This window comes from Oryza brachyantha, chromosome 6 (assembly GCF_000231095.2).
Source record: "Oryza brachyantha chromosome 6, ObraRS2, whole genome shotgun sequence".
NCBI lineage: Eukaryota > Viridiplantae > Streptophyta > Magnoliopsida > Poales > Poaceae > Oryza > Oryza brachyantha.
This window is the reverse complement of record NC_023168.2, coordinates 4,907,417-5,190,744: the sequence shown is the minus strand read 5'-3', so window position 1 is coordinate 5,190,744 and position 283,328 is coordinate 4,907,417. Positions and strand designations below refer to the sequence as shown.

The 283,328-nt window shown below is 40.6% G+C and overlaps 26 protein-coding genes, 2 long non-coding RNA genes and 3 other non-coding genes across 37 annotated transcripts; 13 read left to right on the top strand and 18 right to left on the bottom strand.

Annotated features, from left to right (window-relative positions):
• Positions 1 to 4,459: 4,459 nt before the first annotated feature.
• LOC102702946 (RING-H2 finger protein ATL46-like) lies at positions 4,460 to 6,446 on the top strand. Its single transcript, XM_006655884.2, has 2 exons — positions 4,460 to 4,477; positions 4,781 to 6,446. Exons 1-2 carry the CDS (start codon positions 4,460 to 4,462, stop codon positions 6,296 to 6,298), a joined length of 1,536 nt encoding a protein of 511 aa, XP_006655947.2. The 3' UTR covers positions 6,299 to 6,446.
• A 5,228-nt stretch (positions 6,447 to 11,674) lies between these two features.
• LOC121054762 lies at positions 11,675 to 12,552 on the bottom strand. The gene has a single exon (XM_040525383.1). It carries the CDS (start codon positions 12,467 to 12,469, stop codon positions 11,897 to 11,899), a length of 573 nt encoding a protein of 190 aa, XP_040381317.1. The 5' UTR covers positions 12,470 to 12,552; the 3' UTR covers positions 11,675 to 11,896.
• A 5,886-nt stretch (positions 12,553 to 18,438) lies between these two features.
• On the top strand, positions 18,439 to 21,149 carry LOC102709006 (probable glutathione S-transferase DHAR2, chloroplastic). The gene is made up of 6 exons (XM_006656753.3): positions 18,439 to 18,783; positions 19,197 to 19,287; positions 19,394 to 19,537; positions 19,940 to 20,057; positions 20,182 to 20,322; positions 20,939 to 21,149. Exons 1-6 carry the CDS (start codon positions 18,552 to 18,554, stop codon positions 21,023 to 21,025), a joined length of 813 nt encoding a protein of 270 aa, XP_006656816.2. The 5' UTR covers positions 18,439 to 18,551; the 3' UTR covers positions 21,026 to 21,149.
• A 636-nt stretch (positions 21,150 to 21,785) lies between these two features.
• Positions 21,786 to 28,089, bottom strand: LOC102702665. Of its 2 annotated transcripts, XM_040525015.1 has the most exons (5): positions 28,005 to 28,089; positions 27,639 to 27,930; positions 27,034 to 27,176; positions 26,117 to 26,285; positions 21,786 to 25,338 (listed from the first exon to the last, which is right to left on the bottom strand). In XM_040525015.1, the coding sequence occupies exons 3-5, from the start codon at positions 27,145 to 27,147 to the stop codon at positions 22,412 to 22,414; spliced, it is 3,210 nt and encodes a 1,069-aa protein (XP_040380949.1). In that variant the 5' UTR covers positions 27,148 to 27,176; positions 27,639 to 27,930; positions 28,005 to 28,089; the 3' UTR covers positions 21,786 to 22,411. The 2 variants fall into 2 exon arrangements, with proteins under 2 accessions (XP_040380949.1, XP_006655946.3); XM_006655883.3 differs by lacking the exon at positions 27,639 to 27,930 and having other exon boundaries at positions 28,005 to 28,082.
• A 22,978-nt stretch (positions 28,090 to 51,067) lies between these two features.
• LOC102702384 (probable auxin efflux carrier component 1c) lies at positions 51,068 to 54,100 on the bottom strand. Of its 2 annotated transcripts, XM_040524743.1 has the most exons (6): positions 52,882 to 54,100; positions 52,509 to 52,773; positions 52,316 to 52,401; positions 52,071 to 52,228; positions 51,693 to 51,769; positions 51,068 to 51,605 (listed from the first exon to the last, which is right to left on the bottom strand). In XM_040524743.1, the coding sequence occupies exons 1-6, from the start codon at positions 54,005 to 54,007 to the stop codon at positions 51,539 to 51,541; spliced, it is 1,779 nt and encodes a 592-aa protein (XP_040380677.1). In that variant the 5' UTR covers positions 54,008 to 54,100; the 3' UTR covers positions 51,068 to 51,538. The 2 variants fall into 2 exon arrangements, with proteins under 2 accessions (XP_040380677.1, XP_040380676.1); XM_040524742.1 differs by having other exon boundaries at positions 52,509 to 54,100.
• Positions 54,101 to 69,787: 15,687 nt separating this feature from the next.
• Positions 69,788 to 74,875, bottom strand: LOC102708725 (probable fructokinase-6, chloroplastic). The gene is made up of 7 exons (XM_015838031.2): positions 74,651 to 74,875; positions 73,326 to 73,543; positions 72,057 to 72,269; positions 71,744 to 71,941; positions 71,532 to 71,669; positions 70,871 to 70,987; positions 69,788 to 70,250 (listed from the first exon to the last, which is right to left on the bottom strand). The coding sequence occupies exons 1-7, from the start codon at positions 74,784 to 74,786 to the stop codon at positions 70,116 to 70,118; spliced, it is 1,155 nt and encodes a 384-aa protein (XP_015693517.2). The 5' UTR covers positions 74,787 to 74,875; the 3' UTR covers positions 69,788 to 70,115.
• Positions 74,876 to 85,885: 11,010 nt separating this feature from the next.
• LOC102708447 (probable serine/threonine-protein kinase SIS8) lies at positions 85,886 to 95,395 on the top strand. The gene is made up of 13 exons (XM_006656751.3): positions 85,886 to 86,592; positions 87,233 to 87,670; positions 88,000 to 88,103; positions 88,288 to 89,654; positions 89,858 to 89,898; positions 90,715 to 90,783; positions 91,119 to 91,219; positions 92,412 to 92,490; positions 92,574 to 92,672; positions 92,751 to 92,819; positions 93,859 to 93,908; positions 93,987 to 94,163; positions 94,766 to 95,395. Exons 1-13 carry the CDS (start codon positions 86,044 to 86,046, stop codon positions 94,878 to 94,880), a joined length of 3,258 nt encoding a protein of 1,085 aa, XP_006656814.3. The 5' UTR covers positions 85,886 to 86,043; the 3' UTR covers positions 94,881 to 95,395.
• A 2,920-nt stretch (positions 95,396 to 98,315) lies between these two features.
• On the top strand, positions 98,316 to 101,253 carry LOC102702104 (uncharacterized protein At5g39570). The gene is made up of 2 exons (XM_006655881.3): positions 98,316 to 99,616; positions 100,881 to 101,253. Exons 1-2 carry the CDS (start codon positions 98,414 to 98,416, stop codon positions 100,953 to 100,955), a joined length of 1,278 nt encoding a protein of 425 aa, XP_006655944.1. The 5' UTR covers positions 98,316 to 98,413; the 3' UTR covers positions 100,956 to 101,253.
• A 5,115-nt stretch (positions 101,254 to 106,368) lies between these two features.
• LOC102708163 (NEP1-interacting protein-like 2) lies at positions 106,369 to 109,213 on the top strand. 2 transcript variants are annotated; one of them, XM_015838426.2, is made up of 5 exons: positions 106,369 to 106,653; positions 106,792 to 107,096; positions 107,553 to 107,636; positions 107,896 to 108,060; positions 108,779 to 109,213. In XM_015838426.2, exons 1-5 carry the CDS (start codon positions 106,545 to 106,547, stop codon positions 108,899 to 108,901), a joined length of 786 nt encoding a protein of 261 aa, XP_015693912.1. In that variant the 5' UTR covers positions 106,369 to 106,544; the 3' UTR covers positions 108,902 to 109,213. The 2 variants fall into 2 exon arrangements, with proteins under 2 accessions (XP_015693912.1, XP_006656813.1); XM_006656750.3 differs by having other exon boundaries at positions 106,370 to 106,653; positions 106,918 to 107,096; positions 108,779 to 109,212.
• Positions 109,214 to 111,877: 2,664 nt separating this feature from the next.
• LOC102701829 (pentatricopeptide repeat-containing protein At5g48910-like) lies at positions 111,878 to 113,756 on the top strand. The gene has a single exon (XM_006655880.3). It carries the CDS (start codon positions 111,935 to 111,937, stop codon positions 113,729 to 113,731), a length of 1,797 nt encoding a protein of 598 aa, XP_006655943.2. The 5' UTR covers positions 111,878 to 111,934; the 3' UTR covers positions 113,732 to 113,756.
• Positions 113,757 to 113,798: 42 nt separating this feature from the next.
• Positions 113,799 to 116,398, bottom strand: LOC102701552 (protein BOBBER 1-like). Its single transcript, XM_006655879.2, has 6 exons — positions 115,863 to 116,398; positions 114,716 to 114,888; positions 114,570 to 114,618; positions 114,292 to 114,458; positions 114,124 to 114,207; positions 113,799 to 114,046 (listed from the first exon to the last, which is right to left on the bottom strand). Exons 1-6 carry the CDS (start codon positions 116,284 to 116,286, stop codon positions 114,008 to 114,010), a joined length of 936 nt encoding a protein of 311 aa, XP_006655942.1. The 5' UTR covers positions 116,287 to 116,398; the 3' UTR covers positions 113,799 to 114,007.
• Positions 116,399 to 117,834: 1,436 nt separating this feature from the next.
• On the top strand, positions 117,835 to 120,021 carry LOC102707880 (pentatricopeptide repeat-containing protein At5g15300-like). The gene has a single exon (XM_006656749.3). The coding sequence runs from the start codon at positions 117,887 to 117,889 to the stop codon at positions 119,444 to 119,446; it is 1,560 nt and encodes a 519-aa protein (XP_006656812.3). The 5' UTR covers positions 117,835 to 117,886; the 3' UTR covers positions 119,447 to 120,021.
• Positions 120,022 to 120,123: 102 nt separating this feature from the next.
• LOC102701272 (casparian strip membrane protein 3) lies at positions 120,124 to 121,180 on the bottom strand. Its single transcript, XM_006655878.3, has 3 exons — positions 120,896 to 121,180; positions 120,683 to 120,806; positions 120,124 to 120,547 (listed from the first exon to the last, which is right to left on the bottom strand). The coding sequence occupies exons 1-3, from the start codon at positions 121,108 to 121,110 to the stop codon at positions 120,332 to 120,334; spliced, it is 555 nt and encodes a 184-aa protein (XP_006655941.1). The 5' UTR covers positions 121,111 to 121,180; the 3' UTR covers positions 120,124 to 120,331.
• Positions 121,021 to 121,748, top strand: LOC107304393. The gene is made up of 3 exons (XR_001550462.1): positions 121,021 to 121,111; positions 121,214 to 121,303; positions 121,436 to 121,748. It is a non-coding gene; the product is annotated as an uncharacterized LOC107304393 (long non-coding RNA).
• Positions 121,749 to 123,408: 1,660 nt separating this feature from the next.
• Positions 123,409 to 128,010, bottom strand: LOC107304513. Its single transcript, XR_001550633.2, has 2 exons — positions 127,651 to 128,010; positions 123,409 to 123,788 (listed from the first exon to the last, which is right to left on the bottom strand). It is a non-coding gene; the product is annotated as an uncharacterized LOC107304513 (long non-coding RNA).
• LOC121054835 lies at positions 125,886 to 125,990 on the bottom strand. The gene has a single exon (XR_005812119.1). It is a non-coding gene; the product is annotated as a small nucleolar RNA R44/J54/Z268 family (small nucleolar RNA).
• Positions 126,636 to 126,708, bottom strand: LOC121054833. Its single transcript, XR_005812117.1, has one exon. It is a non-coding gene; the product is annotated as a small nucleolar RNA Z267 (small nucleolar RNA).
• Positions 126,776 to 126,878, bottom strand: LOC121054836. The gene has a single exon (XR_005812120.1). It is a non-coding gene; the product is annotated as a small nucleolar RNA R44/J54/Z268 family (small nucleolar RNA).
• Positions 128,011 to 130,087: 2,077 nt separating the features above from the next.
• LOC102707596 (myosin-11-like) lies at positions 130,088 to 142,117 on the bottom strand. The gene is made up of 39 exons (XM_015838775.1): positions 141,960 to 142,117; positions 141,139 to 141,267; positions 140,804 to 140,947; positions 140,559 to 140,704; positions 140,309 to 140,465; positions 140,159 to 140,217; positions 139,891 to 140,050; positions 139,644 to 139,793; positions 139,411 to 139,547; positions 139,177 to 139,323; positions 138,951 to 139,052; positions 138,809 to 138,866; positions 138,611 to 138,712; positions 138,056 to 138,093; positions 137,810 to 137,936; positions 137,395 to 137,565; positions 137,148 to 137,279; positions 136,909 to 137,018; positions 136,731 to 136,791; positions 136,125 to 136,302; positions 135,838 to 136,043; positions 135,624 to 135,743; positions 135,374 to 135,472; positions 134,988 to 135,206; positions 134,702 to 134,841; positions 134,194 to 134,305; positions 134,055 to 134,105; positions 133,872 to 133,952; positions 133,608 to 133,778; positions 133,376 to 133,531; positions 132,944 to 133,150; positions 132,676 to 132,819; positions 132,452 to 132,522; positions 132,243 to 132,342; positions 131,472 to 131,528; positions 131,118 to 131,174; positions 130,945 to 131,025; positions 130,784 to 130,866; positions 130,088 to 130,695 (listed from the first exon to the last, which is right to left on the bottom strand). The coding sequence occupies exons 1-39, from the start codon at positions 141,960 to 141,962 to the stop codon at positions 130,572 to 130,574; spliced, it is 4,590 nt and encodes a 1,529-aa protein (XP_015694261.1). The 5' UTR covers positions 141,963 to 142,117; the 3' UTR covers positions 130,088 to 130,571.
• A 4,044-nt stretch (positions 142,118 to 146,161) lies between these two features.
• LOC102707320 (probable glucomannan 4-beta-mannosyltransferase 3) lies at positions 146,162 to 153,917 on the bottom strand. Its single transcript, XM_006656747.3, has 9 exons — positions 153,482 to 153,917; positions 153,086 to 153,184; positions 149,702 to 149,954; positions 148,981 to 149,091; positions 148,769 to 148,905; positions 148,004 to 148,117; positions 147,408 to 147,607; positions 147,117 to 147,311; positions 146,162 to 146,600 (listed from the first exon to the last, which is right to left on the bottom strand). The coding sequence occupies exons 1-9, from the start codon at positions 153,848 to 153,850 to the stop codon at positions 146,438 to 146,440; spliced, it is 1,641 nt and encodes a 546-aa protein (XP_006656810.2). The 5' UTR covers positions 153,851 to 153,917; the 3' UTR covers positions 146,162 to 146,437.
• A 3,521-nt stretch (positions 153,918 to 157,438) lies between these two features.
• LOC102707041 (soluble starch synthase 2-3, chloroplastic/amyloplastic-like) lies at positions 157,439 to 163,401 on the bottom strand. Its single transcript, XM_015838030.2, has 8 exons — positions 163,096 to 163,401; positions 162,304 to 162,964; positions 162,150 to 162,214; positions 160,213 to 160,290; positions 160,005 to 160,115; positions 159,846 to 159,890; positions 159,147 to 159,320; positions 157,439 to 158,921 (listed from the first exon to the last, which is right to left on the bottom strand). Exons 1-8 carry the CDS (start codon positions 163,399 to 163,401, stop codon positions 157,965 to 157,967), a joined length of 2,397 nt encoding a protein of 798 aa, XP_015693516.1. The 3' UTR covers positions 157,439 to 157,964.
• Positions 163,402 to 164,226: 825 nt separating this feature from the next.
• On the bottom strand, positions 164,227 to 165,458 carry LOC102706764 (GDSL esterase/lipase At1g74460). The gene is made up of 2 exons (XM_040525558.1): positions 165,017 to 165,458; positions 164,227 to 164,925 (listed from the first exon to the last, which is right to left on the bottom strand). Exons 1-2 carry the CDS (start codon positions 165,401 to 165,403, stop codon positions 164,227 to 164,229), a joined length of 1,086 nt encoding a protein of 361 aa, XP_040381492.1. The 5' UTR covers positions 165,404 to 165,458.
• A 1,277-nt stretch (positions 165,459 to 166,735) lies between these two features.
• On the bottom strand, positions 166,736 to 172,679 carry LOC102700806 (beta-1,3-galactosyltransferase GALT1). Of its 3 annotated transcripts, none has more exons than XR_423588.3 (9): positions 172,605 to 172,679; positions 170,459 to 171,510; positions 169,978 to 170,210; positions 169,495 to 169,776; positions 168,957 to 169,085; positions 168,702 to 168,881; positions 168,335 to 168,442; positions 167,831 to 168,153; positions 166,736 to 167,117 (listed from the first exon to the last, which is right to left on the bottom strand). XR_423588.3 is itself a non-coding variant. In XM_006655877.3 (8 exons), exons 2-8 carry the CDS (start codon positions 171,225 to 171,227, stop codon positions 167,944 to 167,946), a joined length of 1,911 nt encoding a protein of 636 aa, XP_006655940.1. In that variant the 5' UTR covers positions 171,228 to 171,510; positions 172,605 to 172,679; the 3' UTR covers positions 167,427 to 167,943. The 3 variants fall into 3 exon arrangements, 1 of the variants encoding a protein (XP_006655940.1); XR_423589.3 differs by having other exon boundaries at positions 166,736 to 167,108; XM_006655877.3 differs by lacking the exon at positions 166,736 to 167,117 and having other exon boundaries at positions 167,427 to 168,153.
• Positions 172,680 to 181,617: 8,938 nt separating this feature from the next.
• On the top strand, positions 181,618 to 184,011 carry LOC102706486 (ATP-dependent zinc metalloprotease FTSH 6, chloroplastic). Its single transcript, XM_015838517.2, has 2 exons — positions 181,618 to 183,263; positions 183,354 to 184,011. The coding sequence occupies exons 1-2, from the start codon at positions 181,618 to 181,620 to the stop codon at positions 183,934 to 183,936; spliced, it is 2,229 nt and encodes a 742-aa protein (XP_015694003.2). The 3' UTR covers positions 183,937 to 184,011.
• A 3,489-nt stretch (positions 184,012 to 187,500) lies between these two features.
• Positions 187,501 to 189,336, bottom strand: LOC102706208 (protein RKD2-like). Its single transcript, XM_015838535.2, has 4 exons — positions 188,727 to 189,336; positions 188,449 to 188,585; positions 187,982 to 188,325; positions 187,501 to 187,883 (listed from the first exon to the last, which is right to left on the bottom strand). Exons 1-4 carry the CDS (start codon positions 188,747 to 188,749, stop codon positions 187,686 to 187,688), a joined length of 702 nt encoding a protein of 233 aa, XP_015694021.1. The 5' UTR covers positions 188,750 to 189,336; the 3' UTR covers positions 187,501 to 187,685.
• Positions 189,337 to 189,883: 547 nt separating this feature from the next.
• Positions 189,884 to 192,392, bottom strand: LOC107304432 (pentatricopeptide repeat-containing protein At1g62260, mitochondrial-like). The gene is made up of 2 exons (XM_015838500.2): positions 190,258 to 192,392; positions 189,884 to 190,101 (listed from the first exon to the last, which is right to left on the bottom strand). Exon 1 carries the CDS (start codon positions 192,288 to 192,290, stop codon positions 190,260 to 190,262), a length of 2,031 nt encoding a protein of 676 aa, XP_015693986.2. The 5' UTR covers positions 192,291 to 192,392; the 3' UTR covers positions 189,884 to 190,101; positions 190,258 to 190,259.
• A 1,918-nt stretch (positions 192,393 to 194,310) lies between these two features.
• Positions 194,311 to 198,142, top strand: LOC102705925 (amino acid permease 8-like). Its single transcript, XM_006656742.2, has 4 exons — positions 194,311 to 194,748; positions 195,291 to 195,384; positions 196,745 to 197,108; positions 197,188 to 198,142. Exons 1-4 carry the CDS (start codon positions 194,388 to 194,390, stop codon positions 197,857 to 197,859), a joined length of 1,491 nt encoding a protein of 496 aa, XP_006656805.2. The 5' UTR covers positions 194,311 to 194,387; the 3' UTR covers positions 197,860 to 198,142.
• Positions 198,143 to 202,732: 4,590 nt separating this feature from the next.
• LOC102700531 (amino acid transporter AVT1I-like) lies at positions 202,733 to 205,005 on the bottom strand. Its single transcript, XM_040525126.1, has 3 exons — positions 204,895 to 205,005; positions 204,174 to 204,784; positions 202,733 to 203,658 (listed from the first exon to the last, which is right to left on the bottom strand). Exons 1-3 carry the CDS (start codon positions 204,968 to 204,970, stop codon positions 203,116 to 203,118), a joined length of 1,230 nt encoding a protein of 409 aa, XP_040381060.1. The 5' UTR covers positions 204,971 to 205,005; the 3' UTR covers positions 202,733 to 203,115.
• A 27,453-nt stretch (positions 205,006 to 232,458) lies between these two features.
• LOC102700246 (aquaporin NIP2-2) lies at positions 232,459 to 237,706 on the top strand. The gene is made up of 5 exons (XM_006655875.3): positions 232,459 to 232,737; positions 232,886 to 233,110; positions 235,909 to 236,103; positions 236,210 to 236,271; positions 236,966 to 237,706. The coding sequence occupies exons 1-5, from the start codon at positions 232,579 to 232,581 to the stop codon at positions 237,219 to 237,221; spliced, it is 897 nt and encodes a 298-aa protein (XP_006655938.1). The 5' UTR covers positions 232,459 to 232,578; the 3' UTR covers positions 237,222 to 237,706.
• A 29,316-nt stretch (positions 237,707 to 267,022) lies between these two features.
• LOC102705641 (probable galacturonosyltransferase 9) lies at positions 267,023 to 270,546 on the top strand. Its single transcript, XM_006656741.3, has 2 exons — positions 267,023 to 268,284; positions 269,847 to 270,546. Exons 1-2 carry the CDS (start codon positions 267,055 to 267,057, stop codon positions 270,123 to 270,125), a joined length of 1,509 nt encoding a protein of 502 aa, XP_006656804.2. The 5' UTR covers positions 267,023 to 267,054; the 3' UTR covers positions 270,126 to 270,546.
• A 3,425-nt stretch (positions 270,547 to 273,971) lies between these two features.
• Positions 273,972 to 279,996, top strand: LOC102699966. 2 transcript variants are annotated; one of them, XM_006655874.3, is made up of 5 exons: positions 273,972 to 274,229; positions 274,413 to 275,359; positions 276,288 to 276,404; positions 276,505 to 276,926; positions 278,768 to 279,996. In XM_006655874.3, the coding sequence occupies exons 2-5, from the start codon at positions 274,433 to 274,435 to the stop codon at positions 279,378 to 279,380; spliced, it is 2,079 nt and encodes a 692-aa protein (XP_006655937.1). In that variant the 5' UTR covers positions 273,972 to 274,229; positions 274,413 to 274,432; the 3' UTR covers positions 279,381 to 279,996. The 2 variants fall into 2 exon arrangements, with proteins under 2 accessions (XP_006655937.1, XP_040381010.1); XM_040525076.1 differs by having other exon boundaries at positions 273,972 to 274,246; positions 278,768 to 279,380.
• Positions 279,997 to 283,328: the final 3,332 nt, after the last annotated feature.

Below are 283,328 nucleotides of genomic sequence, written 5' to 3'. Positions count from 1 at the left end.
TATTGTATGTCTTGGCTTTCCAAATTTCTCTTGTGCCACCGGCTTGAGGATGAGGCTGGTAGTAAGTAGCATTGACATTTAATAACAGAACAACATGTTGCCTGAATCAATAGACTCGTACTAAAGAGTATTTTTTCATTAAAGTATCCATAATTATCATAGCATTCAATTATATATGTTTATACCACTCAAAAAATAGAGATTCTAAGAACAATCAATCCATAGAATGTGCTTTGGAAAACACATGAGCTCTTGAACAAGACTATATCTTGAGAAAAAAAAACAAAGCGCTACATTTTTCTATGGACTGGAGTAGTATCTAGCCGCTTCAATTTTTGCTCTCTTACAGGGTGTTTAGTTAGGGAAATAAAAATTTTTTGAGTGTCACATCAGACGTTTGATCGGATGTCGGAATGAGTTTTTGGATACGAGTGAAAAAAATAAATTTTACGGCTCGCCTAAAAACCGTGAGACGAATCTTTTGAGCCTAATTAATCTATCGTTAGCGCATGTAGGTTATTGTAGCACTTATGGCTAATCATGGACTAATTAAGCTCAAAAGATTCGTCTCACGATTTCTCACGCAACTGTACGATTAATTTTTTGTTTCATCTATATTTAATACTCCAGTTAGATGTCCAAATATTTAATATAATGTTTTTGGGAAAAAAATTTTAGAAACTAAACAAGACCTTAATCGCTTGGGCTTCTGATTACCAATCCAATTGTTGACTCGGTGCAATCCTCTCTCCTCTGAGGCAGAAGGATGCCTGCCTGCCTGCCGCGGGAAGGACCGGGGCGTACTAGCTGCACGGCTGCAACGCCTCGCACCGGGCACACATGCAGGCGTGCGTACGCGAAACCGACGAGGGGACGACGCCAAGTTAACCCAACCCACGTACCTTCTGTCGCCGTGCGAAGACGCAGATCAGATCAGCAGCACCACGTACGACGCCCGCCGGCCCTTGCACGCACCACGCAGCCGCAGCCGCAGCCGCGCGTCGCGTGGAGCCGCGAAGACCCCACCCCGACGGCGGAGGGCCAAAATCCACACCGGCCGGCCGGCGCCGTCGCCACATCAAATACGATGCGTAGTAGGCGTCGTGTTGTGTTGTCCCGTTGTCTCTTGTCCGTGCCAATGTGCCATTCCCATGCCTGCGCAGGTCCGAAGGGGACACACCTTTTTTGCGACCCTGAGCTGCTGCTGCTGCCGCTGCTGCAGTGCTACAATGGTAGCCAACTGTACGGGTGCTGGGGAGAAGGTCTTTTTTATTTTAGGTGGTGTTTAGATTTTAGAAAATTTTTAAAATAAGTGTTACGTCAAATGTTTGATCGGATGTTGGAAGGGGTTTTCGGACATAAATGAAAAAACGAATTTCACGGCTAGCCTAGAAACCGCCGGACGAATCTTTTGAGCCTAATTAATCCGTCATTAGCACATGTTGATTACCGTAGCACTTATGGCTAATCATGAACTAATTATGCTCAAAAGATTCGTCTCAAGATTTCTTCTATAATTGTACAATTAGTTTTTTGATTCATCTATGTTTAATGCTTTAGGTGTCCAAAAATTCGATGTGATGTTTTTAAAAAAAATTGGGAAAAAAATTCATCTATTTAATGCTTTATTTTCGTTTTCTTTTTCGGCCTATCTGATGTGAACCGTGGACTGTGGTGGTACTGTTGGCTTTCTCACTCCCGTGTTTGGAATTTTGTGGAGCTTTCGGGGTGCAAGAGTTGAGGTGAGCCCCCAAGTCAAAATGAATTCCTCTGCATGGTTGGTCTTTTGGGTCTGTTTTGGGGAGCTTCTTTTGGCTACAGCTTTTCACAAAAGCTGCCCCAAACGGTCCACAGCTTCTGAGAATCTGTAGTTACAGATTCTGGAAAATAAATTAAGAATTCAGAATATGGAGAAGCTAGATTTATGAGCTTTTCCAGATTATCAGAAGCTGCCTATCAAACAGCTACTTCTCAGAATCTAAAACTCCCCCGAACAGACCCCTAATATTGTGCCCAAACTACTGCCTTCGTCCCATAATAATCTTATTTTTCGTTTTTCGTGTCTAACGTTTGACCATTCGTCTTATTTAAAATTTTTTTGCATTTTTATTTTTATTATTACTAGATGATAAAATATGAATATTACTTTATACATAACTATTTTTTTAGATTTTTGCACATTTTTTTAAATAAGATGAACGGTGAACATAGAAAAATAAAAAATAAGATTATTATGGGATGTAGGCAGTAGCTCATGTCCCAGATTTTATATTTCAGGGTCACTTCCATCCATTCTCATCATGACAACCGGTTATGCTCCAACGACAGTCTATCTCATTCTTAAAAAATAGATCATTCTTCGTACGGAGAAATTTTATATTTAGAGTTTCTCTTTCCCTATTCTATATCTTAAACATCTAATCTTAAGAAAAGAGATCAAGAACAACATAAAATAAGATGGTTGCAAAATATTAGTAAAATATATATGAAAAATGTAATATGTATGTTCTGTTAGAGCGATAATTAATATTAAGAGAGAATCTATTTTTATTTTAGATGATCATCCAAAATGACAATATGGATGAATTCATGGTTATATAATTTAGAAAATACACTTGAAGTTATAGCCTAGGAAACTCAGCTTTTTCAATTTTTCACCATCTGCTTTTCATAATCAAACTCCATGAAACAGAGCCATATTATCTACCAGGTTTTTTTTTCTTCTAAAAATGTCATATCTATGTAGACTATGCATATTTAATGACAACATACGTTTTTTTTTTTAACTCACACAACATACGGTTACTACCTGAGTTACACTTCGGTTAATGACTCATTGCCATCTTATCAACGTTGTCCGAAACTTTAAATTTTAAAACTTATCATTAAATTAAATAGGTGTTATTTATTTTTTATTTTGTAGACTTAAGTTTTTAAATGGTTATTAGTATATATAATTATGAGAGTTATACCCTAAAATCATTTTTGGTTGTTTTGTTTATTGTTTTGGGCTTATCAGCTTTCACTCAATCAACCGATCTATAAGCTTATTTCGTCCACAGATAGTAGCATAACGACATAACGTGTTTAATTTGGTGGAAGTACCACTACACCTTTTCAAAAAAAAAAAAAGGAAGAAAAAGTCGACCACATGATAGATCGTAATGGAAGTACCATCTTGAACTCATACTTTTAGATTATTTTTAAGACAATGGGTTAAAACCCAACCTTTATATCCACGCGTGAATATACACAAAATCTTTTTCTGATATGAAATGGTTGCCGGAGACAACTATGGCCGCAAATTAGTAATGATAGGCCAAAAAAGGCGACATTGTCCCGTCTCATTCCTCTCCCATTATTTTTATTATTATCACTCCTCGTCTACTCTACACATAAAATTACATAAAACTTTAGTGCTAAAAGGTGGTATATGTTCCACGATAATAAAGCTTTCTCGAATGCTTCCTCCATGCACAGAGATAATAAACTTGTAAGTACAAAATAATAATGGCAACCCAAGGTCTGATATAGACCTTACATGCTTATCATCGTGTAACAAAAGATCATGTACCCAAAATATTGATGTTTGAGGTTTGAACTCCTTGGCTGGAAATTCGAAATGTTTTAGTAACCAAGTGGTTACTTTGAACTGTTTTATCCACGTCATTTAATTATTTGACATCTGCTACATTATCTTATTTAACGATTTATCACTCTGTATTTATAATACATGGATCCTGACCTACCTATCTCAAACACACCGTCACTTCTAAGACTGGCAAATTCTTAAATATCCTATTTTATCCCTATATGCATGCAAACTGCATTAAGTTAGCACATCGTTTGCTGCAGCCACGTAACTCGTTATCACCGACGCTCATGTATTGATTCTTCATGTAAAATACATCATCCATGTAAAAAATGAGTAGATACCGAGACATAAATGCAACCTCTTCGTAGATTATAACCACTATAATACATAAAAGTTATTGATTGCACGAGTAAACAGGGACATAGTAGGAGTATGCCAGGTATGCCCTAACATACCCTGCATTGCATACTCGATATACACCGGACCAATATATATGAGGGAGACTATAGTACGGGATACCGTGCGTACGGGACAGATTAGTGAAAACTCAAAAACGCGATGGAGCACGTGACACCGGTGGCTCATTGTCCATCAGTTAGCACACCTAAATTGATTGTTTATTAACTGTTTCGTTTGAACGAAACACCGTTTTGTAGCTTTTCCCATATATATATATATATTTTGAATCACACTGTCAATTTTACCGTTATTATTTATTTGCTAAAATAGATCTACCAAGCTGTCTACGACAATTTTTAGTCGGGCATATCCTCATTAAAATCGTATATTCACCACTACGAGTAGTAATTACCAAACAACTTACCCTGATAAATCATCTTTTTGGGTACATGAGATCATGCCTCCATGCCCATCCAGCACAAGGTACATTGAAATGGCACTGCTAAAGAACTTGAAACAAAAAAACTGTGCATCACTCGACACGGAGGTGTAACCCCCACGCACAATTCACCTGTATGCTAATCAACCCAACGTCCCCAACGGATAAAATCGTCGCAGGGTCAACGAGCAGAGCCAAGCAGCGTCCGCACAAACGCGACGGCGACCTGTCAGTGGAAGTGGAGCGCGCGTGTGAGTGCGAGGTGAAGGAAACGAACCGAACCGGATACCAACGAGCGAGAGAGCGCTGCGCCCGAAAGCGACCGCCGCACACAAAACCCCCAAAAGCCACCACTCCCTCCCAAATCACATCGACATCGCGCACTACTACCGCCGCCACCACCGCTGCGCCGTCGCGCTCGCCTTTTCCCACCGGGGGCGGCGACCTCACCTCGTCGTGCCGCTGCTACCGCCGCCGCGTTGTTCTGGGGGTGGGGGGCGGTCTCGTGTTGTTGTTGTAAAGATCGCCGTCTTTGGGGGTGGGGGATCGGACGAGATGCGGTGGCGGTGGTGGTCTCCTGGTCCGGGCGTGTAGGAGGAGGAGGAGGAGGAGGGGGCATGGTTGAAGTGGCCTTCGCTTCGTCCGGATCCTCCGCGGCGGCGGAGGGGGTCTCTACGGCGCCGCGCCGCCTGTGCGGCGAGCTCGTCGTCAGGGACGCTCTCCCGTATGCCGGGGTGGCTGTTCCGCCACCGCCGGCGCCGCCGCAGGTGCAGGCTACGGGTGGGGGCGGCGGCGGCGGCGGGAAGATTAGCCCCGCGGTGCTGTTCATCATCGTGATTCTCGCGGTGGTGTTCTTCATCTCCGGCCTGCTCCACCTCCTGGTGCGGCTCCTCATGAAGAAGCAGCACCGCCGCGGAGGGGGTGCGGCCGACGGGGTGTCGCGGACGGCCGCCGGGGACGACGGGGGAGCGGGGGACGCGGCGCTGCAGCGGCAGCTGCAGCAGCTGTTCCACCTGCACGACTCCGGGCTGGACCAGGCGTTCATCGACGCGCTGCCCGTGTTCGCCTACCGGGAAATCGTCGTGGGCGGCGGCGGCGACGGCGACAAGGAGCCCTTCGACTGCGCGGTGTGCCTCTGCGAGTTCGACGCCGAGGACCGGCTCCGCCTGCTGCCGCTGTGCGGGCACGCCTTCCACCTGCATTGCATCGACACATGGCTGCTGTCCAACTCGACCTGCCCCCTCTGCCGCGGGGTGCTCTTCGTCCCGGGGCTCACGGCGGAGAACAATCCGATGTTTGATTTCGACGAGGGGCTGGAGGAAGGAAGGCTGTCGGAGGACTGCGATATCCGGTTCGGATTGCCTGGGCAGAAGGCTACAGAGGGGTTGCAGACGCCGGCGACTGAGAAGAGGGTGTTCCCAGTGAGGCTTGGGAAGTTCAAGAATATCGGGACCCAGGGCTGTGTCGAAGGCGGCATCGGCAATGCCAATGGTGCTGTCTTGAGGAGAGAGGAAGGGGAGAGCAGCAGCAGCAGCTTGGATGCAAGGAGATGCTTCTCAATGGGGACTTACCAATATGTCCTAGGGACCTCAGAGCTCCGGGTATCTCTCCAGCCAGACCGAATTAGAAATGGCGGTGGGGGTGTCACTAGAGCAAGGCCTGCCGGGTTAAGCTCTGTCAATGCTGAGATCATGGAGGGGAAGAAGATATGCGCACGGAACAAAGGGGAGAGCTTCTCTGTGTCGAAGATTTGGCAGTGGTCTAATCTGAAGGGCAAGCTGCCTACTGGCTCAGATGAATGTTCAGAAGCAGGGAGCCTTCCATGGATGAAGAAAGGTGGCATTGGGGATACATCAAACATATGACTGTAGTCTGTACTATGATAGTGGCTAATCTTTTCTCTTGTTGGTGGTGCTCACTTAATTTCTTACCTATAGCCATTTTGACTTTTTCAGTCTGATTTCTTTGTGCCAAGTTCGATTGTAATGCATTAATCTCATGGAGTGATAACTTTTGGTAGTCGTGCTACCGAGTATTCTCATAGCTTAGGATGATTGATTTCTGGTGCTTGCTGCTTTGGTTATTTTCTTGTACTTGTCTTCATATTCCTGCAGCTCTCCTTGTATGATAGATCAAATTGGAGTTGGTATTAACCTCTAAATTTGAGCCTTGACATTCATAGCAATGTGAGGGCAGAAGAATATTACTAGGGTTTGGATTCAGTATTACACCATGTAGAATCATGTATGAATTTTAGGGCATACTAACTGTTGATATTTAAAGTTTGAGTTGCCGTATTGATGGTTATCATGCATCGGATAGAACAATCAATAAATCAGCCTAATTTCTTGGCTGTTATGGTTATTTGGTCTAGTTATTTTCTTTCTCATTTCAGTCTGGTAGCTGTCGTGAAAATATTAAGCCTACTAAGTTGCGACCGATGGGGAGATGTATATTTGTTGTCGACAAAGAGGAGGGGGGCACATGGAGGGTGCAGCAGAAACAACTGAGGTAGGGGTAGACACAATGTTTGAAATGGCCTTCATGGGTTAGGATCTAAACTCTTATTATCTATGTTTGGCCTGGGTGGTAGTATGACTACCAGAATGTACAAATTCGCCATTTGTTAATGCTTTAAATATTGTTTATGTTTTCATAATGTTGATTATTGAAATAAACCCCGTATTACTATTGTAATACTCTTGCTATTGTGAGTAACTAGTACCACCTCAGTTTTAGGTTATAAGATGTTTTGACTTTCCCTAAATTTATGTAGATACTAATTAATTTGGACATATATATTGATTCATAGATGAATGTAGGGAATACCAAAACATCTTATAACCTAAAACAGAGGGAGTACTTAGCAAAATAATCTGTCAGCAGCAGGTTTGCTAAGAGTTATTTCTTCCTGATTCCATTTAATTGTGCTTGATAATAATTTGGAAGTGCCTATTAGCAAATAGGTCTAAATTCTTGTATCAAACTACTTTTTTCCTGACCAGTTTATTGTAGTGCACATATTTCTTTCATGCTCATTCCTTTTTTGGGTAATGAAACATTAGCTAAATCATTGATATATGCCCGTGGATCCTGATTCCCATAAATGGTCAAGTATTGAAGACTGCACTTTTTAGCTCAGAATAAGAGTAACATTAAATGGTTGGTTCTTGTTTTTAAATTTGTGATAAATTAAGTAAATCCTTGGTAGACACTTTCTAAAACCTGAATTCATGCCAATCTTGATAGATTCCTCGTATTTCCTTACTTTTTTGTGGGCTACTTTTGTTCTGATGTACGCAGTGATTGATATCTGCAGTAACATCTCATGATTAGCCTGCATTCTTGTATGAATGGCTTTAATGATTTATATTCAAACGAAGCATTTTTCTTTTGCCTTTAGTCAGTCATCTGCTACCTTTCTCAATGTCTTTTCCTTTGAGCACTTTTTGGATTTTTCATCCTCTCTTTCAACAATCTTTTTACTCGCACAGAAAAAGAAGGAGATGCAGTTTTTCCATCATTACTGAAAGCAAAAGACTGGGCAGCCTGAAATCTTGAATATCCAGAGTATGATAACACTCTTGTTTATGTTTCTCTCTTTCATAATTTTACGAGTTTGGTTAACTTGCTAATTTCTTATCTGTCAAATGGAAGGTACATCTTTCAGCATATTGTTGTTATGATAACTGAAAAGTTGGTGAACAGGAGGTGGCACTTTTACCTTTGGTATGTCCTACCTTTGCTGATGGACTGCTTAAAGGCGTCATTCCTGTAATAGTTGATGACTTACTGAAAATTATCCTCTGCTTATTGCACCTTGTGTAGGTGGCCTGGTGGGTGTGGTGACCAAACTGAGTGGATCCTAGAGTTGTCACGCTACAGTGTCCTGATAAGAGAAGAAAAAAAATGGTGTTTAGTGAAGTGGAATTCGGTGTCATATTTTGTGTTTTCATCCTTTTGTTATTTTTAATCATAAAGCGATGAGAAGTGCTACGTTGTCATGCCTCCCACTAATTAAACAGGTAGCGTAACTGAAGTTAAGCAGTTTGCATTGAGATCTGACATATGGTTGCATACATGCTTACAATTCTTACTGTACCAGTTAGACAAATATACAGCTATTTTAGCCATTAACTAATGCTGAGCTAGCTAGCCGCTACATTATTGTTAACAGCCAGATCTGAAATAGTAATTGTTTGGTCTGACATCTGAAACAGTTGTTTTTGTGATTTTTGAGATCTCCATTTCCAGATTCAGGACAAACCACAGAGATTCTTTTCATTTCAAGCAGTGTCCAAGTCTCACTCGGGTCCACAAGCTTCAGTTCCTACCGGTGAAGATCAGACGACGCGAGTTGGTACAAAATACTGTTCTCTATGTGAAAAAATGTTGGACACTAGCTCTCAGGCCTTCATCAGGACTACCTACTTGTTTCTTCTCACATGCAGCTGTTCATGTCCTAAACGCCAGTTTCAGGATTGATTGGAACGGACAAGATGGACTCGAGCTATGCTACTACTATTGAATATTCATGTCAATTTCATCTACGTGCTCTGGGTTTTTCCGTCCCGCTGGGTCATCACGCTGTTGTCAGAGAGTCAACATCAACTTTACATGATACTGTTGCTAATGATACAATCATATGCAACTGGCAACTACTCTGGACAGTGTAGGATTTGGCTGGCATTAACACACAATTATCTGTTTATGGAAACTGATGAAATTTTTGCTGCAGCACCAATAAATTTTATGTCCAGCAAAGAGGAAACGTTTGGCTGATTGGCTGGTACGATGCCGAGAGTTCATCAAACTAGGTGCAACTGATAAGAGGCCACGTTTCTTTCATATTGGTACGATGCCTATACTCTGTTTTTTTCCTTGGTTAAATCCATGTTTGAGTTCTTTTCGCCCAATTGATGTTCTTGATTAAAATCACTAATCTTGACCTGCTATTTGGAGCAACAACATAGGCCGCGTTTGTTTGAGTTACCCCGGCATAGAAAACGTAGTAATATATTAGTACATGATTAATTAATTATTAATTATATCTCAAAAATTAATTATTAATTATTAAAATATAAAATATATTAATATGATTTTTTAAAAACAACTTTTCTATAGAAATTTTTTGTAAAAATTATACCGTTTAGTAGTTCGGAAAACGTACGTATGAAAAGCAAGGGGGATAAGTTAACTTAGAGGAGGGACGAACACGGTCATGGTAGAGCAACTAATATTGTTTGAACCTGGCTCTGGCTTCTCTTGCTTCAGCTCCTTTAAGGAGCAATGCCAAAAGTAGTCTCCTAGAATGTTAATCGCAGGAAAATAACGACACATTGTGCTTGATATCATGTGCAAATGATCGTAAAGAATACCGAAACAATTCGCGTGATGTTATAATAAAAGAAAACTTTATGAAAGACTGATTATCAGTCCACATGTTTTGGTTTTTGCTTATGCTTATAGTCAAATTTTAAATTTTAAACTTTAAATTTAGAGTTGATTTTGGGGTTTTTCACCAAAGTTTATACCTTGGCTTTTACTACTAGATCATTAAGAATACATTTATAAAAGTTTAAAATTATTTTTGTTTACAAATGTCATTTGACCTTTTCTTTTAAAAACCCAAACGTTAACTCCCAATACGTGGGGTGGAGTTGTGGTACATGTTCCAAATCCTTGTGCCAATAAATATTATTTCTTTTGTTTCACGCTATAAAACTTTCTTGCATATATATAAAACATATACAAATACAATAGATTAATAGATGAATCTAGGTAAAAGTAATAATGCACATGTATGTTTTAAATCGGATTTTCTTGATATCAGGGATTTAGGGAGGTGGTGCTGATATGCATATGCACATGCCCCTCTTTAAGCGTGTGTGATGGGAAACATTTGCGGGTGTGTTAAGAGTGGCATGCGTGGTGTGTGCGTGAAACTTAATTTAGAAATCAATTCTAAATACCAAATTTGATGCATACATACATACATTTCCACTGATAACGAACGCAAGCGTTCTCATTTTCGGAGCGGACACAGCGGAAAGATTTGCAAGGAGTGACTCCGAGACTGACCTGTCGCCGTCCAAAACCTGAACCGCATCGTGCCTCATCAGATCATTAAACAGCACGCACGGCACCCTCTTTGGATTCTTAATCAAGATGCGGGCACGATGCGATTTCGGAGATGTGATTGCACGAAGCGTGCCGGCAACGTCGAGATCAAGCTTCACGGGTAGCATGGTCCTCCAAACAGCTATATGCACACCGACGAAAGCATCTCTAAATATCATATAATTAAATCTTAAACACCTAGTACGTTTTTTTGAAAAAAAAAGGTTTCTTTGAATTCCAAGAACCTTAAATACTATCTCCGTCCTATAATAACCTTATTTTTCATTTTTTCATGCCCAACGTTTAACCATTCGTCTTATTTAAATTTTTTTACGATTAATATTTTTATTGTTACTAAATGATAAAATATGAATAGTACTTTATACGTGACTAATTTTTTTAAGTTTTTGTACAAATTTTTTAAATAAGACGAATGGTCAAACATTGGGTACGGAAAAACGAAAAATAAGGTTATTATGGGACGGAGGTAGTATATGTTAAAATTATCCTCTCTTTTTTTATAGATAATGCCATTGAATTTTCGATAAAATGTTTGATTATTCGTTTTATTAAAAAATTATGTAGTTATTATTTATTTTATTGAATTAATTTGTTGTTTAAAAAATTAGACATAACTTATATTTTTACATATTTGTATAATATTTTTAAATAATACGAAATTTGAATTATCAATTTGTGTCAAACGGTCAATAGCATCACGTAGTAGTTTGTATAAAATTCAACCGTTTCAAATGATTTGTAAGAGTATCTACAAGAGCTATTAAAAAAGAGTATCTACAAGAGAATGCTAATATTTTGCTATCCAAAAACCTTTATTGGTTCATCTAAAAAAATATTGGACATAAAAATTATATTGTAGAAATCTAAAAATAAATAACTTATATTAGAAACCCATATTTTTCCCCTAAATTTAGGATACAATTGATATAATTTTAGGCAGAAGTAATATTACGAATGTATTTGTTGCTGTTGGAGGTATATTTTCTAGTTCACTTCTCAAAATTTGGTTTTAAAGATCAATTTTAGAAATCTCAAGACAAACAGTAGAAATATATGTCCATTCCGTTATCATCGCCTTAGTGAAATTCAGAACTTATGTGGCTGTTGTGACAAATTGATCCATATATAATATATATAAGTTCTATTTTTATTTACAATGCCAAAATTTTAAAAAAGGCAACAGAAAAAGAAAACAAAAATAAGCATCTTCTATGGACACCATCTACCAGCAGCAAATGGGAGAAAAGGACGTCGCCCTTATCGCCTCCGCCGCCCAGCAATAACAAAATCCGGTCGGTGCGCCGGCGACGAGGTCACGTACGTCAGCCCCGCGCGGCGGTGGGGGACGGCGGGTGAGGGTGGGGCTGTTGCGGCGGCGGGTTGTGGAACAGCGGCGGAGCGTCACGGGCGCCGAGGTCGATGGACGTCTTAGCGGAGGCGGCCGGGGGCGCAACGAAGCGGGTGGAGAAGTCGCGGTACCCGGCGTAGTCCCGCTCCGGGCTGCAGGGGCCGCCGTGGCCCTCGTCGAAGTTAAGCGCGTAGCTGAGCGGGTCGTAGTTGAGCTTCTGCCCGCCTCCGCCGTGATGATGATGGCGTGGGCTGCGCCGGAACCGCCGGATGAAGGTCTTCCACCGCGGGCCCGCCACCAGCTCCGACCACTCCCGCACCTTCATCAGCGCGTCGACCCCGCGCCGCCACCACCGCCGCCTCTCTGCCCCTCCCCTCTCCCCGACGCGGTGCCACCACTCCTCCTCCGCGGCGCCGGGGCGGGAGTACGACGACGCCGCCCACGGCCCCCAGAAGCAGCAGCACCGGTTCCCGCGGCGGGAGAAGAAGGCGGCGTCCGCGTCGTCCATCCCCGCCGCCGCTGCCACAGCGCCGCCGCCGGCGTCCATGAGCGGGGGAACCCCCCAAAGTGGCGGCGGCGGTTGGTTCGGACGGCGTCGTCTCGGGTTGTGTTGTGCGGTGTGGTGGTGCGTGCGCCGGGGACGCAAGGCGTGGGGCGCGTGGGTTTTATTGCAGAGCAGTTCCGGTGGGCCCACATGTCTGTGACTCCGTGAGGGGGCGGAACTATTTACGCCCAACTGCCACCGCGCCTCCCCGTGACGACGCGGGCCCACATGTCAGTGTCGTGAAGACGGATCTCCCTGTGTGAATTCGGTGGCGCAACCACTTGGTATAATGGTATCTAGTCTTGCGAGTGAAGGGTCACTGACAGGCGGGGTAAGTCCCGCGTGGGACGCCGCTGCCGGTGGGCCCACAAAGATGTGGTAGGGGTGGGCCCGAGTGACAGTGGGGATACAGTGCAGAGGTGGACGTTACGTGGGGCCCACTTTTTGGATGTCACCGTGCGCCGGATGCCGCCATCCTACTTTTCCGGCTTGGCGTCGGCAAAAGTGCGAAACAGTCTGCACGTCGATGGTTTTGTACACTCTCCAGTGTGGTTGCGTCCACTCTCCGGCGGGGTTTTATTTACTGCGGAAGGGGCCAAATCATTCTGGGGGAAGCGACGATAATCATGATTATGTTAAAAATCACGTGAATTTAAAACTTACAAATTCAAAAAAAAATTGTCATGATTTCAGACGTCAAACAACACGGTTCAACACGATAGATTATCACACAGTTTGATGCGACTATCGCGGTGATTTTGAGGACAACGATAATCACGCTTAGATCATGATAATCACACGGTTTGATGTGATTATCGTGTGATCCTGAATACAACAATCATGGTTTCGATCATGATAGTTACGTGGTTTGGTGCGATTATCCCAACGATTTGAATTCCTCTTCGTTGGGCCTCAGGAACTGTACCGTGTGTTTTTTATTTTTTTTATCACCTTTTGACTTTTTTAATTGATTCATGTATTGTTTTTTAAAATTTTCTTCACCACTAAGTTTAGGATAAACATAACTGTCATTATGATTTTTTTTGGATTATCTACTTTTTTTTCAAAATTTGAATTGGGGTGATAATCGCGGTTTTGCGAACCCTGTTCTCCAGTGCATTACTCCATCCGCTCAATGTTTCTAACCCTATCTGAATTGATGAATATGTTATATACTTTCTCCTTTTTAATTGACACAATTGAATTTTCGATCTACATTTGACCCTTTTCTTATTTAAAAATTTATATAATTATTGATTATTTTGTTATTATTTGATTATTACTAAGTAACTTAAACTTAAAGTATGATTTATAATTTTGTACGTTTGGACAAAAAATTAAATAAGATAAAGGGTCAAACATAAATCCAAAAGTCAACAACGTCAATTAAAAAAAGCAGAGGAAGTATATAACTAGTGTGTATATCTCGATGCTACATAAATTAGGTCTCCAGTCTCCACCCTAGTAGCTCACGGCGTTGAAGGAGTTGTTGGGTCGGGCGAAGGATCCTTCACACGAAAGATTGTCCACCCGAAAGATCCTTCGGTGAAGAAAGAGTCGGGACCACCCAAAGGAGGCGTCAGGCGGCCAAAGGATCAAGGCATGGGCCAGCCGAATGATTCTCCGCGCGAAGGATGTGTCGGGCCGAATGAGGGATCCCACGCCAAAGGATCCTTCACCTAGGTCCCAATAAAGGGGTTTTCTCGAATTTAATTGTACACCTACCGTAGTCAATACTGTATGCATATCATGTTAGACATACACACTTTTCTCCATGTCATATATTGAAGACGATGAGACACCTCCTAACATCTCTAAGGAAATAGAGATACACTTGTCCAGTCCCATCATTTTCATCAAAAAAATTTTTCTCCTCATATTAATTAAGCTATTGTAGTTATCTCATCTATGACACTATGGTATCCTCTTAATATTATAAAAAGAATGTCATGCCGGAAAAAAGGGGAGGCTAAACAGGTCAAGGACTCCAAAGAGCCAGATGGAGAACACGCCTGAGTCAAATAAAAAAGAGAAAGAAGTGGGATCTCTAGTTGGAGTTATCTCCAACTAGATATACATATTTTCAGAATATCTTTAAATAAAACAGAAAGTCAAATGTATGTCCAAAACATAAATATGTCATTTATTACAAATATGAGGTACTAGTTAGCTTCGACGAGGAAATTAAGGCCATGTTTGGAGGTTTAAGATTCTAAAAAGCAACTAGTGAGAAGCCAACTTATTAAAATTTAGAGAAGTTGAGTTTTTTTAGCTTCTGACTTTTAGTTTATTTTTCTAGATTCTACGTAACTACAGTTGGCGCATGCTGCTCACCCATAAGGGTTTTTACATATGACGAATGATTATTCATCCACCGCAGCTCAAGGCATTAGTCTTGTTTATTATGACACTGAGTTATCACAAGTAGATTGCCTTCAAAAGATAATTGCCATCAATTGATTCGGCCCACCTGTGATAAAAAAAATTGTTGCATGGCCTATGGATGAAGTTATAATATTGATTGCCAAAACATAACACATTGGCATATCCAAATTCTTCATACTATGACTTAATGACTGTAGTCTCGAGGAGGATTTCAATGCTTCCAATTGTAGTATAGTCATATACTGCGCCTGTACTTTTATGAAATAAACTTATCTTAAAGCTTGTTCGGATTGGAGCTAATTTTTGTGATACGAACCAAAATTGTGACAAGGATGACTAGCTGGCTGAGCCCGACGCACAAGCATGAACGAGGAAAAAAAAAACAGAGACGAATAGGATGCAAACATTCAAAACAATATCCTCATCTACTGATCTACCCGACTACCCCAGTATATTAAAATTTGACTAGACGGCTCTATGTATAATTAATTACTATTTCCTTTGGTTTTTAAATGACAAAACTGTAAATTTTTAGATATATATTTAACCATTTATCATATTTAAAAAAATTACGTAACTATTAATTGGTTTATTATTAGTACTTTAAAACATAATTTATATTTTTTAATATTAGCAGAACATTTTTTTAATAAACTTTGATCAAATTTGCGCTGAACAGTCAACGGCATATGTATTAAAAAGAGTGAAGTGTACCAACGGTCTTTAAATTTGTGTGCATGTGTCATCTAGGTCTCTGAACTCTCAAAATGTACTTTTGTGTCCCCGAATTTATTCGGGGATGTCATATAGGTCCAAACAGGCTCCGACCCGCTCCATCCGCTGACGTGGCATGACACGGTGGCGCCTACGTGTTGGTGGGACCACGTGGGTCCCACATGTGAGTATCTCTCTTCTCATTATTTTCTCTCTCTTCTCGTAGGCGCCACCATGGCATGTCACGTCAGCGGATGGAGTGGATCGGAGCCCGTTTGGACCTATATGACACCCTTGAACAAGTTCGGAGACCCAAAAATACATTTTAAGAGTTCAGGGACCTAGATGACACATACATATAAGTTTATGGATCGCTGGTGCACTTCACTCTATTAAAAACCAGAGGCAATATCGTCTTCTTGCTTTAGAAAACTAATTACAAGTCTCTTTTGTGTTCATGCCATGCAAGACGATTGGATTGACGAGTAGTAAAACATGGAGACGAGACCAAACTTGTTTCAAGAGTTAATGTTTAACAAAGCAGCCAGTAGAATTTAATTTAGGCGGTGTTTAGTTAGTGAAATAAAAATTTTTAGATGTCATATCTAACGTTTGATCGGATATTGAAAAGTGTTTTCGGATACGAATAGAAAAACGAATTTCACGGCTAGTTTTTAAACCGCGAGATGAATCTTTTAAGCCTAATCAACTACTCATTAACGCATGTGGATTACTGTAGCACTTATGACTAATCATGGATTAATTAGGTTCAAAAGATTCGTATCATGATTTCTCACATAACTGTATAATTAGTTTTTCGTTTTACCTATATTTAATATTTAATGCTCTATTTAGGTGTCCAAAGATTTAATGTGATGTTTTTGCGTGAAAATTTTTGGGAGCTAAACAGGGCTTTAATCAAGCGTGAGTGTGTGGCAGTGTTTTCGACAGCAACTGCACTCAGTGCAGTACTCACTATCCCTTCAGGCTTGGATTATTTCTCGGTCTGACGAGTCTCCCACTCTCCAATCTCCATACGTGACCTAATAGTCCTTCTCGTTAAATGGCTTTATCTGAGCATGCATGAGCGGTCGGAGCATTATGACATATTTATAAATAAAAATAATTTATAAATAATTTTTTATATACGTGTTCTTAGTAAATTAAAATCGAAGGTTAAAATTAAAGCACGATAAAAAAAACTCTAATGTCAACATCAAGGGTTGATGTTAAAAATCTGAGTTTTTGCATATAATCGTGAGCTGAAGGGAAAATATGGGGGTGAATAATTGACCCAAAACAAACAGGGAGAAAAGAAAGACTACCCTGTCTAGGCACTAGATCGATGTAGGATTCGACTAATGAAAGCAAACTTGTCAGATTTCAGTTCATTGACGAATGGTAATCACTAATCAAGATTTGCCAAAGTAGCATCTGACCTGTTACAGTATGTGTGAGCATTTGCAAGCAAGCACAAGCAAATGTCCCTGTCCAAGATTGCTTCCAAGCAATCAGAGAAATTAATTAGCAGTTGGCCTGGACGCACAGGTAGCATCCTTTTGTTGATTCCTTGGAACATTCCATTCAAAGCACACTTTGATCAAACTGGCGTGTTTTACACTAGTTTCGTAGCTGAAGTCGTTTAATTTTCTTCCTCCCTTGTTTCTTTTTCAGAAGGTAGCTGAGGTCGTTGGGCCACGAATGTCTTGTATTTATATATATTGATCTTAGAGTGAATTCATAACAATAAAATTATTTTGCTTAAAATACCACTTTGCTACAATTTCAACTAAGTTATCTGCTTTAAAATATAAGTATTTTTTAGTTTGTTTAGCATATACTAAAAAGATATCAAAATATTCGCTTTTAGTCACTTCAGTGATCAATTTTAAGTTTGAATTGATTAGATTATTTTTCTAAGCATCTGATTGCCTCTGAAACCATTATAATGATTGAAATCATATACTAAACTAATTCGGTAATGCTCATATTATGTTATAAAATTTGAATAAGAGAAATACTTATATTTTGGAATAGGGAGAGTGTTTCACAAAACTTCTACAATAGCGCAAAAAAAAAAAAAACTACAAGATCTAAATTAAAACTTGCTCCCGAATGGTGAGCACACAACATTTTGGTACTGACGTGGTCAATCCATGGCTATCTACATTTTTGTCGACCTAGGGATGAAAACAAATCAAACGGACGGAAACTAAATCTACAGTATTCATTTTCTTTTTTTTTTTGAGTCAGAATCACAATCCCCAGTTACGAAAACCGAACCGTATATTATATAGGATACAAATACGAAGCAAATACAAATCGATACAAGTACGCCAACAAATATTTATCAGAATATAAAAACCACTTATAACGATCTCCTCAAATTAGTGAAAGTTATAAACTTCTTGCTTATAAAAAAAAATCAAGTTTTTAAAATTTTAGCAATCATGTATACATATGGATATATCATAGACCAATGCAAACTAATAGTGTCACTTAGCTTCATACAAAGAAATATCTAGTTAGTATAAATATATTCTATTATTATGATAGAATATCATATTTAATAATTTATATTAAATAAGATATGCCATCATAAATAACATGACTCTTTAGTTTTACTACCATAGATTTTAGTATACTTTCCCAAATCAAAAAAGTTAAATTTACTAAGCTGTCTCTATCTTAAATCACAAATTAATATTCTAAAATAAAAATGATGGGCCTATCCGAGTTGATGGGCCCGAAATTAGGCCCATAGTAGAACAACAACAGGCCCAAAAAGGAATGCCTCTTGTAGGCCCAACAAGCCTGTCCCTTTCGGATGTACGGGAAAAGCCTCCGTCCTCGTCTCTTCCAGTCCAGGAGAGAGAGGCCGCAACGTGATCACGCGAAGCCTCTGGAAGATTTCCGGCCGCGACCCGACCGCCACAGACGCCTCGCGGGAGATAAGCTTTCCTCCTCCGGCGAGCTGCTCGCACACATGGCCGTCCTCCTCCGCACCGCCACCTCTGCTACGGCCACCGGCTCCGGTTGCTCCTCCTCGGCGCTCCTCGCCACCACGCTCCGCCGCGGCGGCGACCGGCGCCTCCTCCTCCTCCGCCCGCCACGCGGCTCGGCGCCGCGCCGCGCGGCCCTCACGGCCCGCGCCTCGGCCGAGCCGCTGGAGGTCTGCGCCAAGGCCTCCCTCACCGTCCCCGGCCGCCTCGGCGACTGTGAGCTCTCTCTCTCTCTCTCTCTCTCTCTCTCTCTCTCTCTCTCCATCCCGTGCGCTGGATGAATTTAGGAGTAGTAATGTAGGTGGCATTTGTTCGTTAATTAGTTTGCGCAGATGTGTGCTCGGATTGGGCGACATAATGAAGGCAAAAATTGTTTCACGTGCTAACACACATTTTTGCCTGATTAGAGCAACTGCTACCAAATTTACATACAGAGCAGAATCTGATTGGTTTGGGTAACAGAAACATGCTAGCAATATCTGTATCCCAACATTTTAAGGACATGAAGTCCATGATATGAGAAGCGTAATTTTACAGCTGATAATTTACCTGCATTGTGAATTTCATGTACTAGTAACATGTTGAAAAGGTTCCATCATTCTGAGTTAAATTTTCTGTGCTTGTCACAGGTCCTTTCACACAGAGAGTTTTGTTGACAATAGAAGAGAAACATCTTCCATATGATATAAAACTAGTTGATCTCGCTAACAAACCTGATTGGTATGTATCTGAATGTGGAAAATGCTTTTCTGATTGTTCATCACTGTTGCACTGGTTGATAGTTCCATGCCCAATTTCCCATCATGCTTTTGTCTTGCCTTACCAGGTTTTTGAAAATTAGCCCAGAAGGTAAGGTGCCTATTGTCAAGCTTGAAGAAAAATGGGTTGCGGATTCTGATGTTATTACACAAGCACTGGAAGAGAAGTACCCTGAACCATCCTTGGCAACTCCTCCAGAAAAGGCTTCTATGTAAGTGTTTTATTAAGTGCCTTCCCTAATACTTACAGCATGAAACTAGTAACAGGCATAATAAAAACAAGGAGAATTCGATAGCTAAACTTAAAGTAATACACCAGGAAAATCCCATGCATGATGATGATATTTTGTTGCTCCGTTTGAAATATAATCTCGATAAGTTAGTTGACTTCTTTTACTTACTAATAAATCCGACCTGCCGGTGTTCTAAAGTTAAAATTATAGTACCTGGCATGTCCTACATATAGTAAACTGTAGAATTGATTGCATGTATTTCTAAAAATAAACTCTGCAATCATTTTTAATAAAAGAATTGCATGGTGTTGTTTACTACACAGAATTTCTGTTCGTACTAGCATACTAACCATCCGCCATTATGAACAAATTTCTTTACAGAGGGTCAAAAATATTTTCCACCTTTATTGGTTTCCTTAAAAGCAAGGATCCAAATGATGGAACAGAACAGGCACTACTTAGTGAGCTGACTTCATTCGATAGTTATCTAAAAGACAATGTAAGTGAGCCTAACGGCAATTATGTTGACTTGCTAATTTGCAGTTCATATTTGTTTCCATAACCTAGGTGAAATGTACAATGTTCTAGTTCTAGTTCTAGTTCTAAGATGCCATTTGGTGCAGGGTCCATTTATTAATGGCACAACAATATCTGCTGCTGACCTCTCTCTTGCTCCCAAACTATTTCACATGGAGACAGCTCTAGGTCACTATAAGAATTGGTCTGTTCCAGATTCACTTTCACATGTGAAAAATTATATGAAGGTATACTACTAATCTTTTTATTGTTGATGACATGATTTTTGCATTTGCCTTTATGAAATTGTACTTGATATCGCTTCCTGAACTGATCTGGATTATAAAGGAACCATAAGTTCATTTCATCTTTTTCTCATTGTAGCCCACACATAATGAACATGTAACTAGGGTAGTTACCATAATTTGCTGATATTGACTCAAAGTCAATTCTAACACACAGCACGTTGCCCTGTTTTATACAGAAGTTGATCAAATAAACATTTATTTAGATCAAGGAATAAACATTCTGGAGTACAAACAGATTAAATTTTATATGGGTCATTGAGGCACTTAACTGAATATCTGATCCATATTTCCAATGCTATGAGTTACCTTTACTTGGAGTTGAATATTGTACACAAGTCCAATTTGTTCCGTGGCAGTCATGAGCTCATGGCCCTATTCTTATGTGCAATGCATATCATACTCTCCTTCCTTCATTGCAATTATAATGATAGTCTAAGTGTGCTGTGTAAGTTGTTATATTCGTAAACTGGTTACTTTTCACGTTCAATCTATTTGGTATATTACTAACGATGGTGGATTTTGGACATCTGCCCTAACTGAAGTATTTGAATCACAGACTATCTTCTCAATGGATTCATTTGTCAAGACTCGAGCTCTGCAAGAGGATGTCATTGCTGGATGGCGCCCAAAAGTCATGGGTTAAGTTCTAGCTGTAAAAGCAAGACACTCTGATAAACTACACTGTACTTCGTCCGGTAAAGCAATTTCCGTATGAATACCACTTGTTGCCGCTGAAATATCTAGGCCTTTCTGTGTTGGTAATAGTCTATCAGTGAGCAAGACATTCCGAAAATGACAGTGATGCAAACGCAGGTTTGCAAAACTTACCACCAACAGGAGCAACTATTAGAGGCCTGGCTCACAGCAACAAAAATGGGCATATTGGCCAAAGAATTAGCTGGCTGGCACGTCCCCGCCGATGCATCAAGAGGCTCAGCTAGCATTGACATAGTTGAAAAATAGAAGCTTTCGGCAGGTCAGGTTGCACCTATTTCTGCAGCTAAAATTTTCAAACGGGTGAAATTTAGGGTTTGCAGAATGAAGAAAAAATAATCTCAAATGTGAAGGATCTTGAACAAATTAAAATAGACCTGATCCAATCGGCGGCGCGGCCTTGAAAATTTGCCAAAGGATTAAAGAAGACGGCCAATACATGATCCTATATGTTTGCTATTCACCAAAGTTAGACATGCTGGTCTGGGATCGACGTGTCATAAACATGAAGGGTGATAAATTGTTGAACATAACTTGTAAGAGTGGAAAAATCTTAAATATTCCGCCAAAGGTTGGTCAACGTCGTAGCTATACTCAACTGTTATGTATGTCTTGTGGTATTCCAAGATATGCTGTGTTGTCAAATTGTCCTTTATAGTAAGAACATGGCTGTCTTGTGCAAAAGAAAGAATGAGCTTGATCTGTCCTACAAAGTTTTTCAAGTAGTGTACTAAGTTAAAGCACTACGGTTTTTTCCCTTACCATTAATCCCAAGTTAACATCATAAAAGGCTTACCGATCCAAAGCGAGAAATAATCAGGTTAAAATGTCTCGAATTAGAACCTCTACCGGCGTATACTGCACCAACAAGGCTGTCAATTATCCTGTCACGTCACTTCACAAATGCAATGCTGCATTTAGGCGTCAGTTATACATACAGTAAATTACATACGAATTACTCAAAACTATAGTTCCATCCTCCTGAGCATGAGCATGCATTGATCTTAATCAGAATCGGCAGGTTGAAGTATGATACGTGAAGAATTCAAGATAGCCAAGGCAAATCAAATCCACTGTCAAGTGAACTAATGTTCAGACGATACAATTTTCGTACCCTGGATGATTGCACGTACCACTGCACCCCTATCCGTGAAAAGAATCATTGGTCATCAGCATTTATTTTTCACATACAGAAGATGACCTTGAAGTCGTGTGTGCTCACTGCTCAGGCTCACAAGTCATAAGCCTGTGTTTCCAACTGGGGGCATCACAGTCTTCAACATTTCTCAAACGCTTATGAAGATTGGACGACTTGTTAGCCAAGTGATGCCAACCTCTTCTCCAGCCGCTTTGCTGATCGGAGGGCCTCCAGAGCCTCTGTTTGTTTCCCTTCACGCTTCAAGCTTAGAGCCTTCAGTTTCTCAGCCTTGATCTGCTCCTCAAGCTGGGTCTTCTCATTCTGAGGCTTGGTTGTAGCTGCCGCAGTTGGCTTTGCCTCGGCTTTCTTCGAAGGCCGTGCGTTAGAGGATTGCGTGGACAGATCAGCATCACTCCAACCGATCGATTTTAACGCAGACATGATTTGCGGATCAAGAAGATCCTCCACAGCTGCATCGTTTGTGTCAGATGACTTGCCTCCAGAAACCTGGCTTTCTGATTCTTCCAGTTGGCTCTCCAGTGACTTAGCCAACTCGAATTCCGCGTCTGCTTCTGCGGTCTTTCCTTCTCTCCGCAACTTGAGTGCATTGCGTTTGTGAGCAAGGGATTCACGCTGGATTTTCAGACGGTCTCGACTAGACAATACTTTCGGAGGCTGAACTGCCTTTATCTCTTGTGCTGGAGGGGCAGAGGGAATGTCATCAGTACGGGTGTTGGCACCAGCAGATTGTTGGATCAAGTTGGTCTCTTGCACAATAGGTTTTGTTGATTCATCCTTACTGTTTGCACTGTTCTCTTGAGAGACTTCAAGACGCTTTTCTAAGAGTTTTGCCTGTTTCAGTTCTTCTCTAGCTTCTGCCAGTTTACCTTCCCTCTTAAAAGCAACTGCTTTTCGCTTATGAAGTAATATTTCATCTTTGAGTGTGTCATGTCCGTGCAAATTCTGAGGTTCTTTATGATCATGTATATCAGAAGGTGAATGCAATCTTTCTGCTGTTACCAGCGGATCAGTAAAGGATGGCTGGGCCATGGTTGAACGTGTTCCTTCAGAATGAACTTTTGATGCATGATCTGGTTTAGGGATGATTGGTTCAATTGGCGGTATGCTTTGGGAACTAGCTTGAGCATCCATAGATGCAGCAAGCTCAGGACTAGGGGCAGGATCCTGTAGAGCACTAGACTTATTTTCCCTATTTTGCTGTCCAGTGGTGCTTGCACTTTGTTGACTAGCAGTCAAGTTACTGGACTCTTCCATCTCTGACAGTTGCTGCTCCAAGGCCTTTGCCTTTTCCAGTTCCTCCTCAGCTTCTGTGTTCTTTCCTTCCCGTCTGAATCCAAGAGCTTTCCTTTTTATAGCAAGTAATTCCTTCTGAATCTGACCCTTGCTCTTCATTGGTTTCTGAGAAACTATATGTGAACTATTCAATGGCTTATTAATTGTGCTCACAGAGTCAGCATCATCATCTTCCCATCCCATATTTTTCAACACAGATAACAATGCTGGATCCTGCATGTCATTGTCAGTTATGTCAGGTTCATACCCTTCATCAGTAAGATCCAGACTTGGAGGTTCAACCTTATACGGGGGAGTGGAGACAAAGCCCCTATTTTCCTGAACCATGGGCCTAGTAGAAGAATTTTCAAGGTCTTCAAGTTGCTTCTCAAGAACAATGCCTTTCTTTAATTCTTCCTCAGCCTCATCCACCTTTCCTTCCCTTCTCAACGCCAGTGCCTTCTTTTTCAAGGCCAGCAGTTCTCTCTGAATTGCAAGCTTAGATTTTGGTGCAGACAAAGGCCGGGCATTCATCTCAGTGACGGTGATATCTTCCGTGCTCCTCTGTCCTTGTGGGGAAGGAACTTTTGAGTCTGATTGTTCAATTTCCAAATCCTTCTCAAGGAGCTTTGCCTTCCTAAGCAATGACATGGCCTCTGCAACATTACCAGCCTTCTTGTGGGCAACAGCATCTCTTTTAAGAGCAAGCACTTGCTCCTTTAGTGCCTCATGATTCAAAGAAGAAATAGGACCATAACTTTCCATTTCTATCTCGTCCTCTTCATTCCAGCCAAATGATTTTAGGGCAGCAGCCATATCTGGGTCATTCATGTCATCATCTGTAACATCAAAATTGCCATCAATGGGAAGATCATCAGAGGTACCCAGTAGTTGTTCAAAATTAAAAACAGGGAATCTTGGATTGTCCAAAAGAATGTCATCCTGATTGCGACCGTCCATGTTATGAATAAGTGCAGCCAAATCATCATCAGACTCGTCTGCTTCACCCAGAATCTCCTGCTCTTCTAGTTGTCTTTCCAAAATTTTAGCTTTCTTCAGCTCTTCCTTTGCTTCAGCAAGTTTACCTTGTCTTTTCAGCAACAGGGCCTGTCTTTTCAGAGCATTAACCTCAGATTTGTCTATACTGCTGGTTTTGTTGCCCTCCGATGATTTGGGTGCTACCTCTCTAAGAATCTGTGACAGCTCTCCTTCCACACTCATAGCAATTGTTTTTGTTTCATCATGAAGATCTGCATCTGACCAGCCTAAATCTTTAAGTTCAGATGCAAGATCATTCTTTTCTTTCCTAACCCTTTTCCCAGGTAAGGACTTCTTTGATTCAGCCTCATCAGAACCATCCAGATTCTTGACACTAACTGCAGCACTTACATTAGGAGCTTTTGTAGCCATTCTCTTGTTCTTTCTTAATTCTAATTCCAGTGCAGCGGCTTGTCTCTCAAGCTCTTTGCCATGCTTGAAAGCCCGAAGTGCTTCCTCAGGTTTACCTTCTGACTTCAGAGTTTTGTACTTCTTTTTCTCTTCTACTGCTTGCTGGCGCAATTCCTCTGGGGTAAAAATTGACCCAGTATTGTTGAGTTCATAATTTTGTGCTTCGATAGAGAGGTTCCCATCTCCATTACCATCTATACTAAAAGCACCAGAAGTTCTTCTGGAACTGGAACTAGAACTAGATGCACCAGGAAGCTCGGGATCTAGAGACTCCCTTCGAGAAAACTTGGTCTGCACTCCATCCCCTCCAAGAATTTCACTAAGAACATCATCCTCCGGGTTAGAAGCTGCTTTTGCGTTAGCTGAAAACAACGTACAAAGAATTTAAATAGCTTTGTGAGATCAGCAGGTACTTTGCCATTCAATTGTGCATTATTAGTCATAGATTAGTCTTATATTACAGAACTGGGATTTTTTTTTAATTATGCACCATTCAATTGCATTTCCGCTGTAGATATTTGCTTCTACATATCTTGGCATTGAAAATTTTACAATTGAAATACCTGAAATAATAAACGAAGCACTGCATGGAAAAGGTAAAAGTTCAAATATGTAATCTACACTCAATAACACCTTTCAGAACAAAGACCAAAACTACTTAGGAACTCCAGCACTTGAAATTTCAAATTGTAGCTAAGGAGAGGGTAGACTCCATCTGATTGAATACATGTTGCCAAATTGCTTAAGCCTATCAGTATGAAGTAGGAAGCGCCATAAGATATAGTGTCTATTGTCCCTTCTGTTCTTGACCATGTGGTTATACTTCACATAAAGCATGGAAAAAATTCAAAAATGGAGAAAGGATGTTGCGAAGTTCAGCTCTGCAGCTAAAGTACAGTTTGAGCACAAACTCTCAACTGTGCTCTGAAATGTAAACATTGCAAATGCAAAAGCAGTTGTGGCTCATTCCCATGCTGACAATCACATTTTATTTAACCAGAAATCAAACACTTTAAATTCATCATTTGTTTAAAAACATATTCATTTAAATAGCAAGCAGATTAGAAGTACCAATCAACAACCAAATCTTAATTTCTTTCATCAGAGTTATAAATACAACAAGAGGCAAAAGAAGTTCACCTTTTGAAGCTCTGTTTTTGTGTCCATATCTCAGCTCGTAGCGTGCTGCTTCTTCAAGCTTTTTGCAAGGATCACAAATTCGAACAGGTGAATCACCCTGTCCACGTAAAACCATCCTCTGCTGGGTACAGTTGCTGCAGAACAAACCTCCACATCTTTGGCAATGATGCTACATATTAAAAGAAAAAGATTAAATAGCTCCTGCTGAGAACATAAGAGTACAAGAAAACTGGCCTCTTGTACCAATAGAAGATTAAGAATAAAATATACAAAGCGAATTAAAATATTTAGGGCCTATGCAGAATAAATGATACAGTTCAATTAAGGAAGCCAAGAAAATTGACATGTTCCAATGGGGGCTTAAATACAAGATTCTAACAATCAGAAGATTCTAGCCTTGTCATTGGCCCCATACGTACAAGCAGGAAATGACTAAAAGGAACAACAATGGAACCATGAATCAGCATTCAGTAACAGCTAAGAAGTTAAATTGCACACCTTTTTACCATGGGACTAATAAATCATAGCAAAGTACATGTCCAAAAAACCATTACGCCCAATAGGATTACAGAATATAAGGTTTTCATCCAACTAGGATGACAATATTTACATGGTAGGACAGAAAACATCAAAGCTAGTAACAACAAACATATGGTTAACATATTTGTGCCATGGTTCCTAGTAACTTTTTCAGGTAAGCGACGGAAAAATAGTGGTCCAGAATAGAAACAAACTTCCATGAACGTAACTGAGGTCATGATATGACAATGCAAAAGGTGCAGCACCATCAGCAAATTTTCAGCAGGACAATCCTCCACTACAAGGTTACGGTAGAGCCATAGAGGAGTACGATGTGTTTCACTTTTGTATCATCATTGCAAGGCAAACAAGATAAAAAGAAAAAGAAAATTGATTACCTTCCTAGTGAACAAGGAAAATTGAACAGAGCAACCTTGGCAGTGTGTTGCATCCACCACCCAGCTAGCCCCTCGCATAGATGGCTTTGGTGGCAGTCCGATCTTTTCCAACATGGTTACAAGAATGCAGAAACCTCTCCCACCTGCAAGCATCAAGAAATTTGCATGATAAAATTTATCTTTCAAGATAAGGACCTCACATCTACTCATGACAGTAAGTATGTTTATTATCATATCACATAAAGGCATCTTCAAATCCTCGTAGGCCCATTCATTGCTCGATTTAAACCACCAAAATGGCTACAGCTTATGTTAACATATCAGTTCGTGCTAATCATATGTACTAGGTTGCTATATTTTAGGACGGACGGAGCGAGTAGTAGCTCATGCGATGATGCGAAGCAGATCAATCCCCAGCCAACGGTGGCAGCGGCAGCGCAGATCGAGGCTTCTCCGGTCGGTGGCGGCACAGATCGACGTTGTGGGCTCGCGGATGTACCCAAGCACCCAACGATGTGGCGGACGATCTAAACGCCCGAAGGAACAATTTCTCAAGGAGAACTGGAGAAGCAACCAAAATCTGTTGAAGAGTTCGATTCAATCACCTTGCGAAGCGCTCGCGGACGAAGTCGAAACACGTCGCGGCGCCGCCTCTTTAACTCGGGGTTACCAGGGACGACCCCGGGGGAGGGAGGAGCGAGCGGCGGCGTGCAAGAACAGAGCGGCGCGCGCCCACAACTAGGAAGGGGGCAGCGGAGTAGGCCCGAGGAGGACGCGAAGGCCTCGGTAGCCGGAACGGGGGACCGCGCGGCGGGAGGCTACCGGCGACGGCGAGATGCTGCGACGAGAGGTGTGGACAGCGGAGGGGAGAAGGGACCCGAGGGGGAAGGCAATTATCTGAAATTTACTTCTAAATTAAATTAAGTAAGGCAATTGAAATCTAAACCAAAGACTTGATGAGACATCACCACCTCAGTAAAAAAGTGGCACGCGGCAACGCCGCCGCCCGTCGCGGCGAGGGAGGGCCAGGGAGCGCCGCTTCCGTCGCGACGAGGGAGGAGGGGGCGAGCCTTGGGAGCGCGGCCGCCGTCGCCGCCGAGGGAGGAGGGGGGAGCGCCACCGCAGTAGCCGCCAATGGAGGACGGACCGACGGAGAGCAACGCCGCTGCACCGTCCCGTCGGGCACCGAAGCCCATACTATGGGCCCAATTGCAACCCGGGCCACATAAAGCCCATTTGGTCTCCTCTCTCCCACCTCTCGGAGTCGTCGGAAGAGAGGAAGGCCGAAGCAGCTCGAGGACGCAGCTGCAGCTCCACTCCCCCAAAACCCTAGCTAGCTTCCCTCTCCCCTTCCTGCCCCCACCCACAGCGGGCGCCCTCTCCAGGATGAAGCTCGCCTGGTAACCCGCACTCTGCCTTCTCGTTCGACGATTCGTTTTTTTCCCATGTTCGTTCCCGTAATGCTGGGTGATTCTCGCGTCGGATTGGTGGGCGGGGGTTGTGCACCCTTGCAGGTGACGATCGAGCTCAAGAACGCTAAGGTGTCACTTGTACGATGCCTTAGCTAATCTTTGTAGTTTTTTTGTCGGCGCATTCCTAGGGATTACGAACGTTTGTACTGCCCATGCACGTGAGCGGGATATGTGACGCCGGTTTAGTGCCAAGAGAAGAGTTGATTAATTGTGCCGTGTGTTGTTCGCGACTCAAACTAGTATAGCTGTAAGCCTGTAATTTGTATATATATGAGCTTTTTTACCAAAAAATAACTCAAGGTATCACCCGTGTAAAAAGTGTGGTATCTTAAGGTATCAAAAATTTATACTAAAATTCTTGGTACTTGAGTTACTTTTTAAGGATGGTTAAAAAAACCTATATATATATGTCAGTCTATAAAAGCTGTGGTTCAATTTGGTTTTTGCAAAACTGAAAAGACTGTATGCTTCCAACAGATCATGTCCATCTAAGTTAGGTATCTCATCTCATGTCGGTAGAGTTTCCCTTTCGGGTCCTAACTCCTCGAAACCATCATCGCTGGAAACAGCAGTAAATAGTTCTAAGCTTCAGCAAGCATTGAAGCAATCGGACTGTCCTCTTGCTGCTTCTTCCTTTTGATGACAGCACCAGTGTGGATTGTGATCAATGCATTAGAACAGGGGTTTATAGTGCTACTGTGGTAACACTTTCATTATCAAATTCTGCACATTCTCGCCAGCATCTCTAGTTGGATGACTTGGAAATACGCTAACCAAATAACCATTCTAAACATGTGGCTAGCTGCGTCCTAGTTTTCCTGCAAAGTAAAGACTAAAGAATAGATCGCTAACAGAGGATAAATACTATGTTTCAAATGAGTGTAAGGAATCCATATGATAAGAGCATGCTAAGAACGTCTCCTATGTTTAACTTAATTTTTTCAAGCAATGATATGTGCTAAATAACAACATGAATCTGCATTTACCTTGGGATAATTATCCCAAATAGACTCACTATCAATGGTAGCCTATTCTTGGTCAGTCCGATCTAATTTACTATTTGCTAACATTTTGCTTCTGATAGTAGTGTTTATCATAGTCTTACTACTGAGATGATATCATCTTTTCTGATACCAATATTACACTTTCCATAGATATTTTTAACATTGGCAGCGCACATGTGAGGTTTCCATCCATATTGGGCACACACACACCTCTTATTCTAAAACACAAGAAGCATATGCAGAATCTCTTTCAACAGCTCAAAAAATCATATGCAGTGAAGCTTCATATATGCCTCCTGTTCACACAATTATCTCTTAACAGTTTCCCCCTTTTCCATGTCTTTTAACTGTTTAAGTAAAAGATAACATATCAACACATTGTTAGCTGTTAGCTCACATTGCAAGTCTGAAACAAATCTCTGCCTAACAAAAATCTGAAACTAATCATATATAGATTTGCAAAAGCAATTGTGCAATAATGGACTGATGTCTATGCATATATCATAGCCCATAAATTTATACAACATTAGTTGGCTTCGAGTGTATTATGAAGAAAGTTTGATATATCATTGTTATGTTAGACTAGGTTGCCAGCATTTTGACTTCATGATAGTTACATGAAAAGATGCAATGCTTAAGTTTAATCAACATAGTTTATCACTTTCACTGCAGTTTTCAAGGCTCCCCTAGTTCTTAATTCCCTTCTCTTAATCCCAATAATCAAATTGGATCAGGAAAAGTCACTTTAAGGTCACATGTGCATAGGCGGTAGTAGTCTATCCAAAATATCACTTGCAATGCGCATGAAGCATTCTACATGTGCATGAAATTTATCTGCAAATAAGATTTATCCAATGGATTTACCACATAATAGTATACAGAAATAAACTAATAGTGTTACTCCTGCTACACCCATCTGATTTCTTCCTGGGAATGTTTTATCCTATCCATACTATCAGAGTGGTTTGTTAACATATTTTTAAGATAGCTACTCTCTTACAGGCCATACTGCTGAATTCAGAAACATCAAAATATCTGACCCTTTGCTTGTCTTTCTTCAGAGATTACACTGGCATAAACTAGCTGCAAATTCTGTGACTGACAACATGTGAAGGATCATGGCTAGGAGTGGGCACAAATTAACCGCACACCGAAAGCCAAACCGAGCTGGCCCAAAAAGGCCGGATTTCTCGGTCTATGCTTTTCCTATGGTTTTGAGTTGCATACTTCGGTGCTCAATTGTTTGTTCGTTTCATGCTAGCCAAAAACCGAGCAGGCCAAGAACACCGAGTTTTGGTTTCTGCATATATCAGTGCTCGGTTGTTTATTCGGTTGATGTTAGCCAAAAACCGAGCAACCCGAGAAAACCGAGGATGCCCAGCCCATCTTCTATTTTCTCATCAGGTCTACAACAGTCCATCTCAGGAACCCTGAATCCCCTCCACTCCCATCATACTACCGTACTGCATCCGCCTACAAAAGCACCCCAAGCCGCTGCCATGTCTCTGACCAGCACCACCATCAGCTCAGCTTCTGCCTTTGCTAGCACTGTCCCACCCTGCCATTCAGTCCTTCACCACCGGCGCCGTCCACGCTTCTCTCCGCCACTGCCAGCACTGTCCGCTCTGCCCTCTCCACCAGTGCAGGTGCTGCCAGCCTTGCCCTCCTCCACCACCGGTGGTCTCCAATTCCCTTTACCGCCTCCGCTTTCCATCATCACCTGCACCGTCCCTCTATTTTCTCTCTTACCCCCATCCATCTCACTAGGCGTCATAGAAGAGTTCAGTCAACTGAAAACCGAATCGAAGAGCATTGGCTTGTTCAGCTTGGTTTGATATTCTTCACAGGTTAATTCAGTTGTCATTTCTTATAAACTGACCTTATCAAATACTGACTAAACTGAACCGAGGAAACAAAAAAAAAAAAGTCCACCCCTTGGCGTCATGGGTGTGCATCAATAAAGATGGTAAGAAGACAAGGAGCAAGCCTCAACATATGTTCCCCAGTCATCTGCTAGTAATCTGGCTAATAATCTACAAATCAAAAAATACCAACGACGTAATAAATATTTAAAAGGAATTGCCATGATAAGGTAAATGATGCAGAAACATCGAATAAAAAGAATCAGTGAGGAGATAAACCTGTACAATAATATCTGGAATTATCCAGCTATTAGAAGATTCAGATAGCAGAATTTGATCTATGTGGTGTATAAACAAAATTCTCTTCTCTAGTCGGATTATGTGCTTTCGGCATTCGCAGTCCAGACAGAACGTCAGCAGCAACTGGCCAGGAAAAGTGTCTAGCTAGTAAAGCTACAGCCCAAATATCATCTTCTGTATGGATAGCACTAACTAATAAAAGCCCCTACTTTCTTCTTTACAATCTGTAGAACCTTCATTACTGAACAAGAACAATCACCAAATGCAGAGGCCATTTTCATTCCTAGGTATCTAGTATATAGTTCTCCATTTATAAACCAATTGTTCAACCCTTTTGAAACAGTTGACACTCCAATCTTGATATCTGTAGTCTAGTGGTTCTCTAAAAGCACAGTTTATATGCACTGGGCTTTTTGATGTTTGCATTGCATAGTAAGCTGCTGAATCAACTATTGTAAGAACCATTCTTGTGTAAATCTGATCATGTCATAGAGGGAGGATAAAAAAAGTGCCATGTAAAATCGCCAAAAAAGAGATGAGTTCTTCATTCTTCACAAGAATAATAGAAGAACAACATAGCCATACAAGATGAGTTTGCTTATGCTATAGAAATGGTATGGGCATTAAAAGGAAAGAAACATAAATGAGGTGCATGACTGGTAATCCAGCTAATTTCATATTAACTATATGGGTCTTGAGTGAGGAATATAGTTTTTTTTTTGTCTGGGGTTGACTTGTGTTCTGTATGTCTTTGCTTCAGTGGAATACATCGCTCATGTGAGGAAATGGATTGTAAAGGTAGGACAAATTTTGATGGTTCTAAGATAAAATACACACTATAATATTATTTTTTTAGCTAACACACTATAATATTGTTAAGGGGACAGCATGACTATCTTTGGACCTATTTGGGGGAGCTTAAGATTTTGAAAAGCAGCTAGTGAGAAGCCAACCAGAATCTAGAAAAGTTGGGTTTTCCAGCTTCTGGCTTCTAGTTCATTTTCTGAATTCTGCAACTCTAGATTCTCAAAAACTAAGTACTGTTTGGGAGAGCTTCTGGCTTCTGGAGATTCTGTGAGAAGCTGCAGCTACCAGAAGCTCCTCCAAACAGGCCCTTTATGTGCATGACAAACCGCAATACAATTTACTGGTTATTAAAGCAGTGATGTGACTAGAGTTCGAGGTACTCAGCGCAGTCCCCAAGTATATCCGAGTAGTTAAAGGCATTATGGAGACTATATTTCTCTCTTGTGAGCATCTTTTAGCAGGGTTTATAGAATTTATATCCCTCAAAACACTAGAAAATCCCTGGTGGTTATGAACTTGTAATCATCACATTTGTAGTTTGACACTTTAGTTGCAACCATCACAACTGTAGTAGGAATGGTATGCCTTTTCCACTGGGCTATCAGTAACCAGGAAAGCATTTTTGTTGGGATGTTACCTTGAGATGTATCATGTATGTTGGGTTTAAATGTTAGTAATTCATCTTTATGTTAGTAGCCATTATGATATCCAAAAGGTAACTCTGACCACTACAAGTCATCAGGACAATGACTATGCACTAATGAGTGGGAATTCTTTCATTTCTAATATAATTGAATATAAAGGATGTGCTCAACGATGCCTTATTTATGAATATTTACTACTCCCTCTGTTTCATATTCCAAGACATTTTGAATTTTTTTCAAAGTCAAACTTCTTTAAGTTTGATCAAGTTTATATGAAAATATAGCAATATTCACAACACCGAATTAGTTTTATTAAATCTAAGATTAAATATATTTTGATACTATATTGGTTTTGTGTTGAAAATGTTACTAGATTTTTCTATAAATTGGGTCGAACATAAAGAAGTTTGACTTTAAAAATCAAAAAGTCTAATAATATGAAACAAAGGGAGTAACTTGGAGGCTCGCTTGGAGTGCAATTCCTAAGTTGATTACATATAGTTTTTTTTTTTTTGCACAAGAAAAGTTTTTAGACAGATGCATAACCACAATACATAGACCTCAGGATATTGCAATTATGGCATGTGGCCATTAGGTTACCGTTCTGTATGTGTGCTCGATGAGATTATTTGCTTCACTATTAGGGTTATTATGATTCTAATGTAATTTATGCTTCTCAAAAAAGTACATAATATTCTACTATTGGCAATGGACATTTGTGCCCTCGCCCTATTTTAAAAAATCCATTTGATGTGAAATGTAGCTGATTTTAACAGAGACGTGCTGTTGTGAAGGATTTATCATGTGGTAATACCCTTCTTCCTAACTAGGAGAGACTTGTCTATCAGAGGATCACGGTGAACAGGTTCTATTTCGAGAGGTGTGTAAATGATTGAGTTTCTGGACACTGTAGTACATGATTGAGTTTCTGAACAATGTACATCGTTGAGTTGGCAGACCATTGTTGGGCACCTTTCAGCACATTGCTTGTAGGGTGAGCTCTGTTTTATACTTAAGCATAAAACGGGGGAACGCCATTAGAAACGTTGAACCTTCTGTGAAATTGTGTTTGGCATTATGCTTGTTAATAGAAAGCTGCGGCTGTTGTTCTCTGCGTTGCTGCAAATATTCCCTTTTTAAAGACTGTTGCTGCAGTTTCTTAAACACAATAGTACATACTAGCCAATATCTGTAATTTATGCTACTGAGCAGAACTTTGGGCGAAACGATGCAAGATGAACAGATACATCAATTTCGTCGCAATTTTAAGTTTGCTTCCTGTAACTCCCTTTCAGAATCATATGGGATGTTAGAACCAACTATTTTTAAAAAAAACTTTGGACCATCCAGACCAGGGCCGCGTTTGCCCCCTGTTAGTTAACCTATAACTTCTCGTTTTCTGCGCACATGTTTCTTGAACTGCTAAATGGTATATTTTTTAAAAAATTTTCTATAGGAAAGTTGTTTTAAAAAATCATATTAATTTATTATATATTTTTTAATAATTAATAATTAATTAATTATGTACTAATCTATTACTACGTTTTTCGTGTCAGGTCATAAGTTAACTTACCTGTACATACCGAACGTGGCCCAGGTCCTGCTAATGTGAGATGCTCCCTTTTTGCTGAGTTCAAATTTACTAACTTCCAAATATATTTTCCCAACCTTTGGGTTTGATAAAGCATCACTGTGCACGAAGCTGAATTGCCACATTATTCGTTGATGTTTCCTTTTCTCCATGCTGTCCATAATGCCGACACTAAATCTTCCAGCAACAAATAAGTTGAACTCATATCTAATGATTGCCTTGAAAAGTCCAATTAAATCATATGCTCGGAGTAGGTGGTGTGTCTTTTATTAATACAGCTTGTGAAAGTACATCAGTGCCAAGATTTTAGCTCCGTGGATTTTAGCTCCGTGGATCGTCAAATGTTTGTGATATGGTATTACTTTTCTTGTTACTGCAAGTATTCATCAGTGAATTGACATAAAAAAGAAAGGGTTATGCACTACACATAAGCAATTTCTTTTTCTTTCGACTCTGACCTTCAAGTCGCCCGACAGAATAGCACTCATAAATTGCATAAAGTCTAAAAGATCATTTGTTTGTTCTGTTCTTTTCCGTGAACCTGAGTTATAGTCTTCAGCTGTCACAATTATTCTGCACTTGTGATTTTGTGACTTGAGTGACATCAAGCATAATTTTAGGCCATTTAACGACACTGAGATGCTCCTTCCATTGCATGGAGCATGATTATGTACCATGGTTGGTATTGCTTTGTTTTTATTTGATTGTTTCATATGATTATCGTCGTATCTCCGTGGAAGCATGATATCGAATAAAACATGGCGAATGTACGATGCACCCACGTTGTGGATAACTGAAACCCACCAAAAAACACCCTACTCTTCGGTGCCTATAAAAGTAGGTTCTAACTGTTTCCGCCTTGGTTTTTCTTGTTTGGATTCCAGGTTGCACTAGCTCTGATAATGCTATGTGCCACACTGATGCCGTGATGGGGTTACCATTGATGCATGAACTGTTGCTAACTGATATCCTGATCCTGTAGGTTGTGATAGCTAGTGCTGCAATGCAGGTATTCAGGTAGGGTCAATTCTAGGGGTCATCTTTTCGTTTTTTAAAAAAAGACAAACAGTATATTTATAAATAATTTATAAATTTTTATAAGTGTTCATAGTGATCTAAAAGCCAAGGCTAAAAAAATATACTATAATAAAAACATCTCAAAATCAACACCAAATTTAATGTTAAAAGTTTAATTTTTTTTAACCCTTTGGGGTGGTTTTGTATTAGTAAGAGGGAAATAATTACATGCACCATGGTGAGTACCACGGTAGATTACAGTGTGGGCCAGAGGCGGGGGGGGGGGGGGGGGGGAGGGAGGGAGGGGGCTACTTCGGCACTAGACAGTGCCTTCGACTGCTATGTTGCGTTGACATCGGCTTATAAGCATAGGTAAATACAAACGGATTAGGGTGCTAGACTAGCTCATATGAACCATCTGGGTAGGGCGCAAATCGAATTATTTGGTTGCCATGTTAGTTAGTACTAGATAATATACGATGTTGTTTTGCTGAATTTTTGTGCAAATATATACAAGAGATTTTTTGGTTGAATGTATTGAGATCCAAATGTAGTTACCACGGATAAAAGATAATCATGTGCAGTATTCAATTAGCTAAAAGGAATAGTGAAAATGGCTCATCAGCGTATAACAAGGTTGGTCGGTCGTAACTCGCTGGACCTGGTCGCTAGGCCTCATTGCTCGCTGCATATGGCGGCTACTCCAAGAAGACGATGAGGTTGTTCCACTCTCTCCTACCCGTTCCTTGCTTCGGTCTGATCGATCTAGTGGCCATCACCCCAAGGCCATCGGATTTGGCGTCTTTGCTCATGTGGCTATTGGATCCGGTCAAGGAGAAATAATGTTAGGCTCCATTGCGTGCATCCGTTGCACCCACGCTACCAGCTGGTTGAGGAACGAAGCTCACTCACCATGACTAGCTATAATGTTAGGCAGAAAGAAGTTGCCTTTGATACATAGGTTCATATGGTTAAAAAGTATTACTAGCTATAATGGTAACATTAACCAAACACTTGACTAAAAAACCGTGGTATGACTAAAGTTTAGCCCGATAATTTGAGGAATCCAATCGAAAACCTTCTTTTACTGTACCGACAATGAGAGCCTTGGACCAACGTGCAGGGAAACACATGACGTACCTACTATTACTGCACTGCGTGTTCACTTGGCCCCGCCGGATTTTCCGCCACTACAAACCGGGTAAACTATGGTGGTATATCTCAGGCCTTGTATAGTCATAAATTTTTTTTCTAAAAACATCGTATCGAATCTTTGGACATCTAAACAAAGCATTAAATATAGATGAAACAAAAAAATAATTACACAGTTATGTGAGAAATCGTGAGGTAAATTTTTTAAGACTAATTAATCCATGATTAGCCATAAGTGCTACAGTAAGCAATATGTGCTAATGATGGCATATTAGGCTCAAAAGATTCGTCTCGCGGTTTCCAGACGAGCTATGAAATTCGTTTTTTTATTCGTATCCAAAAACCTCTTCCGACATCCGGTCAAACATCCGATGTAACGTTCCTGTCAAAAATTTTTGACATGTAAACACCCCTACTCGTGGCTACGCCACCAGTCGCCACCAGCAGAAGCCTTCTTGACAAGTGCGTGCTCTGCCCTATGTGATTGGTGATGGTACCCCTTCATCGTAAAATATATGTAGCTACCTAGTATTAGATTTAACACTAATCTACTAATCTAGACATGCATATATTTAGACTCGTTGTATCAGAAAGTGTCAAATCTGATATTATGTAGCTACTCCCCCGTCTCAAAACAAATCAACTTTTCAATTTTTAGATACAATGTTTGATTCTTTATCTTATTTAAAAAAATTTACGATTAATAATTTTATTTTTATTTGATAATAAAACATGAATAGTACTTTATGTGTGACTAATTTATTTAAAAAATTTTTAAAATTTTTTAAATAAGACAGATGGTCAAATGTTCAACACAAAAATTAAAAATTGGTTTTTTTAGACGGAAGAAGTACATTTTAGGACACGGAGAGATGGGCAGTTATTGGCTTCGCACGACCGCACGAGGCTACGCCGCCGAAAGCTAAACGAGGCCGGCTGCTTCCAGCCTCACAACCGGGCTGACAACGACACGCTGGTTAGTGCCTCTGCAGCCTACCTAATCATGGGGGGAGTAAGTGACAATGAGGTGCATTGCCCATATATTCTCCCATCACAACTTCACAAGCAAAGTGAGAAAACTTCACGTTTCGCGACTTTCGTCCCGTGCTGCCCGTGCATCGCAGCCGCGGAATGGCCGAGGCCGGGACCCATGGTGCTGGCTGCTGCGTTTTGGCGACGGTTGCGTCCAGCTCGGTTTTCCTCTTCTAGATCACTTCTCGAGTCCGCATAGGCCAACAGAACAGGAAAAGTATTAGGAAACGTACTCTTGTCTATTGTATAATATCTAAATAATTATTAAAAAAATTAAAAAAAATTGTGAAGATAATTAATATAAAATATATCACTGTACAAACATACATGTTTAAATATAACTTCTACAGTACATAACAAAAACAATAAATATGACTGTGAATATATGTATACTATTTAGAGTTCAATTTGTTATTTTTGTTATGGATTGTAGAAGTCATATTTGAACTTACATGTTTGTGTACTGATATATCTTATATTAATCTATCTTCATAAATTTAATTAAAATTTTTATAGATACTTAGATAAGAGGAACACCCCGTGGAGAGTTTAAAATCCACTGGGTGTGACACACGTGCATGCGTTCCAGTAGGAAGGCAACGAGAAGTTTTGACAGCTGAAGCCCTCACACTGTCCCCAGCACGTACGTGCCTGAGCTGCAGTTCCATCAGCCAGCCCACTGCCGGTCGGCCGGGCGCCGGGCACCGCCTGGCCCAGCCCCACGCGTCACCCATCTATCAACTGGGCCATCGCCAATTGCTAGGTGCGCCGTTGCGCCGTGCGCGCCCTTGTCACGTACGGACGGACGGGCGCCAGCCGCCAGCGCGCGGCATCGATCGATATATCGAATTGCTGTTGCGTGATGGAAGTGGAACGCGCGCGCGCGGCATGGGCCGGAATGATGTATCGGGCGGAAAACGTACGGGACAGCACACAAGGAGAGCGCGCCCGCCCGCCCACGCGCGCGCCGCCCCCACCCCTGCATGCCGGTACTGTCGTCGTGCGCTTGTCCCGGCGGACACCTGCCGCCCATGGCGCCGTGTCGCCCCTCCGGGGGAGGAAGCTAGCCGCGCGCCATGGGATGGGACGCATTGAGTACGTGTGTTCCGCGACCGAGCTAGCCAGCGCGCGCGATCGATCTCGGCCGGGCCGGGAGTCGAGAGAAGGTCGGTCGTTGATCACGACACGTCAAGCAAAGAAACGCGCGCGCGCGGGGGCCCCCGTACGTACGACGTCGCCGCCGCGTGACGCCGAGCGCGTCGGGACGGCGGATCGCGTCACCGCACTGCCGCGCGACATGCAGGCGATCGGATCAACCCGTGTGGCCGTGTGCTGCTGCCTGCCGACGTGCGTCCGGCGCTCGTACTACGCACTACGTGTTGAGACCAAACTGGCCTCCGCGCATGATCGACTTGCTCCAAACATGGATCGAATGCAATGCCATCTAACGTGATAGCTCGTTCTTTCTGAAGAGAACGTTTCTGGGGCATGGTACGTTGTATTCGCTTTGCATCATCGCATGATCCCTCAACGACGGTGTCAGAATTGATGCCAGTGCCAGGTCATGCTGCCTAGATTGTTGCTAGCTGCTAGCTGATGCTGATCGGGGATCGATCGCCATGCCTGGCAGCTCATCTCCTTCCGATTGATCGAGATCGAGCAGGAGGATGGCTAGCTGCCATGCAAAGATCGAACGAGCTGCATTGTTTGCTCACTGGTGGGCAACAGAATGATTATGCTGCCAGAGTGGAAGCTGACAAGAGAAAACGGGCAGCGGCTCGACATGGAAGCATGTACCCCGAACACTATAGGAGATCATGGATCAATCGATGCTGCCATTCTATAATTCTTAGCTGCAGACCAGTACATGCAGGTACAGCCAGGCATGATAGAGTAGACAGGACAGAAACGAAGAAAAAATGTGTTAAAAAAAAAGAAGTGGGATATTAAGATAAACTTCGTTTATTGATATTACGAAGAAGCAGTATGGAAAAAAAATTGGAGGTATGGCACGGTGGTAAAGTCGGAGGAACTTCGTGGAGTCCGTGAATCTACGGTTAGTGAATGTGTTATATAATCACACTAGCTCGCCTCGTAGTACGTGAGTGTAGTGGACCCGTGGAAATGCGTGGGTACCGATCGGTGTGGCACGTTAGACACTGCACCGCAAAAATCAGAACCAAATTAGGGAAACTCTTAAAACTCTCGATGGAGATATCACTTCATTTTTTCATATCTCATCTAAAGTAGCTATGATCAAAATTGATAAAAATTGATAAGATAGATAAAGATAGTATATAAACATGTAAAAAAAAGTTGACTTCTATAAGTTATGGTAAAAAAAATAAATATGATCGTGAAATGTATATGTTTTCGAAGTTTAATCGTTCTTTTTATTTTAACTTACAGATGTTAAACTTGGATTTGCATTTTTATGTAGTGATATAATACATATTAGTTTATCTTATCAATTTTTTCATAATTATTTGGATCACATAAAAAACAAGTGGTATCCTCTCAAGTGAATAAAATACATTTCCACCAAATTAACGAGGTGTTTCTCTGATTCCCATGGAAAATTCAAGTGTTTCAACTGAAATTCACGCAAATTCTCTCGTCGTGTAACTCTTACGCAGACTGATCAACGGTCAAAACTTCACACGAGACCCTGACTCCAACCGAGTAGCATCTCCAAAAGGTTGACATGTTCGCAGCAAGAATATACTCGTACGACACAGATGGGCACATTCATATATGCCTGAAATCCAAACGATGGAAAGGTTTTCAGCAGCGCAGCGGCCAGCCATGCCATGCCCTGTAGCTTCTTTTCTCGTACGTACCTGCAGCTTTGGCCGGCCGGCCACCGCAACGAGAGAGAATAAAGCTTCGCAGGCAGCAGTAGCGTTGGTTCTGATTCGATTCGCATGTAAAAAGATTCAGCCAGGTGATCGATTGCTCCTGGTGCTCCGCACAAGTTCATGGAGAAAGCTAGCAGCAAAGTGGCCTCCCTTTTACCATGTGATCGAAAGCGCCGTGCGTGCATCTATCGTCGTTGCTATTGGTCAGTCAATTTTTTTTTTTTTGGTAGTAGAGCTTGTTGCATCCAACTTCTCTGTTGCAACTTTGTGAAAGAGAGATTTTGAGACGATGCTGTTCGTACATCTGATTAGCTGATCAAGCTCACACTTGACTAGGCATGTGTGTGTTTATCTGAAGGTTCTTTTATGGATTTTTTTTTGTCATTGTGTGGGTATATATGTGTGCATGGAACGTTAGCATCATGCATTGATGCCCTTGATCTTACAAGATGAGATTGCAGTGAAAAGCATATATGACCAATATCTCCAGTGGGTCTGGGAAATGTTATGTTGCCATCCTTTTGCGCCTTATCAGAGCTACGCATGGTGGACGACCACTCTATTGCTATCTGGACTAGGCACTTGGGCAGACGACAACTACTCCATCCCTGTCGGCTCCTGTCATTTTCCTTCGAGATCATGCTCTCAATACCTTTGATAGATATTACCTCCGTACTATAATAAGCTTATTTTTTGTTGTTTCGTATCTAACGTTTGACTATTCGTCTTATTTAAAAAATTTGTTAAAAAACTTAAAAAAAAATTAGTCACGTATAAAATACTATTCATATTTTATCATCTAGTAATAATAAAAATATTTGCAAAAAATTTTTAAATAAAACGAATGGTCAAACGTTGGACACGGAAAAATGAAAAATAAGGTTATTATGGGACGGACTTGATATGACATGTAGTATATGCAAAGTTGTGACGTTCAGTTGATGGGCAAAAGCTTGGAGAGAGAGGCTAAATGATATAGTATAAGCGTTCTCTGATCGGCAGATAGTGCGTAAGATTCAGATGACGCAAGAACCTCTAACTAGCATAATTCGTACTTGCTGTTGCTGGTGCAGTTATGCCTAGTTGGAATGTGAGCAACTTAACGCCAAACGAAATGATCGAGATCGACTTGCACTGTTGCACGATTGGCCAATATCTCAACTGACTATATCTGAGCTTTCCAGTTGTAAATCCACTAGCGATATCTCCTGCTACTCTGGTACGTACGAATTAGTGCGTGTCCATCTCCATTCTTCTTTCTCGGCTATACTTTTGAGTTTTGATCAATCTGTCTAGGTTAATCACAACGTCAAAAAAAAAAAACCGATAGTGTAGTGTGTTACGAAAGTTTCCTACACGTACGCTTGCCTCGATGCATGCTCTATGTACCGCTCCTCCTCAAAATAGTATATGAAAATTCCTCGTCCATATGCATGTTGTATGGATTGGTTGTCAATTAGTGTTATATGGTGTTGAATTATGTGCTAGCTTAATACTGTCCCCGTTCCAAAATATAGGTATTTCTAGATTATTTTGTAGAGATTAAGATTAGGAAGAAAAAGTTATGATACACCTCAATAAATAAAGAATGGAATAGGAGTGGAAGGTATATGTAGATGAAATAAAAAGAATTCTAAACGAAAAATAATTAATATGACAAGTAATACTAGAAATGCTTAAATTTTGATGTAAGATTAAAATCCTAGAAGTACTTGCTTCATCTTTTATAAAATATAACAACTTCTAGAGCTGGACACGGAAATTAAGAAAATATGTGAAAACGATAAAAGAAAATTATGATTGGTTGGGAACAAAAGGTGTGTGAAAAGAATTATATAAAGAATTATTGTATTCAGTTGAAATGATGAGTTAAGTGAAGAAATAACTTTATTTTGAGAAGAGAGATGGAGTGCATTTTAGAATGGAAAGTGTATTTTTTTTGAAGGAATAAGAAAGAGGGTGATTGTTTGGGTTTTTTAAGGAAACAACAGAATGACATATTTATAATTGAAAATTAGTTTATGAATAAAATTTTTATATATATATTTCTAATAATCTAAAAGACAAGACTGAAAAATAAACTTTGATAAAAAAACCTTAAAATCAACTCTAAATCTAAGATAAAAATTTTAGATTTTGACTTATAAATATAAACATAAACAAAGATACTAGGGTAAATAAGCACAGGTTCTGTCGCGCCTGAAGTTGCCAGCCTGCTGACAGTTTTGGGTGCCGTCGTGATTCGTGAACCGCTGCTCACCTGCAACATGGATGAGTGGTTGCTCTCACAGTGTCCCTCGTCAGTTCACCATTGAGCTGCGCTGCTCGCGCCGTACGTCGTGTGAGCTCGAGACACGAGGATAGCGGCCATCAGTTCCAGTTCAGCCCACCCGCAAGGGACCGGACCGACCGAGCTAGGATGTCCGTTCACCGGTGCGCGCCACCACCCAATGCAGGCAGCTTTCCCTTTTCCAGCCAGCACCCCCCGCGGCCCGGCGACACGCCCGTCACCTGCGTTCGCGAGGCAAGCGCGGCCGCGGGCCAGCCGCTCACTGGCCCCCGGCCGGCCCCAGCCGTGTCCGCGCCTTTGGGCGGGCGCCAGTGGCCAACCAGTCACACGCACGCGCGCGCCAAGGCAGGCAACGCCCGGTGCCAACCAAAAGCCGCTGCCTCGCTGCCTACTGCTACCAACGCGGCTCGGGTGGATCGATCGATCGATCGGCGAGAGCACGGGGCGGGGCGCACGGCGCGGGTGGCGATTCACCGGGTGGATTGGATCGTTTGGTTTCCGCGGGTTTTGGGTGAGGCGGGTTTGAGCGCGTACGTGTTGGTGTTGGTGGGCGTGATGAGTGGCCGGGCGGGCGGGGCCGCCCATCCCGCGGTGTTCCTCCGGGCGGGCGCAGCATCATGCGAGCCCCCGTTGCCTTTTGCCGCTGCCGCGCACGCCGCGCGCCGCTCGGCCTGCGAAACCCGGATCGGAGCGTCACCTGCGCATCATGGCATCAACCAGTTGCAGCAGTACTAGTATATGTATGCCCGTACTACTCATCTGCCGCATGCGCTGCTTGGCTTTGGCTAGCTCGCTCCCGTACGTTATCATTTTGGTCTGTGCGTAATGTCCCCAGCGTAAAACCCGTCGCGTCCTGCACTTGCATCTCGATTGGTCGGTCAGTTGGTGCGAGGAAAGAATGTTAAAGATTCTTTAGAAAGGCGGGGTTATTTCTGGGTATTCCTTCCACGATTGAGGGCTGATTTTGGCCGTTGGAATTTTCCACAGGAATTAGTTCATTCCTTCCAAACATTATACTGGCAAAATCCCTCCATTCCTTCCTAACAGTATAATGTTTTGCTGTTATACTTGCTCTAACTTTCATAGGGTTGACGGTAGAAGCAACACTGATGACTTGGGATCATTAATGTCGTCTCCAAGGTGCTGATTGGGAATTAGATGCCTATGTGGTGTTCTGAACCAGCACCTAACTTTATTTTTTCAGACAAACAATACTTCTAAGTGTGAACTGAACTACTTATTGGAAATGGTTTTAAGGCCTAGACTCGACACGGTTACTCTCAATTATGACTAATTATTTTTTAGTGATCGACAATGTGCCTATTAACGACATCAGACTAACTCATAGGATATGATCACCCTCATTTTTTCGCTTATACTTGTGCTAATAAGCCAAAATTTGAATTTTTTACCTTAAACTTGAAGTTAATTCTGAGGTTTTCTTCACCGAAATTTATTTTCTAATATTTGTTTTTTAAATCACCAAAAATATATATATAAAAGTTCTATTCATAAATTATTTTTCATTCACAAATATATCGTTTGGTTTTTTCATGAAAAATACGAATAATCACCCCCGATGTTTCAAGTACTAGACTTGACATGCATACTCATTTGTGGCTAATTATCTTTTCAGTGATAAAGCAACGTATCGACCCATGGCGAGACACCCCAGACTTTCGGAGGTTTATATAAAGATAAGATGTATGTTCATATGGATGAGTCTGTGTATGTTATAAGCACGTAAGTTTTTGTACTGTGTTGCCAAAAAACAAAGCGAGACTTCTAAGTTCAATCAAGACCAGAAATTTATATGCCAGTCTAGAGGAACTTGACTGGGGTCAATTCCCTATATGCTCATGTAATTTTACCAAATCCCTTTTATGCCCGTAAATTTTGCTTGATCACTTATATACTCCTGAGTTTTTATTTGAATCCCTTACATACTCATTCCGTTAGTTGATCATTAGTTTGACCGTTAGTTATTATAGAAATTACTTTATTGCCCTTGGTATATCGCTACAACCTAGAAATGTTTTATGTGTAAATTATTTGAGTTGTGAAAACCAATAAGAAATAAATTACTAAATATTGTTATGAATTTTTAAAAATGAAACATTATTTCATTAAAATAAAAGGATATATTGTAAAAAAGTTCTACAACAAATTTGAAAATTACTTTTCAACAAATATGTATTAAAAAGATTTGTTTTGAAAAATCAAAGGGATGTAATTAGTTTATCACAAACTAGAAAACAAATTTAAAATTTTTAAATAAATTTCAGATCAAATTTGATAAATTTCATATATATCCCAAAAATTTAAACCTAAAACATTTAGTTTTAGTTCTTAATTTTCTATTGAAAGTAATGTATTAATCATAATTTTAAAAAATAATAAGTTTTATTTTTTAAATTGGTCATTAAATGATTATATCGCTTATATGTTTGTATAAGTTAATTTTTTCACACAAAAATTTATTGGGTAGGTAGCACGTATATATAGGAGGGGTAATATAGTCATTTTAAAATATTTAACAGTCAACTAATAAAGATGTGTATAAAGAGGATCAAAATGAAAACTCATGGGTATATAAGAGATGAGATAAAATTCAGGAGTATTAAAGGGGTTGAGCAAATTTTTAGGGATACGTAGGGAATTTTCTAAGTTGATTTTATATCTTGCCATGTACCTGCAAATGAACAAACTAAACTACTAGTATGGTTTGTTGGTGGTTAAGACTGCATACGGGAGGCTAACCAACTAAACGAACGACAATACTCGATTAATTTACCAGCTGGTAACCATATACGTCCACACACAGAGACATATATACTATATACTACCGATCGATATATTCGAGTGCACTTCTGTGATAATATTCAGTAATCAAACACGGGCTCTGTCGACCAAACTTGTGACATTTCTGCTGCTAATAGGGCATTTGATAACCACAGGCGATGTGACACGGTAGCGTTAGCTTGTTTTGGAGGCTGGTAAGTTATACTAGCAGGTAGACCTAGCAATTAATTAAGAGGATTAAGCACCATCACTGTTCCATTTCATTAGCCAACAAGATAACTAGCTGATTGAGTGGTATCATGTCTCAAGAGTGGTTGCAACACGTACTACACCTGCTTTCTTTATTATTTTTTTTAAAAAAAACACGTGATTAAAAATTTCCGATTTGATCCGTTGATTTTCTCCAAGTGAGAGTGAAGGTAAATCATTCTTTTAATCATCTAAACTTACTGAGCTAATATATGTCACCTCTTCCTAAAAAACTCATCTAAATTAATCATTAGTATATGTCTTCAGACGGATTCATACCCATGTCAAAATGGTTGTAGTATTATAACCACTTACATGTGGATAAAACAGGAGCGCAGGTAGGACCTGCGTACCCGTCAGGGTCATCTTTTAGCTTTGAACATGGGTTATAACCTAAAGTTTGAATTTTTAAGTTTAAATTTAGAGTTGGTTTTAAGGTTTTTTCACCGAAGTTTATTTTCTAGCTTTGCCTTCTAGATCTTTATGAACACGTATATAAAAATTTTATTTATAAATTATTTTCTATTTGTAAATATATCGCTTGATTTTTTTTCTTCTAAGCACCCTAAAATGACCCTGAATGACAGTAATAAAACAATGACATAATGATAAAGAATCTGTACGTGTCTTCCAACAGGGTCTCTGAGGATATTAACCAGCATCAATATCGATTGATATGAAGCGCGCCAAGTTGTGACCTACTCCCTCTAAGTATTTTTAAGATTTAAATCTTATATAAAAATAAATATTTTTAAGTACTATTCACATTAATACTTGTTTCATCAGTCAGTTTCTATTCAAAATTCTTCTCAATTTATCTCCCTTACCCTCTTATTATATCATTCATTATTTATTAAAAATATATATTTTTATGAGATTAATATTTGTTAAATAATATAGAAATATTTATATTTTGAGGTATAGGGAGTAAATCATTAATCATATAATGTTCCCGTGCGTGCACGCTCGAATCACCTTTTTAAAAAGATAATCTCCATCCACATGGATTAATAAAACACGAACATTTCTGCATTACCAAAAGAATAAAGCATCACAGGTCGCCGCCACCCTTTGAATTTTTTTTTTCAAGCAATCGATTAAACGAAAGAACCATCTGATCGATTTGATCTCTCCTGGGGGAAAAATTAAACCCGACTTATCTGCAGGTTCTTTTGCTCCAACGTGCTGCTAGTGCTGAAGTGAACTTTTTCCCGGGTGTTTATGAGAATCATTACACTTTTTTCCCTATCTTTTTTCTTCCTTTTGGAGAGTTCACGAGAATCCATCATTAGCCGGCCCAGGCATGTCTCTACCAGCCGACAATGTTCCATGACGCAACTCCCATTTGCAAGTTTATCAACCTAAGAGAAAAGAAACGTAAACAAATAAATACGGAATACTACATAATAGTTCATACAGAAACATGTATTTAATCTACATCCACCCTAAAACGCATTTGTTAGTACGGGGGTTATTTGTTATACCGACCGTGTTCGCCGGTTGCAGATTTTGGTGTGAACACTACAAGAATAATTATTAGGGTTGTTGATGTACCGATAAATTACTCCTGTCATATTTTGATGTCTCTGTAAGTTTGATCACTTGTTTTATTCAAAAATTTAGTGTAAATATAAAAAAATACTTGTGATTAAATACATTTAGTAATCAATCCATTTATAGCAAATAAATAACAATTATATAAGTTTTTCTAAATAAAATAGATAATCATGTGCTAAAAAAATCAATGATATTGTCTTCGGAGGAAGTATTAGTGTACATTAAGTGTGACCCTTATATCATCTATCAAAAGAAAAAAAAATGAGAAGGCAACGCTTATATATTCTTGTAGCATTCACGATAACCTTGCATGATGTAATGTTAATGGTTTGCCGATTGCGATAAACTTTTTCAGTGCTAATCCACGAAAAAGGAGGCCACAAAGGTGTAAATCCTAAGAAATTAAAGAATGGTTTGATCAAGAGAAGATTAGAGCAAGTATAATAGCATGTATAAGCCTGCTAAATGCTGATGTGGAAGAGAGAGGAGAAGAAAAAGGAGCTACCTCAGACACTCAAACAAAAAAACTCTTCGTTTAACTATTATATACGAGTTAAGAAAAAATAAAAAGTCTTATAGCTAGCTTAATGACTGTATTATTAGATCTTCCACCGCAAGATGAAGGGGAGCATGGGGAGCCCAACAGGTACATAGCTCTCAATGCCGTGGTGATGCAAAGGGTCCGGCTTGTCGCTGGAGACCGGTCCACATCAAATCCCACATTATCGTGAAGTGGCCTTGGACCGGAATGTGGGGCCCACAAGCGTTCTTCTGAGTTAAAATGCTACGTCCACGCTGTGAACAAGCTAGTCTTGTTCTTCATCGTGAAAAAAAAATTAAGAGCATCATGTTTAAAATTGATCCTAAAATTAAAATTTGGTTATTGAGCAAGAAAATATATCAACAGGTTTCTAAAAAATTAAATCACTTGTGTCGTAAATTTAGGGCGGATACTTATTCCTAGTATAAATTATTTATTTTTAGATTTCCGGTTAGAGAAGTGCATAAATTTTATGGGTTCATACAAACCTTTAGAAAGCAAAATATTAGCATTCTGTGACAGAATTTCTGTTGGAGATGCTATTGATTCGTGTGAAAATTCTCTCTTACAGTGTGGAGCTAATTGGTGACGATGATGTATCCAAGTTGATGACTATTAGTCTGTTAGATCATCATCACGCAGCTTTGATCTTAGCACGGTTAATGAATGAAATCCATGTAGTGACACGGTGGTATGGATTGATTGCACAGATTTTTAGTTGTGTGGTAATGCTTGGCATCCAAAGTTCATTCCGTTTTATATATTGGTACTTGGACAGGACCTTGAATGGATTCAATAATTGTGTTTTTTTTTATTTGCGCATGTCTGTATGCAATGTATATCAATCATTTCATTTGAAGTTCTTTTAAAATGGAGTGATTGGTACAGTCATGCATTTGCCGATCTAATTTTCCACCTAGTGTTAGGTATATAATAATCTAATACAAACATTATTGAAATTTTCCTTTGAAAATATAGATGATGAATTATTTTTAAAACATTTGATGCTTCAGCAATTTGGTCATATATTTTATCATCATTTTTTTTTCATTAGGATCACCTGTCCGCTTACTCGTTATTTTCACTTTTTTATCCGATATTTTGGCGTAGATTATTTACTCCACGCTTCTAACAATACAATTTCTTAAAAAAAAAATCCTTCTACTATGTTATTTAGACCGCTTGTTAAGCCATTTGTGAAGTTTATTTCCCAAAATATTAACTTATTATGTAATCAAGTAAACAATCTGCATCAATAATACATGAAAAAAATATGTTTCATACACGGCCTAATGTATGTCCTATTTCCCCATTTTTTTAGTTTGAGTTTCTCTTTTGCTGCTCTGGAGCATATTGTAATCCAGCTCATGACGTCCTCATGACACAGAAGTATTTAAGTTATTAGGTTCTCCAAATGAAGTGCTTAATTCAGTTATATATAGACAAAATCTACAGAGAAAAGAGTGGGAACTATTTAAGCGACCGACATTTTCAGTTCGCCACATTTGATATCCTTTTAAACACGGAATCTTTATATCAAAGGTGAAATTACTATGCCATACAGATTTTGCAATGTATAATCCTCAAAAAAGACCTGTAAATTTTCTTTGTTCTTAATTATTATTCTTTTATTCACATTAGTCCTCGCCTCACACCACGAGTCCACCACACACGTTAGCATTGGGTCATTAATACACTAATTCATGGCCTCACTCCACTGCACCCGACATGTCTTATCAGTTGATGAGCAACTGTTTTAGTAGGAAGAATGAGAGGGTCTGGCCTATTAATAGCCTCAGATTGATTAATAAGCATGTGGGTAGCCGCAATTTGGACCAGTAATTTCAACCCCCAACATATGCAAATTAGGAGGACTGAATCCCATTTGTTCTTCAATTTGTCTGCTTCCCATGATGTTAACCTCAAGTGTTACAATCTTAATGACGTGTAATCCAATTTGTAGTCGTACTAAATAGCGAGACATTAACATGAAACTCCAGATATCATGATCTACTTCGCTTTCTTTCATTGTCCAAATTATTTAAGAACAGCAGTACATCACAGGTGCCTACCTTCGGCCCTGTAGATGATGAAGAAAACGAATTACTGAAAAAGGTTAATTGTCACTGCCATCACTGTTGTGCACGGATGAAGCACACACGAGTGCTCCTTATAAACACAGCATTTTTTTCTTCGACTTTCTACGAAAAAAATGAACATGTTTCAGTGAAATTTCCAGTCCCTACGGATACGGAAATGTTTCGTAAACATTTTGGCCTCCTTCAGAATAAATGCAAAATAGAGGAATTTGAAAAGATTTAAATCCTATAGGAAAAAATCATGTGAAGCCCTTTAGAAAACCCTTTAGAATTTAGAATGAATGATTGGATCTCTGGAATTCTTTCATATATTTTTTTTCGAATATCATATTTCATGGGAATTTTGAAGGATCCTTAGCATGAGATCCAACCTCTTTGAACTTTTCATTTGCGTATCTCTTCCAATTCATATGTTTTTACTATGTTTTATTTAAACGGTTTCCTATGCAGTTTTTCAGTGTTTTTCTTTCTTAGGATTCAATGTGGCATGACATTCTAATAGTATGTTTTTCCTATCTCGTTGTTTTGAGAGTCCTGCATTCCAAAGGAGCCTTACCGTGGCTAATCCATTTGTAGGCACATTGCTTAGAACCGTATTAATAAAGCTATTACCTCTGTTAAAAATTTTAATATTATAAGATGTTACGACGATCGTTTGATTTATATGAATGTCAATAAATTAAATATATATAAAGTATATTTATTAATCTATAGATGAATTTAGATTAGATCAAAATGTTTTATGATATGAAACGGATGAAGTATTTTATTATCGATTAATCTTGCTAAAGCTTTGTGCCATGCCGAAGTAGTACTATACCTAGGATGAACAAGAAGAGCTCTACTACAGTTTTTCACCAAATTGACACCCATTTCACCACAAAGGCCAGCCATGCAATGCAAACCCCCAGGCCCTGTACTAAAAACCTGAACCCTGTCCCCCAAAGGCTTTTGCACATGCCTGCCTTTGGAACTCTCTGCCCTAAACAATTCTCCCAGCTCTCCCATCGATCTCTACACCTAAGAGGGAAAAAGAAAAATCTAATGAAAACCCAGCTGCCCGACTGCTTGGCTTCTTGCTCCTCCTCCAATCCTCCATGGTGAACTGGTGGTGAGTGAATTGATCAGTGACTGCATGCATGCAGCCTTGTCCCCCTCCTCTGTCTGTCCCGGGCATTTTAGCTGCTGCAAAATGGACATGCTTGCCGCCGCGGCTTCTTGCTCACAGTCACAGCCCGAGCAGGATGTAGTACACCAGCGTGATGGGCAGCGCGATGAGCATGCCGAAGATGACTCTGCACGCGCACGACACAAGCGAACGGCAGGTGAGACAAGAGCGATCGAGAGACGAGACGAGACGGGAATATTTAGTCTGAGCTTACGCCGTGCTGAGAATGTCAGGGTGCACGCTGTACTCCTTGGCGAAGACGAAGGGGACAATCCCCTGCGGCAGCGCTGCCTGCAGATGAGAAAAAAGGGAAAAAAAAAACAAAGGTCAGTGGCGAGCGAGCGAACTGGAAAGGCGAGCTTTTGTTTTGTCTAAAGCGAAAGCGCGCGCTGCCGCTGCTGTACTTTGCCGGCACAGGCGCCAGAATGCCCGGCCACTTGAGTCCTCGCCGGTCGCCGCCGCTGTTTCTTTTTTTTTTTCTGTTCTTTTCTTTTTGAAAGGCGGTTCTTGTCAGTGGCCGGTCTGCCGGTTGAGCTGCGGCGCGTATGCACCGAAGCGTTGCCCTCAGGGATTGGTGTGTTGGTGTTTGTACCTGCACGATAGCGACGTGGAGGAGCGTGCCGCGGAGGCCGACGGCGATGGAGGCGGCGGCCATGACGGCCGGCCCGGTCAGGAACCGCACGGCCATGGCGAACGTCGCCACCTTGTTCCCGCACGCGATGATCCGCGGCTGCAGCGCCATGAACAGCCCTGCGAGAATTTGGGACGTGTGTGTGCGGGTTTAAGTTGCGTGCCCGCGAACTGTTCGATCGGTAGATGATGTGGTGAGGAACGCACCGAGGCTGAACATGGCCATGCCGAGGCCGGCGTCGGAGAGGATGGAGATGGATTTCAGGATGATCGCCGGCATCTCGAAGTTCCACCTGCGCGCGCGCCAAGAAGAAACGGGAGTGAGTTGGTTGGTTGGTTGCTTAACCATGGCGGCTAGCCTCGCCGGCGATGAGCGTGTGTGGGTGCGGTGTTTGATTACCGGAAACAGACGAGCGACCAGATGAGGCCGATGAGGCTGGAGTAGGTGTTGGGGTTGCGGATGAGCTTGCGCCACACCATGATCAGGATGAGCCGCGTCATCACGCTCGTCGGCGGCATCGCCGTCGGCGCCGGCGTCAAGCCAGGCTTGCCATGCTCGCTCCCCGCCGCCGCCGCCGCCACGGACTTCTCGTCGCCGGCCTCCGCGTCCCTCTCGGCGGCGCCTCTGTTCCCGAAGCTGAAGTCGTCCCGCTCCACGCCATCCGCTGCCGATCGATTAGTCAAGCAGCAAGAACAGAGTATGGTAAGCTCGCCGCCATGTGCAACAGTGCGAGGATGAAATGCGGGCGTGAGGAGGGTGGGGTGTTCTGTACCTTTGCGCGGCGAGGCGACGGCCATGCGGACCTCCTTGACGGCGGCGGCGTCGTTGTACTCGGCGGCGCCGTTGCCGAACACGTCGGACACGGGCGACGCACTGGAGCTCCAGACGAACATGTGCAGGTCCTTACCGTCCTCGCCCTTGGCCTGGCCGTTCGCTGCCGCCTTCTTAGGCTTGGGCGGCGCCGCCATGGTCGGGTTGGGCGCCGGGTACTGGCCGTACTTGTTGCCCTTGTTGGGCGCGTCCTCCTCGTAGTTGGACGGACGCGGCGTGGCGCCGGTGCGCACGCCGAACGCATCGCCGGCGGCGAAGTTCGAGCTGCGGCCGACCATGGAGTAGAAGTCGGTGTGGTTGAAGCTGGAGCCCCGCGGCGTCGGGTTCCGCGACGACTGCAGCGAGTAGATCTCGGCGTTGGTGAGGTTGCTCGGCCGCGGCGTGGTGCTGGAGAACCCCATGGACCGCCGCGAGTAGATGTCCGAGCGCGACGCGTTGGAGCGGCGCACGGTGACGTGTATCTTGCCGTCCTCCTTCACCTCGGCCTCCGTCTCCAGCAGGTCCCTCCGGCCGTCGAGCGAGACGACGTCGGAGTCGACGACGATGGAGGCGATGGCGCCGGCGGTGTCCGGGAACTGCTCGGTGATGAGGATCCTGGCGCCGCGGTACTCGAACATGAAGAGCATGAGCGTGTACCAGATGATGCACTGGAGCACGACGATCTGCACCATGAGGCTGCCGGAGAAGTCGCCGTACATGCCCTTGAGCAGCGGGATGCCCATGACGAGCGTGTTGGGCAGCGTGGAGAGGGAGAAGAGCGTGATGGTCCACTCGAGCGAGCCCCTGCTGGAGAGGTGGCTCCACAGCGTGAGCAGCGCGAGGACGATGAGCTTCTGCAGCGTGTCGGCGGCGATGAACCGGAGGTTCATGGTGTAGGGGTTGTTGGTGGAGATGAAGTGGAAGGAGAGCAGCGGCACGGCGAACAGCGCCACGAACCGGTTGATCCCGGAGCACTGGTCCGGCGTGAAGATCCGCCACCACTTCACCGACCCGTACGCCAGGATCATCGCCACGTACAGCGGCACCATCGCCGTCATCACGTGGTAGAAGTCCGTCCCCGTGATCATCTTGCCGGCCTTCCTCCGCCGCCGCCGCCCAAACACCAAGAAACGCCGCCGCCCTCTCTCTCTCTCGCTCCTACGCTGCTACCACCCGGCGCGCGCAGCAGCAGCAGCAGCAGCGCGGTGGTGTTCCGTCGTCGGTGCGCGGCGGCGAGGGTGGAGGAGTTGAGCGTTATGGCGCGGCGGGGTGACAGGTTTGATGAGTTGGTGTGAACGGAGGGAGGCAGGCGGGAGAGCCAACGAGGGGGAAGGTGGGGAGGGAGGGAGGGAGTGGGCATATGTGCGGGTGATTATTTATACACAATCATGTGGGCGATGCACACTCCCCGACATGAGCATAGGTACATAGAGAGAAATAATTAGAGGCCTATTTTTTCTTGTTCGAAATATATAAAAAATATTCTACTATTTATATATAAAAAAATTTAAAATATATAAGTATGCTGCTATTTAATTTTTCAGTATTATTCGTAGCCGCATTGATCCAATTAATTATATTTTTATTTAATAAATTTCCATCTTATCTTCGCCTACTCTACTAGGGACATGTATTTTCTATTTATTAAATGCATAATTTTTCTTACTCGGAATATACTTTCTCTATTTTAAAATATAGTTATAATATTTAAATTGTGTTACATGGTATAACAATTTTCAGTATTATTCATAGACGCACTTATCCATTTAATTATATTTTTAATTCAGTATTGTTCATCTTATCTTTACCTACTGTACTAGCAACATGTATTTTATATTTATTGAAATGCACAAATATTACAAATATTTTGGTCATTTCGTTTATGTTGGATGCATCTTAACACCCATTTTTAAACTGTGATCTGTAATTTGTAATTAATCAATAAGCTTTGTTGGTATGTCAAAACGATGGAATGTCAAAATCGTCTTTTTGCCCATTGCTAACGGTATATTAATGGAGGGTAACGGAAAGAGAAAATGAATGATCAAATTTAAGAAAATGGTACGAAAGGAAGACCCCATTTATCAGGGTAATTAACGAAACCGGTCAACTTTCGAAGGCAAATAAAGAATTTTCTCTAAATAATTAATAGCACCTTGAAACGTAGGTTTAGTGGTTTTTATTAAAAATGAAGGTGGTTTTCTACTACGTATTCTTATTATATATGTTTTAGTGGTGTAAATGTCAGTTAATACTATCCACAGCAATAAAACTTGATTAATTGACGTCTATGTTAGTAAAAAAACACTACGGAGATCAGAACCACTGTTAAAAAGTGGCTTACAGTGCTATTTATTTGGTTTTAGAACATGAGTGGAAGCAACCGATTTTTATAGTTAAGGACGAAAATAATCTTCAAATAAATTTTTAGTATTAAAAATAGACATTATCCTAAAAAAATATTCCTTCTGTATTGAAATATAAGGCATACTTCTTTTAAGAAAAGTCAATTTTGTGTAACTTCTGAAAAAAATAAAACTAACAATATATACATCCAACGTCATATTATTATATTCATATTTGAAAGTACTTTCAGATGATATTAGTTTTGTTTCATATGATATTAGTTTTGTTGAATTGATTGGATGTCAATATAAGTTGTTGACGATATATTAATTATAAGTTAACGTTCAAAGTTATGTAACAACTTATACGTCTTATATCTTAGAATTGATGGAGTATTTGAGTTTCATATCTTAGACATAAAAAAAATTACTCCTGTAGTTTTTCTTAGGTGTCTCCATGGGCCTCCGTGTACTCATTTTAATTTTTAAAATTTTCCATATCTATTTAAAATGAATATATGAAAAACTATGGGTGTGCAATTGCACATTTATCTTATATAATACTTTCATATTATGTATTTATAAATATATCATGATGAGAATTGGTGATATTTTTTAAGGCCATGCGGTCTCTAAAACAACATAAAATTTGTGACTGTAGGGAACATTTTATTAAGTTTCTGTCATTGTTTAATCCTCAGAATTACCAAACATGTTATAATATACCGTAAAGCATGAAAGACAATTTGATTAACGCGTGCATAGTGCCATAGTGGCTATATGAAGATGGTTTTTTCATTGTGACGGTTGGTCCGTGATTAATTAAAAACAACGGTGGATATGACAGTATCCACTCCTTGTTCACACATGTTGATTTCATGCCATTATCTTCCCGTCTCGATCTCGGTGTGTTCAAACCACCAAAACGTGGCAATACTACACCAACAAAGCAGACATGCCGCTATTTTGATTTTGTTCTGAAAGGAATCCTAATGATCACTACTATACTGTACAGCTACCTACTTAATTAGTGACCGTTGTTACGGAATCGCAGGGAGGCCACGGAGAAGCATGTGCGATATTACTAGCAGCCTAGCAGGCATGTTTGTCCGCGTGTAATGCGGTGGACAAGTTAAGCTGAAGCTCCACGCAGGCACGCAGGCGGGAGGAGAAGGAAGGAATCTTGGCAGGGAGCCGGCCGGCAAGAAGATCGTCGAGCAGCGGACGGACGGACGCACGGTGCCGACAGGAACCAGAAAAGGCTGCGGGACAATTCCAAACAGGTTTAACCAAACCCCCCCTCTTCTCGCGCGTGCCGCTGCTCGTCCGTCCGTCGTCGCCGGCCTCGCCGCGCGGCGCGGAGAGCAGATAGAGTGAGCACTAGTGCGGTTGGTGGTTGCTACGCCGCCTCACCGACCTCGGTCCTCGTCAGCGCGCGCGCACGGGCGTCTGCGTCGCTGCGCTCGTAGCTGCGTTCTCTTTAGTACAGGTACAACCTTAAAAGTAGTTATAAATATATTCTAAGGAGGTTGGAGAAAAAAAGAAGAACACTGAACTAGCCTAGCTGCAGCATAAACTCTAAGACACAATGTGTGTATGACATGTGGGACATGTTAACATATGTTTTATAGGTAGTTATCGTATAAATTGGCTATTAGATTGATTATAGATGAATTAGAGCCAGTAGTTGACTAACTATTGATCTTGCTCTTATAACAGCAAACCCAGCAACTTAGACATATGTGATCATCTATATAGTCATTTGGATGACCATTAAAAAAATTCTCTATCCATATCACCTTGCACTCCAAGAGATCATCTATAATACATCATCTATATTTATTTTATTAATATTTTATAATTACCTACTCTTATATTGATATTGCTCTCTTCTCTTGTGATTGGATGTTGAAATATAGATGTGGAGGAGAGAACATCTAAATTTAGATGGCCTCTCTCTAATTTGGATGACCATTTATTTTGCATGATGGAATACATGATCTACTGAAACATGTTTTTCTCTTCATATCATCTATTTTCAATATGAATGATGAGATGTATGAGCTACTAGGTTTCCTCTAAGTCCTAAGTTACAATAAAGTCATGTATTTCAAGTTAGATTGTCTGATTTTATGATAGCTATTAAATTATATAAATAATAAAACTAACCAATAAAAAAATTAAAAAACTATAATATAAAGGTATGATTATGAACTTTTTTTATAAACTTTTTCATAAAAAGAACATCGTTTAGTGATCTAAGAAGTGTGCTGTAAAAGCTAAAAAAATCTTTAAAAAATAGTAAAAGAATGTAGCCTTATAATTAGAAGATTACACTTGCTTTGGTATGGAGATAGTCCCATCTCGCTGACATGGATGGACAGGATGGTGATGAATCCTTCGTGTGTTAGGGTTAGCGGGCGGCGGAGCACACCGTTAGAAGCCAATCTATCTGTGTGCCAGATCTTCGGTGGGTTGAGAGTGAAGGTTATGGCAAGTTGGCAACACCCTATGCCATCACTAACCACTGCTTCCTCCGTTTTATAAAACGTAAGACTTTTTAATTTTATCTAGTTTCATATGGATACTAATGTATCTAGACATATATATAAATTATATATATTTATCCATGGATAAATTTAAGAAAAATAGAAAGTTTTACGGTATGAAACAGATGTAGTACGATAATAAACCTCCTGGTTTACAAAGACCTGACCGACTAGCTGTGATAATCAGTTGTTGTAATACTTTTGAAATTCTTTAGAAAAATCAGAGTATTCCTATAAAACAGCGAGGATAGTATATTTTAAAATTTATTTCTGCGTGCTACTGCTATCTGGTTGTGTAACTTGTGTTTGGACGCGCAAGTCGCACGTGCACGTACGGCGCATGGCATGGGCTTATCACAGTGGTCGGCTGCTGCTCTAGTTAAATCATTCATAAAGCAGAGCATGTATCTCCAGCTAGCTTCTTTCAGTTCTGTAAAGACCCTCTCTGGTTCCAAAAAAAACATCGTATCGACTCTTTAGACATTTAAATAAAACATTAAATATATATAAACATTAAAACTAATTATATAATTATAGAATCTTTTAAGCCTAATTAGTACATGATTAGCTATAAGTACTACAGTAACCAACATGTGCTAATGATAGCTTAATTAGACTCAAAAGATTCGTCTCACGTTTTAAAGGCGGAATCTAAAACTTGTTTTGTAATTAGATTACGTTTAATACTTTAAATATGTAACTATACACGTCGATGTGATCTTTCTCCCAAAAACTTTTCCCAACTAAAAATATAACTATCTATAACGAGGTATGGTATGCCATCAATATAACTAATTATCTCAAACTTTCTTTGCAAGAATACAAGTAGTGTGATAGTACTAAAAAGTAAAAACTACTCTCTTCTCTCTATATTTGTTTATATGATGCCGTTGATTTTTATGATTACTTTTGACCATTTGTCTTATTCAGAAATTTTATCCAAATACACAACATTATGTCATACTTAAAGATTTTATAATAATAAACTAAATTATAAAAAATAATTAATAATTATATATATTTTTTAAATAAGACAAATGATCAAACGTAAACATATAAATCAATGACACTATATAAAAAACATAGAGGGAGTATGTTTGACTCTAACGATTTAACTGCTTTGTTCCATGTCCATAGATTATTAACAACCCTGGTTCATTTATAGGAAAAAAATTCTTAGGAATTTGAATCCTCTAAACTTCCTATGACAACTCTCCATTTCAATTGGTCCCTTAATTTCCGCCATGTTCAATAACGTTCTTTGATGTTCATGCAATTGGCTAGCTCGGTAATTGTAAAGGACATGGCATTAGTTGTTTGTCTCAAAATATTTAACCAATTTGTCCCATTTCTTTTCCTTTTTTCCCCAAGTAACCTCCGAAAAGTGAATGGAGTTTCTACTTTTCATTAAGAGAGTTCGACTTGATTTATAAGAAAAAACAAGCCTTCAAATTTTACAACCGCAACATTAACATAAAGGATAAACCAATAAAACCCGCACAGAGCAGTTAAAATAACTCGAGATGGCACACTACCCCAGCCCAAATAACCTAAGAAAAATTCAGAAATTAACCACCGAGATAGCTGAAATGGAATATTTTACCTTAAGTAGTACTTGCTTAATAACTTTTTTGTGTATTTTGATATAGAGGGTATACTTTGTTCATTATTTATCATAGCGTACTTCAGAGCTAACCAATTGCCTCAACATCAAAGAAATACATTGTCGATCAAACAAGATGGACATGAGACATGCTAGGCAGTTAAACATGGAGCTTCTTGTTGTATGATGAGCTAACTTGGCAACAATAATTTGTGGCATGTCTGCTTAGATTTCTTTTCCTAACATTAAATAATTGACTAAAAAACGTATGTATTGTCGTGCATCGAAATCACTCTTCTAAAAATGCTTGGATTATTATACAAATTCTGGATTATGAAATTTATTTTGGAACCGATGGACGAGTAGGTGAATATATCCGTAAGGTTGGCTGGTGTGTGGCAGGCTTTCTTACATGTTTTGTCTCCAAAAATATTCACAACTCTGAACCTTTTGCTGCCTCCTTGCACATGAGAATGAGATTGAATAAAGTTGCAGTCGCGACATGCTCATAGCAAGCATCGGCTTTCTCGACTCTATGCATCATTAACTATAGCCTTGTTACGGTTTATGGGTTTAATAATACTACTGCGGGTGTTACGATAGATACCGCTATTGATTCTTTGATATGCATTTGACAATTTGTCTTATTCAAAAAATTTATATAAATATGTAAAAATATAAGTTTTACTTAAAATACTTTTAGTAATAAAATAAATAATAATTATATAAGTTTTTTAGTAGGACATACGATTAAGCATGTGCCAAAATATCAATGGTATCATTTATTAAAATATAAAGAACGTATATAAATATAATCATGGGATGGGTTAGTCAGATTGACACACTTAGAATTTAGGGTTGGGTGCGGTCCACTTGATGGTATCTAACTGCTCTAGGGTCTCAAATAGTCAAATGGAGTGAATATGTGAGTGCTTTCAGGTTAAGATATGTAACTACCTAGGAAGAAAAATTAATATATTTTGAGATAAAGACAATATAAAGTATGAAAATTTAATTTCACTTGATTCAATTGAACTATAGTAGACACACAGTACCTATCGGTCGTGTGGCCACCTCAATATTTTTTTCTCACCCTAGTAGCCAGCAGGCGTGATTGTTTGGGTTTTTATGGAAAAAAAATGAAATGATATATTTTTCAAACAAAAAATAATTTGTAAATAAAACTCTTATATATGTATTTTTAATAATCTAAAAGTCAATGTTGAAAAATAAACTTCAGTGAAAAACCCAAAAAATCAACTTTAAATTTAAACTTGAAAAATCAATCTTTGACATATAAGTATAAACAAAAGCAAAAAGATAGGGTAAATATATTCGCAGCCATCTCAATTAATTGTTTTAGTTGTGTCAACTATAATTAGAATTTAAGTTCTTTGTCTTTGATCATGATGTCATATTGAGTTATATGCACCGGTTAATTGAACTAATAATACTTAAGCGGATAAACTACTATAACAAGTCTGATGACTTGCAAGTGGATAACTAACAGTGCCTTATCTCAGTTATTTCTGTAGTTAGCAGTTAAGGATGGATAATGAGCTAACACGACTTGTTAAGGCTTGTTATCTTAGAGCTTATCAGGCTTGTTAATGAGTTATATCTTATTAAATCACCATTGTAATTATAAATTTACCATTTTTATCGTATACCAGCATAATAATGGGCACCAACTAAATAACACCCTGGACCCAATAGTTATGAGACTGAGCATTAGTTAAAAAGTCCTAAGTACATGAAAATACCATGTTCACTTGTACTAACGAGCTAAATGAGCAGCTTACGAGCTGGCTTATTAATCTCGTGAGATAAAACCTCAGCTTGGCTAGACTCATGAAGACTATAAGTTTGAGTTGATCAAAGTCATAAGCTTCGAGCTTTATTCCAACCGTATTAGTCATACTATAACATCTAAAAAGGACACTAATACAATTTGAATCCTTAAAACTCAGGCCTATCCAAAGTAAAATAAATCAATCTCTGTGAAGGTTAGCATGCGTCCATATACCAATTATGTAGTTAACCTCTTTTGAGGGCTGTGTAGGGAATACCAATTAAAGTAGGGAATGGAGAGAAACAAAGAGAGAAGGCTAAGAGAAAGGCTGCCTTGTTGTAGCTGGCTAGCTAGGCCGTGCTCGACAGCCATGGTTAGATATCTAAATCTACTTGTTTTTCACACGCACGTTTCTCAAACTACTAAACGGTATATTTTTTATAAAAAATTTCTTTAGAAAAGTTGTTTTAAAAAATCATATTAATTTATTTTGTATTTTTAATAATTAATAATTAATTAACCATGAACTAATATACTATTACGTTTTTCGTGTCAGTAACTAACCCTCCCCACCCCCACTCCCGAACACGGCCTAGGTCTTTCTAGGAGAAAAACCAGAAAGACCACTTATCAAGATTCCAAATGCTCTCCAACTTAGCAAGCTTTATGATGGCAATAGGATCATTATGCCATGTTCTTTCCTTAAGCAGATGGGTATAGTAAGCCTTTGTGGCACAGCAAAATAGCAAAGTGCACACTGGACTTTTATGGTGCACTGCCGATTGATCCATGAAAATGAGGGATTTGGCTCCTGATATTAGCCCCCATTCAAGCCTGTTTCCCGGAATTAAATTGGTTCAAGCTCTTTGGAAACAAAATTTCGTGGGGGAACTTTACACATGTATAGTGAATTGAGTGGTGTCTTTTTGTATAGTAATTGTACAGATGAACACATCAAACGGTCCACACATGATAGTACATTCCGTGTGTGCATCTCACCGTGTGGCTGTGGCTGATCTGCATGTAGTGCGGGGAGATTCAGATAAAGGCGGTGTGCGCCATGGATCAGAGCAAGCAGGAGTCCGTGCTCAAGTCAATTGCTCCATCCCGGTGCTAATTATGGCTCGTGAGAGAGACTACAGATCCCGGGCTCATGGCTTTCGGTTATGGAGATCGATTGCTTTTAGTAGGGGTCTATTCAGTTTGTGTGCCATTCATCAGTTGGATGGTTTTACATGGTCTATATAATAACTGTACAAATACATGTAGAGAATTTTAGTATTTTGTAATTATTTGACAACAACTTTGGGAGTTTGACGAATTGAGAGCGTGCTTAGCTGGTTAGGCTGTCCATCTATGTTCAAATCCTAACCTGACATGGATGATCGTATTTATGATAAATTATTTTTTACGATAGATGATATATTGTTAACAATGAAACATCCGTGACAACTCCATCAATTTCAAAATACGTTCAACACTTGTACGTGCTTATACCATTCTCGTTGACCCCTTTTATTTCACAATTTTTAAGTGTGACACGTTAACATTCTAGTTTTATTCTATGAATGAAAGAGCATCTCTCAGTGATCTCTTTCATTTCACAGTTTTATAGGCTTGATAGACCATTAAATTTCTGCATGAGAGTAATTGCTGCATAAAAGGAAAATAGGAGATGGACCCCGCACGAGATCATAGATGAAAGAAATTTTTGGTCTTAATGGACTTTCATTCAGCTTTAATTTACTTGGAAACAACGTCACGGGCCTTACTAAGATGAAAGAGTTCTCTTCTCTTTTCTAATTAAGTTCTTACCGTGTTATCAAAAAAAATCTAATGTGTCACCTAATTAATATCAAATGAAAGGACCATTGCGAATGGCCTTACGTGTTATGCAGATATGATGTGCAGGGTGTTTACACGTGTACATGTCGGCACACCTCTACCTATTTGTCACTCACACAGTCACACTCCATCCCATGCTCCCCTTGCACATACCTTCCGTTCGACAAGATCTTTCTCAATCCTCTCGCAGTATTGTTTAACACCACAACAAAAATAAAATACACTTCCAAACGAGCTTAAACTACTCCATTTGAGTAAGTTCAATACTATAGCCAACTACTAGCTCTAATTTATCTATAGCCAATTTATACGATAGTTACAAAATATATACTACTATGTTCCACCTGTTATACACACATTACGTCTTAGTGCCCGTGAAATAGCTGCCTATAAATCTGTAGCTCATTATTTTTCTCTCTTCTCTCTCATTAAAATGTGTTTACAGCTAGCTTATATAGCATGTTATCGTACCCGCTCTTGGTAATTAAACTAGCCGCACGTCGCGTAATCCTTAGACAAGTAGCACCACCTCGCAGCTTGCAACCAGCAAAAGAGAAAAAAGAAACCGCGAGGACCATCATCCAGCTTCCCAAAGCACAAAGCACAAGGCACGCACGCAGCACAGCAGCAAGCTGCTGCTGCTAGCTTTGGAGTGGCAGCAGAAATGGGGGGGGGGGGGGGGGGGGGGGGAGGGGTAGGAAACTTGGGCCAAAGGCATGAATGGATGGGGGAGCCCATATGGACGCGCACCGAGAGGCGAAAACTAAAAGAGGTGTGGTTATCGATCGATCGGGTTCGTGCGGATATGGGGGACAAAATCATGGAGTTCGATGCCACCGAGATATCAACCCGTCTACCCATCCGATCCATCCGCCAAGGGACCAAGCGAGCGAGCTCTTCCATGGTTGTGCGCCTCGTGTCCACGAGCTGTGGCCTCATCCCGCACGGGAAAAGGGTACAGAGGCACATGTTTGATGCTTCTCTCTCTTTTTTTTCCTAGTAATAAGAGCATTCTAGTAGACAATCTATCACATCTTAAAAATAGAGTAGCTGAGGGATCGAGAGAATTTATTTTTAGATAATCCATCCAAATGACAATATGATGATCAAATTTGGATAAACTGTTATAAATGTTGTTATATAACTCAATAATATTAATATAGATGATTGAAAATAGACGGTAATAAATAGTTGTTTTTTCTATTATAGGGCGCATCCATTATTATACTCGTCACCATATCACTTATGACTTTTCAAACTATTTTTTTAAGGTGACGGATCATATGCTAGCAATATTAAATGTACGTGCATGGTCTCTCATGTATACATGTGTGACTAAGTGCGAGCGAATTTATTATAGCAGAGCTAGGTTTATCTGACCCTGGTGACATTTCAGCAAAAGATATAGCTTAATTATTTGTGCATAGAGGATAATGTTATTGTTTAAATATGTTATGATACCGGTGTCTCAAACATTTTAGACCCACCAGCATACAGAGATTAGATTTCTTCGTAATGTGAACAATGCCATTGTTTACGTCTTAACATCATTCATAATGTGTGTGTATGTTAAAAAAAATTGTATCCATGGAATTCATGCAGAAATCTCAGGCTCCAAAGGAAACCCGATATAAATACTACTACTTAACAAGCAGCATGTTTTTTTATCACCATTCTTCTTGAAATCATAGGGGTGTGTTTGGTTCAAGATATGGAATAGGATAGGACGAGACAAACCCTTTTTTGAAGGCGTTTGGTTTTGGGACATGTTGAATGGGATAATCTCAAAAGAGGAATATTCCCTTCAAATTCAAATACAAATCCCTACAAATTGTGCGGATGAGCTCATCCCACCCGTACGACGTTAGTGCTCTATTGGTTGAACTCCTCATGGTTGACTGATCACAATTAGCCGCTCAGCCTGGCCTCTAGTCCGACTCCTCCATGGCTTCGCTTGCTGTCGAGCCCTTCACCACCCCCTTCAGTTTAGTACTGACGTTGAGCTCATTCCTTATTTCCAGCCGATGAGTGTCGTACGACCTTGAGCATGCCATGGGAAACCGAATGAGCCTAACCATCGTTGTTGCAAACGTCGTCCATCCTATCCCTCTCTTATCCGTTTTCTACCAAACGAAAAACTGAGATTGCCCCCATCCCATACAACACACAGGGAAATGAGATCATCGCGTCCCAAAACACAAGAATGATCTCATCCATTCCACCTTGTCTCCCAAACAAACACGCTCTAACTGAACTTAAAAAAACATTATCTTGTTCGTAACACATTTGTGAGAATACTTAGTGCAACACCACTAACATTTAGTATAGAGAAGTGGTAAGAGCACATACGAGTCAAGAGATAGTTCAGCGGACCGGTACAAGGGATTATCTCATAAACTTCATGGAAATGATGTGTTTATTTCAAAAATAAATAGGTGTGTACAGTACAAAAATTGTAGCTTCCATGATGAATTCTGACAAATATCTCCTTGCAAAAGAATTTGATAAATATTGTAATTGGCATCAAAGTTATATATTGTAGCAAAGTGTGTCCATGATTCATGTAATTAAAAAAATTAAACATCTTCCTTTTTTATTCCAAGGTTTGCCATTATAACAATGGATGTTTTGCGGCTTATCTAACATGGCTAGCCAAAAAAAAAAATCTGATGCTGTAGCATTTCGGTTTATTCGTCACTTGGGTGTATGTGCAATCGTGGGGTTAGCCCCCTTTTTTAGTTTTGTTGCATGATTATTATCCTCTTAGCTCGATCTGCTTAATCAAAACCGGTTTGTTGTTCCCCATGGACACCGGCATGTGCCCATAATACCCTCATTCCCCATCCCCACCACAGTACAAAATCTACATGTTTGATCGGTTTGACCCGATTTCGTCGACGGGTTTGACCGGTCAAACCTTGGTCATCTCTCACTAATCTTGGTTTTTTTTTACTTACCAAGCCCAGTATCATTCCAACTTAATAACCAAGTTCTTGGGACCAGGTTAATTGCAGCAGATATGGTAAATATAAGTTGCTAACCATGGAGTTGTGTGAGTTGGTTCTGGTTGTGTGGTTTGGAGCTGTGCAATGGCCGGTGGCCAATGCTGCTGTCACTTTGTTACTATATTTCCCTTTTGTTGACAAGGGAGCGGTTTCGATCCAGGAATTTTTTTTAACTTTCTTGTCGCATCGGATGTTTGATGCTAATTAGTAGTATTAAATATAGACCGATAATAAAATTAATTATATAAATAAATGCTATTTTATTAGATAAATTTTTTAAGCCTAATTAATCCATAATTAGCAAATGTTTACTGCAACATCATATTTGCTAATCATGGATTAATTAGGCTCAATAAATTCGTCTCGTGAAATAGTCTAGAGTATGAGATATGTTCTATTAATAATCTATATTTAATATTTTTAATTAACGTTCAAACATTTGAAATAAGAAAGACTTAAAAAAAGTCTTCAGCAGCAAACACCTCAAGATTTGGGTGAGATTGGATTGCTGGAATGTGGCCAGGCAAAGCTTCTGTTTGCTCCTGCACTGGACTATGGGGTTTGGACACCGATTTGATGTTGGGAAATGATCCCTGAAAAGTTGGGCTGTTTTGGCTGCTTTCGGCGTTCCAGCGCTGGCCTCACGTGACGCGACGGCCTCCTGTCACATGATTTGATTTGGTGGCTTGCCTGTTGCTGGATCGTGTAAGAGCAAGTTAACACACAGGCCAGCCGGAGCGAAGAAAGCGACCCTATTTCGATGAACCTTGACGAAAATTTGCTTTTCTAAACTATATTTTATGCAAGGGATGAGCACGACCGTACCTAACAAACCACGATCTAAGAATACAAGTAGAATACATGCAAGTAATACAAGGATATAGGGTTCATTAAGATGGGTTGATAACAAGCCTATTATAAGTAGTTTTTTCCTACTTTGATAAACAATTTATTTGTAAACATTTATAAATCGACAGTTTAAAACGCAGCAATATTAATCACCATCATTCTCATCATATTCCAATCCAAATTTTAAATAGCCAACTACTAGCTCCAATTCATCTATAGATAATCTAATAGTCAATGCATACAATAATTAGCTATAAAATATTAATATATGGCTCCACATATCATACACACATTTTGTTTTGGAGCCCGTATACAGCTGGCTATAAATTAGTAACACGTCTCTCTTCTCTCTTCTATCTTATCTCTTTAAAATATGTTTATAGCCTGCTATTGTAGCCGCTCTAAGCGGAGAGGATTCAGAAAAACGAAGAGCGCAAGACACCATCGACTTCTGCAATTTGCATCGAGCATCCGGGGGAACATACCACCCTCGCCTTTTTCTTATGTTTAGCCAAAATTTTAAATTTTTAAACTTAAATATGAAGTTGATTTGGAGGTTTTTATCGAAGTTTATTTTTTAGCATTTATTTTTAAATCGTTAAGAATATATTTATAAAAGCTTTATTTATAAATTATTGTTAATTTGTAAATATGTTGATTTGTCTTTTCTCTAAAAAAATCAAACAATAACCGCATATATTTATTTGGCATTCTTTGACATTCTGAAAACTATAGATATCAATGAAATGTTCTAAAAGAATCGATCATACAGGGTGTAGTATCATCATTCACCCTCCCGAAGAACTATAATTATGGGCCTGTTTGAAAAGCTTCTTCTAGCTGCTTCTACCAGAAGCTGTCTTAAATAGTCTCTAGCTCCTGAGAATCTATAGTTACAGATTCTAGAAAATAAACTAAGAAGCCAGAAGCTGAAGAAGCTGGGTTTTAGAGTTTTTCCAGATTCTTAGAAGCTAGCTACCGACCAGATACTTCTCAGAATCTAAGAGTCTGTTTGGTTGGTGCCCTGAACAACATGCCTGATAAATTTGCATGCCTAAGAAGCAGCTCATAAGTAGATGAGCCTTGCCTGGCTAGGCAGCCTGATCATTAACTTGTTTGGTTATGCACAGCTGCCTGAGTGGAAGAATGGGATTGTACTTTAAATCTTCATAAAAATTGATCTGCCAGCTTTCCATACCAAGAATAAGATGGAGAAACGAAGGAGAATAAAGAAAAAATCTCAAATACACCAAGTGAGAGAGAGAGTACAGTGGTAAAGCATAGCATGGCTAGGCCTGATCTTCAGGCGACCATTTTTGGTGGCCTGGCTCAGACTAATTGCATGCATGAATGCTTCAGACCAGGCAAGGGAGAATGAGCTTCAGGGTAGCAACCAAACAATCATCCGAATTTCTCAGGGAGGTGTTCAGGCCAGACAATTTTTTTCAGGACACCAACTAAACAAGCTCTAAAACTCTCTCAAACATGCCCTATAATTCATTATGTATGACACAATAGCATGTTGTGATTTCTTTTCCAGATTACATGAAAGATGTGCATGCACACAAACCACTGCACACATCACATTGTGAATGTGTTTCCTAACAAATAAACTGAGGCCAACGACAAATCTGGTACCCACCAAACGTTCTGTGAGGTTTTAACAGAAGAAATGATGTGTTTCATGAGAAAGTGGAGAAACAGAATAAAATGACAAATTCCCTACACACTTATTATATGTGCTTATGGGATTATCCAAAAGGTGCCTTGAAAAGGCCGTTTATATATTTCCCCAAGTGCCAGCCTTGAGAAGTACTAGAGCATCGGATATTCTGGTTGTCGTGGGTGTGATGCCCAATGGGCTACAGGGCCAGTGCAGTGTTCCTTGTCATCGTTCCACGTATACTCTCTTTTAAGTTCATAGTTTTTTTTTCGACAATGAAACGATCTTCTAAATATATCTTTAATTATGACTTTCTATTATAAATAAATAAATAAACGTATAATTTTATTAAAGTACTCTTTATTACATATCATAATATTTTCAAACTAAATATTTTAAAAATAAGTAATAATCAAAGTTTTTAAATTTAACTGTATTCTTATGCAAAACAATACTTCGTAACAATTATAAAACCGGAGAGAGTACGAGGTAATAGGCTAGTAGGTTCGTCTTGCAAGGTTGACCTAAGGCGTAGGGGCCTATACTCCCGTAGGCAGACAAGATCACATGATTTGGGCCGACATTCTTCAGAGTGGACTAAACGTTTGCCTGCTTTGATTTGGGATGGTCATCCTCAAGCTCAGGGATGGTGTCTGCCAGGCGGCTGAGCTAGTGTGACCTGCTCAGATGTTAGCTTCATTTGAAAATTGCATCCAGTTCCAACAATGCAGACAAGGCATGAAACAAAGCAATCTGGTAGCAGTAGTTTGATGACTGACCCCGAGTTGAACATAAATGTTAGGAAAATTGAGCCAATATGGCACACATGTACTGCCACCAATTTGATAAGAACAAGTATTAGAAACCTTTTAAAATAAATTCTAAGATGCTACGTAAGATTAAATGATGTGGTGAAGAAAATATTCCATCCATCCTATAATATAAAACGTAACTACCACTAATATACAAACCAAGAAAGAGTTATAATCATTTTCATCTTTTTATTTAGATTACCTAGATATATGTATACATGCGTATAATGCGATTGGATATTTTAGTGTTGAAGAATTTAAAATAAATCAAATTTAGAGAAAAAATATATACTAGTTAATGCATGCTAGTATATACGCTTATATTATATTATGGGCCGAAGAAAAAAAAAGATAGGTATATCTTATATTAATTATGTGATGGAATGTGATGGAGGGAGTAGCAAATTTACTCGTGGAACAGAAATTTTTTGCATTCTTTCACAGCACTGTTGATCACGGTAAATTACCGTGATTAATTTTAACCCGTACGTAGTATCTCTGTAGCTCAAAATACAATTTTACATGCGCGATTGGACCGCAAAAAGACTCTGGCGCCTGATTATTTTGGTTGGCTAAAAGCCAGGGTTGACAGTTTAACACCATCACCAAGGCGCCAAGGAGTATTCACACCAAATTGCACGACCAATAAATTAAAACCTATTCTAACAACATGGTGTTGTGAGGATAGTTCACAACTTGATCTACACGAGAAACAATATTCTACATGGTTTATTTAAGTTACAAACTTTGTTAGCGCATCCACCACTTGCTGTCTGGTGGGCAATGCTGGGATTGCTCCTCTCTCTGTCACAGTGAGAGCTCCACAGACATTTGCAAACTTCAGTGCTTCTCTCAACCGGCCTTCATCCTGTTTGAACCACACGAGCCGAAATTAGACCAGCATTGGAGCTCCAAGCAGCTGATCAATAATGCTAGTTCGAAAGAAATTAAGCAATGTCGTAACTCCTAACATGAGACACAATCAATTGACCTCGTGTTTCTTTATAGATAGACTACTTAAATGACCCTGCTTTGCTACAGATAAAATGAAAAAAAATCATAATATTGCCTAAAATAGATAAAAGCATATTTTCCATGAAATATATTGCCACCTTTTTGCTATAGAGAATACTCACCTTAATTTAATTTTTTATGTGGTGGCTATCCATTTAGATTTAGTTGTTATATAATATCAAGAAGTACAAATGGGCCACATATAAAAACAACCACAATGTGAGTAGGTGGGCACTCCCACAACCATTGGGGTCTTTTTAAAATGAGTATAAATGCTCGAAGTAAAATTTTGGACTATATTTGAATATTTCGAAAAATATCAATTGGAAATCAGTTCATAAATCCTCATTCCGTCTATCAACCAAAACATGCAGGAAGTTGGAGAACAAGAATTTCAGAACAGAATTAGAATCCCATTCTACTCCTGGGAAACAAATTGAATGTAAATTCAAGTTATTTCTGTATTGAAAATACCTGGAGCAGTGAAAAATCGACTGCTAGTTGGGATAGCATTCCAGCAACAAAGGCATCTCCAGCGCCAGTGGTGTCAACAGCACCTACCTTAAGTCCACCAACTCTCCCACTAAATTCCTGTTATTTTACAAGAACCATTAGGTACAATTTACAGCCTTAGTTACACAATACAAGGTTCCAACTGACTGAAAGAAATAATAAACGTGATAGTAATAAACTAATAATCTTCAACACAAGATTCCAAGTGTTCATCACAAATGAATATACTCCCTCCATCCAAAATATAAGAACATCTAAAGTTTGAATATTATACAACAATATAAGGTCATCTTCACCTACCTACTCATTTTAACCAATCACAACCATCCATCATTTAATTTACTCACTTACTTCCACATCTCCACCAATCACATTCCCCCATTCTCTCAACCTTAATCTTCCAAAAACTCCAAACATCCTCATATTGTTGGACGGAGGTAGTAGGATATGTGTATTACTTCAGAAGGATTTATCAAATACTGCATTACTTTCACGAGGAAATAACTGTGATCAGGGAGATACTAGAGAGGGTGTCAATATTCAGCAAAAATTAACTAACATAAGTTGGTTAATAGACAATGAGACAGGTAGTCATATACGGTTAATAGACAAACAAAATTACCTTAGAATAATATCTACAGCCTTCTGGACCTTCAGTGACAAGAAGCAGTTTCAGGTTTGGGTGCATTAGTTTTTTAATTACAGAATCATCATATGGATCCTCCCCGTTTGTCAAAAAGGAAACCTCCTCTTCACTTATCTGTTTCAAAGGGCATTCACAATCAAATCAAGGATTTCTTTAACCTATAAATGGCTTGCCCCATTAAACTTTACCTTGATTAGATCAGCAGTTTCCCATATGCTCAGTATACCATCTCTAGCATCTTCAGCTGATGACCACAGTGGGAGCCTCAAATTAGGATCATACGAAATTAGGGCCCCAGCATCTTTAGCAGCTTTGGAAGCTGCAATATGTGCAGTTTTACATGGTTCAGTTATAAGACTTATTGAGCCATGGTGGAAGATTTTTGCCTAGCACGGTTACCATCATTATGTTAGGTCCACTTTATCACAAATATCACATGACTGTGTAAGGTATTAGCAGTAGACAATAGGCACAATATCATTCCCCAAGCTGTTCTTATACCTTTTTTATAAGGTCGAGGTCAAGTTCCTTTTCTTCAAGCAGCATATCTGCACTTGGATTGCGATAAAACATAAATTCACGTTCACCATCACTTCGGAGTGTCACAAATGCCAAGGCCGTTCTAGCATGTGCATCAAATAGCAATCCTTGATTGTTTACATTATTCTCCTTCAGTATGTCAGCTAGCATGTAGCCAAATTCATCATCACCAACCTGCACGTGAAAAATATTGAACAGCATATAGTGATGAAAAAAATAAGCATATTGATTTAAAGCTAAAATTGCTGGGTTGAAAAACTTTACAGTAATGCAAAGAAGTGCATTTTAAAATGAGGACAACTCTAAATAGGGACGGACAAATGGTTTTGAGCAAACTGCACTTTTGGCCTCCAAATAAAAGAAAAATGTTTTACTGAATGGTACCATACTCCCATCACTTGCAAAAACTTCCTAGAAACAGCTGATTTGCAAAATAACTCATGTAAACCCGTCATCTAGTTTAAGTGTTGAATTGTGCCAACATAGATAGAAGCGTTTGTTGGTTCTTCTAATGATGTTCCCCCCAATTTGTTTAGCTTGGGAAACTCTGAAGGTGATGCATTTATGTCCTTGTCAGTGAAGATTCGAAGGCATGTTCTACCAATACCAAGCTGTACAAGCTCTGCAGGAAAACCAGATGGTCTGCTACAGCCTACAATATGAAGCAATATGGACACCAATAAAATGCCTAAAATGCTGGAGAACTTAGATACGATTGATTGGCTGCTTGAATTCTTAAGCATAACCAGACAGATGCACAAGGATGTCCAGGGACTGACTTGGCAGGAAAACGAATTTGCACCTCTTCTCCATAGCCTGGCTGGGCTGATGTCATATGTAAGTAGTTAAGTACATGTGATGCTTCTGTGCACCTCCCAGAATACACGTCTTTTATTTCCAATCTACCAAACCCCTCCCTCATCTCTGACACTGAAGTTGCTCGCCTTCTTTTCATTGGCTACCACTTTATTTCAGCAGAAACTCTCGATCTCCCAAACACCAAAGCACATTCCATCTTACTGGGGTATGGCTGAGGATCTTCAACCCAATGGCTTTGTCCTCCTCCATTGCTGTATCTTGCCGTGCTACTGTTGCCCCTATTTGCTTTCTTAACCAAGAAATAATATTGCATTTGTACAATCTAAACTATGTCCTTTTTCAGGTCCCAAACAGGAAGTGCAATAGCACAATACACGTGCAGAATGCATAAACAGGAAGTTTATGAATTACCTTTCCAATGAAAGCCGATGACCCACCAAGACGAGCTATTCCAACTGCAACATTAGCAGGTGCACCCCCTGGAGCCTTCTTGAAGGCTGGTGCTTCTGCTAATGACACACCATTGATAGTTGGGACGAAGTCAATGAGCAATTCTCCAAAACACACCACATGTGGAGAACTGCTTGTTCCAGGGGTGCCATCACTGTTTGAAACTGCTTTGGTACAAACTGTTGTTGAAAATTGAATAAAAACAATAGAATTTTCATGTCTTTGGCAGAATTATCTTGAAAAGTACTATGTAAAATGGCAAGTGTCAGCTTCAAACTAATTATATCTCAGTTTACCAACTGTTAAATGGGTTCAACTGAGATATAATGTTGCACAAGATGGCTATTGGTATGCATATGTATGATGAGATAGAGTGGAGCCTACTTTTTGTAGATAGAATACTATTAGTAGCTAGGGGTGACTGTTTGGTTTTTTTAGGGAAAAAGTTTTAAATGGCATATTTACAAACAAAAGATAATTTATGAATAGAACTTTTTATATATGTGTTTTTAGCGATCTAAAAGCCAAAACTAGAAAATAAACTATAATGAAAAAACCACAAAATCAACTCCAAATTTAAGGTTGAAAATTCAAATTTTGGCTTATAAGCATAAGCGAAAAGATGGGGATGAAAATTATGTTGTACTGCTTTACGTTTGCCAAAGATTACTATAACAAAATGAACTTAATACCTCCGTCAGCAATCCTTAATTTAACCATTGTTTTACAGGTGAGCAGTGAGCCCATGGTGCCAATGCCATAAAATAAAATCTTTCCCTAGTTAAATATAATATTTTGCCCAGACAGTGCCATTTCGTCATAGTCCCCAAAATTAGCCTCAGGTTCCACACACTCATAGTTTGCCATCACCCCATAGGTACAAAAAAAATTCGCATGCATGATGCTCCTGCGTACATTTTCAGCAGTGCACATTGTCCACGCACGATGCGCATCAACTGCAAGAGCAACTATCATGCAACTTCCTGATCAATCGAACAGTTTAAAATCACATGAAGTTCATGTGTCTGCATTTCTCACAGACAAATACCAGAGGTCGGCCACCAAGCTCGCATTTCAACTACGGCAGCCGCGGCGTCCCATCCGTTAATTGATTAGCTCCAGTGAACCACCGAATCAACGAGACCGCTGCCACCAGATCAACCCCTGGAGCTAATCCCCAAGTCCTAACCCCAACTAACTGCAGCTGCTCACTACCCTAAGCTCTTAGCGGAGAGAGAGATTACAGTAAGTAACATGCAGGCGTCCAGCAAGCGAAAAAGGTATACCTGCGGATGTCCGGAGCGGCGCGAGGAACGCGGCGCCGGAGAGGGGGCGGGAGCGGGAGCGGGAGAAGCGGCTGGGCGGCGAGGCGGGGAGGAGCCGGCCCGCGGCGCAGGGCGGCGGCGCGGCGGGGAGGGCCATCCGGAGCTGGCGGCTGTGCCCCGGCGCGACAGCGGCTGGAGACTGGAGAGTGTGGAGTAAACGGCGCGAGGTCACCACTCGTCACCAGCTGATAGCTGGTGCGGATCTTTCGGGGTGGAGAGGGAGCATCTCCCACGTACTACTGTCTTTTTCGTACTTATATTTGTAACTTCAAATTAAATTTTGAATTTTTCTATGCTAGTTTATCTTTTAACATTTGCTACAAAATTGTTAAGAACATGTATGTAAAAATTTCTTTTATAAATATGGTGTCTTGCTTTTCTTAGAAAAACAAACAATAATCCCTGAAAAATTCACACCTTCGTATGTAATACGTTCACATAAACATTCGATAATTTTTCATAAGATTTAGTTAAATCTTTAAAATTTTATTTACAATATGGTCGTATTATGATTATTTTAGAGAATCTAATAAATTTGTTAGTTCTTTCGAAGATGAAAACATGCATATTGTTTTACTTAAAATATGAATTCGAGATACCATCGTTAGTTGAACTTTAAAAGTTTGATACATACTAAATATCATATAATTACGACTAAAGGAAATAGTAATTTTGCTAGTCAAAATGAGTGAGACGCAATCACACAAAATAAGTGCTGTTTGATTGGGCTGCATATTATAATGCTTTTAAAAATTTTAAGCATATTTTAAAAATAATTTTATACTTCTTCCGTTATATATTATAAGACTTTCTAAATTTATCAAGATTCATCCATGTATCGTGTATATGTTTTTTATATATATCTAGGGCCGCGTGCAGTAATTGTAGGAGGTGGGTTAGTTATCCAGCGTGGAAAACGTAGTAATAGATTAGTACATGATTAATTAATTATTAATTATTTAAAAAAATATAAAATTGGTTAATATGATTTTTTAAAACAACTTTCCTATAGAAAATTTTTGTAAAAAATATACCATTTAGCAGTTCGGGAAGCGTGCGCGTGAAAAAAAGAGAAGTTAGATATCTAACTCCCGGTGTCAAACGCGGCCTAGATTCATTAGCACGCATACGAAGGTAAGTGCAGAAAGTTTATAATGTAGAACGGAGCGTACCATTTTCTGTCTTCGTCGCGAGCGTCAAAGGAGTGTTACGCAAAAAAAAAACGAAATAAACCCTAAAATTAAATTCTAAAAATTAAACTCCGGTAAATTAGCTTTGGGAGTTGCCAAGCAGGGCCGAATTTGGGCTTAGCCCAACTAACCGAATATACCACCATCCATATGTCAGCCCATGAAATATATAAGTTACACGAGCACATAAATCTGCAAGATGAATAACTAAAACCGACGACACGAGACAGCGCCGGTTATGACTTTTTGGGTATAGTTCTTCCAATTTATAAACATATTGATATATATGATGTGGTTCGTGTTTGACTATTTATCTTATTTAAAAATTTTGTACAAATATGTAAAAATACATGTCATACTTGCTACTTAAAAATGATCAAAATATTTTTATTGAGAAGCCAAATAAAAAATAATTATTATAATTTTTGAATAAGATGAAATATCAAATGTATATCACAGAGTTAACAGCTACCTCCATCAAAAACCGAAGGAAATATTAAATAAGAGAGTTTCTTTTCTTTTACAGGAGTTTTTCTTTTCTTTTTACACATAAGCCTCTTAAACTGAAAATTTTCTGGGTGAAACGGCCAACGGCACTAAAAAACAGCAAAAGTGGGAGGAGGGCGAGAGAGCTCATTCTGAGCCGGCATCACATGATCAGCTGTTGAGCACCACAGCATGCAGGCGTATAGGATCAGGGGTGAAGCTCCTCTGGGCCCGTAAGAAAAATTCTGATATTATTGAAGAAAAAAGAAGGGCTAGAAATAGTTTTTTATACAGTCTCATTTTTTTTGGATCCGTTATAGTTTCTCTCTAGCTGCCATCATTTCTCCCGACGGTGAAAAAAAAAAAGAACAGCAGGAACCTCACCTCCTCAGTTGGGCATGTTCGACCGCGCCACTCCCGGTCGGCCACACACGCGAGAGGCGAGAGGCCTCCTCGGAAGTGGGCAACATGCTCCGATGCTCTCGTCTCGTACCAGTGGACTTGTGGATTGCTCTGCTCCGTTTTGGATCAGCTCCGCCGCTTTCGCTTTTCCAGCTCATCGGCCGACGAGGACGGACGGAGCGCGTACGTTCCATGCCTTTTTTTTGCCGGTATGGACGCGCGCTGGCCCAGCAGCATCAGCAACAGGGTAGAGGCAAGTCAAATTGTCACCGGGCTTCAAAACATTTCAGCAGCAACGGACTCCCTCCGTCCCTAAATATTTGACAACATTAATTTTTTTATCCACGTTTGATTATTTGTCTTATTAAATTTTTTATCAAACATATAAAACTATATATATATATGCATAAAAGTATATTTAGCGATAAATGAAATAATATATATATTTATATAAATATTTCAGCGACAACCGGCTCTCATGCATCGACACGCAGATCGCTACAAGGCCGCCTTCCCTCGCCGCACCCTCGGTCGCCATGGCTGCCAGTGGGGACTTGTATTCCTAGTGTATACGTATATTGATACACGAATAAATTTAAATATGTTAAAACTTTTTATAAACTAAGAGGAAGGAAGTAATAAGTAATTTATATTGCTATAAGGTTTATGGAAATAACTAGGTTTATTTATACTTATTTGCTAGAAATTACTACGTTCTATATTTTTGTATTTTTTTCTTTTCAGCTTCAACACAACGTGGTTTACCGCCTAGAATTAAAAAATCCAAGTTCGAAATTTAGAATGTGAATTCATCACGGCTTTTGATGATTACCTTAGTTACCGTGTTATCGTTGGGAGTCGCTAAATAGGCTACCGACGGTTGCCATCAACATGTTTTAGTGTTTGCTGGGCTGATGCATACATATCCTTTTCTGCTTTCTGTGTCACAGATACTCGGCATGCCCTATCTTGCTGACAAGTGACAATATCAGATTTGAGACCTCATGGTTTGTGACAAGTTACAATTTGTTCGGTGTTGTCACTAACTCATTACTCCCATTGGTCAAGAAGACGAGTGTTAAAGACAACCGGTCCTACTACGTGATTGTAGTTCTCAGTGTTCAGACTTCAGACAACTGATCTGTCAAGAGTTATCGGCCGGCTATTGGTATTTTCTCCGGACAATTTTAAAGTCATGTATTTAAATAACGGTTACTGGCCGTGTGAAAACAAATTCTCTGTATTTCAAAATCTAATTTTTAGTTTGATTTTAGATGTTTTTAACCATAGTTTACTTTTTAGCATTTGTTTTTAAATCACTAAGAGGACATATATTCTCTCGTTTTGATGCATATCACCTAAGTAGCCATAAAAAAATTGAAAATATATAAAATAAATTTACTTATGATATAACACTTTACGAACATGCAAGATCAAATTTGACTTTTACAAATGGTAAAAAACTAATATGACTTTAAATATGCATATATTAATCAGAGCTTAATTTGTTCTTTTCATAATTTATAGATCTCGAGTTTTAACATATATATTCGTGGAGTGACATACTATATAGTAATCTATCTTTTTAATTTTTTATAACTATTTGGATGACAAAAAAAGAGAGAATATCCTCTTAATGATTAGAATCCATTTCCATCTACAACCATTATGTTTTATGTTTTGTTGTTCATAAACTATTACGGCTTATAATAAAAAATATGGGATTGATAACCACTTAACCGGGGGCAGTTGCACTCTTCCAACTTGAATGCATGTTGTGAGAATGAGAATTAATTTGTCTGTCGCTGGTGTTCTGTTCAGACATAAGCATTAACAGTAGCAGTAAACAGTAACAGATTGCAACTTGGAAGTTGGAACTTGACACACATTGCAATTTGCAGTGATGCATGCCCTGCACACAACTGATTACGTAAAACTAGTTGGTCACTGGACCATTTCTAGCTTTCCCACTATATAGCAATAGTATAATACACCAGGAAAGTGATATGATTTCAATTTAAAACACTATCTTTTTGGCTGAATCGTAGGGTTTCTAGACGAATCGAACTGGGCTTAGTCAGGAGTTCTTTTTCTCCTTTTTCCCTTTAGTTGCATGCCTGGGTGGCGCATACGCACCACATGACGTGTTTGTTTCTTTGTTTCCGTTCGTAGATAAATCTGAAAATGACGGGAAGCTCGTGGAACCGCCTCAAATTTTGATGGTTAGGTAGGAATTGGTGATACAAATATATACTCTACGTTTTTTAGTATGTCGTCGTTGACTTTTATGTTTATGTTTGATCATTCGTCTTATTAAAAAAATTTATATAATTATTAATTATTTGGTTATAATTTGATTTATTATTATGAGAGCTTTAAGAATAACTTATAATATTATATATAGGGATAATTTTTTTAATAAGACGAATGGTCAAATGTAAATATAAAAGTCAACGACGTCATATAAAAAACATGGAGGGAGTATTAAAAAGGAGCTAGGTTATAACGATACACGAAAACGATAAATTCAACAGCTATCGTACTTCTATTATGAGGAGAAAAAACCCGGAGATTGAAATGAGAAATTATCTACGGGAGAGCACTACATTTCATGTTGACAACCTAAGCCAATATTTCCAAGTTTGACAAAGTTTATTGAAAATACACTAATATATGGTTTTGGACACCAAAACAGCTTAATTAAATGCACCATTAAATATATTATACTACTTCGGTTACTATTATCTTCACTTCCCTCCATTTAATATTATAAGATAATTTGGTATCCCTAAGAGGTCACCTAGAGGGGGGTGACAAAGTTTATTGAAAATACACTAATATATGGTTTTGGACACCACAATAGCTAAATTAAATACACCATTAAATATATGTATTATACTACTTCGGTTACTATTATCTTCACATCCCCTCCATTTAATATTATAAGATAATTTGGTACTATCTAAAATCCCTAAGAGGTTGCCAAGAGGGGGTGTGAATAAGTGAGCCTGAATAACACTTAGAGTAGGAGGAGTTAAAACTCTAGACTATCCGGTCAGGTGAGTCAGACCGTTTGGATGGCACTCTTACATGAGTTCGAGAGGACTGGTTGGACCGTCTAGTTAAGAATACCAGACCATCTGGCTTTGAAAAGAAAGGATCTAGAGAATCTCTTTTGAGGTAAACTTCATGTGAACGTAAAGAGAGGATGTGTGGAAGCAAAGATATTGAAATCACACTGAACGAAAATAAAGCAATAACACAAGAGGGAGACACAACGAGTTTTTCCTGAAATTTAGATTCAAGAATCCTACTCTTCGTTGAGGTGCTCCTGAGAGCTGGATCCCTCTCGATACTTTTCCTCACCTAGCTAGCTCTCAACTACGAAGTCAAAACGATTCTCCATATCAACACATCTTGGTTGACTGATCCTCAATCGACTACTAAGATCAAGGTCAAGCAATCAATATAACCCAGGGTGAGATTTGCTCTACTCTGCAACTTACTAGGAGAGAGCTAGGGGTTTTCACCATCACAAGTTACCTCCTTTCTTTCGGAGGTCAGGTAAAGCCTTCACAAACTTCTCGGGTCAACCACAACAAATCGGAAGCTACCGAGTGACATCTAACTATCTAGGGTATGAATATCTAAGAGTAATAAGCTCCAAACATCAGCCATAGCCATCCATGAACTCTCTCAAGATCACTATAACACTCTCCCATGAAAAAGTCAACCCTAAATCTCTAGGTCCTCACCAAAATCACTCTCTATAATCAAGAAACTAGTTAGTATGAACAAATAAGTCTTAGAACAACCCTATAATGGTTTTGGTTCGAAGAGAGTGGCCAAGTAATGGCTAGGGGGTAGGGGGTTAAATAATAGTTGTCATAAGTCATGTTTTAGTTAGTAAAGTGGATAGCCAGACTGTCCGGCCAGCTCAGTCGGATTGTCTGACTGTCACTTGTGTTCTACCTGAGAAGGGCGGTCAGATTGTTCGGTCTTGACCAGACAGTCTGACACATGCTCTCGAGAAAACTAAGAGTACCACCTCTTCTCTCATATCTTGAGCTCATATATGGATGCATAGCGGACATTTGCAACCTCTCTTACACATGCTCTCGAGAAAACTAAGACTACCACCTCTTCTCTCATATCTTGAGCTCATATATGGATGCATAGCGGACATTTGCAACCTCTCTTAGTATTAATGATACACCTATGATTCAAATGAAAATAAAATAGCTTCAATCGCCACCAATTGTGTCTTCGAGGTGCTCAAGCAATTTGATCATGCGAACAATTTCAATTCTCGAGTGCTTTTCTGGATCACAACTTCATTAGCTCACAAAGACTTTAATAACATTGTCATTAATTATCCAAAACTCAAAATAGGACTAGATGTACTTTCACTTTCTAGATTTATACATTGATTAATATATATGCTTTATATTTGTGTCTATATTCGTTAACATTCATATTAATGTAATAAATAGAAGATCTTATAATATGAAACATATGTGATATTTTATACATATCAATACTTTTTATGCTTTAAATCCACCTATGCGATTCGGAAAAAAAATGAAACTTCCAACATAGAAGAACGCAAAAAAGTTCACAATGGATAACCGTCATCTACATGCATATGCACATGGCAGACTGGGTGCGTCAATGCTTCCCAACAAAACGTTCCATCTTCAAATATGCTACCATATCAATTTCTACATCGTTGATTTTTAGTAAATGGATAAGATACCGGGTGTTGCTAAGTTGGTTAGGTAGCCATCGTGGACGAGTTCGATCCTAATTATCTTCCTAAGTGATCATATAAGCCACGAGTGATCTACTAATAATTGTGTACATTCGATAGATGTATGTCTGGTCTTGTCTCATTAAAAAACAAATGAACAACACTCCCAGTATATTCATTCCAGTATTAATAATTAACAAGAAGGCCAATCATGTTTGGTAACAAATGCAAGGTTTTCTTAGAGCTGAGCATAGCTCAACTAGCTAGGGTTTCACCAGCCCATTCATGTTTAAATTTTAGATTTAACATGTTTATAACTAATTATTCTTTTCCCGAAACTAGATAAGGTTCAAGTTTTAGATTTAATAGGTGACTAATTATTCTTTCACCGTATTGGATAGTGTATCATCTTATAAGTATACGTATGTGCGTGTGCATTTATTCTGTGGTTCGAAAAAACAATGCATTTCTTTTCATGTGCCGACGGTGACATAGTATTATATCTCGCGAAGACAAATGACAATAAGCCCAGTTATATTTTTGTCCTGCAAGATCAGTCATTTGTCGTTTTGAACTTTCGATCCCTCCGAGGCCCGCCCTCTCAAGCTCAGTAGGGCCGTGTTTATCTGAGAGAGGGTAAGTTAACTTACTCGGCACGAAAAATGTAATAATAGATTAATACATAATTAATTAACTATTAATTATTAAAAATATAAAATAAATTATTATGATTTTTAAAACAACTTTTCTATAGAAATTTTTTTAAAGAATACATCGTTTAACAGTTTAAAAAGCGTACGCGCGGAAAACAAGGTGATAAGTTAACTTATAGGGGGCAATGAACGCGACCTAGGAAGCTTTTTAGTAGGCTTAGAGCAAGTTCAATAGTATAGCTAATTAGTAGTTCCAATTCATTTATAGTCAATCTAACAGTCAATTCATACAATACTACCTACAAAACATATACTGCCCCCGTTTCATAATAACCTCATTTTTCGTTTTTCTCCAACTTTTGACCATTCGTTTTATTTGAAAATTTTTTACGATTAATATTTTTATTATTACTAGATGATAAAATATGAATAATATTTTATACGTGACTAATCCTTTTAAGTTTTTTAACAAATTTTTCAAATAAGACGAATGGTCAAACGTTGGACACGGAAAACGAAAAATAAGGTTATTATGGGATGGAGGTAGTATTATCATGTCTCATATGTCATACACACATTAATTATTGGAGTACGTGCTATAATTGGCTACAAATTTGTAGCTCACTCTTCTTCTCTCTTCTGTTATCTCCTTAAAATATATTTATAGTTAGCTTATAGTCTAATATTTTAGCTGCTCTTACAAGAAAAGTAGAATGATATAGGATCGGATCAACGATCTAACAATAAATAGAGCTTTGTTGGGTATTCTTGTCTGAACGTTAATTCAAAAACCTGTATGCGTCCATTGCTCGGGATGCAGCAAAATGTTGACTGTATTAATTTCCTGCGTTTCCTCGTCAGTTAACTTATTCTCCAACACTTCCCTTTGTACACGTAGATGTTCTGGTGGGCTAAAAATGTGAAATAGGACTGTGATGCAATTTTTGCTAAGAGCATAAGTAAAATGTTCGTCTTTTCTCATCAGCTACGATTTGAAAAAAATTAATAATGAAAAGTTCGGTATTCAAATTTATATTCACTTTATCCCCAAATACAAGACACCTACAATTATAGAAAAAAATCAACATTTACAAACTTTAACTTTACCAAAATTAGGTCATACGTTCGATATCATTAGATACATATTTGAAGCCACTCTACTACGGTATTAATTTTGTAGTTGTTAATAATATACTATGAAAAATAAGTGCCAAATATTTACGTTAGGACCATGGACAAAACTATAATAATTATATTTTGAGATAGAGTGCTTAACATGTAGTAAAAAAATAGTACGTAGTATAGTGTTAGTTTACTCTTTTAGAGACATATGGATTAACATATGGAGCCAGTTTGTCTCTAAATATCTAAAATTGTATTGTTACTGTTTTTTATTTGATGCTAGTAACTTTTGGATCTACGTTTGATCGTTCGTATTATTCAAATTGTTTATGAAAATACTCAAAACTGCATGTCATTCTTAAAGATCCTTTAGTGACAAAGTAAATCATAACAAAATAATTAATAATTATATAATTTTAAATAAGATGAATGATTAAACGTAGGTTCAAAAATCAGCTGCCTTAAAAAAAAATAGATAGAGTATTGTTTTAAGCAGGGGGAGTATGTATTACACCCATCATTTTTTTTTGAGAACTCACCCATCGGTCTTGAACATGTATTTTCATACACCTGACACTTGCAAGTATGACCGTGTGATATGCGTGTACGGTGTTGTGGCCTAACGCAAAGGGAGAGAGAGAGAGAGGTACACTTGCATTTACGAAATGATTCTAGATAGACGAAAGACGAGATTAGCCTAGGACGGAGAATCTTTAGTCGTAGTACCAACATGGCATCGAGGGCCACGTGCACTGGGTGCGTTGCCCGCGTTCCGTTCAACCCATCGCGATGCCCAAATCGCAACCTCGCAACGGGAAATTTAGGCCCAGCCCTCCGAAACTTTTTCTAAAAATATTACGTCGGATATTTAAATATTTAAATAAAATATTTAATATATATAAATATTAAAACTAATTATACAAGGAGAAATCATGGATGAATCTTTTAAGTCTAATTAGTGCATAATTAGCCATAAGTGATATAGTAACCAATATATGCTAATAACGAATTAATTAAACTCAAAAAATTTATCTCGTGGTTTTCATGTGGAATCTAAAATTTATTTTATAATTAAACTACGTTTAAGACCGTACGTATCGATAAGATGTTTTTACAAAATTATTTTTCAAACGGAACCCAGACTCATACAAGAAAAAGAAATAGAAAAAACCGAGCGAGAGAAATTTGTAATACAATAATAAACACTACGAGAAAAGAAAAACCGCAACTCCCACCGGCGCACACGGCCACACGCTTCCGTAGTTCGCCAGTGGGGCCCGCCACCAGTGGGTGGAGCTGCATCCCCCCCCCCCCCCACGCGCACGCCGGCGGCGGCGGCGGCAGCAGGCAGCGTACTGTACTGAGGGGCTGTTTGGATATAGGTATTTTGTTAAGTTATTTGTTACACTAGATGTTTGAACGTTAATTAGGAATATTAAATATATACTGATAATAAAATTAATTGTATAAATAAATGCTATTTCATGAGACAAATTTTTTAAGCCTAATTAAGTCATGATTAGCAAATGTTTACTGTAGCATCACATTCGCTAATTATGGACTAATTAGGTTCAATATATTCGTCTCGCGAAATAGTCTAGAGTATGAGGTGAGTTTTATTAATAGTTTATATTTAATACTTTTAATTAGTGTCCAAACATTCGATACGAGAGACTTAAAAAAAGTTCGGGAATCCAAACACCCCATACTAGTAGAGCAAGTACAATAGCAGGCTACAAGCCAACTATAAGTATCTTTTAAAAAGATTAGAGAAAAGAGAGTAGAGGTAGACTACTAATTTATAGCCAACTGCATATAGTCTCTAAGACAAAATATGTGTATGACGTGTGAGACCATGTATTGATAACTATTATATAAATTGGTTACTAGATTAACTATAGATATATTAGAGCTAATAGTTGGAAACTTGCTCGTAGTACTCCATTTCATCGGTGCGCTCAATGTCACGTGGGCCCAACAGGAGCGCCGGGATCGTGGGGCCCACATGGTGGTGGTGGAGGAGGTGGGCGATGTCGGTTTACGAGGAGGAGGAAAGGTGGGCCCCACGCGCCATCTCTGCCCCTGCCTCCCGCTCGCAGCGCCGCAGGCCCGCGGCAGCCTCGCCCCGCCCCCGGAAGACGCGCTGGCCCCACCGGCAGGTGACGCCGACCCCACGTGGGTCCCGCACGTCAGAGACACAGCGGGGTTCCATCGTCATCGCGAACCGCGGGCGCGGGCCCCGCGTTCGCTATCCTCGCGCCCTTTTCTGCATGTCCCCTGTTACAAGTGTCCCCAGCCCTGCCGCTGACGTGTGGGCTCAGGCCTTATCTGGCCCCACTTGTCTGTCGTGGCAGGCCCACCCGCACCAACGAGACCTTTTCTTGATGAAGTGTATAAACACTGTTCGATAATCACGCCCAAGGGCCATGTTAATTGAAATTTTAAGCTAATTAAATTTAGCTTAAGTAATCAGATTATGCTACGAGTACCCGCTCCTTCTCCATGAGCCGCAAGCAAACAGCAGAGCCAGCCAGTAGCAGCGAAGCAATAATAAAACGGATTAAATTAATGCGGCTTGGGGGCTGCTCGTAAGGCAGGTCAATACTGCGACTGCTCCGCCTCCTCCTCCTTCCTTTCGCTGCCTTGCGCTTCGCTTCCCATTCGCCTCCGCATCCGAAGCCATGTTGGATCCGCCGCCGCCCCACCACCACCACCACCATCGGTAGCAGCGGCGACGGAGACGGCGGGAGGATGAAGAACTTCCTCCGGAAGCTCCACATCGGGGACTCGGCCGGCGATGGCGCCTCGTCGCCCGCGCCTCCCCCGCCGGCCTCCAGAAAGGGCGGCGGGCTCGGCGGCGGTGGCGGGGGAGGCGGCACCGCGGCGCACCACGAGCATAAGCACGGTTCTGGGATCGCGAGCTGGCTCAACTCCGTGACCGGGCGACCGCAGACGCAGCCGTCGCCCTCGCCCTCGCCCTCGCCGCCCTTTCCGGCGGCGGACGCGGTGGTGGAGGCGGAAGCGGCGGCGTTGGCGTCTTCGGTCGAGGTGAGGAGGCTGGAGGACGAGGAGGAGGATGAGAAGGCGAGGAGGGAGTCGAGGGAGGAGGTGGTGAGGAAGAGGGAGATGGAGAAGGAGAAGCAGGAGGCGGAGCTGGAGGAGTACCACATGCAGCTAGCGCTGGAGATGAGCGCGCGGGAGGATCCCGAGGCGGCTCAGATCGAGGTGGCCAAGCAGATCAGTCTCGGCTCCTGCCCGCTCCAGAGCTCCCCCGCCGAGGTCGTCGCCTTCCGCTACTGGGTACTCATGTCTCATCCCTCACTGTCGATCCTTTTTTTTGCTGCGCGCACGTTGTTAGGATTGTTACTGCGATGAGATCTCGCTTGTGCTTTGTTGAGGAAAACTAGAAGTTCAATGCAACCATTCGATTAGTTAGTGGTAAAAATGGGAAGTTTTCGTGTTTTTTGATGAAATCTCTGTCATGACATGCTTTGGTAATAGTATGTCTATCTGCAGTTTGGTTAACTGTTACTCGATCATGAAATGGGTGGCTGAACCTGTGGTAGTGTCGTTATGTAACCTATACATGTTCATTTTGGCCTTTTGGTTTATCTGCAATGATGTTAGTGAGGAATAGCATGTATTAAGAATCTGTTAAGCATTCTGATTGTTAGCACTTTTGGTGCAAAATAAGTAGTTTATGAATTTTCGTTGTGATCCTTTTTTGAGTTATCACTTATCAGCATAATGGTTAATAAGCTGCCTTTCTACTTTTGTATAGCAATAACGTGGCAAAAGAACCCTCAGCTTGTAATCCTCAAATAACCAACTTAGATGTTTCCCTTTCAGTATAAACTGTTAAGTGAACTTGCCCTACTTATTGGTGGCTCTTACCATTTTCGTACTTGCCTCATATGGTAGATTTGTTCGTGCTTCACAGAGTTTCAGTGCCCTTAGCTATGACGACAAAATCTTGGATGGTTTCTATGACATTTGTGTCATTGGGGATGGGCCCACATTGGCAACCATACCCTCCCTGACGGAACTGCGGCAACAACCATTTTCACATACATCCAAAACAGAAGCTGTATTGGTCAACAGAGCACAAGACACCAAACTTGTACAACTCGAGCAGAAGGCATTCATCATGGCTGTGGAATTTCGCTCTAAAACTCCAGAGTTCGTTGACCACTCTTTGGTCCAGAGACTAGCTACTTTAGTTTCTGATTACATGGGTGGACCAGTAGTTGATCCAGAAAGCATTCTATCGGATTACCAGAATGTGAGCAGCTCTCTGAGAACTAGTATAAGAAGTGCAGTTATGCCTCTTGGTGAAGTAGCAATTGGTCTGGCTCGTCACCGTGCACTGCTTTTTAAGGTCAGTGACTATTGCATTTTGGTCAGCCATCTGAGCCATAATTTCTTTTTCTAAAAATGGGTTTTCTGGATAGCAGATATTGATGTCCACTAATTTTCAAATGCAGTATCTGCTGTATTGTTATCAAATTTCTGTTCAGTGCACATCGTGGCATGAGAATATTCTTGTTCTGTTCTATGGATAGCACAGAACCTGACTACATGCTTGTTCTAGATCTTTAGTCCTTATACTACATTCATAGTGGATAAAAATTCATAAACATTATTTCATTGGAGTTCTGTTTGGAGATCTGTAAATGCTAATTTCTACATTTGCAAACTTGCATCTAGGTTTTGGCCGACAGCCTTGCTGTTCCTTGTCGACTAGTTAAAGGAAGACAATACACTGGATCAGATGATGGAGCTTTGAGCATTGTGAAATTTAATGATGGAAGGTATTTACTAATTCCTTGACAACAGAAACTAGGGCTTTTAGACTTGGATAGAACGGCATAAATACTCGCTCAGTGTAGTTGTGTCTGGACATCTAGTTTTCCTCACATTTTTGTTAACAATCTAAATGGTAAGTATGAAAAAAGCTTCTTGTAATGCTACCTGTACTCTATTACATTATTGCAGGGAGTACATTGTTGATCTCATGTCAGATCCAGGTACTCTTATACCTTCAGATGGTGCGGGCTTGGGTAGAGAATTTGAAGATACTTTATTTGTGGACAATCACCATGTTAGCAAAGATGACTCTAACCAGATGGGCTCTTCCTTTAGTGAAGCCTCAAGTTCTGTGTATGGTTCTTTTGAGAATGAGTTACTTGAAAAAGGATCCACACCCAGCAATTTTGGGCATCCTGATCCTTATGGCACAACAACCGGTCAGACTGGCAGCCAGGGCTCAGCAGTATCTGGTTCATTTGGGGAATTATCAATTAGCACAAGTGCAAGTGAAAATTTGCCAGTTATTCATGAATCTAGAAATACAGACCATACCATGAGTACAAAGAGCAAAGAGAAGTCGTCCGCAGCAAATAATTCGTCATCAACTTCTCCATCATCTTCTGAGGTGGGTGGCACTCCAGCTGTACGAAGGATGAAAGTGAAAGATGTCTCGGAGTATATGATTAGTGCTGCAAAAGAAAACCCCCAGATAGCTGAGAAGATCCACGCTGTCTTATTTGAAAATGGAGTTGTGCCACCACCTGATTTATTTTCAGAAGAATCAAGGGAACAACCAAAAGACCTTATTGTGTATGACACATCTGTCTTTCAAACGAAAGATGAAATTATAAAGAGGATGAATGAGCTTGAATCTGCAAGAAATGCTGAATTTTTGCATGGTCCTTCGATGACACATCATCCTGAACATGAACTCCAAACAAAGGCTGTTCCTTATCGGGTTCCTCCAGATCTTAAACCTGTTCATGGGTTGGGTATTTATCATCAGTCAGATCCCCGGAACAATACTGGCAATCCACATATGTATGAACCATCTGCACCTCCCCAGGAAGATACATTACAACTTATAAAACAAATGCCTGTTGCAGCAGCTGCAGTTGCAACCGCTGCAGTGGTTGCATCTTCAATGGTTGTCGCTGCAGCTAAATCTAACAGTGATATTAAACTTGACGTGCCTGTTGCAGCTGCTGCGACTGCTGCAGCAGTTGTTGCTACAACTGCTGCTGTTAATAAGCAGTACGAATACTTGGAACCTGGATGTCAGTTGCTTAGTTTGCCAAGTTCTTCAGGGGCAAATGAATTGATCGCAAAGGGTAGACATGACTTCTGGGGTAAAGATCAGCTTGAAATTGATCATGGACAAAATAGTGCCCCCGAGCAAGAAAAGGATTTAGTTGGAGTCCATCAGGAAGCTGAAAGAGTCTCTGACAAGTCAATTGGGACTGAGAGTTCAAGATCGGATATTGCTCTAGATGGTGTAGCAGAGTTTGAAATCCAATGGGAAGAAATCACTTTGGGAGAACGTGTTGGGCTAGGTAGAGCTCTCTTGGTTTCTGTAAATTCATTTTGTTCATAGCTTTCCTACTTATTTTTGACTATCTACTGGATTACTCAGCTAATTTATCATTCAGGAGCTTTAGCTTCCCTTTTAAATTGAATAAATGCCCCACAAGATAATGTTGTATACTTGTATCATATTTTCCATCTTGTTCCAACTTCCTCTATTTTTGTGCAACAGGATCCTTTGGAGAAGTGTACAGAGGGGAGTGGCATGGAACAGTAAGTTTTCATCACATTTCCTAGTTATCGCCATGTTGGAATAATGAAAGCGAACTTATTAGGTTGTTACAGCATAGTTAACATATCAAGTAAGGATCAAGTAACTTGTGTCTTTCAAGTTCTAACCTTGTCAGTATTTAGAAAGCATGTATATATTATTTACTTATAGTTTCTGGTACTAGGGCACCTTAACTGTTTCTATAGGTTGCACCTACACATCTGACTGTAATATGAGGGTCTAAATCATATCCTTGATGAATCACAAATGGAAAAAGTCAATTTTACTCAGCATCATTAGTGTCCACTTAACACACTTAACTTCTAATCATTTTATCAATCCCCCTAATTTGGGATGGCTCCACCCACTGAGGCCAATTTTTAGTGTGGTTCTGCCATCATGGACACTATGTAACTTGGTTTTGCCAGCCAACTTTACTTTTCATATTACACTCATGCTTCTAAGTAAACCAATAATCATCAGTATTTCTTAAAAAAAATAGACATTCCATACTCCATTTGTATTAGAGAAATATTTTCTCTATCTTTGTATTCCACAAGCTGAGAATATTTGGGGCATGTTTTGCTTTTTTTGTGGCCACTCTGATAGTTATTGTAGCTGTACTGTTACCTTAATCAGATGAGATGCTTTAACTTAAAGTTAAATAATGTTAATAATATGCCAACAAATTGCTTCATTATTTTAATTTGTGCACCTTTCCTTTGTTTCCCTCTATAGTTGTGCAACCCCAAGAGTGATATTCATTACCCTTTATTTGTTATGCATTTTGTGCCTTACCAAATTTTTCCTCTGTATAGGAAGTTGCAGTCAAAAAATTCTTGCAGCAAGATATATCAAGTGATGCTCTGGAAGAATTTAGAACTGAGGTAACTATCTGCCAAAAAAAACTCTTTTGATACTGGATATCAGTATGAAGGTTTTAACCTCATTTTACTTCTGCCTTATATTTTATTTATCTATCTATATGCCTGAGCTCATATGGTCTGACTAATAGCCTGAATTCCAACATTGTATTATGACAATTAATTGGTCTAATTGAACACATAAAGGCCTTTGAGGCCATGAGTAAGTCCTAATTGACTCTGTCAACATGGTTTGAATCTTTGTGGCATGACATGTTTACGCCATTACTTACCATGCTCATGCAGATGTTCCAAAAATTTTTTGTCCATCCTTGTTTTCACACACTCTTGATATGCAGATCCAAATAATGAAGAGACTGCGACATCCAAATGTTGTTCTATTTATGGGTGCTGTTACTCGTGTACCTAATCTTTCTATCGTGTCTGAATTTCTTCCAAGGTACATTGTTCATGCAACTTTCTTTGTCTTTCAATTTGTAACTACTAAATTAAATAGTACCGAGTACAATAACAACTCATTTTATCTGTCTTAACTAAATTTTATTCTGCTAACCTTTTACTTTCACATTGTTTTCTGTCTTAGTTTACATTCATTCATTTCCCTTTTGGAAACTTACTCCCTCCATCCACATTTGATCGACGCCTAAGCAAAAGCGGAACATTCAAAATTGATCAGTGTATTAGTCTCGGTGGGACGCATGGCTGTTAAGTTTGCATGTTGATTTAATGCATTTGCATGCATGCAAGGAGGTGCTTGACTAAACAGTTTGCATGCAAGACGTTGGTTGAATAAAAATGTAGCATGAGAGGCAATGCAAGTCGGGATGGGTGGAAACGAAAGCAACAATCGCTTTGTTATGTGGGCTTTAAATGGGTAGTCAAAGAGATTTCCTCTGTCTTGGTCTCACTGCACGATTGAAATACATCGATCAAATGTGGATAAAGAGACTATTACACATAAAAATGTTGTTGTGGGCTTGAAGGGATAGTGATGTGTGTGATAAATCTGAAACAAATATATATACATAACATGGATCACCCTATGCACTTCTCAAGGAGTTCTTTTCCATAATGTCACCACCTTTTTTTTGGTTACACAATGCATGTACGACTTGTAGGTGACACCTTAAAGCAAAACGGCATATTTGCAAACGAAAAATAATTTGGGAATAAAACTTTGATATAGGTGTTCTTAGTGATCTAAAAGCAAAGGTTGAAGAATAAACTATGATGGAAAACCCTCAAAATCAACTCCAAATTTAAGGTTGAAAATTCAAATTTTGGCTTATAAGCATAAACAAAAGCAAAAAAATAAGGCTCGAAAATTTGCATGTATGCATGACGTTACGTGCATGTCATTTATATTTTGGCATTCTTTAGAACATCATGTGATTTTAGAAGATGGGGAGCTATCTCCCTAGGTCAGCAAATTTGCGTTGGTTAGCAACAAATACAGAAGAGGATGCGCAAGAATATGCTCTCTGATATGTAATGCCAACCTCAGTGAGAAGTTCGGGCTTATATAAAATATTATATTTTTTTTCAGTTTTATACCATCGTTCTAATATTTAATATTTTAGTGTTCTAACCAAGTAACTAGCATAGTTGCTAATGTATTCATATTGACGCAGAGGTAGTTTGTTTCGATTGATCCATCGACCCAACAACCAGTTGGATGAAAGAAGACGTATAAGGATGGCACTTGATGTGGTATGCCTATAGTTTTCCTATCCTGGTTCACTTATATAGTGAATTTGTGGCTAATTTTGTTTCACCCTCCCTTTTTGCCTCAGGCTCGTGGTATGAATTATTTGCACAACTGCTCCCCTGTTATAGTTCACCGGGATCTGAAATCTCCGAACCTTCTTGTTGACAAGAATTGGGTTGTGAAGGTAAGAATCAGGTCACCTCATCAGTGATATGTGTTGGATCTTTGGCACTTACAGTCATTTGCTTCTCTTTTTGTTTAGGTTTGTGATTTTGGTTTATCACGTATGAAGAATAGTACATTCCTTTCCTCAAGATCAACGGCTGGAACAGTAAGCTGCTTATGATTGTTTTCAATTACATATTTTCCAGCTATTATGGAATTAAGAAACATCTTATTTTAATAAAAACCAATACTATGTGCAGCTTATTTGTTGGTTCTGCTTATTAGACTTTATGATACAGTTCTATGTGTAGCCCCATTCCTGAATAGATGTTCTAGTATTTTGCTTGCTAAATAATAAGCTGCACATAGATAAGGCTGCCCTGCTGTCGTTCTAAGCAATGACGCTAATTGTTGCTGTTAGAATTGTGTAATTACTCTTAGAGTAGTAAATGGTATTGGAAATGGAAGCTATCATTAAAATGAGAGGAGTTTATAAGGAAAATACCACCCCGAAATCATAGCATGACATGGCATGTATTTAGGACCAAAATATACATGAGTGGTGTGCATTGAGATCGATAAACAGGTTGAGTAGTAAGAATCATATCAGACACATGTTTCATAGTACAATTGAGTGTTAGGAAAATAATTCAAATTACTCGATTTTATTTTTGATGACTTGTGCAAGTTGCTAGAAGGGTTGAGACTTGGGAGCTGGGAAAATGCTGATGTTCAGGCCCAGAAATGTATACAGGGTTCATGCTTTGATTTATTCTGATACTGATCTACTGCAAACTTGCATGTTTGGTTTGTTTTGATTATTCTGTATTGCCATAACTGATCGACAAACTGCATATGTTCTCCTCTTTAAGGATGAAATGGATCGGGCTGATGGTTCAGTGAAGAGCTATCAGCATAGCTGTAATTTGATATGGACACCATATGCTTAGTGTAGTCTTATTCCTGGAAGTTTTAACTGATTCCTGATTTTCTCTGTCCATGTATTCTGTGAATCCATGATCGGTTTAGCATCGTGTGTTATATAACACAACTTTACCGGTCATGCCTTTGGGTGCTCTTTTGTAAGCTATGGATAGGAATGAGTAGATCAATTTACTTCATGCATTGTCACTGCACTTGTTCATCCAAAGCTCTATCTAGGTCAACTATCTCTAGAGGTTACTGATCACCTGTATCAAATGCAGGCTGAGTGGATGGCACCAGAAGTACTTCGAAATGAACCATCTGATGAGAAGTAGGTTTCTCATGTTGTTATAATTTTACAGTTCTTTAATTTAGTTACCAAATACATTTTGCTTTTTTTTTTTTGCAGATGTGATGTTTTCAGCTATGGGGTTATATTATGGGAACTTTTTACGCTACTTCAGCCATGGGAAGGTATGAACCCCATGCAGGTTGTTGGAGCTGTTGGTTTTCAGCAACGTCGCCTTGATATTCCAGCTCATGTGGATCCCACTATAGCAGAGATAATAAGGAGATGCTGGGAAACGTTAGTATACTTTAACTTGGCTCCAGTAATTGCTTAGCGTTGTATATAATACACTACTTTCTATTCGTAAATTTTTGACATTGTAGAATCCATGCAGTCAAACTTATTTAACTTTAACCACTAAATATCAGTCTATTAAGATTGATCATGTAAAAAGACTGGTACCATTTCATTTGTCATCAAAGAAGTATTCTCAAACTATACATCTTTTACTCCCTCCGTTCCATATTATAAGATCTAGATTTATCCATGGATCAATGAATGTCTTGTATATGTGCCCAGATTCATTAGCATTCATACGAATATAGTGAGAGCCGTAACATCTTATAATGTGAAACGGATTGTAACAGTTAACATGAGCGTACTTTTACACAAATTAATGGTCTGAAAGTTACTCTTTTAATGGACAAAGGTCATATCTTCTTTCAACTAGTATAAAGTAGCGAAAGCAAACTTAACTACTCTGAATTCAGCATGTCTTTATATACCGAGTTGTTTGTTTCAAGATGTTTTTGGTTTCTGAAGTTAACTTTTTGATAACTCGAATTGGCCCTTTTCCTCGTCTGCCTCTGCCACTATCTAAATTGTGATGTTTGCTGCAGAGACCCAAAGATGCGGCCATCATTTTCAGAGATTATGTCTTCCTTAAAACCATTGTTGAAAAGCACGCCTGCCAATCAACCCCAAAGGCAGCGAGTGCAACAAGTTGATGGCTAAGAAAATGGAGATATACCAGCTAACAACGTGAAACAAGGTGCATTGGTCTCTCATGCCTTCCAGTAACTGCCCATCTGTAACTATACCATTATTTTGTATAGCAAGATCAAATGCATGGCTAAGGTGAAAAAGGTGAAGTTTTTTTTCCCATCCGAATACAGCTGTAAATTTTCCATTCAGGCAGAGAGATGCCAGCATTAGAAAAGCAGCCAACCTATCAAGCAAAAGAAAAGGTAGAGGGGAAAACGGAACATTTGTGCAAAACCACTGTACAATAATCCCCCCACCCCCACAAGTCATTTCTTTCGCTCCCAAAGGTTGAGTATTCATGTGTAATGCCCCATCCATTGTAATGTTCAACAGAAAAGGTCATTCTTCTTGAGCATCAAGCTTGAAGAAGCCCTCTGGCTGGGCCCTTGTGTATATCAAATCTCGACAAATTTGTCGGAACTGACGATTAGATTGCAGGAGAAAATCCACTTTTTGTACCTAACCATAATTCTTTACTGGAACAATGATGTCAGAGTTTCTTATTTCTTGATGTACAACTATTGGAACTGCTGTTTTCTGCTGCGTTCTCTCCATCGGAAAATAATAACAGTAGTTGCATGGTAAGGAGCAACTGAACAAAAATACCCGGAACTCTTTTCTTTATCATGTACCCTGATCATAGTTTCTGACAGTCGAGCTCTGGAACACTGGAAGCTGATCATATTGTAGTATTCGGTTAATCGAGTTCTGTATTCTGCAGTGTCTGGTTTGTATCTTATGAAAAACTGAAATACTTTTGCATTTCGCTGTTTATTCTCGCTCTAAATCCCTGGTTACTGCTGGAGCTGGTTCTAGTAAACCTTCTTGTATCGAATTGATTCACCAAAAGATATTTACAGTTTCTGTATTTTGCGAGAAGTATTTCCAAACCAAAGTTTTGATAGTCTGCCTGTTCCCTCTGCGTCCGTGTTTTTCAATCATATGCTTTACACTTAAATTTATGTTAAAATTCTTTTTTTTCCCTATTACTGCATTTTTCCAATTATGTGTTTCGAAGGATCATATTATAGGGTTTGGTAGTTGTGTGATATGGATTGCTAGGGGTAGCATGGGAAAGTAGTTGTAAAAAAAATAACCCTTTACCATGCAAATAGTTATATTTTGGATAAATCCTAAAGATAATTGTATTGTGGACAAGGGGTATCAACTCATCTATTTAATGACGTCCAAGGAATTGACGTCCAAGGAAATTGTCTAGTGACAATCAAAAGTGCTATAAAGGTTCGAGACAATAAAATTATATATATATATATGACTATTTACTAAAATCAACAGTACTACACTACCGAAACAATATGGTTTGGAAGTGATTGTGCATGGTGATTTGTTATTGAGAGAATGAACTCTTATTTTCTTGTGGCAACACCACTCTAGCGGTCTAGCACATAGATCTGACTCGTATTTCATAAAGTAACTGGTCCATTGTCTAGCCACCTTGTCACATCACATGCCCTGATGTCTCCTGTTCCACTTTCACAAGACGCAAATCTTAGCATATCGTGTCATGCGGTTATCTAGCACGGATAAATAAGTTGTTCTGTGCTATATTAGTAAGGGTTCTATTTTTTATGAGTAAGTGTCAGTGGCAAACCTTAACATGATAATTTTGTTTCAATATAATGCTGAAAGCCCATACCACATAAAGAATTGCCAATGGCAATAAATAGTTGAAAACTAGCATAATGTGAAAAATTAAAAGAAAAATTAAACTTGTATGGAGCCTTTTACACAAAAATGAGTTGTGTTAGGGAGAATAGAAAGACCACTTGGTTCAAAAATATTTAGATGTTCTACTTTTATAATACTCTATTTTATATTATAAGATTTTTTAGCTTTGTCTAAATTCATTCATTGATGAGTATATGTGCTTAAATTCATTAGCATACATATGAATCTAAACAATGCTAGAAAGTCTTACATTGTGAAACGGATGGACTATATGACTACTCCATCATCCATTCTCAAATATAAGTATTTCTAGGTTATTTAAAAATATTAATGATATGTTAGTTACTTCGATGGTTTATTATTGAAATTTTAATGGTTTGAGTTTTCTTTCCAAGTTTATGATTGGTTGAAGAATCATAGTTATTGTGAAAATCATGTAAACCAACGCATGAATGCTTATATTGTACAAAACTAAATTCTAGACAAAAGTATTTTAGAATAGAGGGGTAATCCTCCCGATGAACAGGATTGTCTACAACAGTAATTGTTTTCCTCCAATTCCTCCCACTATCGCTCCCTCTCCCTCCTGTGCTCTAGGGGGTGTTTGCTCCAGCGGCGGCATACCATTACCATGTGATATATGAGGTGCTCTATCTTCCTGAGCTTTAAACCAATCCTAATTGTTGATACTTAGTCCTATCTTATGATTTTAAATATATACATGCGTGTCTCATATAGTAAATGAATAACCTGAATAGAGAAGAAGAACACACGTAATGTATTTTTCAGATTACCCGTGAATGACCGAAATTAGGGGAGCTAATTATCATTGATGAGTGCACAATTCCCGTCCAGAAGGGATGATGTTGAGTAGATTTTCTGTTACGTGTACTGTAAGAATTGCTCCTACATCTTGTGCTGTCCGGAAACGCCTGTACACGAGTCCTGCTACACGTACGACGGTGGATGTATGATCGTCGTACGACCTGACGACGCCCTGTCCGCGCCCGCTTGCTCCGTCCGTGTGCCGTTCGTCCTCCATCCGCATGCACGCAGAGTACGCCGTTCGTCTCTCGTACGTACGTCGTACCTCCACCGTCGTACGCGAAGCAATTCCGCTCGTGCACGGTGATCTTTAGAGTTGAGAGGAAAACCCTCGTCCAGCCACCGGTTGTCTTCCCGAAGTCCAGCATCCACCGGTCGCGCCCGTATAGCGTCGGCGCGCATCCAGCTTCTCCAGCATGTCACCTGTTGTCTTCCCGAAGTCACCGGCCCACCGTCCAGCCACGCGGCCTCAGCACGTGCCCCCACGTCTCCCATCCCACTGGCCCCCGACGCGCAAATCCTAACATAATTAAGGCCATGTTTAGTTCCTAAATTTTTTTCTAAAAACATCATATCGAATCTTTAGACATCTAACTAAAGCATTAAATATAGATGAACCAAAAAACTAATTGTACAGTTACGAAAAAAAATCTTGAGACGAATCTTTTAAGTCTAATTAGTTTATGATTAATCATAAATGCTACAGTAACCAACATGTGCTAATGATGGATTAATTAGGCTCAAAAGATTCGTCTCACGGTTTCTGCGCTAGCCGTGAAATTCGCTTTTTCATTCGTGTCCAAAATCTCCTTCTAACATTGGGTCAAATATTTAACTTAATTTCTCGTAAAAATTTTCTCACAACACCGTCTAAATCCCGCGTGAATCCCCTTCTTCTTCCCAAGTCCAAACTCTACTCTCCCCCATCCCGATCCCACAACTCCGCCCCGCTCGCGCCCAGCACCCACAGATCTCCGGCCGTCGCATCCATGGCGTCCGCGTACCGGGGCGGTGCGAGAGCCCACGGCGACGAGCCCGACGACTTCGACGAGTACGACCCCACGCCCTACGGCGGCGGCTACGACCTCTTCGTCACCTTCGGCCGCCCGCTCCCGCCCTCCGACGAGACCTGCCACCCCTGCTCCGCGCCCTCCACCTCCTACGACGCCCCCCACTACTCCGCCGACGAGCCCTCCCCCTACGCCCGCCACGCCAAGCCGCAGCCCGCCTACGGCTTCCGCCCCCAGCAGGAGCAGTCTTCCTACGGCTCCCGCCCCCAGCAGGAGCAGCAGCAGCAGTCCTCCTACGGCTCCTCCGGCTACGGATCTAAGCCCCAGCCCGCCTACGGCTTCCGCCCCCAGGCGGAGGAGCCCACCTACGGGTCTGGCTACGGCAGGAAGCCGCAGGCGGAGGAGAGCTACGGCTCCGGGTATGGATCTGGGTATGGTGGAGGAAGGAAGCAGCAGGAGGAGGAAACTTACGGTTCTGGGTATGGCCGCAAGCCGCAGGTCGAGGAGAGCTATGGATCAGGGTATGGATCTGGATACGGGACCAAGCCGCAGCAGGAAGAGAGCTATGGCTCCGGCTACGGGAGGAAGCCACAACAGGAGGAGAGCTATGGCTCCGGCTACGGGAGGAAGCCACAACAGGAGGAGAGCTATGGCTCCGGCTACGGGAGGAAGCCACAGCAGGAGGAGAGCTATGGCTCCGGCTACGGGAGGAAGCCACAGCAGGAGGAGAGCTATGGCTCCGGCTATGGGAGGAAACCGCAGGTAGAGGAGAGCCATGGATCGGAGTACGGTTCCGGCTATGGGAGGAAGCCACAGGCGGAGAGCTATGGATCGGGGTATGGGAGCAGGCCACAGGGTGGTGAGGAGTATGGTAGTGGTGGGTATGGGAGGAAGACTCATGAGGAGAGCTATGGTTCCTCGGGGTACGGCTATGGCAGGAAGACTGAGGAAGAGAGCCATGGTGGTTCTGGTTATGGATATGGAAAGAAGGCCCAGGAAGAGGGTGAAGGGGCATATGGCTCTGGTGGTTACCCGAAGCCAAAGCCATACGGTCAGGAGGAGACACAGGGTTCTTACGGGTATGGGTATGGCGAGAAGCCGGCGTATGAGAGTGGTGGGTACAACAGGCCGAGCTATGGTGGTGGAGACGAATACCAAGGGGGCCATGGCCGCAAGAAGCATGTGAGTGCACTTCCCTGGTCCTCTGCATTTTACCATATAGGAGTATCTGTTTTCTACACATGGTGTAATGGCTAAAAGTAGCATTGAGCCATTGAGTGGGCTGTGGAAGATCAGGAAATTTATTCACACATTTGTGTTAGGTCATACTATATTACTATAGGACGTCGTTGATGAACTAAACCATTGGTTACCATCATGGCGGGGCATAGGAAAGATGTTTAGTATGATATTAAAGGGATGGCTTCTAAAAGTAGTATACATACAATAGCTGTTTGTGATGCTTGAAATAGTTCTACACGAAATCTTTAGCGCACAATTCCATGTGGCATGTCTATATCACTAAATCTTCAACAATCCTAGTTACTTTGGCATCTCATACAAGTTCTGTGCAAATTCATGAGGTAAATGTTGGTATATGCATTTCTGTAGTCGTTCCAATTCAAAATATTCCTTCAGATTAGTGGGCTAAAACTTTTGGATAATAGTACTAATTACTGGAAATGCCATATGTGTTGTGCAAAATTCATCAGTTACATTTTGGTATATCTACAACACATAAGCATTTAGTCCTATCACACTAACACCCATTTAAGAACCTACAACCTGCAGATAGAATCTACAACAGTACCCTGTAGGATAGTTCTTGATAGAAAGTATAGGTGAATTTTCATTCCAGCGACCATACCTGTCTGTTAGATTGGCGATTTTCTTGCACATAGGATAAGGAAGAGGTGAGCGCAATTGTTTCTGCTGTTTGTGGTTTATTTGGCCATCCTCTCCGTTTTTCCAATATTTCCACAGCTTTTTCACGTTAAGTTGAGAAGACCAAATTCATAACCATTTGAAAGTGACAGGTTCAAATTTACGCCTAAAAATTATCATGTTTTGTCTATATGTTTGAATTTCCCTACTGAAAGTGTGCTACAAACTTGAGTATCGCACCATTTTGATCATAAAATGATAAAGCGTGGTAGAAATGGAAGCCAAAGAGGAGTTTTTCAGGGAAATATAATGGCTTCGCACATGCTTTGGATGATAAAATGGAGCAAGAGGGAACCACTAATACTGGTTCTGGACTGCTGGTTCTGTAACTAACTTTCTGACGAGGATTCAGATTTCATATGCTTAGAAAACCATTTCCCATCGTGCTTCTGTCATTCAAGGATGTTTATAATATATATAATTGAAACGAACCAACACCTGAGGTTTAGAGTAGTAGATGTTTCTGTTCGGTACTAAGTACCTGTTGCTTTCTCTTTTGTAGGACGACAATGACTCTGATGATGAAAAGAAGAAGCGTTACCAGAAGCACCACCGCCGCCAGGAGTACGATGATTAAGCATCCACTGCGGTTATCCTACCAGCCAAAGTACTGCGTGAATAAAGATGCTACTGCTCACTCGCTTGTGCTGTGTTGTCTTGTTTTGTCTTGTGGTCTATCTGCCTCAGTGATCTGATGTCGCTTCAACACTAATAAATTGTGGTTATGGCTGTGCGTGTGGTTTTTATGTTTGAAGCATGTCTAAACAATCACTACGTCGTGTCATTATTTGTATGCTTGAGATGAACGGTGGATGTGCCCCTGTTCCGTCTTAAACTGAATTTATATATTCCTGCTGCACCACTTATGTCTTAAACCTGTACTTCCTTCCGTCCGGTTTTTTCGTATTTAATACTGTCTATATGTTTGAATCTTCACTTACTCAACAAAAATATAAAATTATTATTTATTTTGTTGTAGTTTATTTTATTATTAAATGATCTTTAATGGTGATATATTCTTATATGTTTGCACAAAATGTATATGTCAAATATATATCAAAATGTCCGTTAAATATTAAAAATCACACACCAAAACGCGTCAAACACTGAAAATTGGAGATCAGTTGGGTTTCACCGTTGCATGTAATGACCAGTTAGCCTGTTACTGGCTGTAAGGGTTAATTTTGCAGATGGGTTTCTATGTTCTATGAACCGAAACTGTTAACAAGGGACGGACCAAAGGCTTAAGCTTGTGATTTAGTTCGACTCGAATTTATATTTATAATAAGTTAAACAAGCTGAGATTTTGTGAGCTTAAGAGCAAACCTAGCAGCTTATACATCCCATCATACATATTAAAAATAGATGGTTATCTAAATTTAGATGTTCTCTCTCCTTCATGTATATTTTAATATCCAATCACAAGAGAAAGAGAGTAATATCAACATGAGAGTAGATGGTTGCAAAATACTAATAGAATAAATATGAATGATGTATTATAGATAATCTCTTAGAGTACGGGGTGATATGGACGGGATCTTTTCTGGATGGTCATCCGAATGGCCCATATAGATGATCACGCATGCATGAGCTGCTGGTTTGCCCTAACAAGGTAATTCATGATATGCTTTTTTAGCTTAAGCTCTTCTGTACAAAAGGTTAGTATATATTCATATATTTAAGGCTTCATAACTAGTAGCAGTTAGTATTTTAGTTATATCCATACTATTAGTGTTTAGTGAGATTTTATTATTCATTGTTTTAGTATGTTAATGTATGATTAAATAGTAAGTTTAAAATTATAAAATTGAATTGAATGAGATATAACTTGTTAATAGGCCTAACGATCTTAATAAGTTACTTATGAGCTGAACTGGTCTTTTAGCTCATTAAGATAATGAGCCCGAACATATCGATCTAACATATATTGTAGATAATTTACATGGTCTCTGGGTGCATATATTTATACTCTTAGAGCCTAAAATTTCAAAAGAAAATAAAAGTAACTAGACTTTCCTGACACAAGAAAAAAATAACTACTACTGCCTAATTACAAGAAGATAATTTAGCAAAGTAAAAAATTGTCTTCCTGTGGTATTAACGATTCTTTCCTCAAATCAGCCATTCCATGCATAAGTCGATCTCTTACCTTAATCGAATTTGGTTGGTTTTCTCCTTTGGAAAGTGTCGGGTATCATTATCAACTTCATCAACTTGCCTTTCATCAGACATCGGGCATTAAGCATCAAGCATCAGACACTTGGCTCCATCATTATTCCCCATTATTTTGGTACATCAACAATTGCAAAATGTATATCGACAAACCAAATTTTGACGTTAACACATGCCTCAATTTCGAAGTATGAGAACTCATGCTTCAAAATTATGTTCAAACTCCATTCATATGCCTCTCTTCTTTGCTGATGGCTCCAATCATGCCCCATGGGTTGATAACCATTGGGCTGACCTCCAGACTGATTGACTTCAAAGTTGATGGCCTCCAGGTTGTTGCCCCATAGGGTTGATAACCATTAGGCTAATGGCTTCTAGGTTGATGGCCTCCATATTGATAGCTTCATATTGATGGCTTCTAACTTGATGGCCTACATGTTGATAGTTCCGGAGTTAATAACCATCAGACTGACCCCCGAGCATATGGCTTTTAGGTTGATTGATTCATGGTCTAACCAAGTGTGCTAAATCTGTGTTGATTGATTCATCCACCCTTAAGGAAATAAGTAGTGATGGGGAGTTAAGCCGAGAGAACTCGTTATCCACTCTTAACAAGTGTTGATCGAATTTGCCTGAAGTTCCGATACACGCATGGCTCATTGCGCCTCCCGTGGCAGCATGAGGCATTCCTTTGTCGTTATAGCCGACAGGCTCATCGTTCATTTGATCTTTATCTGATCATCGCTTTTTACTTTCCTCGACTCTATTCGACCTCTCTCACCCAGTTTAGAGAAATAGAGGATGATCACCGAATAGGGGATACAATTATAAATCTATGTTGGTCGTAGGGACAATGCCACGAGACTATGAGAGTCTCCGGTTGCATGATGTAATCCTGCAAGGCTTCTAGGTCCTGAGACATAATCTTTGCCCGGTGCCGGTATATTTCCCTCAGCGCTACGCCGTTGCTGTCGACGGCGACGTCCGGGCTTCCCCGCGGCTCGTCCTCCTCCAGCAGCACGGCAGCCCCACGCGAGCTGACAAGACGCGAATGCTGCAACGGCTTTCCTCCTCCTGGCGCTGTCGCGGTTTTATGCGCGCCGGTCTCTCGCCGAATCGCTCCACGTGGACCAAGTGAAGTGACCCAACCCCACAATAATGCAGAGAGCATGTTGTTTATGTTGGTCTGTTGCATGCCTTCTGGTGAGGTTAGGTATCGGCCATCCGAAACCATCCAATTCTCTCCTGTCGGTTCTGTTTTCCACGTGGGCCCTGGTGACCCAAAATTAGAGGGACGTGGGAAACGCTTGAATTGTGAGAAAACAAAGATTACGATAATTAGGAAATAAACTGGTGTATGTCAGTAATTATTTCGATATAATATAACGAAATTACAGAGCTAATGGGTGGAACATGTCCAAATTATTGTTGTTTCGATTTTTTTATATAGTTTAGTGTTGCTTGAAAACTTATTTTATAAATTAACCCTACGTAACACTGGTTATGCAAGCTTCAAGAACAGGAATAGGATGATTCAGAATTTCGGCTTCTTAATCTCTCTAGTCTAGTTTTTTTGGTTGCTGTCTGTGTTTGGGCTCCTGCTCTCAGTTGTTGGTTTCTATCCTGCTAGTCTAAAAAATCTAGGAAGTGTGGAAGGGTGTTTTATGTGTTCTGTTTTGCCGTCCGATAATCTCTGTAATGCCCGGGATCCCCCGGTGAACTATGTTTTTTGTTTCGCAGTTTGCTTTATAAAAGCTGGGCTCAAAAAACCTTTTATAAAAAAACGTAACACTGGTTATAAAATGCACACACACGCGCACACGCGCGCGCGCATATATATATATATATATATATATAAAAGCACTAAACCTGAACCTCTGGTGTGATAAGAGATCGGCGCTAGACTGGAGCGGATCCTCTGCCACCACATCCATGAACAACTTTCACTTCTACGCTCTCTCCAAATCTTTGTCGTTAAAGTTTCAAAAAACTAACAAATCATTATTTTTTTTCACCTAATTTATTCTTACTTTTAGTAACACACAAGGGTGTGGGTCCTCCCCTTCTACCTTATCGTCTATCCTTTATATTGACCAGTAATATGTCTTTGAATTACGACAGCCCATGCTAGAGCCGTTCTATGTCCTTAAATCTTAGGAGTTCCACCCTAAATTTTTAGATAACATGTATACTATTTTCTAATAAATATTATTTTTAAATATAATTTAAATGTTTATGCCAATTATATATATATAGTATATATATTGATTATTATTATATAGTACGATAACAACATCTATGTTTCACACCAGGGCCCTTTGCAACTAACCAGTTGCTTTGTGAGGCAAGGGGATAGTTTCAGGCTTCGGCCCAACGGAAGAAGGGTAACTTCATTTTCAGGAGTTGAGATATTGGTTGCATATTAAATAAATTGGAAAAAATATATTGTTTTCGTTCATTTTCTTTTTTAGCAGCACTCCCTTAGCACCAGTAAAAGACCAAAATAGTACATAGGGTCTTCATAAATTGTTTTTTAAGGAAGATTAGCACCAACGAGATTGGTGTTAATACTGATTTTTTTTACCCGTTAGCCCCAGAAAACTTTAATTTAAATAGGCCTTTAAAAAACTTCAACAAAAAAGGGACCTTTTTCCTTAGCGCTATGGTTATTGACGCTGAAGTCTAACGTCTAGCACCAAAAACGATGGTGCTGATAATCTCAACCCCGGGACGGCTAAGTATGGAGAAGTTTGGTGTCAAAGACATTGACGCCCATAATCTTTTCATAAATATTTTTTTACATATTTGTAAATATTTCCAAGATCATTGGCGCTGAGAAAAATGTGCATTTTGTTTAAAGATTTTTTAGGAATTGGGCTAAAATGTAAAAAAAATATAGGGTGTTAATACGTCTGACCTCACCACCAAGGATTTGGCATTGAGTGTTAGGGGTGATTGTTTGTTTTTTAGCAAAAAAATTGAACGATATATTTGTAAATAAAAAATAATCTGTGAATAAAATTTTATATATGTGTTCTTAGCGATATAAAAGACATGATTGAACAATAAATCACGATAAAAAAACTTAAAATCTACTCCAAACTTAAGATTCAAAATTTAATTTTTAATTATAAACATAAGCAAAAAGATTGTCAGTCTATTTAAGATTAATTTTTTCGGGGTTTAATGTATGAGATAATTTTTTAATAAGGGTTAGGTTGTTGCCCCTATAAAATTCTTCTTGCTCTGAGAGCTAAGTATATAGCAACCTTGCCTACTTCAACTAACATTGCCTAAAAGATATTTGTATCACCAACCGATGACAAACTCGGCACACGTGGTCATACAATGCCTCTATAATCTATTTTCCTCCCCCAAAAGACAATACAATGCCACTATATTACGTTAACAACCACAAATTCGGTCAAACTAATTTCATACTATATGCTCTTTATTAATGGACCCTAGATTAAACAGTACCGACCTTTTGATATTTCTGAAAAAACAATTTCCATACGAATCCTAAAGATATTAGTATATACTCCCACCGTCTCTATTTGACCATTTGTTTTATTAAAAAATTAAAATATATAAAAAATAAAAGTATATTTAATAATAATTAAAATAACATAAATATATATTTTTCAATATGATGATAATAAAATATATATAAAAAATCAAATGCGTCAAATATTTTGATAGGGGGTTATAGTTAAGAAAAATACTCGCGTAAAAGAGAATTCTGTTTCCGTACGAAACTACTCCGAACCGAATAGTTTTCTACTATTATTTTCATGCGCGAAATCGAAGAGAGCCAACCCAACAACATCTTAAAGCGGAGACTCGTTTCTTTGCGACCACGTCCACGCCTTCTTTCCTTCCTCCCCTCCGTTCCCGGCGAGCTCTCCTCTTCCGGCTGCGGGCGAGCGACGCCGACGCGTTCCAGAGACGGCCGGACGCAATCATCCAGCCGTGATTGGAGCTGCCTTCGTGAATGGAGGCGGCGGCGGCGAGGGGGGAGGAGGAGCGGCGCGCGGCGAGGTGCCTCCCCACGCTTCTGTGCGGCGTCGTCTCCGGCGTGCTCACCGGTATCTTCGCCGTCGGTACGCGCCTTTCTCTTCTCTTCCTAATTAGCGTTCTTTCTTGCTCGCTTGTTGCAATCGGCGCGTTCCAAGGATCGATTGCCAATTTGCCATGGTTGGTTGGCGTGAGATTGATTTCTTGTGCTTCCTGTCCTGTAGATTCTTGGAATCCAGAAAGGCTCGAAAGGGTTGATCTAAGCGTTTCTGCGAGCTGTTCTTTTGGTTTGATTTGTGCTCTGATTATGGTTTCTTTGTGCCTGTTAATTAATTTTGGGATGGCTGAAGCTGGAGGCTTGACGGGGGCGGTCACTGGAGCGTTGGCCGGGAGAGCTTCTGACGGCGGCGTTCTCCGGGGAGCCGGGCTGGGTGCATTTGCTGGTGCAGTCCTCTCCATTGAGATCCTGGAGGCGTCTCGCGCGTATTGGTGCCAAGATCGATCAAGCTCGCCATCTACATTATCCATGGTGCGTATGCTTCTTGAGCTCAGTCCGCGTTATTTATACGGAGTCAGTAACGGGGCGAAAAACATAGCAGCGGATTAAAATATGATTAATTAATTATTATTTATAAAAAACGTAAAAAATAATTGATATTATTTTTAAAGCAATTTTTCTATAAGATTATTTTTTGCAAAAAAAAGAGCCGTTAGGAAGCATAGTTGAGAAAAACGAGGGAATCGAAGTTAGTAAACCCATCTAAAAATACGGCCCCATTTTAGTACATTTGCAGTAAACTCCTTATCTGAAAGAGAGTTTATGTCCTAATTAATTTGGATTGCGTTTTAGTGTTATTGGTGGCTTTTTTTTATGTGAGGAATAATTGGACTAGTATTTTAGAAACTATTTTTTTGAGGCTTTTAAATTAGGACGGAAATTATTTGCCAATGGCAAATGCGCTTAAATAGCTTGTTTGGCTTCCAGGGTGATTTTGTGAAGCAGCTTATTCATGCTCGTTTTGTGCAAGAGCAGTATGGGGCATCAGGACATGCAACACATCGTTGGCAGGTCAGTGTCTTATCTCATATATGACCATCCTTATCGCACTGACATATGGGCATTACTCATCCCCATGAAACAGAATGGGATTTGCAAAATATCTTTTTCAGGCAAATGTTTCAGTGGTATGTAATGAAGTATTCAAATGTCAATTGACATTGATTGGAATATCAAAGTTTAATGGCCATTTTTTTTACTGGAAGTTTAGATACTCTGTTATTGAAACGATCTTTGGTAATTCTTTTGAAACGAAATACTCTGTCAACAGGTTGGTATTGCAGACGTCGTCAATAATGCTGTACATGAAGTCCTAGGAGATGTCCCATCTAGAGGAGGGCTCTCAAAATATTCTCTAATGAAATTGCCTTACCATGTGGTGACTGATAATCAAGGCTCCAATGGGGAAAACTTGTCTTGCTCTATTTGCTTGCAGGTACAAACTTCACATCACATTTATAGGAAATCAAATGCTACAATATATATTTGTCAATTGGAATATGCTCCTAATTCAAAATTGAAGTAGTCTTGCAGGCATAACTTTCTTCATAATCTGAAATTTCACTTTCCCAAAAGAAGATCTGGAATTTAACTTGTTTAGATTATTTTTGGTTCGGCACAGCTTCCGCTCCAACCTCAAGTTTTTTTTAACCTAGTATATCTACCTCAGAAAATTTCTTGGAGTTCAAACCAGTGATTGATTAAGATTATTTAAGTGAGACATTTTGTTCCTATTTCAAAACAAAAGAAGAGTATTAATCCACTTTAATATAAAAACTCCTACTTCTAGAAGAATCAGGAGTTGAAGCCATGCCAAGCAGGCCTATATGTATGGTTGGAGTATTTGTTATCTTATCTGCATTTGTGCATAAATTACATATGCATCTGCAGAAATGCCTTCTCATGTTGGGTTATCATAAGAATTATCACAGGTTTTACAATCAGCTAGAATTAAGTGGCTGAAACTAACAAAGATTGAAATACAGGAACTTAAATATGTCCATTCCATATGTGTATAGTTGGAGTAACCTTGGATACTTTTGTACTGTGCAATTAGCCATTCAGATATTTTGATTTGTAGTGCGTGATTCTATAGCATATTTGTCATGCTATTTTTGCTTGATTTTGGATATGCTGACAGTTTTCTCTTGTAGGATGTTGTGGCTGGAGAGACAGCGAGGAGGTTGCCAAATTGCTCTCACACTTTCCATCAGCCTTGTGTGGACAAATGGCTCGTCGGCCATGGTTCTTGCCCTGTGTGTAGGCAAGATGTGTAGATCATAGATAACGTCTGGCTCTGTCTTGCCCTCCTAGAACCAAATTGACATATACTCAGTGTGTCAAATATGTGTTCTAATTATACATAGAAAAGTCTACCCAACTGTAAATTAGTCCTATACATGTATATGTCTATTGGAAAAGAAAAGGTTCTCTGCATCCTGCACTTGGTTAAGAACTTGAGATGTAAAAAGGATGTGTTCGTTTTTTTTTTTCTGTTATGGTAGTATCTGGATAACTGGATCTGCACCGTGATGTCGCTGGAATGTTCACATCATCAATCGGGCCACAAATGGATTAATTCGAACTTTGGAAGTGTATCCTCTACCGTTCGGGGTTGCCGCTGCGCCCTGCCGTAGTTAAGATCCGGATTCTAATATTGCACCGTGATATTTTTGGTGACATTCTGTCACTGATATGTGGGACCCACATATGTCTAGATCTACGTGTCAGTGACATAATGTTACCGAGAATATCACATTTAACAGTAAATAATGCTTCATTCCTTCCGGTTCTCGTTCTTTCTCGTGTCTGTAGTAGCACAATGCTCCTAAAGGGGACTACAGTATGGTACATTTGGTATACCCCTCAACCGTTGGATCAAAACGGACGGTCAAGATATACTGGCACATTATTTGCTACAGTAGTGAACAGTGTTTTGAGACACGGTTAATATAGTACTTTGTGCACTGTTCGTGGGACCGCTTACCTGGACCTTAGAGCATGAACAATAGTTAGAGCAACTGTTGCTAATATAATCTTTTTCACGTCATATATGACAATATATGGACAACGGACACAATAGACCGTCTATTTAGTTATTAATTAATGATTTGATTCTGATTAGAGTGGATAGATGCATTAGGATATCTGTTACTCGCTCTATTTTAAAATATATGGTGTATTTTGTTTGGTTATAACCAGGGTTGGTTCTGACTTTTCAGACCCTGGTGCAAAGTTATAATAATAATAATAATAATAATAATAATAATAATAATAATAATAATAATAATAATAGATATATATTTTTTACATAAATATATAAATTATTATTATAAACATTCACATTATATTTAAAATAATATGTATATAGAAAATATTATACATGTAACATGTTATCTCAAAAATTTTAGGTGCAATCCTGGGATTGGGGGCCTACAGCGGCCACACCGCTTGAACACCCCCCGCGCGCCCCGCATAGTCCTTTCTAATACGAATATAATAACACTAATGTTATGTTATACAAATTATACATGATACAATAGTAATGTTAGGCAAAACACTTATCCAAATTTAAAAAAATACGTCAAATGTTTCGAAATAGAGAAAGCAGATGGATTGTTGGTCAACGGACAATGGTCTTCTTGTCACTCTTTTGTTCCGCGTGATAATCACTCTTATGAAGCATCGAACAAGAGAATCATGTTTGCTGTGCGGCGGAGATCATGGTTTAATTAGTAGATCTTGCCGATCACCGCCATAGCCGCTGCCAACCTACCATGACAAGTTGGAAGTCACATTAGTGGTGTCATGACAAGCAAAGAAGGGGAGACAGAGGAGACAATCTAGCCCTTTATTTCCTTTTAATATTCGGATGCTCCCAACTGCAAAAGTTTGCAGTCGTTAGTTTAACTTCAGCTGAGCCGAACCATGAAGAGAGAGAGCTCACCAAAGTTCTTGAAATCGAAATTGTTATTCAAAAAACACCCTCCAAAGAAAAGTGAAAACGAAATCTTATAACCCTACTTTATTCCCTCTTACTATAAATATTCAACATTTTAAAATAAGACTTTTAAACTTTGATCATCAATAATTTCTCAAATGCTTACTTTAAGCAACATATATTATTGGTTGGAAAATTTGAAAGGTACAATCTTAATATCATAAAATTGTTAGAATTTATATAATTATCTGATTTAAAAATGTGTTCTAAGGTTTACGATTTATATAAGAAAAATTAAAACTTAAAAATTCAAAAACTTCCAAGAATCTAGTATTAAACGTTAAATATTTATGATGGTTGGGTTAAGAAAAAGAAATTTGTAGTATAAGCTTTGACGCTTTCCGCTCTCACAATATTTCCAATTTCTCACACCATTTAATATTTGGTTTTAAAAATAAATCATTTCGAAAATTATTTTCAAATCTATATGGTTTTATCAAACATCCCATCTGACGTGACAATATTAACAAGACAATGCTTTTGAACATGCCACGACACGAAAGGTTTTGCCAGACAACAGAACTAAGGTCATTCATAGTACAGGCATTAGCTCTATCCGTCAACTAGAAAAAAGGTATGGAGGACTCTTGATCTCACAATGCAAATGGTTTAAGATGCATGTAGTTTAAAATGGGCCCACGTTTGCACTCTGTCCTTTCTTTCTTTTTCTTCTCCTCCCTCCCGTCAAGCCGAGCGGCAGCAAACAAGGTCAGGTGGCGACAGCGGATCAAGGGGCCCCGGTGGATCGAGGCTAGCGGAGGTAGCGGCCTCGATCGGGCGATGTCAGGCGACAGTAGAGCTATGCGGGTGGCCGGTGGCGGCATAGATCTACATGGTTGGGTGTCTGTGAGCTCCGGCGGACGCGGGCGGTAGGTCTCGGAGCTTGCTCCCGCCGCCTACTCCACATGCTCCGGCCATCGCCTCTCTCCCCCCTTCCCCTAGTTTTTTGGCGTCTTGCATGTATCTCTCGTCTCGTCTATGCAGGGATGCTCGTGGCTTACAGAGGGGACAACGTCTTAGTAAAGCTACGGTCCCCACACTTTCTCTCCTCCACACAAACAGTCTTGTCTATATGGTGAGTGCAAGCCATTAGTCACGTAGGTGCAATGTGAATGGCAACCAAACGGTATTCAATTTTCATATAAACCTTAAGTTACCTATTTTAAAAATATTTAAAAGGTGCTCGAAATTTTTTTTTTTAAAAAAGACTCTTCCCACGGGGGGATATTTCTTCTTGCATACTCCATGCTTCGGCAGTGGCAGCTCGCCGTATTATCTTCTCCAAATTCCAAACGTTCGTCCTCCACCAATGTCGGCCACCGCGCCGACCCCGATCCCCATCACCACCATCTCCGAGCTCAGGCAGCACCACTCGCAGCTCGTCCGCCTCGGCCTCGCCTCCCACCCCGCCCACGCGCGCCGCCTCCTCGCCTTCCTCGCCCGCGACCCGGCCCACCTCCCCTATGCCGCGCGCCTCCTCGCACACCACCCGGACCCGCGCCCGGCGCTCCTCAACCCGCTCTTCGCCTCCCTCCCGCCGCGCGCCGCCGCGGCGCTCCTCGCCCTCATGCTCTCCCTGCCCCTGGCCCCCGACCACTTCACCTTCCCGCGCCTCCTCCCCGCGGCGCCGCTCCCGCTCGCCGCCCAGCTCCACGCGCTCCTCCTCAAGCTCAACTTCCACTCCCACACCCAGTCGCTCAACGCACTCCTCGCCGCCTACCTCGCCGGCGCCCGCCCCGACCTCGCCTCCCTCCTATTCCGTACCAGCCCGTATGCTACGCTCGACGTCACGTCCTGGACGACGATGGTGAACGGGCTGTGTAGGCTCGGGCTCGTGGAGGAGGCGCGTGAGGTGTTCGACGGGATGCCCGAGAGGAACCTGGTCTCCTGGAACTCCATGATCTCGGGGTACGTCAAGGCCGAGCGGTTCTTGGACGCGCTTGAGGTGTTCGACGAAATGCGGGCGCTGGGAGTGGAGGGGAACGGGTTCGTCGCGACGACCGCGCTAGTGGCGTGCACGGGGGCGGGGGCTCTGGCCCGCGGGAGGGAGGTGCACCGGTGGGTGCAGCAAAGCGGGATCGAGATGGACGCCAAGCTGGCGACGGCGGTGGTCGACATGTACTGCAAGTGCGGGTGCGTCGACGAGGCGTGGCGCGTGTTCGACTCTCTGCCGGCGAGGGGGCTCACGACGTGGAACTGCATGATCGGCGGGTTCGCCGTGCACGGGAGGTGCGACGACGCACTCGAGCTGTTCCGACGGATGGAGGCGGCGGGCGTGGCGCCTGACGACGTCACGCTGCTGAACATTCTCACGGCGTGCGCACACGCCGGCGAGGTCAGCGAAGGCCGCCGCTACTTCAACCACATCGTGGAGCGCCACGGCATCGAGCCCAAGATGGAGCACTACGGCTGCATGGTCGACCTGTTCGGGCGAGCAGGGCAGCTAGACGAAGCCAAGAAGGTGATCGACGGAATGCCAATGGAGCCGGACCTCGCCGTCCTCGGCGCCCTCCTCGGGGCATGCAAGATCCACGGCGACGTCGACCTCGGCGAGGCGATCGGCTGGCGCGTCATAGATCTCGACCCCCACAACAGCGGCCGCTACATTCTCCTCGCCAACCTCCTCGCCGGCGCCGGCCGGTGGGAAGACGTGGCCAAGGTCCGTCGTCTGATGGACGAACGGAACGTGAGCAAGGAGGCCGGGCGGTCGGTGATCGAGATCGACGGCGAGGCCCGCGAGTTCCGGTGCGGGAACCTGTGCCACCCTCAGGGGGAGGAGATCTACGCCATGGCCGTGGACATGGTGAGGAGGATCAGGGCCGAGGGGTACGTGCCGGACACGACGGAGGCGCTGCACGACGTCGCCGAGGAAGACAAGGAGGCGGCGCTGCTGCACCACAGCGAGAAGCTGGCGATCGCCTTCGGGCTGCTGCGCGCGAGGCCGCGCGAGACGCTCCGGATCACCAAGAACCTGCGGGTGTGTAGGGATTGCCACGAGGCGACCAAGATCGTGTCTCGCGTGTTTGACCGGGAGATCGTGGTTAGGGACAGGAACCGTTTCCATCATTTTAAGGACGGGACGTGTTCGTGTAAAGATTATTGGTAAAATACACGTGATTCATAGATTATCAAAGCTAGAACCACAATTTTCTCCGAATCCATGATCCATCCCGGGATGCAACTGATTTACTATCGGTTCTCGTCAATTTAACAACTGATGCCATTCAAAGGTTCAGTAAACAGCACAGTAGTTCATAACTACGCTTCTGAAGAACACAAAATGATGTTAAGCCAGTATCACAGATGAACCCGCTAACCACAATTTAGCACGAAACAGAATGTAATATCTCCACACGGCTGGTACGATCTGATTGAACATTTTCTAAGCTAATTTCGCCCTTGAGAAGTCCATCTCCGGGTGCTGTAATGAAAAAAGTTTCAGTCAGAGCGTACTAGGAGGTTAACGATGTATCTATACAGTTGTCATCCTGCTGTTACCTGAGCCATGAATTTCTTGAGCATTTCTTGCTTCTGCATTTCATCACTTGTTGGAAGACCCATCTGCTTCTGGCGTTGATCAAACTGCACGATACAAGAGAGAATTTAGATCACCGGGCACAGACTTGTGCGACAAAATGGTTATAAATAAGGTACTGCTCATCTTACCATCATCTTCTCAACAGTTTGTCGAGTCTCTGGATCCAAATCAGAGAGTTTGCTGTTCTCTGGTTCTACCTTTTGTGTATCAACTTCAGGCTCACCCTTTACTACAGATTTCCACCACTCCATTTGATTTTGCTTTGTCAGCAGAATGGACAGCGATTTTCCATCCTCTGAAGAAATTATCAGAATGAAACGAGTTTTTAGTCAGTAATAATAAGGAACTAAGGTGAGAGTATTCTAAAAGATCACTTCATAAAATTAAAGGACTTTGTATCATATACCTATGCTCCAGAAGCAGTCATCAACTTTAACTGGTTTGTAAAGTTCACCCTGCCAAGGAAGAAAAGCACAATTAGAATACTATAATACTCAGATTCAGAGAAAATTCTTACAAGAAAAATCAGTTTATAGTGTACTTGCTACTTACCTCGATAATAGGAGGCTGACCCTTCAAACCAACCTTCAGATGCTCCTTCTTAATATCACAGACGACAAACCTTGACTTTGTTCCTTGAGGAACAGGCACAGTGATAGTAACCTCTGGCAATTGCTGAGTCCAAGAGTACTTCTCCAAATCAAGACCATTGCCAGCATTTGGTTCTGTTTAATTAAGCAGGGTTATTAAAGTATTAGATACCAATCAATTGATCTCCAGCATGTATCAAAATGAAATTGAAATATAAATGAACACAGATTTCCAACATGTAGTAGGAAGTGTAAAATGAAATTTATGAACAAATGAACGAACATTTCCAACATATAGTAGAAGGCAAAACGAAATTTAAATGTAAATGAACACTAGGACAATTTATTTTCACAAGAGGCAAATGAATGACTAATACAAATAAGATTACATGGTTCACAAAACATTATGTTTAATTGTTTCTCAGGATATAGCATAATACAAAACCAAGTGTCTGCAAGCCCCCATAAAAAGAGCAAAACAAAGCAAATTGTAATTGGCCTTCAAATCTAATGGAAGAAAAACCTTTGTCCTGGATCAATTTGATAGATTGCAAAATTTTATTCCAATCCTAACCAGTCTTTCTTCACTGAAATAGACTTGCATTACCAGCAGACGCATCTCATATTTTCAGTCATGAATTAGGCACTAATGAGTACTACTCTGTTAGAATCCCAAAGTCCAAAAACAGGACTTGCTGTGTTTGGAGACACAAATCTCCATTTTTCTCCCTAATTTAGGATTCTATCAGTGGACTCAAGCTGATTCATCGACTAAACCTTCTCCACATCATTGCTCCCAACCCCATTGGATCGACCATACGGCCAGTAAATAGTGATAGCTTAACCAGATTCCTTCGTCGATTGGTTTATGCCTATTTCTAACTCCACGTATAGGGAAGATTTGTTTGACCAATTGAATTATCAGCCTACCGCAATATAGACAACAATAAAGCAATAATTAAGGCACTGGGTCGGCATTGGTGCCGTAGAAATGAGATTCCTAAATCACTGACAAGCAAAATCGTCTACATCTAAAGCACATTTAGCATCAAAACACTAAAACCCAGCAGTAATAGCAACTGAAGGAGGCGTGGAAACAGAGTACTTACTCCGCACGTTCCCCTCCTCCTTCTCCACCTCCATGCCATCCTTCCCCGCCGAGCTCTCCGGCTCCGCTGCCACCGAGCTCTCCGGCTTCACCTCCGCGGGCGCCTTCGCCTTCCTCTCCGCCTCGGCCGCCTTCCTCTCCGCCTCCTCTGCCTTCCTCTTGGCCTCCCTCGCCTTCCTCTCCTCCGCCTCCACCTGCGCCCTAGCCGCCGACGCCAAGGCCGAGACCCTGCTCACCGCGGAGGGGTCCCGGAACAGGTCGGAGCGCCGCCTCGCGACGTCGATTGCCGCCTGGAGGAAGGGGATCGCGCCGCCCTTCCGCTCCAGCACCGCCGCGAGGACCTCCTCGTCGCCGCCCGCCGCCGCCGGCTGCTGCTGTTGCTGCCGCGGAGCCTCGTCCTCCTGGAAGTCGGAAATGATCGCCATGTGCCGCCGCCGCGGGTCCCCTTCTCTCCCTCTAGGGTTTTCGAGAACCAGCTCGCCGCGAGCGCCCGCTTCGGGATCTCAGATTCGCGAGGGTTTTCGACCAAATGGAAGCTTGGGCTTTACACTTTCTGTTTATATAGGAGAAGTTCAAGGCAACGAGCTGGAGTTCTAGAAATTTCCTGAGTCGTGTGGAATTGGCATTAGAGCGGATAGTATAGCCGGTTACTGCCTCCAATTTATCTATAACTAATCTAATTTTATCTATAACTAATTTAATAATCAATTTATATAATAGCTACTTATAAATTTTATATTTGTAAATAAAAAATAATTTATGAATAAGACTTTTATATAGCTATTTTAAGGTTAAAAATAAGATAATTTATGCACAAAACTTTTATATACATATTTTAAGGTTAAAATTCAAATTTTGGAGCATAAGAAAAACGAAAAGATAGAGATGTTTTCTTTTTTATTACAAATGAACTCATCTTTACTCACAAAACTTTGCATCGGTAACAAACCAAATAGAGCCTACTCCCTCCGTTTTATAATGTAAGATGTTTAACTTTTTGCTTGTAATGTTTGACCATTTGTCTTATTTAAAAAATAATAGAAATATCATTTATTTTGCCTGTAAGACGACTTGTCATTTTTTATATTTGTACTAAATTTTTAAATAAGACAAATAATCAAACGTTACATTAAGAAAAGTCAAACATCTTACGTTATAAAATGGAGGCAGTATATATTATAATCTTCCTGATTACTGAATACTGAGAATGCTAAAATTCTATAGTAGCATCAAAATTTGGTCCACTGATTTAGCCATCGAAGTAAACAGCCATCTACTCCAATTTCTACCAAATTCATCCATGTGATACTCGTCAAACCAGGAGAAAATCACGTATCTACCATTATTATAAAAAAAAGGAATTCACTATAATACCATTATATAAATGGACTTCGCCTAAATACTATCCAAATAGTTGTACGGTTTGCTATTTTATCATTTTGGCTGTTAACTCTATTTTAGTATTTTTTTCCTAATTTGCCTCTCCCAACTCATTTTCTCCATATGTGTTACACATACCCTATTTTTGCTCGTAATTTTTCGGTATTGTACAAGAGGCACGCAAAGTTGACGCTCTCCACTTTTTCTCATTGCACAGGATGGCATATTTTATTTTTTTATTTGTCGCACACGTATTTTTTCTCCATTCTCACTGTATTTTTTTATTTACTCATTTTTGACAAATAAAAAATAAAATATACCGTCCTGTGCGATGAGAAAAAATGGAGAGCGACAACTTTACGTGCCTCTTGTACCATACCGAAATATTAGGAGTAAATAGGTATGTGTAACACATATGGAGGAAATGAGTTGGGAGGGACAAATTAGAAAAAAAAAAGTACTACAATAGAGTTCACAGCTAAAATGATACAATAGCAAACCACGTAACCGTTTGGATGGTATTTAGAGGAAGTCCATTTAAGTAACGACGTTCCAGCGAATCCCTCCATTTACAATAGCGTGAATATGCAATTTTCTCTCAAACTAGCCATCTTGTTTCTCGTCTCCTTCAACGAAATACATGTCATGATCCGGAAGGGGTCGGCACGTCTGAGCCCGCGCGCGCTGAGGCAAATCCACGGCAACCTGGTGGTCGGAGGAGGCGTCACCGCCGCCGCGCGGCTCCAGCCTCTGCGGGAGCTCCTGCTCGCGTGTGTCGTCTCGTTCCGCGGCAGCATGGACTACGCCCGCAAGCTGTTCGACGGAATACCCCGCCCGGACCTCTTCATGCACAACGCCATGGTGCGCGGGTACGCTCACGCGGGCGCGCCCGCCGCGGCCTTCGCGGTGTACCGCCGGATGTTGGAGGCTGCCCCCCTGCGGCCCGACGGGTTCACGTTCTGCTACCTGCTGCGGGCGTGCGCCGGCTTTCCTGGTTCTTGCTTCGCCGGGTGCCAGGTCCATGGCGCGGTGGTGAAGCTGGGGTTCTTGAAGGACGCTTACGTGAGGAATGCGCTCATCAACATGCTCGCCAAGTGCGGGGATCTGAGGGCCGCCTGCGTGCTCCTTGACGAAGCCGGCGAAGAGGATGTCGTGGCGTGGTCGGCTGTCATAGCAGGGCATGCGGCGAAGGGTGACATAGATGCTGCACGGAAGATGTTTGATGAATGTCAGCACAAGGACATAGTTTGTTGGAACGTGATGTTGGGCGTGTATGCAAAGAATGGAGAGATGGAGAAGGCGAGGGAGCTGTTCGACTGTGCGCCTGAAAAGGATGTGGTTTCATGGAACACTATTATCAATGGGTACACTGTGCAAGGGATGCTGAATCATGCGTTGGAGGTGTTTGATGAGATGAGGGCAGCAGGGTGGGAGCCTGATGAAGCAACCATTGTTAGCTTGTTGTCATGCTGTGCGGACACGGGGTCGCTCGATGCGGGGAGTATGATACATCAGATGCACTTGGAATGGAGGCCATGGATAAGCATTGTTGTTGGAAATGCATTGGTGTCCATGTACGCAAAGTGTGGGGATTTGCATACTGCAATTGAAGTCTTTAACACAATGAAGGAGAGGGATGTTTGGACATGGAACTCAGTCATAGGAGGATTGACCTTCCATGGACAAGCAGAAAAATCTGTCCAATTCTTCAAGAAAATGCTTGAAGAGAGAATTTACCCAAATGAGATCTCTTTCCTATGTGTACTTGGTGCATGCAGCCATGCGGGATTAGTTGAAGATGGTCGCAAAATTTTCTATCTGATGAAAGACAAGTACGGAATCGAGCCTAATGCAAGGCACTACAGTTGCATAGCAGACATGCTTGGGCGTGCAGGCTTACTAAACGAAGCATTTACGATCGTGACTAACATGAGGTGTAAACCTAGTGCGGTCATATGGAGGACATTGCTTGGTGCCTGTAGAACCAACGGGAATATGATTCTGGGCAAGTTCGCCAGGGAGAAGCTACTAAACATGAACGAGGATGCAAGTGGAGACTATGTGCTGCTCTCTGGAATTTATGCCTCATCTGGTGAATGGTTGGGGGTGGAGACAGAGCGGAGGACAATGGATAGAAGAGGGATAAGGAAAGTTGCTGGCTATGCTCAAATTGACCGTAAATCTGCTGGTCTTTCTACACCATGATTGGTGTATGTTATACCATGGAGTTAAATATGAATAGACAGTTTTTTTTAAGATAATGGGTGATAGCATCTAGCCTTTACTTCAAAAGAAGCTACAACCACCTATTACAAAGTTTTGCAAGCAACTCCTAGGACTATTACAAAGTCTTGAAAGAACACAAGAAAAACAAACTGGATGGCACCAACAAGGAGAATATTATCTGTAGGATAAACGAACAAAGAGGTTAGGCCCTGGATAGTCGATCGATCATGTTCAAAACTGCAGAACATGGTATAACCATCAATTAACATGAACAAAGATGCAAGTGACAACTATGTGCTGACCTCTGGTATTTATGCATCATCCATTGAATGATTAGAGGTGGAGACAGAGCAGGAATCAACGTATATAAGAGGGTTAAGGAAAAAGAGAAATATCTAGCTATTCTCAGGTTGGCCATGAAACTGCTGGTTTTTCTGCAATACAATGAACTGTAGATGAAAAGTAGGCAGTGCTCCAGAATCCATATTGATTGAGAAATGAGAGGAAGTAGTATCAAGCATATTCAAGACCAGCATGGAAGCATCTAGCACTATCACTGCCACTTATCAGGTATGGATTTAGCCATGTAATGGTACTTTTTTAATTTGTTCAATTTACTGCAATCTAGTAGCAAGTGCGATCATAAAAACAACACCTTTCAATCCATGACACCACATTTATATTCATTTTCTGTAGGATTCGTATATGACGTACAGTCGTACACAATCAAGAGGATACATAAGATAGTAGAGGTGATAGCAAGAGGCAAAAAGGCACACAGATTATAACATAGGCAAGTACGTGCTAGAACCACACCATGATATGATACTTCACACTGCAGAAGCAAACAGTTGGCAATTTCGTCTATCGCCTGGCCAACGCAATAGCGGAGAGGAATATGAGCAGTACCAGGACAACCATAGCTGCAAATGAGCCAATCAGGGAGCCAGAGATGCGCTCACAGAAGGAGTCAAACTGCTGGCAAATAGCAAGCCAATTTGCTCTGGCATTTCCCTTGTGTGCTAAGTACACAATAGCTGCAGCTGCAGATGCCCCTGCGGCCACCAGAGCTAGCATTACCTTCAAAAGAGTCAACTCACAGGTAAGTCAAGCAGCTATGTAATCTACTGTTAGTGACTGTCACACTTTTATTTTGAAGGAAAGAATAAAACGAAGTGTTTAACATTGCTGGAGAAAGTGACAATATAATCTCACCGCATCAAAGAAGATCAAAATGAGCCTGCTATATTTAGCCCTGCTCCGAATGACGTGCACAATTGATAATGGGAGCGAAAGGATAAGATAGGCACAAACAATAGAGTTTGCCACAACAAAAAACCTGCCAACAGGAGATTGAAAATGTTGAATGATCAGAAGCTTAGAGAGCAATGCAATCAACTATTCAGGAGGCTTCTGCAAGCACTGTACGTGAGAGTTGGGAGGTCGCTGTATTGCGCTTTGAACCGGATGAACTGAGTGAAGAAAGGCAGCGTCTGGTTGGTGGTGCCCATGGCAATGGCGCTTGCAAGGGTGCCGATGATCGCGACGAACCGAAGTATGACATCGAGTATGGACACTCCTTTACTGATCCCCTTGCTCAGGGGTGCCTTTGAGGTCTCACCATGCTCAGCAGAACCTTCCATTGTGAGATTCTACAGCTCCTGAGCCTGTGAAACTCAATTTGCTCAACGGGTTTGAATAAAACTATTCCACATTTCTCACACATATATACATGATGATCTGCAGGAAGTGCGTGTGGATTAGGTCCGTTGATGCTTTGAGCAGGTGGCCGGACAGGATCCGTGTTGGTACGTGCTCCCAGGCGCATTTCGGCTGGTAACTACTCCGATTGCCCCCCATGTAGACCAATTGCATCTTTTCATGCAGGGTTTGTGGCCTCTTTACACCAGTGGACTACTGGACTTGCACTGGCTTGTGTCATGGTTATGTGCCTGTTGTGCTATGCAGGAAGGCTTCAACTGGACGTTCGTTAGATCGTTCCAACTCCAAAAGGGTTGGTACACACTGTTGCAAGTCATTTCATAAGATGCAGGGATATCTGCTATTCTGTCTGGAACTTGTGTTTCGTGCTGAAGCAAGCTGAATTAGTTGGTGTATTATTATTTCCTGCACCTGCCAACTCAAGGATCCATAGATGTGTCCTCTTGTTGTATGGCTACGCTCACTTCTAGCCTGTAATGCATAGCTATCCTCCCTTTTAAGCTGGGTAGCTGCACATTTGCACTAGTCTTTTATCTTCTACCAAAAGGTTCGCCCAAAGTTGCCGGATGCAATTTCATGATGGGCCTTGTTTTACTGTTGACGGTCGTGTAGTACAATAAGAAAGAGCCCAAGAAAGACGCAGCCCAAATTAAGCCATAGTATCAAGCGCGTAATAAGGAGCCTAACTAGGGATAAAAACGGTCCGAAAATTATCTCTCTTATTTTTATTTTCATTTTTTTGTCGGAAATGAAAACAAAATGGTAAGGACGAAACGTAAATGATATCGGTGTTGTCGGAATTCGGTAAACGAAAATGCAGGTAAAAAACAACGATATATACATTACATAAAAAAGGATAAGTGCATGATAGATTGATGATAGATTGATAGTACTAATTCATACTCACGTCATATTAGTTAATACCATACTAAGACAATCAACAAAAACTGAATATAAAAATTGATAATAAATTCAGTAACCAATATAATAGATGTACATCTCAAGGAGGCTCTCGTGCTGCTCCTGTCATCGCAAACGCTTGTTGTTGCGGCTAGCCTAGTGCCCGGCGGCTGCTCCAGATCAGTGAGATGCAACAGTTCATGGGCTTGCAGATGTACCTCTAGGCGATCTACAGCCTGCGTCAACTTGGTGGACCCAGCGACCCACAGCTAGGCAGAGTCGCGCGATGCTGCGGAGTAGCACAGTGCCATGACTGAATGACACGAAGGCTTCACGAGAAGTCGAGAGGAGCTGATGACTACAGTACACGCGTGGCATGCACGTGCACAACAATGGACTAATGGAGTTAGGGTTAGAAGGTTAATGGGCCGATGGGCCAGGAGTTTATTGGGCTTGCTGAATTTTTCGTGTCATTTTCACAAGTTTTCTTATCAACTTGGGCTAGCTGGCAGTTTTGTGAGATTTCGGAAATTTCTAGCCCAATATAGAATTCCAACAAAACGATTAGAAAAAATACATTATCTTTTTCATTATAGTTTTGGGACAACTTTACTGTTTATGTTTCTAAGAATTACCGTTACCGGCTAAAACAGTCGAAAACAGCGAAATTGGGAGACAGTGCGATCAGGATTTTTCCATACTAACACCAGGCCATGCCGTCGCATCCAAAAATACCAATAATAAGCTGCCGCCAATAAAAAGAGCATCTCCAAGAGTTTGCTATCTTCACTCTCCACCATTAATGTTTTTTTTTGGCAAACTGAAAAGAAAAACACCATTAATGTTTTTTTTGGCAAACTGAAAAGAAAAACACCCTTCAATTCCTCCCACGTGCGCATGGAACTCGCACAAGCCGCCTCCGTCTACTACATGCGCCACCATGGAACTTGCACAAGCCGCCTCCGCCTGCTACGTGCGCCACCGCTCCGCGTCACTCCACGGTGAGTGTGGCAACAATGTGAGGTAGGAGGCGTTGGCAACGCGAGGAGGCTGGGGCGGCAGGCGAGCAGGGGCGAATAGGCGGCGAGGTCAAACACCGATCAGCATAGATGAGACTTTCAACTTCCAGTTTAAAAATAACAAACTATGGGCCCAATTTTAGTTTTACTAACTGAAATATATCAAACCATTAGAGATTTAGTATAATTTTCTTTGTCATATTATTTCAAGACTTACCAAAACACCAGATTTAGGAAACAAATTTTGCCTAACACTTAGAATGCTCTAAGCTGCCTTTGCAAGGCACAAGAAATACAATCGGACGCATATTAATCAATTCCATTTTCCAGCCTAATTATATAGTACAAACAAGGTACGTTACCACAGCTAATGCTTGTGGAACGTAACAATTTCAAAATTGTCGCCTCTCATTTACATCATTCGTTTGACAACTCTGCATAGCTCCACACTAAAACAACTTGCCAGATTGTAACAAATTCTTGCGTACAATATGCGATTACGAGCCAACGAATAGCGTTGCTCCTTGCAGCCAGATATCCTCAACAACAAAGCACTTCTTGATCTGTATCTGTTGAAACTCCTTTTACTTCTGTGCAATGACTAGCTCGGTTGCCTGTTCTTCCACTAAAAATTGGAAGAACCCACAGCTTTCAGCTCCAATATCAATTTGGTAAATATCCTGATAAAAGGAAACGGAATGAACACGACCTGCAGTTAGGACAAACTGAAAAAAAAAACGATGGCACTTAGCAACCAAGAAACAGTGATTTAATTAACTTGCAGTTATAGGCTGATAGATCAATGACAATGAGCAACCAGCAGCCACAAAACCAAGCTTTGCAGTGACCAAATGACACGACATAAAATTGTTACATCGGGGGACATTCTGACCAGCCAAGCCCTCATATTTCTTGCATCTACATATCTGCTTCCCGGAGCCTGCTCAGCCGACTTGGTGGAAGAATCAGGATGAGCTCAGGGGGTAGTAAGTTTTCAAAAAGGACCAATTGTCAAAATTTCAGCAAGCGCAGAGCATGCCAAAAGGGCATAGTGCGACTGGTAGTAGTAATAGTAGTACGGCAACAGCAGAATGCTGATCCACCAGTGGCCAAGCAGGCTTCAACGAAGAAGCACTTTCCGATCTCCGTTCTTAGTGCAAACACTTGTAATCATCAGGCCAGCAGATCAGAATGCCCGATAAGTCACTGCCAAAGCACTCAACTCCCTCACCTCACATCATGAAACCAAAACAATTAACGTGTTCACAATAAATTATAAAGGGTTAAGTCTGATTTACCCCCCACTGTCCAAAAAGAGTGGTATTAGTACTGCATAGCACCCCCACGTGACATTTCTTTGCACATGTGGCATTGGGGGCCACTGGTCGATCCATTTCTTTATCATGTTCTTCTCCCTCAATATATTTGCATCCTACTTCTTGCAAATCACCATTAACATCCTCTCTTTCAGTCCTCATGCCTCCTCAACAATGGCACCAGGAATCGCCATTGCTGAGGCGCATGGTGGAGGCCTATCAAACTCAGTGCATGGAGCCCCATGTTGGCCGGCTTCCATGACCAAACTACAGTCGACTAACAGAAAAGTTCCAGAAAATCCCCTGTATGTTTTGATTCATCACTCTCATCATGTACACGGAACTACAAGCAATTCTGTCCAATGGACATCAGTGGGAGCGCCATTCAATGAGGTAAAATTCTCATGAAACCGTGATGTCCATTTGACAGAACAAGCAAGAGAAGGTGGTGGTGGTGGAATGCAGGGGCCCTGATGCTGCTCGGTTGCAAAACATTGAGCATTTGCATGGGTAAGTACTGTTTCTTTGTCAAGGATTGATTTGATTAGAACTAATGATGAATTTATCTGTCAAATTTCTCAAATAAGGGGATTTTGATGAGATACTGTTAACACTCATTTTCTAAGACTATAGGCACATAAATTTGTTTACAGTAGATATCAGTATAACCTATGATTGTAGCATATTATGCTTTCAATGAGTGCTCTGATTAGTATTGCAAAAATTGGAATGAAACCAAGAAAAGGATGAAAAGCTCCTCCTAGGCCATGTCCAGCTCCAATGCCGTCGCCTCCAAGCTCCACTTCAGGTCCAGCATGCTCCGCACCACCAACCAACCATGCCATTAACAGGGGTGCCATAGAAGCTTGACTCCTTGAGGTTCAAGGTACATGTTCGGGGAGAGACTAAGGAGAAAGAGATAAGGGTAGAGGAAGAAGTACAAGGGGCATGGATGTTGCTGACAGGGCACCTTCCAAGGGACATCTCAGTCAAAACCAATTGAAAAATAGCCCGAGGGGGTGATGTATCTATATTAAATAGTTGAGGGGTGCAATTTGTCTGGTTTCATAGTTGAGGAGGGTAAATAGGACTTAACCCAATTATAAATTGCATTTTGCTAGTTGATCAACTAGTAAATTAGCACATAATAGGATTAGTACTAAGGGGCATTACAGAATTGTACGCATCATCACCAAAGCTAGAAAAGTAAAATATACTGGGAGTCTGCCTTAGCCAAATTGGTAAAAAGATGTGTACTTATGTTTGTGTGGACATGTGATACAATCATGCAATTTACTCGGAGAAAATCTTACCTCTATTTAGAAAAAGAGGGAGAACTATTGTGCAGCTTAGTTGCGAAATGCTTGTGTACATATAAAACCATCTTTCCCATGTAAAGTCAAAAAAGCATCACATGAAAGGGATACAGAATCCAAGAAGCCATAAAACCAGATAGGAGTATCAGCATCAGAGATTCCCCTAGACAAGAGTCATCATGCTATGGCATCCCTGATTTGGATCTGGAATGCTGCAGACGTTTTTGTCCTGTTTCTCATCATATGCCAAATTTACTGTTTGGAATCTTGCAAGGCATGAAGGCACTAAAAAATTAAAAAAAATGAACAAAATTTAAGTAGCACAGACCTGACAGCATATTCGCCATCAAATTCAAAATGCATCATGGACAGTGAGAAGATTATGTTATCCACATTTAATTGAAAGCAACCAACTGTATTTACAGCGAAATCATGAATCTTGGGGGGGCATTATTTAATCCATCAAAGCCTTCATAACTTTGAGTCTACATATGCGTCCCCAGAGCCTGTTAGTCTGCTGGGTCGAAGAGAATGAAAGGGGAATGTTAAAATGGAACATACAATGCGAAATTGAATGAACATTTTGTGAAACGGAGGGAGTACTAGTACTACTACATAATCCACCACAGAGACCAAGTGGGCTTCTACGGAGGAACGTATTCAGATCTCCGTTCTTACAAACAGCAGTAATCATCAGGCTTGCAGATCAGGATGAACCCCCAAAGACAAGTAAACTTATAATCAATTAGTTTCTCACATGAGAAGAAAAATTGAGCTTCCAAAATAAGTTAAACATCTAATAGTAGTAGTCAATCCACGACTTCATAAGCATCTTCATTTCAATGAACTACTAGCACACAATGCAATGGCATCACCAACAATGTAATAGGAAATCTGATTGCCTCGGATTAAAATGTTTTTCATAGCTGAAAAGCTCAAAGTATATTTAATGCCATCCCAGGCACCTTTTTTTACCTGGAAAAATCACAGGATAAGAAACCCAAGGATGAAATGCAAGGGCCAAAACAGTCGCATGTTGCATCAGAGATTCCCCTAGAAGGAGTCATCATGCTATCGCGCTCCCGATTTGGATCAGGCGCGCTGCAGATACCTTGTCTTGGTTCTCATCATCTGCTGATCTGCTCGGGCTAGTAAAGAGAAAGGAAACATACCAAGCATGTCACTGACTATGGCATGCACGGGGATCGGCTATACATGTTTGTTGTTTTATCAGCTTTGCTGATAAGCAGGAGGAGATATAACAACCTAATCTCTCTATCCCTAACAGAACCGTAATAGCTATGGCCATTTACGTGATTGGTGGGCCAGAGATAAATGAGGAGAAGCCCCCAAGGACCACTAGTGTGCTATAAAAGAAAGGTGCGACTACGGGGATGCTGGTGGCAAATACCGTACTCCATCTAAAACCCTAAATTTCTCTCCTGGTCAAGAAAGCCCTGGAAGGGCTTCGTGAGGCAATCCAGGGCAGTGACGTTGTCAATCACCGACGGTATTAATGATGTAATCAATCTTATAGATGTAATTATTCTACAACATTGTGGTATCAGAACTTTCCTTAGTCATATATGGTCACATTAATTAATTCATTGTGTTGAAGCCTAAGTCTCTGATTACGTGAATCTCCTAATTAATTTTCGGCCTATTATAGTTCTTCTATTAGATCAGATTAGGGTTCATCTCATATTGTCATGCAATAGTTTATTTTTTTAGCTATTCGGCATGTCACAGGAAATAGAAACCCTAGAAATTTGTTAGAACCCTAATTCTGTCCAACAGATGAAACTTCCCAAAAACAATCAATCATTAAAACCCTAGATTGAAATTTCTGAAAGTAAATCAAATTTATTCGATCTGATTGAACACAATTTCTACCGGTCTGACGAACTTACCGTAAATGGCAGTGGTGTTCACCGCCGCGGCGCCATGCGGGCTTCGGCTTGCTTGCGCGCACGTGCGCGTCTATGCCGTCACCGAGGCGCCGGGAATCGGTCGCCACCGCCGTTGCGTCGTGCGTGCTTCCGCCTCAGCTCCTCTCGGCCGCGCCGGCTCCGCCGTGTGCGGCGCTGCCGCCACCGACCGGGGCCACCGCGTCGGACGGGAAGAAGGCGCCGGCTTGAGCGCAGACTCCGGGCGCGCTCCCCCAGCCGGTGGGTCTACGGGTCACGCCTCTGGCGCGCGCCCTCCCCACCAGACCGCCGCCCCGTCGGCGGGAGAGAGATCAGGGGAGGAGGGAGAGATAAATCCCGAAAATTTCTGGCTAGGGTTAGGGTTTGGTAGCCGCCGGGTGATTTCATCCTCGCCGCATCAATCCCAGCCGTCCGATCGGATCGGACGGGCACAATCGATCATGCCTATGTTTCTCGGCCGTGGCTTACCTCGTGGGCCGTCTAGGTTGCTCCTAGACAGGCGGCCTGCTCCTATGGGCCGTGGCTTGTCCTGGGCCGGCTCGGCCGCCTACCGCAGGCGCGCGCACTAACGGGGCCGTCTCGGCAGTAAATGGGCCGAATCATTTTTTTTAATGAAATTATACTGTTTTAATTACCTTTACATTACAGAAATTAGTTATATTCCTTCTTGGCCATTTAAATTTGCTAAAATTAATAAAATTACATTTAATCACTCTAAAAAGTCAAATGGAACCAATGGAAAGTTTGCTAGAAAGAATTCATGATATGAAATTATTTATTGACCAATGCTATTTATGATTTCATGTTAATTTATATTAAATTATTTTTTCTTGATTATTTCTGCCCAACAATGATATAACTAGGGATTTATTGTATTATTTTATAAGTCTTATTTTCCCAATGGTGACTAGATTTAGAGAAGAATATTTTATATGTTATTATTTGATCAATGTTTTCTATTTAAAATTGTTATTCCATAGCTTTGGCCCAGTTCAAAAGTATCCATCCACTTGATGGAGCTAATTAGGCTAAATTGAAAACAACATGCTCCTTGTAACGACCCTTTTTTTTATTTATTTGATTGCCATGTTGTGGTTTAGATTTTTCACGTTAGAAGACCGACTCGTATGCATATCATCACAATAGAAAAGCACCATATGACAAGTAAATCATTTACTTTATTCACATATGCATATTTTATTTTTCTTACATATTTAAAGTATACATCATAATCTATGACTATGAAAGGTAGAGTAGCTAATTAAAAATGGTGTGTTTTTTGTCTATACCAAAGTACTTTAGGAGGGTTATAGAATTTACCTTTTAGACATCATAGAAATCTTGTGAGTTATTCATACCATATATTTTGCAACCAGGCCATATTGGGACATAAAATTAGTAGCATGAGTCCTTAAACTAAAGTTACCTCCTGATTTTCAAAATATATGGGGCTGGAATGGAAAGGTATCAAATATCTCCATTTTACCAAAATTTCCATTTTCAAGAAATTAGAAAAGGTGTGCAAGAGTGCAAGATGTCATGTGTGTCTGACATGATGAAAGTCACATAAATATGGTAGGTGTAACATTAGTATTGGTAGGCGGAGCATGTCAGAGGTTCCATAAGACCCTTCAAAAAAAACCTCTTTATTGGGACCCGGACCGGAAGCTACCTTCCTTAGGGGTTATGGTGGTCTGACCCCTCCCTCTTGAGGGTGGCCTGTCCTATTCTTCGGCTAGCACAACCCACCCTTTGGTAAGGGTGGGTTGACCCCTCAAAAGGGTGGATGAGACTAGATCCTTCTACGTCACGAGCCATTTGTGTGGTGACCCTAGTTCCCATAAAACTGACATAACTTCTACCATGTTCATAAGTAACTTTATAAGCTCATAAATACCACTTTAGGGGATATCAACCTATAATGGTAGCATAACACCCATACATTGTTACAAAATTAAAAAAATCACATGGCATATTACAACAAAGAAATATTTTTGAAGTTTAGAATTTTAGTCTAGAAAACTTCAAGCAAACTTGATTAACTTGTCATTATTGCTTATTTGTTCCCAAAAAGAGAAAACATTGGTCTCTCATGTTAGAATTTTAAAGAGTTGTGATAAGACAGTGACAGATAAACTGTTCATGCTCATGGTTACTCCTCCTCAAATGGAATATAGATTCTCCCATGTAGGATCACTAGTAATCCAAGCTTTGGCATCTTACCCCTGCATAGAACCACCACCGTGGTACTTACATTTTTTTGACCATTTTGGAATTAGCAAGATATGTCATATATTTGTGGTAACTTGAATGGTAATGTAATGCAATTCGGATTGTAGAAAAAGGATAATGTCCTTATTCCATTTTATTTGTTCACATTCTAGAATTACTTCAACATATCAAGACAAACCAAGCATAAACTCATACAACAAAGAATCATCAACTGCAATTCAATGTAGTAATATATTGGTATACACATGATAAGTACAAAGTGGGTAACCAATGACCGAAAGAGGAAAAGAAATATCCTATTGCACATCACTTGCAGACCTCAAAAATACTCTACAATTACCTAAGGAGCGAATGAATCTTCGCTGATTCTGCTAAATTTTTCTAAACTAGTTTGATATGAACTAGTGTCTAACCATTCTGAACTTTAGAAGAACAGATAAAAATAAAGATGAAGATTTAAAAAAACAAAGCATAGAAGCTGATTCTAGGTATGCTTGCATCTCTGCTTCTTTTACATCGACCTGTATCAAGATATTGCAAACGAGGAATCTCCGTATCTCGCTCATTGGGAAATGGAAACTAGTAACACCTCACACTTTGCATAAGCTGCACATTTCTGGCTAAGGAAATGCATTTCATGGGCCAAGTCTTGCATTGTGTACGCCAGCTATTTATTCAGGGGGAGGCAACAAAAATACAAAGCCTGAGTTCTCCCGAATGAGTGGAGGTGGTTCGATATCAGAAATGTCAATCTGCTCCATTGATTTGGATATGTCATCGACAGAGAACGGTATACTGCATTAAGTTCAAACTAGTTAGAACAATATGCCTTTTTGGATTAGTTAGCATACTATGAACAATTGAAAGGATCATAAATAGTAACCTTGAGTCATCGTCCAGAAGAAATGAATTGCTCACAGGATTGTTAGAGTCTTCAGTCATTAATACTCTCATGTTTGATATAACCTAATATGACAAACCATATGCAGTCAGATCTTATCAAGTGGAATCAAATGGGATAATGTGATGTCATGTGAAGCATACCTCTGGGGACACACTATGTGTTCCATACTTGTCATCCCAGTACATAGTACTGATCCTGTATAGTTGTTGTATACTAAGTACCTAAGCATAATGATATATGGTTGTGAATTAATTCCAAAATCTAACTTTCCGAATGAAGGAATTAATGAATCGCTTGGTTATATTTCACTTACTGGACAAAGGTCGTGACTTATTTCATCCAATGTTTTCTTTGGCTTTTGATGAATCACCTGATAGAGAAGATAGATGTGAGAGACCAGTACACTTGATTTGGCAATTTGCAGTACAACAATCTACTTATCTATACTTCTTTATATAAGTTCTCATATCCCAAATGTTAAAGATCTAACTTTATGTCCTCAAAGTCAAAACCTTAATTTCAAGGAAAACAATAGGATGTTCAGAAATCATGTATCAATCATAGTCTTGTATTTGATCATAAAATATATTTTAGCAAAAATAACCTAAATATTGGTGTAAGAAGAAAAAAGCCGTACACAACACATGTTTTAGGAGAAAATAGTTACCAGGAAACCAATAGCTTGTCTAATATGTTTTAGTTCATCCCAGGCTGAACCTGCATACTGCAAATAGGAAAGAACTAGATAAGAAATCAATATTTATACTCGCAACCAGCCATGATGTTTTGTTTCAGTAACATAGAATGTGTTTCAACTAAAACATATACTCCATCTATTACAAAATGTAAGCTTCCGATGATTCTAGAGTCAATCAGGTGTTTGGAAAGGGAAACCAATCAAATCAAAATTGAAAAGTTGACCACTGAAGTGACTTAAAATGTATCTTGATCTCACGTTAGTATTTACTAAAAAACCTAAAAATGCTTATATTTTGGAACAAAGGCATTACATATTAGAACATGCTTTTGAGTAAAGAACAATGCAAACACAAATGTCGGCTCAACATTTTGAAGGGCTAGAAACAAGATAATGATATGAAAGGAAGCGCTTATTTCGATCACATGAGTAGTAGCTTCTAATCTAGAGATGCTAATCTGGTTTCGACAGCCTCCTATCGATGTCAATATGTAATTGTAATTTGTAACATTTTTCTTCCAAATCTTAATAAAATTGGCTGGCCTTGAATTTGACCAACCCAGCTAAATGAGCACAGCCAAATGGACAACAGATTGTGATGCAAGAGCCTAATTTCATATTAGAGTTCTACGTAAGATACTCCAAGCAAAAACTGGTTACTTATAAATACTTTCTTTGGTTTCAGAGAGGTATATTAAATATTTAAATCTAGAAGACAGTCACGATAATAACTATACTCACCTCATCGGTAGCTCGATAACACCAATGCTCGAGTTCAGCTAATCCCGCTTTTACATACTCACCATTACTGAATGAACAACACTCCCTTCTCAATAGCAGACTGCAGATATGGCAATCAAATGGAGCTTGGTCAAGCATTTCTACTGTTTCACAGGCCAGGACCCCAGGATCAAATATCTGCATTTCAACTTGCTATAAATAAAATTTACCTGTTGAAAAGTTGTACGTTGATGAATGAGAATATTTGGGTGAATACCTTTCGTACCAAAAATGGAGGAACCTGCAGCAATTATACATGAGCAGGGTGTGTTAATTGTAGTTTTAATCGCATTGAACAAGCATGCATATTCATATGGCTGGTGTTTGCATAACTATTGAATATACTGTAATGATTTAGAAAAAACTATGTTTCAACAATTAACGTTTTACTAACATTATTCAATTTCAGCATGTTCAAGAAATTTCCAAGGCTCTTTACAATCCCTTGCCAGTGAGCAATCAGAGCTTGTTGTGCAGCTGTATTTGTGTTTGAACGTGAAGATCCTTTCATTAAGCTTGCTCTTGATGTTCTTGGGGCCTATAGTATTTGTATCAGTGGGGAGTATTGCAAATAGACATCAATTAGAGAATATCATGTATTCACCATTCCACGGATAGAAGTAAATCCAGTAAATTAATATCATTCTCTAGAAACCACATACCTGAATGCACAAACCAAGCAAAGGAGAGATCTCTTTCTTCAAATTATCCCGGATCATTCCGTAGATCTTTTCCACATATGCTGTAAGTTGCTGCTTGAACAATAAAGCAGGGTACTTGGCTTCGACTTGTCTTAGTGTCTCTACTCCACTAACCATGCTTCCATTTATTAGAGAAAGATTTACACCTTGCGGGGTTCCTCTAAAGCTCTGGAAATAAAATAGTTATTATTACAGTAATTATTACTACCTCCATTTCATATTGTAAGTCTTTATAGCCTTGCCTAAATTCATTTATGAATGAATGTATATAATTTATATATGCGTCTAGATTCATTAGCATCCATATGAATCTAGGCAATGCTAGAAAGACTTACATTGTATAACGGAGGGAGTATAAAGCTTCTGTTACAGAAGATTTAAAACACTGAGTACCTGGGTCATCCTTCCAAAAAGAGTAGCAGATGATGATCTCCGTCGTTGTGGGGCCATCCCTGTTGATCCACTTGCCTTCAGCGTCCTTTGAAGCAACAGCAGAAGTGTTGAAGCATTTGAGAGCCAATATGCTAAGACTTCGTTGTTGTCCTGTGTCTACATAAAACACAGAAAACGATGAGTCAGCATCATTCTGGATAATGATAACAGAGTTGTAGAATAAGGTTATAACCTCAATAGCATGGCCAATGGTCTGAATAATGCGATCAAAAACACTTGTCCTCTCTACTTCAAATGATCTCCAGTGGAGAAGGCACTTGTATATGATGCAAGCAGCGACTGGTCTATTTACAGCAAACCCCAAATGCTGAGCAATGCACCTAATTAATAGATCTTGGTTTTCCTGCAGAGATTGATATGTTAATGGCACAGAGTGACATGGATACGAAGGACCTATTTAAATAATCCAAGAATAAGAGAAAAACTAAGGACACACCTGCTGCTTTTCATTAAGAGATTTCTGTGGCTTATCATCAATGTCAAATTCCTTTTTAGGAGAGGCCACATTATTAGACTCCTGAAACAATTAAGATTTTTTTAAAAAAGCATTACTTTTATGAACTTTCTAATAGCTTGATTATATAACTGCTGACCAAATATATAGTGTTTGTCTACTCACTGGAGCTGTTTTCGAATCGCCGGTTGATACATTACCACTTTCCGTGTTCCTCTAGAAAACAAATAAGCAGTATAAACAATTGAAGTATCATCAAGAGGGAACAAAATATCTAAAAACAGAATTATACTCATTTTCTCACCTGTAATATGGACTTGGAACGACCTGACAAAATTTTACTTGGAGCCATTGACACAGCTTGCTGACGGAGGACTTTATTCTCAGATTCTACATTAGAGAGTTTCTCCTCTAACCTACATGAGAACATGCAGTCATGAGCAATGAGATGAAAATTTTATGAGGGACAAACATACAGTACATTTCATATGAATACTATACTTCCAAAGTCTGCTATGAGAGAGGTACAGGAATGTAAGCCTTTATGTTTGTGTTTACTATAAGACCTAATGAAAAACCCAAAAAATCCTTAAATAAGTTAAGCCTGCCACAGGTAAAGCGAATTTATTAGAATGGCTTCTACATAGTACCAGTCTCCAAAAACTGCAGCTGTAGGGAAATCTGGGTGTGTTAGCAAAAAGCAACATGTGAATGTACTTAGGCCTAAAGGGCAATGTATGGAGTACAAGTGCACAAGGACACAAACCCATTAACAATAGGAGAAGACAATTATTAACAGTGAAAGGCTTCACCTTCTGAGGTATTCCTGGAATTGACGCATTTTTACTTCAGTTTCTTCAAGTTTCTTTTGTTTTTCTTCATTTGCTTGTTCTTCTTCAGAGCGTTTTCTTTCTATATCATCCGCTCTTTGTTTTTCTGATTGTAGTGAGGTCTACATCGAAATAAAGTTGTATATCACACGTTTGAGTGGAAATGTTTAATCATGTAGGTATACAACTGCTAAGATCATGTGATGATATCTAGTAATATAAAATCACCAGGTGAGTAAAACATTAAGTACAACAATTTCTTAGATACCTTAAGTTCTTCCACCTCTGCTGTCAAGGAATCAACTTTTTCAGTGTCCTGGACTAGAACCTCGGTTTGCTGCACTACAGGAGGTGCTTCCTCAATAGCTCTAGCAACTTCTCTTTCCTTGACAAGCATTGCACTTGTACCATCCAATTTGGCCTGCAGGGCTTCCATAGAGCTCTGCAGTTTTGATATCTCCTGGGCTTTTGCTTCTTCCAAATCTGTCTGTATGCATGTGAAATGATTTGTGTGAAACTATTCAAATAATAGGTAGTATGCAAATATCTAAATGCATATATGAAAACTACAGAAGATGAAACTATGATTTAATACATTTTATTCTTTAGAAGTATCTATGGAGTCGAAAATATGTACATAATAGAACACTGTACCCTCATTCTCTTCTCTAACTGCACACGCCATGTAAGTTCTTCCACTTTCTTTTCAAGTTTATCCTTTGCTTCCTTCAGTGCACCTGTTTCTCTAGCTTCCTGCAGAGAAGATAAATTGCAGTGCATTTAGTGAGAAGAATATTTCTCTATTATTTATATAAGAATGATACATAATCCAAATCCATCATAGGAGAAAAGGCCATTGTACTACTATAGGTTAGTAGTGGAATGACTGGGATAATGAGAATACCATTTTAAGTTTTCTGAGTTCCTTCCTTGCAATCTTTCCTCTCCATCTACATTGTGCAACAATGGCTGCACATTTTAACTTCTTATGGTACACATGAGCTGTATGGCACCTATAACGGGCCTGTAACAGAAAGCATAGGAATGAGCTGTCTTATTTAGAAACATTGTGCATTACTTAATCATTTTATTAGTGATTACTAGCAATTGAAAACCACCTGAATTTTAACTGCTGCCTTAGATCGCTTCTTATATCTGAATGTATTTCTTGCTGCCATCGCTCTCAATGCCGTTTGCACTACAAGAACTGAAGCATTTAGGTGTTTATAGGACCTCCTAGCCTGATGCCTACGTTGGCTTTTCTGAATTTTGATGGCAGCCGCTTCCCTTCGCATTTGATCATAGAGTTTACAAGCCAATCTTCCTGCAACACAAAGCATCATACAGGTAATTTTAGCAAAACAAAATAGAACATATCTACAGTAAAGCACAAGCAAAAACTGACCTCTCCATATTGCCTGAACACATACAGATGCCTTCCTCAAAGAAATAAACTTCTTCCGCATGATATGTGTCCGTATTTTCCCTTGAATTGTTTTTGCCGCAGCACCGAGTACTTCAGTTCTCCTAGCGTCTAACTCGGCCATCTGGCCAGCTCTTAGAAAAACTTTTGTTTTACCTATCTGAGAAATATGAATCAGACTTAGTAGATCTAAAATAGCTCAAAGACCTAATGCAGCACAGTTATCATGATCTTGCATTTATATCTCTTTTCGCTCATAATTCGCACTGGCATGCCATTAAACAAGTACTACCACCATTTCACAATGGTGGATTTTCTAGTATTGTCTAGATTCATATGAATGCTAATGAATCTATATATGTATACAAACAATATACATTATACATTGATCAATAGATGAATCTAGGCATAGCCAAAAAGTCTTACAATACGAAACGGAGGGATAAATCAATTTCGTGAACTATCTCTCTGACAGACTTTTGTTAGCCCAACCTAGTAACTGGGTGCAAGATCACAAATTTCAAAGACAGAGCCTTGAATACCAAATTACCAACACAAGGCCGATGGAGCAGAATTTGTGTTGATTACCTGAAATCCCACAAGACCCTTCTTTTCAAGAATCCTCTTGCATGCAACCTTTTCATCACAACTAGTGAAACATGATGAAAAGGTCAGTGTCATATCACTTTCATAGCATCAACGAACTTAGTTCAGTCTCAGATAATACACTACAAATATGGAGTCTGAAGAGCTTCAATGAACTTACTTTCCTTCAAGGGCCTCTTGAGCAAGTATTCCAAACCGATGCAAAAACTCATAAAATGTGCGACGTGTAGGATAACCTGCACAGCTGATCCTGATTGCCTCAAGTACACCCTAATGAGACATATCATGCAAATTAGTGGAACAGCTTTGTCGTGTAGATGTACTCCAACATAGCCACCATGTGGTTTGGAGATTTGAAGTACACATTGACATAATAAATCATAGTTTAGAAGCACTTACACCACAGCGCAACTGTTGCATGACATTGACATTCTCAAAAATTGCCGGTTTTAGCACATTATTTGGCTTGACACATCTGATATAATGAGGTTCTGTAGAGTTTAGTGTTTCCATAAGAGCTTGAAGTTGTTGCTGCCATGTGAAAACCACAGGTTGGCAATTAGTGATACGTAATAGCAAACTGGCTAAAAACTGGAAAATGATAGGCCAAAAAGGAATGGCAGAACAGATGTAAAGATGGGAAAACCTTGAAGCGAGCACCAATTGAAGAGAACTTGGAGGATTTGGATGTTTCCTCTGGTAGAGGAGGAAATAATCCTGAGATAAACGAGCATTTAGAAGCGCTTAGTAACTCCTGGTGCTCTGCCACAACATAGTCTTTGTTTTTGTCAAGGAATTGGTCAGATTGATACAACACCTGAATAACGGAAGCATAAATACCGGTTAAAACTAGAACTGGCACTATGGAAATTGAGTTTGATGATAAAATCTAGAGCAATTTTACTATCCATCAAGAGATACCACTGTTTTCTATGTAAAATTTAGTTGATGCTAGAAGGTACCAAATTTTACATAGAAAGCATCAACCAAATTTTACATAGAAAAGAGTGATACCTCATAATACTTTCCTCAAGGATGAGAAAAAAACTCTAAAATCTAACCTCTCCAGCGTAGTGACAGATTGTAAAATCTGTGCGAGATAGCTTTGGTTTGACAAACCGTTTGTGCTTTTGAAAAGTCTGGTACAGCTTCTGGGAAAAGGTCTCATGTGTTGACTTGGGAAACATACTATATGCAAAACAATCATAGAAAACATGGTCATTTTCTATAGCATTTATTTGAAACAAAACCAATTAGACAGCAAAAACAACCCCCACCCCCCCACCCCCCCAAAATGTTAAGCTTACCATGCCTCATCTAGAAGTGCAATAACACCACCAGGTTTCTGTAAATGGGCAATTAAAACAAACTCACCATCATTTATTGACAAATTCAGCAAATACTTGGAAAATAAGCAAGTGAGAATACATCACAGAATGATTGGATATACAACTTAGTTCTAAAACAAAATAATTGTAGATTCTTCTAAAATCATGGGCTTCTTTGGTAATTGTGATCTTCTCAAGTAAGAATAAATAGAAACTGAATTGTTCACCTTGTATTCAATTTATACGCTCAGCATTTTGAGATGTTCAGTATGAATGAACTTTAGATGGGATTAAACTCTCAGAATTAATGTGATCTTCTCAAGTAAGAATAAATGGAAACAAAATGTTTCACCTTGTATTCAATTTATATGTTTACCATTTTGAGATGTTCAATATGAATGAACTTTAGATGGAATTAGACAAATCAAATCTAGATATCCTTCGTGTGGAGTGGTTGATTTCATACTATGTCAGGAAGCAATTAATTAGGGGAACACATAAATTTTACATTCTGAATATACTACTGGTGCATACCTTCTCAATAAGGTCAAGAACATCCTGATTATCGACAAACTCAATATAGCTCCAATCAATTTGTTCTTTGGTATACTCCTCTTGTTCCATCTTGAAAACATGCTGGAAAATAACACATAGGCTCCTTTCATTTAAATATATGCTATTCTGAGAAAGAGAGTTTCATGTAAGCAAACCATTCCATTTGAACAAGTGTACCTGATTGAAATGTTGTTGCAATTTTTCATTTGTATAGTTAATACAGAATTGTTCGAAACTGCAAAAACAAAGTATGATTTATTAGTTTGCAGAAAAATACTTGGTAAGTTTCAATACAACAACAAACTACAGTTAAGGATACCTGTTTAACTTGAAGCTCTCAAAACCATAGATGTCCAGGACACCAATAAGAGATTTAGAGTTAGCATCTTGTCCAATGGAGCTATTTATTTTGTCAACAAGCCTGAAAAATAATGGTAGGGTTGGAAATATGTCTTCAGGGTTCTTTTGTATATTTCATTAGTCCTAGCTTCCTAGGGCTTGCTATGGAGTATATCTATTAAAGTACAAAAGAGTAATTATATTACCAGTCAAACAAGCGGGAATATATTGTCTTTGCCAGACCATCCCTGCTGACAGTTGCATTGTAAGGGTCGAGACTCCTTTTTATAACCTCCTCTGGTGTTACCATGACACGCTTACAAAGAGCATCTCCCAGGGCTCCAGGATCACACCTGACATGGAATGCATTTCAACAAATGTTAAAGCATGCACATCGAAATGTCATCAAATATATATGACAGAAAAAATGCAGTAGTTACATAAGAAGCTCTGCAGTTGTGTCCAGATGGAACTTAGATTTGTCATCTTTCAAAACAGAGGAATCAACTTCTTTGCCCTTGGCAAATTCAATGTTACCAATATGAAGGATAGCAGCAACAACCCTGAAAATAGCATCCTGAAAACAAATTAAATTGCAGAGAAGTGAGGAAAACAAATTCAGTTTATTTAGCCATTGATCAAATCAAAGAGCACATGGAGATAATTGAGCTACCTGTTCCTGAGTACTGATGCCAACAATATCCATTGCTCTTCTAGTAGCCAAGTATTCATGAGCGTCACTAACCCCAACCAACTCGTAGCAATTTGATTGATTAAGATAATGAAAAGTCTTAGGATTTCCTAATTTGTACTTTTCAACCTCCTGAAATTGTCATAGGAGATTGTTTGTGTTATTGATTAGCACAATAACACCAGAGATCCGAGGATGAGAAGTATTCAAAGAGAATAGACATCATTACCTCCTGTGGTGCAGAACAGAGGAGATAAAAGCAGTGGTAGTTGCGTTCAGGATCAGAAATTTGGCATACCCGTGACCTTTCTAGCAAGTAAGTTCTAACAGCAGCACCTGAGATCCTCCCTTGCTTATCAAACTGAATCTCAACAAACTTACCAAATCGACTGCAGAAATTATGGGGAAAATGATATTGGGACATGTATATACCTCCAAAATTTGAAGAAATGCAAGTAATATTTATAATTGAGATAGTTGTATTATATCTCCCCTACCTAGAATTGTTGTTTCTGACAGTTTTGGCATTGCCAAAAGCTTCAAGAACTGGATTTGACTGCAGAGATAAGAATACACCAAAAGTTCAATTGGAGTATACCAACCTAATAATACAATGGCCTTCCAAGGCTAAGCATTCTATTTCTTACTTCTAGAACTTGTTGCTCTACTGTTCTTCCTTCGGTAGCAGCTCGGCCACCCAAATAGGCAAGATATCTCATAAGCATTTTTGTTGTTTCTGTTTTACCCGCACCACTCTCACCGCTTACAAGAATAGAGTTGCTTCTCCCTTCATTAATCATTGCTCTGTATCGAGTAAAGGACAGAAGTGAGACCCTGGCCCATGTTTTATAGAAAGTTAGAAACACTGAATCAATTACCACCTGACTTATTTTTTACCTGTATGCAACATCTGCCACAGCAAAAACGTGTGGACTTAACTCTCCAAATGGTGCTCCCTTGTACTGTTGCATCATATGTGGATCATACAGATGTGGCAATCTTTGGAAAGGATTGACAGCAATGAGAATGTTTCCCGTGTATGTCTGTCAGAATGTTAAGATATAGGTCATATAGTATAACTGAAATAATGGCATGTCTACAGTAAATGATCATGTAGAAAACGGCACTGAAGAATGACATACATATATTTCATTAAGTTCATATCTTGTTGCCAAATTCTGCAAAACTCCTGGTTCATGGAGATAGGACAACTTTGTCATATCATCAACTCCACCTGCAGCTGCTTCCATATCTTTGGGATAGAGTTTCGACAAATTCGCGGTGATCTAAAAATTTGAGCACAACCATAAGTAGCAGTACATCAAAACTGAAGGTCCAAAAGCAAAGCTACCAGACTAATGTTAGGGCTTTTTTGGATCACAGGAATTTTACAAGAATTTCAGAGAAAACAGTTTAATTCCTCCAAAATTCTTATAAAATTCCTCCAAACCGAAGAGGGCCTTAGTCAGAATACTACCTTCTTTCCATTGGTTGCTTGGATCTCAGCCTCTTCGCCCTTGATTTTAACAACTTCTCCATCGACCCAGGCAATTTCAGGGTCTTCAGCCCAAACATGAGAACCTACTATAATATTAACTTTCGTCCCCTACAATAGAAATTTGGATATCTCAAATCATCAATGACTCCAGCCATCACCAGTTCGAAAGTTTATCAAACAACGGGGTTTCACTTAGGGGAAACTGTTTTAAGCACACGGGTGGATATTCACCCGTGTGTTTGCATGTCATCTAAATAGTCATAAAAAATATAAATTTTTTTGATAAGATAGATTAATGTGAGTTATATCACTCCACAAACATGCAAGTTTAATTCAACTTCTACTAGTTGTAACAAAAAAACAAAAATAAACTAAAAACTAGTATACACACCTTCATAATTATTTTTGTTACCACATGTAGAAGTTGAATTTAAAGTTGCATGTTTGTGAAGTGATATAACTTATATTAATCTATCTTATCAAATTTTGTCATATTTGTTGATGACTATTTAGATAACATGCAAGCAACGGGTGGACATCCGCCCGTGTGCTAAAAAATTGCGTCCTTTGACCTAGTTTGAAAGATAGTAATCCTCTATGAATGATCTTTTTAATTAAAAAACTCTCTAAAAATATTTGCGCCGGGAAAAACATGAACTAACTTTCATGTTAAAGAATTCTACAAGCGAGAAGCATACGAGGGAAAGCATGTCAATGAGACAATGGTCAAACGAGACGAGCAACACATTGTCATCACCGAGCGCATCGCTCAAGTTAACGCGAACGGGAGGCGACATTACCATTTCGCCGGTGCTCGGAGGATGATCAGTAGCCGGAAGCAGACGAGCTCATATCTCTTCCCCGGCCGGCCGGCGCTCACGGTCGCGCTCCCTCCCGTGGTCGATCGTCGGACCGTAGTACCCCTTCGTCGTCGCCGGCCGTCTCGTGGGAATGTGGTGGTGGGTGCAAAAGCTGGGGAGTGGAGAGGGAGGAGCGGATGTGTAGAAGGCAGTGGAGGGCGGAGAGAGGGTGAGAGTACGTGGAGCGGCCATGGCTGGCCTTCCGCTCGATCTCTGCGGGGCGCCATGGAATCCGCCCCCGCTTCGCTCGCTCCCTCCTCTCAATTCCATCTCCCACGACACGCGCCCCTCGCTATAGTTGGCCGGAAGGCCTGAGACCCCACGGCTCGGCCCCACCTATGTCTTCTAATATCAAATTAAGTTTGAGAATGGATAATTATCTTTAAAACTAGTAATGTGCTGCTGACACTACGGTGTCATAATATATTCGATAATATATTATAAAAGAGTAGTGTTTAAGGTATTATTTTTAAATACAAAGTGCTCAATTATGAAATATAATTTAGCATGAGTGATTATTAGCAAGAGTAACACGAATAACTCCCTACGTGTGGTCATGGAAAATATAGCTATAGTATTATTTGCTACTAAATAATATATGTCATGAGATACCAGAATTATTTATAATGTACTATAATTATTGGATTTATAACAAATGTCACTCACCTAATTATAACATACTATAATCATCAGATTTATAATAAATGTAACAAAAGTGACCACATGTTTCACATAACTCCACCTTTTCTAAATATCAAGTTTATTTAATTTTAAAATAATATTAAATTCATATAACTCAATGGTTTCACTGTCTTTTCTAACATCAATTTTTTATTTGAGTTCCAGGCTAAAGAAAAACGCAAGCAAGTACAGTTTGGGAAAAAAATCAATGAAATTATCAAACGCAGCACCTTGGTTGTGTTGTATGTGTGTATATATAGCATAATTGTAGGAGTTATATACTGTATAAATTTATATTTTATAGGAAACTTCTAATATATAGAACTATTATGTCTATGCATGACATATACAAAGTTTCTAATACAAGTTTATATTTCATAGAAAGTTTCTAATATATTTTATCACAATTAGATTATACATGCGCATATATATTAATTAAATAATTTAATTTGGATCCAAACAAATTGTTTATTTGTTTTATGAGTGACTTATGATATTGTATAGGTCCAAAATTTAGCGGCGCCTAAAAAACCAAACGAAGCAGTATAAATACTACCGTGTCAAAAATAGCTCCCACAATCACCTGCGAGTTAACCTGAACACACATATTTATAATTTAAATAATTTATGTACGTATATATTATAAAATTTATTTTATACTCGATCCTTTTTTATTTGACATTGTTGATTCATTCGTGTTGATACATACATACATACATATATACATATATATATATATATAAATTATTTATTTATGAATTTGATTTATTATTAATAAGTGAACTATAAGAATGATGCATAATATTCTATGTTTGCATAAAAACTTTAAAACGACGAACGATTAAACAAAGATTTGACCGAGATCTAACATGGTGGTATTTGTAATACTCACTTCGGCTTTTTTATGACACATTAAATTTTGGATCTATATTTGACCAAGATTTAATGTATTAAATTTGACATAAGGAGGATAGATAGAAAATGCACGTGATTTTGGGAGCCAGTAAATAGAAGGAGTGTAGATGGACCGTGAACCATCCGATTTGATGCAAATAATTTCAGCCATTGAATTTGTCTAATGAGTAAATCAAGTTTATGCACTATAGGATAGATAAGTACAGATAGAATTACATATGAAGAGGGGTGGCAGTTCCCCTTGTGGGGCCGGGGACCTACCGGGGACGGGGTTGGTTTTGTATCCACTGGGAGTCGCGGGACCGGGGACGGGGGCAGGGAAAGCAGATTACCCGCGGGGCCTAGAGGGAAAGCAGATTACTCTAAGTGTTACGTAATACATAGTGCGTGACATACACCAACCAACCTAGTCACCACACCACTCACCAATAGAGCAACCACCCTGCTTATACAAGATGCAGTTAAATTTTAACTTTTTGAATTACTTGCGGGGTGCCCTGAATAAAGTGAGTTAAGTTTTGACTCTTTTCAATCAAATTTTAACTTAGTACCGAAGTACGAATACAAGCCAGTAAACGCGAGCTAATTTTTAACTAAACAACCAACACATTGTTCAATAAGTGGGCAGTCACTTTTAAGTTAATTTTTAACTCACCACACAACACCATGCTACATGCATTGTCGTTAGTTAATTTTTAACTCCGTAAACCTTCATGGTGACTAAAATCTGTGGGGGTCATCAATTAATTTTTAACTCCTTAACAGCAAACACACACATTCCTTCCACGTTATCATCAGTTAAATTTTAACTCTACGGTGTATCGTAGTAAACACCCTCACTCATATATAAGTTATTTTTTTAACTCAAACACTTGTATCGTTGTGTTGGGTGTGATGGTGGTGGTGGTGGTGCGAGGGGGGTGGGATAACTAACGATAACAATCGTTGCTGTGATCCTATCCTCGTCTGTCACGTCAGCTGACGCGCACTTTCAGAGGACGTTTTATGTATCATGTCTTTTGGTTGGGTGCGAGGAGGTTATATTTAAAATATTTTTGAATGCAAATCTAGTTCTGTAAATATTTTAAAAAATAAAATAAAAAATAAAAAAATCCTAATTCACTGCAAATGGCCCATCAATGTATTCCGGCCATCTCTTCCAACGAATTAAACCCATGGAAAGCAAACGTATGGACTCGGCCCACTTAATCCCCGTCCATGAATTTGGCCTATTAAAGAATTTGGCACACCTATTTCGCATCAACAAATTCAGTGAGCCGAACAAATTCAGCCCACGTAATTCCTGCCAATAAATCCAACTCACCGATGGCCAGATATGAATTTGGCGCACTTCATTTCCACCAATGAATTCAGCCCATAAACGAATTTGGCCTATTTCTTTCCCGTCAATGATTTTGGCCTAGAAATGAACCTGGCCGACCTCGGCGAGTACAGCCCATAAATGAATTTGGCCCACCTACTGCCCATCAACGATTTGACCCAACCAATCAATTAGTGTCACTTAATTCTCGTCAGCAGATTCGGCCTGCAAGTGAATTTGGCCCACTAATTCCGGTGAATGAATTTGGCCCACGAACGAATTTGGACGGTGTTATCGATGTCTCTGCATTTGGCCCACCTTTTCGCGTGCATAAATTTTGGCCCAATATTTTCCTTTACAAATTCGGCCCATGTACTGACAGAAACAAATTAGGCCCACTCGTACCCGTCGATGAATTCGGCTTGCCAACGGTCATCAGCGAATTTGGCCCATCAGTAACTCGAATGAAATTAGGGCCGTTTTTGAATGAACTAAGGCTAGGCTGACGGACGAATTGGACATAAATCAGTCCACACAATTAATTGCGATTTTTTCGTTTGTAAATTTTTCTTATTAGAAGTTAAAAGAAATATTTTTTGTTTGGAAAAATTACAAAACTAAACTTCCCAGTAACAAGCTAGGCAATATATCCGACGTGGCAAATACTCGTTGGATATACTCGGATAGACTGCTAAAAGTGCTCGCCACCGTTGCAAGCGTCACCCTTAACACCCACCTAATGGGTGATTTAACCGGAATAGGGGCCACCTGCATGTCTCCCTTGTGATCGCGGGAGAGACGGGATGATTTTGTAGACGGTCTATAAAAGTGGATAAACGTTCCACAGCTGTTAATGGGGTCTCCCGTAAAATCGGTAAAACTTGCTCACGACTTTCTGCAGCTGTTAAGTGATGTTTATCACGTCGTCGGATACATCGCTCAGCTAGTGGCGTTGGACTTTTAGGGTCTAGTTTTATAATTTTTTCAAACAAAAATATTTTTTTGTTAATTTTTATTTTAAACATATATTTTTGCTTTTTGTCTACAGGATTTTAGCAAATCCGTTCGGTCAGCAAAGATGATGCCAAGGCATTGCATTCGCCCTATTTAGGTATCCTTTTATTTGAAGGAAAAACAGAGAAATTTTATAGCATTTTAATCATATAGAGCATTTTGCAATACGATCCTGAACTTATTTCCATTGTACAAGCTCCCATAAGCCTGAACGGTGGCATCAACATGAACCAGCACAATGATGCAGTACAACAACAAACAGTTGTCCTATGAATGAAATTAAGTGTAGATCTTTGTACTAATTACAAATGTCATATTACAATTCGCCCCCAGCTACCTTCCGGCACCAAGCAACATACCATTCTTATTTTTTTCAGGTGATCTTTTGCCTTCATTCATACAAAACAATTAGACAAACAGATGAGGTTATTGCAGCATCAACTACAGTGAACAATTCCTTCAGTTCAGTAGTCAGTGTTCTTTTCTGCTACGAGTTAGCACTCTGGGTTCCACAGAAACCAGTGCCAACAACAAGATATGCTATAGCCTGTAGATATATGTAAATGAAATAGTAGTCGTCTCCATAAACCAAGTTGTAGGTCGCACAGAAGAAAAGGAAGATAGAGAACAAAATTTCTGACATGGTCCATCTGTAAGATCACAAAACAGTAATGTCTTCAGTTTAACCATCAGTTCAAAAAGAAGTTCAGTTTAACCATGATCGGATCCATTACTCTCAGCCATGAGGAACAGAGGAAGTATAAAAAAAGTCTGTCTTCGGTGTATTCTACTAGAATTTAATCGACGCTACTGATATATTTTGTCGGACGACTATGATTAAATTATACTACTAATAATATTAGGTGTAGTAGAAATTTAAACAAGTAATATTGATATTTTTATTGTGACCTTTATTGCCAGAAAATAAAATTACAAAATACTACTAATCAATTAATTAACAAAGTATAAAAATACCCTTTTAATCAATGGCTGAAATTAGTTCTACTGATAGTATAATACTATCAGTAGAATGCACCGGAGAGGGACCCTCTAAAAAAAGAGACTGCCATTTTCTATTCTTTCTTTTTTTTTTAGGAATACACAGAAGAGCTGCGAATCTTTGTATTAAGAGAGCTTAGAGAGGAGAATTTTGCATTCTTTCTTACCTGTCCCAGAACCTGCATGGAGGCCGTTCCAGTATTTGAGGTACAGGCTTTGTGTTGCTGCCGTTGCCGAGCTTCTCAGTGACCACCCACTCATTCACACCCCCCAGCTCCAGCAAGCCAATGAACAACGCCTTTGTTCGATGAAACGACATCACATTCTCAAAGAGGATCCAGAATGGTATGAAGTGGATGGAACTGAAAAGTAAAATTAGAAGTTAGGAGCATAAAACATTCCAATCTGGCAGCAAAATATTTGTGTTGTTAACAAGCTCCACATGCAAAGCATGAAACCTTGTGTTTCTAATGGCATGTAGAAGTGTTATTGTTGTTGGGACATAGACCACTCCCCATACAGGAACAGTGACCTCGGGGATTAGGACCGAAAACGGGATCACTACACAGTAGAGCATGAAAGGTACCACATGGGCAACAACCTTCCTCACAAAAAAGAAGCTGTAGAGCAAATAAAACTTCCACCAAAATGGCACCTCCTGCTCAAGAAATAGAATATAAGATAATGTTACATTGTTATGTCAAAGGAACAAAGAGTAATGTTATGGTCAAGCTGTGGTTACAAAACATATTAGGAAATAACTGACATTTTCGTCTTTTCGTTTCTGCTTATAGTTACAAGACAAAGTTTGAATTTTCCACCTTAAATTTAGAGTTGACTTTGGGGGTTTCATCGTAGTTTATTTATCAGCATTGACTTTTAAATCATTAAGCACATTATATAAAAGTTATATTCATAAATTATTTTTTATTTGTAAATATGTTGTTTGGTATTTTTCAAACAATCAACCCCTGAGTTCATGAATATGAGGCAAACGTCACCAAATTGTTTCAATGCATAATAGTACTAGATTATCGCTAACAAGCAAACTTACCTTAGTAAGTAATATTTCTGCTCCAACCTTCCGGAATAAATTTGCTGCCCCACAAGTCCACCTGTGTTGTTGATAACGATATGTCTTCAGATTGCTTGGAAGTTCACTCTTTACCTATAATTTACACAATAATTTACTTGTTTTAAGATAATGGATTAAAACCCGGCCCCTACATCCAAACCGGTATGTATACAGCCCACAAAATACAAGAGTATTTAACCTAACCCCTTACATAAGGTCCAAAAAAACATAACACCAAAAGCACTTAGGCTCAACCTACAATATCAACTGTATGATAAAAGCAGAGCTGCTTGTTTGTATATTTGTCACAGCTTCTAAACAGTTTCACATGGAACTATTGGCTAAATGACAGTGCATCTACTTCTACTTTCTGTTTTGATTCTGTATTCCATTTGTAAGGCATTGCTTGTGGTGGTGGCAGTGAACCAACAACTCCTTGTTTTTTTTATCTATACTCTATTTTTAAAAGAAAAAATAATAGTGGATTCAATATATTAACCGTTCTCACTAACTCTACTTATTATGAGAAGAAAAAAAAAACTATGAGATTAATAGACCCATATGTTAATAACAAATACATGTATGAATTAAAATAAGGCACATACAAAAATAATGTTAATTGTATGTTATGATATTTTTTAAAATTAAATTTCTTTTGCAACTGATGTAATAAGATCTGGAAAAAAAAACTGTGCAACTTAACAAGATAACTGAATCCATACGAACATGTTAGTACAATCTTACCTTGACATCAGAAACATAGACAAATTTCCATCCTTTAAGACCTGCTCTGACTGCCAAATCCATGTCTTCCACTGTGGTTCGATCCTTCCAGCCCCCGGCTTCTTCAAGGGCAGAGATTCTCCAAACCCCAGCAGTTCCTGAAAGTTACATAGGTTAATCCTGTAGAGCCACGAGTAATTCAAATTCGTATTTGAGATATTTCTCCCTTGTACCATTGAATCCAAAGAAGGCAAAGGTGGATGAACCTCCTTCCTGCTCTACTTTGAAGTGATAATGCAGTGTCATCTTCTGTATCCTTGTCATCAGACATTCATTGGTGTTAACTGCAAAATCGTCCCGAAATGCCAGTCAGCAAGTTCCTGTCAATCGGAACAAGAGATGCATCAGACAGATAAAGCCTACTCTTTTTTTTTCCCTTTCTTTTTGCAAACTCAAACTTTATCGACGCATGGCCAGGGATCTAACTAATCTTGTTTAGACAAAAAAATAGTATAAAGACTACTCAGTTGATGTATTCCCAGACATTTTGGCACCGTGGCCAGAGCTAATTGAAAGACGTTTGGATTTGTATCAAATACAGGTTGTTGTGGAACAATAGAACATCTAAAATTTGACCAAAAAGTTAAAATTTGATATTTGGATTTTTCTCCAAATTTTAGAAGTTTTGATCAAGGGTATTTCAGTGATTATAAAAAAAACCATACTAGCGGAGAATAACTGGACGGTGATGGTAAATCGTAGAAGTTAAACAAAAGTCAATGATATATTGTAGAACTGAACAAATTTAGTGGCAAATCGTGGAATTGGACTAAAGTAAGTGGTACAGAATGTATTTTTCTCATTTTTTAATAGCATGGTCAGAGAATACTAATATGCATATGCTAACCAAATGAACCCATAAGTAAGGTCAATTTGAGTGCTATTCAGGCTTACCAAATTCCCAGTGTGCTTGAACAAGACCAATCTGCGGATTGCGCACAAGATAGGGAATCGTTCTCAGGAGAAAGTCAGGTTCTGGTTGGAAATCAGCATCAAATATAGCAACATAATCACACTGTTGGACATAGTCACGCAGCATTCCTTCCTTCAATGCGCCAGCTTTGTATCCTTTCCGGTTGTTTCGCACCTCATATTTTACAATCTTGCCTTTATTACCCCAACACTTGCATTCAAGCTCCACCAGACCCTATTTAGAATACACTACAAAATGATTTATCCTTAAGGCAGAAAGATAAAATTCAGTGGCACTGCAATTAAATAGCTTGATATAATATGTCCAAGTACTTATTTATACTACAAACATGTAATATCTGTTCAAAGCAACTTTACGATTCTTGAGAAAATATCAGAATGTATCATATTTCCTAGTGTAAAATTTGATACGTCTCATTACTTTGTACCTATAGGTACCAAAGTTTTGAGCATAAATTTTGGTACCTAGAGGTACTTTTCCAAGGATGGTAAATTGTCCATCTATTATAGCTAAAAAACAATAGCACAAAAAATAATCTATATATGTAGTATATAACATATAATTGTATTTTATAAAAAATAGTCATGGAAAAATCAATTGTTAACCTTGTATGGCAAAATATTCTATATATTTTTGTGCGAGGAGGATACACAAAATGTTCCATTTTTTTTGGAAACTTCTAATGGATAAATCAATTGTTAACCTTGTATGTCTATAAGAGCAATACCTGTCCAATGACGAATTTTTATTTTTACTAAACTCTCTCACAACTTATTTTCAAATCTAAATATTTTGACTAAGCCACCACGAAATAACATTGCCTTGCAATGAGGAGTTATCGTGGTGTTATTCTTCTGTCACGCAATTCTCACTGGTGTGGCTAAATAATGCTATCATGGCATCCATACTGGTATGACAATGTTATTTAGCCACACCATGCAAGATGGTGTGGCCAAAAGGTTCAAATCAAAAAATAAGTTGTAAGAGGATTTACTTTAAAAGTAAAAATAAAAATGTTTTAAAATAAAAAGAATCACCAATGGAATATTTTAGAACAACTGGTAAACTTAATAGCATATTATAGAAAGGAACAACATTAATGATGAATCGTTGAACTGAGCCAAATTCACTGGGATAGAGTATTTTTTTTCTCTATACGATATCTATGTACTCATAGAGGTGATTGCACCCTTCCCCCCTTCTAGAAGCTCTCTACAAGCTCAAGTAAGAGACTACACATAACACAAATGACAAATAACAACTGCCGACAAATTTATGCTCCACATTTGATTCTTGGACACGCTCACCCTCATTCATAAATGATCAACACTAGGTCACTCTGGGCATCCACAATATGGTAGAAAACCACTTAGTAAGAATTAAATGCCTTCTTACTGTTACCTGGTAACAACCATTGTAAATATAGTGAACAAATACTAGGTCATACTACTGCTACTGGAAACAAGGAAGTAAACAAATGTTATTTCACATTGTTCCTAACACATTGGTATCAACAAACTTCTCGCTTCTGACTAGAGTGATAGAGTCACGAAAAACTAGCAATCCATGATTTTTTTAAGCGGGCACCACCTTATTTTCCATCCCTACGCACAAACATTGCGATTGTCGTCAAAGCCTACTGTACCATATTGTTTGGGCCCACACGTATATTGAGTTTGACATGATACGTTGGGCATGCCCTAAGTGTATTCACAACGCAAAGTGCCTTTGTGAGTGGTCTCAAAGGAGTGTGTGCCACGTAGGCTAAGTCTACACCTTGTGTTCCACGGTGAAAAGTACTTTCGCGAGTGCCCTTTGTTTCACATATCGGTCCTTGAGACTTTGTATTACAGTTCTGGCATTGTTTTAATTCACATGGGAGTGCAAGACTTTACACTAAACGCTACAAAAATCAGAAACTAATATAATTACTACCACTTGCAGTTGACTCAGTTTTCCTCTCCTTCTCCTCCATTCCCCATCCACCACTAGGCGTCGGTGCATAGCCCCTCCATCCATCGCCAGCTCACCACCTCTCCATCCACCTCTCACCATCGTCGATGCACCGCCCTCCTCTCTTCATGGTTGCAGATTCAGAGGTGGGCTCAAGCATGGCAAGGGCAAGGTAGCCAAGGTTTGTCGCGCCGACGGAGATGGTATTGACAAAGGAGGGAGCAAGTACGATGGAGACATGGTTTATGTTCTTCATCCATGGCTATAGATCTAGTTGGCGGCACAACAATGATGAGATAAGGGGCTCCGGTGTCGTGGACTAGCACAACAGGCTCTTTGGTGGTGGGGACCAACATGGTCATCCTCCTCCTCACTCCTCATGGCGTTGGTTCGATTGATCTGTCCAGAGCAACGGGGTCGATGAGTCTATTCTGAGGTAGGTTCCTCTTTTCATTCTTGCTGCATGTTTTGAATGGCTACTGGAGCTCTGGGAAATGCCAGGATGTAGGAATGAGGGTTAGGGTCCTCACTGCGTTGCGGGGAACGAGGCAGAGGCGTGACCTTCCCAATGTGGCTCAATTGTCTCCATGCATGTCACGAGGCTTTACTCTGATGGTTTTTGATGAGGCTCGCATGTCCTGGCGAAGGTGTAGGCTCATGACCAACATCGACATGGAAGAGAACCTTTGAATTGGAAGCGTGAGACCATACATCATGTATATGCACTATAAATTACCTAACTGAGATAGGCCCAGCTGACAATTCAATTCTTACCTTCTTGATGTACTTAGGCCGAGTTCTTCTCCCCCTCTTATTAACCCAAATTCTCTCTTTTTCGAGTGCATTCCGAAGTGCTAAACGGTGTATTTTTTACGAAAATTTTTACTAGAAAAGTTGCTTTAAAAATCATATTAATCTATTTTTTAATTTGTTATAACTAATAATTAATTAATCATGTACTAATCTATTAATATGTTTTTCGCGCGCCGGATAGCTAACCTACAACCGAACGTGGCCTTGGTACCTGACCTCTTGTCAGTTGTCATCGTCTCTTTATTTCTTTCTCTCAGTGTCATTATGTAGTACATCATCCTAGATAGATACTCTATCCAATCCCACTTCACCCTATGCCCCATGGCACCATGCCAATATCTAATCTGCCCATTCACTACTGTCCACACTTCCATTCCATGGGTTCCAAGAAACCAATTTCATTTTTGAACTTACCAACAACTCCACCAACCAACCAAAAGTAAGCTCTGAATTGCACTGCCTTTTTTTTTTCTTTTTGCACGGTGATACCGTTTCTGTGCCTATGCTAGCTGCACCAGCGTTTTCTCAGCCTTTTGACAAAAAGAAGAGCCACTACCGAACCAAAGATTGAAGCTTACCTTGACCGTTGGATCCGTGGAATCATCCAGAACTTGCACAATGAGCCTATCCGACGGCCACGATAGCCCGCAAGCTGCACCAATCGAGAGCCTGTACACCTGCGACCACAACACAATTATATTTGTTAGTTTTTTTACAATTTAAATTTAAATTTACGTATTTATGAAGTAATATATCTCATTCAATTTATTTTTATTAATTTTGTTAATAAAAATTTAAATAACATGTAAGAAAGACATATATGATATACACCCGTGGGATAAAGAGAGTTTCCGTACGTACGCCAGCTGTATATGCATACGGACATACGGTTCACTACTTTCCACGCGCGAACTAGTGGGCGTATACGTGAGGCGAAAAAAAAAAAAAACGTAGGCGCGTAGTTTTGTACGTACCTCCCTCTCGTTGTACATGGGGATTTGGACGAGCACCATGGGGTAGGCGACACGGCCGGCCTCCTCGTCTTCCTCCTCGTCGTCGCCGCCGACGCCGAGCGGGGCGGCGCGGTACCGCCGCCGGCGCCGCGCGAAGCTGGCGGCGGCGGCCATGAGCACGGCGTCGGCGAGCAGCATGGCGGACAGCGCCAGGCACGCGGCGGACGCGGCCGCGAGAGCCGGCGCCACGGCCGACGCGCGCACCGCGCCCCACGCCGCCACCAGCTGCTCGGCGCCCGACGGCGGCCACCGCAGGCGCAGCGGCGGCAGCATAAGCAGCAGGGGCTCGCCGAGCCACTCCGCCTCGGCCGTGGGCCTGCCGCCGGCCATGGCCACCGTGACCGTGAGCTTGCACCCGCCCTTTTTAAGCTGTCGCCTCTCTCTGCTTGCAGCTGCTTTTCAGTGCGCTCCTTCTATGCGCCAGGGCGCCTTTTCGCCTTTTTATATTGGCGGGCCTTTTTAACGACTGAGGCCCTGTTTAGATACTTTTGCTATTTTGAATAACTTTTTAGTAAAATGGATCTAAATACCAGAGTAAAAAATAGCAATTTTATATTTGGTATTTGGCAGTTTAAATTAGCAAATTTCACTAAAAAGTGTATAGGTAAACGGCCTACCTCTCACTTTTGCAAAAAAAATAGTAGATTTTATATGTCTCTAAACATCAACTTGTAAATATACAATGCCAAAACTTTTGTTACCAAAATTTTTACCATTTGTCATTTGCATCTAAACAGGCATGAGATTTTCAGATTTTGGAGTATAACTGTGGACCCATCGATCTGCGGCCGATCTGGACGTGGGTCGGCCTATGGTTAATGCATCATTGGCTTTAGTTGAACTACATGGAATGGATTAAGGTAGAGATGAATAACGAATAACGAAAGATTATTTGATATTTTGCTATCTATTTAATGGAGTAAATGATTAGTGACGGATCTAGCCAACAAGATTATAGGGTCTAAATAAATTAGATAGAGTTTCAACCTCTGTTTATATTAATCTTTGCCATAAAATTTTAGATAGTATTTATGGGGCTCCAGTAGCTTTAACGGGCTAGCAGGAACTCGAGTCCGTGCCACCCTAACATTAAATCCGCCCCTGTAAATGACGAATTTAACCACTAGAAAGTTAAAAATGATCCTAGAAGTGTGATATAATGAACTTGTATATAATTTTTTTTTGCAAAAGATACACCATTTAGCAGTTTGGAAAACATGCGCTCAAAAACCGATGAAAAATCTGAGAAAAAACGCAGGGTAAGTTGACACATTCATCTCTAAGCCGTTCAGGCCTGATTATATTCTGAACACACGTATGAAGAATTATGGGCAGAATAAATCCATAGAATCTATTGTGAGCATATTTATAAGTAAAGTTATATATGCTTTTATAACTTTTCCACAGACAAAAAAAAAATGATTCCTAGTGATACCGTTTCAGCGTGATTGGCGTGCATGGCCGTTCACTGCATCGCCTCCGTACTACTCCATCCGCAAACATAACTATTTTTCTTAATAAAAATTGAGTTAAAGAAAAAAGTTCCCTTTCAACTGTCTTATTAGTCAAACTTTAAATTATCTTTGCCTCTATAAGAACTAAAGAACCTGATAAATAGGTCTAGCTAGATTCCTGTACATGTCATAAAATCTTTTATGTTATATATAAAATTTAAATAGAAATGCTATATTTAACTAAGAGAGTAATGTGGTTAATACTGTTCACCTATAAGGCTATGACCAATTTATTTCGAACAGTGACGTACTATTCATTTTCATCCCCTCGGTCGAGTTGCAGTAGTCAGAAAGTTTTCTTTAGTATCTAAGTTTATGCATTGGTTTTAAATAATTATAAAATATAACAACATTAAGCTGAATAAAGCAAAACCACGTTTAACCTTTCTAATCTTATCATATATTTATCACTCAGACACACTGGATGATGGTACAAGAACGCATGATATTTGTTAACGAGATTTGTTGAAGCTAGCCCAATCCTTGGGGCCTCTTATTCACGAGTGCTCCTCCCAATCAACATAGCGTCTAGCCACATGGATCTTGGCCTCATCACACGGATCTTGGTCTCAACACTATACTTCCCCTGCATGTCTATATCTACATTGTGGTGCTCCCCCTCTCTACTTAAAAAGTTACAGGGTTACAAGGTACGTGCTAACGCTAACCGCTACCACCAAATACAACTTCGAGTTCAACCATAACCTATTAGAACTAATACTAGTATATTCAACACCTTTTCTAACATGATCGAAAACATTCAAATTTTTTGATAAATTAAACTATGATGGTATAAGTCTATAAGCATTAAGCAAACGTGTAAATCTAAATTCAATCTACATATCAAGATTAAAAAAATAAAAGAAATTTTGTGCACCTCATAAGTACTGATTGATGTATGATTTTATTTTTTTGATCGAATTTAGACTTATATATTTGTGTAGACTTAAAGCATCCTCGCCAATCACTATTTTTTCCAAAAGAAACTATAATTATTTATCATTTAAAAACTATGACTGCTATTCCACCTAGGTGAAACAAAAAAATTATCCGTGCAGTAGTCTCGTCGTGAGGAAACGCCAATCCAGTGTGGTCGCGGCAGACGGTGGCGAGACGAAGGCAGACAAAATGGCGACAGCGAAGCCTTCGCTTGGCGCTTCAGTGCCGTCGCTGCCGCCTCAGGCGCTTCCCCATGCATGCAGCCAAAAAGTGCCAAAGCGATTTCTCCGATGGAAATGGACGTCGCCGGCGAGAGCTTTCTTTGCGCAGTTTCGTGTTGCACGGGTTCAGCTACCGGACGAGACAGAAATCCAGGTCACATTGTCAGGAGTGGTGTAATAATCCAACACATATATATTCGCGAGAGGAGTGTATGAATAGTATATTAGGCAGTTTGATTTTCGTCATATTTAAAAACTTTATATATTTATTGATTGTTTTATTATAGTTTAATTTATTATAAAAATAACTTTAAATATGATTTATAATTTTGTATATTTAGATAACTTTTTTAAATAAGATGAAATGTCACATATAAATTCGAAAGTTGACTGCGTTAATTAAAAAAATTGAAAGGAGTAGCTAGAAAAGTAACTTGTTTCAGGTTTCCCTTTTTCTTGGTGATTAAAACAAGAGACAAACAACACGTCCCCCTTGTTTGCTTTTGCTTGAGCAAAATGCTGCTGGTGTAGTTCAGCCAAACGCCCTGTTTGGAGCATAGCATTTGGGGCATCCGATTCCACCCAGACAAACTCTTTAATTTCTCAAGAATGTATCATCGTATCATTTAAACAATTATAAAAAATAATAAAATATATTAATGTGACTTCTATAAGTTGCAGCAAAAAAAATATGTGTATACTAACAGTAGTTTGAGTTATTCTTTTAATACTCATATATATAATATATATATATATAATTTTTTATAACTATTTAAATGATATAGAAAAATAAGTAAATATCTTCTCGAAGGATTAAAATCTATTTCTCGTAGCGTTGAGATCGATTCGGTTGTGCAGCTCTTACCATTTTTTGACGGCACAACTTCACCAATCTGAATCACGGATCGCATGCGCTCAGTTGTTCCCATGTCACATCCATTCGGACATGAGAGGTCGCTGTGGCTTAATCAGGATTAAGGGGGTGTTTAGATAGGGCTAAACTTTTTAGCTCCATATCACATAGTATGTTTGGGCACTTATTATAAATACTAAATATAGATTAATCATAAAACTAATTATATAAATAAGAGCTAATTTACGTGACAAATTTTCTAAGCCTAATTAATCCATAATTAGCGTATGTTTACTGTAGCATCATATAGACTAATCATAAATTAATTAGACTCGATTGATTCGTCTCGTGAATTAGTCCAAAATTATAGATAAATTTTATTAATAGTCTATATTTACTATTTATAATAAATATCCAAACATCCGATGGGCTTTCCCAAACACCCTCCTAACATTGCATCAAAAGGACATAGCAAACACATTTATCAAGCCCAACATCCTACGCATGCATGATGTATCAGAAACAAAAAGCTTGTTTCTTCATGGAGCACAACCTCGCCATGAAGCACAACACAATTCTACTCCCCCATCCCTTTATCCCTACCCTCCACTACCTCGCCATGAAAGCACAACCGGAGCCTTACAGCACCTCAACACACACGCACTAGCTCAGTCAGCACAACACAATCACCTCCCCTGCGGGCGCCGGCGCCGTCGCACACGCACCTCCTTCATGGCGGCCGCCGCATCAAGATTGTTCATGGAGCTGAGCGAGCCTTAGCTAGATTTGGCACGCGCAGACGCCGGCGTTGGATCGAGGCCGAACGTACTGCGCGCCGGCCGCCGGGACCGGGCGCGCGGTCCATGCATGGCGACGACGGTGTGAGCGAGCGGTCGGCCGGCCGGGGCGCGGGCTGTTCACCACTGGTACTTGGCCTTGACGAGGACCTCCTCGTAGAGCTCCGCGGCGTGGTCCCAGCTGAGGTCCTGCGACATGCCGCGCACCTGGAGCCCCCTCCAGCTCTCCTTGTAGCTGCGGTACGTGTCGAGGCAGTGGCCGAGCGCCTCGATGAGCTTGTGCGGCTCGGCGCGGTCGAACGTCCAGCCGAGGCCGGAGTCGCCGAACGGGTCGAACGCCGTCACGGTGTCCCTCAGCCCGCCGACGGCGTGCACCACGGGGACGGTGCCGTACGCCATGGCGTAGAGCTGGTTGAGCCCACACGGCTCGAACCGCGACGGCATGAGGAGCACGTCGGCGCCGGCCGTGATCCGGTGCGCCATCGGCACCGAGAACCCCACCCACCCGCGCACCTTGCTCCCGTGCTGCGCCTCCAGCCGCTGCAGCATCACCTCCAGGTCGCGGCGGCCGGAGCCCAGCATCACCAGCTGCACGTCCTGCCCCACGATCCACGGCACCGCGTCGCCGATGATGTCCACCCCCTTCTGCCCGTCCAGCCGCCCGATGAACCCGATCAGCGGCACGTCGTCGCGCACCTCCAGGCCCAGCTCGCGCTGCAGGGCCGCCTTGCACTGCCTCTTGCCGGCGTCCAGCGAGCTCAGGGTGTAGTTGGTGTAGCCGTCCGACTGCAGGTGCACGTCCACCTCCGGGTTCCACTCCCTGTAGTCGATGCCGTTCACGATGCCGTTCATCTTCCAGTCGTTCTGGCGTATGATGTCGTGGAGGCCCCAGCCGCCCTCCGTCGTCTTCAGCTCCCAAAGGTAGCCGGGGCTCACGGTGACCACCCGGTCGGCCATCTTCAGGCCCGCGCCGAAGATGTTGGCGTGCTCGCCACCGACGGGGTCGTACAGCTTGAAGTGCTCCACGTAGTGTTCCGGCAAATCCATGTAGGGGAACTCATCTACTGGGCCACGGCCCTACAAAACAATAAATTGATGAACCATTTAGGATCAGAAATAGAAAAATTAATTTTTAGCCGATGGAGTACTGAACAAAAAGCAGAACTACACTGGAGAAGAGTTTATCATTCCACTGCTCGACAATTTCATAAACCATCATTTGGTGAATTCAACTGAGTTTTGAGCAAACAGCAATATAAAGATACAATTAAAGATCATTCATTAGGAAGGAGAGAAAATAACCTGGTGAGCGATATTATGTATGACCAGGACAGAGCGAGTGTACTGCATCGTGCCATGGTCTCTGTAATATGCCTTCAGATAAACGGGTAGGAGTGCAGTGTGCCAATCATTTGCAATGAACACCAAGTTGCCATCACCGTAGGGTACACCACCGCATGGAACGTGCCAGGGAACCTGCGGATTGTATAAAATCGGAAAAGTTTTTTTAAAAAAATTATGGGCTTTCTTATTAATCCAGCCTCTATATCCAATTATCCATGATGGATATACACAGAAAACATAGCCCATTGCTCTTAAGGGAACCTATCGCAAGATTGGCAAATGCATATTCTACTTTGGATGGAACTTGTAGGTTATATTGCAAAATGCAGTAGGCGGAAATGGTACTTCAGGTATCGAAGGAGTTGTGATTTGTGAATAGTCATGTGTAAGGATTTTTCATCAGTGCATTGGAGATAATATAGAATATATATTTTTTTTAAAAAAATGAATATGGATCTGTGTGAAATCTTGCAGAGAGAAAATTTAAGGGCTAATTGTTTGAGAGATCAAGCCCTCTAGCACAGGCTCATTTCCTCTACTTATTGCAAGCGTTAGACCAAAAAATATACCTCTTTGATCTAGGGGTGATCATGGACCAATGTATTCCAATCCTCAAACCAAAGAAGTAATGGTTAATAATGGAGTCGGAGAAAATACCTCAACAGCAGCCTTACAAAACAGAATCATGCGCTTCATGATTTCCTGAACGAAAATGGAAACAGGTAAGCATTTCAAATCATTAGGCCTACGATGCATCTAAAGTTTTACTAATGCAACGTAAATATGTAATATCAAATGGGAAAAAAAAAACTTCACCTGTCTGCTTCCCCCATAGATATCATCCTGACGGTGGCGGAACAGAGGAGCGTCGATGAACACAAAATCAACTCCATCGATATAAGCATGGAAATATTTTACTTCCAGATCCTGCAAGCAAAAAAAAAAAGAAAAATCAACAAGAAATTAGCATTTCGTAATCCCCATACCTTTGGAGTTTGGATTGCATTGTTGAATGTTGACATACCTGTCCGGCAGCCTTGTAGTATTTCCTGATTCCTACATCTTGGGCTTCCTCGTAATCCCCATACCTTGGTACTACAACCTAAGATTTATCACAAGTCATCAAGTCTAGTCAAGACAAGTCACTGGTTCTAATTCATGAATAACTTGTGTATACTCCGTTTCCTAGAGCAAGATGTCTGACTTCTTAATCGTAATGTTTGACCATTTGTTATTCAAAAAATTATAAAAATATTATTTATTTTGCTTATGACTTATTTTATTATCAAAAGAATTTTAAGCATGACTTGTCGTTTTTTATATTTACACTAATTTTTTTAATAAGACAAATGGTCAAACGTTACAACAAAAAATCAAACATCTTACATCATAAAATGAAGGTAGTAACTAAAATGTCAACTTTATAACTAAAAAAAAGCTACTAACCCTCGAGGGGATGTCCCCTTATTTATTGCATGTTATTGAAATAGTCATTAAAAAATTTAAAAAAATTTATGAAAATAGATTAATATAAGATATATTACTACACAAACATGTTGTATGCAAGTTCAAATATGACTTCTACAATTCATAATAGAAATAACAAATTAAACTTTAAATAGTTACATATACTCACAGTCATATTTGTTATTTTTGTTATGGATTGTAGAAGTCATATTTAAACATGCATGTTTGTGTAGTGATATATCTTATATTAATCTATCTTCACAATTTTTTTCAAATTTTTAATAACTACTTAGATAACATGCAATAAACAAGAGAACATCCCCTCGAGGGTTCAAACTACTTACTTTCCCCTATTGGCACTAGTTTCCATGACAGCATGACGATCTATGGCATGTTTATAGCTCCAACATGTTAGTAATGAATATTTCTAAAACAATACTACGTATTTGGCACCTTTTGAGTTTTTTTAAGAAAAATTCCTTACATGTCCCTAAAAATTTGCTCAATCCCTTATGTACCCCTGAATTTTACCATCCCTTGTATGCCCCTGAGTTTTTATTTTGATTCCCTCTATATCATTTCCGTTAGTTGACTATTAGTTGTCTGTTAAATATTTTTAAAATGACTATATTACCTCTCTTATACATATGTGCTACCTACTAACTTATACTAAAATAAAAGGGATATAAGCAGTTAATGCTAAACTTAAAAATAACACTTATTTAAAAACATATTTTTTATAGAAAAATATGATTAAATCCACACATTAATTTTAAATATGTTTTTTTAGTTTGTGATAAAATAATTTCATCCCCTTTGTTTTTTACAATGATTTTTTTCACTTTATATTCGTTGAAAAGTAATTTTCAAATTTGATGAGAAGCTTGATTTGTATACAATAAATATTTTTAAATTGTTAATGAAATTATGCTTTACTTTTAAAAAAATATTTAGTAATTTATCGCTTATTGTTATTCACAACCCAAATAATTTACACACCAAATATTTCTAGCTTTTAGCAATATACTGAGGATATTAAAGTCATTTCTACAGTAATTAACGGTCAAACTAACGAAATAGGCATGGAAGGGATCGAAACAAAAACTCAGATGGTATAGAAGAGATCAAGCAAATCTCAGGGGTACAGAAGGGATTGGAGGAAATTACAGGGGCATACAGGGAATTGGCCCTTTTTTTATAATTCCTGAGAAAGTATCTGGAGATATTATATATTTTTATTATAAAAAATTGTACCTTCGGTTACTAGTTATATAGAGATATCAAAATTTTACGCTAAAAGTTTGGCATCTCTAGATATTTTCTAAAGAACTGTAATTTTTTAAAAATATATCATTCTTACCTTTAAAGCATGTTTTAAATCTAACATTGGGAATAACGTTTGATTCAAATTTGTAAATCTGAACATATATATGAAATATGTAATATGTGGCAGCAGAAATGCCCAACTAGCAAGAAAAAGAAAACGAGTACTACCATAACACGATGCCCTCTCCTTGCTAAAGCCTTGGGTAAAGCACCAGCAACATCTCCAAGTCCACCTGTGCAATGCAAAAGTTGTTCATATGAGTACGTAATTCAAGCAAATTAACTTGCAAGAGCAGAAGAACTGAAAAAAATACGTCCGTGCCTGTTTTGCACCAGGGAGAACATTCAGCAGCCACCACGATCACGTTCATGACATTCTCACCAGCCAGAGAGCCGGAATCGTAATCCTTGTGGTTATCAGAAGAATCGGCAGCATCTTCATCAACCCAGTCATAATCCTTCTCTGCGATTGGCTCGTTGAAATCGATATATTTCTTGAAATCCCATGCCTCCTCTTGTACCGCTGGAATAGGGGAAGAAGGTGCCTCTCGCTTCGGAGCACTTTGAACAACTCTTTCACTCATCTCCTCTGTGAGTTCCGAATTCTCAGCTGAGTCAAGCCTGGGAAAAGGTGCTGATGACCCTAAACCTGAAACGGACGGCGATGGCGGCGTCGGCCCCATCTTATCTGGGATGGCGATCTCCAGCGACTTGTCTACAGATGGGATCACGCCGGAGTCCGGTGCTGGGACCTTCAGTGTGGTGATCGACGGCGTGGCGGCGGCAGGTTTGCCGTCACCGCTAACAAGCGATCCGTTCTGGCTGGAGGCAGAGGCAGGTTTGTCATCTCCGCTAAGAATCGACCTGTTCTGGCTTGAGGCGGCGTCCTGTCTCGGCGCCGGCGCGGCCGTCCCGCGCCCCCTTGCCGCTTCACCGGAGCCGTAACGGCCGACAGGCGGGACGGAGCCCCTCCGCTTGGCGACCTGCACACAGCGCGCGCACGCGCACACACGCGTCGGTTTCAAACAAACGCAGCAAAGCCAAAGCGGAAATCTCTCGAGCACGACGATCTCGAGGCCTAGGACGGCCCGATCGACCAAGCTAACCAACCCACCTTGCCCACGCCGACGCCACCGCGCCGTGAGCGGGGCTGCTGCCACCCTCCAACAGCCACGTCGTCGTCGTCCTCCCGCTCCGGCTCCTCGTTCTCCCCGCCGTCCGCGCGCGCCACGAACGCATCCCGACGCCGAGGCGCCCGCTGCGCGCAACGCAGAGCCAGCGCCCTCCCGCTGCCATCACGAAGTGCCAGCGGCGCCGGCGCGGCCACCCTCCCCCGCCCGGAGGGGCCTCCCCGTGGGGAAGCCGAAGCGAGCGCGACGAGGAAAGTGGTGGAGGACGCGACGACGGCCGACGACGACATGGCGGGCCGAGGACCTCCCCCCGATCGAGAAGGAAGCGCCGAGAGAGCGGAGAGGGGAGATCGAGCGCACACACTGGGAAACCCCCCCACCCCTGGACTGACTTCTGCTGCGCGCTTTGCGTGCTTCACCGCGTGCCGTGTGGGGGGGATGAAATGGGGGCAGCGAGACGACGGCGAGGAGGAGGAGGGCACGAGGCTCGCCTGCGGCGGGGCGGAGCAACCTGTAAAGCGGGCGGCCCGCGGTGGCGTGCGCCGTGGCCATCCACAACGCTCCAAACCCTACACACTCGCGGCGCACGGGGAGTAGCCGTTTCGCACCGCTCCGTCGTCCGCTACGGGAACCTCGCGAAGGGTCCCAGGAACCGAGCTACACTGTCTGCCATGCGGGGTCACCCGTCTCCTGGGCCCAAACGTCGGTGAGGTTACCGCCCTCGTGCTCGGGTGGACACACCCAGAGGAATCGGTGGTTCGAAAAGCGGAGCACGCATGCACAGCACGGACGGAAACGGCGTGATACCTCGGAACGTTTCTTCCACGGCCGTAGAACCGGCTGACAGCCCGGGACCACCCGCCAGTGGAAGCTTCGCGAGTGCAGCGCAAGCGCGCAACGTGACAGCATCCACGTGAGAACAAAATTCGGTTCGCTCCACGGCTCCAGCAGTCGCCTCGACGGCGTGCACAACCGCACACGAAAGAATACAGGCAACCAAACACATCCTAAGCTAAGCGAGTGAACGAACGAAAGAGAAGAAAAATGTCCATACATGCGATGGATTTCTCTAAAAAAACAACAGCTCGATCGGATCATCGGAAAACCATGTGCTGCTAGGTGGAGGTGGAGTTGGCGACGACGGTGATGTTGAGCTTGCGGAGCGTCTCGAGGGCGATGAGCTCGTTGGCACGGTCGGTGGGGTGGTACTCGTCCCAGAACACGTACTGGCTGCGGTCCCTGCACAGCGTGGAGAGCGGCGTGCACGTCAGCGTGGGGCGCACCCGCCCCAGCGAGCAGCACGGCGCCCGCGAGTTGTTGAACCCGTACGCGGCGGGGCGGTCGATCACGTCCTGGAAGTAGTCGTACGCCTCCCCGAACCGGAACGTCGCGTTCGCCAGCGACGCCGACAGCCGCGCCACCGCCGCGCCGGCCTGCTCGTTGAAGCTCCGCGCCAGCGCGTTCGTCGACGCCTGGCACGCGCCGGAGGACGTCAGGTAGCGCTGCAGCGGGATGCACCCCATGGGGCCCAGCCCGAAGAAGGTGAGCCGCCGCGCGCCGAGGGAGTGGAGCAGCCTCAGCTGCGCCTCCAGGGTGGCCACCATGTACCGGACGAAGCCTTCGCCGCTGTACGTCCACGAGTCGGAGTACACCGGCAGGAGGTAGTTGTTGATGAAGTCGTTGGCGCCCATGGCCACCACGTAGTACGCCTCGCCGAACAGCTTGTCCGCCGCCTCCTTCCCCACCTTCCGCCGCATGAACTCCTGCGTCCCCATGAACAGCTCGATCTGCTTGTACAGCGAGAATCTCTGTATCTGCAGCCATTTTCAGATCGTTTCGTTTCATGCTTTCATCATCGTTACCAGAGAGAGAGAGAGAGAGAGAGCAAGACGATGATGCTCTTACGAAGAGGGAGGAGGTCTCGTTGAGGATGCCGCCGCCGCCGGAGGCGTAGTTGACGCCGCTCTTGAGGATGACGTTCTCGTCGAGGGAGGGGTCGAGGAAGGCGGCGGGGCGGGGGAGGCCCATCTTGTCGCCGACGATGTCGGCGACGGTGCGGCCGTTGCAGAAGCGGCCGTTGGGCATGCCACTGCCGAAGTCGATGCCGTACCAGGGGAGCGCCGCGCGGGCAAGGCTCTTGCTCAGGTAGTTGTTGTTCCCGACGTCCGACAGCGAGTCGCCGAAGATGAACTGCACCGGGTCGCCGCGGCACCGCCGCCCGGCCAGCCCCAGCACCGCCACCACCATCGCCACCGCGAGCTCCAGCCTCGACCTCTCATTATTGGAAACCATCTCGACCTCTCTCTCGCTCTCTCTCTCGCTCTCGCTCTCTCCGAACACTGTAGCGATCAGCGAGCAAGAACAAGCCGGTTGATCAGGAATCTGGCATGAGTCGCAGAGATTGATGGATTTTTGGAGGTTAATTAATCTGACGCTGGGACTGGGAGTTGGTCCGAGTAGCTTGGTTTGATACACCTAGCTAACCTACCTGAAAAGCGCGGCAAGGGAAAATTTTTGACGTGGGAAGGGGAGTGGTTGGTCACTTGGTTGGCCTAACGGGGTCGTGGTCGCTGTCAGCCGATCCTGCTTGCTGGCTGCACCGCAAACACTCCAACAACCGTTGTCTTAGCTTCCTTTGACGCATACACAGTTACACACAATACAGAAATGCAGAAAATGCAAGTGCATCAAGTTTGAAAATGCCTGAAATTGTGGACGTTAATATAAGATAGGATCCCCTATGTCAGCGTTACAAGATAAACGAGCCCAGCAAAATTTTCAAGTTTCAGCGGCCCAGATAAGAAGGTCTTACTGGGCCAGAAGTACGCGTCTGCAGGATCAACGGCGAGTTCGCCGAAATTTTTTAATTTTATTTACTAAATAATTTCAAAAATATATTTTTGTTTCCAAATTTATAAATCTAACCTCTTGTCGCGCTCCTAAAGTGTGGAAATAGGGATGACAAAGGGTAAATACCCATCAGATATTGGTACCTCATACCCATACCCATAAGCAAAATTTTATATCATCAAAATACCCATATCCGTCACGGGTAGAAAAATTTTCCCATACCCATATCCGCTTGGGTAAACCTTACCCGTCGGGTCACCCATATACCGCAACAGTTTAAAACAATCTAAATTATATAGTTTTCATATAGTATATTACACTAGATACGAGATACTTAAGACATCACACATTCATATAGTGTGGTGGAAAATGTATGGATGGTTTAGATACCTAGAGTTTTGGTTAATTGGTCTAGGCTAATTTGATATTGGGCTACGACGTACATTTAAACTTACGGGTATTTATTACCATGGTTAAACGGGTATAGGGATCATAAGAACGTTTCCGTACCCGCGTACCCATCGAGTGAAGGTATTTGTCCGATTACATACCCACGGGTGATACATTTAGTTCATACCCGTACCCTAATGTAGTAAATACCCATCGGGTCTCGGGTTAACAGGTCCCCGTTGCCATCTCTATGTGGAAAGGTGACGTGACAGACGGTGGGGAGAGAGCCAGGGACAGACGATGATGTACGAGCGGCAATTTTGCAATTTGGCCAAAAATATAGTTTTATAAATTATTTATTAAATAAAATTCAAAAAATTCTGAGTTCGCCGGCAGCGACGGAGGGCAGCACCTGGACGCGAAACCATCCACGTTCGGTGAACCGCACTGTATCTATGTCTCCGTCTGCCTCATCCCAGGCCACCGGACCGGAAGGAAGGAGTTAGAGCGGGTGGTGATGGAGAGCTTGCCAGATCGACATGCATGGTTGGCGCGGTGTGCAGCGGCCTCTTCTCCCTCGTGTTCTGTTCCCCAACACGCGCTGCGGCGTCGGTTCATCGCCGCCGCCATGGAACCTGAAGACGCCTGAACAAAAACAGCGAATATCGCCGGTAATGTAACCTTGTTTAGTTACTCTTCAGTACAGCTGATCGAATGGGCCCTTGTGTTCTTGTATATTCCATGTATTTTTCAGAATCTGCAAAACCTTGCATATATAAAATATACTCCCATTATCAATTAAATGCAAGGTGTTTTGGTTGTCGTAAGATAAAATTTAAATTTAATCAAATTTATAGAAAATTGTAGGAATCTCTAAAACATCAATTTACTCCTATTAATTCTATTGTTGAATATTTTTTCCATATATAGTGTTAGAAATGTTGACATGTTTTTCTATAAACTTAATCAAACTTTGTAAGATTTGACTTGGGACAAAACCACAACATCTTACGCATTTTGAAAGAGAGTGATACTAACTACACCAACGACCTTCAGAGCACACCAGCACAGAGGAGATCTGTACAGTACAACTTGGAAAAAAAAACCCATCCAGTTATGCCGTGGATAGGAAGTGGAATGTACAATGAGTAGTTGACAAATAGCTTTACATCAGATACAGCCTAGTAAAAGAATGAATGGTAAATTGGTAATACTCCCTCTGCGCCTACCCTACAAGTGTAATATGCCGATGTATCCTACATTTTTTCTAGTAAGATATGTTACAGGAAGCCACACTGCAAGCAACTAAGCAACACCTTCCTACCTATATGCCCAAATCAGAAGAAACCTACATCTTCTACAAAATATGATGGTGAGACTTCAATCTCGTTCCCGCGGAAAAAGAAAAGTGTGTGATATTCAAAACTTTGTTGCCCATTGATCCTGCAACCACCAAAATTAAGCCAGGTGCTAACTAACCTGCTCCTCTTGCATGGGTTTGTGGCATTGTGCCAAGCTTGTCGTTGGTATCAGCAGGCAATTGCTATAAGTAGCCACCAAAACACATGTTCACATTAGTACCTTCACTCTGATCACTCCTTGCAACATGTTCCTCGTTTTGTTTTCAGAAATTTGTCCCATAGGCACATCATGTCCCTTGGCTCCTGATAGTGTGCAACCACATACCCTTCCTCGCAGCCTTCAACCAAAATCCTCCCATCACTTTCGTACTTTACATCCAAGCCATCCTTCTTCATCTCGTTGATCCATATTCCCATTGCAACGTCTTCTAGTTTGAACATCTGCGGTACAACATCCAGATAGTAGGAATCAAGTTTTATGATGCCAAGAGCATATAGACAGAAGCCATCAATATTAAGCTTGTTATATTTCACAGTGACTTCGATGTTAGCAGAAACCACAGAAACTGTGTGCAATTGTTGCATAGCAACAGTGAGAACTTTTAGGGAAATCTGTCATTACCTTCAGCTCTCCTCTCCTGTGTTTCCTGTAAACTTCTTTCGCTATGTCTTGTGATATAATGTATCCTGGGCCATGTGCCCATGGAGGATAACTCTCCTCGGGCCATTCCTATTCAAGTATAGTAAAAGATTGATCTCATTGCAGAAAAGAAAACAGGGTAAAGGATTTATCACTAAACTTGTTAATCTGCCCTATTACTAACAAATCAGATGATTGAAATGTAACAGAAAATAAGTTCTAAGTTCCTAGGCATCTACTGTGTTATCATATTAGCAATATACAATGGTCCAACAGATGGGTTCTGCATGTTTCAAAATGATGGTGCGCAAAATAACTTAAATGTGGAATTAAGTTTTAAACAAATTACCTCTGGGGTTATGTACCACTTGCTATACGGATCTCGGTGAGGCTGTGACTCGGAATTGACACGACCATACAGCAACCCATGACTGATGTTTACTCGGTCTAAAGATAAAAGGATCTCATCCACACGGACAAAAGCATCATCATCTGTTTTCATCACATACTTGGCTGAAAGCACATTTGTCTAAGAGGAAAATTTAAACTGAATTAGCTGCAAATATTTCACAAAAATTACATATTGGAAAAGGAAACCACATACCCCATAGATGCATATGGCTATAGTCTTCCATAGAATCAGGCTATAATAATCAACAAAGGGCATCAATTGGATGTCTCCATATGTCCGTGCTTCATTCCAGAGTTCCTCATTCACCACCTCATTTTTATGCTTTTAACAATGGCAGAAAAGGGTAGATGAGTGTGAGCAGAGTGTCCTAATTCAAACTAGCATAACTGGTGCTGGAAAAAAGAAAGGAACAAGAAGAGTAACAAAAGCATTCTGTCACGGAATTGTTTGAGATAATAGCAGTGATGCATCAGCACATTCTACTGATAGGTAGCAGTGCACAAATTTAGCATGAAATCAACAATCAACTAAATATTTGCACGTGGAGACTGCAATTTACATAGGGAACGGTATGCTAAAATGGGTGGTATTTGCTTGCATATTTCCAGAACAAGAGCCTTTACACATAAAACCATAGAAAGTTAAGGCCTGCCAATGCCTCCAGGTATGAATCAGCGAATCACCATATAATATTATAATATGCTAGCCTGTATCGTAGTTCCATGCTTACCAGGCCAACAAAGAATCGAACTGCAGCCTTTCCCGAGCGGACAGCATCATACTGCATCCAAGTTCTGCGAACTGCCATTCTGTGTTTGAAATTGTTAGCTGTAGAAAAGATCCCAATGAAAAGATCCAGGGGTTTGTCCACAGGGACTGGTGGAGCTTTCAAAATTTCTAAATCAGTCACATGCTCAAAGTCCTCTGTTGTAGGCAAACCACTTGCTATCACAGACAACAAATTAATATCTCCTGCAATTCTTACTTCACCAACAAACCCAGGCTCCAAATCCTGGTAAAACAAACACATTTGTGAGAAAATTGCTATATGAATATATTTTAACATAAGAGTACTGAGCAGAAGAAAAGGAGTTTCAATTCTTGTTGTGTATGAACCATGGAAGAACAAACCATTTTGCACACTAAGAAAAAAGAATTGCTTACAAAATATTTCAAGACACAAAGCCAATTAGATTGCTTCAATAAGACTCACCTCCCGAAATGCAAATGAAGTGACATGTTTCCCATCTACTGTCATATGGATCCCATGTGCTCCAACACGAAGAATTGCTATAGCAAGATATCCTTGTCTGAAGGGAAAATATTTGCCAGATTTTGTGTTCTTTTTCCAGGCAGGTTGTATGCTAACATTGGAATTTAACTTAGCAGCCCAGGTTTCTTTTATATCTTTGCCCACCATGCTGCCGCATTTTTCTAAGTCATCCACTGTAAAACAATAGAACACAATGTATCTATGTGAAGCTCAAGTGCAAGAGAGGAATGAACTATTTGCCAAGACATCAATCAATTTTGTTGAACAAAACTCCAGGGCTAAAAATGATGCAAAATACAATTATATAGCAATATCAAAAGCTTCACACAAAAAAATTCGGTTTTTTTGTAGCAATCATTAAAAGTAAGTACAGTACTTTATCATGTCCATAGGAAGATACAGACAACTGGAACAAATGTACCTTTTGCAGTGTCCTTAGCATCTGAATCAGTATGTGGGCAACGATCTTCAGAACCCCAATCATCAGCTATGGTCCATGTATTTTGGACTATAACAGGATCTTCTGTAAGTTTGTCACCAAGAAGACGGACATTGTAGTGAAGCACAATTGGAGGATCTGGTTCACCAGGCACAGTAGCCCCAGTTAATTCTATCTTGAAATTACCCAGAAGACCACCGGGAGTACCGATCATAGTTATTGAAGAGCCCTGGATCAGTCCACAAGGAATCTTCAAAACAAATCTGTCACCTAACCTTGTAGCATTCATTCTTCGAATGGAATATGGGCATTGCTTCTCTTTACTCTTTTGCTGAGTGCTACCATTGGCAGAAACAACAGAGTCATCATATTCAAGGGCTGCATTTAGCTTCCTCCATGCAACTCCAGCTTCCTTGATTGCTTCAACTCCATCTGGTAGGATGTGCGCATGACTTACTAGGTCTTTTAAATGATTCCAAGAATGCAAAGACTGCAGCTCTCTATCAGAGAGATTCCTTGTTATGGAAAGGTTTGAAGCTAACAATTCTGTTGATATTACTTGAGAGATGTTCTGTGGATTCTGAACTGCAGGTGGGTTTGGAACATCCAGCCAATTTAGTGGGGCTGTGCTATTTTGTTGGAATACATACTGAAGAGATTTTTCTGCAAGTGGGCTATCCAATATAACATATCTTAGAATCAAGATAATGAACAAAGATACTATGACAAAGCCACCATGCCATTTCTTCATCACTCAACCCGTTTTAGCTAGTGTTGATGTCTAAAATCAATATGCTTTCATCCTAACGTATCCATACCATAACCATGAAAATCCAAATCCAGAAACAAACCATCCAAGCAAGCAAGTTAAATCAATTCCTGCTCAACCGTCATCCTGGTTTATTACTCCGCAGCACCTTGAAGGTCACAGTCTATGACAACAAATAACTGTATCAGCAAAAAAACTGTGGCAGCTCGGTGTGTCCTCTGACCAAAAGAAGCAGCGCAACCCAAATAGGAATGTGCTTTATATCCTGTCAATCAAGAAGGTGCATGCCCATTAATGGTATTTAGCAAATGAAATGCTAATGTTGATTGCATTAATGGCACACATGATACACTCTACAAAATGTTTATACACATCCATGGTGCTATGCTACAAATCGTGCGTATACATCATAACCAGTCCCAAATGAAAGACTAACGGAACCGATTGCTACAGACTCTTCCAACCACATGGACCCTATCGGCGAAAGTACAAGATAACAAGCGTCAAAACCGCATCATGCTCTGGAATTGTTATGACATGGCATACTTGTTGTCCAATTAAATACCCCATATTTAGAAGGTAGAAGCTCCCACTGAACGAACGTCAACCAAGCAGTGCAGCACTGAGCAAGCTAATTGCTTCAAAAGAGCAAGTGAGGGCGAAATCACAGCAAAAAAAAAGTAACAAAAAGAACAGAATTGCATCATTTTTAACCGGGGAAATCAGCAGAAAACAGTAGTACTTAGGAAACCATAAAGTAACCGAGCTCCAATTGCAAGATGTTCCCAGGTTGAGAAAACAGTTACATCCACTAATCATGCGGTCAAAATTAAGCAAGACTAAATCCATCCAGACAAAGGCTAGAGAGATCACGAAAAGGTTCAAACTTCAAAACAAACGAAGGAAGGAAAAAAACAGCTAAACAAGAGAGGAGAAAAGTAAATTCTCAAAATCTGCGGAAGTTTCACGAAATTGGAGCCGCGAATCTAGCGTCAAACCCCCCATCACACCCACGAGCTCCCACCGACACCCCTCTTTTGGTGGCGGAGAGTGACACCACTCATGCACTAACTCCACGTCAATGCGCAGATCACCGCACCGGAACCGCCCCTCTCCTCCAACGAATCTGGCGCGCGAAAGGCGAGACCCACAAGCGGGATCAGATACGAAGAAGCAACGGAAAAGCTCACGAGCAAGCAAGCAGGCAAGCGAGGGGAGCCAACTCGCCCGCACCCCCAAATTCCACCACAGAATCTCGCCAGCCCCGGCGGCAGCCGACTCAAAAACCGACCTCGCCACCGCCACCGCCGCGGCCGAGCCCCCGCAATACAATTCGAACGGAATGCGCGAGCCACTCACCAGTAACCAGCCAGCCAGACACCACCACCGAGGTCGGAGGCGAAGCAAGCCCTCCTCCTCCGCCGCCGCTCCAGCTCGCCGCGGCAGCGAGAACCGACAGGAAGAAGCACAGCACAGGGGCTCCGGAGCCAGCGGGAGGTGGCAGTGGCGGTAGTACTGGGCCGAACGGGGAGCAAAAGGCGCACGGGGAGCTCGAACCTTGGGCGGCCGGAGGGAGAGAGGAAGAAGACGAGGCAAGGCAAGGCGAGGCGGCTTCGAGTCCACGCCACGGACGAACGCACGCACCGACCGGCCGAGCAACCAGTGCCGCCGCGGGATGGATTCCGCTTGATTTTTCGACGGGAAGAGTCGCGGTCACCGCGCGTGGGGGGCCTGGGGGCGGGGGGGGGGGGGGGGGGGGGGGGGGGGGGGAGCTGGATTGGGTGGGTGGGTGACGGACCGAGCGACCGACCGGGATGTGCTTGCTGCTCGGGCTCGCCAAGCCGCACGCTGGCTTTGACCCGCCGCCCGCCGCGAGGTGTGCGACACGAGCAGTCCGGGCATGGACGAGAGGAGGTGCCCGTGGCGGTCGGAGCACGGAGCGAGACGTGCGCGCGTGGGACAGGCTGGGAAGAAGAAAAAAGAGGTTGAAGTCGAACTCGTAGAGGTCATCGTCCAGCCAACAATATATTTATAAATAATATTAATATATATATATATATATATATGTCCTAGTGTATAAAAACTAACACTGAAAAATAAAATTCGATAAAAAAACCCTAAAATTCACTCTACATTTAATAATCATAAGAAAAAATGGAGCTGATATTGTTGATGAATCAAACTAAACTGGATTTTTAGTTTACGAGCTTAATAAGCGAGCTCACAAGTTGCTTGTTTAGCTCGTAATACTAAATATTACTATGTTTTTATATTTAGAATTGTTAACTAGTACTTAGCGACATAATCATACCCAAACTATTATTATATTATTATATATTTAGTGAGTTCTTTATTATTTAGCGTATATTCTTATGTTATATGATAAAATTATAAATTATAAAGATAATTTAAATTAGATATAACTCATTAACGAGCATAACTAAGTCAACTTATGAGTCGAACCTAGACTTTTATCTATTAATTAATGTTAACTAAGGTCTTGTTCAGTTGAAAAAAAAATTTGGAAGAGAAGTCATATCGGCGCGTATGGTCACATATTTGAAGTATTAAACATAGTCTAATTATAAAAAAATTAGATTCCGCCTGTAAACCACGAGACGAATCTTTTGAATCTAATTAATCCGTTAATAGCACATATTGATTACTGTAGTACTTATGAATAATTATGTATTAATTAGGTTCAAAAGATTTATCTCACGATTCTCTCATAATTATATAATTAGTTTTAATGTTCATGTATATTTATTTCTGTCCATGTCCATGTTATGTTTTTGGAACTAACACGAAGGATGGGATTTCCCTTGCTTTTTTTTTTCCCTTCACCTCGAGCCGTGCGCACGCGCGTGATGGCTCGCGTGCCCTTCTTTTCCGAGTCGTGCGCTTCCTTGCGTGCTGCCAAGTGAAGTACCGAAGCGCGACACACGTGTTGCACACAGACGCGAGGAATTTCTTCCGGTGCAGCTAGCGCCTAGCAGCGGGAGTCGCAACCTGATCGGGTACGTACGTGAAGACATGCGACGTCGTAGGTGCGATCAGGTTGGCGCGGCTTGCCATGCAGCGATCGATGTTGCTGCGTCTCTTTCTCGGTTAGCCAGGCCGAGACCCAGCTAGTTAATTCCGAGTTGCCTTGCAGGCCTGGTCTTTTGGTGGGAACTGGTCCATCGTTTAGTCGTCACAAAGCAAAGCGACGCGCGCTTTTACTTTACTTGACTTTAAAATCCTTTTCCAAAGGTTAATACTAGGGTTAATTCTAGGGTTATTTAGGCCATGGCCAACGCTCCATTGAGCGCAGTGACTTCAAGCCTTCATGTCGAGGGACTCATCAGGTTAAAGAATTTTTAAATGAAAATAGACAGAATTGAATTGTTTCGTTTGAAAATCCTATAAATTTTTTGTGTTCCGAAGAGATTCTAGAGGTGTGCCATCGTGTTAGTTAGAACAGTGGTCTCACGAGTCTGCACAAAGCCTACAGAGACCACGATTGCCTCGGCGGCTCAGCCCGCCATGGAATGGTGAAGCCAAAGCTTGAGGTCATGGGCTGGACAAGTCGGATGTCGCACCAAACACTCATGTCAGGTTGCCCATTACCAGATCTAACGAATTGTAGTTAGAATTGGATCTGACAAGCCCGTATTGCTAAGTTGCACCGTCACTATCAAGGTAATCATCGTTCGCTGCTGACGCTACACCATTGACTCTCATTACGTCGTCTATGGCTAGATTTGGCAAGCCCATGTCTAGATCTACCGAGTCCATGCTGCTGTGGGAGGAGAGATAAAAGTGCGACATAGACTAGGGAGATGGAGAAATTTGCGTGGGGACAAAAATATAGAGAAGTTGAGGGACTAACAGGACCCTCTAGGTATTAAGGACATAAACTTGGATATTATGGAAGGACCTAATATCAATTAAATAGGTAGAAGTGAGGCTTCGAATTCAGGTCGGCTAGCGGTATTAAGGGCATACATGTAGATCTTTTTTGTTATCCCTAATGTTTAAAATGTTAAAGTTTCAATCGATTCAATAATATTAAATATTACAAGGGCTGAGATATAAATAACCAAGGCTTGAAGTACAAAATATCCTTTGCAGTAATCTCCATTGTGGATGGTGTAATCTTTGTGTGCCCTTAGACTACGTGTCATCTTGTGACCATACACGTCCTTGTAAATACTCTTTCTATTTATCAATAACCATCCACACTGATCAACATGTAGTAGAGTTATTACTCTAAGAAGTTTTAGAGTCTAAAACTTGTATAAAAACATCTTCACTTATGACATGCATCTCTCTGGAGATACGACATACAACCAGTTAAATATAACCCTATGTATATAAGTTTATCCATACAAGTTTATATTGTAAAGATATATATCAAAGACAGTTTGTCCTTCATTTTTTTTTATATTTCATTACAAAGATAATTTTTTTCTTCTGCGCGCGCGTAATTGGTGGAGAGAAAGGAATATAGGATGAGCTATAAGCATCACATTAGTTGGTTGCTGGTGTTAGATCGATCAGTGGACAACAGGGCCCAGACTCGAGGTCTATTTCATGAAGGAAAACGGTAGAACTGATGTGGATATTCTAAAGATGTCAACGTATGATGCAAGTATGCAATCTCCACACTCATAAAAAAACGAAAAAGAGAACTGCCAGTGCACTGGTAGCTGCACCAAACGTGCTTTCAAAAACCGGAGCATAGTGATGCTGTAGGGAGAAAGGACTAGCAGCGGGACACTTGCCAGTTGGATTGCCTATTTGATAGTGAATTATGTTTAAGGGCAGGACGGTCCAATTCCGTTCATCTCCTTCACTGAACATATAGTTTGTCCTTATATTTGTCAATTTCAACTCCTTGTCATGAAATTGACAAATTGGTTTCTTTACGAGGACAAATTAATTGGTGCTTACCATCGACTGATGTCGACACATTTGTCCCGAAAACCGGTGTGCCTTAGGTTGCGTTGCGTTCGGTATAGGATAATTTATCCAGCACAAAAACCAAAAACCATAGTAATAGATTAGTACATAATTAATTAATTATTAACTAGAAAAATTAGAAAATAGATTAATGTGATTTTTAAAAGGCAACTGTACTATAGAAAATTTTCAGAAAAAATATACCGTTTAGCTGTTCAGAAATCGTGCGCATAAAAAATAAGGAAATCTGGATAAATAGGAGGAGATGCCGAACGCGGTCTTAGAGCAAGACTAATAATATAACAAACAAGCTGACTATAAGACTCTCTATAGTCTTCTCTTATCCCACTCATATACTAGTTAGTTATTCATCATTAATGTAAGACTCACATGTCTCTCTCCTAAGTTTCATGGTTTTTTATCCAAGCTGGCTATAAGCTTATAGCACGCTTCTTCTCTCCTCCACTTTCTCCTTTATATCAGCATTTAGCCTGTTTATAGCCTGCTATTATACTTAGTCAGCCGGACAGTTTTCAATGAACCACTGTATGCCAAATGTAACGTATCAGTTGCATTATTTTCCTTTTTAAGCGCGCATAAATGTTTATTGATAGGGATGAGCATGCATATAAAGTCAAGGGATCAGGATCAACTGCTCTTTCGTCACCAGAGATCGACGTCCACAAGTTTAAGGCCCTGATTAGTTCCAAAAACATCACATCTAATTTTTAGACATCTAAATAGAGCGTTAAATATACATGAACATTAAAACTAATTACACAGTTATAAAGGAAATCGTAAGACGAATCTTTTGAAACTAATTAGTACGTGATTAGCCATAAGTGCTACAGTACCTATATGTGCTAATGACAGATTAATTAGGTTCAAAAGATTCGTCTCGTAGCTTCTTGGTGGAATCTATAATTTATTTTATAATTAGACAAAGTTTAATACTTCAAACGTGTGTTTGTATATCTGATGTGATGTTTTGCAAACTAAACAAGGCCTAATTAGGGTCTTATAGCTGCTACTAATTGCAGATTATTGCTGCCTCAGTACAGAACTCAGATTCAGATAGTTAACGAATTAATAACCAGACGCTAACGTGCTTGCCTTGATGATGCCCAATGGCAAGTGACAGAATTCAACGCAAAAACCATGCATGCCTTTTTCCAATCATTTTTCTTCAGAACAATAAGGACATTGAAAATTTGAAATTTCCACTGACAGTTAAAATATCTTAGGGATCCAAGTGCGCCCAATTTAGAAACGCAATTTCTGGTCAAGAACTGGGGGGGCACTAATTTCCATTGCCAAGGCTTTCTTACTCTTTACTTGTCAAATTTGGTCTCTTCTTTTCCTGTTTCGATAACATATACGACCAGCTTGCAACGGCATTGCTTTTCGTGAGTAGTAGCATCATTTAAATAGTCGCGGGTATTTCGTGGTAGAATTAAGAAGAGAATTCGCGGTCAAACCTCGAGTTTTAAATTGGTAGAATTGGGTAGCCATATGCAAGATAACGATGGGAGAATGCGTTTTTGATTCGCTCGAGATGAAGAACCGGGTCAGGGACGCCATCGATCTGAAAAGTCCCTGGAGGAAGTCATGGTACCTCCAGCCTGGAGAGGAAGCGAGGAATTTGCGGTTCAAAGTGAACAGGAAGTGCGTAGCTCCGCCTCCGGTGGTAGGGATGGCAATTTTTTCACCGGGGCCGCCATCCGATCCCCAGGACCTGCCCCAATGGGTCATGATGGGCAAAAGTTTTCCCCGCGAGCTTCCTGTAGGACCCTAAAATATAATAGCACATTATAAATTTAGTCCAATAGACTATATTATCAGGGATGGAATCACTCTTGTGATGGTGGTGTCAGCTGACATCAATGGATTTTCATCAGTATTCCTCTTAATCTATCATGGGTGACACTACTAGTCCAATTACTATAAGTCTATGACATCATCCATCCGCCCCTTTTATTGCTAAAGCATATATAAACCATAACTCTAGTTTTTCAATCTCCGTTCTCTCCTCTTCTCTCGCTACCGCCGCCGACCCGCAGTTCCCATCTCGGCATCATCTCTTGACCTCTCTGCTGGCGCCACTCCTCTCTACCACAGCCCGTGCTGTTCATCGGCTCTATGCCCGTCGCTGGCGTAGCTTTCGTCATCGCCAGCCGCTGCCTCCATGCTCGTTGCAGCGTCGTTCCCTCGTTGTCCACCCACAGGGCTCCGGTCAAGGTTGGAGCCGTTTTTGCCAAACTTGTCCCTAATATGTCCCGTTGTCAACCCTAAAAGTGGATTTAGAATACATTAAAAACATTACTATGTTTTTGATAAAGTGAAAACATTTTGGACTCTGAAACAGAGGGTATTTTCAAAAAAAAAATGATCTCACGTGAAAAACACTTCTGTTTTCTTTACATAAACCGTGAGCAATAGTATGGCAAATTGGCAAGTGCTGTAATAACATCTCTAATCAGGAAGGGGCAACGGTGTTTTACTATGTCAAGTCAAGATGGGTGTGTACTGTGCAATGTTGTTTCCACGATGGGTTTTCAATCAGCAATGAGGTGACCAAAATATTTAGTTTTAAAATGAATTTTAATTAACTTCTTTGTTTTATATTATAAGTCATTTTGTGTTTATCAAAATTTATGGAAAAAATATATTAACATGTACAACACAAAATATTTTTCTTAAATTCATCATTGAATATTTTATAGTATATCGATTTTGTGTTGAAAATATTACTATATCTTTTCGTAAACCTGGTCAAACTTAATAGTTTTAACTTAGGACAAGCCTAAAGTGTCATATACTCCATCTAGTTTTAATTGATAACATCGTTGATTTTTATACACACATTTAACTATTTATCTTATTAAAAACATACACAATTAGTATTTTTATCATGATTTAATCTATTGCTTAAGTTACTTTAAGCATAGCTTATGGTTTTATATAGTTATACATATTTTTTCAATCCGACGAATAGTTAAACATGTGCCAAAAATTTAACGATGTTATCTATAAAATAAGAGCTTTTTTAATATCTTTTAAAATATATCTTGATGTACCATATTGATGTACCATATTTTTTAAGTGTAAAATTTTGGTACCTACACTAAAATTTTTAGTATCTCAAGATACTTTTCAAGAACTATAAAAGCCTATAAAATAAACTAGAGGGGGTAATATGAAATGGATGGTGTATTATTTTTTATAAGTTTTAAAGAATAAAAAAGAACTTCCAGTTGATTTCTGACTTTGATTTAGTTCAATTCGTGAAAGTGTGACATGCAACAAACCCATGGCCACGCAAGGAGTGGCCTTGCGTGGAGGTCATCTCAATTGGTTTTTTTCTCTCCCTGTAACTAATAAACTCTGCACTTGGCCCAACAGTTGAATCGAGCTATTAAGCCTTTTGAGTAGCCTGGCCATAATTTTCAAGCCCAGAACTGCCACTACTGAGCCTCAGCTGCTCCAGACATCGCAGCCGGGCCAATTGCTGTTTGGCCCAGGTATGTTAACTGAAGCAATCTACAAAAACCAAAATAAACGGACGACGATGATAAAAATCCATGGAACCTTCGGGACAGTTTGGTTTAGGATGAAAATTGGTCTTATCAAAACTTTGTTATCATAACGGTGTTATTCAAACATTTGGTTTGATGCTAAATTTTGGCAATACCTTTGGCTAGAAGCAAAATATAACTATGAGACTATGATTTGGTTTAGTTTAGCCTCAAACTAAATATTGATAGTGACAAATTTTGTTATGGGCATGTTTTGGTAACTGTAATTTTGGACTCAAACCAAACCAACCCAGTGAAATTTATCAAAGTTGCAGCAACAGGTAGCAAAACGACACGAAATCCAGTTCAGTGGCCACAATGTATCACACGTGCCGCCTTCACTTCTACAGTATTATGTGGTTGCTCAATTTGTTAGAGTTTACGAGGAATATATAAATTATAAATTAGTTGAATTTATAACATATATTAAGGTATTGATAAAATCAAGCTCCATCGTATGCTCTTTTAAATAGAGATGCGAATTTGTGTTGTAAATGTACACTATAATTTTGTTGGACCAAGGAGGAGCGACTGCAATCAGTTCTCCCAAATATAGTTATTCACTAAACTTTCTTAACAAATATTGTCTCATGTCGTTATCAAGTTTACATCTCATCTTATATCATTTGCTTTCACATTTTGGCTACCAATGGTGATTTCGGGTCGGTTTCTATTACACATCTTGTTTCCAAAATAAACCCATCAAAATTCTTTACTATAATCTAAACAGTATCCAAATTTATCTCCAGTAATCCATTACCAACGTTCGATAACTCTAAGGGCTGGTTTAGTTTACCAATATGTGTGTATAACAAATTTTGTCACCGCCAATATTCGGTTCAAAGCTAAAACAAGCCAAATCATAGTTTGATAGTTTTATTTAGCTTATAGCCAAAGGCATTGCTAAAATTTCATACCAAACCAAAATGTTTGAGTAACACTGTTATAATGACTAATCATGTAAGATCAATTTTATAATTGAACCAAAATAACCCTAAAATCTTCCTCTGAAAAAATAGAAAAAAAAAGTAACAAACCAAACCCAAGTTGCACATCTCAACCTTAGTACCAAAACAGGTCCGATCGTGCTGGAATTTTGAAATTTTGGTCGTTTTAAAAAACTTATTTTATAGATAGATCCTAAAAAAACTTATTGCACAAATGGACATTTTTGACTACGTCAATGTCATTGGTGCCGTCGTTGCATAGGACATCGTCTTTCCGCCGCATGAACATAACATAACATTATCACTTAGAGAAAGACGCCAATGTTATTAGAGCCGTTCTATACAACGACGGCGCCAATGACATTGGCACGGTCAAAAATATTACAATAATTTTTTTTAAGAATCTATTTATAAAATAAGTTTTTTAAAAGGATGTAACGTCAGAATTGCGGTCTGATCGTGGGCGTGGCGAGCCCACCCACATGTGCGGCACGGCGGCGGGCGACAACAAAAACGGCCGGACGGAGATGCCGCTAGAGCTTACCAGCTTCGACTACACGAGCGGGGGCCAGCGACCGCGCGCGCGAGAGCCACCCAATTGGTGGCCCTCCGGATTTCGCAGAATTTATCCGTAACGTTTTTCTCCAGATGCTACCAGAAGCACAACCAGGCCAGGCCATGCCATGCGTGACGACAAATTCGACACGAAGCTGCCGGAGAAATCCTCACGAAACCCAGCGATGAACCGAACCGAACCGAACAGTTTTCAGGGCCTGGATGATCAAGCAAGAGTGACGACTTGCCACGTTGCGAATCTCTACGAATTTCCCACATCTTTTGATGCTGTTTATTATTTGTCATTTATAAATATGTTTATAAATATGCCGTTTGGTTTTGTACCTTCGTATGCCAAACATTCAACAGAAAATCCAGAGCTGGAAGCTCCTCTATTTAAACCGGGAATCGTCGTACAGTTCCCTCCAAAATCCTACAGAGCTGGAAGCTACGACTGGGAAGAGTTTGCTCAGTTGTGATCGGTGCGCGAGAAGTAATTTGAGTTGCCTGAGTGACGGGTCCACTTCAGCCATGTCGCTGACGACGACGGCGAGCCGGCTGCCGATCTGCACGGCGCAGGGCGGCGGCGGCGGCGTCGGCAAGGAGAAGCGGCCGTCGCTGCCTGCAAAGACCGCGACGAAATCGTCGTCGGACGCCGCCGGACTGAGCAGGAGGCGGCTGCTGCAGTCGGCCACGGCCGGCCTCGGGCTCGGGATCGGCTTGCCGGCGGCGAGGCAGGCTCGGGCTGAGGGGCCGGCGCTGGCGCCGGAGGAGGTGACGTCGAACAGGATGTCGTACTCAAGGTTCCTGGAGTACCTCAACGCCGGCGCGGTCAAGAAGGTGGACTTCTTCGAGAACGGGACGGTGGCCGTCGCCGAGGTGGACGACCAGGCGTCGCTGTCGAGGGTGCACCGCGTCAAGGTGCAGCTCCCGGGGCTCCCCGCCGAGCTGGTCCGGAAGCTCCGGGAGAAGGGAGTCGACTTCGCGGCGCATCCGGTGGAGCCCAACGGCGGGCTGATGCTGCTGGACCTCCTCGTCAACTTCGGATTCCCTCTCCTCTTCATCGCCTCGCTCTTGTGGCGGTCGGCGACCATGAACAACCCCGGCGGCGGCGGGCCTAATCTGCCGTTCGGGCTCGGCAAGTCCAAGGCCAAGTTCCAGGTGGAGCCCAACACCGGCATCACGTTCGACGACGTCGCCGGCGTGGACGAGGCGAAGCAGGACTTCCAGGAGATCGTGCAGTTCTTGAGGTTCCCGGAGAAGTTCACGGCGATCGGGGCGAGGATCCCCAAGGGCGTGCTGCTGGTCGGGCCGCCGGGGACGGGGAAGACGCTGCTGGCGAGGGCGATCGCCGGGGAGGCTGGTGTCCCCTTCTTCTCGCTGTCCGGCTCGGAGTTCATCGAGATGTTCATCGGCGTTGGCGCGTCGCGGGTGCGCGACCTGTTCAACAAGGCCAAGGCCAACGCGCCGTGCCTCGTCTTCATCGACGAGATCGACGCCGTCGGGCGGCAGCGCGGCACGGGCATCGGAGGCGGGAACGACGAGAGGGAGCAGACGCTGAACCAGCTGCTCACCGAGATGGACGGGTTCGGCGGAGACAGCGGCGTCATCGTGATCGCGGCCACCAACCGGCCGGAGATCCTCGACGCCGCGCTGCTCCGCCCGGGCCGCTTCGACCGGCAGGTGTCCGTCGCCCTCCCTGACGTGCGCGGCCGGGAGGAGATCCTCCGGGTGCACAGCGCCAACAAGCGCCTCGACCCCGACGTGTCCCTCGGCGTGGTCGCCATGCGCACCCCCGGGTTCAGCGGCGCCGACCTCGCCAACCTCATGAACGAGGCCGCCATCCTCGCCGGCCGCCGCGGCAAGGACCGCATCACCGTCAATGAGATCGACGACTCCATCGACCGCATCGTCGCCGGCCTCGAGGGCACCAGCATGACCGACGGCAAGAGCAAGATGCTCGTCGCCTACCACGAGATCGGCCACGCCGTCTGCGCGTAAGTACACCTCCCCATTCTCCCCCCTCTCCTCTCACCCCGTTTCCTTCCCATCTCACGGCGAGGACGAACGCTCACTCCGACGTGCAGGACGCTGACACCGGGGCACGACGAGGTCCAGAAGGTGACGCTGATCCCGCGGGGGCAGGCGCGGGGGCTCACGTGGTTCCTCCCCGGCGAGGACCCGGCGCTGGTGTCGAGGCAGCAGCTCTTCGCGAGGATCGTGGGCGGGCTCGGCGGGCGCGCCGCGGAGGAGGTGATCTTCGGCGAGCCGGAGGTGACGACCGGCGCGGCGGGGGACCTGCAGCAGGTGACGCAGGTGGCGCGGCAGATGGTGACGGCGTTCGGCATGTCGGAGATCGGGCCGTGGGCGCTCGCGGAGCCCGCGGCGCAGAGCGGCGACGTGGTGCTGCGGATGCTGGCGAGGAACTCCATGTCCGAGAAGCTCGCCGCCGACGTGGACAGGGCCGTGAAGGCCATCGTCGACGAGGCCTACGAGGTGGCCAAGGCGCACGTCAGGCGGAACCGCGCCGCCATCGACCAGCTGGTCGACGTGCTCATGGAGAAGGAGACGCTCGGCGGCGGCGAGTTCAGGGCGATCTTGTCGGAGCACGTTGACATCGGCAAGGCGCAGCGGGAAACGGCAGCTCGGACAGAGCTGGCCACTGCTTGAAACTTCATACAATCTCACACTCCTATTTCAGAGCAGTAGTACACTAGCCATGGTAGTATTTTAAAGTGTAGTGAAATTCACATAGCATAATGTAATGTAAATATGCAAGTGTAAGATAGCTGTACATTATATTTACTCGTATACTACACTTGCTGGAAATACTTTTTTTTTTCCAAATGCAACTATGCAAACAGGAGGTCCAGCCCGTTTCGCTTGTTCTATCGATTTTTGATGGCATTTTCCTTCGTCCCAAAACAAATCAACTTTTTAGTTTTTAGATACAATGGTTGTAGCCGTCCTACACAGAATTTCTTTCCCTTACAACCTGCATGCTATGCATACCCGTTCTTGATGGATGCCACCTGGACAAGAAAAGCATCCAACGATGCACGCCACGAGCACGAGCTGGAAAGAGCACTCGGCTTGCTTGCCTTGGCGGCTTGGCTTCTTCTTTCTTCTCGGCTCAGCCCCCAGCTCGTCTTGGAAGCAGAAGAGGCATGAAACCAATCACGCGAAAAGAACGTCTTGCTCTATTGCATTGTCGCCAAATCACCAGGATGTCATCGCCGCCGCTGTACAATGTCGCCGCCGCCACACCACAGCCACCACCACCAAGGTAGGAGGGCACGAGGAAGAAATCGAAAATACAACATTTAATTGAACCATAAGGTGAAAAGCAATTTATATATAAAGAAGCCTCATTTCTAATTCTTGAGATAGATCACAGAACAACCATGACCCTTACAGTAGGATTTTCCCCAAATATGTTCAGTCAGAGTGCAATCCATTGCATTTCATTGGGGTGAAATATTGTGATTTGTGAATCTTACCCGGCTTAAATATGCAATTCAGTGCATTTTAATTTACATAGTTTATCAGCACCTAACAATTGACAGCAAACTCTCTTTCATTTCCACCCTAACCTAATCAGTTCACCCAAATTTCGATTTTCCAGACATCAAGGTTACAACTTCAATATTTCACTCACCTTCATTATCAGTGTCGTGTTGTGGTGCTGCTCCTGCTTTTGGCGCCACCTCCTGCTTGATCTTGTTGCGCCGCCCACTAACAGAAACGCAGGAGGGAGGAGGGGAAAACATCTATGCTCGCCCTCGCCTACCTGACGGTCTCTCCGCCGTCGTAGCCACCGACAGCGCCTGTCACTGGATGGAGGCGGAGGCGGAGGCGATGGCAGCAACATCATGCGAGAGAGGCAGGACCACAAGAGGCAAGATGGGGCAGGGGATTGCGGAAAATTTAACTATTTGCCACTCTTATATTTGCATACTCTTCAAATGTCACTTTTGCGTTTACTCTTATATATATATCATCAGAGGAAAGTTAAGCCTAATTTTATGCCATTTTAGCTGAACTGGCACTCCATGTCAGCACGCGAACATAGACTTAGCACGTGAAATGACCATTCTAACCCTGAAAACAAATGAATCAATTGAATCGAAGGATGAGGCTTGGCCTTCCGGGTTCACTTTGCACGTGTTACTTACCGTGGTTACTTAGCTATTGTTTTCATTTAAAAATATAAACAAATGTTTATAAGTTGTTTATTTTAGATTAAAAATGTTTTAATCTAAAATGAAAAGCTTATAAATATTTATTATAATAGAAGGGAGAATTAAGATCAGTAACAGGAAGCGCGATGACACGCGACAAAAAAAACAGATCGCGTGGATAGATGGATGAAGAGTAAGCACTTATTATTATTATTATTATTATTATTATTATTATTATTATATTATATTATTATTATTATTATTATTATTATTATTATTATTATTATTATTATTATTATTACTGTATAAATGTTTTGATAGATATTTTTAAATGAAAACAATAGCTAAGTAACCATGGTAAGTAACACGTGCAGAGTGAACCCGGAAGGCCAAGCCTAAGCCTTATCCTCCGATTCAATTGATTCATTTGTTTTCAGGGTTAGAATGGTCATTTCATGTGCTAAGTCTATGCTGGCGTGCTGACATGGAGTGCCACTTCAGCCAAAATGACATAAAATTAGGGCCTAACTTTCCTCTGATGGTATATATGTAAAAGTAAATGTAAAAGTGACATTTGGAGAGTATACAATATAAGAGTGGCAAATAGTGAAATTTTCCGAGGATTGCAGGCGAGAGAAGTGTAGCTCGTAGAAAAAAAGAAGAAGAAGTCGAGCCAGAAGAAAAAAAAAAAGAAGAAGAAGAAGCAGCTAAGCGGATCCAATTCGCATACGCACGAGGCAAGCAAGCCGAGTGCTCTTTCCAGCGCGTGCTCGTGGCGTGCGTCGTTGGATGCTTTCTTGTCCAGGTGGCATCCATCAAGAACGGGTATGCACAACATGGAGGTTGCAGCCGTCCTGCACAGAATTTTTTTTCCCAACGTTTAACTCTTCGTCTTATTAAAAAAATTACGATTAATAATTTTATTTTTATTAGATGATAAAACATGAATAATATTTTATGTGGACATTTTTTTAAAAAAAATTCTTGAATTTTTTTCAAATAAGACGGATGGTCAAATGCTCGACACAAAAAATCAAAAAGTTAATTTTTTGTGGCACGGAGGGAGTAGGGTTCTAGCCCCTAGATCCGTCTGGAGGTAGAGTTAAAACTAAATAAATCAACCCAATAAAAAAGAGTAAAATGAATTGGAGTGATCCAGAAAATAAATCATACCATGTTATCTACTAGCTATAAGTTCATATTAGAACTAACGTATATAATAAGTTAGTTGTTAAAGGACACGTAGCCTAGTGGCATCCAAGGTCCTGTGTTCAAATCTGTATAGGATAGAAGTATGAATTTCAGATTGAGTATTTAAGGGGCTAAATCTCCTACTTGGTTTGAAGGGCTAAGTTCTCCAATTAAAAAAAATGACTGCATATATCCGATTGGATATAAAAAATGAGTAAAAATATTCTTCTTTTAAAAAATAATTAAAAAATAAGTTAGTTATAAGGTCACACTCTTCTTTCATTTTTTCTCATCCATGTGTACATTAGCTTGCAATATGCTACTTTGCAATATGCTACTGTGCTTGCGTTTTTTTTATATGCTAGTGTGCTACGCCATCACTGTACTACCACGCCCTTTCACAACTTAAGTCTCATATATACCCTCTGTTACAACTTGTGGACAAAATCTAATCCAAGTTAAAATATAAGGATTCAAGACTCATGATATGCTTTTGCAGAACTATCTGGCCAGTTAATCATCTGTTACTCAATAATGCACTTCACAGACCATGACAAGAAATTCCAGGTGCCGAAATACTTCCTCCGTCCCTAAATGTTTGACACCGTTGACTTTTTAATACACATTTGACCCTTCGTCTTATTAAAAAATTTACATAATTATTAATTATTTTTATATCATTTCATTTATTGTCAAATATACTTTGATGCATATATATAACTTTACATATTATACAAAAGAATTTGAATAAAACGAATGATCAAACATGTGTCAAAAAATCAAAGACGTCAAACATTTAAGGACAAGGACAAGACAGAGATAGTATAAAGCAAGAGAACTAAAGAGGAAAATCTGACTGGACTACTTAAGTAGTATATTCAGTACTGCATATATTAAGATCTGACTCGACAGAACAATAGCAGAGATGTAGGACGCCCTAGATTCTTATCATTACATCATAGAGACGTAGAATGCAAAGAGTATTTGCATTACATTAAAGTATAGTATTCCGTATGTCACTTTGCATAGATACCCTGTGATTCATCTTCATGGCTCCCCAGCTTCAAGAGCCAACAGGCGCCTCTTCTTGTAGTTGGCCTTGAAGCAGGCCTGCCTGAGCCTCTTCGTCTTCTCCTCGAGCTGAACATATGGCTTCTGCTCCAGCAACTTCCTCTCCTCCTGCAGCATCTCTACCAACATCCTCAGCTGCTCCTCATTGTTCGCCTTGCTGGCCTCCTGCAAGACCTGCATCGCCATGGATCTCGTAACGGATTAAAACTGATTGTATAAAGTTTTAGCTGACACAGAATTACAAAAACGAAACTGTGAAGAAAAGAGGGGACCTGGACATTTTTGATGAGGGTCTGTAAACTTTTCATCTTGCGATGTGGCCACCTTGGAATGCCCAACTCTCTGCACTTCTTCTTCAAGAGGGTCAGCCCAACATTCAGCTCTCGTGCTGCCTGCGTGATTGGCATGTAGAAGTACTGCGACACGAGTTCGAATGTCAATGACTTGTCCTCTGATCTAACATCGTCCACTCTCATGATCTTGGAGTCTGCTCCCTTCTCGTTACCGTAGCACAGCAGTGGCAACCCCTTCTCTCTTTCTTGTCCCTTGTTTTCAGATTGCTCCATCTCATCCCAATACATTAGCACATCATCATCAAAGATGACGTCAAGCTCGCCTGCATGGCGAGGTACAAGGCTCTAAGCACCACCAGTACCCCAGAAACCACCCTTCCCTTTTTATCCAAAAAAAGGAGAGCACTATTCTTGCATTAATCGAAGTGGAAAGAAGAGAGTCATACCTTGCAAACCGTTGCTTTCCATGACAGTAGTGCAGACTGGTTGGGGATGGAAGCTCTGGAAGGAGAGACTGGAGAAGAGCGCTTCCTCTTCAAGCAGGTAACTATCAGGCCAAAGGCTAGTGCAATACGGCCACCAGCTAGTTCATGAAACAAGATTAGGATCAACAATAGATAAACAGAAACTCTGTCTTGCAGCAAAAAAACCTACTACTGTAAAAATTTTCTCAGCGATGAGCATGGCTAACCATATGCATGACGCAGATCAAAACTGAGCTTACCTATGTTCTTGGCTGGGCTCCATTCTTTCTAAGTTTCTAGAGAGATTTGAATGGTGAGCAGCCAGAGAATATATAAGGAGCGGATGAACTCATGAAAGGCAAAGCCGGCGCACAAATCCTGATATCATTGGGCGCCTGACGCATGGAAACGGTTAGTAATAAAAACCATGCAAAAGAATTAATGCAAAGAGTGGCGAATAGACCGGGGGTTACCGAAGTAATAATGTATTGGCCGCCCAGTAATAATTAGTTTTGGAAATTGCGGTGCATGCTTTTGGGGTTCGTGCATTGGTGAATACTACTCTGGAATTATGGATATTGGCTGATCAAACCTCCCGGCTAGATTTGTTTTCCCATAGAAAAAATGAGATACACAGTGAGGGGATGTAGATACATTTATGTAGAATAACTTTAGCTGAACCGATATTCTCTTGTTTAGGAATATGAACCTGTGTGCTTTTTTCTGTTCATCTACTTAAAGTTTGTTCTGTTATACTACACTATATGGGCACCACTGGTCTGTTATAACCCTAATTGGTTGGATTTTTTTATCATACTTGAAATTCAAGTATCTTAAGGTATCAATGACTTTAGTATAATTTTTTGGTACCTCAAGATACCACACTTTTTACACTGAAAAAGATGGTACCTTAAGATACTTTTTCAAGGATGATAAAAAAACTCTAATTGTAACTCGTGAGAAATGGGAGAAAAATCATATGGAGTATGGACGGATTTGGGCAATTCTGCTCCAATGGGCAAGCTTGAAGCTTCTCTCAATTAAGTCTTCGTGATTAGGCTCAAAGCAGCAGCCAACTGCAACAAAGAGATAGTTCTAATATGAAGTATCCAAAACACACGTGTGCCAAACAAGTCGTAAAACACAAGCTTACTTGACTGGCCTTTCGAAAAAGCTTACTTGAGTAAGCTGGCTTGTTTCCAAGTTCACTGGTTGTGCCATTGCCAATCTGCACAAAGCCGGGCAAACGACTGCACTGTGGAAAATAAACCTTCCGCATTTAGTCTGCTTTTGCTGTCTAAACATAATTTTGTCAAAATTTGAACAGTTACTTAAATAAATAAATAAATAAATAAATAAAAGAGATTTCTGTATATATAAATGTTGCAAGTAGATCAAAATAGCTCGGCTGTTAACCTCAGGAAAAAGTTGGGATGACTAGAAGGAGCTAGCCATCCAATGGAATTAAGAAAGGAGGAGCCACATATTTCCATTTTTCAACCCTTTATTTAAACCAGGTAGAAAGGAGGAGCCACATATTTCCATTTTTCAACCCTTTATTTAAACCAGGTGGAAGATGATAGGTTCAGGATTCGAACCCAGGCTGCAGCGTTCACCAGCGAACGATTTTGCCAACTGCGCAGAAGCACATCTCTTAACTTAAGAAAATACAAACAATACGTGAAATTGATACGTGTATACAGTAAAGGTCAAGAAGAGTTGAAGGGAGAGAGGCTGTACAGTGCAAAACCTTTTACCAATTATATATAGAAACAAAAAATTTTGCATTACCGTCAACTCCATTCTCTACATGACCGGTCAAAACTTTCCAGGATAGAGAAAATCTCCCGGGCAAGGGGGTGCAAAGTATCCCCTGAGATGAAGACATGAACCTTGCCTTCCAAATCAATCCAGCTGTACCCTGGCTGCTTGTAAACGCCTTGCCGTTCCATCTCTTCCCTTACCACCGCTGCACTTCCCCACCTCCCTTCATATGCATATAGGTTATGAATAAGTACATATGGAGCAGAACTGTCAGGATTAATCTTTGATAGCTGCTTTGCAGCCATTTGAGCCAGTGGCTCATTCTTCTTAGCTGTACAAGCTCCAAGGAATGCACCCCAGACTGATCGATCTGGAGCCATTGGCATGCTATTGATCACCTCCAACGCGTCATCAAGTTGTCCATGACGTCCTATGAGATTGACGAGTGCAGCATAGTGCTCAATTCTAGCAACAATGCCATACTCGTGAACCATGGTATCGAAAACCATCCGTCCTTCTGAGACAAGACCAGCATTGACACATGCATTCAAGAGAGAAATAAAGGTTATGTGAGTAGGCATAACCTTGGCACTCCTCATCTCTTTGAACAGTTTTAAGGCTTTTGTAGCATGACCATGGTGTTCATAACCTCCTATTAGTGCATTCCAAGACACTAAATCTTTTTTTGTATGCATCTGCTTGAAGATGGCCTCCGCATCAGTTAGTGCCCCACATCTGGAGTACATCGTTATAAGTGCATTGCTGATTGCAGTATCCGGTACAAATGATTTTTCAACAAGTTGGTGGATCTGAGCTCCAAGGTGTAACATAGGGAGTGATGCACATGCCGCTAGAACAGAAGAGAAGGTATGCCGATCAGGTATCTTCCCAGCTTCAAGCATCTCCGAAAATAACTTGACTGAGCTGACGTAATCCCCATTTTTCTCATAACCAGATATCATTGTATTCCACGATATGGTTCCACGCTCTGGCATCCCATCAAAAAATCCCCTAGCATGCACAACCTCTCCTTTTTGCATGAATCCTCGTATGATTAAATTCCATGACACTGAATCAGGATCTGGCATTTCCCAGAACAGTTTCTCTGCTTCTTTCATATCTGCTACTTGACTATACCCAGAAATCATAGTGTTCCATGAAACCAAGTCCTTATCTGTCATCTCATCAAACAATGCCCTAGCTGAGCAAACATCACCAACCTTTATATAGCAAGCCATCATCGAGTTCCATGAAACAACATTCCTCTCAAAAACATTCCTTTTGAGCATATTGCACTGGTGTTGTCCTTTGGGTATGATATCAAATAACCTTCTGGCATCACTAACTCTCCCAGCCTGTCCATATGCGGCAATCAGTGTATTGTAAGCGTCAACAGCTTTGTCCATGTCTGTCACCCTCAAGCGCTTTGTCAACAGCTCCTCAGCCTCACATAGAAGACCGTTCTTGGTAAACCCAGACACCATCGTGCTCAGAGATGCGGAGTCCTTGGCAGGCATTACATCAAACGCGTCAAGTGCCTTCCTCACCTGACCAGCTGCGAAGAACCCAGTGACCATCGTGTTCCAAGAAGCGGTGTTCCTCTGGGGCATCTCGTCGAACAGCCTCTGCGCCTCGTCCATTAGCCCGCGGCGCGCGTAGGCGCCGAGCAGCGTGTTCCACGTGACGACGTCACGCTGGGGCATTTCGTCGAACAGCCTTCGCGCAGCCGCGAGGTGGTCCGGGTGCGCCGAGGAGGAGTAGGCGACGAGCAGCGTGTTCCACGAGACGGCGTCGCGGACGGGCATGGCGTCGAAGAAGTCCCGCGCCGCGCGGACGTCGCGGCGGCGGGCGAGCCCGGCCAGGAACGAGTTCCACGTCACGACGGAGCGCGCCGGGAGGGAGTCGAAGAGGCGCCGCGCGGCGGCGTAGCGGCCGGCGCGGAGGAGGGACGCGAGGGAGCGGTTGTGCCGGAGGACGAGGTCGTCGTCGTCGGCGGCGGGGGCCGCGGCCTTGGCGCGGCGGCGAGCGGCGGCTTGGACGGGAGGTGGCCATCTCCGCATAAGGAGGCAGCAGGTGGTGACTTGAGGTGAGGGACTAGCCGTTGTGTGCGGGCTTTCGGGTCCGTGTTGTGTTTAGCCTGAATCTGACGAGTTCCGATAGGGTTCGCAATTTCCCATCCGGGCTGGGGTTGGGCCTGGGCCTCTGGGCCACGGGCTTCATATCATCCGTGGGAACTTGGAAATCTGGAGCTCCGAAAGAGAGGTAATGAGCACATTTTTAGCCTATAATGGACCCAGTAGCTCATTCATTAAGTGAATATATATACTACATTACTACTAGGAACCATAATTTCTCAAATCTCCCCCTCTCCTCACTTCATCGGCCCCTTGCACCTCACCCTCTAGCCGCACCATGCGTTTCATGGTGCCTTACTGTTAGGTCGCCTCCATCGTTCTCGTCATCGTGCCTGGCTGCTGCGCCCCATTGATGGGCCGCCTCCATCGCGCTATGCCGCTGGGCCATGTCTACCTTTGGCCACTGCACCAGGCCTCCAATCTCCATCCAGGAGCCTTAGTTAGGGTTGGAGCCGTTCTTGTTCAACCCTAGTTCTAACTGTTTTTAGTCAGGACCGCATCGAACTTGGTCAAAAACGAGAGAAAATGGTCCAATTGTAGGGATGACTTATCCAAATCAATATTGTAATCTAATATATTTAAATATATATTTAGATAATACAAGCCACATCATGTAAAGTCGCTCTTTGATAAGCCTTAGTCGTCGACTATGGTCACCGACTACCACTAGGGCCTAGGATAGGTAAACACTCCTCAAAATTTTGTAATTGGTGTGATTTTAATCGTCTATAGTCCATATAAACTGGATTATGGCTATTACTCATCTTGTGAATAAAATTTGTGTGCCCTAAGTTCTTTCTAGTTACACCTTTATAACTATCCTATACACCAGATGACCCTAGGTCCCCTAAATACCACAGTTGAGATCTCAATACTCGACATTTATGATAATACTTCTCAACCTATGTTTATATAATTTATTTTGTATTTAAATTACACATTTAAACAATTATTGATGGTTGGAATTTTAGATGGTTGACTAAAACTTGTCCTAAACATACGTTAAAATACTTTTGCGGGAGAAGTACTAAGTATAAATATACATATAGATAATATATATACAAAATACAAATTAAAGTCAACCAATGTATAAGTCTATATTAGAATAATTATTTTAGGGTTTTTGAAGAGCTACCGGAAGATAAAGAAACATCATACTATGTTGAGTAAAGGTTACACTAAAATATTGTAAATATGTATCTCTCAAGTACTCTAAAGATCTTAACATTTCTCTAGTATATACTGCCTCCGTTTGTAAGACTTTCTAGTTTTACATAGATTCATATGGTATATATATATACACATTCATCAATTGATGAATTTTAGGCAAGGCTAGAAATTATTACAATATAAAACGGAGGTAGTACACCTCGTCTTTTCGCTTATGCTTTTGCTTATAATCCAAAATTTGAATTTTTAAATTTAAATTTAGAATTGTTTATGATGTTTTTTTATCGAAGTTTATTTTTCAGCCTTATGTTTTAGATCGCTAAAAATATATATTCAAAACTTTTATATAGAAATCATTTTTGTTTGCAAATATGATATTTGACTTTTTATATAAAAAGCCAAACAATACCCCACGAACCAGAGAGTTACAAACAGGAGCGGATTTAAGGGGGCTAGCGGGGCTCTGGCCCCCCTGCGCACTGGATTCCCGGTGAAAAATAGAGGGGAGGGGAGGGAGAGGAAGAGGGGAGGAAGAAGAAGCGGGCTTAAAGGTGGAAGAAGGTAATCCGTCTCTCAAATTACTATAGTACTTATTAAAAAAAATTACTAGAGTACTTGATAGGACTTAGTAATTAACCTTGTTCAGTCGTGTTTCTCAATTCTCGATTCTCGAATCTCGAATCTGTTGGAGTAGCAGTTTGCATGAAATTGAATCTGTTCACCGTGCGTAAATAGTGGCAGGTGCAAGAAGTGCCGCCACCACAGATATCGCGGCGCGACAAAATGGCGTGTTCCGTCGATTTCTCTTTGCGGGCGTGCATCTCGATCAGATCCTAGCTAGCTAGCTAGCCAATGTCGTTAGCTATGTCTCACACCGGCATGGACACGCACGGCGGCGGCGCCGGCCCCGACAGCGGGACGGCCACGGCCGGGAGGTCGCCGTCGTCGTCGGCGGAGAAGACGGCCAGGGAGAAGAGCGGCACGCTGTGGACGGTGACGGCGCACATCGTCGCCCTCCTGGTCGGCTCCAGTGTCCTGGCGGTGGTGTGGACCTTCGCCCAGCTCGGGTGGGTCGCCGGCCCCGCCGTCGTCGTGGCCATCTCCGTAGTCACCTACTACTCCTCCGCGCTCCTCGCCGACTGCTACCGTGACCCTGATCATCTCGGTGGCGCCGTCCATGGCGAGTACATCGACGCTGTCCGCTCCTACCTTGGTAACACCGAGTTCACTGGTTTTCCGGTCACTAAAAAGGAGTAAAAGGCGCTCCTTCTGATCATAAATAAATATTTGGCATTTTAGGTAATTATAATAATAATTTAAATTTTGACTTTTATCTTTTTATAATTTTATCTATAGTATTTTTTTGAAAAGTAACGCATATAAAATTGTCAGAGACAAATGCCCGAGAGTTCATATTTGAAGCCTCGCCACCTCTCTAGCTAAGGGCCTGTTTGGGGAGTTTCTCCCCGCTGTCAGAAGCTACCCTAAACGATTCAAAACTTCTGAGAATTTGTAGTTACAGAAATAAATTAAGAATCTAGAAACTGGGTTTACGAGCTTTTCCAGATTATCAGAAGCTGACTACTTCTCAGAATCTAAAGCTCCCCAAACAGGCCCTAAGTAAAATTTGAAATTGGCCCTTCTCCTTTCCAAGCCAAATGATCAAAATTTTAAACTTCAGCTAAACCTTTTTCTAAACATTAACTATTTATGGTATGCATCGACTCATATGACCTTTTCTACATAATTGTGTAGGCCCAAAGAGCGTGGCATTCTGCGGCATCATCCAGTATAGTGTTCTCTGGGCTGCGATGGTTGGCTACACCATCACGTCGAGCGCAAGCATGTGGTATGATCATACCACTTAATTTAGCTCTCAGATTTGAAACAATTAAATCAAACAGTTCGTAAGTAGTAAAATGATAAAATATATACTATCTTTAGTATTGCTTATAGTCAATCCTTGGACTCTTAAATGGTTGATACAATAAAAGGTGTTAGGATTTAATATGTGAAAAATGTCATTAATAGATCCATCATGAAAATTACTTTCATGTGTTTATATTTTAATATGTTTTATAATTATATAGTTAGAGAAAATAATGATGAGGCGTGCATTTAAACTTGTGTTGATGTACAAAATAACAAAATATATACTTCTTTTTTAAAAAAAAAATCACTAGAGCAATACAACACTTTACAGACGGTTAAAAAAGGTCTATAAAGACGATTGCCTGGCCCACCTAGCTCTTATCCTCTATGATAATAAGCACAATCTCATGCGGACATTATTCCCACGGCAAATTATGCAAATTACCCCTTAAGCTTCTTATATTAAATTTTATTTATTTTAGATAATATTATAATATTATCTTTTATCCGTAGAAAAACACAGGGTAGTGACACGGAAAATGAACTGATGTAGTATCAGGTGTACGTACTTTTTTTTTTCAACAGGAGAGTACTAGCTAGGCCTCCCCTATTTCCATCGATGAGAAATGACAAACTACAGAGTTCAGCGTTAAACCCACACATTCAGCAGACACCAGAGCCAAAAACTGGCAAGCAGCTTCAATTTTTGGATGCTATCCCATCCAAAGTATGCAGAGAGCCAAGACTACAGTCACCTAAAACACGAAACAAAACAGCAGCCTCCAGGGCAGAAATGGAACCGGACATATAGCTTGAAAAAAACAACAACGAAAATTGTCATTAACTAACTGAACTTGACACTAAGTTTCCACTGAAGACATGTAATCCTTAATTTGTTTTATTGCTACAATCTTCTGGTGGCAAATTAAGCTCCATCCATGTTTGACCTCCCTACATACTGATATATCTCCACTTTTTCTTATTTGACGTTATTTATTAAGAAATTATATATATAATTATTAATTATGATTGATTTATTGATTTGCTCTGGTCCAACAAAAAATATCTCGAAATATTAACCTCACAGTATTATATCGTTTTTCATCATTGGATTTAGATATACACGATGGACATGGTTAAATTAAATACCGTAAGGTATAAGTACTTAAGATATTTTTTTATTGGACTGGAGCAAATCTCTTCTATATGAGCTTTAAGCAAGACTCATAATTTACATATTTAAATAAAAATTTTAAATAAAATAAACGATCATAGATAAAAAAAAAAGTCAACTGTGTCGATACCTCCTTAGCTCAACTTTTACTTTCTTCTTGAAGCGCGGTGCAAAGTGTGAACCGCTTCCACCGCAAATGGGTGGGCAACGACGTCGGCGGCGGCACCTCCGGCGTCACGTACACGGTGGTGTTCGGGGCGTTCCAGCTGCTCCTCTCGCAGCTTCCTAGCCTCGAGAATGTAGCGTGGCTCTCCGTCATCGCCGTCGCGACGTCGTTCGGGTACTCCTCCATCTGCCTCGGCCTCTGCGCTGCCAGGTGGGCGTCCCACGGCGACGTCCGTGGCACGCTCGCCGGCGCCGGCGCAGCCGTCGAAGACTCGTGGAGCGAGAAGGTCTTCAATGTCCTCCTCGCCGTAGGGAACATTGCTATCTCCTACATCTACGCTCCCGTGCTCTTCGAAATCCAGGTTTCGATCGACGAATTCGATCCCTTTTCTTCCTCATGCTCGATCTTTAATTTTCATAGGAAAAAAAAAACCAATGCAGGACACGCTGAAAACGCCGCCGTCGGAGAGCAGCACGATGAAGAAGGCGTCGCTGTACGGCCTCGCCATGAGCGCCGTTTTCTACCTCCTGCTCGGGATATCCGGCTACGCCGCCTTCGGTGACGACGCGCCCACCAACATCCTCACCGGCGCAGCCTTCCACGAGCCCTTCTGGCTCGTCGACATCGCCAACGTCTGCGTCGTCGTCCATTTCCTGGGAGCCTACCAGGTCATCGCGCAGCCTGTGTTCGCGAGGCTGGAGGCGTGCGTCGGCGGCCGGTGGCCGGAGTCCAAATTCGTCACGGCCAGTTACGAGCTCCGCCTCCTCCGCCGCGCGCCAGTGGCGCCGGCCGCCGTAATAACCATGTCGCCCGTAAAGATCGTGCTGCGGGCGGCGGTGATCGTGGCGACGACGCTGGTGGCGGCCCTGATGCCGTTCTTCAACGCCGTGCTGAGCTTCATCGCGGCGCTGGGGTTCTGGCCGCTCGCCGTCTACCTCCCGGTGCGCATGCACATCGCGAGGGTCAAGGTCCGGAGGGGCGACGCGCGGTGGTGGGCGCTGCAGGGCGCGAGCATGGCGCTGCTGGTCGTCGCCGTCGGCATGGGCGTCGCGTCCGTGCGCGACATGGCGCGGAGGCTGAAGGAAGCTGCTCCATTCAAGACCGTGGACTAAATTCATTACTGGAAGTGAGCTCGAAATAAACTTGAAATGACTCTCACAGTCGTGTTGTACAGTGATCCAGGTTAACCGTTGGATCTTCTCACCCGACAGAAGGACCAGTTTTATTTTCTTTTATGAGTATCTTTCCGGTGCAAGGATCACGAGTGTAAGGATATGGACCATTGATTTAGAATTCCATCACCAGTAAAAAGGAATAGGTGTTCTACGGTACTCCACTGATAGTATGACTAATATATATATATATTGTTTATATCTTTCTAATTCAATATATAGAGACGTCAATGTACCATATTTTGTGTTCGACCCAGGGAGTACCGAGGGAAGCCGTGGGTTGCGGACATAGTATAGAGTAGAGATGGGAGAGAAGGAGGATGCATCGAAAAAATCCCAAAAGCAAAGCTATTTATATAGGTTTAGGACACACGAAGGTCTAATACCTATTCCTGTTGTGTGAAAAACCGAATATGATTTGGTGCAATATAAATGGGAGGGAGCTGACGCTAGAGCCCCTCTTCTCTACTTGGCTATCTAGGGGTATGATTTTTTGTTCTTCCTCCTCTCTAGGCATGACCCTTTCTTTATACTCTCAAGAGGTATCATAATGCATAGGAAGGGACAACTCAAGTAGCCCTAATTAATGTGAGGAGAAAAGTCGGGCGTCCTTTTTTCCATAGAGGTGTCAAGATCCCATGCACATTATGGAGGGAATTGTGTCAGACACAATTTGTGCCTAACATGGTGTGCATGTAACATTGGCTACAGTATGCGCAACATTAAATCTGATTGGTGTTAGGGGTCCCACAAGACCCTATAGAAGGACCCTGTTGCTTGGGCCGGATGCCACCTCACGCTGAGAAGCACTAGGCTTGGGGCACCCAATCTCGTTGGGGAATGTCTCCGCGGCTTGACCAAACGCGTTGGGCTTGGGACGCCCGACACCTCCTTTGGCGGATGATTCTTCGAGTGGAGGATCCTTTTGCGCCGCTAGCCACTAATGTGGGGATCCTGGTTCACATAACACCAACAATAGCATAATTAAGATACCTTCATGATACTTGATGTCTTTATGATATATGAAGTTATCATGAAGTTTAATCTGAATGATTCAAGCCATGGTCCCTAACACATATATAACTTGTAACGCTATCATCTAACGCTTCCATTATACATGAAGGTAGCATGATACCGGATACCTACATGAAACCTAAATGTATAATTTGATACCCTCATGAAGGTATCATCACCATCATTGTTTGTTTTTCCATTCGTCGTCACTAATAACTCTAATAGTGTGGTATTGTACACGACTAGTTTCAAGGCGCACCGCGGAGGATGCATCTAGTATGCGTATTGTGTGTGGGTTGGTCATAGATATGGAGGAATTGTGGTTACAACGTTGAGGGTGTCATTATCAATTTTTGATCTTATATTGTGTTACTAGCACATAACCCCCTATCAGTGGCAGCTTCAAATTCCCAGCTGTAACAGTTGTCCGAGCCATTACAGACCAATGGCCACTTATGATTCAAATCATTTGTAATGACTCATTAGCTATCCCATATGACCCCTTATCTGTGATGGCTCTTAATGTACAACTGTCACAAATGACTTTTTTCATGCTGACTATTAGATTTTTTTTATTTTATTTCATATTTTGTTCACTTATTTCATCATAGTAGAAACATCAACATGCTACATACATTAGAGTAGAAAAATTAATTAACATATCCATTCATCAACATCAATATAGACAAATGGATGCCCAAATCACTTCATACAACATACTTAGATCAATGTTTGAATCAACAAAATCATCACAAAAAAAAAGATGTGAACCACAAATCCTCTCATGCATAATCCATGTCCCCAAATAGTAAAATGTAACTTCTCAAATCAAAACATCCAGATGTCATTGATGCCACCATCGGAGCATGAGTATGTCATCGCTCCAGCCGTCACTCTCCTGCTCCGCATCAACCCCAACACCACCGCCGCCCGAGCCATGCTCGCCACTGCAGGCACGGATAACATTGCCACTGCAGCCTCCAAGCCACTACTCCATTTCTCCCACGCAGGCTACTTCCCCTCCACTCGTGTCCTTTCACCTAGAACCTCTTCTTTCAAATCCTTGCATATCATCTATAATACACGTGACTTGCCGAGTACACTTTCATACACACCCTTGCTGATATATATATATATATATATATATATATATATATATATATATATATATATATATATATATATTTAGTGGTTAAAACAGAAGCCCGGTCATTGCAAGTGAAGCTGAGGCATAGGGTTTTGTTCCTAATTCCAAGTTGTTGCTTGTGGAATGGTTTTAACTATGTGTTAACACCAAAATTTGGTAAATTCCCGTATTGGATTCGGATAAGGAAAGGTGCAATCACCGATAGAAATTTTATCCGGAAGAGTTCGAATCTGACAGGGAATCTGAAGACCAAGGCTTGGCGGCGTAAATTTATCTGTTAATTAGAGTTAGTTAGGATTTTATTTTATCTTTAAGAGATTAGAGTCCGATCAGGACTTGTGTGTGTTTTATCTAGTAGGAGTTAGAGATAGAGTCCGCATAGGACTAGTTTGTTATTTCTTTTTATCTATTAGGAGTTGTATGTCGTGTCCAACATGGCCTAGCCTCAACCCGAGGGTATAAATATGTATGCCCGGGGTCATTATTTTTTTATCTACATCAGTCAATAGATCAATTACTCTCGGCGCATCGCCACCCTCCTAACTGATGTTTCAACTCCGGCGGAACTTGGCACCTGACGTGGGGCTGTATCGTCTCGATCTCCGACAGAGGGGTAAGTCCTACGTTTCGCCGGGCCACGGTAATCGTTCGGCTAGATTAGAACTGTCTCGGTTCGATCTGATATTCTAATCTAGTTGTGCGATTGCTAGTTATCGTATCAGTTTCAACTTAGATCACTTTCATGTTTTGAGTTGATCTGGTCGACCACTTTGGGCGATCTATGTTGGTTTGATATTTGCCGTTTGACATATTCAATTTAATACTGTCTCGGTTCGGTCCGATCTAGTAGATTGCGTTTATCAGATGGTTTATATTAGATTAATGTATCTTGCTCATTGTTTTATTGGAGTGCCAGCCAATAAGTTATCAGTCATCGGCTCATTGGCTTGATTGCAATCTAGATCTGTTTAGTATCTACCCTGACATTGCTAGGTTTAATCTTGAACTGTCTCGGTTGGGTTCGATCTTCTATGATTATTTTTAGCAATCTAGGCTAGATATTTTTATAGATCTTGGTTGTTTGTCCGCCGTCTATAGCCGATAATTTTTGCTGATCTACATGCTTATCATATTTACATCAATAAAGCAGCCGATTGTCTTACTGCATTATTTTTATACCAATCGGCTTGATTTAGTTAGATCGGCAGTTATTTATGTTGCATCGGCTTATGAGAATCACATGCAAATTGGGTTTAGCCGATCGCAACACATGATTCATTGTTTATTCCAAGTAATTCGGCGGTTTATTTATTAGCCTTATCGATCTTTATGTTTCCTATAATCATATCGTACTCGACTACATACTATCTTGGTTAAGTCTAATCTCTGTACATCTAGTTCGATCTGATTATAGGGACTCGTCCGATCGACCAAGGTTAATAAGTAACTTAGTGGATTACGTTGGTCTGATATTTATTTCAAGTTTATTTCGATCAAGTTTTTAGCCGATCCAAGCTTTTTATAGCCGATCGATCATCCTATCGGCTAGCCGTTGCAGCATCAATATTTGATCGGCCATATTATTAGTTAACTATCGGCTCGATAGCCGCTTGGATTGTTTTAATGTTTATCTTATCAGTTGCAGGATCAAACTGACTGGCACGCCCGCGCATCATTCTAAGAATTTAGGTCCTACACTGGAGCTGTCTAAGATTGACTCTCAGGGCTTCATGTGTAACATATCAACGTTCACATTTTGACATCAACACTATGCTAAGTTCGGTTGTTGTTTCTTTGCTTGTTGGTCAACCTCAGGACTTGTTCCGAACATAAGATGTACTAAAGGTAATATTTAATAGTTGCAATGAAGCATATCAGTCTGGCTACGAGTACTAGCGATGTGTTCTTGGACTAGTACCGATGAAGCGGTTCCGTGGGAAGTCACTTCACGCTGATTTCCTATGGCACATCCCCTCTAGGGTTTGTCATTGTTGACAGTGCCAAGAGAAGTGTGACAACTACTGCTGCAACATTGGGAGAGAGCTGAGAAGGAATAAGCTAGGGAGATCGATGAAAGAAGGAAGAGATCGATGAGATGAGCAGATAAGAGAGAGAGGGTGGCTGTACATGACTGTGGGTAGAATTTATTTTATTTTTTAAACTTTTTATTAAACAATTTATCACAAAACCTTGAAGGTAAATATTTTTACTATATGAATCTTCTGGTCATGCCATCACGCCTAGCGTGACAGACTTGCCAGGAGGGGTGACGTGACAATAAAGGTTCAAATGGTCAAAATATTTATCTTTGAGGTTTAGGAATAAAATTATTTATTAAAAATATATAAAAATAAAAAAAATCATATGAGTACTGGTTGGTACTAGTATGTCAAGGGAGGCCATCTGTGATGCTCTAGCCATCACAAATAAAGGAGGGTCATCTGCACCACTCCTGATATATGGGCTTGTTTGGGAGAGCTTGTGGCAGCTGTAGTTTCTCACAAAATCTTCAAAAGTCAAAAGTTTTCCTACATAATACTGAGTTTCTAAGAATCTGAAGTCACATAATCCACAAAATTAACTAGAAGTCAGAAGCCAGTAAAATCAGTTTTTATAGATTCTCCGAATATTAAGCTTCTCACCAACTGCTCCTTAGAATATTAAGCCCCCAAACAGGCCCATAGAGCCTTTACAGATGGGTGGCCATAAGTAATGCATATGCTTATTTGTGCTACTAGCACTTAAAATGCTAGTGGATGGAGTAATAGACGCACGACTCCACCATAATAACCACTGTTGCTTCTCCACATGTTATTTAATTTCTTTAATAAGCCATTTATCCATAAACATCATGGACACAAAATGTTTAGCAACAAATTAGCCATAGAAAAAGTAAGGTTATTTATAGCACCCACGATTTTCTTACATACAATTCATCACTAACCCTGTATGAATCACCCTAATCAGTACATCAAATAGACTATATATCTCATATTGTTGTTGCAGCAACTGATCCCAAATATGCCACAAATCAATCAGAAGCTCTGAACAATCTGTTTCAGTGAGGTGTAAGTGCCTACGGCGATCACTGCTAGCCCAAGCACGATGATGCCGACGCAGGCCGCCGTCTCCATGAGCCCCAGCTTCCCGGAGACCCTGGAGCTGATCCTGAGGTAGCAGGCGCACGGCAGCAGCATCGTTGCGGTGGCGCTGAGGAACGAGCCAGTGAGCGCCACCACGTAGGCGAAGAACGGCACGGCGAGCGCCACCACGGTGGTGCTGACCACCAGCGCCGTCCTGACCGAGACGCTGACGGCGGCGGCCCTGTACTGCGCCGGCTTGCCGGCGTCGGCGAGGCCCAGGACGCCCTCGATGGCCTCGGCGATCGGGGTGACGAGCAGCGCGAACTTGGTGAACGGGTTGATGAGCGTCGTGTAGATGGCGACGCTGGAGCTCAGGGACCTCGCCGGCAGGTTGAGCGTCACCTGGGATCGCAGCGACCCGCCGTACATGAGGTAGCCGATGACGCCCATCACGCCGTAGGCGAGGGTGCAGATGATGAAGCAGATGAGCAGCACCTGAATTATGTTGGTAAAAAAATATATGGTTAGTGGGGTGCTGATTACTTAATTAAGCACATCATGATGTCATTAGCATGGCTAGCTAGCTTTATATAACTGGAAAGTTTGGCAAGATTACAGTTTGCAAAACTGAGGTTATAATTTGCCTTTTCAGTTTCATCCTACCAGTCAAAAAGGTTAGAAATTTTGTACTACTACTAAGTATAAGGACTCATAAAGCAAAATTATCCGTAACAGTTTGGCAGGAAGAGATCATTAGTACGCTTTACAACTTATCACTTTTAGGATTTACTCCATAATGTTTCTTGGGCAAACAAGCACAACATCAGATCAATTTTCAGCATAAGACTGTAAAAAAAAAGGTGTTCTACTAGTATTGTCTACCGGTACTATAATATTCTTTATACAAATAAGCAGTTGATATTTTTTTATTAACGATAATACTGACAGTAGAATACTAATACCAGAGAGCACCGGAAAGTTACTAATAGAAACTTATGCATAGTACTTACTGTTGGGAACATTCTTCTGTCCCTCATGCCTGTATAAATCATGGGGAAAACCGCATGGCCACTGAAGCAGAATGCATACAAGCTCATGGCAGTTGGGACGCCAGCCCAGTCGACAGCCACACCCCTCTCATGAAACCCAACACCATCAGCCGCCCCAACCCAGAGAACAGACGCGATCAGGATGGCAGAAGCCAGGACGCCTCCGAGGGACACGTAGGCGAGCAGGCTCAGGCTCCGGAACCACGTCGTCGGGAGGACGAGCAGGCTGAAGAGCAGCACGAACCCTTGCCTGCCTCCGACCCTGATGAGCCCGGGGACATGGAAGCTGGCGCCCGGGAACAGCTTCTCCAGGTTGTCGCCTTCCAGGATCAGGAAGTCGATCGCCACCAGGTACAGCTCCAGGTACATGAACGTTGCCACGATGATCCTGCCCTTCCTGCCGAAGGCCATCTCTCCTATGTCAGGGTATGTCCTGACAAGGGAGCTGGAATCTATGCATCTCTGCAGGAGGATCCCAGTGTAGAAGCAGATTGCTGCTAGGGTTATGAAGATGATTAGGCTCAGCCACCCTCCTTGAGACAATGCATAAGGAATGGATAGTATTCCAACACCTGCAAAAAACAGAAAGAAAAACCTCAAGTTAGCTATAGATTAAGTAAGAGAATGCAAGGCTTATGCTTTCTTGATCAAAAGTTCAGGAAAGAGACAGAATGGAAGGAACCTGAGAGAGCATTGACTCCATTGAAGCAAGTCTTCAGAAAGCTTGTTCCAGACTTTGGAGGAGTGTTGGTTTCCATGAAACTCTTGCCTCCTGGACTAGTAGTAGTAAGTGAGCATCACATCCTGCCTTTTAAAGACAAGAAGAGTGGTGCATCCATGAAGCAAGCACTAACAGAGCTGCAACCACAAATCCACAGTGGCAGACCCCCCTGGTGAGGGTTGACAGTGAGTAGATGTCCATTCCTGAAAAGAAGGGGGAAAAACAAAGCAGAGAAAAGAAAGGGTTGAGTGGAGCTGCACAGGGGCAGCAAAGCAATGTGGATTAGTCCAATGTATTTCACACGAGCCAGGATGGCATATCTACGATTTCGCAAAATTATAATAGCACGGTCGTAAATTTTCCTTTCGGTTTTCGTCTTAACAGATATTGGTTCAGAGCATGAGAGAACCGGAGATACGTATACTGGATTCCAGAGAGAAGACGCCCATGCAAAATGTGTGCAAGCAGCCATGCAAAAGGCAGGGAAACAAGTGAAGAATTTGCCCGGTAGGGTTATATGCTTGATCTTCTATTCTTCAGTCTAAAACACGTCAGGAACTCTGTCTAGGATATCCAAAGGCCCGAAACTTTTAAGATTGATTATTTTTTTTTTGGAACTCTGCCTCCCTTTTCCTTGGAAAAGGCTATAGTATTCTGAAAGCTTATGCAATCCGGTGATCCTATAAAGGTAGGTGATGATTTCATTCTTTGTTCATTGCATGAACCAAATGAAAGTGATGCCTCAGTGCAAGAAGTATACTCTGCATTTCTTACCAATTGCCACCATGTCGTAGAGGGAACGAGATTATCTCACGTCAAGTCATAGGACCTAGGGCACTGACATACGTCCCCATAGACGGTAGGGCCCATAGACGGTGATGACGTTTCTCGGACTTAATATCAGAGGATCCGCTTCTGTTGTAGAGAGTATCTGTAAGTATGATTAGACCGATCAAAAGCAGTATAATAGAGAGAAAACTTCTACAAATATGTGTATAAAGATGTAGTAAAATGGAGATTTGCTCTAATCCAACAAAAAGTACCTTAAAGTACCAGTATCTCACGGTACTAAATCGTTTTCTACTATTAAATCTAGGTGGGCAGAATATGTATTATTAGATCTAACGATTAGACACGATATACCGGTATCTTGAGATACTTTTTATTGGACTGTAGCAAATCTCGTAGTAAAATAGGAAATGTGTTCACATAAATCTCTGGAATACTGAAAAGAACAAGATCTGCTAACATATCTTGACATCCACTCACGTTTTTAATTAAAGATGTGATGCCTATGGAACATGAGTTTCTGTTAATTAGATGCCGTAACATGATGCAGACAGTAAAAGGGACAAAGCATTGGATCTAGCACACTATCTCAGCATCCAACATCAGTTGAAGTGACAAAGCATCCAAAACAACACTAAAGGTAAGATTTAATGAGAGCAAAAGCTTTCCTGAATAGTGATTTATGCAGAAACAACAGAAATTTTTGTTAATCATTTAAGTTCCTAAAAAAATATACTAGTAAATAATAATACTGTTTTATATATTAACTCTATGAGCTTCATTCACTTTGCCTGCTGCACTAAGCAGAATGAGAGCAGAAAACAATATATGTCTAAAATCTGGACATAGAAAATTTTCCACCTTGTGATGTCCCCTCTTTGTGGTGATAAAACTATAACAAAAAAAAGAAAAAGGTTTGCTGCACTCAACTTGTATAGTGTTCAACCAACACAAGCATAAAGCTTTGTGCTCCCTACAGCTGCAGGAGCATACCTAAAATATATTGATACAAGTTCCACTAACTTATGCCTAATGGGATCATGTCAAATAATAATTAGTACTAAAGTGATATAACATTAATACTTTGCAACCTATAGAATAGAATAGCTCTGGCCAAAATACTGCAGAAGTGCATAATTAAGATTAGTGCAAATGAAAAAAAGAACTTTACCGAATGGGATCACAGCCACACAGACGTGCTCATGAAAGATGATAGGATAAGTACGTAAAGCATAATGTTTGAAAGATTCTGAACGTAAGCACTTCGTAAAAGTATTCCCTCTCTTACTTGCGGTAATTTTACAAGTTGTAGATACATAAACATGAAGTTCCAAGCAAAAGAATGGACATTAAAATTGGCACTAATAGTTTTGCATGTCAATCCTTAATTTAGTGTACCAACTGAAGGCGGACCATTTTATCATCCTAAGAAATACTTTATAAGTTACTAAAAGTTTTAGTATAAAATTTTGATAACTTAAGATACATTGTATATTGTGCCTCGATGTACTAGATTTTTACACTAAAACGTGTGGTATTTCGAATTACTTTTTTAAAAATATTGAAAAAGCTCACTGAAGGCTATTTATCATAAACAGAGCTATATATTTGCTCTTAGAGATTGACACTGGAGTACAGCTAACCCATTCATATTCCTAACAGGGAAGTATATGGAGGATGGTCCCCTGGCCATGGGCCTGATATCACCTAAAAAATCATAGTACAAGACCGATGTATGTATAAAGAGTTTTACTCCCGTCCTTTCTTTTATACCTCGAGGTACCGGTACCTTGAGGTACCAAATCGTTTCTCACCATTAGATCTAGCTAAGTATGATGTGCATTATTGGATCCAACGATCAGAAAAGATTTAGTACCGCGAGGTATCGGTATCTCGAGGTATAAAAGAAGGATGGAAGTAAAACTCATGTATAAAATAGGGAAAAATAGTGTGAGAAAAAAAGAGAAAAAGAACGCACATATTAATTTACCATGATGCATTGTATATTGATATGTTATATTTGCGTTTAAATATTCTATAAATTGGACAAACCCATACCCAAACTAGATAGCTCTTAGCTTAAAGAACTTGAAGACCTTTCCATTGCTGACATTTGAAACTGATAGGCCATTAGGTTGCATGTAAAGCACTTGAGCTAACGCAAGAGATGACATATGAAATGTTCTCCTTTAAGTATCGAGAATCCTATTGTCTATGCATTAAAGTTGATTCCAGTGATCCACCCTATATCCTAATTAAATTAAAGGGTTTAGCAGGGACAAACATGATTGCCATGTACACAGGTGCTACTTGCATATAGTTTTCAAACCCTTACCGGCTCTATGACTTAAAAAGTAAAGTACATGTTTGCTTCTAGACAAAAGCACACATGCAGAGTTGCGTTAAAAGGAAGCAGGGCATTTCCATTTCTCCGTGAATCTCTTGCTACTCAAAAAGGCGCAGGAGTCCTCCTACCCGGGAATTTTGGTATTTTGGTCTTTTTAAAAAACTTATTTTACAAATAGACTAAAAAAAACTTATTCTAGAAATGAACCATGTTAACCGTACCAACGTCATTGGTGCTATCGTTGTATATGATGGCGCCAATGACGAAAGGACGGTGCTAATGTCATTGGCGCCGTCCTATACAACGACGACGTCAATTACGTTTACGTGGTAAAAAAATTCATTTATATAATAAATTTTTAAGAGTCTATTTATAAAATAAGTTTTTCAAAAGAACCGAAATATCAAAATTGCAGTCCTCCTCCCCCTCCTACTCCCACTACGGGCGTAGCGGCCCGTTCCTTCTTACACAGATGCATAACCACAGCAGGATCCAATGTTTTGTCGTTATCGGTCTATGTAAGATTAGAAACATGATACAATGATTGATTACCATGCATCGGACAACTCTTCGGTGTATTTTACTGGTAGTGTTATACTACTTGTAGAAAAAGAGTATTTTATACTTTGTTAATTACTTGATTAATATTATTTTGTAATTTTTTTTAATAAAGATCACAATAAAAAGGATGATATTACCCCTTTAAATTTCTACTGCACCTAATATTGTTGGTAAATCTCAATCATCTAATAAAAATAGATCAACGGTATGGATTAAATTATACTATTAATAAAATACACCGGAGTCAACTCATCTCCATATATATAGACGTGTCCGACCGTATCTGCCTCAACCGACCAATAAAGTCCTAATCATGAAGAGATAGGAAAGGAAACACAGTGGTATTTGGAACGGAGCAACCGGTGGCATTTGGTGACATGATGGACTCCCTCCAGGAGATCAGCGGAGATGGAACCAAAGAGCCATCCGAGTATGACACTGTCCATTTGAAGCCAATGTGCATTGTTGGGGTAGAAGGCGTCAGAAATAATGTGGTCAGCGAGAGCATATTTACGAGAGCAACGAGGAAGAGGCTGCTCCACTTGGAGTAATTAGCAACAATGAGCTTTGACATGAAAAATGCTAACAAACTAGAAGTGCAGCATCGAAGTTGAGGATTGGTGTGTCGAGTATGGTTGGGACATCGTCGCAGAGAAAGCCGGTCACCGAGACGCCCGCAAAAAGGACCGGAGCTGCTACAGACTCGGTGGGTAGGCAAAGTTTTGTTAGGAGTATTTTTTCTATTTTTGAGTAGATACCATGATCAACTCATTGAGTAGAGACGTCAGCCAGGTGCATACGACGACAGAGGTCGTGGTTGCATTTTGTTTGGACGTCGGCAAGGAAATGGCATCGCCGGCCGTCGATAGGGGCGCCGTTGGTTGGAGGACGGCCGGTGCAGATAGTGTCGGCAACGACACTAGAGAGAGCGTGCAGGGATCGCTGTTGTGAGGAGACGATGTCTTGGACAACATAGCTGACTTGGGCGCGGTGGAAGAGGCGAAGTAGCCAGTGGCAAAGATGAGTGTGCGGTGTGGTGTGGCGACTAGGCCTGCTAATGGGTTGAATGAAAATGGATTAAATGTGTTGGGTTTTAATTTGGATTGTCTTTGGTTGGGTACAAATGGATTGTTACTTCAAATGGATTGGATTGGGTTGGGTTATAGAGACAGATAAATTGGTATGGACTAGGTTTAGTTAGGTGATTTTAGGTTTTAAGTGGATTTAACCCGTAAAGGGCAAATGGATCCTTTAATTGGGTAGCTAATGGATAAGAGAATAGACATACGTGGGACCCACATGTAGAAATTGATCAAAATTTGTACAAAGTTGCTATTACACATAATAAATCATCCCACCAAATTTCGATCAAATTTGATAAATTTTTATAGTGTGAACACGAGTTTTAAAATTTTAGGTCCAAGTTTATACACACCAAATAGGCGCATCTATTCTACTAGAGTGGGTTGGATCCATTTTAACTAAATGGTTTGGTGCATATTAGACAAAATTAAAGTTAAATTGGTCTGGATTGGATCCTAATAAAAAATAATTGAGATGGGTTGAAGTGGATTTGGTTTAGATCCAAATTCATCGGCAGGCCTAGTGGCGACTAGCGAGGAAGGCACATGGCAGTGCGGCGCGGATGGTTTAGGAGGTGGAGGAGATGCGGCATCCAGCGCGGCTAGGAGGAGCAGCGTGGCAGCCACGGTGGGAGGAAGCACAAGCGAACATTTCATACCATGTAAAACAGAGTGGAAATATGCTACTCTTTTTTTTCCTAAATATTTGACGTTATTGATTTTTTAAAAATATTTAGATATTCTTCTTATTTAAAAAAATTACATAATTATTAATTATTTTCATACCATTTCATTTATTATTAAATATACTTTTATGTATATACGTAGCTTTACATATTTAAACAAAATTAAATAAGACAAATAGTAAAAATTTATAAAAAATTCAACGATGTCCAACATTTAAGTATGTACGTAACTACACGTAGTCTCGTCCAATCGTATTTCCCTCAACCGACTAAAAGAGTCATAAGACTCGTAAGGGGAAAGAAATAGGAAAGGAAACTGATTAGTATTTGGAGTAGAAGAGTATACCTCTAACAACATTCGTAGCTTATCTCCAATCTTATAGGTTCAACTCAAGATTTGTTTTATTCTCCAGACATAAACCTTTTGTGATGTGCTCGTGGCATAGCAATATTTTTGGTCACATTAGGCTCCGTTTAGTTCCTAAAAACATCACATCGAATTTTTAGATATCTAAATAAATTATTAAATATACATGAACATTAAAACTAATTACACAGTTATGAAGGAAATCATGAGACGAATCTTTTGAGCCTAATTAATACATGATTAGCCATAAGTGCTAGAGTACTCGACATTTGCTAATGACGGATTAATTAGACTCAAAAAATTCGTCTCGCGGTTTCCAAGCGGAATCTAAAATTTGTTTTATAATTAGACTACGTTTAATACTTCAAATGTGTGACCGTAGAGTCGATGTGACATGTTCCCCAAAATTTTTTGGCAACTAAACGCAGCCTTAGGCCTTATTTAGTTCCCAATTTTTTTTTCCAAAAACATCACATCGAATCTTTAGACACCTAAATAAAGCATTAAACATAGATGAACCAAAAAACTAATTGCACAGTTACGGAAAGAAATCTTGAGACGGATTTTTGAGCCTAATTAGTCCATGATTAGCTGTAAGTGCTACAGTAACCAACATGTGCTAATGACAGATTAATTAGGCTCAAAAGATTCGTCTCGCGGTTTCTAAGCTAGCCGTAAAATTCATTTTTTCATTCGTGTCCGAAAACTCCTTCCAACATCCGGTCAAACATTTAACGTGACTCTTCTCCCAAAAAATTTCACAAACATTCCACGTAAAACTAGTCTGACAAAACAGCTGTACCACGCGAGTCAAACTGACGTGACAGAACAACGTCACAGCGTACCAGTGTTATTTGGCCAATTAAGTGGAATGATGTGGCTAATTGATTTGAAAATAAGTGTTAGCAACATTTTGTTTTAAAACTTAGGAAATAAAAAAGGTAAAAAGTTAATAGAAAATCCCGATTTAATGCAATGCACGAATACGATTTATCAATAATATACCTTCACCTAACATCACCAATTTTATAGGTCTGGCCCACTGTAATGCACCAGCATATTCCTAATAAGCTAATAATTTGGTTATTTTCATAATGAGATGAGAATATTTTATTAAAAAATTGAAATTACACAGCCTACAAAGGAAAAAAAAAGGATAAACCTATACAATGAGAACAAATTAAGCTGACCTGCGAAAGCAAACTCAGTTATTGACATTATCGACATATTCCATTGCCTTAATCCAAAAATTGGAACCAGGAATAAATTCAGTGTTTTGTAAAAAGGAAATTGTACTAACATGTTTTTTTGCCTCATTAATAATCATAATAAATGGGTGGTAAAATGAATTGTATTCTGCATTAAAACTAGATCAAGTCGTGAAAACACGTTTCCGACTTCGTAAAGTGATTCCACCAGAATAACACAAATAAAGTTAAAAAAAAGTTAATTAAAGTTGACGTGGGCTGCAGCAGCAAAGATGAGGTCAAGAGTCAATATTCTTTCGTGAACAAAAATTTACCATATAGCCAAAGCCACTTTTTTACACGATCCCAAAAATTAACTGACTGCAATTTGCAAAGCGCAGATTAGCTGGAATGGAAAACAACCAATTGAATTTTTGAGACATTTCCTTTATAATATAAGAAAAAACAGGGCTCGATTTTCTTTCCCCCAAGAGTAAGTTTGGGGGCACGCAATTTTTTTATTTTTTTTACATTTTTAATAAACATTTTTTTACCAAACATTGAAGGAAAATATTTTCCACGTATAAACATTTTGTCCACGTCATTACCATTGATGTGGCAAAGTAACGTTCCCACACAGAGAGCTTGCCGCGCCAACCAGCTTACATGACATCGTTATCTTGGCACACCAATAACCCTGTTATCGTCAAAAGTTTCGTACGGTACGGTGAAAATATTTTCCATCGAGATTTAGTAATAAAATTATTTAATAAATAATTTTTTTAAAAAAAAAACCATGGCCAACACTCCTCGACAACACAACATTCACACACATCTCACGTGTGTGTGTATCTTCAATGTGCACGCTTGAAAGTTACTCCACGTAGTAGTTATCAGGACCTGGCTAACGGCCACATACCTTCTGCTTTGGAAGGCTTTGGGTGAGATTGACATCGACGCAACCTGCAAAAGCAAAGGGAACTGGACGCTGATGTTGAGGACGGTAGGCCGTGCACCGAAGGAGTAGCACGCGCGACGCGTGAACAAAAGTTGAATATACATAAAAATACTTTTGTCTCGTTTTACATGTATATATATACGCTCAACTGTAATTTATATAAAAAAATATATACATATGGATATGCAGTAGGATGGGTATCCCCACCCTGCGCCACCGTAAACATCCAACGATTTCTCCTAATTAATTATCACCTTAATTTTTACGCAATAATAATTTAGCTGTAGAGGTTATCTATAAAGTTACAATATTGTTAATTTAGTGGTAAAAGTCATCTGTACTTATGTGGATATAACATAGAATCATTTAGATGACCTTTCCAATTAAATTAGCAGTATGGTATTTTTAGAAGAATTAATTATAAGAATTAAATAGATAGAATAGCACGATAACCAATTAGGAGTGGTGTGCGGTGGCATGGTACTATGGGATAGGAGCGCGACAAGTCTGAAGAGACACGCACTGATACTACCTCACGACATAGGTATATTTTTGTAAATTTAATCAGACGTGTATATATACACCACTGCATGTAAAATGAGATATTTCAAAAATAATTTTCCAAGAAACACGACATGTGACTTAACCTAATAATATAGAGTTTTACGCAGGACATACAAGTTAATAATGAAATTGTTGTTTCTTTGAGTATAATCACACGATGACACAAGTATATTATCTCGAGCCAAACACTTGGTTGTTAAGGATATTTACGTCAAATCCGTCCACCCAAGTCCATACTTAATGACGCATAATCGCATTTATGGCTGAAAATTTCTTGATGGTACACGACGTGTCGACATTTCAAGACGCTTATGATGTTTTTATCATTGATGGTTTTAGGATATAAATTGGGCTAGTATAAAAATGAAGTATTTCTGGAGGAGATACATAAGATACCACTGTTTTTTATGTAAAATTTAGCAAAAAGTACCAAATTTTATATCTAAAATAGTGGTATCTCCTCAAGGATAAAAAATTACTCATAAAAATAATTTAATTCTTAAAAAAAACAAAAGGTTTATCAACATGTATTCCGATGAAACTCAAATGCACATCGTTTGAAAAAAAAAGAGAGGAAATTTTGTTAAATATATTGATATTAGTGTAAACCTCAAATTTACGAACAATTCTGATTAGTCGTTTCTGATTAGTCGTTTGGCGGTGCGTAATCCGTTTTGTACGCCGTATTCCGGTTCTGACGACCCTGGTTTTAGGGCAGCTGACGAGCTAGCTTCATGACCAAAACCAGCACATACAACTCACGCACGTTTCGCCGCGATGCGACCGGACACCCGTTAGTTGGTAACTATATTGATAATTCGATAAATAAGGAGGTAAATAAATATTTATTTCTGTGGGAGTATTTTTTAGACTTATTTATTATATTTCAGTTAAATATTTTAAAAGATATTAATAGTCATTGTTTTAAAAAGCTTAACCATATACTTTTATGAAAATTATCAAATTGAACTGAGTATAACCTCCATCCCAAAATAGGACCATCTTTGTTTTACCTTCTTCGTCACAAAATAAGTTAATTTTAAGCAATTATTTGCACCAGATTTTATACAACACTATCCTTTTGCTTTGGCTTATGCTAAATTAAATTTTCAGCCTTTAATTTGAAGTATATTTTAAGGTCTTTCTATCATAGTTTATTTTTCAGTCTCAGCTTTTACGTCGCTGTAAGAACACATGTATAAAAATTTTATTTAAAATTATTTTTTATTTATAAATATGTTGTTTGCTTTTTCATTGAATAAGCCAATCAATCACCCTATGAAAATATGAAAAATGTATTAAAAGTAGATAATGTGAACGATAATTGTATGGGAGATTTGATAAAGTGAATGACATTGTACTTACTCCTCGTATGAAAATATGGAAAATGTATTGAAAGTCTATAATGCAAACAATAACTGTATTATAATTTTAATTAATAAACTGAACGGTACTCTACTTATTTTGTTTTTATTAACGTTTACAGGATAAGTGAGAAATAAAATTATTTTCGAGAGCAGGAGGTATATACCAATACCAGCAGCAACAGCTCCGCGCCTCCGCCTCCACCGCCGCGCGACCGTGGTGGTGAGGCCGCCGTGCAAAATTTGCAGCCGCGCCGCGCAGCGGAAGCCCACGCGCCCCCGACGCGCAGAGGCGGCCCACCCGATCGTAGAAGGGCCACACGCCTGCGGCCTGCTCGCCTCGCCTCGCCTCCGCCGGTTGGTCCGCCCACACGCGCGGAGAAGAAGGCGGCCTCACCCACGCGACGCACGCAAAGAGGCCGCACTTTTTTTCATCGCGGACCACGCGTGCGGGCTGCGAACGGGCGGGCCGTCCGTCACATCCGCCGCGTGGGCTGCGTCTCCCCCCCCCCCCCCCCCGGCGCTCTCGCATCCGGTCCCCCAGCCTTGTTCCGCTCGGCATCGGCAAGGCGCAGAAACGAAGTTTTTGCGGGATTTCGGAAGGTTTTTTCTCGGTGCAGGCCCAGGCGTATGCTGTGACGTGAGGGTGAGGCCGGCGGCCGAGGTTGTCGGGCGCCTCGCATACGAGGCCCAAAGTTCCAGTGACCAGCGAGGGAAGGAAACACAAGTTATATGTTGAGTGGCTTGAAACGGGTCTGTGTAGTTCGGTGAGGCCAATAAGGAAGAACTTGCACGGTGACAGCTTGTGAAATATGAGGATTAGTTAAGAGATGTTTTTTTGGTTAATGATGAATAGCAATGAGAAAGTGAGAAGCCAATGGAGAAAAGAGGAGAAAATGAATTAAGTCAAAAACTAAAATTTTGATCTAGCTTGCATTTGAGTTGTTGCAAAGCAACTCGCGGATGAATGGGTGAGTAGTCTCCTTCTAAACGGTTTGCAAGAATCCACACCTGGAGTTTGAAAAATTATTTTCAATAACCGGTTTGCCAAATAAACCATCTCACCGTTGCAGCTTGCATAACCAGTAGCTTGTGAAGTACGGAAGTACTCACATACCTATCTATTGTTGTTGTTTTTGTGCCCCTACTGAAATTTAGGAGGAAGAAGAAGAAGAAAGTGAAGGTTGGAGTTTTGTCCCTAGACCCAAGTCAATGCCAATGAATTATACATGATGTATTACAATTGGAATGATACACTATGCTACCGTGGATGCCAGCATCATATTTCCTAGGACGAGTACCAACGTCTTGGTTTAGCTAGAGATAACTCGATATTCCCTGCAATGCACTTCCCTGGCCATTGTTTTTTCAATGATGACGGGACATGGTGCAACTTTCTCGCTCCCTCTCTCTTCATCTTTCCCTCCCCACAATCTTTCCCTCTCCACCCAACAATAGCAGGTGGGTACACGATGAGAGTTACACGAAGGAGGGGTAGAGTCCAGCGTTGAGGATTCTAGCAATGGGAAGCAAGGACACTCTTAGCTTGGAGGGGAAGGAGATGGCACTCTCGGCTTGGCATGGGAGGTGGAACTGAGCACGCACCGCCACACGTGACCTCCTTCCTCTCCCACACCTCCATCTACCAACTCAGAAAACTCCTCCGCCAATGGCGCCACTAGGGGACCCTCTTATTCAGATTTGGGTCACAGCGTCCACCTCACTTGCTCTAGACTCCTTTATGTCAACCGTCATTCCTTCGCTGTTAAATAGCCTTGTTCAAACCCTGGGATGGAACGGGCTTGGAAACAGCCCGACTAGAAAACCTAGGCGCAAGCATGACAATGCACGAAAAAACAAAGCCTAGGCTCAGCCTGATGACACTTAGGCTTTCTTAGGTCAGGCCAGGCTAGGCTAGGTCGGGCTGATTGGGCCTGGCCAAGCCCAACTTAAATATTACGAGTGCAAATTTGTGAGAAACCGATGATTACCGCTGCATCTTTTCACTTCTGTTTATACTTATAAGTTTAAATTTAAGTTGAATACCCAACTTGAATATTATGAGTGCAGAATTGTGAGAAACTGATTATCACTGTTGCATCTCTTCACTTCTGTTTATACTTATAAGTTAAAATTTAAATTTTTAACCTTAGATTTGAAGTTGATTTTATGATTTATTTTCACTAAAGTTTATTTTCAGCATTAACTTTTAAATCGCTAAGAGCATGTACATTAAATTTTTATTTACAACTTATTTTTCGCCTACAAATATGTCATTCACCCCCTACAGTTATATCTACTTTTACACCGACGTGGATGGAACATAACAATCGATGCCGAACAAAATGCCATCTCACACAATGCAGCAAAGCAAAAGCCAGCACCCAACGTGCTATCTAAACCGTACCCTATCCTCCTCTCCTGCCCATCCCTGCATCTTTCTTATCCCCGGATCCATCCAGCCATGGATCCATATATACGCACGCATGACAAAACAACACACTACGTACACCACCCATCTCGATCGATCGAGACGGAACAAACAATCGGGGGAGAACCGAACGAACCTTTGATCGATCCGACCTGTACATCTCGCAATATTTTAGCCTAATAATGCATCGCCACAACAGGAGCAGCACCGAGGCCACCACCATCCACTGCATTAGTTAGTTCGATCTGCATCTATCTCATCATCCATTTGCCATTTCCATGGCCGCCGCCGCTGTTGCAAAAAAAAGTAAGAGATCGACCGATCTTGCCTGCAGCAGCAGCAGCAGCAGCTAAGCTACAGCAGATGGATTTGCGTGATCATATATAGGTAAACTACAAACCTGACCAAACAAGAAGCAGCCAAAGGAGTGAGTGAAGTGTTCAGTCGTAGCCAGCGCTGTAGCAGGTCAACCGGCCGGCCGATGCTGCTGCTGCTGCTGCCGCCGCCATTAAGGAGTGGCAGCAGCAGCATGCTGTTTGTGTTCTATGCGTTGATGCGACGCCTGCTCTCCTTTTTATCAGGTGTTTGGTTCTTTGCCTTGATTTGCTTTTCTGGTCAGTGTGAGAGGTGAGAAGGAAATGTATGTGTCCTGTCATGTGTTAGCTTTGGCTTTCGCTGTGCTACCAATAGTATTGTTGACAAATTAGGCTATTTGTTGAGGTAGTGTGAGAAAACGGAGAGTTTTTTTTATATAGCGGTTTAGTTGTGTTCCTCAATTAATAGGTATATGTTTAGATCATGTTTTTTTAAAGTATAGTAATTTACACTATGATAATGCCAGGATTAACGTAAATTGACACCCAGAAATTGAAATGTGGTGCTTTCTGCATAACAATACTAGCCCGATTGGTTCATGGGCTGCTTGGCCTGATTGGGGTTTGGGCCTCAAAATTAAGCCTAAAAAGGATTAATGTATGCATGATACCAATGAAAATTTTGGGCTTCGGATGACCCCAAGGTTTGAGCAATTGAGCCGTGCAAATTAACGTTTTCTAATCGAGCCGGGTGTGCATTTTGAGTGCTTCTAATCCCAAATTAATTGCTTAATTTTTTATTAGATAAATGCAAATGCAAAGTACGATATATTTTGAACCCTCGGAGGGTTAACGAGTTAATTCCTGAAATTGATATACTTTTACAAGAAGAAAAATAGCAAATGCGAGCTAAACTGTGACGCTGCCTTCTTGTAGGTGTGCCGTGGTTGGAGATCTTCTTGATTCTCTGGCCATTCTAAATGTCTAAGCGAGTAAACTAACCGATGCTCATTTAGGTTAATTCGTTGTAGTTCAGTTTTTTGACTTTGGTAAAACAATCAATATAACCAAATAGGTTCAAACATTACGACAGGTCATAGTATTTCCACGCAAATCTCGTAAAAAACAATAGCATGTGCTATCGTAATGATATATTAAAATTCTACATTTTCCTATGTATAATTCAAATAAGTTTTTTTAATGGCTCCTTTGAGACGTGGGAATTTAAAAAGATGTTAAAAAAACTTATGGCCCCATCCTTTCACTTGTAGGAAGAGAAAACGAAAAACTTATTAGCAACTAAAAAAATAATTTATAGATATAAATTATATATATATATATTAATAGCAGTTCAACTTCAAATGCTATAAAATAAGCTATGATTAAAAAAATCACAAAGTTAACTTTATTTTTAGTTTAAATTTAAATTTTAGCTTACAAATAGAAGCAGAAGCATAAGTGAAACGATGCGAGCTACAGTCCAGTCCTTCTGTCTCATCTACCAAAGAATGCCTTATGACTTATCTCCAATTCCTATATTTCTAGAATCGTGCATTTCCAAAAAGAAATTCTAAATTAGGGCCAGGGTGAACACATGGAACACGCAAATTATTTATTATTAGTAGCAGTATCAGTATTATTATTTGCTTTATTTCCATTTTGCAGGCGCCTGCAGCCGAACCGTCACACACCTCCCTTTTCTAAAGGAAACAAAGACGTACATATTCCAAAAAAAAAAAATCGCATTCGCATGTCGTTTTCCTCCCCAGCTTTTGTCTCACTAGCTCTCACTCTCATCCTCCTCCTCCTCCTCCCCAGAGCGGCAGTGCATCAGTGTGAACATATTCCTCATGCCATAATCATATTGCCATTGCCACTCGCACGCACGCACGCACGGCGGCTCAGCTCGAAAGAGAAAGGAGCGCCACCTCCATCGTTGACCCATCGTCGCCGGTCGCCGTCGCCCCCCGGCCGGCCCGCCAGATCGACCAGCACAGCGACCTCCTCCTACGATCGATCGATCGGCGAGATGGTCAAACCCGGTCGCCCGGCCAGCGCGCGCACCGCGGGCACGCACGAATTAACGCACGCACGCACTGCCGGCCGACGGCCGGCGATGGCGAGGTCACCGGGGGAGCCACCTTTCCCTTCGTTCCTTCGCGCCGCGCGCCTTCGCTCGCTCGCTGTTGGCTGAAAGATTCTCGGAAAAGGAAAGAACCATGGCTTGCATGCATCAGTTGCAGCTGGATCGATCGCCCGCCACTAGCTAGGAGCTTCGAGCTTGATCAAGCTTTTGCCTTCCTCGATCTCTCCTCCTAGCTATCTCCCACTTGCTCGTGTCTGCGGCATGTTCCAGGGGGAAAACGAAAGATCACACCGGTTAATCCTAGCTTGGTCTGCATAAGTGCAGAGAAAAGTGTAATTGCTACTCCCACGCAGATTTCTTTTAACTATCGCATCGCCTACGCGTTGCAACAGGATTTTATTTTATTAAAGTAGAATTAATAAAAATAATTTGATATATACATCTTATTTATTTTTTTACTTTTGAAAAATAAGAGAGAGTTGGCGGTAGGGTTGGTGGCAGATTCACCACCACCCACCATCACTACTCCTCTTCATAGAAATATAGATTCTACTCTATCAGTTCTTAAAAGCGATAAATAGGTTTGTCTGGCTAGGGCATTAGCCTAGGTTAGTACTCACTTTGTTCCAAAATGTTTGATTTTTTAGAGGCATTTACACGAATTAGGAGGAGAGGTGAATTCTAGGGTATGTTTAGTTGTTTGCTAAGGGCAAGGTAAATAGAAGAGCTAACTGCTAGCACTAAAATCTTTTCATGTTATTAAGAGTTAGCATAGAGTCAATTTATATAATAGTTACAAACAGAAGCGGAACTTTTTTTTTCCGCCTCTGCACACAAACATACCCTATGTATCATTCATCTCTTATACACACATAATATCTTTAAGTTTATAGTGTAGCTGGTTGTAAATCTGTAGCATATTTTTTTCTCTCATGTCCTCCCCTCCACGTAAGCATAAATATAATGTAATAATTTTTAGAGCACGCTTGCATCACTTATTACACTTGCTCTAATCTAGGTTATAACCCAGCCAGGCAAACCTATTTATTGCTACTTTGCTAGGCATTGCCCTAGCGAGATCTAGAGAGATTGAGGGGAAGGGATTTGCCGTTGAAGGAGAGTGGAATTGGCTCTCCTGAGAAAGTGAGCTTTTCCGTTCTCCTTCGATGAAAAACCCTTCTCTCTCACTCGATATTTACTGTCCATATAGTGAATATTTCATTATAGTTCCAAATTATCGGTCTGGCCAACTTAGACTAGGAAAATATACACTTATTGATGAAAGATCACACGATTGATTGAGAAAAGAAAATATGGGGAGAAATTAAATAGGAGATAGGTGTGATTGAAGGGGTAGGAAGAAAAATAACTAGTATATTTTAGAACAAATTTAAACTATAAAATTAGCTATATTTTGGAAGGGAAGAGTATAATGTAAAGTATCTCCATTGTGTTGTTAAACTTTTTTAATGTTTCACCAAACTCATAGGCAAACATAAGAACATCTATTACACCAAATTAATTAATTCCAATAAACCTATTATTGATTATTTTTTATAATATATTTGTTTGGTTTTGAAAATGTTACTATATTTTTCTAAAAACTTTATTAACCTTATAAAATGTTTGACCGTAGACAAAACACGAACACATTAAAACGAAGAGAGCAGTAATTATACACAAGTAGCTTTTGTTTTATTGCATCATCCGTAGAAAGCAGGTGAAAAGGTTGTTCGTGTCTTTTGAAGCCAAGAAAAAGCATTTCCACATCAATGTTTTTACTAAGTTGACTCAGCTCACCTGCTTGGACTAAAATAATAAAATTGGCAGCAGGCACAGCATGCAACTAGTCAACTGGTTAGCAGAATTAAGATACTTCCTCCATATTTTTTATATGACGCTGTTAACTTCTAGGTCCATGTTTGATCTTTCGTCTTATTTAAAAAATTATATAATTATTAATTATTTTATTATAATATGATTTATTATTATATTTTTTTTAGGTATGATTTATAATTTTGCATATTTAGATATAAATTTTGAATAAGATAGAACGGTCAAACGTTGATTTAAAAGTTAACGGTATCATATAAAAAAATATAGAGGGAGTACCTAACATATTCTTTCAAGATAATGATGATATGCATCATATATTCTTCAGTTCGTTAACGAGCTAGCACGAGGAGTACAGAGGACAGCTTCCTTTCCTCACCTGTTTCTTGGCTGGATACAAGTCATACAACGCAACTTCCTCCTGGCCTGTTCGTATAATCGCACGAGCTGCACGCCAAAATACAGCACGAAAAATTCCACAAACCTAAATTAAACGGATAATTTTTCAGGCCCTGCGAAAGAATATATAGTCTGTTGGTTGCAGTGACCTCCGTAGCAACCCAAAATCCTAAGTTCAAATCTTCGTATAAGCAAATTTTGAATTTGGTTTATTTAAGAGACTAAGTTTCCAATTTAACATGACTCCCAAAATTTGATGAAATTCACTCTTAATAAAAACCTATTCAAAAATCCACACAGAATCTGTTTTCGTCCCACGTCGAAACCTCAAAAATTTCACGGGGTTTCGCCGAACACGCGAACCATGGTACATTGGTACAGGTGCAAATATTCAGAAATTTGATGCGCTGGGATCAACTGTTCACGTCATGGTAGACCATTAGACACATACGGATGATGGATTTAGAATCGCATTTCGTATCTGTATTAATTCTAAGCCATTCGTCAACGGAGAAACTTAGCCTGAAGAAGAAAAAAAATTGGTTTTTTTGGACCACGGAGACTTCAGGAAAGAAGAAAAGCGTGAACCAGGGAGCACTACACACTAGGAGCAGATCTGAATGCACTGCTTGCATGGAGAGGGAAAAAAGGAGCCCAAACGAGAGCAATGTGACCATGGAAAAGGTGGTGTATTGGGAGAAGCATGTACATCCTCACCCATCGACACGTTGTTGTCCTCCAAAGGAGGAGAAATCTCGATTCAGCAAGCGAGAACGAAATCACAAGCGAGCGAACGGCCCCAAAAGAGGGCCTAATTGAGCAGACCGCACACGTCTCATCATGATTGGGGCATGTGTCATGTCTTGTCATATATAGGAAAGAAGGGAGGAAAAAAAAAAGAAAAAAAACACATTGCTCCACTACCGTCACCTGAAGCTGGGCCTCATCCTCAGCAGCATGAAAAAAAAAACTTGATACGCATGGGCCATGGCCATCGTTGCCTCTGCCTACCAAGGCACCAAGTAGAGGTAGAGGTAGAGAGCATGGCCATCGAAGCTACTGCTAGCCGTAACGATCAAGAGATGAATTATTGGCCACAGGATCCACTAATAATGCAGGGATCATAAGCAAAAACTTCCCGAATGTGACATCGATGCCCTGTAGCACTCTGAAATTCCCTTCTGATCTGATCTCTTCTGAACCCTAACAAAGAAGGCGCCTAAGCATGCATGCTGCATATATATGTACTGTAAGTTGACACAAGATGCTAGCTAGGAGAGGGCCTAGAATTAGGTCAACATCGCGCATGAATTAGGGTGATCACCATGTCGACATTGCTCATTATCATCTCGCGCAATGCGGTTTCATAGGAGAACAGATATGCAAATCCGAATCTTAGGTAGTATTTGACTGTTTGAGAGGCCTGAAATTACTGTGGTTTTAAGGCCACATAACCACGGTAATTGCGTGTCCAAGAACCCTACTCTGAACATTCATACATACATACTTAGCTAGCTATACCTACAGTGTGGCCAACAACAAATTCGATGGCTGAGACAGCACGACCAAGCCAGGTGCACCTGCATGCACAAGAGCCTAGCTAGCTATCATCTATCTACTGCCAGTTTACTTCTACTACTACCACCTTGTTATTATTATTATGCAGTTTGATGCAGACAAAAAGTTAGCCATATGGTGATTATATTGGACGTCAGGGTCATTGCATCTGTAGATAACACTGACAAAGCCTGCTTCAGTAGCTACAACTGTCATGTTTTTGGGTGCTAATTGACGCATGCCTCGTGTGCTTTCAAGATCGGTTGGATTGGATCTTTGAATCGAACCCCTGGTCTAGGTTTATTCTTCTTCTCTGACACTTGTAAAGAGAGATTGGAAATGGCCTGCTGAGCAACAGACTAACAGAGCAATGTGTAAAGATGAGAAGAGCCTCCTAGAGTTTACCTTCCTGTTGTAGTTTTAATTTCTTTTGGAGTTCTAATCTCGATTTGGTTTTGGATACTATCTTGATTGTATGTCAACCAACTTTATTGATCGAAACAGGCATGCGGAGTCTGCAGGGAATTCAGTTTAAGGAAACAAATTTGACACAAAATGGCAGGTTCTTATAAGATGGGAAAGCTATATATCTGACCAAAATTCAGGAACAAAATCGTAGCCTGAACTGAAAATCAGCAGATTTCATACTGGTTCAGATTAGTCTAACAATATTTAACCCACTTTCAATAAACCCAGATTAGAGCCAGCCACACCAGTGACAAGTATGTGCAGTATTTTCCCATGAACTTAGAATAGCAATCTGAAATTCGCAACTGACCATGTCATGTCTCAATAATGCGTTCATTTTGCTGGTGATAAAGGAGATCACCCAATTAAGCATTGAATATTGGTATTCCTATATCTAATCATCATACCTTTTCCTGGAAAAATAGATGCAGAGAAACTTCCTATCATCATCATCATCATCATCATCATATATTGATGATCAGAAAAATGAGACATAATTATCGATAGGACCATTATATTTGACCATTTGTTCCCTTGAAAAATGCCGCTCTTTGAGTAGAAATAACAATTAAAGGGTTCATGAATAATGATCCCCACTTGGGTCTCATAAGTATTGTGTTAATTAAATGAAATATGAAGAGTTAGCTAGTACAACATGGCCAATTGAGTCTCTACAATAGTTGACCAGTAACATTCCAATAGGCCGGTCCAGTACTAAGAAAATAAATTATAGGTCAAAGATGGTCCTGTGAAGCTGTTTATACTCACTGTAACCATTGGACCATGACGAGAGTGTATAAGAATATAGTACTACAGCAAAACTTATTCAATCAGGGTTCAATTGCTATTTTTAATTCAATCAGGGTTCAATTGCTATTTTTAATTACACCTCCAAACCTTAATCACTTCAGACAGGTGTTTTTTTATACTTAATCTTTGAAATGGATGGAACCAAAAAGGAGATTAATTGACCCTGAGTCTCTGTCAGTGCTCCACTTCAAGTAATTAGTGGTAAACTAACGAACAGTGTCAAATCTCTGGACCCTAATCGTTTTTTTAGTATGTGACAGAATTCTGAAACGAACATATATGATAACAAAAACAAAACAAGCTAATCATCATCAATTCATCATCATAATAATAAGGTAGATTAGCTGCTACCTAGAACCACCAACATATGCGATGCGTCACTCACAGTCATCAAGTCCTTTGATGGCAATAATGGAAGAGGAGAAAAAAGAGGGATGCCACCTCCTTTTGCTAATGCTTTCATGGTCTTAGGAGGAGGAACTGTCACTTCCCTTTCACTCACTGGGGAAAAAAGTCAAAAATAAACAATATTTGCTTGATTAAAACATGTGATTTTCCCAATTAGACAGAGTGAGTGCGTCTCATGTGTTGCGCCGGACCTTCCACGCATGCACGCTTCACGCTTTGCTTACGGACAAAGGTAAAAAAAAAAACTTTCACTTGTCCTTCCAACACCCACAAGCAAAATAAATAATCCACCCGTCCTAAAATATAACCATCTTTTATAGCTAACTGATATATTTAAAAATAAAAAATAATTTATGAATATGATTTTTATATACATAATTTTATCGATCTAAAAACCACTCTTTTCTATATAAAATTTGGTACATTCTAGTACCTAAAGTACGAAGAGGTACCAAATTTTACATAGAAAACAGTGATACCTCTTGGTACCTACTTAAGGATGATAAAGTTACTCAAAAAAACTTTCACTTGTCCTTCCAACACCCACAAGAAAATAAATAATCCGTCCGTCCTGAAATATAAGCATCTTTTAAAGCCAAATGATATATTTAAAAATAAAAAATAATTTGTGAATATAATTTATATATATATATATATATAATTTTATCGATCTAAAAGCCAAGGCTAGAAAATAAACATCGGTAAAAAAAACTCTTAAAATCATCTCTAAATTTAAGATTGAAAATTCAAATTTTTGGTTATAAGCATAAGCAGAAGCGAAAAAATAGGGTAAGGAGGAAGGGGTGAAATTAAATGGAGAGTGGTGATAATTGGTCGAGCCCAGAAAGTAAATAGAGAACTTAAATGAAAAATGTTTGTGATTAGTAGAGATGATTGAGTAATGGATGAGTTGCTACACTCTGAGATAAAATTTTAATGCTAAAAAATACTACCCTATCCATTTTAATAATTCTTACGTTTTGAACAATGACAGGGTATTTCAATATATCTTTGACTATAATTTTCTATTAATATATAAAAACAATAAATAAATGTTTACTTTTTATTAAAGTACTCTATGCATGTTGTTTTAGTGTTTTCAAACTAAATATTTTGAAAATTATTAATAACTAAAGTCTTAAAGGTTTAACCACACCATTAGTCAAAATAACAAAAAATATAGAACTGGTGGGAGTATATTTCAAAAGGGAGAATGTTTTTTTTTTCTCTCTTCAGCTTTATTTACCATTGGCACGACCTCATGAACCACGTGTAGTGGGGAGCAACAAAATTATCACAAACACATTGAAAGTGCATTCACACATTTATTTGATTCAGTAAGCACTCTAGATAGACCTACCAGTCAGCCACAAGAGATGTAAACCAATTTCCACCCCATGTTTTTCCTTATGCTTTTATAAGTCAAAATTAGAATTTTAAAGCTTAAATTTAAAGTTCATTTTATGGTTTTTTTACCGTAGTTTATTTATCATCTTTTGTTTTTATATCGCTAATAACACATATATAAAATTTATACCTATAAATTATTTTTTAATCATTAATAAGTTGTTTCACTTTTACTTGTACTTAGCAAAAGGATGAACTCGATCTACCATTTGTCATTGAATAGCAACATCTCAGCATGTTAACAAGGGATCCATCGATATATCATGCGTTCAGCCAAGAAAAAGTCTAGCTAGCTTAGCAATCTGGCAATTTATTACCGGAGTTATTCTTCCCTTGACCAAAGCCAGAGGGCTTGTTCTTCCCTCAACAACAAGCCACTATGTACTCTGTCAGCTGGTAGGCCGGCCGACACCGGTATCAAGCAGGTTTAAGGACTACGATGATCATTTCCAATCAATCAATATGGATCTGGTAATCCCAGGCAGTAGCACAGTAGCAGCAGCTAGCACATTGCAGAAATCTCTCTATGGAGGACACCATCATTAAGCCAAGAGGCAGCTTAGGTGCTTACTAGTTGCTTAATGCCCTCATCTAGCTGCTTGAGTTGCCTTGCATTGCATTGCCCACCGGCCAGCTTCAACCAAGTGGATTTGCCATTGCAGATATAGCAGCAGCACACTGCAGCATCAGGATGCATGCATCAGCCTTAGCCTGAGCATTTTGCAGGGTCCCCGGCGCAAGCACTGCACAACTGCATCCTCCTCCTAGCTGTCAATGCAATGGCCAATCTGTATACTACTCATCTCATTGCCTGCATTGGTCAGTGTACTGGACTGGGGTACTGCTGCTGACTGGAATTATGCTATCTTGGTCATTTTTGAAAACTTATTACATGAATAAACCTTTTTAACCGCGTCGATGTTATTAGTGTCGACACTGAATATGACTGTGCCAGTATCGTTAGCGCCATCCTCTAAGAGTTATACACCCTATTAGGTTATGCTCGCGTGGCTAGAGAACGGCAATGCATTGGTCAGCTGACGATGCAGGAGTGGATCCAAATTCTTGAGCTGACTCGGCAGATCAGCGGTCCATGCGTATGGCCGGGCAACGCCATTGAAGATGGCATTCAAGTACTAGCTGCTGGTGGTAGTAGTAGTATTCAACTCTTGACTTTCACAACACGGATCAGCGCGTCTCAGTTGCTGAGGCTGACAGATGATAGAGGACCGAGACTTTGATCTTTTTACTCAAAACTCTGAAGAAAGACGTGGGTACACGCTGTATTTATCAGACTCTGAACCTCCTCTATCTTCTTCTTCTTCTTTTGATTTATTTCTCTAGCTCACTGCATGCCATAAAGCTCGCTTGTACCTGCAACTGTTACGGAAACGAGAGGAGAGAAAAATGGCGAAGCTCAATGTCGAAGCCTCGCGTTGCGAACAACCAAAAGCTTGGAAAGATGGTGAAGTTAACTGAATGTGAGAGGCTTTCACATATTGCAGCATTTGTCAATGCTGACACCACGGTGTGTTAACTACGCCTGAATGCGACAATCGTTTGGGAGTTGGGAGCAAAAATTTTCTTTTGGCCTGCAAATCAGAGAGACGTGGAGTGGTTAGTGGCGAGCCGTACCACTACTTAACTCGCAAGATCATAGCAGATCCGATTAATCCCTTTCTGAACCTGAAAACGGATCAATGCGAAGAGAAACAAAGAAACGCTGCGTGCTTGCAAGCCACATCTGACAAACAGATTGATTGCTTCGACTTGATTCGCTTACTGCAATGCGCTACTGCTACATCTCAACAGATTGATTGCTCTGCTCGATTGATTGAGATCGTTGGCGAGCAGGCGCCGGAGTTGAAGTTGAAACATTATTCAGAGTCGTTGCCGTTGATTTTTTTTTTTTTGGGGTGGTGCAGTCGGTGGCGTCAGACAAGGGGCATGTACTGATGTACAGCGTTACATCAGTAATTCAGTACGACGTGCGGCGGGTATAGACATGTCGCCGGCGGCCGGAGTTCACCCGGTCCGGTCGCCGCCGCCGTAGGTACGGCCGTCCTGTTTCAGATGCGTCGTCATGTACCTGCAGAAATACTTGGAAGAAAAGATCTCTCTTTTTTCGAGGTTGCTATCCAAACAGATCGATAAAAAACTCTAGACGGCTAGCTAGGATGCAACTTGCTGCTGATGCTCCTCCTCCTCCTCGTCGTTGTCGCCGCCGTTTCGCCGGCGCGTCACGGGGCACTGACGTCCGCCGCGCTTTCTCCCGTAGGCCGATCGAGAGCGCTATAGCTAGCAATATATGAACTAGCGATATACACGTCCAAGATAGTTCCATTTTCTTTTATTTCCATTCGAGCAATTTTACGCTCGAGTTACACCACCAGTTGCTTTGTATATCAAGCTACCAGAATTTTAGCCGTAAATTTAACACCTCAAGATATTTTCTTAAAAATAATAAATTTGCTCGTTTCTTTCAGCTTTGTACCTAAACAAATCTGACAAAGAGATCGACAAAGTGCGTGTACTCGAATATAATCCATGTTTAATCTCGCATTGACCAATGTCCGTGCCGAAACACACGGTATAAAAGTTCTAGTTTCGTAGAACAGGTACAGATCGATCGAGATTAATTAATTCATGGTTTCCTTTGTGCAGAAAGTGTATATTATTCTGATCATTATTAGGACTCTGGATCATCAATCAAGACTCAAGAGCATCTGCTTGGAAGTTCTTGCGTGTGATGAGATGCTCGTACGAGAGAAACAGTTTTTAGCACATGGGTGTAGGGGTGTAGGTACACCCATATGCTTGCCATGTCATCTAAATAATCATTAAAAATATAAAAAAATTGACAATATAGATTAATATGATTTATATCACTCCACAAACATGCACGTTTAAATTCAACTTCTACAAGTTGTAGCAAAAAACAAACAAAACTGAAACTATGTATACACATATTCATAATTATTTTTGTTATTTTTGCTACAACTTGTAAAAGTTGAATTTAAACTTGCATTTTGTTGGAGTGATATAACTCATATTAAACTATCTTATTAAAAATTTTTATAATTTTTTATTACTATTTAGATGGCATGCAAGCAACAGATGTACATTCACATGATCCGACTCTGACTTGCTACTGGTTATACATAGTCACAGAAGCAGATGAGATTATAAAGTATAGTTCAAAACTAACCAATATGCAAAACCCCTGTATCCTGGATCCAATCACTGTCCGACAACAGGTCAGTTGGGATTAAAATAAGCTGGTTAATCATCGAACGTGTACGGAACGATGAATCCTTTGGGTCAGATGATACCTCTGCCGTTGGATCGACGAACAACGGTCAGCAACGATCACAGGGTTAGGGGAAAGAGGGTAGAGATGTGTTGCCGTTTTTTTTCTGCATACAATTTCCGATGTAAGTAGTTTGGTACATATGCACACTTTTTAAGAGTGAGTAGGAAAACATTAATCCTGTTATAGGCCGACATCAATATTATAATGTGTCTGCTACAGTGTTCTATTATTTTCTCTCTGCATTTTTGCTGTGCTAGCCCACCATTACTTAACCATGGCAGGTGGTTCGAATTCTTCTGAAGGGGTGAGTAGGAAAACATTAATTCTGTTGTAGTAGTTAGTGGGCCAGTAATTCTGAAGATATATATGCAAGTCAGTTAGATTTGAGTAACATGAAACTTTCACATATTTTTAGGATATTCCTCCTTTTCTTTGATGAGCACCTATTTTCTACGGCGGGTTGACAAAGATGGCAGAATAGACAAGTGAGAGCATTGATACTAGAAGAGAGGAGAGAAAGAAGAGGGAGGTGGCATCTAGGGCTTATATGCAACAACGATGGCAAGATCGTCAATGATCTCTTCGTCTTCTTTTTCGCTGGTGGCACTAGAATTCTGATAGAGATCCTATGGATTACGATTTTAAGGTTGGGAAGTGATGGATGGTAGAGGCAATAAGGTTAGAGGGAGGTTTGGGACAATATTGGACTAGCTATGGAAGACGGGCAATAAGGTTAGAGGGAGGTTTAGGACAGTGTTGGACTAGCTATGGAAGAGAAGTGGCGGTGGCATCGCCGAAGCCACAAGGCTAGAAAGAGGACGGTGCATGAGGTCAATAGCAGGGGCATCATATCTGTAAGGATTAAGAGGTAAGAGAAGGGAGGCAAAGAGAGAGAGGAGGGGGAAGAGGTGGCCGGTCTGGTTTAACCTCATTCGCAATTGGCAATTTCTAGCACTGGCGAGGCAATGGAAGTGGCATGGGAGGGAAGAGAGTGGCACTGAGGTGGATTAAGCAGAGAAATGTGACGACGATTGTTGATGAGGAAGAGAAGGGAGGTAGAGCTATGGGTATTGCATGGATCTTGCAGTCATCCTATCCATCTAAACTTTGACATTTTTTTTGTTTTTCGGTTTTGAGGTACACGAGAAGTTTACTCTCTCTAAATTATATATATATATATACACACACACACCATGGGTTGATTTGGAGCTTATACCTAAACTTGTAAGTTTTCATGTTCTCTTACCAAAATGTGGACAGTATCCACAATTATAAATATGTTTGTTTCTTTATGAGATGTGTCTCTCTGGATACACATGCTATCCTGATAACGAGCTTTCTTAAATTGAGCTTACCTAAAGGCTGTAAGGTTGAAGCAAAACCTCAGCTTGAGATTAGACCCTTGTTTGACACCTTCATCTTTTCACTTCAGCCTATGCTTGAAAGGCAAAATTTAAATTTCTGACCTTAAATTGAGACTAGATTTCAGTGTTTTTTTTATCATAGTTTATTTTTCAGTCTTGGCCTCTAGATCGCAATATAAAAGCAAGGATGGAAAATAGACTACGATGGAAAATCCACAAAATTAACTCTAAATTTAAGGTTAAAAATTTAAATTTTAAATTATAAACATAAGTAGAAGCGAAACGAGTAGGCATGCAATAAACTCATAAAATATCGATAAAATTTAGCATGTCTAAGAGAGAACGACACATGTATGATCCTGTGGACGATATGACCAATGTAAAGCACATGTACCACACCCCGTGCAACAATCCTATGGCATAATTATCCCACAAGTAAGCGTACTAGCTCTAGTTAATGAACAACATCTCCATTTACACTATGTTTGAAACAACCACATGTTTTGTGAAACAATCACATCACATCCATTTAACGGTCAGCGTTTTGCCGTTATGTGCCGAACGTTTTGCCATCGCCGTGTTTTGCCGCTACGCGCGCTGCCGTTAGTCGTACGTGCGATCGTCGTACGCATAGCGCTCGCGCGCTGCCGTTAGTCGTACGTATGATCGTGTACGCATAGAGCTGCTGCTGAATAAGTTTTTACAGGTGGATTATATCTTTTTTTTTCTCACGATTGACTACGTAATTTGACGAGGGGGTCGTCTTTCGTAGCAGTGACACCACTGTAGCCCGTGCCCGGCCGGTGGGTCACCTCGATCGATCGCCACGGTAAAATTTTCCGGCCCCCACTGCGCGTACAGTAGTCTGTCCGGCCGGCCATCTCCGCCGTACGTGGCGTGCGCGCGGCTAGCTCCCTCCCCTCCTCTCCTCTCCTCTCGTCTCTCTCAGCTCTCGCCCACCGCCACACAGACGCCGGCCTGCGCGCCCCCGCGGCCACAAACGCAAAGGAGGCGCGCAGTGGAGCGTGGGGGCACGCGGGTGGCGCCTACCACCTGTCGTGTGTCGTCTCCCTCCGCGGGAGGGCGACGGCGCCTCTACACCCCCCTCCCCCCCTCGCGCGCTGCGTTGGTCGTCGCCTCCGGTTCGGTGCGTGCGCCCGCCCGCCCGGCTATAAATACGTCTCCTCCCCCGCTGCGGAGAGGAGACCAGGCAAGCAGCAGCAGCTAGCAGCTGATCGAGCCTCCTCGCTACTCTCTCTCTCGCTCGCCACCCTGCACCGGCCGGAAGCTAGCTAGCTAGCTAGGCGCGCTGTGTTGGGACTTGGGAGAGAGATCGATCAGTCGGTCGCCATGGCAGCATCGACAGCGCCGTCGAGGACCAACTCTCGGGTGAATTACTCGAACGAGATCCATGACCTCTCCACCGTGCAGAGCGTCTCCGCCGTGCCCAGCGTGTACTACCCCGAGAAGTCCCTCGCCGACATCTTCCCTCCTCACCTCCTCAAGAAGGTAACACACAACAGTTAGCTCGATCGCTAGCAACGAGACGCATGATCGATCGATCAGATCGAGCTAGCAAACTAATCAAGAACAAGAAGAAGATCAAGAGGAGGAAGAAGCTGAGCTGCTTTGTGTGGGTGTGTGTGGTGGGTGGCAGGTGATATCGGAGGTGGTGGCGACGTTCCTGCTGGTGTTCGTGACGTGCGGGGCGGCGTCCATCTACGGCGAGGACATGAAGCGCATCTCGCAGCTGGGGCAGTCGGTGGCCGGGGGGCTCATCGTCACCGTCATGATCTACGCCACCGGCCACATCTCCGGCGCCCACATGAACCCGGCCGTCACCCTCTCCTTCGCCTGCTTCCGGCATTTCCCCTGGATTCAGGTAACTTAGCTACACATCACTCATGCACCCATGCACCTCCTTCAATCTCCATTTTTCGTACCTCCTTTCCCTTTCTTTCTTCCTTTATTTTATTTCTTTTCTGATTCTTCGTGGATTGCTTTCTTTCTTTTTCAAGTGTTTGTTCTTGATGAAAATTAAAAAAAAAAGAGCTTCCATTAATGGGGCTGAGTTCTAACTAATTGTTACTATACTAATTAATTAAGATCGATATATCCTTCGTATTTTCTATATCCAACTATATATACGCTACTACCAAGATTCTTTGATCAAAATCATGGTAATTATTTTTTCAGTTATTATCTCTTTCTTTTGAAAACTATTTTCTATGATATGCTAACATCATTTCCATGAAGGCACTTTTTAAATCTTTTTTAATTTGTGTATTCGAGAACGCTTCGAATAGCCGAAGAGTATATATATATATATATATATATATATATATATATATATATATGTAGCATAACTTAGTTGTCAACATGTTGTATACGTGCACAGGAATTAGTGACCTCTTAATTAAGCAAAAGTTTGGAGCCTACCTGGCATCTGACCACTCCTTGAAAATTAATCACATGCATGGTCGATGCAGATTAATTATTAATAGAGACCAAGATAAGTAAAATATCAATATGTATATAACTACTCCAATATATGCACTCTACACATGGACGATGCGCATATATATAACCTTCTGACAACTGAACATATTCGTAGCAGCCAACCAAACAGTTCCCCTGTTATCAAGTATATAGCTAGGACACACAAGTTGATAAATATATAGGGCTAGCTCAAAATGATGTGATAAAAATATTTTTTCTATTTTTCTTTCCGAAATATAAAATATATTTTCAGCCGCAGCATATTTGGCCTTTCCTAGTCTGGCGTCAGGTCGGTAGCATGCATGAGCATTAGCAAGCTGACAAACGTACAATAACTGGCATTACTGGCAACATGCTAGGCTAAGCACAACATGTGAGCAAGCCCATCGTATATCAGATCGAACCAAAGCTCTAGATAATACAAAAAGAACATGAATTAGAAAAAAAAATAGAAGAATAAGAATAAGACAAACAGTAGTACTAATTAGCTTTTTAGATGAGAAGGATAAGGCAACTTGATGCATAACCCTCCCATGATTAATTAGCCCATAATTAATTTGGCTTACCTCGAAAGCCTCAATCAGTTGCCACTAATCCCAACCACCCACATCACGTACCAACCAAAGAGTGGGCTTTGACATTCGCATGGTTCCATTTGGTTAGCTAGCCATGTGATTTTGATCACTGATCACCTTAATTATATAAACGATACACTAATATATATACGGTACGTCTTGCTCCCGAGTCCGGAGCAAACTAACAATGTATCCCAATTATTGGAAGCTGTTCTTGCTTGTAGGGAACAAATATAATGCCACGTACCTCAACTAATCAATCAAACCATCGACCGTGCCAACAATGACATCAAAGTGGAATTTTGGAATCAGCCAAACCATAGACACAACCCCTATAGCTACCTTATCTTGTTGCAGCTAACTACATTCATTTAACATAAACGACGAACGTAGATAACCAGACGTCTCACATGCATATATGCTTAGAGACGAAAGGAATTAACAAGTGCGCGTTAGCCCATCTTTTCGCTTATGCGTGCTTTACGTGTATAAATTAAAATTTGAGTTTTTAATCTTAAATTTGAATTAGATTTTAGGCTTTTTTATCATAATTTATTTTTTCACTCATATATATATATATAGAAGTTTTACTTATAAATTATTTTGTATTTGTAAATATAACGTTTGATTTCTTCCACTGTACTACTGCTATGTATATATGCTTCAGGATCACGGTCAATCTCTGCCGTGAAACCACGCCGGCCGCTAGCTTCGCTTGCAGATCGACCAGCCCTTTCGGCGACAGATTCCGATGCGATATGTGTAGAGATGCTTGCGCTTGCGTGCCATTCCATTCTCACCACACGCGAGCATGGCCAAGCAGCAGGGCTAGCTACCTAGCTGGCTCTGGCTAGCTACTTGCAACTCCATCGATCTGGCCCAACTTGCCCATGCAGCCAGCCAGCTGCTGCTGCTGCAGCCATGTTGCATGGCCGGCCTGATCAATCTGAGTGATGCCCAGAAATAGATAGATAGATACGATTCATTCAGCGATCGATCGATGCAAGGATTAAGCTAGAGTTTCAAGAAGAATCCGAAAGATTCGTAGGCTTTTTAGTGTTTTTTTTTCTCTAGCTACTATCCCGATCGATGTCTCGATCGGTTGATGATCGATCGATCCAGTTGATCGATCCTTCGCGAGCGGCGTGCATTGCGTTCGCGGTCACATCACGATCATGGAGCTAGCAATAGCGCACCACGTACGTCGCGCTATACGGCCCGGTGGTGCAAAGGACGAGGTAAACAGGCAAACCCGTCTTTTTTTACTTCTACTTATATTTTTAAAATATAAATTTTTAAAACTTTTATCATAGTTTATTTTCTGATCAGAACATGTATATAAAATTTTTATTTACAAACGATTTTTTATTTATAAATATGTTGTTGAACTTTTCGTTTAAATAAATCTCAAACAATCATTCCTTGGCCAGCTTGCCCTCTGGTTGGGTTGAGTTGCGTTTCATAGTCTCCAAGTAAAAGTATATATAAAATCATCTCGTACCGAGAGAAACCGAGATCGAGGCTAGGGTCTCGATCTCGGACGTATTCGTGGGTGTGTGAATGTGGTGTTTACTCGTCGTCGTGGTGATGGTGGTGGTGATGGCAGGTGCCGTTCTACTGGGCGGCGCAGTTCACGGGGGCGATGTGCGCGGCGTTCGTGCTGCGAGCGGTGCTGTACCCGATCGAGGTGCTGGGGACGACGACGCCGACGGGGCCGCACTGGCACGCCCTCGTCATCGAGATCGTTGTCACCTTCAACATGATGTTCGTCACCTGCGCCGTCGCCACCGACTCCAGAGCGGTAAATTTCTATTTGTATTTACAGCTTTTCGATCGATCTCCTTTTGATTCTGAATTTTTCAGTGCTGATTTCTGATCGATTTTGGTTTGAATTCTGGCTGCTGCAGGTGGGTGAGTTGGCGGGGTTAGCGGTCGGTTCCGCGGTTTGCATTACGTCGATCTTCGCAGGGTAATTAATAAATAAATTACTAATGACCACGATCGAGCTAGCTGTAGTAAAACTTAGGAAGGATTAACTAATTAAGACTTACCCAGTTTAATTGATTAACCGTAGTAGTCAAAGTATTTAGTAGTACTGATAGTACGCTGCATCTAGTGGGTAGCTACCACTGTCGATTTCCAACGAAACCTGGAAATTTTTGCTTCGCTGACGACATTCTTTGGCTAGAATCTTCGCTGTTTTTTTCTTCGGAGAATTTAAAGCACCATCCATCTTTTTTTTTACAAGGTGATGCACACTGACGTAGAGCAGGGCCAAACCCAAGGCATATTATAGCTAGTTAGGTTAATTCAACGTACCCACAGATCGATGCAAATTAAGTCTAGGGTTGCATATACGCTTGCATGTATTTTAGCCAGTAGCTTAACCATGACACTGTTTATATATGTACCTCATCACCAAACGACTTTGCTAACACGGACTAGTGATCCATTCGTTGGACCTTCTGACACTTAGATGCATCACTCCTGACCGTATAGCTACAAGGACACAGCTTGACTCCCAATATTTTCAAGGGCAAAAAAAAATTAATAAGAAAATAATTAACCAGTAGATGATGAGTGAGAGATCATGCATACATGTTAATCATGACTAGCTAGCTAATTGATCGACGCGGCGAAAAATACGCGAGTGGAATTTGCAGGCCGGTGTCGGGAGGGTCGATGAACCCGGCGAGGACGCTGGCGCCGGCGGTGGCCAGCAACGTCTACACGGGCCTGTGGATCTACTTCCTCGGCCCCGTTGCCGGCACCCTCTCCGGCGCCTGGGTCTACACCTACATCCGCTTCGAGGAGGCGCCCGGCGCCGCCGGCAAGGACGGGGCCCAGAAGCTCTCCTCCTTCAAGCTCCGCCGCCTGCAGAGCCAGTCCATCGCCGCCGACGAGTTCGACAACGTCTAATCTACGATCGCCCTCCTCGCCGGCGGCCGGCGGCGCGGCGCGGTACGTACGGCCGGCGTAGTGTACGTACTGCTACTACTATACGTATACTATACCTGTATGTATGTACTGCACGCGTACGTAACGTACGTACGTACGTACGCACGTGCACGAGCGCGGGAAGCCATTGTTTGTACTACTACCCAGTCAAAAGTATATGTACGGTGTATGTACGTACGCGTGTGGTATACGTACATGTGCATGTATACTGCCCGCTCTGCTCGAGAAAAGAAGATGCAGAGCTAGAGCTTTATACGTGTATGCATGTACCGTGTATACGCACGTGAGCTTTGTATACGTACATGCTTGGTTATGTACGTATATATATACGTATTTGTCTTTTTTTTTCCTCTCCTCTTCCCTGCGCCTACGTGCGTATGTACGTACGCTTTTCGCTGGTATAAATCAGTGAAGCGGCACAGCAATATGTGTTCGTGTTTATCTCTCTTTGGCTTTGTATTAATTAAATCAATCTGAATTAATGAAAGGAGCTGAGAGAACTAGCTAGCTTGTTTTGTCGATATGATTAACTAATTTGGGTGAAATTTAATCATGTGTAGTGGTATTAGTTGAGAACTTGTGGGATCCGTTGCAGATTTACCTTTTTTGTTTTCTAACATTTACCAATCAGTACAATATATACTGTGTTCTTCTCACAATGTTGGTATGTCTTTGTGTGGATGAATGAATGAACAGATAGGTAGCTTTTGTAAATAAATTATGCTAGTAATTACTTTATTTGCTTGTTGTTACCTGTAGATCATATCGATCATAGTGGGTGTGCTGTGATCATTTGGTGATGATAGCGCCATCGTATAAAGCATGGGTTAAACAGATATATGTTACCAACAGTTTACTTAATTAACCAAGTCTTGTTGACTCCTCCAAATTATTAAGAAATGGAATGTTTGGAAATGACTCGTTTGAGATGAGAATTCAACTGCTACAAGCAAGCAGCCAGCTGCTTTAGCTTGCCGCTTGTTTCATCGATGTTGCAACACACACTAACATATCACACACGTGTCATTCTTTTGGAGAGGAAGCCGAGAGATCTGCATGCTCGTCTTTTCGTTTATACCTATATTTGTATGCTAAAATTTAAATTTTAAATCTTAAATTTAAAAATAATTTTAGGTTTTTTGTTATAATTTATTTTTTTGGCTTTTGCTTTTAAATTAAAAACATATATATGAAAGTTTATTTACGAATTATTTTTCGTTTGCAAATATACTATTTGATTTGTTTCGTGGAAAAAGTGAAACATAAACCCCTTTGTTGTTATAGAAAAGGTAGACGAAGAAGACTAGCATCAAAGTTGCTTTTCCTAAGCAACGTGAAAACACCTGCATTGGTCAGAATTCTTCCCACTTATCACAGTAACATTCCAAAAAGAAGAAAGAAAAAAAAAAGGTTAAGAAGCTTCCTCCCACTACTACTACAACAACAACAAAAAAACAGTGTCCACTGAAGTAAATCACAATAGAGACAAATACTATACCTACAATAATACATGTGGGACAGAAGCACTAGAAAAAAGAACTACGGACATGCACGCCAAGTGATTGTTATTTTCATGTTCGTGATTTATGTTCTTCTCCACTATACTTATTGTCATCCATGACTCCTGTTCCTCGATATATACTCCATTAATCGTCATCCTTGATACTACATGCTAGGAGAAAATAATGCCCTGTTCTTTGACTTTTTGTTAAACTTTTTTTCTCTTTATTCCAATATCTCATTCTCGTTGTGAGAACTGTATTATCCGGACGAAAAACTCGCAAAATTGGGTAAGATTTGTCTCTCCACCCATTTCACCGTTGGTTTGACTATTATGACATCCATGTTATATCTAAAATCATGGTGACGACACTTTAGTCGCAAGTTAATTTGGATAATTTTACTACCTTAAGAAAAAATCTTAAAGTACTAAATTTTGGTACTTTTTCAAGGATAGTAAAATTGCTCAACAAATTTCTCTTCTTTTGTAGCAAGTAAGATAGCTTCAGCTAAGTTTGAGAGCTGTGGCATTAGTGTGTTTTGGAATTAAAGAAAAGAGAAATTTAAACCAAACTAGCCGTGGGATTTTTCACATATTGGCCTGGTAGAGATTACTTAGAAAAACCGTAAATGTTTGGGACAAATCCAAGTCATCACTGGAAATGTTGCGCGGCTTTGCCACGCCATAATTTCATATGGGATGGTTGTTTTAGTGATTATAACCGTAAATGCAAATTTAATTTTGCTATAAATTATTTTAAATGAAAAAATGTGGTCCTGCTGTGCGCATACGGGAGCCAGTCTAATTTTTCTAAAGTATTTTTTTTACCATACCTAAATCCATATGAAATATCCTTAATTTTTTTCTTAACCTGTTAGATCAAGAATGGTAATGAAGTTGGAGTGGAGCTAGAGTATTTTGTAAGGGTTAGGCGACCTCCTACAAAATAGATGTTTAAATGATTTAACCAACGAAGATTATATTACAAATTAAGCAAGTTTAGTGTATTTCGAGACTGATGATACATATGAGACATTTTCTAGCTCCACCCCTAAATGAAGTTTTTTTTCTTTTCTGTAGCACGTGTATATTACTTAGATAATTTGATGAGTTTTTTAGTTTTATATTATAGAAGCAGATGACATAGTTTAAATATTACTTTGTTGTACGGTAAATTACAGACACAAAATAATTTTAAAATAGTGGATATATATATATATATACACGCGCGCGCGCACATAGAAAAAAAGCACGCGTGTTGCACCGGGGTAAGTTAGTTTTAACTGTGTAAATTAAAATAAGTTTTAAAAATAAATTATAAGTTGAGTTGGGAATAGTAAATTGTGATCAACATACAATTGATTTGATAAGCGTGCGTTGCATACAGAAGGTTATAATTGAGAATATTAAATTATGTTCAATACTATAAACACATTAAATAAAATGGCTCGTCTTTCGTCAACAGAAAAAGTTGGTGGCACACTAAAACATTTTATGTTATTTTTAATCAAGTTCTATGGGTCCTTACTCTTTAATTTTTTATCCGATGCAAAAATTTAATTTAAAATATTGGCATATATTGCATAAGAACCTTTTTTATTTTATCTTTTTTTCCTTTTTTTTACTTTCTTTTCCCTATGCAAGCCATTCTTCTCTCCATATGAGTCTTATATCTCGTGTAATTCTAGAAAAAAAATGGATTGAATCGGATTTAGGAGTGAATTTCATGAATAGAACTATTTATATTCATAAACTTTATACATAAATAAAATATTTATATGTAGAAATATCTTCTCTCGTTAACTTTGTACAACAATCAAAATAATCTACCCTGCAATCACAATAAAATGATTTATTTTGTGAACTTATATTTATTTAGGTGACAAACAGAACTATAAATTTGATAATAAAATGATTTATTTTGGAATTTATTTTTATTTAGGTGACAAATGGAACTATAAATTTCTAAGTAAAATATATATTTTAACAATTAGTAGTTGAGGATTGAACCCAAACCTCATAGATGAGAACCAGAAAGAATATTTTTGAGAAATATTATTCTTTTTATAGAAAATCACAAAATTAGGGGTAGTCGTAGGAAAATCGTAAAAATAAAACCCCTGTCGAACTTCCGTAGGTCGATAAGGTATATATCGAATTCGATTGGGTTTCTAATCGAACGGCTGCGACATCGATAGGGCCCGACAGGGCCCTTGTCGTCCTCCCAATGTTCGACACATGCATGCACAGAGGCTGTCAAACTGGTCAAGTTCGACGGGCCCTGGACAGTGGCTCATCGAACTGGAGGGAAGGCGTGGCTCGGTCTATAAACAGAGCTGTCAAACAGCCGGACATCGATAGGGGTCACGGGCGCGGGCTGTCAAACAGCCACAGGTCGATAGGGTTGGTGGGGCCTGTCAAACGTCCCCGGTTCAACAGGGCGCATGGTGGCAGGTGGTGGGCCTAGTCGCCCTTCCGTCGTTCGATAGGGCGTCCTGCCGAATAGCCGAATAGCACAACATCGACAGGCACCTATGGATCTTCCTTCGTTTGACAGGGGTCTATTTTTGCGATTTTTCTGCAACAGCCTCTGATTTTACGATTTTCTATAAAAAGAATATTATTTCTCAAAAAAATTCCGAAAACCAACCATCATATCCAGTGGGCCACGTAACAGTTTTTGAACAAAAATGACGCAAGTAATATATATACACACATATATTCACCAGGGCAACACAGATGGCTACGCAGGCTCCATTCCTGGGTGACGGTGGTGCCACGTGGCCCAATCACACCTCCACAAAATTTCCATGATTCAATATATAGGAGAGAATTCCCTGTATGACATGAAATTATACACTATTCTTTTTATGCTATTTAAAAAATCAAACTTCCTTTTATATCATTCACTTAATTTTTTATGTGCCAGTGTTGTTAACTTTTCATCTAACTCCGTTAACTTAATTTGCTTACGTTCCTTTTATGCCACTACATGCCAAATGACCCGAAACATAGAATTGAAAATTGATATTTTCGAATAAAATTTGAAATTAAGACAACAGAATTAAAAAAATGATATTTTCAAATAAAATTTAAAAATTAATATTTTTGGATAAATTTAAAATGACCTGCAACATAGAATTGAAAATTTGAATAATATCAATTTTGCTACTTTGAAGAGTACTAAAGAGCAATGTTTGACCTCAGTCTCTAACTACCACGCCATGCCATACCGACTAGGCTGCGTGACAGCGTTGTCTTGCCACGCCACTATTAGTGGCGTGACCAAAAGGTTCAGTCTTAGAAAATTTTTGCATAATTACTTGCTAAAAAGGTTTATTTAATAAAAAAAATCAAAATATAGTGTTTTTGGTATCTTATCAGGATGGTAAAATTGTCCTTAAGAAAAAAATGCTAAAAATGCTTTACGAAAGCATGCGACTATGTTTTACAGAATAAATTATCTTATTCTTTGGCGCATCGTTTATTCATCTATAGTTCAAAGGCTATGTATATTTTCTTTTATCATAAAACACCGTTACGTACACACATACAGATGGATATATCCTTAGTGTTTGAAATGTTGTTTTGGGATTTCCAAAAATTCAGTCATCCCCAGCACAAAACAATTGCATCCGAAATTTTCTTTTTTTATTATTTTTCCAATTTCTTGTAAATTTAACAGAAAAATATTCAAAACTGGTCAAAATTTCTTCAAATATTCGAAGAAAATCGGACCGGACTTTTCCGAAAAATCCCTGAACTTCTGATACAACGGATTTCCCGGCCACTTGCGAAATTAACTTGTAACGAAATCGAACTTGTTAACCCTCTATATCCTACAACCAGAGTTAAAAACGTGCATGTTTTTTCATCAGCTAAGATGTGACGCAAACGAAAAATAATTTATAAATAAAACTTTTATATATGGATTTTTAGCGATTTAAGATTTAATGTTGAAAAATAAACTTTGGTGTAAAAAACTTAAAATCAACTCTAAATTTAAGGTTAACTTATAATAAGCATAAGAGAAGAAAAATGGAGATGTATATCAATCCTAGATGATCTGACACAACCGACTGTTTACATCGGCTCTCTGGATGCTGAGTTTTATTTTATCTTGTAAAAAGAAAATCTAACAAATATTATTAATAAATATCAAGGTTAAGACATATCATTGATCAATGCGATTTCTACGAAATACTATTTTACAAACAATTGGTCGAAGAAATATTATCATCATTAATCAGAGTTCTATCCATCTTGTGCCGATAAATACACTTGAGGACTGGTAATGGAACCCTAACAACAATGATATTTATTAGACAAATCGTTTGTACGATGTTATTTCATATAATTATATGAGTCGACGAATTTCTTAGAATTAGGTGTATAACTATATGTGTCGATGAATTTCTTACAATTAGGTATTTATTAATAGCATTTCTTAGTTTTTTCTATTTTATAGAAACAAAATATTATCGACACCAAATCACATATTCACACAAACTGATCAAACACTGGGCGAACAAAAAGAGAGGAATATTTCTGGAAGACAGTGGTAGGCGATAAGTTGGAGGGGAAAACGAAAGCGCATGATAATCGATCCCACCACCACGTGTACGTACGGCGTTCGTGATCAACTATTCAACTCCATTAGTCGTCCACCCGTATTAAAGAGCCTGCAGGCTTGTTGCTAAAGGGTATGTTTAGCTCCTAAAGTCATTTTCTAAAAACATTATATCGACATCTAAATGAAACACTAAATATTAATAAAAAAATTGTGACACGAATCTTTTAAGCCTAATTAGTACATGATTAGATATAAGTGCTACAGTAACCAACATATGCTAATGATGGATTAATTAGACCATTCCTAACCCATAACACTAATATAGTTTCATAAACTCTCCATCATCAAGAAACTAGTACTAGACACTACTCTTCTAATGCAAACACCATTATTTCATACTTCAATTTAATGTTATTTATCTCACATGATATTTTGGATGTTGGGTAGAAACAATATCTCATGCAAAATATGGTTTCATTCTCTTTCCTCATTTATTCACTTGCCACACTATTTTTCATCCTAGGTGACAACTTATTTAATGTTATAGACATCATCCTAGTTATTGGGTTGGGAATGACCTTAGACTCAAAAGATTCGTCTCGCGGTTTCCAGACAGAATCTGAAATTTGTTTTATAATTAGACTATATTTAATACTTCAAATGTTCAAATGTGTGACCATACATACCAACATGACCCCTCATCAAAAAATTTTTTAACTAAACCGCTAAACGGGACCTGAACCTCCGGTGACAACCAAAGGTCTAGGGTTTTATTTCCTTTGTTTAACTGAGGTATACCCAAAACAGATCGATCCATCAACAAAATATTTGATATGGCGACTCTTTTTTTCAAGTTTCAAAGCACAGTGCTAGCTCATTTCTTTTATCTCGAAATAGTAATCAAATGCACTAGTAAGTTATCATTACGAGCTAACATATATTTAACTTGTATAATAGTTATACAGATGTACTACGCTATATCATTCATCTTCTATATATAGTTATAGTTACATGAACATCTATATTACGTTCTTTTCCATCTCATTTTCGCTATCCCTGCGTAAGCAATTACATGATAATTTTTAAAAACCCACTTATATAATGAGATCGAAGTGTTTCTGTTCCAGAGTTGACTGGCTAGCTAGCTAGTGCAGCCCAACAGTAAGCACACACATGCATCTGCAGGTCCACCACACGAGGAAGCTAATGACACCAAGACAGCAAATCTTCCCCTCCACTAACTAACCAGCTGAGGCCGTCACAAAAATGCCACAGCTCGCCACCTTCCACCTCCGGCCAGCCAGCACCTGCGCAGCCCATGGCCCATGCGTAGCCACTCGCCGTCCCGGCCGGAGAGCTCGCTCGCTCGCTGAGTGCGCCGAGACGACGACGACGTACGTACGTCACCGGCCGCCATGGCGATCGATCGAGGCCGCACGCCCGCCCGTCCCGAAACCCTCGCTGTCCGTCCCGTCGGCCGGTCGCCGTCGCGCGGCACGCACGCACGCGCACCAATGGCGACGGAGGGCTAGCCGTAGCAAAGAGCTATAGCCAGCGAGGCAGCGAGCGATCGACCGGCGAGCGAGCGCGCATCATTCCTTTAATTTGCACCGGCCGGCCGGCCGGTTGCTGTCCACATCACCGGTTACGTCGTCGCAGGGGGGATACAGGGTTTCTGGTCGGCGTTACAGCGACGGGGATGTCGATCTCCAAATATACGCTAGCTCAACAATATCCACATTTCTTCAGAGCATTAGTCGTATATATATATATATATATTCGGATTAATTAGTTAATTACATGACACATTGACATTAAGTCAGCACGTGGTTTTTTTCATTAGTGGGTATTGCATTAAGCAACGAAACGTACGTACTGCTTCTAACCTTTGCACATATATACCAGGGATGCATGAACACGGCACGAAGAAGGATAAACACGAGACAACGTGAATATGTCATGCTGACTTAGAGCGGCCTGTGCTCCTACCTCCAGACGACAACACAACTTGTGTTGTTTTTTTTTTCGGATGGAGATGAATGACGAAGTATTATCTGATTTATTATAACTATTCAATGGTAAACACGATCTAAGTTAACTGCTGCCAAGTTGAAAATCTACTTTATTAGTATAAGATGATAAACTTCTATATATCAACTTTTTGGTAAATAAACATACTGATCTCGATTTTTTTTTAACTAACGCAGTTGACTTTTATATTTATGTTTGACTATTCGTCATATTTAAAATTTCTATTCAATTGTTACAATTATAAATCATACTTAAAGTTATATTATTAGTAAATCAAATCATAACAAAACAATTAATAATTATATATTTTTTTGAATAAGACGAACGGTCAAACATAAATCCGAAAGTCAATAGCGTCAATTATAAAAAAACGGGAGAGAACATTATTTAATAGATCAAGAAACACGATCGTAAAAGCCAAGGGGAAAACTAAAAGAATCTGGTCAAAAATCTAGTCAAGAAACCTCACCAATCTACCTCCACCAAGTGGATATATGGATCGACAAAAACTTCTCCATCATGGATGTATAGAGTAGACCATTACCATATGATACCCATCTTGAAATCACCATCCTATAGAAGGCCTTTATAGAAGTAACAGATCTTCTGACATAAGTGAATCTATGATTCAACCCAATAATCTTCTCTCGCAAAAGTAAAATTGGATGGATGTGGACAATTAATCATGTAGTCCTGTGAGATTTACTAGTTGCACACAAAAAATGCATTTGCATACTCATGTACCCATGATTTTTGATATTGGTCAATAACAACTCTACCCGTGATTAGTTAGGATCGCTAAGCCACCTTGATTTGTTATGGCCCAATTTTCACAACCATAACAGAGGTCACTACCAACGTAGCTTCCCTTGTATAAACACGATTTTTCTAAAACCCTAGCAAGATCGGAGCCAAATCATCGTCCGACAAGCCGCTAACCATTCTAATCTACCTCCGCCATGTGGATGGGTTGATAAAACCTTGTCATCAAAAATTTCATTCCTCCATTGTGAATGTATAGAGCAGACCATCGCCATATGACAACCATCTTGAAATCACCATCCTATAGAACACCCTCTTGTTTTTTTTTCTCAAACACGAAAAAGATTTGCATGTCAATATATTGGAAGAAAAAAAAGAGTTTCGTTATACAACCCAACAAGGCCATACCAGCCCCATGCAGGGGACTTCAGAAGAAAAAAACGGCGAAGCCAAAAAAAGAAAAACTAGGACCGGCGACTACGAGACAAACGCGACTCCAGAAGGTGCGGAAGAGGGGCAGCGCCACACTAATCTCCCAAGAGACCCCCAAAGGTCGCGATCCCGATAGAAGACCACAGTTGGCCCTCCGAGAGAGAACCCTCTTGTTGAAATAACAAATCTATTGACATCGATCAGGGAGTCAATGATTCACTCGTACAATCTTCCCCTGCAAATGAGGAATTGGATGGCGGTGCAAGTTCAATCCCATAGTCTCATGGGAATCACTAGTTTCATGCGAAGAGTGAAAGTGTATTCTCCTGCACTGCTTGTATGACTCTCTTACACATGATGGGAGCACTATTGCTCAACACTGATGGGTTTGATCCATCACTTGGGCCTACAAGCCACATCGGGAATAAGATGGGAGTGTTGTCACATTGCTCAATCTATATCTATGCAGAGCACACATGGTGACATCAATACATTTGCTGATCCTCTATGGTCAATAAGATCTTTCAAAGGCAGACATGGTGGCTATACACCACCATACCCCTCACGTGGTTGTCATGTGATTCGGCCCAAACTTATAATGCACCTCGTCATTATGTTCCCAATTCTTTGTTCCATATGTTTAGATGTTGCAAGTTGGCAAAGAAGAGACTCACCTCCGACGCGTCTATGAGTATGACTAAGGCAGGGGTGGAGCTACCATATAATCACTGGGGTCATATGACCCCAATAACTTTTTGTTAATCCTACTTTAAAACTGAAATTTAGCTTTAATAAATAGAGAAATTTAACTATTTGCCACCTTTACATGGTGAGTGGCAAATCTTTTGCCACTCCCCCTCACTGTAGCTGTGAGGGGGATTAAGAGGGTATGGCAAATAGTGGCAAAAAATTAAAAGTTCCTAATAAACATGTTTTGACACCGCAATATTTGAAGAGTGACCTCAATAATATTATTCTCTAGCTCCGACGCTAGACTGAGGCAACAATGAGGAGGACGGCATTGGGTGGGAGACTACCTAGGGTTCTGCCAACATATTGCTTGTTCTACATACTTTAAATCTAAATTTTTCTAGAGTAAAATTATTTTATTGAGAGTTATGAATTCAAAAAATAGTTACCACAGGATTATATACATAGAGCGCACTCAGGTAATTAAATAAATTATATAGAATGAATACAAAGTTACTCCATTTTGGATTACTAGTTCAGTATTTCTCTTAATTTACTTATTTTAAAAACAAGTGTGTAGTACTATATTTATTTGGACTCTTCTTTTTATATAAACTAGTCACTTTCAAGTTAAATGGATGGATTGTTTATCCGATTAGCATGAAGATTTTATTTTTTAACATTCTAATTAGTATTGAGTTTGATCCATCACTTGGGCCTACAAGCCACATCGGGAATAAGATGGGAGTATTGTCACATTGCTTGATCTACATCTATGCAGAGCCCACGTGGTGACATGAGTGCCGATCCTCTATGGTCAACGAGGCCTTTCCAAGGCACACATGGTGGCTATACACCACCATACCTCTCACCTGGTTGTCATGTGATTTGGCCCAAACTTACAATGCACCTCGTCAATATATTCCCAGTCCATGTTTCATATGTTTCGATGTTGCAAGTTGGCAAAGAAGAGCCTCACCTCAGCCATATCTATGAGAGCGACTGAGGTAGCAATGAGGAGGATGGAATTGGGTGGGACTACCTGGGGTTCTTCCAACACGTATTGTTTGTTCTACATACTTTAAATCTAAATTTTGCTAGAGTAAAAATCATTTTATTGAGAGTTATGAATTCAAAACATAGTTACCGCAAGATTATATACATAGACACACTCAGGTACTATTTATTAAATAAATTATATAGAATGAATATAAAGTTACTCCATTTTGGATTACTAGGTCAGTATTTCTCTTTATTTATGTAGTTTTAAAAACAGGTATGTAGTACTGTATTTAATTTGGACTCTTTTTTATATAAACCAGTCACTTTCAAGTTAGATGGATGGAATGTTTATCTGATTAGCGTGAAGTTTTTTTTTCACATTCTATATTAGTATTGGTACAAAATACAGCATACATAAATAGTTGAAGATCTTTTAACTCACAAAGAGTAACAGTATTATCTTTAAAAAAAAAGGCACAGAGGAACACTAAATTTCAAATCAATAATAATGGAGAGAAAACATAGCTATTGCCTCCATCTTCCAGCTCAGAACTATCGTGTACTCTCTAGTTAGCATCCAGACACTTGATCGATGACAGTTACACCACACATAAGAAGAGGAGTGTTATTATGCTGACCTCCACTATCTTTCTTTTGTGGAATAATTAATAGTATCTTCTGTACTCCAATATTATATGCTGTCCTCAGTACTCATCACACCTTGATGTAGGACAAAAGTGTAGGGGCATATGCCCGTGCAGTTTAGTTTGTAGATCGATGGCGCCATCGGCCTCACTGTCGACGGCATAAAGACACATTCCAACGTATCCAAGTTGCCTCTTATATCGTAAGGTATTACAGTCAAAATTCAGCCATATTTTAAAAACATATTAGACATGTATTGATAAGTTGAGACACTGAAAGTTTCTGTTCTAGATTCTCCACTAGTATTAGCCCAAGTTGATAGATCACCCACTTGTCCCCTGAGGCCTTGAGCAATGCTCACTTTCTTCCCTCCCTGCCCCATGAACGAACATGAACCATACATAAAGGAAGAGAGGTAATCGAGATGAGGAATATGCTAGGTACCTATGCAAATTAAGTACTTCCTTTAGGTCTTTAATATTTGGCATTTAGGTAAATATTTGGCCAAACATTTAAAATTCTAATCATCAATAATTTCTTAAATATATGCTTAGTTGTAAAAGATGACATTCCTAGAGATTTACTTTGGAAGTACTATATATAATATAATAAACTTATTGTAATGTAAAATTCTAGATAAAATTAAGTTTCACAAATTTAATAAAATATCATACACATCAAATATTATTTATGACTCAAACAAGTACTACTCTACATAATCTTGATATCACGAATGAGGAATATGATTGTTGATGTATATATGGAAATTAAGTACTCCATTTAGATCATAATATTTAAGAGCAATTTTACAGTCCTTGAGAAGGTACCAAAATTTTGGTACCTCTTAGTAACTAGGTGCTAGGAGGTATCAAATTTTACACTGAAATTTTGATACCTCTTAGTACTTACTCAAGAACGGTAAAAATGCTCAATATTTAATATTTAAGATAAGATTTGGCCAAATTTTCTAAAATTCTGACTATCAAAAGTTTCTTAAGTGCTTAGTTTTAAAAGGAGATTTACCTTACCTTGGAAAGTACTATATATAGTATAACAGAATAATTAAACATATCAGATGTTATAAACTTATTCTGATATAAAAAATGTAGATTAATATTTCACAACTTTAAACAAATCTGTCATAAACACCAAAGGTCGGTATGTTTCATTGCCTATGAGCATCTCCAACAGCCTCTCCAAATTTAACTCTCCAAATGTCTATTTAGCCAACTCTCTATTTTACTTGTCACGTCAAATTTTTTTTTTACTCCAATGGCCTCTCCATTCATCCTCTCCAATTTGAGTCTATGACAAACGGGACCCACGTGTCAGCCTCTATACCCCTTCTTCTCCATCTTCTCTCCCTCTCTCCATCCAGCAGACAACAACCACGAGTTAGCGTCGCGTGGAGGAGACTTCGTCGCCGGCGGTCGGGGTGACAGCGGCGGCGTCGCGCGTCGTCGGCCGGGGCGGCGGCGGCGTCGCACGTCATCGGCCGGGGCGGCGTCGTCGTCGCGGGGAGGAGACTGAGGAGCCGGCGGCTGGGGCGGCGGCAGCGTCGCGTGGAGGAGACCGGGAAGCCGGCGGTCGGGGTGGCGTCGCGCGTCGTTGGTTGGCGCAGCGGTATTGTTGGCCAGGGCAGCGGCAGCGTCGCGCGGAGGATACCAGGGAGTCGGCAGCCGGGGCGACGTCGTCATCGGTGGAGGTCGTCGGCGGCACACACACTGCATCACAGGGAGAGAGAGATGGGGTGGGAGGGGGAAGTGGTGGGGCCTATGAATAGCCATCCAAATGGACTCTCCAACTTTGGCCAGTGAGAGATGTGATTTGGCCATTCAAATTGCTTGGCCAACTAGATGGAGAGACTGTTGGAGACCAGTTTTCTCCCACATTTGCTAAAATTTAGCTTGGCTAGTCATTTGGCCATTCTATTGGAGTTACTTTAAGTTGGCGTTACCACAAAAATAGTAGAAATGAAGGTTTCGCTTTGAATCCAAACTTTTGGTCTGCCTATGAGCTACAGAAAAGAATTGTAAACGGCATTCATGTGAGTCAAAACAAATTCGCTAAGTCAATGTCGAACCCTGATCAAACACAATTTGACCTTCCCAAATATTAGCCATACCAAAATATATCCATGGCCAGAATTTGGTAAGACTTGTGTGTGTTTTGACTTCAGACAACATCAATCATAAGTATTTATGATGGAAAGGGATTAAGGGGCTACACTCAGTATATATACTTCCTTCGACTGTTTTTTTTTTCTCGTTGACTTTTGCATCTATATTTAACCATTCATCTTATTTAAATTTTCTGTGCAAATATGCAACTATAAGTTATTCAAGTTTCTTTAGTAATTAATGAACCAAATCAGACAAGAGATCAAGTCTCACATCAGGTATTCAGGTTTCCTTAGTAATATTTTTTTCTGAATAAGACTATAATTGTCAAACATAGACCCAAAAAGGTGACCGTTTCAACTTAAAAAAATGGAAGGATCAGTGTATCAATATGGGACCCTATGAAATGTAACATTATATTCGGCACGTTCGTGATCGAGTCTCACATGAGGTATCCCCGGCCGTCCCTTGCGCTAGTGGCTCTCCCCATGCTGCCGGCCATAACGCATTGCAGGGTGAAGGGTAGATGCCAATCCGCGCGCGCGGTGGTCGTCGCCCTCAGATTTGAGGCCATTGGTGGCGCGCGCGCGCGGGGGGGCGGGCGGGGTCGTCGACGGACCGGACGGACGCCATGGGCGCGCGTGGCCGAGTGGTCGACCGCCGGCGCGTGGCCGGACCGAATACCAACAGTCGCCGTGACAGGGAGATGAGGCATGCATATCTATCTCGGCCGGCCACGACGACGACGCCGCATATAATCGCAGTGCAGTGGCCGGCCATTTGCTTAGGGGGAAGTATTCTAAACTCTAAATAGTATACGTATACTCACAACTATATATATTTGTTATTTTTGTTATGGGTTGTAGAAGTCATATTTAAACTTACATGTTTATACAGTTATATATCTTAATTAATCTATCTTCACAAATTTTTTAAAATTTTTTTATAACTACTTGTATAGTATGCAATAGACGAGAAGACGTTCACTCGAGAGTTTAAAATCCACTCCTAGTACTACTGATACGGCTTGTAGTGTTCTTTTGGAGGGCGCACGCTACAGTGCCCCTCCATTATTAGCATATGCTTGGTTTTCGTCCTAAAAAGATTTTATTTATTATTTTTCTATTTGTAAAGTATTTAAGTTTGTTAAAATAAGAAATAAATATATTAAGATTTTGAACTATAGAGAACAAATGATTTGAGATTTGAAAAGGTGAAGAGTTTTTTAAATATTTTATAGGTATACGCGAGATATGCTAAAAGTAAAGTTTTTTTTCTTTTTGTCTAGAGGAGATGATTATATTGCTAGTCGATCAGGTTATCTAGCTTTGGAATCGGAATAATTAACAGTAGTATTCCACTAATTAATTAATCATGTTCTTGATGATCGGGCTGGTGCATGCATGTAGTGCATCATCCGATCCGGTCGATCGACTGGTCGTGATCGATCGATCGGGGTTTTCGCACGTCCCAGAAATTATCATCATTTCGCCTGGGGATATAATGGTCCTGGTCGACTTTAGACGATTATATATCTGCATGTTTTTTTTCTCTCTTTTGAAAAAGATTATGCTCATTGACTTCGACGATATTAACACAAGCATGTGTATAGAATAAATGCACGAGTGTAGTTTTATTCATGTGGTATGTGTGTGAGTTGTGTTCAAATTGCACCTCGATCCTTGAAAAGGAAAAATAATATAATCTCAGTTTTCAAAATATATATGTCATCAGTTATAATGTATATTTGGTGATGTAAACAACCTCAGCTAAGAATATTGTTAGTTATAAAATGTTAGATATCATAGAGATCTACAACTTTGACATAGGACATGTGTCCATTTGAGATTGTTCGTAAAATTTTAAATTTTTACACATATATGACAGGACGTAACTATCACCCATAAGAGATAACGCTATCTCTATTGGGTATGATCTGTCATATGTATGTTATCTCACATGTGACAGGTTTTGCAAGTATCCATCACAAGTGTGACTGTGACTGATTATATTTTATAGTCTTTACAGGTTATGCTATTTACCAGTAAGAGATGACTTGTGCATATCTCTGATAAGCGTAAAAGATGGTTTGTCATAGGTAAGGACTGTGATGAGTCATGCACTTAGCTATGATGGACCTTTCTACGATCCGTGACGAGGCTCTTTTAGCATATCACGGGCACCCAGTCCCCGATGAGTGGATCTGTGGTAGGACCTCTATCTTGGTAAAAAGATTTAAAAAGACGGTTCTTTGTTAAAAAATGGAGAAGCAATGATAAATAAGGTAATGACGCACATTGTCCGTGTTAATTGGGCCATCTCCAAAATCATAAGTGCTTATATAAGTACTTAAAAAATTAAACTCATGTTCTTAAGATGATTAATTGGCATGCATCCTTTGCCTTCACCAAAATTATCTCACCATTGGTTTAAGAGCGGGCAGCATCGATGCCACCTGGAGCAGCATTGCCATTGGTTAAAGCCACGTTGGTTCGATTCTGTTTGAAAAAAAAAAACAGTTTTTTTTTCAGAGAAACGCCCAATTATTATCCATAAATCGGCTTGCTCAAGCGCATAAAAAATTATGGCTCTGTCGTTGATGAGCACCATGAACTGATGTGAATCATATATTCTTATATATATGCAGTTGTCTGACGTCTCTTAAGTTTAGCTAAACAGACTTTTTCCAGGCAATCCAAAAAAGAAAATACTGTAATAGCCATGTCGCTGCAACGTGATTAAATGGAGACACTTTTTCTAGGTGGCATTTCATTACTCTTAGGCAACGCAATTCATGCATCAGGATCAAATGTCATCATATCTCTTGAAAAGTTTTCATCATCATTCGGATCACATGGTCAGATTTGAATTTAATGAGCTCAAGTTCAGTGCAATTACCCTGTGAACTTTCTTACAACCAGGGTACTTAGAGTTCACCATATGCATGCACAAAATTAATCAGGTTTAAGCTATGTTAAGGGAACGTTAAATGATAGAGATCATTATAGGCTCTATTCTAAACCACGTCAGCAGAAAAAGTTCATTCATACAAATAACAGTCTCTCAAGCTGACTATTCATAATTACAAACTAATTAATTGCTCGTTCACATTCCATCTGATCAGCGTCTTTGATTAGAGTCAGCACACGTACAGCAGATTTTTTGGTACTCCATGCAAAACAACCATGTTTCTCTTTCATATCATCTCTCTTCCACGTCAACAAGTATGCAGCGATAGAGACGGCAATGAAAGCCTACATGCCCTAAGTACATGGATATCCATCTATCTCACCGCAAGAATTAAATACTGCCTTTCAGCTAATTAATTAATCTTTGTGATTCGGTGAGGCTACGACTCCAAATGCATGCCCGGTTGTACTTGTTAAATGTCAAAGTTGCCTTGTCGATCGGTCAGAAATGTGTGCATGTAATTAACCAAAGCAAGCTGGACGACACATCGTGTCCTGTCGACAAAGTGCATGCACATGACTTTTCTTTTGCGTGTATATTGCAACGCCAAAAAGGTGACGAGACTGGTTATTAGGCATGTCTGCTTGTGCAGACCTACCCTTTCACTATTTATTTGGGACAAATATCTATGTGTATATAATTGTATATAAATTGATTAGCTAGTATTCTCTTTCTTTAAGTTCTTTATTATCTCTCTTTCTTTTTTTCCTTTCTTCTTTCTCAAAGAAAAGGCTCGCATGCACACCCTCCACCATGATAAACTCTTTGATCATAAGCCTAGCTACCCACGTGCACCTAATCTTGAAGAGTCTATTTGGCTTCTATCCCTCTATCACGCATGGTAAAAAAAAAAGTTTCATGGTTAAACTAGAACAATTAAACCAAACCGAGGGTTTTATAGCAAAACCATCCATAAAATTGAGACAGTAAGAACTTAATTAGACGCTTTTTTCTTAAAACCAAAGGACCAAAATAATCGAAACCAGTGACGACCTATTTATATTTTAGTCAACAACTACGGATTCTAACCCGAGCCTAGTGGGTTGGGAGTTCCCCAACTTATTGCCATATCCCATATGGCTAGTAGTTTCACCGTATCTAACAGAAAACATATACAATATTATTGTTCTGCTGTTTATAAACATAAACAAGACCGTTTATTAAAAATTAAAAATAACTTTGGATAATAACGGGAAACATATACATATTTTTAGGGTCTAAAAAGTTAATACTGAAATATAAACTATGATAAAAAAAATCTTAAAATTACCTCCAAACTTTAAGTTTAAAAATTTAATTTTAACTTATAAACATAAATATAAGCAAGAACTAAATAGACATATTAGTCCTAAAACAACTACATTGGTAGTCCGATCGGTGGGTTGTGAGGGTCACCGCTCTAGGCTACGAGGCTTTTAACTTTTTCTATTCTTTATAATAAGAGTTTAACCACTCTCATGGCACTTATGAGAGGAGAGTGACAATTTTGTTACCACTCGCTCGTACAAGTGACAAAAGTTTAAATTTTCCCGACCAACTTAGCACATCAGTCCAGGTTTTCATGCCATGCTAGTTACTGCCCTTCAACTCTCCTACCACGAAACATTGGTTCAATGGCCACGGTACAACAACAATGTAAATAAATAAGAAGACGTTGCTTGCACGTAGATTAAACTGATGAGAGGTGCTTGCAAAGATTGATTTCTGAAATCTTTGACTTGTCACATAATGAATTGGTCGAAATGATCACAGCACTTTCGGCTAATATAAACCTACCATTTGAGAGGAATGTTAATTAGCCCTTCAACCAATAAATACCACCTCGAATTATCGAAATCCCCATCAAACCACGGAATAACATACAATTAAAGAGAGTGATTGTTTGGTTTTTTATTAAAGAAACGACAATGACATATTTGTAAATGAAAAATAATTTATAAATAAAATTTTTATATATGTATTCTTAACGGTTTAAAAGCTAATATTAAAAAATAAACTACGATAAAAAACCCAAAATTAACTTTAAATTAAAATTTTAAAATTTAAATTTAAGCTTATAAGCATAAATAGAAGAAAACCATGGGGATGAAAGATTGTTTCAACCCATCGAAGATCCATTAGTTCAACCATCCATCACAACCGGCCAGCGAAAGCTGGCTTCAGAAGATCCACGCCCCAACACCCAGGGAAAGGTGAAATGGTCATCAAGCGAGGGCCAGACCGTGGGACTCCGCAAGTGTGATCCTGAAAAGGTCTAAAGACCAGTTAACGATGACACGGCACATGCATTGCCTATGCAAAGGGTTGTTTAGATTGGGCTAAATTTTTCACATCGAATACTTAACACTAATTTAAAGTATTAAATATAGACTAATAAAAAACTAATTTCATAAATGAGAGCTAATCCGCGAGTCGAATTTTTTGAGCCTAATTAATCCATAATTAGCAAATGTTTACTGTAGCATCACATAGGCAAATGATGGATTAATTAGACTTATTAGATTCGTTTCATGAATTAACCTAAGATTATAGATGTGTTTTATTAATAGACTATATTTACTATTTATAATAAGTGTTCAAACATCCGATGTGACTAGGGGCTAAACTTTAGCCCCTAGAAACAAACACCCCAGAGCAGGTACAATAGCCGGCTTATAGCCGGCTATAAGCATATTTTAAAGAGATAAAAGAGGAGAGAGAAGAGAGGTGAGCTACTAATTTATAGCTAGCTGTACACGGGCTCCAAGACAAAATATGTATATGACATGTGGGACCATATATTGATGTTTTATAGATAACTATTGTATGGATTGGCTATTAGATTGACTATAGATGAATTGAAGCTAGTAGTTAGCTATACTATTGAACTTGCTCTAAGCATGTAGTACTTCCTACAGCCTAAATTGATCATCATATAAGGTTTAGGTACAAAGACAAAGAATCTGTTTAATTAATATTGAAAAACTAGAGTCACAAATCTCAAGTTGCATGTATACATGCATAATCGAAATTTACAAACCACATCAAAGCTGATTGGGTAGATACATATAAGCATTTAATGTGTGTTAACCAAAGAGTTTTTCACACTACAATTAACACATAATAGGCTCTTATATAATGATCAATTTAGGATGGAGGGAGTACTAACTACGTACTACTCATTTTAAATAAGAATAATACTTCATCCAACTTGAATCATAAAAGAGCAGTTATTTTCTAATAGAGTAACATTTTAGTAGATGATGCCATTAACTTTTAGAATAATGTTTGACCTTATGTCTTATTAAAAGTTAAAGAATTATTATTTATTTTGTTATGATTAAATTTATTACTTAATATTTTTTATTATAACTTACAATTTTATAAATTTACATAAAAAATTAAATAAAAACAATGATAAAAATAGTAAAAAGTTAATTGCGACATCTATTAAATACATAGGGATTATAATTTTAGCTCATCAAACCCAAGTCAAACATTCCAAATTTACTTCTTACCTGACCTCACCGAGTCTTTGACTAGTTCTTTTTGTCTCCAACTATTGTTCTGTCGTTTCATGTGTCAACACCAACGATCCTAATCACTAGTAGAGCAGTGCATGCGGTCACAATACTACATGTCATTATTCATATATGGCACAAACGTCTAGTTGCTATTTTGCCCAGTTATGTATATACATGTTTTATAATTATATTGTATTTTACACAGATGGTACATACACCTTTTTTTTTCTGAATTTTGTGCATATGCAGCATTCATTGAGTGCACTTTTGTACAAGTAGCTTAGCGGGGTAGGACACAGGCTCCTGTCCTCCTGAGAGGCACATCCATGATCGATCGCCATGCCACGCATATGTAGTCTTCACCATAATCTGGATCGATCGATCGCATGTAGTCTTCACCGAAAGCTACATGTCACCATGGAAATCTATAGCTAGCTAGCTACAGCATTAGCCCTTGCGCCCACGCCGATCACTAGCAACGCATGCACGCATTGATCGACGTAGAGTCATTGTCACGCTAATAAACTCGTGCTACGTTGCTCACTACTGGTAGTGTTCGAGTATTATCGTCGGCGAAAAAATCTTGACCGCTGATTTAGAGTCCTTTCTGCTAATGGTAGTTGAGACGGTGATATAAATGAATCTGATCCATTAAATTAAAAAAATGGTCGAGATTAGTTCTAATATCAGTAGAGCATCATAGTAGCACACCTATTCGCGGCTAAGCTCGTTGGCCGCCGACGTGCGCAGGGCGATGATCCGTCGCCGTCGATCGTCCGCCGGCCGGACTAGTCGTCGTCGTGGCCGGCCAGCCAAGCCTAGTGCGTGCAGCCCCGTCCCCGGCGGCCAGCCGGCCGGCCGGCGAGCAGTCACTGCATGAGTTGACACGTATATCATCGCCCTTCTCTAATGATGGCCAAATTGGCCATAAAAACGCCCACGATGCTCTCTCTCTACACACATACATGCGTGTACCGTCGTCGTGCGTTGCACTTGGGGAAAGAAAGGAAGGAAGGAAGGAAGAAAATGCGTGGGCTCCGGTGTACGTGTGCCCTGTTCAGGTGTTCATGTGTCGCATTTGTGTCTGCTGCATGCGCTAACTGTTGACGATGTGTGATCGATCACCGGCTGGCTGCACCAACGCACTGCAGATTGAGACCACCCTGAGAGGTCATCATTCATCAATCTGTGTGTGTGTGTGTACATGTGGCCTAGCTTGTGGCTTTAGTTTGCACATTGCATGGGTTGTAGTTAGTAGTGATACACTGTGGTGGGGTGCCATATTGAAAGGTTTACATTATTCCTTATTGGCACAGATGACCCACAGCAATGAGTGTGCACTAATGGATAGGATAAATCTGGCCTTAGTTAATTGCTTGGAATGCAAGGAAGAATGTATATATATATATACATGTTTGATGTTCCTACAACTGAGTCTCTTTGTGGAATTAAAGGATTTTCTCTGAAAACACTATCACCGTTATCTTTTTCACTTCTGTTTATGTTTATAAGCCAAAATTTTAATTTTTTACCTTAAATTTAGTGTTGATTTTGAGGTTTTTCATCGTAGTTTATTTTTTAGCCTTGACTATTAGATCACTAATAACATGTATATAAAATTATTTTTTATTTGTAATTATGTCGCTTATTATTTTCCTTGAAAAAGCTGAACGATTACCTCTATGTGTTTAGGTGTACCGGCCATCGGCTCACAGGAAGAGTTAATCCATATATAGATTTGTTGCTATAAGCGAGATTTAAGAATAAGTGGCATAGATAAATGAGTTTATAGCTTAAACATAATTTGGTAATAGACTAAGACAAATTCGACGAAAGGATCATCACTGATCATGCCTTGCACGATACCGGAACAAGTGGTATATATGCCAGTTCCAGTCATTTCGGTCAATGCCGGTCGCAGTTTGATTGGAATGGTCGAAACTGACAGGTACTTGAAAATGGTATGCCACCCATTGCATACCATTTTAGACGGTGAAATGCATGGAATGCATCGGTTATTCATGTCGATGGTGAAAAAGAATTGACAAGTCTAGGGCTAAAATTAAACAAAGGCCATGTCTAGTGTATAAATTCACATATATATGGCAAGCAAGGAGAATGAGTTTTATGTGTTGCAACCACTGGAGAAGGCAATATGGTAGGAGCAAAGATTTGGAAATCAACTCGCACCGACTCCAAATTGATAAAGAAATAAGTGGGCCTACATATGACCAATGGCTAGTCAGGAAAAGGTATATATTTATATATCTATTGGGTTCCATTTTTAATATATTTCTTACAAAAATATACATGTTAAATTGATTTTTTAAAATATTGCAAATAATTTAATTAGGGCTTCTAGTAATTTTTGCCCAAAAAAATCGTTAATTTTTCACCTGATGCACTCTATAAGTCCAACTTTATATTCTTTTAATTTCACATAAACTTGATATTTTAATTGTTGCTTAATATAGGGAAATGATTCTAAGCTCTTAAGGGGAAGACCACTAGTTTATTATATATAATCTATCTATTTATAAAATCTTTGATAAAAAATAGAAGATAATTAATATGAGATATATCATTTTACAAACTAGTTATATCTTTGATGGAGTGATATATGTTATATTAATCTATCCTGGTATTTTTTTAATAAATATAACTATTTAGATGACATGAAATAGACAAGAGAACATCTCCATGATATTAGAATTCACTCCTGTTAATCTGAGCTCGTAGCACCATTGGTTGGTCTTGGTCGGGCCTACCTGTCAATGAGACATATCAAGGCAAAATGCAGGTTATATATCTATCCGTATAGAGTAATGCTATAATAGATCGTATATATCCAGAATTTTTGGCCGGCCTTAGGATGATGGGAAGTCCAAATTAATGATTGATGCATGGATCACAAGCGCACTAACCCAAACTCAGGTCTCAATCGGGTCTTTTTCTATTAGGGGATGTATCATGTATATATAGTGCTTGTTTACTCAGGAGATCACCTTTGTGATGTGCGTTCCAATTAATGGAGGTCTCCTTAAGTGGTGTCTGGAATCTTTGAAATTTTTATCTTGGGTAGGTTTACTGCTGATCAATGATCACCGCTGGTTAAAAAATAGGATCCAATCTCCGATGCATTTTACCAGTACTATTATAATATTATACTACCAATAGGACTAATCTTAGACATGATTAAAAATGGTCTTTTTTACTTTGTTAATTAATTGATTAATAGTTTTTTGTTTTCTTTTAAATAAAAATCACAATAAAAAAGATGATATTATCTCTTTAAATTTTTTCTACACATAATATTGTTGGTAGTATAATTTAATCAGTCTGTCATAAAAATAGACCAACGGTGTCGATTAAATTTTACTATCAGTATAATGCACCGGAGACGGGCCTAAAAAATAATGTGAAAAGCAGGGGATATGATGCACATGTATTCAGCTTCCTTCTGTCATTTTCCTGCACCTCGGCCACAAAGGTAACTTTGGAAAAGGCAGGGTTCACAGAAATGGCTAGCTTGAGACATAATTTTTACTGGTCACCCAAGGGTAATTTGTTTAAGTGAGATTAGCTAAGCCAAATGAAAGTAAGAGGAAAGAGGTTGGCAAGTCCAGCACAATTCTTGTGGATTTGATGGGGGGTTTGGGTTAGTGCGCGTTGCTTTAATTAGATGGAAGAAAAAGAATGGAACATGCATTTTGGGCCTCATGTTGCTTCTCCAATACGTATGGAGGGAGGCATATATTGATATATGTAGCCCATTTATTATTGGCCTCTTGTTTGTATTAACCATTTTGTTTCCACACTAAGAATCGCATAAAGTATTTTTACCAGGATTTTGTGGGTAAGCTTTTTGGATGTACGAAATGGTGTGCACCTCACAAGCAAAAGATGCTCTATTTTTCAGTTGGCGTGTCACGTGTGACAGTTTATGTATATCTTTTTTACTTTTTGTGATTAATGTGTGAGTTTCCATTTTTTTATTTTTATAATTAATATGGAAATTTCCAGTGTTGTAACCTTTAGGCTTCTGGAAGAATAATGTTACAACAGCCCCGTAACGGTGCTCTCTACTGTCAGTAAAAATAAATCTGAATCATCGATCTATTTTTACTAATATCTCACTTGATGGTAATAGAAACATAGAGGGATATAATTGTTCACTTAGAGGGTAAAATCGTATATTTGCGTACGTGCAGAAATAATGTGACATCTTATACATGTTGGATATCGCTACGATTTGAGGAAGGGATAAAACCTCAAACAAAAAATTGATAAAATCGTAAATACAAATATTACTCATAATCATTGAGTTAGTAAAGTATTAAAATACCCATATAAACCGATGGTCCAGATCGATGCTACTGGTAGTATATAAAGAGTACAACAGTGTTTTTCATGTTACAATTTTTAATTTCCCCAAATATAACAAAACGACTTGAAACATGAACTTAATGATTTTCCTCATATGTGTAGAATTTGTCTCTAAAGGTGTTAACACAATATTTAATTGAACTGATTGTTAGTCTAGCTTTGCCCACTACTAATTTGTAGGTAGGATATGATCTTGGCCACAAATCCAAATGTCCCCTGTTCCAACAGCAAGCAACTAAAGTGCCCTTCTCTCTTTTCCAAAAACAAAAAAAAAAGTAAGAAATCAATATAAAATTAACCATGGATGGGATGATTAAATAAATTACCTGGTACCACTTGATGGATCCTAGTTAATTCTAGGCCATTCCTTTCAGCTCTTCATGCGTTTGTGTCATTTGTGTGTGTGATCTATGGTTGGTAAAAACACCCTCCACTTAGCTCGAATCAAGAGCTGTCATCTTATTCGGCACGCAGCTACATGTATCTCCATGATGCTGACATGCATCATTCGTTAATTTGTTGCAATTTCTCTCTGAAAGCAATCCCCATTAACACTAATTTCTCTCTCTCTCCCGGTGTTTGTTTGTTTAAAGGAACCGCATACAGTTGGCTCAATCCAATTTGATTTCCTTGCCTATGGTGAGCATCCTGTTTAATTAGTTTCTGCACACTTTAGTTGCAGATTATACAATTGATGTGTTATACGTATGTGTTTTCCAAGTAATCGGCAAAAAAAATCACTCAATCCATTTCATATTATAAAATTTTCTGTTATTGCTAAGATTTATATAAATTTTAATGAATCTAGTGTGTATATATACATATACATATATATATATATGTATATATTAATATATAGATAATAAATATATGTAAGATTATAAAATCTTATAATATAGAATAGTGAGACTAATTCAAAACCACGTACTATGCCCTGGTACGGAGGATACTACACACTTTCGTTTTTGTAAAATACGGTGCAAACGCATGCGTTCACGGGGCGCACACTGCTTTAATTGCAAATTCTACTGTTGTCATTTGTGCGTGTTCTTACTCCATGTAATAAAAAAAATAAAATCTATGGTCCACTTGGATGGATACACACGAGCACTTCTTTCCAGTCAAAAACGGTGGAAAAACAGATGACTACACCATGGGAATTAAATTCTTAAACCTATTGGTATAAACCACCTACTGCGTGATACTTTAAATAAAAAACGACGAAAAGTAGAGGCACGCCGGTGGCCTGCCCTCCTGCCCGGGTTCAATTTGAACACCCGGGTGTCTCACTATAGATGGCCAACTGGGCCGCCCGGCTTGGCATGGCCAGGCACGGTAGGGTCCGTGCCAAAGTGTGTCGGGCAGGCACGGCCCAATCAACATGCCGCTATGGCCATGTCGGGTCCACCTGAAGGCACGATGGTTATCGTGTTTCTTCAAAAAATAAGTCTATATTTTACCCTTACTTCTTTGGACTGTATTTTCGCTCTCTCTTCTTTGGATTTTGTTACATATACTAAAATAAGTCTAGTTTGCATACTTCTTTTTTTAGACTAGGCTTTATATAAATAAATTAAGTCTATTTATAGTCCCTAATATTTTTTTATTGAACCGGCCGTGCCGGGCCAACCCACCGTCCCGAGGGTACGGCCTAGGCATGGCCCAACCATCCGGTTGGGCTGGCCTGGGCCTAACACCGGCTGGGCCATGTGGTGCTTGGGCCGGGTCGGGCCGTCGGGCTTCAGGCCTTATGGCAACTATATGTCTGACCAGCTGGGATTTTTTTCTAGCTTTTGTACCTAGGATTTAATCTAGGTATATTAGGGTATACAAACTTATGGTAGCATGGGGGTGGAGTTTGTGGGTATTGTGTCCACCGTATGTACCTAGGAGCGGTAATGGGCTAAGGTATTTAGGTTCTTTCCCAATCCTATTTAATCCTTAAACAAATTTTAACTTAAGATCCTATAAAATTTTATTTTTAATTAATTTTAAACTTAACCTTTAAACTTCATAGGTAAAAAGGTTAGATCCATTACTACCCTTATTTGTACCCTAAAAAAGTCAGAAATTTTTAGGAAACAATATATGTTGAAACAAGATAGGTTGATACTTAGATATCAAACGCGATACACATGTGTATCAGATGTGATACAAAGATATCAGACCTACACCGTTCCGTAGTCTCTATTAAAAAATGATGGGAAAAAAACACGCAGGCTGCGTGTGTTTGTTGGGCCAGGCCTACTGCGGTCGATACTTTCTCGGTCCATCCCAACAAAAATGTTTTGGCTTTTGGTCCAGTAAGAGCCCGAGCCTAATTGATGATGGCGTTGGCACCCACACTGGCCCAGGCTGCTAGCATTTCTGAATAATCTGGCCCATATCACAACATGCATAGCCCGAAACAGCCCAACATCCAACACAAGCCCGCCACCCAAGATGATTTTGGTAGCTGCCTGATTTGGCCAGGTCGATGAGAAACAAAGCCCATCTTCTCAGCCTACCACTTATATTTAATTTTTGGTTGTGCCTGATTTTTATAATGGAATTCATTTTTGGTGTTTGCTTCAGCTCAAACGACTACACATTATATGAAAATTAATTGAAATACCATTCTAGAGACAGAGACACGGAAAAGAAAAACAGGTTCGTTTCTGTATGTCTCAAGATCGATTTTGAACTATCGACTTCTTTCAAAACAATTTCATCTATCAAACTTCAAACCAGAATAACTTTGCTGCTTGAACGCCCAGCCCGGCCGGGCTCTGCATCTACACAAAGCTGAGATGTCACGTATACTCACATTGGACACGAATCTCAGGGCAAATCGGACGGATGGGTGATCATCCGAAGCGGTCAAAACCACCGGTAATAACGCAGTACGTACGGCCACGTACATCTCAGGGCAAATCGAACGGTGTGGCGTGCACACGCAGCAGCGTACCCGGGGTTCCGGTGGCGCGTCCTGTGCCCAGCAGTCGCGGACGACGAACCGAAAATAAGACTTGGCACATGCATAAGTTTAAGACTAAGCGCATAATAAAATTAGGGGCTGCTACGATACACCCGTACCGTTAAGACAACGCGACATAACATGGTATTTTTCAATTAATACAGTACCTTAAATATATCAGGTATGATATCATGTTCAGGTAACATGGTACCTCATATATATCGTATATGATACTCCAAGGTAATATACTCAAGTGACATGATACATTCCAAGTAACATGTTATTTACATATACTATATACGATATCTGAAAAGTAACATATCTGATACTAGTGGTATTATGAACAGTATCATATCATCGGTAGCGAATTCTCGTCATCGTCACTACCGTTGTTGTGGCCGTTGCCTCCGGTGTCACAGTCGCTGCAGCTACCGTCGACCGCCGCTAGCCGCTCCCGGCCACCGTCGCCGCCATTGTTGCCGCCGTCGTGGTCGTCGTCGTTGCCGTCGCAGCCGTTGTCGCCGACGTCGCAGCTGTAAATGATGTCGGGTGTTCAACGCCATGCCCTGTCATGACGCCGTCTCCTAGAACGCGCTCCTCACCGTGCTTTGGCACGCGGCCACGACCTGCCCGCCCGCAACGTCATCTCGTGGAACTCCATCGTCACCGGCTGCCTCGCGCACGACAACCTCAGCGCTGCCTCCGCCTACTTCGCATGAACCCCATGCCACAACGGCGCTTCGTGGAATGCCATGCTCCTTGTCCACGTCCGGCTCGACAAGGAGGACGGGAGTAGCTAGCTAGCTTGAGCCATAATACAGTATATAAGTCAGCTATACCGTTGAACGGTATATCGTAGGATAGTATTTCCCTTAAAATTATCTCAATTACACGATAATACAAGATATAAGTAAGTCCAGTTTAATATTTAATTTATAGAAGTAGAAGTGACCGTTGGAATTAAAATGTACTTTTAAGGAAAAGAAGATTCAAGACGAGCTAAAGGAGGGTAGCACAGTCTCTTTCCTTTCCCTTTTCTTTCCTTCTTCTATTCTTCTTACGGGGTGTTTGGGACGAGGGCTAAAGTTTAGCCCCTTGTTCCATCGAAGATTTAGACACTTATTATAAATAGTAAACATAGACTATTAATAAAACTCATGTATAATCTTGGGCTAATTCGCGAGACGAATCTATTAAGCCTAATTAATCCATGATTAGCCTATGTGATGCTATAGTAAACATGCTATAATTATGGATTAATTAGGCTTAAAAAATCGTCTCGTGGATTAGCACTCATTTATAAAATTAGTTTTTTTATTAGTATATGTTTAATATTTTAAATTAGTGTTCAAACATCCGATGTGACATGGGGCTAAAAAGTTTAGCCCCATCTAAACAACCCCTTAATTATCGAACTAACATGAAATAACAATTATGATTCAATCTCAATTATAATTCGGTAACTCGGTAAATAAAATCACAAGTTTTCGATTCCCAAACCAGTATATATGAAATCACAATCTAGCCTCGCTGTCACAATCTTGTGCTCTAACTAAGTATTTGGATTAATTATACGAAACGAGCATGAAAGTGTTAAAAGTGTTAAGTTGAACGGGAGATAACATACCCGTGAATCACTCTTATTAATAACGAGGTAGGAATTGATACAAGCAAATTGTTTAGTCAGGCATCGTCGAAGTAGCCACTGTGGAGTGTCGGCAATGGAATTTTGAACTATTTTATGGTCGAATTCGATCCACTTTCTAAAACCTCCGGTATTAGAATGTCGGCCTTGACTTCCGATATCTATCCAGGCTGGCCGGATCTGGTCCCCTTCCCCCTACGCGAACCAACCCCTCCCAGCCTTAGCACGTCAATGACAAGCGGGGCCCATCAGTGCGGGACCCACATGTCATTGACACGGCCCATCTGCTCCGGAGTCCACCGGCACATCGTTGTACCCCACCTGTCAGATAAATCAAATGATTAATCGACTAATCACCGACAAGCCTACCCACTGTTAAGCCGGGACACCTGGTCCGGACGCCCACTGACAGGTCGGGTCCACTGGATCCCGCTCCCGGGTGGGGCCCACCCGCCTCCCCCCTCCCTCCGTTCCGCTTCGGCCTCGCCATCAGTCTCAGATCCGCGACGCCGACGCGCGCCACTCCAGTTCCCCTCCACTCCCACTCCCACTCCCACCGCCGCGCCACGCCACCCGCGATGGCCGGCGGCCGCGCGTTCCGGCCGTCCGCGCCGCGGCGCGCGGCGTTCGCAGCGCTCCTGACGCTGCTCCTGCTGGCGTCGCTCTCGTTCTTCCTCTCCTCGGCGCCGGCCTCGTCCCGCCCCCGCCTCTCCTCGGTGTCCCCGCCGCCGTCGCGCCTCGCGGCCATCCGCCGCCACGCGGCGGACCACGCGGCGGTGCTCGCGGCGTACGCCGCCCACGCGCGGAGGCTCAAGGAGGCGTCGGCGGCGCAGTCGCTGTCGTTCTCCGCGATGTCGTCCGACCTCTCAGCGCTCTCGTCGCGCCTCGCCTCCCACCTCTCCCTCCCCGAGGACGCGGTGAAGCCACTGGAGAAGGAGGCGCGTGACCGCATCAAGCTCGCCCGCCTCCTCGCCGCCGACGCCAAGGAGGGGTTCGACACGCAGTCCAAGATCCAGAAGCTCTCCGACACGGTGTTCGCCGTCGGCGAGCAGCTCGCCCGCGCCCGCCGCGCGGGCCGCATGTCCTCCCGCATCGCCGCGGGGTCCACCCCGAAGTCCCTCCACTGCCTCGCCATGCGCCTCCTCGAGGCCCGCCTCGCCAAGCCCTCCGCCTTCGCCGACGACCCCGACCCGTCACCGGAGTTCGACGACCCCTCGCTGTACCACTACGCCGTGTTCTCCGACAATGTGCTCGCCGTCTCCGTCGTGGTAGCCTCGGCCGCGCGCGCCGCGGCCGACCCGTCGCGGCACGTCTTCCACGTGGTCACCGCGCCCATGTACCTTCCGGCATTCCGCGTCTGGTTCGCCCGCCGCCCGCCACCGCTCGGCGTGCACGTCCAGCTCCTCGCTTACTCCGACTTCACCTTCCTTAACGAAACCTTCTCTCCGGTGCTCAGACAGATCGAGGCCGGTAAGAGGGACGTGACATTGCTCGATTACCTGAGGTTCTACCTCCCACATATGTTCCCGGCACTGCAGAGGGTGGTGCTCTTGGAGGACGATGTGGTAGTTCAGAAGGATTTGGCCGGACTTTGGCACATCGACTTGGATGGGAGGGTGAATGGTGCTGTGGAGATGTGCTTCGGGGGATTCAGGAGATACAGCAAGTACCTCAACTTCACGCAGGACATTGTGCAGGAGCGGTTCAAACCTGACGCGTGTGCTTGGGCCTATGGGGTCAATGTGTATGATCTTGAGGCATGGCGACGGGATGGCTGCACGGAGCTTTTCCATCAGTACATGGAAGTGGTAAGTTACCGTCTTATCTGGTTAAAACATATAAGCAGTAGCATTGGAGACTTGGAGCACTTGGGGTTGGGGTTGATATGCAACTGCCACTTAAGTTCAATGTCAATTTCATTGACTCGGCATTTGGTTCGTTGTGCGATGTGCATATGCATTTAGTTTTGTAGTTTCACTAGCTCGATGCAAATTCTGTTTAAGATTCTTTGTGACTGATCATTGTGTGATTCAGGGATGTTGATGTTTCTTGCAATTTTTAAATAACCTGAGTCGGCATCTGGTATAGGAAATTTTAGCCCAATACATTTCTTCTACGAAATATGAAGGATTATGTGATCTCTTGGGTGACTATTCCAGTTAGCTTCTATCATTGATAATTTGCGTATGGATAAGCAGAAATCAATAGCACCCATAAATATTTGTCAGCTAGATGATTGACCTATGTGATTGCACAATGTGGTCATGGATATTTCATGATCTCAGCTCAAAATTGCCTTACTTATATTTTCTTCTACCGTTGCTGTTATTCTTATTCTTTTTATATTATGTGTAGGTTCCAGAGAGTATCCAATGGACATTCATATCTATCTTAAAAGTATATTTTAATGATATTATGTGTATTTTATGTTGCTTTTACTGTCTTCTCTGTCGAATAGGACAATAGGTTTTCTATAGGTAAAGAGGACGATAAGTTCAGCATTCCATATATATAGATTTGATTGTAATCTTGGGCCACCTATTTGTGCGATGGATGCATTTTCTTTTCATGCAATCATTTGAGACATATTTATTTTATTTATGTGAAAAATAAAAACCATGCCTCATCATTTTCTTCTTTTTCTCTCAAGATCATGTAAAGTTCAAACCATAGTTTTAAATACCAGATGGTGATCGAAATGGCAATGCTACTAAGCGCAGTAAAAGGTGTTGCATTTGATGGAGCATTAGGCAGCTTGTACTGTTATGTCAATGTTCTATTATCTTGCTTAAATGTCATATGCATGCTAATTGCTTGGAAGTTGCGAGTCAACTTGGTTCTAGGCACCAGTTGCTAGCTCTCGACCATCTACTGTCTAGTCTAGCGCCTTCTTGAACCATGATGCTACCTGCTTTACCTGTTGGTTAGTCCACTAAATGTTGAGGAGTGAGATGTTGAGGGAGAGAAGTCAGAAATAGATATATAGACATGGACGAATACGCTGCTGTTTTTTCATGTCGAAATGTATGAATAGAATGTAAATGATGATCATCAGTTAGTGTATAATACTCACCTGAATGTGCACTTCATGGTCTTGACTCATCTAGTGTTCCACAAAACATAGGATGAATGCTATTGCTAAGTTCCTATTGTTATGCCTGTGATGGTTTTTGGCTGACTACTAAGCTCCGATATACAATCTATGTTCGTGTTATCTTCACCTGTATTGTTCTGTGCAGTATACTATATATGTATGCAATTGTGCAAGTGGTTTCATGATTGCCAATTTTTGCATCTTACTAGCATGCATTTCACTCAGCAAGGCACTGATAAGTGTATGAATATATGACCCAAATATTTTCCATGGCAGAATGAGGATGGTGCACTTTGGGATCCCACGTCTGTTCTACCTGCTGGGCTGATGACATTCTATGGCAATACAAAACCACTTGACAAATCATGGCATGTAATGGGCCTTGGCTATAATCCAAGCATCAGTCCTGAGGTTATCACTGGTGCTGCAGTAATACATTTTAATGGTAATATGAAACCATGGCTTGATGTTGCGTTGAACCAGTACAAAGCTCTGTGGACAAAGTATGTTGACACTGAAATGGAATTCCTGACACTATGTAACTTTGGTCTCTGAAGGAATATGAAAACTGCTCCCGACAATAAGGAAAGCACTGATATGCTTTTATTTTTCTGGGCAGGAGAACTTACGTGAGTGTTATCTCTGTCATCTGTAACACAAAGTTTCCTTTGTAGCAATTTTGTACAACTGTGCTGGCAGAAATGTTCTTGTAGTATTGTTCTTTTAGCTACAATGTATTGGACCATCATGGCGTAGAGTATGACAGTCTGTTGGAAGTTATAGATGAATGTTACTATATTATTAATAGCAAACTTATCTCCCAAATGTATTTATCCAAAAAGGAGAAAAAGTTATAGATCCAGTGAGTCAGTGACATTTTATTTTTCCTATGTTCCCCTATATCTCACTCTGGTCCACTAATAATCATTCAGTATTTTATTGAGGCATGGTGTTACTGAACAGAAGTGCGTAAGTTGGCAACAATTTTGTGAATAATTATTCTAATTTTCTGTGTGGAAAGTTTTGAAATGCCAGGCCCAGTAAGATTTTTCAACTGTAATTGGCACCTCATGTATGCTAAGTAGTTTATATATGAAATGGATGGATATCTAGTTTTGATATAGTTGTAGCCATTTAGCTTGGCTGCTTGCTTTTCTTCCACAGATTTGGTTGTTTGTTCCTAGAAAAATCGAGTACTTTGCTGCGTATAGCTAATGTTGATGCATTTAATTATATGTCGAAAGATTTCCTTTGTATTTTTTTTGCTTTTCTGTCTTCTCCTTAAACCTTCAATGTCGACGTTCTTAGAAAAGAAAGAGAATATTATCATTTGGTTGATTCTACAGAATATTGATTTAAATTAAATATTGTAAGGAAAATTGGTTGTTTTTTATGTTTGTTAGCTGATAAACCTTCTACTTTTAGTTAATCTTTATGGTTTCATGTTCTGCTAAGGCTGGATAACGAGCCAGCTCGGCTCGACTCGGTTCAGCTCGTTAAGATAACGAGCTGACTCGACTCGGCTCATTATTGTAACGAGCTAAAAACCCAGCTCGGCTCGGCTTGTTATAAAGCTCGAGCTGGCTCGTTAAGCTCGTGAGCCATGCATAAAAAGTTAACCTAAATAATTTTTCAATAGGTTATACAAGTAAATTTTTATTTCAAACATGCAAATCATATGAAATTATATTTAAATATTAAAGTTTGAACCAATAAATCACATGATGAACCTATGAAGTACTGAACACATGTATTCCAGGGTGAAATCAATAAACGCTGGTGAATCTTATGTCTTTGATCTAGCTCGTTAGGATAACGAGCCAGCTTGGCTCGTTATCTTTAATGAGCTAAAATGCTAACTCGGCTCGTTAGAAAAATGAAACGAGCCGAGCCGAGTTTGTCACGAGTCGAGCGAGCTAACGAGCCAGAGTTTTCTGTCACCCCTATGTTCTGCTAGCTCTAGCCTTTGCCATTATCTGCTGCCATGTTTATCTTTAGTGGACTGACCAGCTTGGATTTTGTTCCGTCAATCTGAGATTTTTTCACCTCATCCTGTTTAAGCTGTTTTCGTGTGTGCTCAAATACTTGTACCCACTCTATTTTAAATGATGATCTTATTGACTTTTTGGTACATGTTTGACTATGTCTTATTTTAAAAATTTACATAATTATCATTTATTTGTTGCGATTGGATTTATTACTAAATAAATTTTAATTATAGCTTATATTTTTCATATATTTGTAAAAAAGTTGTGAATAAGAATGTGTATTGGGGTGTTCTAGCAACCAGGGAAATAATCTGGCATGCCCCTCACTTTGGCGAAACCAGATCGTTTGACATCCAACAACATCGCACCGTTGGTTCAGCATCGGACGGATGCGAGGAGCGCAAAGAAGCGAGTGAAGTGGACAGCCTCTCTCTGGGCCCAAAATCAGCCCACGAACCTGCCATCGCTGTTGTGCTGCTCCTCGCCACTATCGTGCTTGCAATCGCGTCGCTGTGCGAGGCTATAGAGGAGAGCTGCATTACGTTACGGGAACCAGTGAAGAAAATTACAGTGAATTTCTTCGGAACGCGCGAAACGACAATGTGGCGCCATGATACTTATAATCATAAGTGCAATGGTTAAGCAAGACCATATCAATCATCAATTTGGTTTCTTGGTACATCATGTGATGGTATCTGAACAGCCAGCTTGGTGGTAGAATGCTAACGGAGATCGGCATGGTGCGGCAGGAGGTTGAGTTGAAGTAGTAGGAGACGCCATTGGAGCACTCGACGCCATATAACTTAATAGGTTGCCGCCTCACCGGAGAGCTGACAGATGACAGGTGACCAGCAACTACTAAAGCTATGGCGTTTCCGCTGGAGAAGGGCCACTGCCGCCATTGCCGAATGGCCTCAGATTGCTGTGCCAGAATGAACATGATAGCAGTGAGGAGCAGAGCACGTACGACTAGTACCGCTAGCAGCGCGATTCCTCTATCTTATGCGTTCGCGGGCTAATTTTGGGCCTAGAGAGAGGTCGTTCGTTTTACTCACTTATTTGCGCTCCTCGCATCCGTCCGATACTGAACGAATGGCGCGATGTTGTTGGGCATCCCTCTGTCGTAGATCGTTCTACGTCAGACAATCTGGTTCCACTTTGGCAGGAGGGGCCAGCCCATTAGGTTCCTACTTACTACTCCATAGGCTTCAAAATTGTAAGGTTGCAAGCAACAGGTTGTGTAAACTGCAAGTACAGACTAAAATCGAACAAAATGCAAACTGACAAGTTGATAATAGAAATTGACAAACACTCCCTAGATCAGAAACCGAAGCATGTATTCAAATCATAAAATTATATCAATCATAGAAAAAGTCGGCTATAATTAAAGTTGGTTATAATTTACATATACCTCCTCCGTCATAGAAAAGCTTAATCTTACCAATTTTTTTTAATTCCACAAAGACTTCTGATAATTACATTGGAATTTAATAAAGCATGAGACAAATTTATTGGAGTTTGAGAAAGTGGTGGACAAATGTAATGGATTTGGAGAAAGTGGAGAACAAATGCATTGACCTTTAAGAAAGTGAAGGACATTTTAGTCTCTTTTAATTATATATTGCTATATGGAGTAGTAGAAAGATATAGAGCAATTGTAAAATGACATAGTTACAAATGAAAATAATTTGTAAATAAAACTTGTATATCCATATTCTTAGCGAACTAAAAGTAAGACTGAAAAATAAACTTCGGACCCTAAAATTAACCTCAAATTTAAGGTTGAAAATTTAAATTTGGGCTTATAAATATAAGTAAAACAAAACGATGGGGGTGATAGTCTTTTTAGGATGAATGGAGTAGGAGAGTATGATTTAGTGTGGGCTTAATTTGGATACATTTTATAGAACTATAACTATTTTATTAGTATTACCATTTCACAAGAATTTTAACACAATATTTAATAAAACTAAAAAATCCGATCCTACGGTTCCACATGCGTATGCATGAGCACGATTTATAACGTTTTACTGAGGGATGTATGCGGCCCTAGTTCATAAATCAAGTTGATGTTAAAAATAAAACCTAATTCATTTAAGTAAAACTAAAGCCGATTCTTAATTACCCACGATCGATCTATGCCCATCCCTATTTATATACATGTATAGATTCATGATTTCTATGCATAATATGAATCTATTATTAATAAGGTTATAGGTCAGATTACGTCTGCTATCTGCTGCCCCTAAAATCCTTAATCTTTTTTTTAAAGAAAGGAGGAAGTACACTTTAAGCAAGTCTACCGTTTAATAAACAGTTTTTTAAAATATAAATTTAGGTAATTTTACTAATTTTTGGAAATAAAATCCGAAAAAACATTTCCCTGGCACAGTTGCACCTACTCAGCCTCCCCCTCTCTCTCCCCCGCGTCTTCAATCCTCAGGTGCGTGCGCTGTAACCCTAATCCGCGAAAACGCCGTTTCCGGCGGAGGAACGGCCGGAAATCTACGCCGCCTCGCCTCCTCTCCTCTCGTGCTCGCGGCCGGCGGGGAGACCCCGAGGGCAAAGCGGCGGACGGCCTCCTCCCCCCCCCCTCCGCCCCACCGCGGCCTCCGGCGAGCGGGTTTTGGGGCGGGGCGTCGCCCATCTCCCCGTCCGAATCGGATCGAGGGTATCCATTCGTCTCTGGTACCCCTCCCCGCGTTTGGGATCCCAAACCCGGAGCTGGATTGATTCGTTTTCCTCCGGTTGCCGCGTCCGGATTCTCCCCGATTTCGTTCGTTTGATGCGCACGCGCGCGCGCGTGGTGCAGTTCTGATAATAGGTTGATTGGTTTGTTTGTTTGTTCATATAGTCCACGTTTGGTCAAGCCCGATGAAGAAGCCTAACAACAACGCCGGCAAGGCCAAGGCGGCCGCCGCCGGTGGGGCGGCCGGGTCGTCCAAAGGGGGCCCTTCCACCCCTGCATCGCTCAAGCCAACTAAGTTGAACAAGGGGAAGGTGAAGGCGAAGGCTATCCGGGAGAAGGCGGCCGCTGCTGCTGAAGAGGCCACATCCCTTGGTGCTGCTGGTGGCAATGCTGAAGCATCGCCTGCGGGTCCGACTTTGCCGCCAGCCACCGTGGCCGATGTGGCTGGGACATCGAAGGGGAGCAGTTCCACCCCTGCGTCGCTCAAGACATCTAAGTTGAACAGGGGCAAAGTGAAGGCGAAGGTGAAGGCTGCTGCCCTTCGTGCTGCTGGTGGCAATAATGAAGCATCACCTGCAGCTCCAGCTCCGCGATTAGCCACTGTGGCCGATGGGTCAGCAACTCGTCTGATATCGACACCACCGGCAGCTACGGGTGAAGGATCAGCGCCTAAGCGAAAGCCAAAGCCAAAGCAAAAGCTGGCTGAGGCTAATGCTAATGCTAATGCTGCAGTTGCCACCAAGAATGGTGTGTGTGCTGATAGCAACGGTGGTGACGCCATGATGAAAAGAAAAAGAGAGAGTGCTGGGGAAAGGATCAGCAATGTGAAGGAAAAGGGAAAGGAGGAGGGAAGGAAAAAGGAAGAGGGACTTGGCAATAAGGGAGGAGGGCTTATATTCATGTGCAATGCACAGACTAAACCAGAATGCTTTCAGAGCCGCTTGTTTGGTTATCCCAAAGGGAAAATTGAGACAGTGGAGAAGGTCCGACCAGGAATGAGGTTGTTCCTCTATGATTTTGACTTGAAGCTTCTGTATGGGGTGTACAGGGCAGTATCAAAGGGTGGGCTTGACCTTGTCCGAGATGCATTCAGTGGAAAATTCCCTGCACAGGTAATTCTGGTATTCCATCATGATAGAAAAACTCATATGCCATGGATGTATTTTTTAAGGGGAAGTGAATATGGTTTGGGGTGCTGTTTTTATGCTTATGGCCTTGTGGGTGTATGTATGGTTCCACTGTTTCTGAGAACAGATTAGCCCAGTTGTTGATCCAGATCGCATTTTCTTTTTCAAAAGAGTGATGGTATGTGTTAGCGTTATCGTCAGCTGTAACTTAAATCATACACTTGCATAGGTGATCTTTTAAACAGATGTAGCTACTAAGTAGCTATATTCATCCTTGTTTTAATTAAAAAAAAGAGGTGGTGCTGTGGAAGAAATGGGATTGAATGAGGTGATAGACCACTAGCAGAACATTCACTGCCCTGTTTATTAATAACAGGATATACTCATGTCCATTAATGTACTGAGAGTTCTTTGATGCTTGTCTTATGTTCATGTTATTTACCATATAGTTGGATGAAGATTTATCCTGGTTGGTTATTGTCAAATGAAAGTTCTATCTTCGAACCATGACCAACACATTGCTGTAGGCCTGAGTTTACAAAAAATGTGCGGTGCTGTAAATCTCACGAGTTGAAAGGACTGGAACGCCCTACTAGTACTACGTGTTTGTGATTAATCATAATATTAAGCGTCGATTTGTTTTACCGCACTTACATTGGTTAGTTGGAATTTACCATATCTGGGAGACCATATGACGGAAAGTCATGGAATTTTGTTTGTGCAAGTGATTTGGAATCACGGAGTGTAGCATTGCATATGTGGACTTCTATCTACTTTCACCGATCAAGCACGGATTCATGGGCGCATGTTCTATACATCATTCTGATTGAAAATGGGCTTCATGCTAGAGTAGTTAGTGTTGAAGATTTGATATTTTAATTGTATTCAAATCTAATTTTTGTGCTTGATACAGGTGAAATTTAAGATAGATAAGGATTGCCTTCCACTTCCTGAGAGTAGATTTAAGGATGCAATCAAAGAGAACTATAATTCAAAAAGCAAGTTCAACCCAGAGCTCAACTCTAGACAAGTGAGTGTCCTTAGAATTTTGTTTTAAACGGTAAATTAAAATAACAAATAATAAATGTTAGTTATTTATTCTTTCATTATGATAACATGATATTATGCAGGTCCATAGGCTAATTGCTCTATTTGAGTCTGTTAGTGTACCTCAATCCGCTCCAGAGAAGCCTCTTGAAGAGAGGCACCGCTATGAAGGAAAAGCACAGCCACATCAATATGAAGAAAGACGATCTTCTTTGCCTGTTGTGCATATTCCTCCCCCTGAAGACTTATATAGGGCAACACGCTTTGATCCACATCCAGTGGATAGGATTGGCCATACTTTGTCTAATGCCCAGGATGATCCCCAGATACATTATCAGCAAACACTTTTTGCACCTGAGTCTCGGCACATTCCTCTTGCCACAGAGCCTCATCACGGCCCTTCTATCCCAGAGATTCAGCATGCCCCACATGCATACTACCGCCATTTGGCTCCTTCATCTGATGTTCCATATTATCGCTCTCAAGTTGATCTACTGCCTGATCGGTAAGTTAATGTGCTAAGCTTCCTAAGTTGTAGGTCCATATTTGTTATTCTTTATAAAGCTTTCTCAAGTTGTGGGTATTTATTATCGTAACATATCCTATATAAAATTAGAAATTTTGCTGAGAGGTTCTCTCTCTTTCATGTTGGAGTGCCATTGTGCTTAAAAGAGAAACATTTGGTAATGCATAGCGTTTGGAGAACGGAAAATAGTTAGAATTCAACAGATTTAAATTGATATTTCCATTGATTAATTAATGTTTGAAAATTGACATACAATTGATCAGCTAGGTTTTTGTTGATGCTTGAAAACTTTATTTTTTTTTCCTTTGTAAAGATACCATGCGAGAAACGTCTGGACTCGTTACTATTTTTGGATGCTTAAGCAACCTAGCATATTTTAATTATCCTTTCTGCTAATGAAAAATGACCAAATTCCTGGTTTTAAAGAGAGTATATATCCCGTGAGCACTTTCTAGATAATTCAAACGCAAATGCATTCTCAGCTCAACTCTGTAAGCGCAATTTAATGTTATCAATTCAACTTAAGTACTTATTACTTATGTAATCCACAAATATTCCTATGATAGTGATCTTGAGGTTTAAGATATATACTTTGATGATTTTTTATTAGCATTTCTTTAGAATTTTTCGATAGAATCATGATACTCCCTTTGTTTCAGGTTATAAGATGTTTTAGTTTTCCCTAGTTTCATATTTGAACCAATGTGTATGTTATATATGTATGTCTAGATTCATTAGTATCCATATGAATCTAGGGAAAGCCAAAAATATCTTATAACTTGAAACGAAGGTAATACTCCATCCATATTTTAAAAGATGATGCCGTTGACTTTTTGTTAAACGTTTGACTGTTTTGTCTTATCCGAAAAAATTCAATCGCAACAAAATAAATCGTAATTATAGATTTTTTTTTTGAATAAGACGAATGGTCAAACACGTAATAAAATATCAATGACGTCATCTATTAAAATACGGAGTACTCGATAATAAGGTCATATCTGGTTTAAATATTAATAAATGTAGAAAAACAATCAATAGCTTAGGAGTCCCATTGTACTTTTAAGTAACTGTGCTATTTACAAGTAGCATGTCGAAAAACAATACAGCACAAAACAGTTCTGAGCACAAGAAAAGGCTAATGTGTGTTATGTACGTTCAAGATGACCAATTTATAAGATCATATTAACTGTCCCCATGTACATACAGCTCTAGCTGTGAACAAGAGAAAAGTTCCATTGGTTGCTTGATTGTCATTAATTTGGCTAGTAATGGGCACAAGTACCATTCGACCCACTCTATTTCAACAAAATTAACTAAATGAACCTTTTGTAATGTATATTGTGTACTTAGTTCATATGGTCACACTAAAGTGGGTTAATGGTATATGTGGAATGACTCATGTCCATCCTTGAATTGACTTAATACCTTCTGGAAACTTAGATAGTCTTGTTATTATATATTTAAGGTTATTCCTGATGGGAAATACGTTCTGAAAACATGTCTAAGATTATGGTTTTTCCAGCATACCACTGGGAAAATGCTTAGAATTTTGACAACAAAAATGTGGATCTTATTGACACACTTTACTTTGGCAAACTATGAATCCACCACTAAAAGCAAATTAGTGAAATGTTTTCGTGCTGTAGTATTAATGAACTTCTGTCATTGTCTTGTCTTTATTAAGTATATGTGTGTACTGGAGGTGTGCGCATGAATGCTAACCCAAACTAAGCGATACATTGTATTGTGTTTATATAGACTACAGTTTTCTTAGTTAGAACAATACCATGCTTTTGGCTAACAAATTCCTTGAACTTCAGTGTTGCTGCTAGAACTGTAGCTGATCCATTACTTCCAAGAGATTATACAGCAGTTCCAGCTGCAAGATCTGACCGTGTGGAGGATCTCAGGCGGATAGGGGATATTGCTCCACGTGGTGCCCGTGTGGAGGAGCTCTACCATCCAGGAGAGATTGCTGCTCGTGGCTCTCGCATGGAGGAGCTCTACCGGCCAGTAAGGACTGCTGCTCCCAGCGCTCATGTAGAGCAGCTCTACTGCCCAGGGGAGATAGCTGCTCGTGGTTATCGTGTGGAGGAGCTCTACCGTCCAGGAGAGATTGCTGCTCATGGTGCTCGCGTGGAGCATCTGTACCGTCCAGGAGAAATTGCTCTCCATAGCACTCGTGTGGAAGATCTGTACCGACCTGGAGAAATTTCTTCTCCTGCTGTTCGTGTAGAGGATCTTTACCGTTCTGATCAACTCACTCGTGCTGTGGACCTACCTCTCCGTTCATCCTATCCAACAGCTCATTATGAGGTTCCCAACCCTTCATACTCTGATATCAGTCAAAGGTATGCCTCTACAAGGCTTAATGCACCTGGTGCATCCGTTTCGTCGCTTTACACCTTTCCTGGTGCGCCAGCATACCGATGATTAGTACTCTAAATTTGCCACCTGGGCTGGTCATACTGCTAGCTGCATCGGTAGCATTTAGTAGAACTCATGTCTAAACCTTAGGAAACCTGGATGGTTGCTGCCTCTCCTGTCGCAGTGGTTTGGTTTACCTGTATTGTGTGCACTCGTTGATCTTCACCCTGCACAAAAACGATGTCCAGGTCCAACCTTTTCCATTCATGCTGTCGATATCCATGAATATTAATCTCGTCTTTTGTGGGCGTGTTGGGACGCTCTATGGACCTGGCATTTTCTCCAAGGTAACAAAGCTCAATTGTGGCTATCCACAAGGGCGGTTTCATCTTGTATTCTTTGGCCTTGGATGATTATAACTCCTTAATCCGATAATAGGGATGAAAGTGGATCGGATAGTGTATGTGATGCAGACCCAGGATCTGGTTACATACATTGTCCATCTGATCTGATTTCATCCCTGGTATATGATCCCTAATTCCTTTCATTGGCAGTGGAAGGTGGTGCATTTTGGCCTGTCGCCACTCTGTATTCCACTAAGACGAAAACAGTGGCTTCGTATAAATTATAATCCTCACTAATTCGATGGGAATTGTATCCTTCAATTATTCGTCTGTTTTGGTAGTCATTGTTTGGCTTTTTGAGGAACAAAGCAAAACATATATTTATAAAAAAATAATTCATGAATAGAACTTTTATATATACGTTCTTACCAATCTAAAAGTAAATGCTACAAAATAAATTCTGATGAAAAACTCTAAAATAAGGTTAAAGATTTAAATTTTGGTTTATAAGCGGAAACCACTTGTATCCCTTGTGTTCTTCGTCAGTTTTTCCGGCGTGACGTCGGTCTGGACGTATGGCCGTGCCATGCGGTTAGCACTCCCTGATTGACCTAGTTTACGGCGATCAAGTAGAGCCGACTCTAAACCTCTAGTGTTTGAGGTGAATTCCACCGTTAGATTCTTTTATTTCAAAAGTAAACAACTACCATTAGAATTGTCTGTGCCTTCAACTTTAGCTTCTACCGCGCAAAGACCGGGGAGGAGACCCATGACATAATAGAGCAGCCTTTCTAAGAGCCACCGTTCGTTGATAAGTTGCAGTAAGGCTGTGTTTGAGATAGTGGGAGGACGGTGGTTGCGTTCTTTAACCATTATTTCTGACCTATATTCTTTTATTATTCTTTTTATTGTTCACGTGCACGCATTCTAAATTTGTTAAAAGGTAAGTTTTTTTTGGCAAAAAAGGCAAGTTGCTTTAAAAAATTGTATCAATCTATTTTTTAAGTTTTTTAAGTTTTAAGTTTTATAAGTTTTATAATTTTTTCTCAAAACGGAAACAGATACAGTAAATGTACTATCCAACGGAAATCGGAACCAGTCAGAAACTTTTCGGAATTTTTCTCGAAAACTTTCTAGAAGTTTTCTTAGAATTTTTGTAGGCCTATATACCATAAATCTAGAATAGCATCATAAATAGCCTAGCCCACTTCAGCTAGTTAAACCTTAATTCCTTAATTAGTCAAAACATATACATAAACACCTTACTTTATAATAACTTGTATGATGTGTACTTTACTTTGTAATATGGTATATAAACTCTGTAATAAAATATGAGATGTGTACTTTAATTTATAATAATTATAAACTACAGTCTTTATTTGGTATTGAAATAATCATTAACATAATGAGATGTGTACTTTAAAAGATGTATGTTAGTTGCTAATGTTTGGATTTTTGATCTACTATTGTAGAAAAAAAATTGGAAGCTCGGTTTGAGGGTTTGTATAGTGCGATAAATTTTTATTATCGTATTCGCTCCGATTCATATTCATCCCGTTTTCGTATCGAATAATATTTGATTATCTGTGGTTTCTAATTTCGATTCTGATTCTGAAAAAATATGGGAATGAAAATAGGAAAGATGTTTTCTGTCCGTTTTCAAAGTTGTTTTCATCCCTAACTGGAAGTACAATTGGTATGGTGCCAAGCAGTTGTGCTATGATATAAACAATGGCGGAGGACAGATTAAAAACGAGACGTGGCCAAGCGCTTTCTCATCCATCACCTCTTGTGATGCCTACTCGCCGTTCGTCCTTAATTACAGTCAATTTAGAGAAGATTGATATATATATATATATATATAATTTGATATATGGCTTTAAATTAATTTTATATAACAATTTTGCAATTTTAATACGAGAAAATCTAACAAATGTTATTGACAAACACTTAATTCTAAGAAATGCCATTGACGAATGCGAGTTCTAAGAAATACCATCGTACAAACAAATTTATCTGAGAAATGTTATTGCCGTTAAGGTTCCATCCAAATTTTTCGTTAAGTGCTACAGTATGAACAGTGTATTTAACGGTAAAAACGGATGGAACCCTAACGGCAATGGTATTTTTTAGACAAATTTGTTTCTAAGATGGTATTTCTTAGAACTCTTATTCGTCAATGGCATTTCTCAGACTTAGACGTTTGTCAATAGCATTTTTTAGATTATCTCTTTTAATATATAAAGTACATTAAAATGCTTACGAAAATAAATATAATAATTGATATTTGTTAGTGTAGTGAAGATCTAATTAATAGTCTTTTTTACGTGCAGGTGACTGATAGTCTAGTAATTCCAAGCTAATGCCATACCTTGCCTATATGGAAAAAAAAAGAAATGGTATTTGATGGGCTCGGACGAATGCCATACCTTGGCTACATGGTCGTCCGCCGCTAGGTAGAAAACTAGTACTAGTAGACAGGTCGATAAAACCATAGGTTTCTCTACCGCGGTTATCACGGCGAACTACGATAATTAACGATAATCATGCTCAGCTGAGCGGCCGTTGAATAACTAGGAGCGAGCAAAAATCCCAAAAACCGAAGGCTGGCTTGAACCGCACCAAGCCAAGCTGAACAGTCGAGACATGTTTGGCTAATGGTTGAGGGAAATGATTTTTCATTCATCAAAATATATCTTTAAATCTCAAACATCCATTATTCTAACCTAGTTTTATCCTAAAACCTCTGGTTATTTTTATTTTCAAATTTCGTCCATCCTAACTCATTATCCAAACATGTGTCCTCTTCGGGCCAATAGTTTTATATCCGGCTTTGGTTTTACAATAGTTCAGTTGCCATTTTTTCCCTCGGTTTACTTATTTGAACCGAGCTGCCCTAAAAAACCGACCAGAGCAGTCCAAACCGATGAAACCTGTCCAAGCACTAGTTTAGCCCAAGGCCAATGCCATCGATCCTAAATGCCACACAGGATGGACCAAAACCGGTTAAGGAAACCCAATTTTTCCCCCCTCATATCTGCAGTATAGAGGAGAGAAAAACAATAACATGATTTCCCTTTGGGCTGAGACGCTCGTCGCTACCTTCACGACGTGATGGAGGCTTTGTTCAGTAAAAACCGAAAGCCGAAGAGCCAGAAACCAAGTTGTTTGGTCTTTTTCGGCTCGGTTTATGTTTTTCTATGCATTAATAATTTCGTCTGTTGTTTTCTTAAAACCAAATATTTATAAAATTGATTAGACTGGACAGATTAAACGTACCGGCACCTATCATTTTGCTTTTAAGTTTGTTTATAAGTCAAGATTTATTTTTAATTTTAAATTTAGAGTTTATTTTGGAGGTTTTTTCATAGTTTATTTTATAATATTTCTTTTAAATCGCTAACAATAATATGCAAAAGTTTTACTCACAAATTATTTTTTTATAAATGTCATTTGATCCTTTCGTTTTAAAAAAGCTAAACAATAACCATGCGAATGTCCACCCCTAAGTACTAATACTACTATTAAAGCCAACAAGTTTATTTTGGAAGGTGATGGCTTCTGTTGCCTGAATTTTTTTTAACTGCACCATTTCTGACCAAGCAAAGCCATCCGGAACTGCACACAGAAGAGGTCATGGACGCGTATTACTGTGCTAGTGTCAAGCGGC

What these genes read in the sequence shown, in the direction of transcription:
- LOC121054762 (XM_040525383.1), bottom strand. Translation starts at nt 12,469, where the DNA reads ATGGACGCCGGCGGCGGCGCTGTGGCAGCGGCGGCGGGGATGGACGAC.
- LOC102709006 (XM_006656753.3), top strand. Translation starts at nt 18,552, where the DNA reads ATGGCCGTCCTCCTCCGCACCGCCACCTCTGCTACGGCCACCGGCTCC. An exon ending in CCCCGGCCGCCTCGGCGACT is followed by an intron (nt 18,784 to 19,196) that starts GTGAGCTCTCTC and finishes TGCTTGTCACAG; the next exon opens with GTCCTTTCACACAGAGAGTT. An exon ending in ATGTGAAAAATTATATGAAG is followed by an intron (nt 20,323 to 20,938) that starts GTATACTACTAA and finishes TTTGAATCACAG; the next exon opens with ACTATCTTCTCAATGGATTC.
- LOC102702665 (XM_040525015.1), bottom strand. Translation starts at nt 27,147, where the DNA reads ATGTTGGAAAAGATCGGACTGCCACCAAAGCCATCTATGCGAGGGGCT. An exon ending in TTTCCTTGTTCACTAGGAAG is followed by an intron (nt 26,286 to 27,033) that starts GTAATCAATTTT and finishes TTTAATATGTAG; the next exon opens with CATCATTGCCAAAGATGTGG. An exon ending in CAAAAACAGAGCTTCAAAAG is followed by an intron (nt 25,339 to 26,116) that starts GTGAACTTCTTT and finishes CGTTGTTTTCAG; the next exon opens with CTAACGCAAAAGCAGCTTCT.
- LOC102702384 (XM_040524742.1), bottom strand. Translation starts at nt 54,007, where the DNA reads ATGATCACGGGGACGGACTTCTACCACGTGATGACGGCGATGGTGCCG. An exon ending in TGGTCGCTCGTCTGTTTCCG is followed by an intron (nt 52,402 to 52,508) that starts GTAATCAAACAC and finishes GCGCGCGCGCAG; the next exon opens with GTGGAACTTCGAGATGCCGG. An exon ending in CCTGACATTCTCAGCACGGC is followed by an intron (nt 51,606 to 51,692) that starts GTAAGCTCAGAC and finishes GTGCGCGTGCAG; the next exon opens with AGTCATCTTCGGCATGCTCA.
- LOC102708725 (XM_015838031.2), bottom strand. Translation starts at nt 74,786, where the DNA reads ATGGCCCTCCCCGCCGCGCCGCCGCCCTGCGCCGCGGGCCGGCTCCTC. An exon ending in GCCGCTCCGGACATCCGCAG is followed by an intron (nt 73,544 to 74,650) that starts GTATACCTTTTT and finishes TTTCAACAACAG; the next exon opens with TTTGTACCAAAGCAGTTTCA. An exon ending in TCGATTTTTCACTGCTCCAG is followed by an intron (nt 70,251 to 70,870) that starts GTATTTTCAATA and finishes TGGTTCAAACAG; the next exon opens with GATGAAGGCCGGTTGAGAGA.
- LOC102708447 (XM_006656751.3), top strand. Translation starts at nt 86,044, where the DNA reads ATGAAGAACTTCCTCCGGAAGCTCCACATCGGGGACTCGGCCGGCGAT. An exon ending in TCGTCGCCTTCCGCTACTGG is followed by an intron (nt 86,593 to 87,232) that starts GTACTCATGTCT and finishes CGTGCTTCACAG; the next exon opens with AGTTTCAGTGCCCTTAGCTA. An exon ending in GTGAAATTTAATGATGGAAG is followed by an intron (nt 88,104 to 88,287) that starts GTATTTACTAAT and finishes ACATTATTGCAG; the next exon opens with GGAGTACATTGTTGATCTCA.
- LOC102702104 (XM_006655881.3), top strand. Translation starts at nt 98,414, where the DNA reads ATGGCGTCCGCGTACCGGGGCGGTGCGAGAGCCCACGGCGACGAGCCC. An exon ending in GCCATGGCCGCAAGAAGCAT is followed by an intron (nt 99,617 to 100,880) that starts GTGAGTGCACTT and finishes TCTCTTTTGTAG; the next exon opens with GACGACAATGACTCTGATGA.
- LOC102708163 (XM_015838426.2), top strand. Translation starts at nt 106,545, where the DNA reads ATGGAGGCGGCGGCGGCGAGGGGGGAGGAGGAGCGGCGCGCGGCGAGG. An exon ending in CGCCATCTACATTATCCATG is followed by an intron (nt 107,097 to 107,552) that starts GTGCGTATGCTT and finishes TTTGGCTTCCAG; the next exon opens with GGTGATTTTGTGAAGCAGCT. An exon ending in ATGCAACACATCGTTGGCAG is followed by an intron (nt 107,637 to 107,895) that starts GTCAGTGTCTTA and finishes CTCTGTCAACAG; the next exon opens with GTTGGTATTGCAGACGTCGT.
- LOC102701829 (XM_006655880.3), top strand. Translation starts at nt 111,935, where the DNA reads ATGTCGGCCACCGCGCCGACCCCGATCCCCATCACCACCATCTCCGAG.
- LOC102701552 (XM_006655879.2), bottom strand. Translation starts at nt 116,286, where the DNA reads ATGGCGATCATTTCCGACTTCCAGGAGGACGAGGCTCCGCGGCAGCAA. An exon ending in TGACTGCTTCTGGAGCATAG is followed by an intron (nt 114,459 to 114,569) that starts GTATATGATACA and finishes TAATTTCTTCAG; the next exon opens with AGGATGGAAAATCGCTGTCC. An exon ending in TCAAGAAATTCATGGCTCAG is followed by an intron (nt 114,047 to 114,123) that starts GTAACAGCAGGA and finishes TTTTCATTACAG; the next exon opens with CACCCGGAGATGGACTTCTC.
- LOC102707880 (XM_006656749.3), top strand. Translation starts at nt 117,887, where the DNA reads ATGATCCGGAAGGGGTCGGCACGTCTGAGCCCGCGCGCGCTGAGGCAA.
- LOC102701272 (XM_006655878.3), bottom strand. Translation starts at nt 121,110, where the DNA reads ATGGAAGGTTCTGCTGAGCATGGTGAGACCTCAAAGGCACCCCTGAGC. An exon ending in AGCGACCTCCCAACTCTCAC is followed by an intron (nt 120,807 to 120,895) that starts GTACAGTGCTTG and finishes TCCTGTTGGCAG; the next exon opens with GTTTTTTGTTGTGGCAAACT. An exon ending in TTTTGATCTTCTTTGATGCG is followed by an intron (nt 120,548 to 120,682) that starts GTGAGATTATAT and finishes ACTCTTTTGAAG; the next exon opens with GTAATGCTAGCTCTGGTGGC.
- LOC102707596 (XM_015838775.1), bottom strand. An exon ending in ATGAACTTAATGAAATATAT is followed by an intron (nt 140,705 to 140,803) that starts GTATGTCATTCT and finishes ACATTCTGACAG; the next exon opens with ACATACACGGGAAACATTCT. An exon ending in TAGAGCAACAAGTTCTAGAA is followed by an intron (nt 140,218 to 140,308) that starts GTAAGAAATAGA and finishes TTATCTCTGCAG; the next exon opens with TCAAATCCAGTTCTTGAAGC.
- LOC102707320 (XM_006656747.3), bottom strand. Translation starts at nt 153,850, where the DNA reads ATGGCCGGCGGCAGGCCCACGGCCGAGGCGGAGTGGCTCGGCGAGCCC. An exon ending in TCTATGTTTCTGATGTCAAG is followed by an intron (nt 148,118 to 148,768) that starts GTAAGATTGTAC and finishes TGTAAATTATAG; the next exon opens with GTAAAGAGTGAACTTCCAAG. An exon ending in CCATGCAGGTTCTGGGACAG is followed by an intron (nt 146,601 to 147,116) that starts GTAAGAAAGAAT and finishes GTGATCTTACAG; the next exon opens with ATGGACCATGTCAGAAATTT.
- LOC102707041 (XM_015838030.2), bottom strand. Translation starts at nt 163,401, where the DNA reads ATGTCGTCGTCGGCCGTCGTCGCGTCCTCCACCACTTTCCTCGTCGCG. An exon ending in GGAGAGGGCATCGTGTTATG is followed by an intron (nt 160,291 to 162,149) that starts GTAGTACTCGTT and finishes GATAAATCTTAG; the next exon opens with GTTGTAGTACCAAGGTATGG. An exon ending in TCTATGGGGGAAGCAGACAG is followed by an intron (nt 159,891 to 160,004) that starts GTGAAGTTTTTT and finishes ATTTTCGTTCAG; the next exon opens with GAAATCATGAAGCGCATGAT.
- LOC102706764 (XM_040525558.1), bottom strand. Translation starts at nt 165,403, where the DNA reads ATGGTTTCCAATAATGAGAGGTCGAGGCTGGAGCTCGCGGTGGCGATG. An exon ending in ACGAGACCTCCTCCCTCTTC is followed by an intron (nt 164,926 to 165,016) that starts GTAAGAGCATCA and finishes AAATGGCTGCAG; the next exon opens with ATACAGAGATTCTCGCTGTA.
- LOC102700806 (XM_006655877.3), bottom strand. Translation starts at nt 171,227, where the DNA reads ATGAAGAAATGGCATGGTGGCTTTGTCATAGTATCTTTGTTCATTATC. An exon ending in TAGCCATATGCATCTATGGG is followed by an intron (nt 168,882 to 168,956) that starts GTATGTGGTTTC and finishes TTTTCCTCTTAG; the next exon opens with ACAAATGTGCTTTCAGCCAA. An exon ending in ACAGGAGAGGAGAGCTGAAG is followed by an intron (nt 168,154 to 168,334) that starts GTAATGACAGAT and finishes GTTGTACCGCAG; the next exon opens with ATGTTCAAACTAGAAGACGT.
- LOC102706486 (XM_015838517.2), top strand. Translation starts at nt 181,618, where the DNA reads ATGCCAAACATTCAACAGAAAATCCAGAGCTGGAAGCTCCTCTATTTA. An exon ending in ATCGGCCACGCCGTCTGCGC is followed by an intron (nt 183,264 to 183,353) that starts GTAAGTACACCT and finishes TCCGACGTGCAG; the next exon opens with GACGCTGACACCGGGGCACG.
- LOC102706208 (XM_015838535.2), bottom strand. Translation starts at nt 188,749, where the DNA reads ATGGAGCCCAGCCAAGAACATAG. An exon ending in GAGCCCAGCCAAGAACATAG is followed by an intron (nt 188,586 to 188,726) that starts GTAAGCTCAGTT and finishes TTCATGAACTAG; the next exon opens with CTGGTGGCCGTATTGCACTA. An exon ending in CCCTCATCAAAAATGTCCAG is followed by an intron (nt 187,884 to 187,981) that starts GTCCCCTCTTTT and finishes ATGGCGATGCAG; the next exon opens with GTCTTGCAGGAGGCCAGCAA.
- LOC107304432 (XM_015838500.2), bottom strand. Translation starts at nt 192,290, where the DNA reads ATGCGGAGATGGCCACCTCCCGTCCAAGCCGCCGCTCGCCGCCGCGCC.
- LOC102705925 (XM_006656742.2), top strand. Translation starts at nt 194,388, where the DNA reads ATGTCGTTAGCTATGTCTCACACCGGCATGGACACGCACGGCGGCGGC. An exon ending in CGCTGTCCGCTCCTACCTTG is followed by an intron (nt 194,749 to 195,290) that starts GTAACACCGAGT and finishes ATAATTGTGTAG; the next exon opens with GCCCAAAGAGCGTGGCATTC. An exon ending in ACGTCGAGCGCAAGCATGTG is followed by an intron (nt 195,385 to 196,744) that starts GTATGATCATAC and finishes TTCTTCTTGAAG; the next exon opens with CGCGGTGCAAAGTGTGAACC.
- LOC102700531 (XM_040525126.1), bottom strand. Translation starts at nt 204,970, where the DNA reads ATGGAAACCAACACTCCTCCAAAGTCTGGAACAAGCTTTCTGAAGACT. An exon ending in TGGAGTCAATGCTCTCTCAG is followed by an intron (nt 204,785 to 204,894) that starts GTTCCTTCCATT and finishes TGTTTTTTGCAG; the next exon opens with GTGTTGGAATACTATCCATT. An exon ending in ACAGAAGAATGTTCCCAACA is followed by an intron (nt 203,659 to 204,173) that starts GTAAGTACTATG and finishes AACATAATTCAG; the next exon opens with GTGCTGCTCATCTGCTTCAT.
- LOC102700246 (XM_006655875.3), top strand. Translation starts at nt 232,579, where the DNA reads ATGGCAGCATCGACAGCGCCGTCGAGGACCAACTCTCGGGTGAATTAC. An exon ending in GGCATTTCCCCTGGATTCAG is followed by an intron (nt 233,111 to 235,908) that starts GTAACTTAGCTA and finishes TGGTGATGGCAG; the next exon opens with GTGCCGTTCTACTGGGCGGC. An exon ending in TCGCCACCGACTCCAGAGCG is followed by an intron (nt 236,104 to 236,209) that starts GTAAATTTCTAT and finishes TGGCTGCTGCAG; the next exon opens with GTGGGTGAGTTGGCGGGGTT.
- LOC102705641 (XM_006656741.3), top strand. Translation starts at nt 267,055, where the DNA reads ATGGCCGGCGGCCGCGCGTTCCGGCCGTCCGCGCCGCGGCGCGCGGCG. An exon ending in TCCATCAGTACATGGAAGTG is followed by an intron (nt 268,285 to 269,846) that starts GTAAGTTACCGT and finishes TTTCCATGGCAG; the next exon opens with AATGAGGATGGTGCACTTTG.
- LOC102699966 (XM_006655874.3), top strand. Translation starts at nt 274,433, where the DNA reads ATGAAGAAGCCTAACAACAACGCCGGCAAGGCCAAGGCGGCCGCCGCC. An exon ending in CAGAGCTCAACTCTAGACAA is followed by an intron (nt 276,405 to 276,504) that starts GTGAGTGTCCTT and finishes GATATTATGCAG; the next exon opens with GTCCATAGGCTAATTGCTCT. An exon ending in GTTGATCTACTGCCTGATCG is followed by an intron (nt 276,927 to 278,767) that starts GTAAGTTAATGT and finishes CTTGAACTTCAG; the next exon opens with TGTTGCTGCTAGAACTGTAG.